General features: G+C 39.2%; 4 protein-coding genes across 16 annotated transcripts; 1 reads left to right on the forward strand and 3 right to left on the reverse strand.

Annotated features, from left to right (window-relative positions):
- Nucleotides 1–2,655: 2,655 nt before the first annotated feature.
- Nucleotides 2,656–30,691, reverse strand: MTBP (MDM2 binding protein). The gene is made up of 22 exons (XM_071553910.1): nt 30,589–30,691; nt 29,608–29,688; nt 28,511–28,584; nt 28,247–28,392; nt 27,719–27,777; nt 26,476–26,620; nt 25,355–25,472; nt 24,635–24,769; nt 23,177–23,271; nt 22,414–22,480; nt 20,739–20,856; nt 19,425–19,598; nt 18,174–18,287; nt 16,716–16,880; nt 16,215–16,308; nt 14,752–14,907; nt 14,223–14,318; nt 9,138–9,404; nt 7,668–7,908; nt 6,363–6,476; nt 4,619–4,684; nt 2,656–3,151 (listed from the first exon to the last, which is right to left on the reverse strand). Exons 1-22 carry the CDS (start codon nt 30,650–30,652, stop codon nt 3,116–3,118), a joined length of 2,625 nt encoding a protein of 874 aa, XP_071410011.1. The 5' UTR covers nt 30,653–30,691; the 3' UTR covers nt 2,656–3,115.
- Nucleotides 30,692–30,710: 19 nt separating this feature from the next.
- On the forward strand, nt 30,711–62,223 carry MRPL13 (mitochondrial ribosomal protein L13). Its single transcript, XM_071553926.1, has 7 exons — nt 30,711–30,783; nt 31,392–31,515; nt 33,952–34,045; nt 36,343–36,403; nt 46,572–46,658; nt 46,981–47,102; nt 62,000–62,223. The coding sequence occupies exons 1-7, from the start codon at nt 30,757–30,759 to the stop codon at nt 62,022–62,024; spliced, it is 540 nt and encodes a 179-aa protein (XP_071410027.1). The 5' UTR covers nt 30,711–30,756; the 3' UTR covers nt 62,025–62,223.
- Nucleotides 62,224–65,182: 2,959 nt separating this feature from the next.
- COL14A1 (collagen type XIV alpha 1 chain) lies at nt 65,183–182,925 on the reverse strand. 11 transcript variants are annotated; one of them, XM_071553915.1, is made up of 49 exons: nt 182,635–182,711; nt 179,311–179,466; nt 173,567–173,683; nt 172,349–172,492; nt 169,194–169,280; nt 146,133–146,288; nt 145,366–145,485; nt 143,835–143,999; nt 143,277–143,438; nt 141,806–141,954; nt 141,014–141,143; nt 135,071–135,216; nt 133,655–133,784; nt 130,354–130,493; nt 128,609–128,735; nt 127,546–127,685; nt 124,417–124,549; nt 123,225–123,296; nt 122,351–122,502; nt 118,687–118,816; nt 117,549–117,671; nt 116,046–116,195; nt 115,278–115,394; nt 113,279–113,425; nt 110,937–111,011; nt 109,478–109,617; nt 108,123–108,246; nt 106,410–106,553; nt 104,313–104,477; nt 102,739–102,777; nt 102,390–102,528; nt 99,992–100,134; nt 99,018–99,127; nt 97,189–97,347; nt 93,185–93,262; nt 92,827–92,913; nt 88,083–88,136; nt 87,577–87,672; nt 86,283–86,336; nt 85,782–85,835; nt 79,581–79,634; nt 78,624–78,695; nt 76,662–76,697; nt 76,165–76,231; nt 75,458–75,646; nt 68,570–68,647; nt 67,470–67,625; nt 66,017–66,109; nt 65,183–65,926 (listed from the first exon to the last, which is right to left on the reverse strand). In XM_071553915.1, exons 1-49 carry the CDS (start codon nt 182,690–182,692, stop codon nt 65,787–65,789), a joined length of 5,697 nt encoding a protein of 1,898 aa, XP_071410016.1. In that variant the 5' UTR covers nt 182,693–182,711; the 3' UTR covers nt 65,183–65,786. The 11 variants fall into 11 exon arrangements, with proteins under 11 accessions (XP_071410016.1, XP_071410017.1, XP_071410019.1 ...); XM_071553925.1 differs by lacking the exon at nt 65,183–65,926 and adding an exon at nt 66,599–66,672 and having other exon boundaries at nt 66,021–66,109; XM_071553916.1 differs by lacking the exon at nt 182,635–182,711 and adding an exon at nt 182,823–182,925 and having other exon boundaries at nt 65,183–66,109; nt 179,311–179,432.
- Nucleotides 182,926–203,054: 20,129 nt separating this feature from the next.
- On the reverse strand, nt 203,055–280,702 carry DEPTOR (DEP domain containing MTOR interacting protein). 3 transcript variants are annotated; one of them, XM_071553928.1, is made up of 10 exons: nt 280,394–280,702; nt 280,130–280,225; nt 254,064–254,242; nt 251,953–252,076; nt 246,102–246,280; nt 231,216–231,401; nt 230,481–230,615; nt 227,322–227,392; nt 226,574–226,678; nt 203,055–204,581 (listed from the first exon to the last, which is right to left on the reverse strand). In XM_071553928.1, the coding sequence occupies exons 2-10, from the start codon at nt 280,213–280,215 to the stop codon at nt 204,453–204,455; spliced, it is 1,194 nt and encodes a 397-aa protein (XP_071410029.1). In that variant the 5' UTR covers nt 280,216–280,225; nt 280,394–280,702; the 3' UTR covers nt 203,055–204,452. The 3 variants fall into 3 exon arrangements, with proteins under 3 accessions (XP_071410029.1, XP_071410028.1, XP_071410030.1); XM_071553927.1 differs by lacking the exon at nt 280,394–280,702 and adding an exon at nt 276,649–276,856 and having other exon boundaries at nt 280,130–280,217; XM_071553929.1 differs by lacking the exon at nt 280,394–280,702 and having other exon boundaries at nt 280,130–280,378.
- Between the last annotated feature and the right edge of the window lie 7,656 nt (nt 280,703–288,358).

The following is a 288,358-nucleotide window of genomic DNA, read 5'->3' on the forward strand; positions in this document are numbered from 1 at the left end:
TACTGGTTGTTTCCCAACAGTTCTGCTCTTCAAATGGAACTAGCATCTCACTTAAGGTACTTCATAAATCAGAACACAACTCTTTATATGCTACCAAGTAAATCACTACCATGAACATCATTATAATTGGTCTTCTGCAAATAATGAAACAAGTTTTTTCTCTCTGCAGAAGATTAGCAAATGGGACAGCACATGGGGAGCACACTTCATCCAGCTCGTTGCATTCGGAAGCACAGCTGATGTGAAGGAGAGTTTGATCTGATTCCATCTGGAAGAGTTCTCAGTGTCCTCTTACCCATGTTTAAAAGTTAATTGGAGCTTCTTTTCCTTCTCTGGAAGCAGAATCAGAGCCTAAACAAGGGATGTGCTCCTGATCATTAGACCATCATTGGTTTCTAAATTTATCTTATTTTTCATAGAAGTCAAACTTGCAGGTTTATAACTAGCTGTTTACTGAGGCTATTTACTATACAGAGAGACCATTAATACAATACATATTATATGTTAATATATACACACACTATTACTATGTATATTACTACTACAAAGTAATTGGGAATTGTATATAAAACGGACAATTTTGAATTCAGTGGTGACTTGGATTTTAAAGAGTGGATGTTAATAATATGCCAAAAAAAATCTGAGAAACTCAGCCTGCTGGATGTAAGTGGACCCCTAGATCAACCAGGGCAAAAGTTTAATCTAAAAGCATGAGGGGAAAAACATCTTAAATATTTAACAAAGTTTATGACCTCTTGTTGAACATATCATCTGCCTTTCCCACATGGGAATAGCTTTCCAGTTTTCCTTCGTCAGAATTTCTTTGCTTGTGTAAATAATTTGAGGCATTAGAAAACAAATTTAGAAAACAAATCCCAAGGGAGAACTGTGAATTTGGGAAAGAAAGTTTGTGAATTTGGACAAGTATTTGCACCTAAGCTAAGTTCTGGGTAGCCAGTGATATTCATCATGTAAAATGCTGTAATATTACAAGTAATTGTACCAACCACAATGGCAACCACATCAGTGCTGTCTTACCCCAATCCTGGTAATATAATCACATAACATGGACAGATTATGTGCTTAATACATAATGTTATGTTATGCTATATTATGTTATGTGCTTATTATATAGTTTGGATGGCTTGTGGGTAAACCATAAATGTGTACTGGTGAGGATAGGGCAGACTGGATTTTGGGTACAGCAGCCACAAACAAGAAAATAATTTGAAGTTCAGAGCCAAAAGATGATGTTATATTCTGCATCACGCAAGATACAGCACATCAGCTGAATGGGAACTCTTGCTGTTGGGTTTCTGAACTACAACAGAGGTAAGATAATTTGGCATACTACTGTTACAGTAGACCAGCTCAAATTATTTTGCATGACTTTTTGTAGGTTAAGAGCATGAACAGGGACAGTTATCAGAGCTCAAACGGGGCACAGCGTTATTAAGCTATGATAATAAACCAGCTACCACTTACCCTAAAAACCCACCAAGATAAAGAGCAAATGAGACATAGGTAGCAATGTATTAGTTCAGCACTGGGAATCATGCAAACAAACAATACATCAAAATGCTTATGTTTCCCTAACTGTGTTGTTGCTTATTATTTCAGGCCAGCCTTTGAGTCTACAGAATTAAAAGAATAACCATCTGGTTCTACTTGAAGTAGAAGAAAACCAGTTCAGGAGTATTAATTACTTTGCTGAAAGGTGTTTTCTTTACTCCGGGCAGCTAGCCTCAAGGATTTTATGAAATGTAGAGTTTCTGTACTTTTACTTATCGACTTTTGCATAATTTATTATCTACAAAGACTTTGTAATTACAAATATACAAACCTTTCAAAATTAAGTGGAAAATACAACTTTCAGTGGCTTGCTTTAGTATTCAGACAAAAGTGTCATCATTCAGGCTGAAGAGATAAGGCTATAACTCAGAACTTTTTTTCCTCTCCGTTTGGGAAGTAGAGACTTTATTCACTAAGATTCATGCCTCGATTAATTTCTTGTTTTCTGTGTTGAATGCAAAGAAATCTGAGCCACACACAGTAATCGTTACACTGGAGCAATTTCATGCATGCACTTATTAAATCATTATTTAAGTGTATCTCTTAATTGCATTTCTATTTCACCAAATTAGTAAAACCAGGATGCTATGGCATCTGCATTCTGCAGACAAATGTACTAAGTTGAATAATTACATTAGTACAAGCCAGGTACACGCCTGAAACTTAAGCAAACTGAGGCCAAATTTAGTATTTTACTGTACTTGCAACACATGTGACAGGTAAAAATTCATCTTTTCATTACATTTCAGCATAGCGTGCCAGCTCTTCCCAGCTCTCACCTTCATCATTACCACTATCACTTTGATTTTCTCCTCCTCCAGGAAAAGAAATCTCAGACTTCTCTTAAGATTTTTTTCTAAGGAGTGTTACAAAGAGCATGCAGGAAATTATACCAGAAATTCACCCTGTAAAGCAATGATCCTTTCTCTAATGAGACCTTGCATCAAGTTTCAAAAGACATTGTTTTTTTCCCTTATACTATAACACAGATAATTGTGACTCGAATTATAATTACATTTGTTTTCACCTGCAGAATAGAAACTGTTTCTAATTAGTGTACAAAAAGTTAATGGTAGATGCTATAAAACAGCTGTTTATACAACAGCAAGCTGTAATAAATAGAAAAGAGGTCTTCACACAAAAAGGTAAAACAAAGTAGCTTTGTTATCAAAATTAAATCTGTTGGGGTTTTTTATTCACATAAAAACATATATACTGGTTGAAAACCATACAAAGCTTACAAAACATACAAAAACATACAAAACATCAAACCAAGTCAAGCTATATTCCTTTTAACAAACATAATAAATATGCATATAAAATAAAACCTTTTTTATCTGAATTAAAAAAAATTAAAACTTTCAGTATAAAGAGTTTCAAATCTTGCCACTGTGCTTGAAGAACGAGTCTGTATAATTACACTGATCTAAGTCCTTCCAGTGTGCAGATGTGTGTGTGCGCCTTAGGCAATATATTGCTTTTCGTAGAAGTGCTCAGTCTCTGCAGTTCCTAGGAAGGTGTGACTAGCAACCACACAGGACCTCTACTTGCCAGTCTTCTCCAAAACCCATTCAATCACCTGGGTAAATAAATGAGAAAGCGAACAATTTTCATGCCTCCAAGTCTCGAAAGTAACTTACATATTTCATCAATTCTTTATCACCACCTTTATCATCATTTGTGTGGTATTTACTAAACAGGGTATGAAAGCAAACTGTTCAAAAGGAGAAAGTTTTGTTAATCAACTAATAGGAAACAGCAGTACCCTAAAATTGTATTTAATCTTACGGAATGCTTTGTCTTTAGGAAAAGGCATTTTTAGAAGCTCTGAATTTAGCTTCTTCACCTCACTCTCTCCACATACTAGCAACAAGATGCACATAATGCCAAATGTTGTTGTACTTCCAGCACAAAAAATTCCTAAAGTCATAGAAGAAAGAATAATGTTAGAGCTGCTTTGCAAACTGGGCAGTTGTTCAGACCACTGATTAGTCCTTGGCAATTATATTATTCATAAGGTAATTCCAAAATATTCTCCAATACAGGAGCAATGAGCAGCTTAAGAGAACACCAATTTTAATGCCTCTTTTGCCAAAAAACTACCTATTATCTCCCCAGACAAAGACAGTGGTGAGAAGAAGCATATCAGCACAATAGTCCTGTTCAACTCCAAAAATCACAACCCATGTAGATTTTGAAACCTTATTATTTGTGGGAAGAAATTCACAAGAGAACACAGTACAGAACACAGCAAATACTGCTCCTGTAGAATAAATTCTGTGGGGATCTAGCAGTTTGCCTTGAGAGTTTGGGTTTTATTACTTAACTATTCTTCCATTTAATTTATGATTTTGAAAACTGTACTGTAATTATGCATGACTTTTTTTCCTTTTTGTTTCCCTTCAGTCATGGAGTCACTTCACTGTATGTTTCAGAATCAGTTATTTAATTTCTGGAGGGATATTTACTTCCATCATTTACTCTGTGCTACTGGTTCACATAAATCCCAGTTTACACACAAACAAACTCACCTGGTATCCCTTGTGCTTACCGTTATTCCCAAGCTCAAAACTAGTAATTTTCATTGCTTCTTTTAAGAACTTTATTTCCTTTCATAGACTCCCTTATTACTTCCTAATCTTTGAAAAGAAATGGTATTTACTTCAACACAGGAAAAGAATTCTCTAATGAGCCAGGTTTCCTTCTAATGAAGAAAAATCTCATCTCTCATTTTTTTGTTTCAGTGATGTGGAAACATTTATTGCCTTCACTTCCATTTCTCACTGTGGCACATCATATCAGCAGCTGTAACTAGAATACCAAATAAATACTGAATATATGCAACTGGAAATTTTGCCATGGAACTACTGATTGAGAGGAAGTTTCTGTGAGATCAGAGTGAAACGAGACCCAGAGCAAAGGGATAGTGTTCTTCACTGAAGTATTCTCTTCATCTCTCAAAGCTGTGGACTAAGCCCTCCTACAACCAAGTTGCCACAGCAACATTTAGCCTTGGCTAGTTACAGAAACAAACAAATGGTCTTACCTGTTTAGCATTGCCATTTGCTGTTTTCTTCATTTCATCCAGAAGTCCTCTAGAAGTTTTAAGATCCTAGATAGAAAACAAAAAGCCACAGTAATCAGCAAACTCATATGGTCACTCTAACTTCAGTTATAAGGGCCCTAAAAACCAGGGTAGTGTTACAATTTTATCACCTTGTTCCAAGCAACGGAATTGTTTGATTTTGCTTTTTTATGAAAAAACGAAGTAATTTAAATCTATTCCAATGGGTAGTAGCTTTCCTTACAGCAGTCCAAACCTAGTACTCAAATGTGTGATTGAGCCTTCCTAACTTTCTGACCATTTCCAGCATTTTTTTCCTAAATGATATGCAAAGTTCTTACAGTCTTGATTGAAATCATATTTCTATATAAGCATGAAAATCAGCTGTGAGCTTAGATTGAAATACAGTGTTCTGGCAAAGAACAGAGAAGAGGACATAAGAAAAGAAAATCAGTGCAAGAACAGAAAAACCTAGAATGGCTTGTCTGTTTTGCAGTCCCATTAATTAATCCAACCTAATCTACTATTTTAAACAAAACAAGAACAAAACGTTTCCTAAAGGAAAAGAAAATTCATTTACTACTTGTCTTGGAGGAAAATGATACCTATGATATTGTGCTTCTCAAGTATGCAGCACACAAAAGGATTCAAAGAAAGGGCTCCCACAGACTTGGGGCTGCAAGACAGTTCATAAGAAAAAGAATCCTGTAACACCTCTCTCTAGATCAAAGGATCCTTTCCAAAGGACAGGATCACCGCAATATTCTTCTTTTTTCTCTTCTACTTGGAATGGAACAATGAACCCATCTGATCTGCCCTTCTCGTTCATCCCTACGTGCAGCCCTCTCTGATTTTGCATAAGATCTTCTGCCAGGGCATATTCCAGTGAGATTCTGGGAGCACTTACAGAATAACTGTGCAACTGTGTTCCAATTTTTTAAGAAGCTGGTGCTTATCAGCAAGATGTTCAGATTGCCTGTGTAAGCATTCAGCCCCATTCAATTGCAAGTTCGTTTAGCCTAAATCACCTTTAGTGAAGTTGATTAAACTGAATTAGTTCACCCGTAGTCATGGGTTAACCATATGCAAATGAACAGAATAGCAGCTCAGCTTGTGAGCAACAGCTTTTAAACGCCCCATGATTTAATTTGATTTTGTGTCCAGACCAAGTAATATGGTTTAAGCATTGACTCACACAGTCTCGTAGACATTGCGGAAAGAATTCTTGTCTCCTACTAAAAATGAGGTTGATGCAATTCTACAGGGTGCTCTCAAGCCAGCATGTGTTAAGACAGTTGTGCACATTCACAATGCATTTACAAGGACTTCTATGAGCATGGCAGTAAACTAGCATTTCTGAGTCAGTTCTGTAAGCTACTTATTGAGCCAATGACCTTAGAACAAAGGAGAAGCTGAGCTGTGGGATAGCTACAAGAGCTAAGGAAGTAATAGAGTGAACTAACACCCATGCTTTGAGGTTATCTCACACAGACCACTGATTTATAAGGTTTAAAAACAAATAAGCCACCACTAAAATACATTGTGAAACTATGTTCTGCATTTGACAAGTCCAAAAGTTTATCCACACATTCTACACACTACTCACATATTGGAAAATATTATCTTATTCAAGTCTGAATATCCCACAGTCTGTCTCAAGTTTCATTCAGAAATGGATTAACTTAACTAAGAACAAAGAACTGTAAGAGTGTTGTCTTGTAGTTACCTTTAAGTAGAACTTTGATATCTCAAATAGACGTTGGCTGCATGATGCAAAGGACTTGTGATCTTCTGCAATTCCATGTTTCTGAAGAGTCTTAGCAACCACCTCCTTCAGCATCTTGGAAACAGCAGAAACACAGTTCATCCCAATTACTAATATGAAAAAATTGTCCAATGGAAGCAAAAACCCCCAGAAAACACTAAAATAGAAAACCTGATCTTTTTTCTTGCCTCTTTCTTTAATCCATTACCCAAACATCATCAACCCACTCACCAAATTTGAGCAGAGTTATTTAACAATCTATTTTCATTTCCTTCATCCAGAAAAATTAAGGAAATGCTTATACATCAAAGCAGTGTAAAGATCAGTGAATATTTACAAGGAGCTTGGAAGACAGAAAAGAAATTGATACCAGCTTCTTCTTCTCCAAAATAATAAATATAAAAAGATAACTTTTCTTTACACTGATATTCCCTTGTTTGATGCATCCATATTAAAAACCATCATTTAAATCAGACACTAAAATCATATTGAAAAATTTCCTCTGATATTCTTTATATCAGATGTTTAAACTCTGCTGTAGATCTGAATGAGTCGCACCAATTTATGCTTACTTGGATAATCCCAACTTGTCATTGACAGTGTAACATCAACATTCTTGCAATGTCCTCTTTGTACCCTGGGTTTAATTTAAAATTAGTATCTCCAAACCAGGAACAGTTTTGTGTATTGTATTTTAAAACTATACAGCTATATAAAAATACAAATACATAAAATATTAAAATCTACAAATATATAGAAATCCTACAGCAACATTAGCATTCCTAATATATACAGCTATTAATTAAATAATATTGCACCAAAGTATTTAAATGCTATCTGAATTAATGGATTTGTACAACTCCTGGAATATCTTTTTATTCTCATGATAGTCTGTTCTTCCACAATGGCTTTGACCCTTCCAGCACAGGTATTTCTTTGGTACCTTCAGGTTTTATATTAATATTCTACATTTCATAACTCCTATTCTTTGATATTCTTTCCCACCTTTTTTATTCCTAGTTATCTCTCTCAGCCTTAATTCCCTATGATAAAATACTCCTTTACATACTTTTTCATTCCTTGCTTCTGCAGCACTCTCCTCAGTGCCTTCAGGATTCACTTAGACAAGTGAACATAGTGAAATTTAACACTAACAAAGAAAGATGAAAACATTTCACTTTGAGTTGAATAGTTAAAAAAAAACAAATCGCATGGAAAGGAGTTAACCAGATGCTTCTTCACTAAGCAAACAACATAGACTTTTACCCTTGTATGTTTCTGGGATCTCGATTCCTTTGCTGGCTTTGAGGTCTCAGGTTGGGCAGCATTTCTGCAACTTGTTGAGCCAGCCTTAGTGGGTACTTTGTTGGCGTGGCCAGGCTGTTTTGGTGGCATCACAGCTGAAGCAGCTGGTCTTGCAGAGCCCTTCCTTGTTACTGCACAGTGAGTTCCGCTACTGCTGCTTGCCTGAGAGAGGAGGGAATCTGTACTCTCAGATTTGGTTAGCCTGGAAGGAATTAAAAAAAAAACCCAGAACTTTCAGATTTTGTACTGACTCTTTTGGTGTCATTTTTTCTGCTATAGTGGCTGTGCCTAAAAGATGCTGTTGAAAAAAGGATCTGAAAAGAGCAGACAGGAAGACAGAATTCTATTATGTAACATGTTTTGTATTACAAGAACACTCAAATGACTGCATTAGTCTCTGATATGTAGACCCATTGCACATCTGATTAAAAAAGTCCAGAAACAAACTGAAGAAACCAAATAACAAAGAAAATAAAACTCTTTGGAAGAAGGGGTAGTTTTGCACATGGACTCTTTATCTAGATAGCTAAGAACAACAGTGTTTGCTGGCCTCCAGTCTTAGGATAAAAGTTCTTGAAACTACCTAATTTCTTTGGTCCCTTCAGGAATGTCAGAACTCATCTTTAACTATGGGAAGTCGGGCATTATAGTTCGATGGGAACATTTTAATCCTTGATCCTTCAGCTGTAAGAGCGTTAGTAATTCCAAAACTCTAATTTATGAGTGTTAGGTACAATCACGTCTTCTTTTCTTACTATTCAGTAAGCTGCAAAAGATACAAATATTTCTCTTTAAAGGCTTAGTGTGATTAGATTGCAAAGGGTATCAAGACTGGAAAGAAGGGAGAAGTGAAGTATTACAGTAAAAAGTGAATTCACAAATAGTGTTACATAGTTGTTATTTTTCATTGATGCAAAGAGTTTGCATCTTCAGAGTGAGGACAAGGTACAAAGCGAAATCTTAAAAACGAAACTTCCAGAAAAGACTTTCATAAACAAGGCTGACAATAAGATTGAATTCTGGTAGGTCATCTTATGCCAGCAGTCCTTTGGATTAGAAATTCAATTATTCTGTTTGTACAATACTTGGCTTTCTAAACCTCTAGTTGTTTATTTGTACTACAGCAGCACTGACAGTTTCAGTCCTAGATGAGGCTATCTGTCATCTTTTCAAAGGCACTTGAGACTCTGCAAGATATAACCCCAGATCTTTTAAAAAAAGGTGCCTGTGCCAAGTGGTTTTGATTAATCTAACGCTATCAATGAGAGGTCACACTTGAGAAAAAAAATGAACCTACAGAAGAGGATTAAACAACTAGGACTTTTGTCTAGATAACTTCACTAAAACATTTTGAGATGAAAGAAAAAATGCAGTTCACAAGAGACTACTGAAATATTTCGTGCTAAAGATTCATTTTATTCAGTGCATTACCTTTTCTTGGGATAAAAGCAATCCAAGTCTTTTGATCTTCGTTTTAGCCTTGATGTCTCTGTTCTGAATTCACTTTGTAAAGACTCTCCATCAGGGACACTTCCAGGCTCTGACAAGACTGCAGGAGATGGGAGAGGACTCAAGACAACTGGCACAGGGCAGCACTCTTTGGTGCAAGTAGTCTGAGTTTCATAGCGAATAAGACGAGTTTGAAGTTCAGCGTATCCCACATCTCTCTCTAAGGCTCTTCTGTTATCTAGACAATATCTAAAATCGAAATTGGGGGAGAAACCTATGAGAGAAAGTCTCTGCTTTACTACAATCACAAAAACTTACTTTTGACAATTATGAGAACTGCAAAACTTCATTTTTTATTAACTGGTGTATTGTTCTAGAAGATAATGTGAAACAGATCAGTAAATTAACACATACATTATGGATTTAGCTATATTTAAGTTCATCTCCAGCAAAGAAGCTGAATCATATACTATTTGCAAGTCTTTACCCTGTGGTCCTATAAATAAGATTTTCATGGACATTAGCAGAATTTTTTCCTTGAACAAAAAGGGTTTGCTAAACTGCACCTGTGAAATGCAACCTTTAGCTTTGTTTGAGTTAAACACTGATGTATGAGAGATTCGCATTTTTTAAATGTTAAAAATACGAAAAAAGTGTCACTGAACCAGCACAAGTTTCCTACTGGCTACAATGAATAAGTAGTTTACTCAATCAAATCAACAGAATGAATAGTATTAAATACAGTGGAGCCGAAAGATAACGACTGAAGAGTGTTAACTAACTTTTCCCTGGTGTAAATGATTTCCAAGATTCCTTGCAAGAGACCAGTGGTTCATTACCCAGAAACTTACATTACCTCCACAGCAGGGAAAAGTAACTAGTCCAGTATTATTTCATCCTTTTTGTTATAAAGCATTGTGAACAGTGTGAGCTATCCCTCAGCCCACCGTCCAAACTGCTCAGCAATGTTGGCCACTCTTAGGAACTCCAGACATACTCTTTGTCTCTTAACATGAAGTCAAGTCAAATTGCTAGATTTGATTTTTCCACTTTCTTTGGAGTATTTTCATGTTCAGGGAGAAATTCACTTTTCTAATAGCTGACTGGTGAATCAGTTGAGTAATCTGCAGTTGAGTAAGACTTTCCACTACAAATAAACTCAGTATCTGATAAGAGAGTAAGTTCTCCTAACTTAAAAATTTCAAGGTATTTAATTTTCCTTATTTATATTCTCAGTCTCCTGAGTAGTCACATCCCCTATAAAGATAAAAAACCCCAATTTATCTTTAGAAGTTAAATTGCCATTTTTCTCACTGCTCTAAAGGCAATTACTTTCTCTTTGCAACACAGGATTGATTCAAGTGTCTGGCACATGTTCATTACACCAAAAATTCAATTTAATCATGAATAGGGACAGCTTCACAAGTCCTGGTCTTCATGAGGGACTTCAACCACCCCTGTATCTGTTGGAGGGAGACAATATAGCAGGGCATAGGGAGGTTCCTGGATGGCATTGATAACTTCCTTCTCTGAGTGAGGTGAGGTGCTATGCTAGACCTTGTTCCAAAGAAAGTAGGAGGGGCTGGTGAGGAACTCCTCCAAGCTCAGGAATGATGCATCCCAACAAAGAACGAGTCAGGCAAAAATAGCAGGAGGCCCCTGTGTGGATGAACAAGGAGCTCCTGGACAAACAAAAAAAGGAAGCCTACAGAGGGTGGAAGCAAAGACATTTAGTCTGGGAGGAATGCAGAGAAATTACCTGAGCAGTAGGGATCAGGTTGGAAAGCTAAAGCCTTGATACAATTAAATGTGGCCAGGGACATCATAGGCAACAAGAAAAGCTTCTGTAAGTATGTCAGTGGTAAAAGAAAGACTAGGGAAAATGTGGACCTGCTCCAGAATGAAACAAGAGACCTGACTGCCTGGGATATGGAGAAGGCTGAGGTACTCAAGAAATTTTTGTCTCAGTCTTCACCAGCAAATGCTCCAGCCACACAGCCCAAGTCACAGAAGGCAAAGGCAGGGACTGGGAGAATGAAGAACTGCCACTGTAGGAGATCATCAGGTCAAAGACCATCTAACGAAGCCGAAGACACACAAGTAATGACCTGACAAGGTGCATCCCTGGGTCCTCAAGGAACTGGTGGATGAAATGGCTAAGCCATTATTCATCATATTTGAGAAGTCGTGGCAGTGAAGTGAAGTTCCCACTGCCTGGTAAAGGGGGGGAAGCATAACTGCTGTTTTCAAAAAGGGAAATAAGGAAGACCCAGGGAACTACAGGTTAGTCAGTCTCACTTCTGTGCCCAACATGGAGCAGATCCTCCTGGAAATTTCAGTAAAGCCACTGGAAAATAAGGAGGTGATTGCTGACACCCAACATGACTTCACTAAGGGAAAATCATGCCTGGCAGATTTGGTGGCCTTCTACAACAGGATTTACAAGGCTCATGGATAAGGGAGGAGTGACTAGTATGATCCAACTGGACTTGTGCGAAGAATTTGACTTCAGTGAATGGACTGGCTGGATGGTCAAACTCAAAGTGGTCAACACCTTGATGTCCAAGTGCAGACCAGTGACAAGTGTTGTTCCTCAGGGGCTGGTTTTGGGACTGGTGTGCCGTTCAGTATCTTTGCCAGAGACAAGGAGTGTGGATCAAGTGGGATCACCTGCACTCTCAGCAAGTTTGAAGGTGTGTGGTGCAGTTGACATGTGGGAGGAAAAGGATGCCATCCAGAGGGACATAGACAGGCTTGATAGGTGGTTCTGTTGAACCTCATGAGGCTCAGTAAGGCCAGGTGCAAGGTCCTGCCCCTGGGTCAGGACAATGGCAAGCACAGATAGAGGCTGAATGGAGTCCAGACTAAGAGCAGCTCCGAGGAGAAAGATGTGGAGTGTAGTGGTTTTAGCTAGGCCTCAAATTGTCAGGCTCAGAGAATCTATGTGGATTGGGAGACAGCTATCACCTGACTGTGTAACCAAGGAAGTATTTCATACCAGATGACGCAAACTTAAGATTGCGTGCAGCAGTGGGAAGTGTTTGGTCAGTTCTGCTAAGGCCGAGGTATAAGCTGGCCGTGATCCAGCTTCTGTCTTGAAGCAGGCCTTGCTTCTGCTCCTGCTGCCTCTGCTTGCATTTTGTTTGAATTCAGGGAAGTAGAAAAATTTTGTTGTTACTCTTTCTGTTTCTTGCTATGTGTCTCTTAGAGTACTTACAGATCTAGTGTAATAGACTTTGCTTTGTATTAACTGGGGAGTGGGAGGTTATATCTTGTTATACTATATATAACTTGTGTAAGTGTGCGTTATATTGTAGTTTTCTCTTACTTTTTTCTGTATAAATACATGTAGTTAGTTTCAGCATAAACCTGGTTTGAGGGTTTTTTTCCTCTCCCTCTTCTTTTTCCCTTAGCTGGTTGGGGGGAGGAGGAACTCTTTTCACTCTGTCCTGGACAGTTGGTGTTTTGATAGCTCAACCCAAGACATGGAGATGCTGGTGTCCCTGTCCATGGCATGGAGGTTCCAACTAGATAATCTTTAAAGTCCCTTCCAACATAAGTCATTCTATGATCACTGTTAGTCCTTGTTTTGTTGACAAGACTTTACCTCCAAATATAAATATAGCAGCTGAGCAGATGGAAACCACAATCACAACTGCATGGTACAATACACATGTGCCCCAAACCATGATACTATTGCTGCAATATGTTCTGGTCATACAGCTGCAGCTTCCTCCCTTTCACAGTAATTTCTACCATCTCACTCTACTGCTTCCCTCCCATATTGCCAAGCACATTCCCCCTCTAACATTAATATACCAGAATCTCCCTCCACTCAACAATACACCCAGGACTTCCTGTGGTCTATACCTGTCATATTTTGCTAGAAGAGGAAACACAAGGTGTGCTGTGCCTAATCTGAAATTCCAGGCACACTCCTTGCAGAGGTCAGGCAGGGCAGTAAGATACCACATAGCAACAGACAACGGCCAAGTGGTTTCTTCTCACATCTACCATGAGCATTTCTCTTATCTACCCAGTTGCCTCTCTGTGCCACTTATTACATATCTAGAAAGGCTAACAGGCTTATGAATTATCATTTAGAAAATGAGAAGAGATAACTGAAGAGATAGAATAAGTGCTTCCCTTTCCTAGAGAACCTGGCTAAAATTACCAGATAATAAACAGAAGCTTAACAAACCTATTTGTAAAATTGATAGGAAAAAAATACCAACAGCATCATTAGTCACAGTCTGATTATCTGAAAATGTGGTTTTACGAGGCAGCAGAAATTTGCACAAAGACTAAACTGCCTACTCTTGGTATCCACTGCATTTCTTAATATATACTGTGCTTAGACTAGAACTGTCTATATGGAAGTTATGCTGCACTGTTTACTCAATAATTTCTGTATCTCTTTTTCCTTTTCTCCTCGATGTCAATATTTGTATTTTTCTCAGCTATTTTTATATAGCTGCATAATATGACATTTGCCCATATGAAGCTTTGACAAATAACTCTTGCTGGCTGGCTAGGACTAAATACAGTCCTAACCATACTGATCCTTTTGAACATTCTTACCACTAACACTTGCCTGCTGGTGTTGTTTTCAGGTTCCCTGAACATACAGGTGGCATCACAGCAGGTCTCAAACCTTGTGACTATTAGTTTGAAAGTGTGTACAATTAAATATCAAAGTAGAAACTATGTATGCAGTTCATTCACGTGCTGCCCCAGGAACTTGATATGTACTAATGAATCTTATTTCTCTTGACACTTTTAGTTCTAAATTAAAATTTTCAGAGACACTGAGAATAGCTACAGCAGTACAGCTTAGGAAAAAAAACGTAAATGTTTTTACATTAGCATCAAGGCAGGAGTTCCAATTAAAACCAGTGACTAAAATAAAGGTAAGAAAGGGAGAGCTGACATGTGCAAAGTTGTTCCAATGAAGGAAAAGGATACAAAAAAATTTATATAATTAACACATGTTGCTTGAAATATTTCTAATTACACCTAGAACGGAAAGTAAAAAATAATTCTGGATAAAGAAGCCAGGAAACTTACTCAAGTCCATGATAATGGCATCCAGCTGCCTTTTCAAAAGGCAAATTTCTGAGTTTCCGAGGAGAAAGCTCTGGTGTCAAAAGAAATGCGTTTTCACTGAAAGAAGAACAGTACAGATCTCTTTTAACAAGTTACAGTCAAGATAAATTATACTTCCAAAAATAAGAAACAAATGCCTTGATACAGGAAGACCAAATCAGTATGCCTGCTTTGGCAAAGCCTCTGCGTTAAAGCACCGTCGTTTCCATTGATCTTACATCTGAGTTGCCAGCTGATTGCTTGTGGGTGGAGTCAACAAGCTTGAGAAGGAAAGCACATGAGAACAATTGGCTTCAGATTTTGTAAACTGGAAATAAGTATCACCTTGCAGGTTAGGGTTACATAATGTTGCAGTAGTTGATTTGGGATAGTAAAGAAATGTAGGAAGAATGAGAATCATAGAATCATTAAGGCTGGAAATGACCTCTGAGATCACTGAGTCCAACCTTTGACTGAACACCCCCATGTCAATCAGACTATGGATTCATACCGCTTGGGAATTTGTAGTGGCTGAAGATCACCAACTGGCAGCCCTTCTGGTGTGAAATACTTCAGCAATTCTTTAGCATCGAGCAATGTCAAGGACTCCCGCTGGCTATCTTTATGGCCCAGCAACTGCTCAGAGGAATGTGCAAACAGAGAAACTCTGGTAAAGATTAAAAAAAATAAAATCAAAAAGACCAATCTAAGATTTTTTTTCTTTTCTTTAATAATCTCATGGTATTAAAAAAAATTAAATCACTGCTATTCTGGAGAAATTAAACTATTGCCAAAGTAAAAAGAGCAAGCTTGCTCCTTGAGAACATTAACACAAACATTCATGATAAAGTATATTTGATGCAAATTCTCTACTATCCTACTGAAAAAAGTAATTTCTTCAAGAATTTAGAGCTTGGTTATGAAATGCAACATGGGAAGAATATTATTCATCCCTTTTTTCCACTTACAGACCTGTAGGTTCAAAAATTGGTTCCCTTTAAAAAATACAAACATAGAACATGCAACAAAAGAACCATAAAGCCACTACTGCATGCAACCCTCAGTTCTTTTTCATGTCTTCAATCAAGTATAGAAAAGTTCTCTCTTTTCTACTGTTAAGCAATATGCTGTATACTGATAGAGGATAAGGAAGATAATCCTTCAGAATATAATTAAACACTGACTATGAAACAGAAAGGTCCCTCAGGAAGCTTTTCAACAGCTAATTAGAAGAACTTTACCTGTTTGAGGAACAAAAGCCATTAATAATAAGTGACAACAACCACCATGAAAAAGGAGAAATCTAATGTGAGAATTCCTCACATACAGAACTCCAACCCAAACCACAGCCAACTATGGTACTTGAAAGAGAGAAATGGGATTGAAGTGACTAAGAAAAAGACAGTTGGACACTTGGCTCTAAAGGTTTGTCAGCAAAAACATTAAGACCACTTGAACAGCACTGAAGAAAAAACATAACTAAATACAAATTTCAAACATAAAACCAATAGGATCTTCAACTTTAAAATTACTTGAGACTTAACACTACATGATTACTATCTAGGAAATATGAGGAGATTAGAAACACCTTGTAGATGCTGCCAAAACCTGTGAAATTATCTCTGTTATTTAGGGCATCTTGGGAGAAAGAAAAGCTTCTGTATGTTTTTATGCCATGGCCACTATTTTCTAGAAGTGCCTTTTTGGCCATTTATTTTTGGAACTATGCTATTTTAAGCCAAATTTCACTAGCATTTCGTTAATAAAAATCAAAACAATGCTACTATAAATACCAATGAAATACACCTTTGGAAATTGACAGAAAATTAGTTTTAGCCTTAAGCAAAATGTTTTCTTTGAAGGATTATCAATATATTTGAAAACAGTTTACACAATGGCTATCAACATATGAAGCTCCTCTACAGTAATGCTCAATGGCCACTACAAAGAAAATATCCAGTATTTCATTATTACCTCAGTTTTTGCTTGTTTTTTTCAAAGTTTTCCAAATTCTGAAGAACATGTCTTTCTGGCCACTCCAAAGGATTTGGCTCCACTAAATCAGACTCTGCAAGAAATATATGCTGAATAACTCTTAATAAGCAATCTTATTAATTAAAGAAATATATATGTATATAAACCCCTTTTTATGTATATGTTTATATTACACCATTATTAATTATTGCATATCTGTCAATGCATACTTTTAAAATTATGCAAATAAAAGGGAAATTTGTCCGATGATGCAATTAGAAATGTTTTCTGCACAATTTTTTTGTCAAGGACAAAAAAAGGGAAATAGTTAAGACAAGGGTAATTTCAGTTTGCAAAAAAGCCTGGAAAGCCACTTTACGTTCCCTTTCATCTTTTCCTCTTTTGGTAAAATGACTTTCCTCCTTTTAGTAAAAAATTGATGATGAGAAGGAAAAAACATTAAGAGAATAAGCAGTATATTTTCTAAATAATGATAATTACCACAAGTCACAGTGCATGGCCTGGTTTTATTGGAAGCCTTCTGAATATCATGGTTAGGAAGACTAGTGTTGCATAGGTCCAAAAAACATTCTCTTGTTACTTTTAATAAGATTTTGAATTCATTGATAGAAATAGCTGGAGGCTGCTTGGTCGACTCCTTTCTCTCTGTAAAAGGAAAAAGAAAAGATACTACACCTGCTAAGTAATAAAGAACAACTGGACTCTGCTAAAAAACAACTAAACAAGAAAATCTTCACCCAAAACCAACAACACAAGGTAATTTGACACTTACTACTGTACTTTTCAGCAAGACATGGGTGATTTATTCCACAGAAAAGTGAAAAAACTTAGCAGTGAAAATAGCTGAAATTGCATGTGAATCCCATTTTTACAGTCCTTTAATTTCTATGTATATGCATTTCTGAGTATATCCAGGTTTGAATCCCTCAAACGTCTGGACTTGCTGAGCCTAAATGTGAAAAGCTCCAGTCTGGAGAGCCTTCCACCCACCTATTTTTGCTGCTGTGCAAGTGTGGCTTCAGTATAACTGACAGCCTGTTCTTGTCTCTTTGGTAAGAATATCAAGGGCAGGTAATTCTGGTGTGATCCAGGATGATCAGTCAATCCCAATGGCTCCTATCCAGTCTTCATACTAATGGAAATGGATTTGCCACTTGAAACTAAAACACAAGCTCTAAAGCAGCCCCAAGCTCAGGGCTGAAGCTGACAGGAATCTGGGAATGACTGCAAGTTGGCAGGGGACAGGGGATGGAAGACAAGACTATTAGCAGAAATACTATTTCCTCTAAGCTGCTATTCTGTTAATGATAATACACTAAAATTATCTTCACAGAATGCCATGTTCAATAAGACAGCCAATCTCTCAGAAGTGTTTGTTTTCTTTTAATTGAGTCTCTTTGAGCAATGCCCTTAGTTGGGAAAAATCAGGACACTCAAATGTACTTCTCTGCAAAGTCATGACAACCTGCAGAGGATGACCTTTCAGTTGCTATTATGAATGATGCTTCATGATGAATCTAACAAACATCCAATGCATATTTTTCTTGCGCTATTTAAAACTTTTGCAAGAAAAAAATAAAATTTAAAAAAACCTGAAAAATCAAATCCAGAATTCCTGTTTTTCAGAAGGCAGATCCAGCAGTAAAGGTTCTTGGGGAAATCATCAAACAATTACGACAAAACTATCCCAAACCTATGTTCAAAGTTTCAGAGAATTAGTGTAACAAACAACGACCAATCTTAATTCAGTATTCTCTTTTTCATTATCTGAGACACCATCATGGATATACTATGAAGTTTCTTTTTTAAACCTTCCCTATTTCTTCACAAAGTCATCATCTCACTTCAGTTTTGCAAGGCGAGCCATCACATTCAGTTTGACATAACAAGCTTTTAAATACTAGTTTGAGAATTACCAGTGCTTTCCCTGTTACTTACTGAGATATTCTTTCAAGGCAAACACTCGGAGACGAGACAGTTTCATTTCTTTCTCTACAATCTCTTCTCCACTAAAGTGTGGCAGAGACTTGATAAAGTCAGCAATACAAAAGCCTGCACAGATTAGAAGTTTTTATTAAGAATCTCTCATAGGACTTTGGAGTCATTACTCAATAGAAAACATAAATATAGCAGACATACAAATTTCATATTAAAAGGAAACAACCAGACTTTCAAATATGGCTAACCATTAAAAAACCCAAACAAATTAATTACAACTGAACACCGGGAGGATACCTTGGAAGGGATGCCTGACTAGTATTTCTGAAGTTCTGTACAGAACAAATAAAACAACAACACAAACAACATGTCTAACATTTAAAGAAGGTAAAAAGATCCTAAGTTTCATACTAAGAAAGAAAAGTTTTCTCCCAGCATATGGTCAAGGACTTTCAGTTCTCTGACACTGTACTAATGGGATTTTAATTAGGATAAATGGCAAGTAGTCAGTCATATCACAAGCAGATTTATTTCGATAATAAGGAATTAAGCAGGTAAGATGCAGGTCACTGAACTCTTTTGCTTTGTCAGTGTTATTGAAACAAATAGAGGAATTAGTAGAGTTATCTAGTATGTGTAGTTGTAACAGGATAACTACTCTAAGATAAATGTCTACGTACACACTGACCTGGTGCAGCAGCTATGATACAACTGCTAGCTCTTACCCTGAACACTCTGCACTAATATGGATATCTGCAAATTAACTGAAGGTGATCATGAAACTCACTTGGCTGCTGGCATTGCAGTTTTTATTTGAAATCATAAGTGAGATAGGATTTTCAATAGATACTTACCTAGATTTTTGGCAAGGGCTGGTCAGTTTTTGCACCCACAATACATACTATTTTAACTTCAAGTGTTCATAAATTTCATTTGTCTTAATATTACCTCGATGTCCCTTTACAATAAACAATTTTCAACTAATCTCGACTATGAGAAATGACTGACTATAACTTTACATGGTTGATTTAAAAAAATATTGTAGCAGTAAATTCTCTGAATAAATAAGCTCTTATTATATTTTTATGGATTTGACAAAATATTGCTAGTAGACACATTAATAAGACATGTAATATTCCTCCTTCTTTTCTCCCTTTTAACACTGACTGGAATTAATAAAAGGAACATACGAAATTGAGTAGCATTTGCCTACACTCAGATATTCTTAAATAAATAAGCAATTACTCTTACTTGACTCTGTTTCTTCAGCTCTTGTCTTTAGCTTTCCATTTAGTGCAGCAAGAGTGGCCATACCATTGATCTGGCCAGCTGAATGAATCAAGGTTGCTTTACATCCCCCAGAGCCATTGCCTTGTAGCAAGAAATAATATCGGCAAGATTCTCCTTTCAGTTCAATTTCTGGAACTTAACAAACATTGGGACATAAATGTGAAATAGCCTCAGGAAAACAGCTTTAAACCAAGCTATAATTCACCATCAAAAATTCTTCCACTTGCCCTCTTCTGTTATGTCAGAAATCTTAACATCCTTTGAGGAGACACAGTAACTACAGGTGATATTTACCCCTCGTAAAGCTACAAACTGAAGAGCATGCAAAACAAATGATTAAGAGCAGAAAAGCTGAGCAGGACTACACTGCTGGCTTACAGCCAGCTCGCAGCTCCTGTGACTGCCAGGAGGGCCAGTTTCTAATGCAGACTACAAAATACACGTGGAAACTTCAACCACCATCAAGAGACGTTCTTCAACTGGTCTAAGAACAGGCAAGACTTTAACTGGCGAAGTTACATTTCTGTCATGAAACAATGAAAAGAAGTTTCTGTTCCGCTAGGTAAAAACAGACCTGTTTGCATATGTGCATTGAAAAAATGTAAATGTTCACTGAAAGAGCATGCAACTGTAGAATAAAAGAAAATACTTCCTAAGGATGCTGCATTATTCATTAATAGAAGCTTCACTCCCTACTTTACCCTTGTGCATAGCATAGGTGAGAGATAAAGACATTCTATTTTAAACATGGACACACAGTTTGCAGTTTTGAAAGTAAATTAATGTGGCAGCTGACTCCTCTCAGGTGAACGAAGGCATCCAGCATTTCTTAATGTTTGGTATTTTCCCAAGAAGAGATTGAAATTAAATGCAAGTGCATGGAAGAACCTCTGGAAATGCTTAAATGAGAAGGAAAGCACCTAAGTGAAGCACACTGGAATTTTCATCTGCAGAAGCAAGTCTCTACGTCCATGGATTTGACAATCACCTTAAAAACATGTGTGGAACCTGGATCTCAGCTGACAGACAGGACACAAAAATGGTTTAAAGGAGAAGCATTGTTTACCCAAAACTTGCCATGATGTTATTATCAATTTTTCCTGTAAGTTTGCATAGCAGAACTTGCATTCAGCAAACCCTTTTGTGTCAATCAAGATGAGAATGACTGACTTAATTTCATAGAACCTAAAAAAAGAGTCCCAAATGTATAGAAAAAGCTCACCATACATATACACACATACACATATAGAAATAATCACAACAAAATATACCTACCAGTAATGACCTTGGGTTTCCTGGCCATATATTCCTTCCATTTCTTGGTACTCAGCTGGGCAGGAGATGGGATCACTACATTGCTCACGCTACATGGCAATGTAAATAAAGCTCCTACCTAAATAATGAGAGCAAATAAAACACATGCAATAGTACTGAAACCTGTTGTACATTTCAGTCTTGAGCTACTGATTTGGCATTATTTCAAATGTATTTCAATTGAAGAAAAACATCTTAACACATTTGTCAATTCATATCCATTGAAATGGAACTGAATTTCACACAGAAGCTGTAAAAATTGTGTTTACTTTTTGGTGGTTCAGATGAGAGATCATTAAGTAGTGAATTTCTATTTTATACATAAAAAGGTATTTTCTACCTCTTACAAAGTATTCAATATTCTGGCTGTAGAGTAATATCCATAATGAAAAGAGAATTCAAAGATAATGAGTGGCATCTGAATTCCTATAAAAACATTTCATATTTTTTTTCCTTCCTACATATTACTCTTCTCCATTAATCAGATACTGGGCTATGTTTAAGTCTCTAGATAGATTGCAGGCCAACAAGCACTAATAGAAAAAATGCACATATATTTGAATAGTCAAGCAATAAAACAATGCTAATATGGCTATTAGAAAAGCCTACATATGCACATATTTCCAGTAGCAGACTGAAAAAAATCCCTGTGAGAAACAGTTATCTTCAAAATATATTCAATTCAACATGTGCAGACTCTAAAAAGTAACCTGAGACCATGTTTGTCTGTTTTGGCTTCTTCTTTAAAATACCACCTTGGACTGTATAAGATATTTGACCAAATGTTTGGCACCTTTAAGTAAAATGAGAATTACCTGGGATATTTACCAATATAAAACCATTCTAAAAGATATTTTTGGTACAGCACTAGAAAAAGGACCTTATCCTTTTCTGGCTAAGCATAATGGAGAATGGAGAGGCAGGGGACAAAAACAGTTACTAAAAACCTAAAAAACAAACTGAAAATTAAATATACAGCTTGATAAAGGAATAGCATCTACACAGCAAATAAAGCATATAAGTTATTAAGAATGACTGTACCAGCATTTTCAGATTGCGGGTTTTGTTTTGACTGGTATTGATATATTTTATAAATACTAAAAACTAAAACAAGAATGTATCACCTTTTATGTAAAGTTGATATAACATTCAGGAAAAACAGTACTGTGGCTGTGAATAATCACACTATCATTCCAAGGCAACAGGGAGAGGGGAAAGTAGGATTGTAAATGTTTCATGAACTCTTTTCATCCAAAATCAGAATGTAAAAGCAGAATATGCACGTATAAAATAAAAACCTTACCACTTCAGAGTTGCTATATTTTGTAGGCTGCACACGTGCCTGTCTTTTGCTAAAAAAGCAGTATTTCAATTATGATAGCACAGAAATAAACTGTCAGGATACAATTAAAAACTGCAAAACTTTTTCAGGAGATTGAAACTTAGCAGAGATAAAGAGAAAAATATTCAGTGGGCATGTAGAGCAGGCACCTTTAAAAGCTGTATTTGCTTTAGAGCTGAATATTACACAGAGACTTGCACAGAGTCTAGGTTTAAAAATATTATTCCTGTACCTTTTACAGGCAAAATACATGCTTCCATTTTTCTGCTATACTGAATAAAAGCAAGTTTTTACCTTCCCAGAGAGAAAAGAAATCTGGTCCAAAAGCAGCATAGATGCCTCCTTCTTTTTTGACAGGCTCCTGAACAGAACAGTTTAAGGAACCTCATCTTCACAGAGAACTATGAATCTCTATTTTGCAAATCAAGTTACAATCATATTTCAAAGACAAACTGCAAGTATTTAACTTTTGATATGACAATATCACTTAGAAAACTCACCACAGATGTTTATATATTCAAAATCATGGCAGGCTTATACATCCTAAGCTGCTATTGTTACACCGAGACTAGTACCAAAAGTACATACATTTAAAAACAACAGTATTACACTCTGAGATCTCTGCAGCACATACAGTCAAGAGAAAACTGCTCTGCTATATCTTGCCACAGATTTTCTCCCTGCACAATTAAAACATTACTTGTGGACAAATGTTCCTGTATTGTGAAGCATGCTACATTCATTAATTAGTAAAAAGTCTTTTAAACTTACACAGTAAAAAACGTTTCATTATTTTTTCCCCACAAATAGCATGCACACAACAGACAAATGATATGTGTGATAATAACAACAATATCTGGCCGTTGTTACTGTAATTTAAATTTCAAAATTAAAAAATCCAGTCGTGAAGAATCACTATGACTATTTTGGCAGGCTAGAATGGAATGAGCCCTTGCAACACCCATCTATCTGTTGCTTTGCCCAGGTAGATCCTGATTGTTTTCCTTCTGCTATAGACAATTATCAGCAGTAGTTGAGATCCTTGAAAAAAGGATACAGCTCAAATTCTAGATCTGATATAAAAATGGAAGGTAGATCAGAGAGCACCACCATCTGCAGAAACTCCAGCGCAGGACCATAGTAATGAAATACCTGAAAAGAGATCAAATCAAAAAGCCTGTAACACTATATGTGATGCTATCTCAGTTGAACCTCCTCAAGTGTTTTGCTGGGGGCACTTGCCTTACAAATAACTTCTGAAAGAAGTATAAAAGGCATAAAGGAGTAGACAAACATTTCACAATATCATAGTAAACATAATTATATAAAAACCAAGGAAGGTATTTAATTATGTTCAATAAAGCCTACTTCCTAGAATGTCAACCATGTGCATCAAATGAGTTCTAACTCTTACCACAAGAAAAATAAGATCTACCAGGAACAGAAAAATGCAATCCAGAATGTACATATTTTAACAATGGAATGATAAACTCTTAACTGATACCAACTTTCATAAACATTCATTTTTATTTTCCTCAACAGATGCAATTCTGGAGTTCCCATTAATTATCTACTTCCAGTGGAAAACATGAAACAGCAAGTGTGAAAGAAACCCCAAACTTTTAAAATTAAGTAGATGTAGTGGTTTTAGCTAGGCCTCAAATTAGCAGGCTCAGAGAATTTATATGGATTGAGAGACAGCTCTCACCTGACTGGGTAATCAAGGAAGTATTTCATACCAGATGACGCAAACTTAAGACCTGTGTGCAGCAGTGGGAGGTGTCAGGTCAGTTCCATTATGGCCGGAGTGCAGAGAAGACCTGCTGCAGTTGTTCTGCTCTGTTAGGCCCTGCTCCTGCTGCCACTACATCTTATTTTGCTTTAGTTTCAGGGAAGCAGAAACATTTTGTTGTTACTCTTTATGTTTCTTGCTAGGTGTCTTTTAGAGTCTTATAGATCTAGACTTTGTAGTAATTGGGTAGTGGGAAGTTATTTCTTGTTATATATATATAATTTGTGTAAGTGTGTGTTATATTGTAGTTTTCTCTTAATTTTCTCTTTTCTGTATAAATCCATATAGTTAGTTTCAGCATAAACCTGGTTTAGAGTTTTTTTTCCTCTCCCTCTTCTTCTTTTTCTCTTGGCTAGTTGGGGGATGGAGGAACACTTCTCTGTCTTGGACAGTTGGCATTTTGCCAGCTCAATCCAAGATAGTAGAAAAGGTTAAATAAATACATAATTCATAATTTAGATATTTTGTGTATTAAGATTGAAGAAAATCCCAATTTTTACTTGAAAAAAATTTGGTATTGTATTCCTAAGAATAAACAGATGAAATTTTAAGGACCTGTTTTGAGAACACACATGACCAAAAGAAGCATTCCTCAATCTTATCCAATCATCACTTTCACACTGAACTTTCAGTTCTGATTAAAGTCTCCCAGTTACTCATTTTCTCAGAAAAGTGAAACAGAAGAATTCTAAAATTCAAAGAAAGATCAAGAATAATACTTGCTTCTGGCAAAGCATCAGTATTCCTTGATTGCTGCTCTTTTTTAGCAGCAAGGCAAGAACTTAAATGTGCAGTGCTGAATGTCTTTGCTGAAGTGCTTTTTATACAAAATTCTGGAAATTCAACTCCCGATCCAAACTGGAAAAAAAGAGAAAACAAAAAATGTGTCAAAAAAAGAGATAAAAATTATTTCTCTTCAGCCAGTTAGATGTCTTATTATTTTTAACAATTAGTATTATATTTGTTTCCATCAGATCTGTAAAATTACATAAAAATACTAGACTTAGATAACCAACTATTAAAGCCAAAATCTTAATACTGGAAATGTAAACAATGTCTTTCACAGTCACAAAGTTTTCAGTCTTTGCTGAAACACCTGATGTGCACTTGCAACACTGACTGACAGTTAAATGAGAATGATCTGTAATAGATACAAAGCAATCTAATTTTGAACTGTAAGTTTTAAGACAAATATTTCAGAGGAGAGCATGGGGATTTCAAGGTCAAATCTTGATGCATTGATCTTTCATTGATTTTATCCCTTCATCATGCCTAAAAGCAAGTAGTTGCACCACCCACTCAGACATGTTGCAGATTAGTTCTTTGAATTACATTGTCAAAACCAAATTTGGCTTAAAGTATAAAATGCACTGTACAACAGATTCTCTAAATGAGGCAAACAGATGCTTTAAAAATAACCACAGCCAAAAAAAGTTGGTTTACCTTTCTTTCCCATATCTGAATCTTTCCTCTCCAGAGTTCTTTTAAATCAATAATATTCATGATATCATCAGAAGCTATGAAGTCTGCTGATAGATAGTCTGCAATCTTTTGCCAGCTACTGTAAAAAGTATGGAATTCATCTTAGTGAATTTAGTATTGCAAATTAACATGAAGTGGAGTTTGAATGAATTCACCTATTGCTCAGTGAGCACAGAGATAAAGTCCTCATGGAAGTCACTGCAGTAAGTTTACCACCCTCCATATACCTCAGGAATTACTGTATAGTAGGTATATTGCTTTTTCTATCCAATGACTCAACATTCGACTTTTTATTTTTCAACAGTTTTATTCATTTAGGATTAAGCTTAACCACACATTCTATGAAGCAAACTTGAATCTTTTGGGCATGGAAGAGGGGGGAAGTGGAGGATACTTTGCCAAGTTATTCAGTATTCACACAATCATTCACTACATGGGGAAAAACCACCAAACTACTGTGGTTTATACGCCTCTTTATGCCAATTAGAGGAGGACATTACTCTTTATGTCAATTAGTAAGGAAATTACTGGACTTAATTTCAGTTTGAATTAATAGTCTCAGTGACTCTTTAATAGACTCTTCAGAAGCATACAGGAAGAAATTGAGTACTTATACTCCTTTTTCAAAAGGGATATATCACACACTCCACTTTTCCTCCCTGAAATGTAATACCAAAGGTAATTAAGGTAATATAAAATTTAAAGTAAAACCAGCAGAGGTATGGATTCATTTAAAAAAAACTTGGAAAACTACAATCAATATACAAGTTATTATGTAGCATAGTACAACTTGAGAACCTTGTATGCAGACTAAAGCCAGTAGGGAAGAGAAAGTATTTTACCTTTTCTTCCCACAGAAGACACGAAATTCAGAGGACTTTTTTGCCTGCTCCTCTGGTTAGGGCATGTACTTACAATGTATCAGCATGAGTAATTCCTGATACAGTAATGAAAGACTAATCTATGTATTTTCAAAGTATACATGTAAAGTACTCAAGATGCTGTTTTTATATTAAACTGCTGACCTATGCTAAGAGAAAACAGGAGTGACCTTATTTATAGCCCTGAAATAAACGCCATACCCTTTAGCATCATTTGCTGCAATAGTGATGTGTGCACAGTGCCATTCTCTCAGGTGTTTCAGGGCACCAACAGCAGGTAAGCAGTCTTTTAACTTGGGTCCATCTTGTTCAACAGCCTGCAGTATTATATCAACCATTGCTTTGCCTATAAAAACATTTAAATATCACTTAAAGTACCATGATTCAGTAAATTATTCAGTCATTTAAAGACAGAAAAGTACTGATTATCACTGATTGCATTAAAAGGGGCTGAAATACCGGCTTAAATTAATTTCAGGAAGGACACTGTTTCGCTGGAGTGTGTCCAGAGAAGGGCAGTGAAGCTGTGGAAGGGTCTGGGGCCCAAGTCCTGTGAGGAGTGGCTGAGGGAGCTGGGGTTCTTTAGCTGAAGAAGAGGCAGCTCAGGGGAAATCTCATCACTGCCTACAACTCCCTGAAAGAAGGCTGTAGCCGGGTTGGAGTCTTCTCCCAGGCAACCAGCGACAGGACAAGAGGACACAGTCTTAAGCTGCATCAGGGAAGCTTAGGTTGAACGCTGGGAAGAATTTCTTCACAGAAAGGGTGATTAGATATTGGAATGGACTGTCCAGGGACATGATGGAGTCATCATCCCTGGAGGTGTTTCAGGAAAGACTGGACATAGCATTTAGTGTCATGGTCTGGTTGACACTGTGATGTTCAAAGGTTGTACTGAATGATCTCAGAGGTCTTTTTCCAACCTTAATGATTCTGATTCTCATTCTTCCTAAATTCCTTTCCTATCCCAAATCAACTGCTGCAACATTACGTAACCCTAACCTGCAAGGTCATACTTATATCCAGTTCACAAAATCTGACTGACTTTCCTTCTGAGCTTTCTTGACTGCCACAAGCAATCAGCTGGCAACTCAGATGTAAGCCTGAAGTCAACATCTTCCTTTATTTGCATAAGAAACTTCCTGTTGAGTTTCCTGTTGCTTACTGCCTATTACTACTTTGAGGCCATTTCAGGTGGAAAAACTAATTATAAAAATACCTACCTTATACAGCCTTCCAAAGAAACAAGCAGCAAACCAGTCCGTAAGCTGATTTGCAAGGCCAACCATGCTCAAGTTCCTTTAACTACCTTCAAGTGCTGCATTAATTCAGCTAACAAATTAACACCCTCTGAAGTTTTCCATTTGATGATGATTTTACCACATGAGTTTTTAGAGTAATAACTAAGAAGATAAACTCCGATGAGATTGCTTTTTAGAGAGATTACCTGGGGCAGGCAGTTTATCAGCTAACTGATGCAGACTTTCAGCAGCTTCATCATAGAGACTGAAAATGAGGAGCAACATGGTTGGAAACAAAATATAAACAAAGTCATTTAGAAACAAAAAGTTACAACTAATGAATACTACCTGATGGAAGTATCTTGCATCTTTAAAACTCTGCACAAACATACCTAGGCAATGAGAAATACTTATCTCCTCTTCTGCTGAGGCAGAAGTAGGCCTAATGACACCAAAATAATCTGCAGTAAAACTGGATATAGGATTCAAGATGGATTAGCAAGAAATTTCTTTTTGTATTTATAAATGTTAGCTGTTAGGAAACTGTTCAGTTATCCTATAAAAATCATCCATTACTAAAAAATAAAAGCTATCTTAAAGAAAATAGAATGTTGTCAGTAGTAGTCAGGGATTGTTCATAGTTAACTTTCACTTGTTAAATTTTTATTATTCCCTTGGGTTGTTACTGTTAAATGTCAGATCACTATGCTTTCAAAAAATATTAATATCCATACTCAGTCAGAGACAGTGACTCCCGACTGTTGTTGTCATCTTCCTCAAAATTTTGTATGGCTCCCAGGTATTCATCAAAGCTTGTTTGCAGAGAATCTTCATTTTTCTGTGTGTCAACATTTATTTCCTCCCAGTCAGAACTGCAGAACTAACCAAACAAAAAGACTTTATTAAGCAAAAAAGAATTTTGAACAACACAGTTTTAACTTGCTCTGCAAACAAGCCAACAGTTGAGGAACTTATATTCTGAAAAAAGTCTGTCTTACCTGATAATAACCACATATAATATGACTTGCAAAATACCACTTCTTTGCACCTGGAATACCAGCAACTGAACATGCTGCAAAGAGATAAAACAATTTTTAAAAATAATCGATCCACTACAATCTATCCTTCCTATTATAATGAACATCTCTGTTGAAAGACTCTCCGTAAGTCATTTAATGTGCCACAATGACTTCAGTTCTACTTTCCTTTAGCGTTGTAATTAGGTTCTAAACATACTAAGGCGTAGATAGGTGTCTTGGCAAATGTCTAATTATTACTGACCCTCTGACTGTTAGTAAGTAAGAAAATCTTTTACTTCTTCTCTATTCTGGGTAATATTGCTTTCTGTTTGCAGACTCTGTATTGTACCTGAACTAATCCCACCCTTCATAAATTTGGTTTACAGAGCTCAGAAAATGAGATCCTCTCCCAACATTTCTATGCAATAAAAGCACAGAAGATAAAAACAGCCTCGCATTCCCACCTTCATGAATTTTAACAGCATATAGTGGTTTCCCACATCAATCCAAATTCAATGGTATCTGTGACAACATAAGCTTTTAACAGCTCAACATTAGACATTCAAACCAAGCAAAGAATTAAGAAAGCATTTATTTAACAAAACTAAACCCAAAACCACAAACACCCAGCCTGTAAAAGAACTAAAGTGGATCTTCAGAATTCTATTTTAAGATGATTAAATAATTTAATAAATACTCATGGATTAAAGTTCCCAGTTGCTACCCAACAGACAAATACTGCTTACACTGGAAAAATTAGAAGACATTACAGGAGTAATGAAAATATCATGCTTCCCACTTACCTGAGAAACAAGCACTTTCCTATTCTTCCTTGCTCAACTGGATTGAAATTTTTCAAATTTTAGAAACCCACTTCTCATGTCCAATCTAATTATCTCCCAAAATCTCAGCTGCTGAAATATCATCAATTCCCCACAGAAAAAGGAGCAGCAGGAGCAGTCCCACCCCACTGCAGTTGGGTTTACTTTAGTTTCTGACTTGTTTCCCCTACATTCTAAGCCATACGTAGGTCAATCCCTGCTAATGTTTACCTCACTGTCCACTGCCATATTTACCTGGGAATGTGCTCACATCTGCGTTTATAGATGCATTATAGCTTTCTCTCAGGAACTGATACATGTCTGCAGCAGTCCCAGCTAGAAAAAAAAAGTTTTTCTTAAAACTCCTGAATTACAGAAGTAAAATTTTACTTTCCAGTAGAAACAACATAAAGGTCAGTGCAAGATTATTAGCTTTTGTTAGTTTTTTTTTAAAGACAATTGTCATCTTCAGATTTACAGGAGTTTTAAAACAGCAAATTTTGCAAAATTCTCATTACAGTGGTGCCCAGGAACTGCACTACACGGTTACAGGGCAATGAAGCACGAAAACCCCAAGGCTTCTGCAGGTTAAAGTCACCAAACACTTCAGCCAGCGTGAAACCGATGGGGGGATTTAGGAGGCTGGATCCAGGGTGGGTAAAGGAGACAGGACCCAGGGGGGAGGTAAAGGAGACAGGACCCAGGGGGGAGGTAAAGGAGACAGGACCCAGGGGGGAGGTAAAGGGACAGGATCCAGGGGTGGATAAAGAGACAGGATCCAGGGGTGGATAAAGAGACAGGATCCAGGGGCAGGTAAAGGAGACAGGATCCAGGGATGGTAAAGGAGACAGGATCCAGGGATGGTAAAGGGACAGAATCCAGGGGTGGATAAAGGGACACGATCCGGGGCGGGGCGTAAAGGAGGCAGGATCCAGGGGTGGGTAAAGGTACAGTATCCAGGCCGGGGGCAAAGGAGACAGGTTCCAGGGGGGGTTAAGGAGACAGGATCCAGGGGTGGGTAAAGGAAACAGAACGCGGGGGAGGTTTAAGGAGAGAGGATCCAGAGCGGGATTATGGATCCAGGGGGGCATTTTAGGAGGCCAGATCCCGGGTGGGGGGGGGTAAAAGGACAGGATCCAGAGGGGATTTAAGGAGCCAGGAAGGCCCGCACGGCCGCGTACATCAGAGCAGCGCCCGTCCCGCTCAGCGGCCCCAGCCCTGTCCCCACGGCCGTACCTGCTGCGGGCCCGCCCGCGGCCCTGCGCTCCCCCCAGTTCAGCAGCAGGACGTAGCGGTCCATGGCCGGGCCGGGGCTGCTCCGAAGCTCCCGCGCTGCCGCCCGGGCCCGCCCCTCGAAGGGCAGCGCTTCCGCTTCCGGCGGGCGCCGCCGGGCCCGGCGCGGGCATGGCGAGTTACAGCAGGGCGGCACAGGTGAGCGCGGCCCGGCCGGGCCCACGGAGCCCCCGGCGCTGGGGGGGCGGGGGGCACGGAGGGAGCGGGCGGGCTCAGAGGGGCAGGGGGCACGGAGGGAGCGGGCGGGCTCAGAGGGGCGGGGAACACGGAGGTAGCGGGGTCCGAAGGGAATAGCCGGGCCCGGTGTCGGTGCAGAGCCCACCCTGGCAGGGCCGCCCCGTGCGCGGGGTCCGGGGCGCGGCGGTGCCCGCAGCGGGCGCGGCCCGAAGGCCGCCTGGGGGAGCTGCGCCCTTCGCCGGCAGGGAAGGAGACGCTGGGCATCAAATATCCCGCAGCGCTGTTATAGTTCAGGTAGCCATAAGAGGAGCTTCCAGCGGGAGATGTGCATGTTTGAAACGAAACCCTCGGGGCCAGCAACCTGTCCATGTGTCACACGAGCACATCACTCTGTGGTGGGTGGATCGCGGTGCGCCACCCAGTTCAAGGTTGTTTGAAGGGAGTGTTACTGAATGTTGTATTTCTTGCAGTATTTTTCAGTGTAAAAGAAGTGTTGATCTAAGTAAAGAAGCTAGATTATGGTAGTGTGAGCTTTTACTGTGCTAAGTGCTGCCTCTCTTTCTCTTCAGCAATGGGCTACTTTTGCCAGGGCCTGGTACCTCCTCGATGCGAAGATGCAGCCCCCAGGAAAAATAGCAGCTGCGACTGTAATCAGACTGGAAGGCAGACATAAACCTATTTATCATGCACTAAGTGAGTGTTGCAGTGGACAGAAGCAAATTTACTTTCTTTCACTTGTATGTTTATTCCAATTTCAGCTTTAAAATCAAGCCTGATACAAAAGGTTATATTTTTCAATTGTTTATAAATTATAAATTAATTTTTTCTCATTTTTCTATCATACCCCTCTACAGCCCTATGTTGTTTCTTTACCAATATATATCAAGCATGTTATGAATTTATAATTTAAGTAGCTGAATTACAGCTGATTGTGCTTTCATTTTTTTAAAAACCTCAGATCATGTTTCATGGCGTTCATTTTAGATGTAAAAGGTTTAATGCACATAATGAAACACTGATACAATTCTTGATTGGATGTTCTGAGTGCTACCTTTCAGTAGGTGTACAGCTCACAGTCTTGGAGTGCTTCTTGATTTTTAATAAGTCCTGTCTTAGTGGGGCAGTGGGCACAAACTGAAACACAGATGTTCCCTCTGAGCATCAGGAAACGTGTTTTACTATGAGAGTGACTGGAAGTGGTTGCCCGAGAGGTTGTAGAGTCTCCATTCTTGGAGATTTTTAATAGCTGGCCTTGCTTTGAGCACAGGATTTGGATGCCATGACCTTCACAGGAGCCTTCCTGGCTCAGACATTTGGTGATGATGAGGATGGAACCTGTCTGGTTCTCAAATGGGAGATACAGTCATTGTTGAAAGATACCTTCTTGCTTAAATAAAACAATCACTTTGCTTTTCTGCAAATTAGAAGATTCAGCAGTCAAGATGTATTTGTGATATTGTTCATTAGTTATAGTACTGTAGGGCTGGTCTCACGGGGATAAGCTGGTACAGTGTTTCTTTTAGTGAAGATTTTTCATCCATCATCACCTATGCATATTTTTCAAGAGACATTGCTGAGACATAAAGGAAGCCTTGAAGTTTGCTCATACATGTGAAATGTACGTACTAAAGTTATACTGATTCTGATTCATAACAGAAGATAGGATTTGTAGTGCTTTAAAGCTGTTGCAAATTTTGTGGTATCCACAAGATGTCACTGGAGACAAGGCTGGCTGAAAAACAAAGCAGGTGCTGAGAGGAAAAGTTTTTGATTTTTCCTCTGGGAAAGATCTGTGACACTTCTTTATCCATGAAGTTATAAAGTCCTGGGAAGTCATTTCAGGGGTAACTTTATTTGGTTTGAAGTATTCTGTAAATCAGTACTAAATGCATTACACATGGTATTGACATTGCTAAGTAAATACTGCTGAGACATTTGATATTCCTTGTGGGAGCAAAGTATGCAGGAATTTGTGGATGATGTACCTAACAAATTTTTTTCTTTTTTTCTGAACTAATAAGTCTTTTAGTGTCTTTGAGACAAAAACAAGATTAAAAAATGGTGAAGAACTTAAGGTGTGAAACTTACATTGATTATTTATATGCTCCTATACAAAAAATCCATACTCACTTTAAGCTCTGCTTTGTACAGCTTGCTTTGTTGTCTACTCAAAAATGTCATAATCAAGTGAGTGTCTTCAAATACTTGTGTTGTTACATGGTGATACAAATGAGAATGACCTCTGGACAAATCATTTTCCAATTGATGGAATGTGTGGTTATAGCTTATACAGCTAATGAAGATCATTACATGTGAAATTAAAAACGACATAATTTCTCATATTTCTATTATACTTTTTAGATAATATGGGTTTTATCAGCACTTTATTAGCTTAAAATATCTATAAAAATAAGTTTCTGGTAGAGTGATAGATTATAGACCTGGCACTTACAAAACTTTTGATGTTAAAGTTGCTGATAAAACTCTATATGTATATGCTGTAACATTCACTTCTGACTGATTGATAAAAGTGAGGGGATTTTTCCCAACAGAACTGTTTGGGGTATTTTTAGGGCTTTTTTTTCCCCGCTCTTCCCCAAACCCAATATTTTTGTTTCTTTTATATATTTTGCCCTAGAGTCTAATTAGTTAATATAATTATTTTCTTACCCAAAATGTTCAGTCCTTCAGTAAACATAGGTACTGTTTTTATGAAATAAAATAAAACAAATATTTAGGATCATTTGGAATGAATCTGTTTTCTTGTTTTTTTTTTCTTAAATATAGGTGCATAAACAGCATAACATGTTGAGTAGAATAATACACTTGCCTGTAAGCCAGATCTTAGCTGAATAATTGCCATGATTTGATTACCTGGTCTGGTGGTATTTTACTTCTCACCTGCCATCCAGCCTGACAGTATTAATAATTATAGTAATTCGGGTTGGTATTTAACCTGATGTGCATGGTGTGACTCAGAAAGCTCAGATCTTTAAATTTCAGCTTTATGAAATGTGTATTTCTTTGCTACTACAAATGTATCACATAATACTTCAATACTAACTTACTATTTTGGTTGATTTCCCCTATTGTTCTCCTTAATATTTTCCTCTTATTTCTACCTTGTAGATGACTGTGGAGATCATGTTGTCATAATAAATACAAGACATATTGCCTTCTCTGGTAACAAATGGGAACAAAAAGTATATTCTTCACATACTGGGTAAGATAGTAAATAATCAAATGAGCTTGTGGTAAATTTAATGTCATATTTTCTTAACAGTTAAAGTGTTGGTTCAAAAGGGAATTCCTATGTAATGTTTTTTGGGGTTTTTTGCTTGTTTGCATGTGTTACGATGTTTAAAATGCTGCAAATCTTTTTCTTTCTTTTTTTTTGCCTTTTTTTTTTCCAATCCACAGCATATGTTCTTAGGGAAATAATCTAACTTAGTAGTAGTCAGAACAATTGACTAAGTAAACAGATTTGGTGAACCAGGTTGTGTCTTGTGTGAACCTCTGGATCCAGTGACCTGGACTATTCTGTTTATTGTGTAATAGAAGATATTTCTACTGGCACTACATGTTTGTTTGTTTATTTATTTATATATAAAAACAGTTGCCAACTTTAATTACTTTATCTTACCAGTATGTATTTACTTAATACTAAGTATTACTGATTCAGAGGATGAAAAAAAATTGGAAAAGCTGGTAAAAAATTAAATGCTCTCAAGATGTACTGATGTGCAGTACATCATTGTATACAGTAGTGTAAAATATATTATTCTGGCAGACATAACTTGTGTACCAATGTGGGTGCCATAATCAACTACAGACAGTGTGGCAATGATCAATTCATTGCTCCTATTTTATACCATGGCACTACTAGATAATAATCACTAAGTGTCAAAATGTATCCAGTTGGGAGATGAATAAATCATGTTGAGAAAGATAATTTTTCTGGTGCTAATGGTGCAATCCTGAAATTTCTTTGCTGAATTGCTGAGAAATACTTCTTCAGAGTTGATGGAAATTAATGCATGCTTTTTTTTACTCCACTCCCCCTATGACTTCTTATATTTTTCACTAAAAAAATATGTGTAAGCTCAAGCACTGGCCTAAGTATTTAAGTTGGTTTTAAGTAAGTGAGAAGAATTGTAAGTTAATAACTCCATGCAGCCCAGTGAACATGTCTTAATGATGCTGGGCTTATTTTCATTTCACTTAGGCTGATACCTGATAATGTAGTTAAATCGAAATAAAAACCAGCTTTGCCACGCTTCAGTTTAATTTCTTACTCCACGCTATCATTCGTTTAAAGCTTATATGTAAATCTGAATTTTAGAAAGTTGGATCAATTGCAGTAAAATTTTATTACTGTAGATATGCCAAATCTTGCTAAGGTTTATTTAAAATAGTAAGAAAATAATAAGTACTATTCAAAATTAATGTCTTTTGTGTCAGCCATAGACTGGTTGTAAGTCTTGATCATCTGGAAATATTCTGAGTTTTTCATGTCTTGCTCCCATTGTAGTCTATAGCTGTTACAGTGTATTTAATAAGCAGTTTTAAAAACATCCATCTGCTTGTGATGCACAAGCTTTTTAATACTCAAGTAAAACATGAGAAAGTAAAAATGGTGTTAAACGTGGATAGTTGACAGGATACAATCTTTCAAATATGTGCTGGTTTAAAGGTAAACCAGCAGGAGAAATGAAAACACAAAAGAGATTATAAGTCAGAGTTACAATTTAATAAAAGTATTACAATAAATGCAGTGATACAGAGAGAAGTTGATCTTAACCCACAATACTCAGAAGTGTAACCCAGCACCCTGGGGCACAAACAGAATGGTGTTCATTAGCCCCTGTGCTGAGACCCACGTGGTTCCTCTCAGTCCAAAGCAAAAAGAAGGGAAAAAAACACCTATTGGTGCAGATGATGGTCACAGTCTTGTTGAGGTTCTTCTCTTCCTCTGAAATCGAAGGAGTGCTCCCAGAAGTCCCAAACCCCAAAATTATATACCCTCAGGTTCAGGTGGGAACGCCCAGTGCCTCCCCTAGAGCAGGGAGTTCCACAGTGGGTGATCTGTGAGTCATGGGGTATTTTTGGAATCGTTGATGGCCCATAGCAGACATGCCCTCTCAGGCTGGTGTGAAGGTGCTAAAAACTCCCCAGAGGGGAGTTATCACAGCTCCTGTCTCACAGGCTTCTTTAACATCAGCTTGCAGCCAGAGGGGTTAGGTGTGCCCTAAGCAGCTGCTGCAAATGGTCTGTTGTTAACAGTTCTTGAGCAATGAGCTAGAGGGTGGAGAATACACAGCTTTGGTCGCACCCACAGTGATAAACTTGTTCTGGTTGCTGAATAGGACAAAATAAAATAGTTTTTGGCCTCATGAGGGCCATTTCCTTTTTGAGGTCTTATAATACTATTACACCCTTGTTCAAGATGTAGTGATAGTTGTGTTAACATCCTGCTTGAGTGTGTAGAATTAAGCTTGTATGTTTGTTTTGTTTGTCTAGTTATCCTGGTGGTTTCAAACAAGTGACAGCAACTCAGCTCCATTTGAAGGATCCAACTGCTGTAAGTGTTTCCTCATCTTCCCTTTCATTTGTGAACCTGGTTTATTTTCAGTTAATTATTTCCCCTAAACAAATGGGATCAGGTACCTGCATCTCTAAAGCTACGTTAGAAGCCTTCTGCTAATGGTTATTAGAGGCTTGGATTGTGACAGCATTTTTGTAAACATGTTTTCAGCATTAGTTTGTAAATTGTGTATTTCATTATTCTTCCATGTTGTCCAAAGGAGCAAAATCAGGCTGAATTGCTTCACTAATTTTTCATTTATTTACTTGCTTTTAGTTTCAGGGGTCTGACCTTTCTCGTAAGCAAACTCCCTCAGCTTTGAGTTAGTTAAGCTGTACTTCCAGCTTAATGACCCTACTGCTTTTTTAAGACCCAGCAAGAATAATGTTAATCTTAAAAATTTTAGAAAGTGCACCTGGCCTCTTTTTCACAGTAAAATTCAACTGTAGGTTTTGTTAAGTGATGATGGTTTTTTAAATCTTTTCTGCAATGCTCTGTGCTCATGGTCTTTGAAAGAATTGGAAATGGTGAGTACGTTGATCATAAACCTCTTTACTAACTTCCTGTGTTAGACTGTTATAAATTCTGAACATCAGTGCTCATGTGTTTGTACTGACTAAAAAAAATGAGGAAGATATGAACATTTTGGTTCGTTGACTTACACAGTTACTGAAATTACTTTTACTGAGGTTTTGAATGGACAACATCAGAGAACCGAATAAGTGCTGTTTCAGAACATGGTATGAGGCCTACAGAGACTAACAGATAATTATGTTTCATTTTCACTTTGAAATGCTTTCATTTGGGTCACCTTATGTATAAAATATAAAAGTGCTTCTTCCTTTTCCTAGAGAAATTTTATCTGCTGTAAAATTCATGGGTTTTGTCAACTATTTAGAAATCATGGTTTGTCTCAAGACTGCCTTATACAAGATGTGTAGGTACTCAGTAAACAAGTAATCCACCACATGAATTTGCCTGGTTTTTGTTTTTATTATTGCGGTTTCTTTAAATAACATGAAACTAAATCCTACAGTTCAATATTATGTTCTGTCTAGAATTTTTTCAAAACAACTAAAATGCTTTTGTGAACAGTCTCTAAGATAGTTTTAATTCCTTTGGGAATTACTCAGAGTTCCATGTCTAAAATGGATTCTTCAACCAATTTCAGTTGAGCTCCAGGCAGATGCTGTGCACTGGGAGGCAGTGTAACACAACTTGTTTGCTCGGGCATGCGAATTGGACGTTCCATAAATTAGTTTCTGGCATTTGTTCTGAAATACCTCTTTTCTTGCCAGACTCATGGATGAATTTCTCTGCAAACAGAGGAGGATTAAATGAATTGCCAAAAACTAAGGCATGTTGAACAGAGGCTCAGCAAACAGTGATGTGGCTCAAGGCTTGGTCTGATTTAGTGAGAGACACTTTTGTAACAGAATTGTGGAGGGTCCTCAGCAATTAACTCTGTCATTCTATTGAAGACAAAGCTTTCAGATGTCCCTCTCATAAAGATATCTCAGATGTGTTTTTGTCAGTAGTAGTAGATGGTAATTTGGCAAGATAATGCTCTGTATGTGTAGCTGTTACAGGTTTTGATTTGCAAGGGATTTTATGGCTAGAAACATTTATTTACTAGTAGAATTATATTGGTGTGAAACACATTGGGATATGACAAAGATGGAAATTATGATGGTGTTTTATTATTAGGTTTTATTTTTGGAACTAGCTTTTAAAACCTGAAAAAGCAGTACTGTAAAGAGAATAATGCCTAGCCTAAGTAACATACGGATCTTGGAATCATGATCTAAATGATACATAGTTAATGTGGAGATTTCTACAAATCACTGTATTTCACTTCTTTTCTAATCATGTTAAATTCTTTTCCTGTGAAGCCAGTGGAATTAGGTAGGTTGTAGGAAGCAGACTGTATCTTCCTGTGGCATCAAAGTCTTCCTTCAGTAAAGTGCTGGTTTCATCCTGGAGGCTACTGCTTTTCCTCTGCCCTTCCACCTACTGACTCCTGCTAGCTCATCCTGGTGGTGCTTCATTGGATGAGTCAACATTGTTTTTGGAAACAGTGCTGCTACAGAAATTAAGGCACTAAATAAATGGAAGAGACTACTTCCAAGGAAAAGGCTGTTGTAATATTGGATGGTGCTACACAGTGGTTTTGCAATGGATATGACATTTTTTCAGTTTATGTGAGACTTCCAGAGTGTGTGTAGGACTGCAGTACTGCTTAGTATTGTCTTTACTTACACGTATCTGAATTCAAACAGACAAATCCCCAAGATAAATATTTTTCTATTACAGTTTCATTTCTCATATACAGAGAGACTGTTTTTAGGAAAAGCTGGTTCCCAGCTAATAGCTAATTTAAAAAGTTGAAATGAGTAATTTGCTATAGTTCATGGATACATGGGGGGCTGAATGTCGTAAGTATGGTTGTCAGAATTTAGACAAGGTTACTGTGGTATCATTCTTGGTCATTTCCAGTTCCTTCATAAGGTACCAGCACGGGGATGGATGATCATCTGATACTCTTACTTAATGGAGGTTTACCTCATGTCTGTGTTACAGACTTTGTAACTTTGTATTCCTTGCCGGTGGTAGGTAGTGCTTCAGAAGGATTTGTGCTGAATTTGAATGTACATTTCCTTTTTTCATAGGGTCATAGGGTGGTTCAGCTTGAAGAGAACCTCAGGAAATCTCTAGTCCAATCTTCTGCTCAAAGCATTGTCAGCTATTAGGTCATATAAGGCTGCTGGAGATGTATCCACACAGGTCTTGAAAGCCTTTCATGGCAACCATTTGTAAACCATGACTTTGCTTCTTTGTTGAAAAGAATAAAAAACCCCTTCTGTCTAATCATGTGACATATAAAATGTGTAATTTTTTGCCTAAGATTGACAAAATACTACTTTTTTTTCCCCACTGCTAAGTATCTTTTATGTTAATGTGGGGCAGAGAATATAAAAAGACATCTGCATAGTTGATGTCTTGTATAGAGTTTAAAGTTCTGTGTTCATTGTGCCAAGTTTTTCAGCACTTCAAAAATATTTGGTTTTATGAAAGGGGAAAAATTAGTGTGTTGACAAAAAAGATGTGAAAAGTGCATAGTCTATCATATTTTTACCTTAATACCTGTGAGTTCATTTGGGAAGCATGAGGAAGGGAGTGTCTGTGAATCTGTATAGTATTTTCAGTTGTCTGCTCTTCTGGAGAGAAGCAGAGAACTGCTCTGGGTCTATTGGATTTGTCTGGGATATTTTAGGAAGTGCTTATTGAAAAAAAAATAGCTTCTTCACGTTTCAGCCTTGCCTTTCTCAGACTTAGTTTTAATATAAATTCTTGGACCACCGATGTGCAAGAGTATTAAATATGCCCTTTAGGTGCACCATAACACCTAAAGTTCAAAACAGCCACTCTGTTCTTTAGGTTAATACAATACTAATATTCTATATGGTAGGAATAATCCCTTAGGACATTGTTAGGCAACGTTAATTTTCACTGGAGGTTGCTAAGAAAAATCTGATGGAAACGTTTAGTGCATTTTCTTTTCCAAGAGAGTCCTTTGAAAATAAAGGAAACAGGTAAACCTTTTGATTTGAGATGCAGGTGTTTGGATTTCATAGAAGTTTGCATGTTTTCGTGATTGTTCTAATAAAATTTCTGGAAGTTTTGTTTAGCTGGAGGAAAGATGTTAGTGGGTATGAGACCAGCAGTTTCAAAATTAGACTACTAAGTACTTGATACAGAAAGACTAAAAGATCTACTTTTAAATCTCAGTTTTGAGAGGGAACAAAGATTACTTGAAAAAACTTTCTGGAAAAATCTTACGGCTTTTCATTAACATACCTGCAAAATACATTGACAGATCTCATCTGTAAAACCAGGTAGTAATCCTGTCAGGACAAAGTTTTCAAGCAATTTTTATTCGATTTCTAATTTGAAAGGTAAGCAAAACTTGGTTGTTGGGTTTTTTTGCCTTTTTTTTTTCCTGCTTCAGAAACTCACCCCCCAAAAAGGAAAATAAGAAATTACATTTGGCTAACCAAAAATGCTCAGTGAGAAGATTGACCTTGGCAGTATTCAGAGGCTGTATTGCCTCTGACAGAGAAGTAATGGGCAATAATTGTTCAGAATGATTGTTACCTGCTAGGGTAGGCTGTTAGGTGGAGCAGGATAGCTCCGTGGAACTGTGCTGGGAGGGAACCTCCGAGGGTGTCAGAGTTATGGTTTGTTCAGCTGCTGACACTGACACTAAGGGGCTTTTAAAGTGTTCTAATTGGCCTTTTGAATGCCCTTTAGCAACTACCTGCACGTATAGACTTGCCATTATATCTGCATAATAATGGTCTTTTGAAGAAAGGCTCAGACAGAAAACACAGTTAAATCTTGCTATTGGTATTTGAGAATGTATTTTCTTTGCAGCAGTAAGGGATAGTTGATAGAATAATACATACACACTAAAAGCCAGTTACTGAAACACTAGATGTAATAGTGTTCTCTTTTATTAATATGGAGTCATGTTTTTTGATTAAGTAGATCCAAACTTCAAAGTCTGTATTAGTAGGCACACAGAAGTTAGTTTGGCATGTGGAGGAGAATATTGTTATGGAACCTGTTATCTTGAAACCTCTAGATGATCATCTGAGTAAGTATTAGAGCTGCCTTGTTTTTTTACTTCATAGTACAGAAAAATAACTACTTCTATAAAAAAGTCTTAATCCATTCCGTATTTGAATTTGCAAGGGAAGTTAGTATATTAATTTAAAACATTGAACTTCTATAGTTTGGAGTGCTGAACAGCAGTGGAAACCCAAATGGCATACAGTGGAAATTTAATTTGTGTGCAACCAAATGATTCTTGTGGAAGTACTGAGTACCTTCACTGTTGCTATACTACTTGTACAACTGTTCGAGATAGAAAGATGAAGTTCTTTGTGTGTTTTGTAACGTGTGGTGAAAAGAACAATATTAAATACAGAACAGAAAACCATGAACTGGTAGAAGGAAGACATAATACTAAATGGTATCTCCAAGTAACTGGTGTATCTCCTGAGATTCTTCTAGGGTTGTTTTTTTTTATTCCTTGTAATTAATCACTCTGTCTTCTCTGGAGCACTGTGCCCTTCCCATGTTCTAGAGTAGCTTCCTGTTGATTATTGGACTTAATTCAGCTGTTAGGGGAGACTTGCTTCTGGAAATGTAGCCAATTATTTGGGGCTTCTAAGTAACAGGAGTGGTATTGCTCTGTTAATTTTCATCTTTAAAGTATGTTTTATCTGGCAAAGAATCTTTCTGAGAACTTGTTCTCCATCAGACATAGTCTGCAAGTTGCACGTAAGCCAAAGCTTGCCACAAAAATTGAAATGTTTAAGCCTCACAGTGTTTCAAATAAATATATTTTAATTTATTTGTACTCATAAAATATAATAACATGCAATAAGGGACTGAAAGGGCAGGAGTTTTAATAGACCTGCCTTCTGATTCCTTTTAATTAGTCCTTTAAATTGAAAATTAAAAGCATAGTGTCTTGTAACTGTGTTATTTACTCATGTCTGTGCCATAAGTATATAAATTCCAATAGGAATTTTGCAATTCAAAAGCAACTGGGACAAACAGCATTCTAGTGGTATAAAAATCCTGAAACACTAATGCTGTATGGCTGCATTCATCTGATGGTGGATGTCTTTACCTGATGGAGAAAGTGTCATGTTCTTTAGGAGGGAGTAATTTTGAGAATGTGGAATTTTACACGTTTCTAGTGCTAAAGATAAAGGACCGGGGGAGGAGGCAGTAGAATCCATAAAAAACTGAATAAACTTTTAAACTGCTAATTGGTTTTAAACTGAGATCAGGGTTGCGTTGAGACCTGTGGGTAGGTAGACCTCTGCCAGTCTGAAATCCCACAGAAATCACTGGGTTTTATAACTTTCATGTAAAATTAAACTCTTATTAATGGTTCAAAGAAATCATAAACAATAAGATTTGCCCTTTGTTAGAAGTATATTACAAGCATATATAGAAAGATTTGTTGTTACTGTTAATTTGTGAAAGAAATGTGTTCTGATGTGTGTTTTCAGGGAGCACTGAATCTGGGTTTGAGTTTAGCCATAAGTTCAGTAGCAGACTTTTTCTTGCAATTCTATACTTTTTTATTTAGGGTTGGTGTATTTTTATTAAAACTTGAGCATGTTCAGGTAACAGGAGAGCACTCGTGTATTTAACACACTGTACATATTGCTGGTTGTATCTGCCCTTTTTGCTGCACAGCCTTACTCAAAATGCAAAAGCAATTTGAACAACTTCAGTTAAACCTGTGCTTTACTGACTTCTTTGGCTTGTCATCACACCAGTTTAGAGTGAAGTTCTGGCTGTAGGCAGAATTTTTGGAGTTGGATATAGACTTGGTCTTTCCAGGAGTTGGGTTTGGATTTGTTTTGGCTCATAGAAGAGTCTTTGAGGCAGAAGTTACAAAGAAGGAAGTTAGTTATTTTCCAGCAGTACCCTCTGTGTCCTGGCTCCCTGTATGGACTTCTGTTCTGTAGCTGGACTAACAACCTTTCAGTAAATCAGAGTCCTGGGCTGCACTGAAAGCAGTGGGGCCAGCAGGGTGAGGAGGTCATTCTCCCCTTCTACTCTGCTCTTGTGAGACCCCACCTGGGGTGTTGTGCCCAGCTCGGGGGCCCCTAGCACAGGGAAGAAATGGACTTGTTGGAGCAGGTCCAGAGGAGGGCCACAGAGATGGCAAGAGGGATGTAACACCTTTCCTATGAAAAAAGGTTTAGAGAGTTGGATTTCTTCGGCCTACAGTAGGGAAGAGTCTGGGGAGGCTTTGTTGTGACCTTGGAGTAATAAACAAGGATTATGAGAAAGATGGGGACAGACTTTTTATAAGGCCTGTAGTGACAGGACAAGGGAGTGATGTTTTTAAACTAAAAGAGATTTAGATTTAGCATGGACATAAGAAATGTTTTAATGTGAGAGTGGTGAGAAAGCAAAAGGCTGTCCCAGGGAAGTTGTGGATGCCCCATCCCAGGAAGCATTCAAGGTTAGGTTGGATGGGGCTTTGACCAGTATGGTCTAGAGGAAGATTTCCCTGCTCCTTGCAAGGGCTTGGACTAGGTGGCCTTCAAAGTCCGTTCCAGCCCAAACTGTTCTATGGTTTGCCTGGTAGTAAAAAATGCTTTGTGCCTCATGTGAACATAATTTTTCTGTTCCAGATCTTGCAGTTACGAACTTCCTGCATGTGTGAGAGGAGAGGGCAGGAAAGGGCAAACGAGTTCTTGAACAGCATGGAGATTGGCAGATGTACCATGGCATGCTTTAGATCATGCTTACAACATTTAGCATACTTACCTGCAGAAACTGTTATTGATTGTGCAATTATCCATGATTGTTCATTATCCATTAGCATTCTTCAGGTCCTATTTTTATGTTACTGTTTCGCATCCTGAGGTTGTCAGTACTGCAGGGACTGTACACAACCTTGAAAGTATTTCTTCTTTGTTAAAACTGAGCATATAAAATCAGTCAATCTTTACAGAGTGATATTTTTTTAATAGGCACATTTTTACAACTGAACTGTTCTCTTTGTAATGTGACCAAAAAAAAACCCAGAACATCTTCACCAGTCAGAAGTGTCTACAACTGGAACAGACTGGCTGTTTTACCTCACCGGTTCATTTCAGCAGGTGTCTATGCCATATGCAAAAATCAGCAATGAAGATTGATTGTTGGAAGAAGCAAAATATTTAGCATAATTTTCATTAAAGTATTTCAGTCTCTCTTTTCATTGGGCTGAAATCATTAAATAACTAGCTCTGTGTATCTGTAGGTCAAAGGATCCCATGTTGGACCATGTGTATGTACAGTTTATTAATCTAAGAAATTAACACTGGTTCTATCACAATCTGAAGTTAAAAGTAGTTTTTAGGTAAAGAAAAAAATCTCCACAGTTAGGCAATGTGTTGTGAAGTCTCTGGATTTGTTGGTTTAGTTCAGATGTATTTTGACCTCTCATTTGCTATAAGGAAATATGCTGGATAGAAAGGAAAAAAGTGTACAAAATGAAAATTACTAATGAAAAATGGGCTGTTCACATGAGTTGCTGTTAATATCCATGTATTATTATCTGGTATGGTTACGGTGTCTCACTTGATTTTCACTATTCAGTGAAGTAAACCAGTGAAGGTTCATTTTCTGTCTTCATCTTGCTTTTTGTAAGCACATAGTAATACTGGCCTAAAGAAACTAGTTTGCTGTACAAGCATGAATAATTTTTATCCCATATAAAGCATTAAGTTTTATCTTTTTTTAAATATAGGCTCATTAATTTTTGTGAGAGAAGGTATCAACACTACAGATTATTCTGCCTGACCTGATATATTCCTTCTGTCATCTTGATTTATTGTATTTGTCCATAGAGCTGTGGTAGTGGCTGCATAACACCTGAAAATCTGTCTTAATACATTGTTCCAGCTGGGAACTCAGAGACTGTCTCTAAAATTTTGATTGAATTCCTTTAGTTAATTTTATAAAAAGAAGCAACTTTGCTCAATATACTTTCCAAAATGTCCAGGTGCCTGGGAGGTTTGTTTGTGCTTAGTGCCCTGGATTTCATGTGTCTTATTGACATGAACTTAACATTGCACTGAGTGTGCTTGGGTAGTTTCTGATTTGGAGATAGTTTATGTCCGGGTGGCTTGGAGCACACATTTTACTTAAGGAATTGCATGTAGGTCTACCCCTAAATGCTTTCCTGTCCTTTGTAAAACCCTTTTTGTGTCCTACAGTTTTGTGCCTTCTTTTACGTTTGTAAATGTTCCCCTTCTGGATGAATTCCGTAACAATGTGTTTTGTATTTAAATTAGAGGCATCTATTATAAAGTCCAGGAGAAAACACTGTTGAATTTTGTTTACTTTTCAATGAGCATCATTTAGTATAGATGTACAAATTCTATGCATTGCTGATGCTCAGAAGTGAGGTTGTTCAACTGGAACTAATAGCAAGGGAATTAATTATAAATATATATTTAGTATGTTCATAGTGGAGTGTATTGGTGTGTCAGTTTTGCTTAAGATACAAAGCATTAGTTATAAAGCAATTTCAAACACAGCAAATTAAACTGTTAAACTAGTTTTTGGGAACACTTGGGAAATGTGTTGGAGCCTGTTTTATTTTTTACCTCAGTAATGTGTGTATATTAATGTGTGATACACCACAGAGTTACCACAAGCTTCTTTGTTCTTCTTGAGGTTGAATGATCATATGCAACCATCCACAGTGCTAAATACAGCTTTTAATTTTCTAAGCTGAAATTTTCTTTATGGCTGTTAGAGTAATTGTTGATATGATGGGGAGTGTATTGGTTTAACCTGAGTTCTTTGCCGAGCCTGAGCTGCCTCCCTCTCCCCCACCCTGCTCCTCTAAGGGAAGGGGGGAAGAAAAGAACAACCAGAAATAAAAACGAAAGCCTGAAAGAAGCTTGAACAAAACTGAATTATATCAGAATATATATACATATTTTCAGATATTTATGAGCATATATACAATTTGTACATACAATAGGGAGCTCCTGAAGGGGAAAGGGAAAAAAGAGGGAGAAACAGGGACAAAGGAGGGACAAAAAAACCCCGGAACAGACAAGTGTAATTGAAAACTCAAAAACTAGCAAAATACAGTCTCACCAACTTCCCTCAAAAGAAAGCCAGCACTCTATGGTCTCCCACATGGCAGATAACGGTGGTCACTGCAACAAGGCCTCAGGCTCTGATAAGTGAGACCGATGCAGAGACCAACTGCTCCCTAACTTTGATGGAAGAAGAAGAAGAAAAAAAAACTTCCTCTCTCTATCAGATGTATATTCCCTTGTTACGTAAAAAACCCAGATTGGAATACCTGGGAAATGGGCATTTCCTTAGTTACAACTGGTTCCTAAGGGAGGCCTGAATCAAAACTATCACAGGGAGTAAGTATTTCTTCTTTTAAAACTAAGTCTAGAGTACCTGCTGAATGTGATGCCAGAGTTCTTCAGCATGGAAGATGAGTGAAAAGAGGTTCAGTGACTACCAGAATGGACAGAGGGAAACACAGTTTACCTTTTTCATATCATTTGTAAGTTGTCTAATTATTTGTTACTGTGTTATCTTTCCTCAGATTGTTAAACTGACTGTTTATAGAATGCTTCCAAAAAACCTTCAGAGAAGAACTATGATGCAGAGACTACACCTGTTCCCAGAGGATGTGAGTAGTCATGCAGTTATATTTTCATTTGTGTAGGATTTGGAGGTGAAGAGGGAATGTTATCAATAGCACTCATTTCATAAGAAGGTAAATTTTTAAAAAATTAAGCTTTTTTTAATATACCTACATGTTGTTGAAATGTGGATGCTTTTTTCTTTATTATTTCACAAAATTGTGAGATCCAAAATGTGTGAGATTTTATTTAGATCAGACACTTAGCATGAAGAATGCATAAGCATTGACAAACTTTGGTCTGGCTTTAGGGGGAGTGGTGTTGTTTTTGAAACAATCAGATAATTAAGACTGTTCTCACCTACCTCAGGTTATTCCAGAAGATATACAGAAGAACCTTCTAGAAGAGATTCCTCAGCCACGTGCAGTCCCCAAGAGGTTAGATGAATACACACCAGAAGAAATTGCTGCCTTTCCAAAGGTTTGGACTCCGTAAGTATCTTAGATTTTTTTTTTAAAAGGACACTTTGGGTGAATATGTGTTATATAACCTCTCACATTATTAGTAAGAAAAAAATGTAATTATTTTTCTGTTTATGTCACCTTTTTTGGAGAGAGGAGATCATTAAAACAAAGAATAGTTTTTTGTATTTCTGACCTTTGCTTTAATGACAAAAGCTTTAATTAAAATCATGTTTTCAGCTCTTTACTTCATCAAAATGAGTTGAGTAAAAGACTTAATGACCTAATTTGAGCTGTATGTGCTCTATAATGTGTAACTGTTAGAAATAGCCAAAGGAAACACCACATGGCTGTCTAAGCTATTGAAAGCTTAATGAAAATTGGTTGTTCTTAGGCTCCTCATCCTAGATAATCCCAAAACGAGGTCTATGTGTCAGTTCTGTGAAATCAAGGTAGTGTGTTGCAGTCTCTGCTGAAGAGAAGAGAATGCAGTAAATGCTTTAAGCTCTCTTCAGGGCTCAAACAGGTGCATTGGTTTTGACTTTTTCTAACCTATATCGGTTATACAGATTGTGATGTTTCCTTTTATCCTCACTACTGTATGGAGTTGAAGATGCTGATATGTCCTGGTTCCTATGAGATTTCAGTGGACTAGCCCTTGAGAAATTTAGACTCTGCATCACTAACCAGAATTTTACAGGACACTGGAGTAAAGCTGATGTTTCTAGCATGTTATACTCTTGTATAACTGTCATCTAGCATGTCATACTCTTTTATAACTGCCTTTAATACTAAAACGTACAAAGATTTGCTTATGATAATCTAGCATTGAATGGGAAGCTGGCACTTAGTTTTAGCCAAACAATTGAGTGTATCTGTATTGTCAAAGGAAATCTGTTATGCTGCCAGAGCTTTTGAAATTACTTCTTTGTCTCCACAAGCTGCCATAGTCCTGCTTGAGTTCATCTGCCTCACACTGGGCCACCTTAATTGTGTTGAGTCATAGTTGTGTGTGGCAGAGGACAAGTAAACTTGATGCCATCTAATTTAGCCATTGCTGTCAAATTAAGTTTCATAATATCCTCATCTTAGCATTAAGAAGGCTACTTCAGCATGTTGATCCTTGAGGAAATTCTGCAGGTAAAAACACTATTGAAGCTGGAATTCCACTCCCATCCTTTCTTGGAACCAATCCCTCTGGAGGGATTCAAAGCATGAGGAAAATAAGCATTCCCTGTTTCATTGTGTTTCTCTCCTCTGCAGTCTCATCCAGACTGGTTGCTGGTAACTACTATCTGTATACAATCTTTTAACTCCATGCCAGTTGTGGAGTTTGGGGAATGCTGCTGCCTTAGAAATCCTGCAGCTGCAGCAGGTTTGGAGGCTTTCAGTCCAGAGAATCATACTGCATCTCCTGAGGGAGGGCTGGGAAGCTCAAGTGGGTACTGTGATGGGAAGGACCAAGGGAATAGGTAGGCCTGAGAGGAATGGAATATTGAGTCTAAAATGAGTGTGTGAAAATGCCAGAGAGAAATGGAGCTAGTGGAGTCTGAATGGGGTAGGGAAAAGCAGAGGGGAGTTTGGGAGAATTTTAGTGCTCTAAGTTGAAAGACTGGGCCAGAAATTTCCCTTCAGTCAGCTACTCCATCTAGAGCTATGTTTGAAGACAGAAGGACTTATCTAACACTGCTGCCATATCTTTGCTGTGTTGGCCTTGGGTCTAACCTTCTTTTCTGCTCTCAGGAACTGCTAAGACCCAGCAGAGAGGTAAGAGTGAAGATGGTTATCTGTCTCTCTGTTAGCCGTAGGGCTCAACACTGTTGTAATTTCAGCTTCTTATTCTGGCCTGCAACCAGACCATTGTGCATCTCAGATATTAGTGTCAGATAACTAAGTTTTAATTTAATCTTCCATTCACTTTTTTTAGCAGTTTTGATATTGGGAAGAGTTTCCAATTTAAAATAGTGGGAAAAATAGTAACACTTTTCCTGTCTGAGGGAGTAAGTGTATTACTGTAATTCTCTAGCATTCAGTGTGCTATGGGGGTATGGGCTTAGTTGTGAAATAAAAAATAAAGAATTGAGCAAATTTCATAAAATAACTTTGTCATGTGGTAAGTAAAACACAAAAGTCTATCAGGGGGACTCAATGTGAATTGCAGCGGTCACTGTTGCCAGCTGAGTGTCTGAGAATAGACAGCTTTGCACCAAGCTCACTAAAAGAAAGGGGGTATGAATATCTAGCTGCTGTCTAGACTCTGTGTTCTGAGCTTTTTTAGTGTGTGAAACCGTGGAACAAGTATGGTTTACATTATTCCTGTGAAAGACTATAGAAGTGACAAAGATTTAAGGATTTACATACTCTTTTTAGAGGCATATAGCAAAAACCTTCTTTTAAAAATGAGTCAGAAAAGGAGACAGATTTGTTCAACAAACCAAAGAGAAGTTAGTTAAATACCATTGTAAAAATCTTATCATTTGAGATACACCGAAAAAACCAACTACCTGACATTAACATTATTTCCAAATAAAAAATGTGAAGGGAACATGAGTTGTTTTTTGGAAATCCAAGTATTGCAGAAACACGTGTATCTCAGAATGAAAAACTGACTCTCTGGGTTCCTCATCATTTTATTCCTTCCACCTGACAGGATGCCTGGAGAGGTTTTAGAATCTCCAGCCATGGAGATGTTTCAAACTCACTACATGGGTACTGAGCAACCTGATGTAATGTTGAAGTTAGTCCCACTTTCAGTGTGGTCCTTTTGGATGCAAATTATTCTATGGTTCTTTATATATGATGAAAGTAAACAAACATAGGTAGTAAACTAGATTAATATTTCAATAAATAGTGTTAAAAAACCCAATGCACAGTTTGCTAGTAGTGTTAGTCCTTTTTAGCTTTTCCTTGTGCTATCGTTATTCTGTACAAGGATCTTAATTCTCTCTGTGAGAACAAACACACAATGCTAAAATGAGTAGCCTATTCTTGTCCTCTATATCCTGCATTCTGACTTTGGGATATAAAAAGCCTTGTTGTGAACTTGTGTCTGTGAGCTTTTGCAGAACCCATAGGTAGCTTCCAAGCAGTAATAGTAGTGCTTGCAATAAACCAAAAAGTGAAGGATGCAGAAAAGCTATAAATTCAATTTTTTTTCTTCACATCGTTTTGATAATTATTCCTGGCTTATGTGAATTTTGGTTTTAATTATTATTTATCTTCCATGAAGTTCTGATCTTGGTGACCACCCTGTTTAACAAAGGGTAGAAGTTCAAAAGTGAACTAAATAGCTCTGAGAGGGATTAAAAAATGGAGGAGTTAAAGGGAAACAGTGTTTTTAGTTTATCATCTTTCTACAGAAAAAAAAATTGATATTAGCCTTTTAAAATAGCTGTATGCATTAATGGAAACGATCAGTTAAAAAGCATAGCTTGATTAAAGGTATGTAAGGCTATAAATAGAGGTAAACACCATTATAACTAGAAAATTAATGTTTAAGGTTTTACATTAAAACTTAACACGAAGAAATGTACCTCACTTAATGTAAAACAGCCATAAGATAGATAATAGGGAATGGATGTAAATAATTTTCATTTGGAATGTGAAGAGAACATGCTTAATTCTGCTGTTGGTCTCATTGGACTTTTTCTAGCTATATTTTATATCTAAATGTCTTGCTATAGGTATGTTTTTAAAGGCTCTTTTGCTGGTAATTGGAGACTGACACAGCACAGAGAAATATTCAATATCCTTGTACAACAGTAAAACAGAGAAACAGTTTTTAAGGAAAGCACAAGTCTGGTGTGGAAACCCAGCAAATCCTTTGGTGTTCACAATGGAGAGCCTTCCCATCACCCCTCCTTCCACCATAGCAGAGTTCATGATGGAACATTAAGTGGAAACCTGGTCCCTGAAAGTGGAGAACTAAATGTCAGAATATTTCTAGTCAGAGAAACTTTCTTTGAGCATTCTTTCCTTGTGTTCCTAATGGAATGAACCGACTTCTCAACTTGTGCAGAGGTTGCTACTTTGATCCTGCATGGAGAGATCTGAAGTAAGTGTGGTGGAAAACCATGTAGATACAGGAAAGTTAAATTATGTCTTTTCCAGACTTATTTTGACAGGAAAAAGATCAAAACATGGTTCCTTTGACAAAGTTTGGTTTTTGTACCATGAATGAAAACTTTATTTCAAGTGTGTTTGAAGTTTCAGATTGTATGTCTTTTAAGTGAATTTTAAACAGAAATCATCACAGAATTTACCAGTCACGTATGACTAAGCAAACAATTCTGTTCTCTAAAGGCAAGTATACATCAGGTTCATGGGTAAATTTTCCTGTTACATACCATTGTAAAGTTGTTTAACTGTCTGGATATAAATATGTTTTGAGGCTGTTTTAAAGGCAGGAAATTGTTTTTTGAGAAATATTTAAATAAGAATGTTAGCAGATATATGGAACAGCAGCTCTGTGTTGTTCCAGTGGCCTGGATGCATTCCTGAGAGTTTCCCTTAAGAAAGCAGAGCCATCTGATTAAAGGAGTGTGCTTGGGCTGGTGCTGCTGCATACTGAGTGCCTGTTCCACTGCCAGTCCTCCTGGGAACTCCCCTCGGGCCAGACAGCCTTGTCCTTCAGGGAAAAAGTTCCTGAACATTTCTGATATTTTTAAAACTTGATGTATTATAAACTCTGAAATTTGGTTTAAGAAAATCAAACATCTCTTAAATGTTTATTTTTCTGAGTAACTTGCCTGATTTCCGCCCCCATCTGTACATCCTGGTTTGAGTCAGGGTGTTGCAGAACCTGGTCTGGAGCCATAATTTGGTTTCAGCTGAGCAGCATGAGCTGGGCAGGGTCCCAGTACAGACACTGCATGTCATCCCCATGCCATGGCACACAGATTCCTGGTAATTCATCAGCAACACTCAGTGACTTTGAAAGCAGAGAATCACAGTGTTCTCAGAAAGAAAAGTTTGTAGGTGATGAAACAGAAGCATGTTGAATGCTTGTGAACTGCAGATGGCGCTGATTATGATAGAGATAACTTCTACTTGCAGTTCCTCCGCAGTTTTGTGTCCTTAAAGTCAGCCTTGGTGGACTCAGGCAACCAGAAGCCAACTGTCACATTCCCAGCAAACAAATCTGTGGGCATTGGTAAACAGAAGGATTGCTTTTGGATTAAGAGATCCTCTCAGCCACAGCTGCCCTTTCTGTTTATTTTCTTACAAGGACTGCAGCAATAGTTATCTTGCACAATTCTACAATTTATAATGCAAGTTCCTATTTTGAGTTATCCAGATTATTTCTCAGATGTAGTAACAGCTGGAGAAGCCAAGGATATGCTGGGTATGTGGCTGAAATGATGTTATAAACAGTACTTTTATATGTGCAAGTTGTGGAATGTGTCTGCAGCTTTTTGGGCTTTGAATTGTGTTTGTATCATGCCTCACGTAAAAATCTTTGGTTCTTGGCTGTGGGGGTTAAATACTGCCCCTCTAACTTAAATGCTCAACTTCTCACAAAGCAGGGCTGGCAAGTATCAGTGTTGAGAGAAGTGGCCAACACAAACTTTTGTAAAAGACTGGAGCCAGTCTTACTTTTTCCTAAAAACACACTATAAACCAGGAAGAAGCTATCCTGCCAATACAGCCCAGTTGTGTTCCAATGTACTTTTTGAGGAATCCCTCTGGAAGTTCATTTTCTGTGGCTTTTTTGGTTCTCAGTAGGAATTACATTTACTAACTGGATATCATCAACCCCCAATAAAATCTAGGAACTATCACTAGTAGCTTTTTTTTAATATTAAAGGCATAAAAATATCTCAGCATTTTGTTTAGCAGGAGATTTCAAGATAAGCAAGTCTTACACTTCAGACTACCAGAGCTGGATCTAAGTTCCAGTGGACAAAAGGCCACGCAGAAACTTAAGGAGAAAATTTCTCTCCTCTACATTAGATTTTAACTGCAGGCAGCAACAGGGCGCTAAATGAGAATGGTCAGTAGCTCAATCATCTTAAAAATCTCCCAAATTTGTGTTTAGATTGTTCACCCCATTGAAATGAATTTCTGGATTTTCTCTGGTGTACCTGAAATACATCAGTGCTACTGATTGCCCTACCCTTTACGTGGGGGCAGCTTACATTGTATCCAAAACTAGAGTTGAAGGTAAGTGATAATAAATGGGTAAGTGGGCCCTTTTTACTTGAGCTGTCTGAAGAGGCTCCCAGAAAGAAAGTTTTAAAGCTACTTTCCCCTTTTCTTAAAATCTGTTGATCTCCTGTGTGAGTAGAAACTAAATTAATGGAAATTTGACAAGCAAAGGAAAATAGTTGCAAATGATACTGTTGAGCTACTTGCCCAAATAAAATTAGAGGTAGATTATTTTTAATTGCTCTTTTATAAATGTCTAGGTTTCCTTTTTTCACTTCTGGTGCTGACAGTAAGTCTGGAAAGTATTTCACCATTCCTTCACCCAGTTCTCTGTTTATTTGAAGAATAACGTAATTCTTTGTCCAAAGCCAAGTGTGCAGTGCTGTTCTTTCTACAGTCCTACAGTTTTTAGCAGAATATATCACTTAAAGAGAAACCTTTTCTTTGCTTAAAGTATCATCATACCAAGATGAACTTTGTGTACTTTGCATTGATTTAACTTAAATCATTTTCCAGACAGAATTCATATAATCCAGGTAAAAATCTGGGAATTACAGTAATTTTTAAACATCTTAGATCAGTATCTGGGAATTACAGTAATTTTTAAACATCTTAGATCAGTTTTGCATCATTTGTTTTTACAGAAACTGAGTTGTGAACCACTTTATTTTAAATTGTTACAAGCTATTCTTAATTTCATTACGAGTACCTAAATGCATATTAGCATTGGTTTAGGTGACTTAAAGACGCTTTTTAAAAATTAAAACAAGTGCTTGTTTTATGTAGACAAAAAGAAAATAAGCTGCAGCTGAGGACCATGAAAGATAAATCTTAAGTGTTTGTGCAGAAGAGGGTTAGTCACAATAGCTGTACTGTCATAGCAGTATCATCCTTTCTTACTCTGTTTTGTTACAAATTGCAGCTTCTGTTACTGGGGTTTATTCTCCAAGCAGAGTTAGTTCTACTTGTGGAAATGCTTTTTAGCCAAGATAATAGTCTGCATGAGAATAACACCAACATGGAAAAGGTTCTTGTGCCCCAAGCAGAGCAAGTTCATGGTTTAGAATAGGCCATGGTGATTATTGGAAATTTAATGATAATTTAAATATCATTAGCTGTTTCACTGATTGTTTTACCAGAGGCATAGAGCTGTCCTGGGATAGTAGGTATATCTTGAGTAGAAAAATGATTCATCTCCCCCATAGCTCCAAACTCTGTTGATATTTGAGTGTAACTGCATAATTTGGCTTTACAGACAATGACAGCCATGTCTAATCCTTGGTTTTTGATTTACTAGAGTGGTTAGTGAAAAAGATGAAATGTATTCCAAAATCCCCTTTAGCTATAGTGCACTTACCTAATACCTATTGACTCTGGCTCAACTCATGAAGTGTACCTGAAATATATATATATATATATATATATATATATATATATATATATATATATATCTCTTCCTTTTGTTTCAGAGTTTACAGTAAATTTTGGCTCTGTGTTGAAGTTTGTCTATAAAAAGGAATCTTAAGATACTCAAAATTTCATACTTTGTTCATAAATTAAACTTAAAATGTGTGCCAGATAGACCACAGATTTCATGCTGGGTGCATTGTGCATGAGTTTTATACAAAAACAAGTACTTTGGAACCTTGTGTTATGCGAAAAGGCTAAAAAACCACATACTGCCCTTAATAAGTGGGCATGAAAGATGAGCCATAGAACCATCCTGTGTAAGCAGACAACTGTCATCAGTTTGCAATAATTCCACATTCCTGTGATTGTGATTTTCATAATTATGAAGAAGAGCATTGCAGTAATACAGATCGACTGTGACTGCTGCCACAGAGTAATTGCATCAAAGAGTGGCTGAGGGCTAAATAGTAAATAGCATGATCAGTCCACAAAATCTTTTCGCTAATTGGTCTTCCCCTAGCTGTCATCTGAAACTGTCTTGTTTATAAACTCTCCTAAATGAGACATTTATGAGCCAGGGTAGTTTAGAAGTATTTTAACACCAATTACATTTCTTTGTGGTTTTTAGTTTTTCAGCCAAGTTCAGAGAGATTTTATCCTTTTCTTTCTTAAAATTTTTGAAATTTGTGTAAGAAAATCACATGGAGCTTCTCTAAAACTCCAAAGTCATGCTGAAGACTGCTTCATTTGTTTGGAAAACTTCTCACTGTTCAGCAGGAAACAGGGTAGGGGAACGGGGAAAAAAAAAACAGTGGGAAAAAAAGCTATCATAGCAGTCACAGACCTAAAACCCTTTGGCATGGGTTGCTTTTTAAATATTTTGATAACTGCGAGTTAAGACCCGACACTTTTTTCGGTTTGTCTTTGATGGATAACCCATGCAAATGGGTAGCCTACTAGACATTAAATTTTTCAGGTATAGGGAGTATTGTAAAGGCTGTGGGTGGAAGAGATGGATGTGCCTTTCATACAGGAAGTTTATGGATTTTTGGGGGGAGTTTAATCCATCTGAAGTGGTTTCTTTCATTCATGGAAGCAGTAGTATCTTAACAGAATTCTAAGCCTATCCTTTTCAACTTTTGCTCTTGTACCACTGCTCTCATCTCTGTCAGTTTGTGAAGCTTGTGACATTACTTATCCTTAAGGCACTGACCTTTTGCGGTGCTGAAGCAAGGGTAAATCCTTTCTGAACACTCATTGTTATTGCTTGTGAGATTGCAGAAAGTCCAGGGAACTCCAGCTCTCTGGGTCGCATTCTCCAATGGTGAGATAATTGCCTACAGTTGAAGAGAAAATTGCAATTTGAGATCTTCAAAGCTTCCACACCAGGTGTGCATTGCTGAGTCAAGGGCAGGTATTGACAGATCACTTCCGCAGCACTGTCAGTCCTGTTCCTCAGCAGAGGCAGGTTTGAAACCATTGGTGGGCAGTCATTAATACAGGCTTGCAAGCACACAAATGACTGTGTAGTTAACTGCATGAAATTTGGCTTTAACTTGTTTTGAGAAGTATTAGACAAGGCAATGTAACAACAAAGCAGTGTGAGTAGAGGTTGTTTATGGAGAAATGACTATGCAGGTTTTTTGAGCTTGAAAGAAGATAGGGCCATGTTATCAAGTGCTATTTATCAGCAGCATGTGGTTGAAGAAATTAGGCAGCTGTGTTACTTCTTTTGAAAGAAGAAAGAAGGGCAACATCTACCCTTGCTAATCCCAATGCATTTAGAAGTTGTAAGAAACAGAGTAATTTAGGTTAAGGTATGTAGTTTTGAAAAGGTACTTTGAGTTATTAAAGATTAAGAGAAAATATTTTTAATGAATTTTTTGGATTGTAACGTAACTGCTTTACATATAAAATAGACATTGTCATATATTACTCTAAAGCCTTAACTTTATTATTTCTTTGAGGTAAGTAGTGCTATTTTTCACCCGTCTGCTGTAAGGACTGCATTATGAGGTGTTCTCTTGCTTGCCTAGAAAAAAGGTGGTGAAGTTGTCCTGTATATTTTTGAAATAAAGTTAGTTGCAGTATAACACAGACTAATGATCACTTAGATTTGGCCAACACAGAGTAAGTAACACGCACACAGCCTTATTTTTTTTCTGAGGCTGTTTTACCTTCACAAAGCATTGCTAGGCAAAGGGAGACATCATTGCTGGAATGTGCTGACAAGAATTTAATAAAGATGGAGCTGTGCAGCAAGTCTGTTCAGAGTTAATGGAAATAAATGCTCACTTCCAGGAGTTGAACGTTGAACACATTTAACTATTGGAAAGGGTCCCTATCCTGTCCAGTTTGACAGGAGAAATACCCTTGAAAGAGGACGTTTCACATCACACTGAAAAGAATATTCTGTGGTGTGGGGGGTCCTCTCATAGCTGCAACTCTGCAAGTAGGTCTTTCTTTACCCTTAATTTCTGTTTGCCATCTGAGATACTCAAAGGCTGAGGTCATAGCTTCATGAGTGTTTTTTCCAGCAGAAAGGCTGTGTTTTAAGTATCATCCATCACTTTTCCCGCCTTTCCATTCTGCTTGTGTGGCAACAGAACGGAGAATCAGGGAACTGACCTAGATTAAAGATAACTGTTTTATGCAGCTGCACTAGGTGGTGTATGTTAGAGTTGGTGGGGGTCATTCAAGAAGTGCATCTATGTTCACCAAATTTCGGTATTAATCAAAGAGGTAGTCTAAGCTTCATTTCTAATAATTAGAATGAAACATTACTTAAAGTATTCTGGGGAAGTCCTGCCTTTCTTCTGTGACTTTAGAGATGACTTGAAGAAACTTGCATCCTTGGGCTAAAGCTTGCATTTGTAAATTCTGTCTTCAGTGTCTATGCAGATTTCACAGTTATGGTTTTGTCTGAGAAGCAATTCTAACTGTGTTGTTGTTTTAGTACAGAAGACTCAGACTAGTGAGTTGGGAGATTATCTGGTCCAACCCCTCAGCTCAAGTGAGGCCACTTAGAGCCAGTTGCCCAGGACTGTCTCCAAGGATGGAGACTCCACAATCTTTCTGGGCAGCCTGCTCCAGTGTTTGGTCACCCTTGTAGTAAAAAAATGTTTCCTGATGTTGCGATGGTACCTGCTTTGTTTCAGTTTGTGACCACTGCCTCCAGTCCTGTCAGTGTGCTCCACTGAAAAGAAGCTGACTCTGTCCTCTTGACAGTCTCCCTCCAGGGAGGATCATACCTCCTTACATCAGTCAGATTCCCCAGACTCTTCCTTTCTCTGGCTGAACAGTCACAGCTCTCTCAGACTGGCTGCGTGAGGTGCTCCAGTCCCATAATCATCTTTGTGGCACTTTGTTGGACTCCACAGTAGTTCCAAGTCTCTCTTGTACTGGGGAGAGCAGAACTGGACACAGCACTCCAGGTGAGGCCTCACCAGCGTTGATTAACAGAGGCAGGATCACCCCCTCGACCTGCTGGAAATACTTTGCCTAATGCAGCCCAGAGTCCCTTTGGCTGTCTTGGCAGCAAGGGCACACTGCAGACTTGTGTTCAGCTTGTTGTCCACCAGGACCACAGAAACATTTATAGGTGAATGGTACCTGAAGCATTTGCATATCTGAATTATCCCATCCGGTAATGTTTTGAATATCTTAATATATCTGAATCACTCTTATTTTGAGAAAAAATAAGTCAGCTTTGTGTTTCAGTGAGATTTCACAAATTGCTCTGAATTTTAAATCACTAAAACCAACCTGGATGTATAGGGTATCTTCAGAATCCCACAAGCCTAGCACATTATTTCTGAGAGTTTAAATAACTGTTCCATTTGATCCTTAATTCCACCAATATTTTGCATTTTCTGTGGATCCAGCATTGTATTTCTTCACAAGTGGATGTTTTGCCCTTTATATACAATGTGCAGTTAGCCTGTGATTTTTATTACATTGAAATAATAGTTATGAAAAGACTATCCAAATTTACAAAGCCTTGGCCACAAGAGCACAATGCATGCTCATGGACAGCTTGTTTTCCACCAGGACCCCTAATAACTTTGGGGACCACTCAAACTATTTTGTTTTCCCTTGCAAAAACTGATCCTATGAACTGGTCATATGTGCAGGTTTCTCTCTTTTGTAAGGTTCAGTGACTGTGGATTATCAGCATTTTACGTCAACTGTATTTCTCTTCCAATAGCTGTGAGTATGGATAAAAGTTGGGAGAATTTACAGAATCATAAAGTTGTTAGATGGGACTGCTGGAGATCATCCAGTTCAACCCACCTGCCAAGGCAAGGTCACTGAGAGCAGGTGACACAGGAATGCATCCAGGTGGGTTTTGAATGTCTTCAGAGAGGGAAGCTCCATGACCACCCTGGGCAGCATTAAGAGATTTAAAAGCTGTAATCAGAGCATAGGACAAGCTCTGCAGTTCCTTTTACTCAGTGGTAAAGTATTTGTTAAAAGAGAAGCACTGAGAGGCCTGGTGTAATGAACAGGATGTTAATTTAATTTGCTGAGTATTTTGCCTAGAATTCACTGAACTGTGTCTTAATGCTTTTTATGTGAAGGATAAAAGCGTTAGTGGGACAAATATTTTGTTTTGGTGGCAGACATCTGCTGTTGCATATTTTCAGTGAACCCATAATACTTTGCCTTTCAGCATACATTTCAGAGATGCTGGTTCCCACATTCTGCCTTGTCTTGGAGTCTGCTGTCAATATACAGCAAGGGGTTTTTTCCCCCCAAGAATGTTACTTTAAAAAAAAAATAAAAAGAAGAAGCTATGTGAAGACTTGCTTTTGGGTGAATTTCTGAACTGTGTCTTCTAGGAGATACCATTTCCTTTGTTCCAATAAACTCAGGGGTTTGCTGAGGAAGGGCAAAAGTGCTGCCATCAAAGAAAAACACTCTTGCATGAATTTATGTCATTTATCAATGAGCAGTTACCAATTGGTGTTCACAAGTAGTTCATAGATTCTATCTGAGTAGACAAGGGTTTTGTAGGTTCACACTCTTTGTCTGACAAAATGCCTGTAACACTTTTGCCAAAGGCAGAGTTTTTCAAGACTTAGCTTTCCTAGTGCCAGAAACTCTTCAAAAGCAGTCCAAAAGCCAAATACTAGTGGGCACAAAAGCCTACTGTGGCAATAGAAAAGGCTTTAAAAATTTTTGTATTTGTTCACACAAGTGTTTCAGTGTAGAAAATCCTGTCCTTAAGCTTCATTAACTTTGTAAGACTGCAAACTGAGAGTCCAGTGTTTCATGCATTTAACTTTTAAGACAATGGGCATTAAAGTTGAAATGAAGATTACGAGCAAGAAAGAAAAAAAATTATTTCCACCCCAGAACAAAGTACTGTGAGACCTGTAGTTCTTCAACACTCCAGCATAACCCCAGGTTGAAGTTTTAAGTGAACTATTCATAGAAAAATGCAAAATCCTTTGAGCACCACACAAAAGGATGAATTGGTGTATAAGAAAATAATAATTCTAAGCTGGAAGACAAGGATGTCTTTGCCATGCTGCATTGCCTAAAATCTTTCAGCACTGTCCACCCATCTCGGATGGATTAAGTGATAAAACTTCTGAGTCACTGCTGATAGTTTTTTAAAATCCTGCACTTCGACTACTCCCCAGTTTGATAAATGAAATACATATTCTGGTGTGCAGGGGTGAGATCTAAGTAACAAAATGTGGAATGGCTGAGGGGTTGGAACTAGATGCTCTTTAAAGTCTTTTCCAACTCAAACCATTCTGTGATTCTGTGAATATGTGCAAGTACTGAAATCCAGGATTCTAGGAAATGTGACTTGACTTTCTAGTGCATACCAGCCATCAAACATTGGCTGTGTTCAAGTCCAACATTAAACAAGTATGTAAACAATATATACGGTGCTTACAGCAGTTCTGTCTTGCACAAAGGCTACAAGTCCAAATGTTAATACAGAATATGCCATTTAAATGGAAAACAAAGAAGATTTGTGATTCATCACAATATGAACACTAGCTTTTCATTATAGTTGTTCTGTAAAATTCATACAGTCATCAAATTTTGTATGATACAGTTGAAATAGCACAGATTGAATTCCAGAGTTGCTTTCACATAATAACCTCCAGGCTCTTACAAGAATTGCATGAATGACTTCACTTAGCAATGCTACTGCTTGACAAAGTCTTGAACTGCACCATATGATTAAGTATTGGATTTCTGTATGGCATCTCTGCAGCCATGTAAACTCAGTCTTGAAAATAAGATCCCTGTTTTCATTGCTGTCTGGTTTTCATTTCCATTGATGAACAAAATTAATGGTTAAATTTACCACCTTTGTAAATTTAACTTGGTTACTGTTGTGGTTTGCAGATTTTCCTGTATTCCAGAATTCTTCACTCAACTTCACAGCAAATCCCCTGGCCCTGTGTCCTTTTACATGCATACAAAACCTTTGTTATTACCTCTGTTCAGTCCTGGTGAGACACAGTTCACCCTCCCTGCTTGGATTCATGGATGCGAGAAGCGATGAGGAGGAGGGTGGGTGCTGTATTTTCACCAGACTGTGGGGGTGTGGGTGTGGTGCTTCCAGGAGCAGGCAGTCTGTGTACACACACCATGTGTGTCCTGGGCACCTCAGACCATCAGCCTGCACTCTGGGTTTTTAGCAGAGCCCAGGACAAAAAATTTCTCTCCGGGATATGCTAGGGATGTAGATGTGCATTTAGCCCTTCAAACTCAGCATTCTGAAAGGCGCAAGCTGGTTCTGAACCATGTAGGTTCAGGGAGAATGTGGTTCCTACAGCCAGTGGATGTGTGGCAGGCAGGGAGAGTGCCATGTGCCTGAATAGGAAATTGTAGAGGATTACAAACAGCAGTCTGCTGCAGTCTGAATGTTTTTCATATTTTTCATCCAAGCAGAGGGGATTGCAGAACCTTTAAGATTCAGAGTAGGTTTTTTTAAAAATCATTGGTTTTAGCTGTTTTAGCAGTGTTGTGGTGGACTGTGCTGTTAACTTAAAAATTGCTATCTTATGTGTGGATTATTCACTTTTTAAAAGTGGAGACAAATTAATACCAGTGTTTAAAGTACTGTGACTGCATTCAGTTCAAGATGCTTTGTATTCTGTTTAAGGAAGTAGGAGTGGCGCTTAAGAACCACCTTGACCAACTGATGTGTAAATTCTTAGAGGTCTTAGGAAATTCTCTAATTTGTTTGCTTTTTTTTTTAATCCAGAAAATATTCCTCATCAAAAACACTTCAAGCACCAGAATAAGGAAATAAAACTAGACCTGGCTGCTACTGCAGCCTTAAAGCAAAGCCACTGTATTGCCCATACATTTCTTAAAACACTTTGGATTTTTTCCAGACCTAAAGATTTTCGATGGAAGTAACAGCAATAATGAAGAAGTGCCATCAGGAGTGTCTCTCCTCCTTGACAGAGAAGTCTTCTAATGTGGAAGCATCTGTGCATCTCAGTCAACCCTTCTATACTGAATGTTTCTGATGGCTGTTAACAAACTTGATTTGGCAAGATTATAAAAACTACTGTATTTCAAACAGGTAAAAATAGATATTATCTTGTTATTACCACCTGTACTCTGCATTGTATGATCTTATTTGTTAGTGACATTTGGTTTGATACTATTATTAAAGAATTGATACCTTTTTAATGAATATTTGTATCTCATAGAAATACATTGATTACTGATATGTACATTGATTACTGATATGAAGTATCTCAGATGAAAAACTTGAATTTCGAGCAGCAAGAGCGTTGAATAGTTACGGTCAACAGCCCTGATTTTTCATCCTCAGGCTTTGCCATATATTGATGCAGTGTGCTGTAAAGAACAAAATGACAATTACTATTATTTTTAATAACCTTACTTTTTTTTCAGACTCTTGTTAAGTCTTCTCTGCCCCTGAATCATTAGTGTGCTGAATGACAACAGCAAGGCTGACTCTCAACTTTGTGTAGCTGCTGAATGGCATTAAATGTATTCCTAATACTGTTTCATTTTTAATGTGGAGATGTTACACAATTGTCAGTGGGAGACTCAGTATCCATGAGGTTCTGTCTGCCTTGGAAAGTAAACAGGCAGAGCACTGCTGCAGCCCAGCGTGGCTTCTGGGGGTGGCACACTCTGGACTCCGGTGCTGGGTACCAAGCACAACACCCATTTGGGGCTGTGCAGGGTGTTTTCTGAAGTGACCCTTCCTCACTGGGAGAAGGTTCTGCTGACAACCCAGCAAGTATTATATTAGTTTTGCTAAAGAGCTGTTAAAATAACAGGCAGTGAAGGCAGGTAACAGAGAGATACTCTTCCTTTCCTTCTCCCTTAAGCACAACTCTGATTTTGATTCACAGGAGTACACTGTACTTACTTTAATGAACATATTACAGAACAAAGCAGCAACATTTTTATTCTCAAGAAACTGAACTTCAGTGTTGAATGAAGCAAAAATAGTACTTTGCTTTTGCAAGCTACTTCCCTGAAATTCCTTACTGCTTTTCTTCATGGAAAACCCTCAAGCCAAAGCTGTTGTGTAAAGAAGGGAAGAACCTGTTGTTTTCTGTGTTGTATAAGATGCTGACATGTTACTGTGAAATTTGACAATGTTTAGTGAGGAGAATTTGAGTTTTCTACCTTTGTTTCATACATACATCATATGGGAAGAAAAGCATTGGTATATTTCATTTAATGAAATAATTGGTATGGGGCATTTCTCTGCCATGCAGGTGGGCTTAGCCTACAAAACATTCCTATCCAGTGAATGTGCAGCTTTGATTTCCAAGTCAGTAACATTTTGTTAACTATTTTTAAAAGTACTAGGTTGCAGGAACTGTTTTTTCCTGTCTAAGGACACAGTACAAAGGGTTTACTGGCAAAATCTGGGTGGCATCAGCTGTTCATCATGTGCCGAATACTCCAGTCAGCAAGTTCAGTTTCTTAGGTGGTCTGGAAAAAATACGAGACAGTCTGGATTATTCAGAGACTGAATTTTGGAGGAAATCTTAACTGTCTGTGTCTTACTTTGTCAAACATAGAAATCCTGAATAATATTTTTATAATTTGGTAGTGCCCACCAGTTAGTTTCTTTTTATTTAACAAGGTGTGCCCAACAAGTAACCATTTGACCAATGACAACCAGAAGCATTCTAGTCAGCAGGGTGCAAGTAAATGGGAGTGTAGACATAAAGTTAAATCAACTGTAACAGGAGGCTCAGAGTCTTTCTGAGACAACACAGACAAAATAGCTTGAAGGCTGATTTTCTATCAGTGACCTTCTCAGTCACTTCCACAGGACCTGCAGGTCAGCATGTCTCAGGGAAGACTCCAGATGATGTCAATACAACACGTAGGCAGGAGTGTGCCACCCAGGGAGGGCAGAGGGAGTTCGCGTTTGGGGTAAATTAACAAGAGTGTTCACAGCCAAGTGCCAGCAGGAAAATGAATCCTGTGACACAGGCACTACCTGTATTTAGTTTTATTGTTTCTGAATGTCAGCTGTGTATGCCAGGCTCTACCTGCACATGTGCACAGAGAGTCATGCTCACTTGGAACCTCTGTTCTGTAAACCAGGGTTAAGCTGCTGAAGGATAAAGTCTATAAACTACGTTACGGTTTTCTGCCCTCCTCTACTTCGAATGCAAGTGCAGGTGAGGAAATGACATTCAAGTCAAATTCCATCAACTTTTATCGCTTTTCTCCAAGAAAGTAGTAGGAGTCAGGGATGAAAGAAAGAATGGGAAAACAGAAACACAAAGCCTATAAAGGTATCCAGACCCCAGTCCGAGCTTGCCCTGGGATACACTCAGTGTGGATATTAGTCACATGTACAAATGGTGTGTGTTACTAATGAAGTTCAATTCTAGGCAAGATAATTGGAGATTCCACACTAAACGTACCTGTTCATCTCTTCTTTCTGGTGAGCTAAGGGAGCTGCTGGTGGCCAGAGGTGAAACATGGCAGATTTTTCTTTACTAAGCAGGGACAGACCTCCCCCAGTCAGGGATGAGCAGGAAGACAGTCCTGGGATGCACAGGCCAGCCTCTCCCTTTCTGTATAAGGCTGAATTAAATTTGCTCCAAACCTATGCTTTCAACTTAAATGGCCTTTTTGAGCTAAATCTTGCTTTGATGCCAGTCTCCAGTGCTGTTTAAAGCTGTTTATTGAGTCACTTTGTAACTTTGTTTGTGGAAAATGAATTGCTGTATGCTCAAGTGGTTGGGCTGCCATTTTTTCTTCCTCGCCTCATTCACTGATCCAAGTTGCCATCCCAACTGCACCTGCCAGTCTTTTGACTTGGCATGTCACTATGCAAAATCTCCCATCCACAGATGATAGAACCACATCAGTTACTCTCTTCATTTGTCCATGTATAATTTTAAAAATAAGGCTAAATAATGTTTATAGTAAGTCCCTAAATACTTTAAAATAACTGTTGCCCAAAAATGTTGAAAAGGGGGAATGTATTTCCTTCTCATTGCATTCTGTCCCCTAATCCAATGCAATTGTTCCAAGTTAAAAATCAAACAAATACAGAATTACTGTATAACAGCTTGCCACTTTTATTTGCATACAAAACAGAAATGAAAGAGGTTCACAATAAATTATGAGTGTGCTCCCACGGAACATTCTTGTGTATTTATATCATATGAGTTAAAAAACCAATAGCCTGTTAATGTAAGAATTCTTTGCTAAAGGGTCATAAGCCAGGTTCAAGGAAACCTAATTATGATTGTTCTCCAGTGAATTTAGTTGGGTTACTCTGCTAGTAAAGCAATTCATCCAAAACCAACAGAACACAATCAACTAGGAAAAAATGGATAACAAAACATTAAGTTTTCTGAATGGTTCTATGTACACCAACTAGCTGGACACATGTTCTTATACAGTTTGAGTAGTGAACGGAACAGTACTCCAGAGAAAAATCTACAAGTGACCTTTTGTCATCATCTAGCACCAACCCACTAACAACTAAGCTTCTGGCATGCAAGATAATTACCATTATTTGTTGTGTCAACCAATCATATACACTTTTTTCCTCCTTTAACACAAGAGCCTGTAAACATCTTCCATGACAGGTGAGGCACCTGGACAAAAGGCCAAACACAGATGCGCATAAAATGTTTCCCTTTTTTACACAGTTCATTGAGAGGGGTTTTTTCCATTTGCCTTTGCGTGTGCTGGAGTCTTGGTGCTCCTTTTGGCTATCCTCCTGGCGAAGCGACTGATTCCTGGGGATCTCAGCTCAACGGCTTCCATCTCTTCTTGAACAGGAGTAAACTCTGGTTGAGCAAGATGAGGTGATGGATAGGACTGGGAGTATGGGGATGGTAAGGGGTAGGACCCGTGAACTACATACGGCTGTTGCTCACCATCATAAAGGTCCTCAGGGTCATAGATTTGGTAGGAGTTATGTGGCAACTGCACTACTGGGATGTCTTGATCAGTTGGCTCACCGTATCCACCTTAACCCACCACCACCAAGAGTATTCATACGGTTAACACAGGAGAAGGGGAGTAGAAAATTAAAGCATTCATTAGGAAATTGACACTTTATATATAGCTATATTTCTATATCATGTGTGTGAGTATATATATAATCTTTAAATACACATCTTTTATTCACATAAAGGAACAATGAAAATATTTAACAAAATTAATAAGCTGGAGCAATCAGAAACCCACCAACAGACAGCCAAGTTAGTTGGAAACCACCACCAGAATTTATCAAATGTCCAGTTGTAATACTGTGCTCATTATACACTGCACACTCTGCCTCCTTTAGCTTATTCCAATTGTGGGCTAGAATACATGATTTAACAGGCAAAAATGGGTCAGGCAATAATTTTTAGCAATGCCAGGAAGCCAAGTGCATGTACAGCAGCTGTAAGTTCATTAGTGGTAGTCAATATCGTTGCTGGAAAGCACAGAGCAGTTCAGCATCCATCTCTGACCTTCAGCCCAATGAGACCTGAACCAGAGTGAGCCTTTCACCTTCTGGATTGGTAGCCATTGTAAGGGATTGGGCCTTAAAACAGGAAATAAACAACGGGGAGGGGAAGTAAGGAGAAAAGGATAGGAAGAGACGACAACAAAAACATTCAGGTAAGTAAAACATACAAATCAGCTCAGGGGCAGATTAAACCATAAACATCAGACAAATATGCTTTATGTGTAACATTTGTAGTAATAAGAGCTTTACTAACAAATTTCAGTTTTAGGCTGGGTGACATAATTTTTGGTAATTGTGTTAACTTCCTCCCATGGCTTCTCCATGCTATAACGAGAGGGGTAAGTAAGATACAGCGAAGATGTAAAAAGAATAATTTTCTCCAGATGGCTTCACTGGTTAATGATGGACACGTGCATCCCTGAGCCAGGTTACACGACTATGAGTTTAGTAAGGGTCATGCTCTCATGCCACTCAGAGGCACACAGAAGGGGAAGTTCAGCAACACATTTGAGAAGCTACAAATGGAAAAACTCTGCTGTCACAAACATTAAGTGGTGGAGGTTCAACATACACACCATTGAGATGGAGCAGGCTCATACAACTGCACAAAGACGTACAGGACAAAACCCACTAGGCAGAATCTGTTCTATAGGCTGGGATCAGATGGTGGACTCGCTGTGGTCACTATGCTGGGGTCACCGTCTCTTTGTGCTGCAGTCTCACAAACTACATCCACACTGGACACACAGGTTTTTAGGGAGCTGCCACATTTTAGCACAAGGTTCGCTGGTAGCCTCCATCTCACTTTGGCTGTTAGAAAATGCCACCCTCGCCTGTGCAAAGAGCAGCAGCCCCAACTGCTGACTACTCACCTCCCATGCCATAACCAGCGCAGGAGGACGGATCACAGTACCCTGGTGGACCAGAAGGGCCCTGTGAGCCTGGGGGTCCTGTGTGACCCGCAGGACCTCGTGGGCCTGGAGATCCTGGTGGTCCTGGGCTGCCAGTTCGACTTTCTCCTGGAGGTCCTGCATAGAAAGGGGAGATGAAACATCTGAATAGTGTCTTTCATGAAAGCAGGGATTTGAGGCTGCCTTTCCTGGCCTGGAAAACGTGGCACTGAGTGTGCTGCAAACACTTCAGGAGACAGCTTGAGTGGAGGAGCTGGGCATCCTGGCTCTGACTCCCCTTGGGCAAGCTGAGGAAAAGACTGCAGCCTCTGGCAAGGAAGATGAAGCAGCTGCCCAAGAGGAGACCCACTCCTGATGAGCCTCCTCTCTGGCCGCTGCTTTGTTTTCCTTGCCAGAGAAAGCTTTTAGCCAGAAATTTATACTAAAGTAAATGTTTCACCAAGCATCAGACTTCCAGAAAGGCAGTTTTCATGGGGGAAGGACAGTCCTGGGTGCTTGCTCAACTCTTGATTTCCCCCACTCCCTTTCCATACAGTGTCTGGGTAATGCTGTACCTTGATACCAGTGCTCTCATGGCCAGAATATCCTAATGAAGTCAGTGCAATTTTACTCCTGTTTCAACAGGACCTGGATATGACCCTCTGCTTTTGCAGGAGCTGAATATAAATCCCTATGATTAATGTGCTTAATTACTATACTTTTCTCTGTCACCTCACACTTAGGTATGACCTTGAGTCAATTAAAAAACAAATGCAATTAAGTCCAGATTACTTTTTTCCCTTACAGAACCCGTATCTGGAAAAAATACTTAAAAAATTTTAAACTGGTGTGTTTGGAAAAGCAGTTCATCATAGGGAAAAGGAAAATACTTGTGTGACAGACTACACCATCATGTGGCACATCACAACATCATATTTACGTAACAAGAAGATTATGACAGTTAAAGTGCCTGAACTGCTGAGTCTTCTGCTGCTTAAGCCTTAGAAGTGAAAGAGCTGGTCTGAGCTGCTTTGCACTTGGGTCAGAGGGGTCTAATCCAGATGCTTCAAATATAACTTTACCTGTGGATCCTGGTGGGCCTCGGGGTCCTTGTGTTCCAACACCTGGATTACCTTTTTCTCCTTTCTCGCCTGGTAAACCTAAGGAAATAGTATTTGGTCAAATTTTGATCAAAAATGTGGGCAGTGTTTATTATTTAATCAGGGTTATAGTTCCATATGTTATTTTTCATCTAAAAACAGATGGCACAGAGAGAAGGAGGTGAAAATTAAACATGACTTGGCTCTTTTTCCATTCTTTCCCTGACAACCTCTCAAGGGAAAGATGTTATTCCTGGGGTCTTAAACATTCCTGCTGCCATGGTGGTTTCATCAAGGTGGTATGCAGAGGCATCAGCCAGTTTGCAGGCTGCACTTCTGCACTTCCTGCTGAAAAGCTGCCTCTGGTCTACACCAAGGTACAACGATTGTAAGTCAGAAGAATCCTCAACCTCAAAGCTGTTTACATATTACTGTGTGGCCCAGAAAAGTCAAAACTTGTAATGCTACAGTCAATTTTTCTTCAAAGACTCACCCACTAAAGAGTGGTTCAGCACAAGATGGTTCTATGCACACATGGCAAGAGTTCTAGTGGGCCATGGCAGAATCTTTCTAAAACACAAGACTTACATCACAGTCAAAATCTGACCCCACAAATAAAGCCCAACATGCACAGCCAGTGAGTTGTGTTCCTGCACTTGCTCATGGCACGAAATTTCTATCCTTGGGTCTGATCCATGGAAATCACAAATCTAGTAAGGCACTGCCTTCTTCCAACTTTCCATCTCCTTCTGCACTACCACTATGGCATCCTATAAAAACATTTTCTATATGCAGCCACCACAATAAGCGGTGTTGAACTATAGTAGGTGTCAAGACTATAAATTCCAGACCCTGAGTTTCCACTGGTGACTTGGAAACTCTCATAAAGTCTGTGTTTGATTTGGACAGTTTAAAGACACCAAATGCAAACTGGTTTGTGGGATTTCCCCCCAATTTTCCAGACCTCCCTCCCAGCACTGGTAATTGCTCTCTCTGCTTCACAGCTTCCCGAGTTTCAGAGTCAAAGCCAATACAGAGCACCTTCATCAACACAAAGCAGAGAGAAAACAGCTGCAGCCCTGGAAGGGGCAGTAACCACAATTTCAGCTGACTCTCTTTCCCCTCAGGTACCTGCTACCTCACAGGGCAAAGCAGCAGGAGAATACTTCATTTTTCTAAGGAGTCACATAAGATTTTTTTTACTTTCATAAGGTAATTTCTGAGGAAGGAAATAAGTAAATACAAAGTCTAAGTGGGGAAAATATTGTAACTAAAACTCATCACTGGCACAGAATTGCTCAAATCAAGTTTATCAAATAAGAGTCTGCTGAACTGCAGGGGATTCAGTATCTGATGAGTTCTAGATCTTCTGTGGAAGAGGATGCTACAAGTGCCACATATCCTGTGACCAAACCATGTGGAAAACACAGGCCACACCTCTGCAACCAGTAACTCCACATTGAGTACATAATTTTTTAACCAAAGCATCATGAGCTCTTTGTCTTATTTCTCAAAGGCTCTTTGCCCCTGTCCTGGCTTAGTTAAGGTACTTCCTGTTTCCCTTTCATTTCCTTTGATTTTCCAGTTTGGGGAGGGGGGTGTGTGTGTTTTCAGATACCTAAAATTTTGCTTAGCCCTGACTTACTTTAAACATATGGAGAAACTCAACTGTTGCAAGTCTGTACCTGTGCTGCAGGCTTGTAACAAGGTAAATGTGTTCACATCACCTCTTACCACACAGAACCTGTAAAGAAAGCCTTGCCATTTGCAAAAGGCAAAGTCTGTAGGTGTGAATTGCTTTTTTTGGATAAGAAGACTGGCCCATGACAACCATCTGGAAACTACACAGATGTTTCTTACAAGGACCATTACAAGGAGCACTGCTTATCCTACTGTACGATAACATTACTTGGTGACCTCAAAGAGAACAACCACAATGTTTTCAATGCACGGCCTTCCATGCAATTGCCCCTAACACATACAGACCCACACAAAGGTATGTGAATTTCACAGAATAAAATGGCAGGAAGAAATGCTAAACATGGAACAATTCTATTCAGGCTAAGAATAATATGTTCATTCTGGAGCAAGTGATGAAGCTCTTGTACAGGACAAACATTCTTTGAAACCACATGGATATCAAGATCTTACGCAAATACCGAAGGCCAAGATACACATCTGTCTCAGGTTTCTTATAACCTAATTTCCAGTGAAGTTTACTCAAAGAGAACATAAACACTAAAGCAAGAATATCCTACTGCTAAGGCAAAACTCATGAGTTAAAATTGAGCACTCCATGGGCTTCCCTAATGGACTTACAGACTTTTAACAGACTCAGACCTCTTGGCTTGCTCCTAATAAATGACAGAACATTCAAAATTTACCAAAGTCACCTTTGCTATCATTAGAGCACAGCTTACAGAAAGCCAACCAGACAAGCCATCACTCTCCATGTGGATTACTGCAATAGTTAATGACCCTCAGGGATGAAAGTGTGTATCAAGGCTTGTCATTTGAGTTAGAGTGCCTTCAGATTCCAGGAACTGCTTTCTTATTTGTGCACTGGGCACGCTTCAGCAATACCATCAAACTGTCTCTCCCCACTCATGCTAACCACGTTTTCATGTCTTGTCCCCATTCAAAATAAGCAATGGCTCCAGATCAGCCCAGTGGAGATCACAAGCAAATGTAATCAATTATTTCCAACACTCCACTAAAGATAATTCTGATAGCATCAGTTATTAAAAACAAAACCAAGCTCATGAATTCATGCTCTAGCAAGGAAAATGCAATTTCCATGGGTTCTGCACAAAAGGAAATCTCAGGTATTGCTTATCTAATTTTGTCTTTAAAAAAATACTGTCCTGTAAGGAGAGCTGCAATTCTGAGAGGAAAATATTGCAATTAAGAAAAATTAAACTGCTACCAAAAATGTCCACTTTTAAAAAAGTTCAGCTGTGACCATAGTGCATAGTAACACAGAGTTGCAATCTTTTTTAATCCAGATGAAGCTAAAATTGGAAATAAAAATATTTAATTGACTCAACTGGCAAAAGTTGCATTTAATTCCACTGAAATTTTGCCATCACAGCTGTAAACATGTGTCTTGATAACTCGTGTTTAACTGACCCTTTAATATTAAGCCAGGAAGTAAATAAGGATCAAACTGTGCTTGAGAACAGTGACTTTCCCAGTGACAGGCTAGGTATTCATTGTACTTTAATCATAGTGGGATGGGGTGAGTCGCCATAAGTTTTATGGATCACTTCAGACCACATAAGAGCCAAAACCCAGCCAGCAGTAGAACTGTACTTTCACAGCATCTAAAAGTTAGCAGTACCTCAGAATGATTTTTACTAGAGCTTTTCCATTTTTTCTCAAAGTTGAGCGAACCACTCCTGTATTATAAAAATAATTGAAAACAAAAAAGAAAAAACCATGGTGAATCTTGGGGGTTTTTATATTATTTTGCAGAGGTTCAAGTACTTCCTGAGCACTCAGAAGCCATACACTAGTTTAAGTCCCAGTTCATAAACATAAAAATCAAAACAAAAGATACTCGAACTAGCTCAAATAAAAATAGAAGCCAGTGCTGTGAACTAGTTAAAATTACAAGGGAAAGTAAAATAGAAACTAAAATTAAAACAGAGATGAGTTGCTGTGAATAGTTAGTGTTTAGGTGTTTATATATTTATGCAAATAAGTAAGAGAGCAAGATTCTAGTAATTTATCTGGGAATATGGACTGGAGGGGCCCAGTAAAACACATTGTGGCCCCTCAGCTGGCAAAAGACACTGAGAAATAATGTGACTTGTCCTTTCTCCCTGAGGTGGTCTTTCTTGGAAGGACCAGCTCAGTGTGTTATTAGTGAGAGAACACATCCAGGAATGGGACATCCTGGACCTGGAAGTTCAAGTGGAAGTTTCTAACAACTGTAAAACGCTCTCTAAATCCCAGTCTCTTTCCAAAACATCTGATTAATGTTTGGCAGAGAGACAAGGTAAACAAGGGAAAAGGAGCTATTGGCCAGGCAAGTAAGCAGAGTTCACTGATGTCTCCCACTGATGACATTTTCCAGCAAAGCTCTCTTCGGGGCATGATTTCTAACCTGTTCCACATGCTGCTTTCCAGAGTATCTCTCTTACAGGCTGGGATTGAATGGGTGGTGGGCAGGAGAGGTGAGCAGGAAGAAACGTTTTCCCTCCTCACATACTTTTACTCTTCCCACTCTGCCAGCACCTTGCCACTCAGCTCAGAGCCAGTAACAGGTTCTTGCAGCAATCCCAATAATTTGAGGGAGAAAAGCACCACTGCTAAATAAGCAAACAGGTGTTACTTCCTTCTAATGCCTATTGTTTCTTAGTACACTCTGTAGCAATGCATTTGCTGAACTTGAAGGTGGAGCCTGACTTTCAGAGTTTTTAGTCTGGCACTGGTCTTGAACATTAAATTGACTTCATATACAACCAAAATGCTGATGACATCAGTGAAAAGAAACACATTGTTCATAAAGACTTTCAAGTGGCTGTCTGGAGTCTTTAGGACAGGACTATACATTGTGTTTGCCAAACAAGTTAAATGCAAACAATGGTTCGGAACACACTGAGGGATGCGGGCTGTCTCCATTTATCCTCCTCTCTGTAGTTATTGGAAACTTAAAAACCCTTCTATCCAGAAGCACAGCAATTTTAGTCTGCTACTTCTCTGTATGAGATGTAGTTAGGAATCAAGTGATAATTGGGAATTAACAAAAAACTTCCAATCAATACTCCACAAGAATGAATCTGGTTGAAGTAATTTTTAATTTTCATTTTTGCATTTTGGGGTTAGCTTAGAGCAATTCCTTGGAAACAGATTCTGAAATATCCCAAGGGTGCGTAGCAGAAGGTATCTTCCTGCTAAATAAAGTGATACTACATCACATATCAGTCTAAAAATTTGGTTGCTTCTGAAAAAATTAAATCCTCAAGGATTAATAAATTATTCTATACTTTTACCTACTTTCTGAAGGAGTTCCTTCCTCTTTCTTTCAGATTCTGTTCAAGGGTCCACTTACATGAATATCCTAAAATCCATTTTCACTCCAAATAAACCAGCCAATTATTTTGTCTTTAAGTTTACACATGGATTCTTGAAACAATCTCATTTTAAGCTGTAAGTATTGTAAAACACTCAGAATGTTTGGCATCATGTTTCATGAAAATCTGCAGAGAGCTCTGGCTGACTGATTGTAGTTCTGAAGGATGCTCAAATAGAATTTGCTCTCCAAGTATGAAACTCCCCACAAACACTACCTGCCAAAATCAGTCCCTTCTAACATTAGTTATCTATACAGAGAGAAAAAGAGTAATACTCTTTTCAATATGTTTTTGCCCTTTCTGTACTCCCTCTATTGCCAGTGCTGCTTCCCAGACATTATCAGCAATGGCTTAACCCGTATCATGTTTCATTTAAATGACTAGATCTAATTACTCTGGGATTTCATAGTAGTACAACAAGCCTGTCTGGGTCTCAGCACAACAAATACAATGAAAAATGCTGGACAGGTTTCCTTTTTCTAGCCTGGCATTTTGGATTCTCCATTCCTGAAGTCCTAGTTTAAACAATGCACTCCCAAGGAGCCATTGAATATATGCTAGTATTAGTGCATGTACCCTGAAATCTGCATTCAGTCTCTCCAGGTCATCCTTTTTAAAGTCCGTTCCTCACTTGCTTTCTCTTCCAATCTTCTTTTCTACTTGTCTCATTCCTTCTTCTTTCTGGACAGTGTCTGGATTTTGCTCAGTTGGAGCAGGCAGCAGCATAACTGAGGAGGGGCCAGTACCTGAAATCTTGACTCTTTTTTTCTCAAAAGGATAGCTGGAATTACAGTCTTGAGGGCAAGACTCACAGGCTCACTCAAACACTTTCTTGTCAAAGCACTATTTTAACTATGGGCATTATGGCTACTGTTAACTGGAACCACTAAGCTCCTGAACTGAACTATTCCTGAACGGAACAGCCTTCATAGCAAATAATTTTAAAATCCCAGATAGCAGATTTTGGAACATCAACACTAATTCACTCTTTTGAATATCACAATTGTCTCTCAGGTTTTTGGTCACCTCTTCATGTGACGGTACTCAAAGCACTTTCACAATTACAGATCTACTCAGTATTACCTCTGTGAGGTTAGTGCTACTCTGGGACAAAGACTGCCAGGGTTGCACAGAGAGAGCGTAAATCAAAGATGGAGCTTGTTTCTTTATGAGACAATGCTGGTGGAGGAAAGGAGAAGGGGATCTAGCCTACCCGTAAGAATACAGGAGAGAATTCTTGTAAATGTTAAGCACATTAGTTCTCTCTGACCTACCATTCTCTTGTCTCGATCCTCTCAACCTCTATAAACTAGGAATTTTTTCCCTTTTCTTATCAGTCTTGCTCCGTTCTGATGATTGTGACTCAAGAAATTTCTAGACTGACACATTTCAGGTTATCAGAAAAGCTCAATCTTTCTCCACCATGCACCTATCAGTTTTGCATTTGGCTTTCTTCAGCAGCCTCTTTGCTTATACATTTAGAGATTCATCTCACTTCAGGGCTCTACTAAGATGAAAGCATGATGGGATGGGATGTGCACAATTAGGTTCTGCCAGTCTTCAGCAGTTTAAACATTAACCCTCTGTCTGATCCTGCCAAATCACACTCAGGAAAGCCCGCATGACCTTCATGACAGAGAGTCTACAGAGCTTTCGTTATGGTCTGTGTTAAACTCACCAATCAATTTGTGAGAAAACTGTTGCTTTCAGATTTAGACAGGAGACAAAAAAGATATCAGAATATATGCGGAAAGTGAGGTATAATTTTGTATGTGTGAAGCATGAAGCCTACCTCTTTCTCCTGGTCTTCCTGGTTGACCAGGGCTTCCTGGGAACCCTTGCATGCCCGGGGATCCTTGTTCACCCTGTGGCCCTGGAGCTCCTGGCCGACCTGGCTCACCAGGAGGTCCTGCAATGGTTCGTGTTGAGACAGACTGGCTTGGAATCTGGTTCAGAATTGAATTATATCTTGCCATATGACCTATCAGGAAAAAAATGTCATTGTTTTCAAGTTGTAGTGGAAAATCTGGTTCAGCAAAGTTTGAACAGAGCACTGACGGGTTCTCAAGGCTGTGATCTGTCATGTTTTGATATTATGTGCATGAAGTTGTGCACTTGTTGGTGGAGAAATAGTGGTTTAGGTAGTACATAGAAAATGGAAAAACTATTGTGTGGAAATTTATTTCCTTACTTTGGTAAGAGTTTTGGGGTTTTTTTTATATTACTTCTATAAAAATTTAAAATTGTTACAGAGAAGCTTCTGTATACTACAATAGCTTGGAGCCAATTCCAGCTTCTCTTAGATGGCTGATGCTAATCAGCTCTACTTAGATATACATCCAGTTGAATGCAAGTCTAGTTGGAACATAAATCCTGACTGTCTAGCCTAAAACAAACAGATTCCCTTGAATACTTAGAAAAGCATCATATTTTTAAGTAATTGTGGCAGGAATAGATCCATCCTAGAGACAGAAGCATATGAACTATTGATGTACTTGCCCTGGATGAGCTGTTCACACACTTGACGAGCTACAGCACGAACCATTGCTTGGGACTGGAGGTCGCCCTGGACAAAAACAGAAGCAGTGTCATAAAACAGTTTGTTGCATCAATTCTGTGTTGAAAGCACTTAGAGCAATGAAAGACATTTATTATTGCTAAGAGATTATATCCTCATAGATGAGGAAAAAAAAGCCAAAAGAGTTTTGGGTTTTTGCTGGCTCCCATTACTGTTTTCAGCCAGTAAGCCAAGGTCTGAGAAGATAACCCTAATGAGAGATTTGGAGACATGCTTAGTGCCTCATCCTTCTCACCTCCAAAATACTAATGTAGCTATATATAAGACCATGTCTGGAAAAGAAGGAAAGTTTGCTTGACTGCAAAAAGAAAACTATTGTGCCTGTAAACACAGAGAAACATAAATTGTTGGAACAACTTTTTATGACACAGAAGGCCAGACAGGAAAAACTCCATGGCTAATGTGAACACAGACTTACCCGCTCACCCCTTTCACCCTTAGCTCCAGGAGGACCCTAGGAAAAGATTCAACACAAAATTCGTTCTTATTTTGTTCTGCTTAAAATTTTTAACACCTAAACATTGTCTCCCTTGCGGATTCACAATAAAGGGAGAAAAAACAAGCAATAACCAAGGCTTCACTCTTATGTGACAGTAACAAATACACTTCTATTTCAGTACTCAACAGAATGTTCTCCTTTGGCAATTACATGGGAACAATAATGACTTTCTCATGTGTTTGTCACACACTGAATCCGCTTGTTTAAAATGGCAGCAAGCACAGGCATGCATTTCACATGGCTGAAATTGGACTAATTATGACAAAACAGCAGTTTGAAATTTGTGACATTTGCTGCACTGAGACTCTTCATCCACTATGAACAGAGTCAGCAAAGGAATTAAAGTGCACAGAAAATGACAGATGACATTAAAGATAATGCAAAACTGTAATGATGGTAAGGACTATTATTATGGATTAGAACAAGTTGTTTGGGGCAGTTACAACTTCACCAGTGGCAGGTTTTAGGTTAGGCTACCCATTTCTCAGGAAATCCTGAAGCAAGGAAAGGTCTGCATGAATAAGTAAGGAGCTGATACATGGTTAAAGCACAGCTTATTCTATCCTGGGAAAGAACAAACTCCTACAAAGACCGCAAGGGTATTTCTAAGGCCTCTTTTCTATTACTTTACCTTTTGAAAAAAACAGTTATTAAAGCTCAGTAATTTTTCACTCATCTAACTGTTTTTACTGAACACAGCAGAGCTCTTCCAAGACTCACAGGAATATCTACACTCTAGGAAATTTGGTTCAATATCTGGAACATGTGTTTGGACAGAAACTGAATAGTTAATATGTTATGTATTGATACTAATAAATTCCATAGCTCATCAAATCTCCTTAGCAGATTTCATGATTACACTAAGAAACTATGCAGAACTCAGCATTAGGTTATTATCCTTGCTTATATATTATCAATTTAATTTCATTTCCACATAACCAAATAAAAATGCTTGCATTGGCATAAATCTCCAAACCAAACTGGATTTTGAAAAAAAAATTCTACTTTACAAATAAAGCCAGAAATACACACTGTCCCATTCTGATCTCTCTAAAAATTAAATAGAATTTTTACTGTGATATATGGGAAAAAAGTTGAGCAGGCTTTCCAATTAACCAAGGAGTCAAATGTTAAAATATGAATACACAATATTATCTGAACTGTTACAGGGAAAAAAGAGGTCAACTATAAATATTGTCTTTTACATAATTTGCATACTCATTTCATAGCTTGTATTCTTTTCTTCCAGTCAAACTGTTTTGTTCTGGAGTTTTTAAATAATAATAATAAAAAAACAAATCTGAAAGACAAACTTAATATTGGAGGTTCCTAATACTAATTTTAGGTATGGAGGATGTAATTTTCCACTCAATGAAACTGATGGTCAATTTTATAATAACAAGCTAGAAAAAGCCCTGGTCATTGGTCACCTGTTTTGATGTGGACACAAAGTAACCACAAAAATATTGTTCCTGCAATATTTTCACAGTTTGAAAATCAGAAAAATATTTTTGAAATATTCAGGTTAATAAATGGCATATTTGAATTTCCTGAGAGTTGCTTGATGTGCAAATGAAAGAATGATGAAAGTAATGACACAAAGACTACAAATGCACATAGTTATGATTTTAAATTCTGTGGTTTAAACTTGTGTTTTGATTATATAATCCTTATATTCGAAACATCATATGTAAGATCAACAAATAAATTTAGTTACAAAGAACGAACAAAGAAAGATCAATATTATGTTTCATTTAGTCACTAACTGCAAACAGATCATAAAGTATAAATATTAAGGAGTTTTGTCAAACAGTGAAGCCAGAATCAGAAACCAACTAATGCACAACAGCAGATAAAGAAATATTGATTAATTTTACTCACAGGAGCTCCAACATCACCTTGTGGCCCCTGGCTTCCAGTAACACCCGGAACACCTGGAGCACCAGGTATGCCCTACATGGAAAAAGGGAAAGAAAAGAGTGGTGATGCCAGTCAGCATCCATGAATCCTGATGGGAAAAGTTGCACAAAGCAGTAGCACACAATCAGTTGTCAGTGAAAGACAGGAGATGCCAAGAAAGAGGATGAAGAAGTTCATGCTGCAGAAAAAAGAGCACCAAAAGCACAGCTCTGAGAAAAGCACTTGAGAAAAACACTTTGGGTTGCGTTCTGGAACAGGAGCAAATTGCTGAACCACTAACTAAATGCTGTGATGTTAATACCATGTTCAAGGGGCATGACGTGGAACTATCTTTGCAAAAACAGGATAGCTTGGAGAATGCTCAATACAATCAGCAGGTTCACCTAATGTTTTACATCTCTCCAGAAGGCATTAACTTTGCCTAGCTGCCCTAGCTGAGAAGGCTGAGATTGATTCTGAAAGCAACACACATCTCCCTTTGAAAGCTGACTGTGGGCTTTCCTGTCTTCCTTGATTACTCTATGAGAGCACCTGCTCTCACCTCCAGCCTCTGGACCAAACAAAACTTAGCATTTCACTTCAACTAACAGTCCTAATTGGAATTTTTTACAAAAAGAGTCTTGTTTCAAATGTTAAGAGCATTAATTCCTTCTATATATTGCAGTTACTTGCCTAAGAACAAGCTATCAATCTATTAACAGAATAACTCTCTCCCTTTCCCATGGGAGACATTTTTTCTTGAGCTAAGAAAGAGTGGAAAGAAATGACACTGGACAAGCAGCTATCTGCCAACTCCGTGTGTCATGAGAAAATTAACTTCCCTTGGCCTATCCACTGTAGCCTAGATAACAGTGTGACCTATAATCCCCCCAAGTCCTGCTGACTTCTGCAATAATGAATTCCATGGGCAATACTCACCATTGGGCCAGGAGGTCCTTGTGGGCCTGTGGGTCCATCTTTGCCAGGAAGGCCCTATAAAAGAGAAATAGAGGCAATTTTATCAGCATCTTATATGTACTTTATGAATCTGTTCTGTTTCATCCAGATGATATTTTTTTACTTTTTGTTCTTTGGTTTTGTTTTGCTTTGTTGATTTCGGTTTTGTTTGGAGGTTTTTTGGTCGGTTTTTGGTTTTTTAATTAATAACTGGTGGTAGTGGTTTCTTAGAAAAAAATTCCCTCATTTGCCCTGGGGAGGGTTTATATCTGAAAAGGAGCTATAGTGTCACCAATATTAAAAAAAAAAATCCAGCTAATCTCACAATACTTTTGAAATAAGAAGCAGCAATGCAAAATTCCTCATACTGGCCATTTTCACCTCTGACTCAATTTAACTTAGAGCGCTTCTGCAGGGAGATAAATGAGCAGGTTTGCTGTCAAAACTCTCTACCACAAGGTCATGTTTCTACATCTGTTCTCTCTGGTTGCAACTACTCACAGTCCCACTGATGAAGTGCTGAAAGATGGCAACTGAGAGTCGATCTCTCTGCCCAGCAATACTGTACATATGTACGAGCTATCACTGAGGTCCTGATTTAGGAAGCAGCAGGAATGCTCATGTGGTTTACATTATGAACGTGCCTCAGAGCTTCCAGAAATGGGAGCCAAAAACTAAAGATAACTTGAAAACTGGAAAGCAAGCAAATCACAGGGAAAAAAAAAAAGAAAAAAAGAAACTGACCAGATGTAGAAGAAAATACACTATTAGTAAGTATTCTTGCAAATTAAGCAAAATGCACACTTTGTGTCCATATGCTACAACACATGAGTTTCTGACCAGCCTGGTGGTAAGACAATTCTTTAATTACTACACAGCCTAAAAAGGAAAAATATAGTCTTATCTCTGATTTAAAACCAGTTTGGTTTATGCTGGAAAGTGTTTGGTTTATTACTGAAAGATTTGAAAGTGTTTATGCTGACATACAGTAAAGAACATTTCAGGCCTCAGTATCTCAGAGAGCTTCAAAAGAAAAATTCACAACTCTTTTGGTTTGTACTGTTTTTCTGAATAATTATTTCTGACACAGTTTTAGTATTCAATGCAACATGAATTATAGTTTTATGCTTTTCATAATTCAGAAACTGTTATTCAAATATGCAATCATATGGCTTAAAAAACTGGCTGGGGAATATTATTTGGGAAAGTTTTTTTTAAATTCCACCAGAAGGGTATTTTGATGATAAAATAAGCCACATAATCAACTCACATTATGTCATCTCTGCATCCTTAGATTTGATAAGGAAATACTTTCCCATTTCACAGTGTAGCCAAATGGGTCCTGACACTGCAAGGACCAAAGCAGCTGCCCGATCACAGTAAGAACTAAAGCAGCTGTAACAGCCAAGTGGCATAGAAATACAGTAGCAGTAACTTTATCACAGCAGTTCTAAGACATATACAGAAAAAGGCTGCAAGCCTAGGTCAAATACATTTGCAAAGGAAAGTGTGTTCAGTCTCCAAAACTAGTATTCCTACAGGAAACAGAGAATGGTAAAAGGAAGGAACTTTGAAATGCATTGAAAATTATAAAATAGAGTTTCTAATATTCTCTGGAAGAAGCGTGTAGTTGTGAACAATGTTTTGAAAAACTCCATGATAGTTATTCACATTTTTATAATAACACAAAAGTCCCTAAAATAAAACCTTGAGGAAGACTGACACTTTCATATTTACAACCATGTTTTACTTTTTAAAGCAAATATATAAAATCCATATTTATTTTTGACCAGTTTTAAAGCAGGATGAAAACTGGTTGAACCCTTGTAAGGGCTTAATTTAACCAGGAGGAGGGAAATATAGGGCTTTTCCAATGGCTTCTAGGATCTAGTGTAGATTCACACAACCTTCTAAAGAAAAATAATGCTGTACGTCCCTCCCTTCTCCCATCCCAGTCAAAGAGTAGAATTAACAGTATGATCAACATTCCATTTTCTTGGAATATATTTCACAATTTCTTTATTCTGAGCAGTGTTCTTAGTCTTGGCTGCTCAAGAATCACCTCCTGTCCATTCTCCTAAGGTTTATTTCTCTTGGCATTGTGTCTGTTTCACCCACAAAAAATCAACTCCTACTGTATTTTCTAGATGTGAAAATTGCTACATATAAATGAAGTCAAAGTGAAGCCCCATTCTAGAAAGAGTATGGCAATACTTATTCTCTCATGCAGGTAAAAGACTAAAGATATTTGTTTGTGCTGTCAGCAGGGTTTGAGGATGATGTTACTCAGACCATCTGATGGCCAGAATGGATCTGACACTCATTCTGAACTTGTGAGTAGTGCACAGAGATTAGTAAGTACCAGGAAATTGGCAGGAAGACTGGGAATGTATTTCTTCTGGCTCTTTCTCTCATTATTTTTCGTGTGTGTAATGTAGAAGAAAATAGAGCACTGTGAGAATTCACTAAGATGTATTCCAAGCACTGAAGCCTTAAAGATGTTATTTAATCTCCCATTTATTGAATTCTCCTCTTTGGTTAACCATCTCTATTCCAAGGAGAATGATTGGAGGAATTACATAGTACAACAGCACTTTCTCTCTGTCATGTCCAGGATAGAAATTACTCTGTACAGAGCCACTGAATCTCCCCCATGGAGCTGCATGTCCAAGAGCAAGATGGCACAGATTTTCATGTGTGACCTAGGATGTAGATCTTGGAATCAAGATGTCTATTATTTTGCAAAGTTAGCTCAAATCAAGACATACTTTGCTACTGGTATGAAATAAAAGTTATGAAGAGATAGTATAGCTCAGATTCTTTTTTTAATAAGGGATTTTATTTGCCAAAATCATCTGTAAAATCTCAAGTCTGATAAAGTCAGTACTGCTGCTGACATCATTATAAACTCCTGAGATTTTAGTAGCCTGGAATTTATTTAGAGAACTTGTGGAGGACTAGATACAGGCAAAAACTTAATTGAAGCTACTGAGCACAGGCTTGAAAGAGTTTACTGGGGGCCCTTCTAAAAAAGCCTTGCAGCCTGGGACCCATGACTGCCTAACCCAGAAAAAGCAGAATACATTGCAGGTGCAATGTAAGCTCTATCTTTCAACATTAAATGCTTGGGAGAGTTGGAGAAACACAGTCTGCTATTTTTAGTAAAACCTCTCTATACTGCTAACTACAAATACGGGGCAGCAAGACAGGATACCAAACAACCACAGCTCCAGACATAAAAAAATAGTAATTTTCTATTTTATAAAATCTTTTATGACATTCTTTTGTAACTGGAAGAGAATAAGAGAGGAGGGGACTCTTACTTGTGTGGAGTCTGAGATGTAGATTTAAACTGGATACCAGACAGGTATAAAATACTATCATGTGTATTCAGAATGTTTGCTTTATTATCATAAAATGTGTTTGGGGTTTTTTTACTCTGATTCAATCTTCACACAGTGTTCTCATTACATCCCACTATTTTTCATAGAGAGGGTATGTCATTATGACAGTGATCTTTGTATGAATTCACACAACTGACAGGGAAGATATTCTATTTTTTCATGAGGTAGTAAAACACAAGAAAAAGCAAATAAACCAGGGACTCAAAAGCAGAAGTTCAGAAATACAAAAAAGCAACTTTACAGACTAAGTGTTGAATTACAACACCAAGAAAAGAAAAAACTTTTCTCAACTGATTGCAAAAATAAAACCAGCAAGTATGAACACCAGAAATCAAAAAGGAAGGGATAATAACTGTAAAAGTGAAGTGATTCCAACTACCAGCAACTGGAAGAAAACACTCTTCATTCCAGGACTTCATAAGCCTAATCATTATACCCAGTTCAGCAAAGTTCTCCCACTAAGTACCATTCCCATGCTTATCTCCCATTAAAAGCAGTGTGATTTAGCCATCTGTTTAAGTACATTACAGCACTGCTATCACTGTAATTAAGATATTTAAATGATCAATAATTACCAAAGAGGAAGTGATAACTAAGCTAAGAATAACATAGAAAATCTCAGTTCTAATAGTATAATAGTTGAAAACAATTTGGCATTTTGGCTAACAGGAGGAATCCCAACAAAAGGAACATTATACAAAAAGGCAATTTACTTCTCAGGAATTTTCCATTCCCCTTTGCTGCTGCAGTTATGCCCTTCCAAGTTATGTCTTTCTCAAGCACTGGATCTTCAAAGAGACTGCGGTGAAATAATTGGTCTGAATCTTCACCCATTAAAAGCAATTTTATGTTGTCATAACTTCATAGGAATCACATGAGTTAAACAGCATAAAATTAGTATAACATAATTATTTGTTGCCATAGAAATAATTACTGCAGGACAACATTGCAAAAGGGTCGCACAGAGACAATAAGAGACGTAATTTTATGAGCTCTAGGCTGTTTATCCAGCTCCTGTGATTAACAGCAGAAGAAAATGAACACATGAACAAAGCATTATTAACATAGCTATAAAAACTGTCAATTTATGTAATTGCCCTACCTTTTGACAGACAACACTGGGGTATTCTACAGGAAAAGCACCACATGACCTTTCCAGGCTGTACCAAAAGCCTTTGTTGCACTAATCTTCTTCAGCTTTTCTCTGGAGTATCATCTCTCTGCAACAACCTGCTGACTTGACAAGTAGGAACACTAGACCACTTCTGAACTGCTGCCTGACATCAAGGTCTGTCTGAGAGAATCCATTGCTAAATATAAATTCAGTTGCAGGATAACAAAAACACAAAGTTCTTTTTTCCTTGAACTGCAGACTCCTTGATGTCCCTCATGGCCAGGAGTGTGGAGGGAGGAGGCACATACCACTCACATGTGCAGTGTTTAACATCAAGTCACCTTAACTTGTCCATGGCCAAGACTAGACAGAACATGGCAAAAACCCAAATGTTCATCAGACTCCAGGTCTTTATTAACCTGGAGATGAAGAGGTGACACCAAGCTCAGGGAATTTAGGGAGAAATATTCCAATATTTAGGGGGAAATATTCCAATACCACCAAAAAGAAGCCAAAGAACATATAACAACAAAAGAAGACATCACAGTACTGTAAATGAAAAAAGAAGAATATATATACCTTCTTATTTTACCACAATCTAATTGAAAATTAGAAGGCTAGTCATCCAGTTAGTTTATTTGTCTCATGATAATGTTGTGTAAATCTTTATCTAAGTAAAACGACTTTCTTTTTTTGATTTTTAGAGGAAAAAAAATCTATGTATCACCCAAATTTTACAGTAACTTCAGCGGAAGTACTTCTAGACATAAAGATATGCCAATGTTTAAATTCATAATAGTGAGTTCAATTTTGCTACAGGGATGGGTTTTTTTAAAAAAAGGTCTCAGGGTTATGCTAGAAAATGAAAGAAGGTCCAGATTTTTCTGAAGTTCAAGTAACATCAACATATCCAAAAAAAGGTACCATGAATATGTAAATCTTTTTCAAATGAAACTGAAAAGTTAAACTGATAATGAATTTCTGCTGTAGACTTAAACCAACCTAGTACTATGTTAACAATAAGCTTCCAGTACCTGACTAATAATGAAACAAAAGTCTCTGCAAGGAGACAAGGAGGAGGAATTAAATGTTTAACTTCACAAATGAATGTGATTTTTTTTAATTGGCTCCTAGACAGACAGTAAGTATATTCAGTTGCTTTACCAGGAACAGAATAATGTTGACTAAATTTTGGTATTATTCTTTACCTTCACCTTTTCCTCATGACAACAGTTTCTAGAGGTATTGTTTTATATTTAATATTAAATTTCCTTGTTGTTGACTCTGTTACTTGTTAATTAGCTAGATAGCTAATTTAAATTAATGCTTACTAATTATGTACCATTTAACAACCACCTAATGTTAAGCATGTAAGTAAAGAGACTAATTGGCAGTGCTGAACACAAGTGACATCTACTCTTATCTAAAGCATTAAGCACAGCCACTGTGGTTGGTTCCCATCACTACTCTGGTATTTCTCAACCCTCATCTACCAGATGGAAGAATATCCGCCCTGCCTCTGACTGTGGTGCTGACTGGCACAGAGATGTGGTCTCCAGAAATGATAGAGGTGACATAAATTATAGTAAATCAACCATGCTGGGAAACATACCCATTATAGAATGGAAATAAAACACATGTAAAACATAATTCATTCTACCTTACCCTTTGACCTTGAGCTCCATCTCTTCCAGGTGAACCGGATGCTCCTGGAACACCCTAAGCATAATAAGGGGGAGAGCAAGTGAAGGGGTCAAATTAATAGAATCCAACTAAATAATTTTTCAGTGAAACTGTATGACACGCTTTTGGATAAATGGCACTAGGGTGTTCAATAAAGGGTGGGGCCACCAAAGAGATTCAGTAAAGAAGATATTTCTGTGAAATGAGACATAAGTAAACAGACAGTTAAAATGCACAGGCTTTGAGTCTAGAGAGATGTGATCTCAGTGTTAAACAAGAAAGTAACCAGTTCCTCAGGCCCCAAATGAATTGGTCACTGCACATCAGCATACCCAAGATTCCTTCTCTTTCTAAAGCTCTGTTCAAATTCACCCCAACAACACATTTCTTAGAGGTTTGGAATACGTGCCCTAAACTCACAGTGATGTCAATTCAACATTCAAACTCAGTAAGTGACAGGTCAGACAATAACTTAGGGAATACCTGCAGGCCAGGAAAACCAAGATCTCCCTTCTCTCCCTTTTCACCTGGTGGCCCCTGCAAATTAGGAATCACACATAGTAAAACAAATATATGGTTACTTGTCTATTTTTTAACAGTTCCTTTCACTTTCTTTAGAAAAAAACAACAAAGCAACCAAAAAAAAAAAAAACCCAGATTTTTTTCCTACTGAAAGCAAACACTGAGACTCTTATTTGCAAAACTGTGAATGAAGAATATAAAATATAGAAAATAAAACTCATTTTAAAAGACTTCATAATTAACATGACAAAGCTATAGCCATTATGTTACACAGCATGGTAGCAATTTTCTTTTGTCTTTGAAGGAATCTGTTTCACTTCATGCCTCAGAAGTATTTCCTATAATGATGAAACCAAGGATTTTCTATGGAAACAGGACATGTTTCTGTCTACATATGTATGACAAAAATATACTTTTATGGATAATAAACTAATTACATTTAACACAGAAACAATTTCTCTTTGAAATAACTATTCTTATAATTAAAGTATTCTGTATTATTCTTTGATGGCAGCATCATCAAGAATATACAGTGTTGGTAAATCATTATGCTGTACAGCAGTATCACATGGACTGGATAAAAAGAAGTGTATTATAATGTGATAAGCATTTTTAAAAATCTAGAAGAAAAAGATGTGTATCTTCTACTTTTCAAGGCTTATGTGTACCCATCTACTGAGAAGTATATGAAACAAGATAAGTGCTGCTGGGTCATTAGTCTACCGATGTTTCTTTATGATGAAATTCTGTGACATATTTCACAACAACATTGCAAGCTCCAGGCCTAATCACCTTCTCTTATAACAGATTTTGTAATGTAAAGAATATTATTGCGTAATTTTGGCAGAGAATATGGTGTTCTTGCTTGGGTATACCTTTCAAGTTAGAACTGATCCACAATGAGCAATACCTCAAACAGAAAAATATAAAATATTAACATTTTGGTTTGGTGCCATGGTACAACCCTCACTGCATTTTTTTTCACTTGTTTCCAGGCTTGGATGCTAATACCCAGGTCATACTGAACCTGTGATCACATACTTTCAGCTGACTAAAAGTTTGTATCCAAATAAAAACCCAGAAATATTGGCATTTAACCCACATTCACTACAGGTCAAACCCACACCTGTGATTTCACCTCAAATATTGAAATTCAGATTCTGATCACAACACCAAAAGCTATTTCAGTCTAGTCTAAGAAATTTGCAGTTTAAAATATCAAAGGAAAGAAGCCTATTGATTTTTTAAGTCTCACTGGAAGCCCTTGAATAGAAAGTCCACTGGGTCCTTGTGGTCCTGGAGGTCCTTGAGGTCCAGGAACACCAATTTCACCTCGAGGTCCATCTGGTCCCTAAAGTAGCACAGGACATAAGTTAAACTCTTATCATATGGACAAAGGCAGCTTCTGTCTGAAGAATTAAATACCAATAGACTCAAAAACATCTGAAATATGAGTTAACATGTGATTGAGCAGTTAGGGTTCAATTTAAAACTGCCTGGTTCCTTTATAAATACTAAAAAAAAAAAAAAAAAAAGATGATCTATGCTGTGAAAGCAGCATTCTGAATTTTATATCTTTACAAAGGAACAAACAGAACAGGCAATTGTTTAAAAAAGCCACACCAAATGCCAATGGCATTTCACTACGCTTTTTCCTCAACAAAATAAGAGACAATCTGGAATTCATTTCAAGGCTTACATGCAGCAGAGATAAACCAAGAACCTGTGCATCGATCAAATGTAGAGTGCTGTACAAAGTACCTTTGGACCTGGATCACCACGATGACCTTTGGCACCTCTGACACCTGGACCACCCTGTGAAGCACAAGCACAGCATTCACTGAAAACCAAATGTCTCAAATAAAAATTAAATCCAGAGAAGCCCAAACAGTTTTTTTCCTGTTTCTGAATCAGTGTTCAAGAATCAGTAAATATCCTGTCAATATCCCTCCACTGGGGTAATTAAACTGAGAACATACTGAAGTATGGCCATACACAGGAACAGATTTAAACACAGATGTGACTACTTTCTAGAGCCAAGAATGCACACCACATAAGCATCAAAATAACACTGAAAGCTACAGTATGGATGGAAATGTGGTCACGGGTTCCCTTCCAGTTGCTGAAACCTCCTGCACATATGTCTGTTCTCACCAGAATCTTATTGCTACATGCTGAATTTCCAAAAAGGCCAAGAGCATTCTGGCTCGTATCAAAAACAGTGTGGGCCAGGGCAGTGATTGTCCCTCTGTACTTGGCACTGATGAGGCTGCACCTCAAACCCCGTATTCAGTTCTGGGCCTCTCACTACAAGGACACTGAGGTGCTGGAGTGTGTCCAGAAAAGGGCAACAGAGCTGGGGAAGGGTCTGGAGCACAAGTCTGATGAGGAGCAGCTGAGGGAACTGGAGGAGTTTAGCCTGAAGAAAAGGAGGCACGGGGGGAACCTTATCACACTACAACTGCCTGAAAGAAGGGTGTAGCCAGGTGGGGGTCGGTCTCTGTTCCCAGATAAAAAGTGACAAAACATGAGGAAATGGCCTCAAGTTGCACCAGGGGAGGTTTAGACTGGATATTGGGAAAAATTTCTTCATGGAAAGGGTTGTCAAGAATTGGAACAGATTGCCCAGGAAAGTGGTGTTGCCATCCCTGGAGGTATTTAAAAGATGTGTAGATGTGGCAGTTAGGGACATAGTTTAGTGTGTGAACTTGGCAGTGCTGTTAATTGTTGGACTCAGTCATTTTAAGGGTCTTTTCCAACCTAGAAAGTTCTGTAATTCTGTGATTCAAATGACTCAGGAATACATTTCAGCAAGGACAACTTCAGCACCTACTAGACCTGCCATGGTTTAATTTAGAGCTACTCTTAGGTAAAAGGCTCTTTTGGCCATTTTTCTCTTTTTTTGCTTTCTTCAATAATGCCTACATCTGTTCATCATTTATTAACCAACAGTTGCCTTTTTTATTAGTATCATCTGAGACACTGGAGTAGCATATATCTATGGATGGCTGCCATGAATGTGTTTTCCAAAAACATGCTGCATGTGCTTTCTGTTCTAGGACAGCATAAATATTTCTTTTTCTCTTTTTTTTTTGTATCAATTCACCCCTTCCCCTACCTGTGTATGTAGCTTAATCTATTGGAATATGAGCTTTACAGGTATTCTACCTTTCTTAGTACTCAAAAATGATCTTGTGCAACTAGATACCATAACTGAATAACATTCTATAGAGGCTACAATAAGTACTTAGAAAAATAACAGCAGTTAAATTAAAGAGACAAAAATAGAAAATTTGCTTGTTTGTAGTATTTAAGAGACTTTAAATAGCAGTGCAAATAACAGAAATCTTTGGAAATACCATGGTACTCTTGCTCTTCAGTAAAGGTATCATGACATGGTCTTCATAATGTGTGATCATATAGCAGTTTTTCACGACCCCTCTCAGCTTCCTCAGTCTTCTGCTTCCATCTCACAGCTCAGTGGCCACCACCCATTCCACCATAGCCAACTCTGACCCCAAAATCTCATCCCATGCTCTCTAAAGAACCACGTTCCAACTGCCAGTTCCAAAATTCCAGATACTCGTCTTTCTGCATTCCAGCCCATAGCTCACTCTGTCCCTTCTCCTGCCTCTGCCTTTCTCCTGAGATTGCTCTCTCCGAGATTAAAAATTCCTCAGCACAATAACCACAACTTTTTAACATAAAATCATAGTTTTCTCCCATTTTGTTCTCAGAAACAGACTGCATTTTTACTAAGAATATATACTTAAAAACAGCCTGATGCTGAGACACTAAATCATATGCTTTCAGATTCATGCTGAAGTACATTTATCCATGTGTTGAACCCAGTAACCTTTGCTTGGTAAAAGCACAAGTTCTGGAAAAGCATTCATTTAAGATAAAAACATCAGAAGAGTCCCCCTCTTTTTTCTCATAAGTTTGTTTTGGTGGTTATTCCTCAGCACTACTAAGCTTGTGTGACTAATTTCAGATTTTTCACTTCTTCTGCCACTTCTAGCCGAAAATTCCTGTTATGCCTTTTCCCCTATTTAAATAACTTCTTAGTTCCAGTGCTTTCCCCCAGAAACAGCTCTTAATCAACTGTTATCAAGACACCTCCATATTTCTTTTTAATTGTCAAAACCTATGAAGTACTGAAAACTTTTTCTTGGAATTAAACTTCTGCAATCCTCCAATATTTTTATCTATTTCACCTTCTTCACTTCCACAGCACTCTTTATAAATGGAGGCACTGGTTTTGTGTGATACCTTATTTTTACTTTGTGTTGGGAACTTCAGACAGTAGGATCAAATTCTGGCAAAGATGAAGTCATAAAAACAGTATCCCAACAGTTAAAATTGACAGATAATCTTAACTCTAAACTACACTTTGTCTTACCCAAAACAACCTGTTTCCTAAAAGCCTAAAAAATCTTTCCAGAGTTACTAACCCAAACAAATGGAAGCCTTTTATTTGAAGTCTTTTTAGCCTAATATGGCTACATGGTAGAATCCTGATGTCTTAAACAGAAAAATACTTGGCTTAGAGAGAAGTCACATGACATTTTAATGACTTGGAGCACTATTGACCAGACATAGCACATGTGACTTTCTGACTTTTGGTTGGCACAGAGATGAACGCTGACTTTATTCTTTTGCTCTGCTTTTTCTTAGGCCTTGTACTTCTGTTTTTTCCAGAGTTAAGCCACCTAACTGTCTGGCAAAAAGGCATCACTTAAAAAAGGCTGAGTTCCAAAATCACTTATTTGCCTGCCCTGGCCGTGATTTTTCTGCTTGATTTTAAGCCTAGTCTTGCATGGCACTATGCTACTCAAAACATTGTGAATCCTGAAAGGAATATATAGAAGTATGTTACTTCACTGCTGGGTTAAGCTTTAGCAATTCCTGATCCATAGATCTTTTGAATTATAGTTATACATATCCTTCCAGTCAAACAATTTTCATACATTTTTCATTTTATTGTGAAATGTGGTCAAATTACTCAATTTCAGCGGCATTTTTATGTGAATTATCTCACTGTCTTTTTCGCAGAACACAAATTGGATGCAAAGATAGAGAAATCAAAACTTTAATCCATACTTGATTTATAACCTGTATTTAAACAGGAAAACAGAATAATTTCTCCTTGTTCAAGACACACCTTTTCAGTGAATTTTCTCCTGAATTTCTTTTCAGGTTTTCGTACCAGAGCTTGAAGAACAGTTCTTGCAGAAAGACTAATCTCTGAATTGGTAGTAGGATTAATGTCTGCTAGGATCAACCAAATGAATGCTTTATATGCAAGTTAATTTTGTTGTTAAAGACGTATTTCATGTAATTTGTGTACTTTAACATTTTCAGAAACATTTTCTTCACTGGCTCTTTCATTTCAAAACATGCCCTTAGAGGACACAGGACGCAGTTTGAGCAGAGAAACACACAGTTCAAACTTTTCACATGTGAGTCTCATCTCAAACTAACTTAGCAAAGATGCCCAAAGATGCCAATCAGAATTAATAAATTAGTTGTAAAAGAAAAAACAACATGATCATTCTACAAATATCTTAGTTAAGATTCTTGTTAAACCAAACCAATAACAGACCACTGCAAACAGAGCCCGCAACTTTTCTAAATTTATAAAAATCAGCCTTAGGATGTGAGATTGAGTCCTCAAAATTTAGTGACCTGTATCTCCATGTCTTATACATGGTTTGAGGTTTCACAAAGTCAGTAAAGAGAAAGGAGATTTATTCTGTATTTCTAAGATACTGCACTGAGATGGAAAGAAAGCGAAATAACTGTCATCAAGAAGAGACTATCTAGTTCCAGGTTACTCGAGGAACTTAGATATAACTTAACAGTAAATACTTCAAGAGTGCTATCAAAAGAACATCACAAAGTAAAGGTAGAAGTTGTGCCAGTGTGCATTTCAGCATACACTTGCAAGTTGGAAAAAAAATTAATTCAGCTTTCACCAAAGAAGGCAAATCATTTCACCCCCTCTTCCCCTCAGGGCTTTTGTGTCTCTGCCTCTAGGAGGTCTCAGAAGGACCTACACTTTCAGTTGTGCTTTCCAATAAATATTGTACTTAGGCATTTAAGACAGAAAATTCTTCTTCCATTACATATCACACAAGTAGCATTGTCATACCCCAAATCTTTAATTTATAAGAATACTGTAAACTGAGCGTTTCAAAAGCTAAACTCCAAGCTGCATTTAATACGCATATATTACAGAAAGGCTGGAAGTCTGAATAATACCCAACTGCTTCAAGTCTTGATTAAACCATCAAAATTTTGACTGACTTACTGAGTAAAAGGCTTTTTACAGCATAATACTTGGCACCTTTGCTATAAACTGAATCTAATTATCTTTAAAAACACCTAAAATCCCAATTTAACTTTACTAGTTTTACAATGGCAGTATATTCACATGTTTTGGAACAAATGTGGCCAGTGGACTATTTTGTACAGTTCACTAAAAACATAAACAAAACCTTACCGGTGGCCCAGGAGGTCCAAGAGGACCTTTATTGGCTTCTGAACAGGAACAAGCATGAGGAAGGGCAGGACAGTTTTCCTCATCTCTCTAAGGAAAGATTAAAATAGGAGAAGAATGATGTCCAAAATTTCAGAAGTTAGGGATTTTGTGACTCTAAGACAAAGTATTGTGTGAGTGCCTCAAAAGCACCTACTTGATTTAGAAACATATATCTCATAGCCTTTCAATGGGACAAATAGGCCAAGCAGAACTGGGCTTTTTTTGAAAACACTTAATCATCCATTTCCATTAAAACATCTGCCTCAGTTAAGGGGAAAGTAAAAGGTAAATTCTACAGTTAATGAAAGAGGTTTCTTACCAAGCCAGGAAGCTCACAGCATTTGTCTCGATTGGCCCATGAGGTAGCACAAACAATGTCAAACATCTGTAACTGCAGCTGTTTCAAAACAAGGGTGAGGTACAAGACAACTGTCAGGTGTAAAATCAGGAAGCAAAGCTACCTTGATTTATGCGTTCAGATTAGACAGAGCAAAGGCTACTGACTTTGAGCAATGAGACACAAATACCTCATTTAAATGGTAAATCCATTGCTTTTACTAAATGTGTGTTCTAACCAAGTCATCTGAAATATCAGACATTACACAAATTGAGCGAACTGTTCAAAGTTAAATGCTGCACAGATTTGTTGCATTATCCCCCTCTCCTTGATTAAATTCCTGATATTGCCCAATGGTGCTTCCCAGTATGGGTTTTTCTGGAAAGGAGGCATCAAGAGTCAGACAAAAGAGAGCTTGCTTCTCAAAACTGAGTAATTTCTCTTAACCCACTGGTCTGCCAACCAGATTTTATCTGGGACAATCTCGCCTAGTACTTATGCTGGAGCTGAGACACAAATAGTATTTATAATTTTCCCCAGTTTAATTTAACTTTAGAATATGTCCTTTCCTATCTATATTATTCCCCGGCAATGATAGTTTAACGATGGTGAAAAGCTTGTTCAGCATGAAACAACATTGGGTAGAAAAGAAAATTCTCATCACAGGTCTGGGAACATGGTGTGGACAAGAATTTAATCTACAAGAACACACACATTTGCTAAAAATAGTGACAGAAACAATATACTAAGTAGGACTCAATGGTAAAATCAATTGTCTCCTTTACAGCCTTGACTGAACAAAAGGGTCTGGAGAGGTGAAGCTTCTGTTACTATTTCTATTCTTTTTCCATGCCTTGTTTATGTGCATATTGAATGGGAGAGGGGAATGGAACAGAACATCCCATTAAATTAACCCCATATGTTAAAAAATTCGAGGAGCTGCTAGAGATAGAACTTTGCTTGGTTTTGCTCCCATTATTATTTCAAGTGGCATTATTTTAAGACTAGAACAAAGGAATGAATTTAAAGATTTCTTAAAACTGCACTGTTTCTAAATCTGTTAAAATGAACTACATATGTGCACCTTTGGTTTTGCCACGTTCTTTCTCTTATATAGGTCAATAACTATATTTTGAATAAAGGCACACTTTCACATAAATAGACATTCTTCTCACCTGACAAGCAGATTAGCTGGTTTGTAGATTTGCTGTACTACAGATGCAGACACACACGAGCTGCCTCCATGCTAAATGTCTCAGACAGCAGAAGTACAGCATTAAAGTGGCTTTTGAACCCTTGGTTTGGCTCCACAGAGATTCACCCTGAGCCCAGCAAGTCTGTGTCCCTGGCTGTGTCAAATGTAAGCTGGCCCCACATGGAGCCACTTAGATGCCTCCATCTTTGCTACACAGCCCTAAGCTATCCACCTCAGGAAGACTCGATAGCTTGTGCACAGCAGTGAACACACAGGAACACACTGCTCTGGAACTCAGAATGACCCTGGGCATTTGCCCAGTGCTGCACTTAAGCAAGTAAGACATGCCAGAAAGGGGTGCAGCACCAGAGCTGGCTGTGCAGAAAGCAGCTTAGGTTCAGAAGTTAAGTTGTAGTGCCATTTTTTCCCACGATCCAGTCCATCCCAAGCTATTCTGTTATCCTGAACAATGGCAGGCTGATAGTATTGGCTAAATTTATACAGTCCTACACAGGCATGTACATGCATTCATTTTGTCTGGACTAGACAATCTGGAGATCCATAGCAATAAAATATGTTGCTGTAAATTAAAGAGCAAACAGACATTTTCTGAATTGCTGTATTCACTAACCAAATGTTGAATGACTTGATATTCTTATTCTAAAATATTATGTGGGTTGCCCTGACTCAAGCTAAATAAAAAACCAAAGCTTTCTTTGCTACTGCTAAAGAATTATTTATAATTCTCTGTATTCGTAGTGATTTTGCTCTCTAAATATCCAGCCCTCCAAGCAGAATCAGTAGGATGGAGAAGTCTAACTGTCCTCATGTAACAAGACTACAGCTCTGCAAAGATTTTTCAACAGCAGACGACATTAGACATTACTTTTAACGGTACAGATATATGGAGGCAAAAAAGGTAAACTTAAAAGAGAAGGAAATATCAATAAAATTTGTGAATTGCAAATAAACAATCTTTTAAAGCTGGACTTTCAATTAAATCCCAGTGAAGGAGTAAAAAACATTACTTGCTGCATGTCACAGTCAGGTTTCATGGCTCTGGCTTGTCTAATCCAGAGTGGCCTCACTACTCAGGCACATTAAAAGGGTTAAGCACCTTTAGCACAATCCCCTTTCTGTCCTATCTATTGCTGTTTCTGCTTGTTCATTTTACTGATGACACCATATGCATCTCTGGGAAAAAAAACACCAGTAGAATTATATTCCCTCAAAATTGAAATGTCTGGCAAAATCCAGGTGATTGCACTGTATTCATTTAATTAAAAAATAGACTAAAAACATTCCAACAATGCTAACCTGTTCCGTGTGAATACAGTTAGAACAAAACATCCACAATTTTATTTCAAAATAACTACCTCCTTGTTTTTATTTTATGTAATAAGCATCTCTAAAACTAAGAGATCTACTACCTGTTGTGAGAAGAACATCTATCCTGCCTCCTACTAGAGTTCCCTGATGTCCCTCAGTTTTTGAAGTAGGAAACCAACACACTCATGCCTTAAATACGACTATTCACAGAAGTTCTACTCAGAATTAATAAATGGTGCAGAATGGAGACTTTAAAGAATTGTATTTGGATGCTTTCTTAACTTGTTTGTAATTTGGTACATGTGGTAATACCTAAAGACAGCTGACCACTGCTATAAAGAATTTTCATCTTCAGCTACATATTTTTAGTCTTACATGAGTTTTACAGTTCATTTGAACAAAATCAAATTTTTCAGTGAGTGGGCAGTCTGACTTTTCTTTTATAGATTCTTAGGTTCTAACAAAAGACACCATTTCTTTCCACTTCTTTACAAAGCCTTCTCTAATTCCAAGATTTCCTGTTTGCCCTTTTCTGTTTCTATTGGAATGTGATTACAAGGGTTTCTCTATGTAATTGTCTTTACAGACTTCATATAATTATTATCCATTAAGTTTGAGGCCTAAAAGCTCTTTTTTTGTACAGAGATATAAGGGCTTATTTTTCACTAAACAAGAGTTTTCATATAGTAGCAAGTAAAGACATTTTTTGAAACTTCATTCCTATTCAAATCAAGCCTTGAGTTCAAGGTTCCGATTCTCTGCTAACCTCATTCTAGGGTCAAGAAAGTTCAAAGAAAAGTAGCCCACAGTATTACACAACAACAACAACAACAAAAAAGTCAAAAATCCCAAACAAATCTTCTTTAAGACATCTGAAACAAAATGGGAAGACTCCCATTGGTTGTCATGCAAAAAGAATAATCAATTACTGCTTCTAGGAGAATAATTTCAGAGGAATGAAAAAGTACTTAAACTTTTAGGGGACATCTTTCATGTTTAAAATTGTTTATATTATACAAGGCCTGGATATGTTAAGATGGGAGCTTTTGGGGACCATCTGTGCCAAACCAGTTCAATTGTTCAATGAACAGACAGTGAGCTAGGGGGCAAACAGAGACTAAGGGAATAAGAGACATGGGGAATAGTTATCAATCAAAAAAAATTTAAATGATTCCTAGCAAAGGAATTATGCATTGTATTCCTCTCTGTATAGAAATTTGGAACACAAGTCATATCTGAATATATCAGCTGTGTTTGAGAATAACATTTGAACAATGATGATCTTATGATTTCATTTCTTATTTGCCCAAGTGACAACTATTGCAGACTTCTGTGGAATTTCTGAAATGTTGGAACTTAAAAATGAGTTAACTTTGCTTCAATTTAAAACTAACTGCAGTGATCTCAAACAGTTGTTTTTTAGGAGATTTTAAATGTTTTAAAGAATTGTTGTTCCACTCACTGGTGCAGAGTTGTCTCTTGGTCCTCTGGATCTCACCATTCTCCCCAGCACTTCTATGCCATCAGAACTAATGTTCCCTGCTGCATTAATGGTCTTCTCACTAACTTGCTTGCAGTCAATAATTATCTTGGCTGTAGTCTTGCTGATAACAACATGCAACTAAGCAAAAGAAAAGATGTTTTAACATTCAAAGTAGCATATGGGATATATGTGCTATTTCCTGGGAAAAGGGAGGCATTTTTTGAAATGAGCTCCTAAAGCAGTATTTGCTAATGAAACCCATACAATAATTCATAGCAAATAACCTACATGACCTCTAGAGGTCCCTTCCAACCTAAATTAGTCTGTGATTCTAATCTGCTTAAGGAATTTAGCTTATTTTTCTACTTAGGGAATATCTGCATAGAAATTGTCAACTTAACATAATTTATTCATTAAGAAAATAATTTATCCCCGACAAAAGATCTACACAATGCTCATACACAACTCAGATCCCATAGAAATCTTGATTTATGTGGTCATTAATAATTTCTGGACCTTGTAGGATCCTGCTATAGAGCACTGGATTTCACCAATACATCCTTTATAGCCAGCCACTTGCATAAGCCAAAAGCAAGTTGTAAAATTTAGTTTGTAAACTAAACATCAACCACACAGTAAAAGTTGTCATAGTGAAGTTTTTACGCTGAAAAAAATCAAAACACATCAAATGCAGTACAGAAAAGCAGAGCACAGAGATCAAGTTCCTTCCTTCTGCCTTGATCACACTGTGATGCAGCAAAGACACTCCCAGTGGGGAGGACTACCTACAATTGTCCTGTCACCAGCAAACTCTCAGCTAAGCAAAGGAGAGAACAATTTCAGGGGGGTTGGAGTGGCAGAAGACCAAATGAAGAGCATGTAGAAATGTGGTACCTTCCCTATATCACTGCACTACAAGTTGGGAGCCCAAGGTGAGAAAATGCCATGAGTCGTCCTGTAGCTGCTTTGCTGAGGGCTTGGCTGTAACTAAATCACTGAAAAGTTACCAAGAATCTGCTTTACTTGCGCCTTTCAAACTCATGTGTTACAAGAGTCATCATTCAAAACTCAGAAAAATGCTCAAGAGGAGAATTTGCTAGAGCCTCATATATTCCTCCAAACCACAAGTTAAGAGACTCAGACCCACCTTCCCTTTCTTGCTTCACTGACTGAAAAGGAATTACAGAAAAGCTAAACTCTAAATACTATCCCCTAATTCAGGTTTGTTGTTTTTTTGGTTGGTTTGTTGGTTGGTTGGTTTGGTTGGTTGGTTTAGGAAGGGTAGAAACATCAGGAATAGAAATGAACAACAAAAGCACCCCTCACAACAAATATGTGCTACAATCCCAGCACTACTCCACCTGCTTTCAGAAAGGATATTACAAGTCCTCTAACAGCCAAGAAAAGTTCAGTATGGCATAGCCCTTAAAACATGTTTAAAAATAATAACTGTGATGAAAACATGATTTTTTTTGCTTGACATATTTATTTTGAATGACACTGACAAACCAAATCTTAAAAGGAAATGTCTACTTATTTCTAAATTACTTTTCAAGGCAAGTGTTTTTAAATGAACTCTGAAATAAAGGCACAAAACATGAGATGAAAATTGAACACATCAGCTTCATGATAAAAACCATGATTTGTTTAACATTAACCCAATATTGCAGAGATTTATGACAGTAAGGTAGGTCACGCAAAATACACTTCTTTTGGCTCCAGTTTACCTCATGGAAGATGATTTCAAAGCATGAGAAACTCCCAGACCTTCATTCAAAGTGCTCTTTTTCCCTATTATCATTACTCACCTTATGAAAACTCCCATAAAATATCTTCCTTATTTCAGGACCTTCAAAAGTCACAGTTTGAAAATCTCCTTTGTAGTCATAGTTAAAGAAAGTCAGAGTTTTACCACCATCTGTGTGAGACAGAAATTAGGTGCTCTGTGTTAAAGAAAAAGCCTGATACAAGATTTGGAAGAGTCAATTTTGTTTTCAACAAAGCACAGCAAAGATGACAGCTCAAACGTTAGTGAAACACATTTGTAAGTGATATACTGACCTGGAAGTAACAAGTTATATCTGAGCAATGCTGTTTCCTGGTTTGGCAGGAAGGATGGGCTAATAGTTGTGAGTCTATCTCACTCATGTCTGCCTGGTCCTACTCTCCCACTACTTCTTTGTGGGACTTGGACAAGAAAAACCCATCTCAAGCTAGCTAAGTGCCTAATTCCCACCTATTTCAAGGTGACGGACTGGCAGCTATGAAGAACAGCTATCAGAGAATCTTCATCTTTTCAACAGTAAATATGGAATCCTTCTAAATTATAAACCCTGTTTTACAGTTGTAGAAGTCAAATCAAGTAGAGGGGAAGAGCCATCAATGGTTCATGACTTGTCTGCTCTCCACCAGACTGCATTGCCTCTGAGTACACTGTACTTTGCATACCACTGGCATGTATCAAAACAGACTCAATTAGAATCAGATTCAGGACACTAGAAATTTCAAAAGCAAATTAGTACCTCACATCAAATTACATCCAGTACAGCTCCTTGGATTTCAGCACCATTCGTCTCATTTTAAAGCAGTTAACCCAAAATTTTACTCTAACTCCAAATTAAACTCAGTTAAATTAAATTTAAAAACCAAGCATTAGAGACTACCACCTTCCAGATTTGGGCGGGGTTTTTTGCAGCAGATTGAAACATCAGCAACAATAAATCTAGACACAGAATGAATTATTTATACAGTTAAAGTCACTAATAGAACACAAAATACATACTATCTAAAATAACTCCAACCAATGGTTCATATGCTTCATTCAGAATCTCCCAAAGAGCAAATGGCTCCTCAGGTGTGTCAGGGAGAATACGAAAGAGAAACGTGATGGTGTAATCAGAAGGGAGACCTTCAGGATGCAAATACCTGTAAGAGAAATTATGTCTTTTAAACTGAAGCAACATTAAATCAGGTGATTTACTCATCAGATGTTCACCTGACATACTTTTTATTACGCTGTATATTTCTTTAGAAGTCAAGACTGAGTAGTTATATGAATAAGTATTTACAAAATCCACTCAACTTGATAACAACTAAAAGAATACTTTGAAGAAAGGAGAAGTCACAGGTTCCCTCGAAATTTCAAAAAATTTTCCCTAATTTTTAACCCTTTTTTTTTAATTTGAAGACCAAATCAGCTATTGGAAGTAAAGCTAAAATTAATTATATTAAAAGCTTTTGAAAATAGTAGATACTCTCAAGACCTTTGCAATTGTCTGATTTAACAGACAATGAAAATGGAAATGGCTTGGAAGAGCAACCTCAATAGACATGTCCTTTGTCATCAAACCATGACAAATTTATTAAAATCAGAAGTGATAGATTGTTACAGGAAGCTTTATAAAATACAGGGAAAGGAGTTTCCACATTTCAGAGTCAATACATAAGAAAAGGAAGTCAAAACAGATCACATACAGAAAAACATTCTGGTTTCCCAGAATTTTTGCAAAAGAGAGAAGACGTTTATGATATAAAAGAAGTATGTTATTTTATGTAATTTCCAAAAATTCATTCTTTAGTAATTCCAATTTAATTTTAGCTTTTCTTGTCAAATCCTAAAGTGGGACACTTTGACTAGTGTCTGAGACAACTGACTGTATTTTAAAAGGGATCTGAAAGAAGTAGGAAGAGGTTACTCAGTTTCTTTTTTCCAAATATGACCCATTCCTTCTACAGTGCTTTTGAAACATATAAGATGTATAGATATGAATCATGTTGAAAAGGGATTTAAATGTGATATACAATCAATATATTCTGCACAGAGACAGTATATGATCAAATGTGATGTTACACTGCCCAAAGAGAAAAAGAGAGAGCTCAATAGGTAGGAAAAAAAAGTCTTATAGTGTGTTCGTTGTAGAAGAATGAAAGACAATTCAATAAGCAGGGTGAGTCAAACACAAAACTTGGGGATTCAGAGCTCAAAATGGAGAATAACATTAATGGCATTCAGTGCATAAATGAAAAAACAAAGCCAAGTGGTATTAATCAGACATACCTGTAGATCATCAAGACTAAGGTGTTCTCTGAACCATGAAAAGGAGTGAAAGCCTATCAAGCAGTAAGACTGCGCTGGGGTGGCAGCTAGAGAACAGCATATAAATGCAGCAGATGTGATTAGAAAGAATTAGAAAGGTAAAGAGAAGTGAGAAATGCTAATCCCTTGACATCTCAGTCCATGTAAGCCCAGGAGGAAACAAAACATGGAGAATGTGAAAGAGCCCCCAGAAGTATAGTTCCAACTGGGAGACAGCACAACAATCACACAGAAGGACTAAGATGATATCTTATAAACCTTCAAAGTAATTTCTTACTGTTTGTCTCTCTCATTTATCTTAGCTAAAGAGTACTTGTAGTTACATCTTCCCATGTGTAATCCAGCAGATCCACTGCTTTTCTCTGATGCCACTTAATACTAAGTGGGGGACTGGACTGAGAGGAACCAAACACAACATACACACTATTCATAGATGAAACAAAGAGTTTCCATCACTTCCTCTCTGAGGAATGACTGTAAGAGTTCAATGGGAGGATTCCTCATTGCCTCCTCCATAACTCTCCCATAAAAACAGTCCTTGAGACCGAAATCTGTCCTGCCTCCCAGCAAGGTATTAGATGGTGTTCACACAGACTCACTTCATCATAGGAGAATAATTTTCCATTGTAACCAACAAAGGGAATAGACAGAAGTAAAAGTGACTGAAGACAGCTAAAGCAGGTTCTCATCCTGACCCCCACTTCAAAGACATTCTGAACTCCATGAGACTTCAACTTGCATTCCAGAGGCATCTTTCACAAAGTACTACATACTGGAATCTGCCCAGATGTATCCCTGCATGATATTGGTGGGTGCTACACGGGCACAAACCTGAAATTGGCTCATGTGGGAAACCCAAAATGGCCATTGGGCTTACCTGCTCCTACCTGCAATTGCTGTTCTTGAATGAAACTGACTGAGAACTCAGGACACCAAACACTCTTCCTATTCATCAGTATAACACACATACACACTAGTACCTCTGCTCTTCTGACCTAAAAATACTAGTCCCTGAAATGAATAATTGCCTGCACTAGAAAATTATTTTTATGTGTTTTGTGAGTATTTATAGGTTAATACATACTTGGTAGGCTGGGATACCAGGGCATCCTTGTGCAGTCTGTAACATGGGTAAACATTAAATGTACCAGGTTCCATTGAAACCCCTTCCACAGATGAAAACTCCTTTTCAACCAAACCAAACATTTCCATCATTTTAAATCCTGAAAGGTATCAAAACATATATTTTATTAATTTAATACTGCATTACAGTAAACAATAAAAGACAAAGCTAATTGTATCATAGGGTTTCATTCATCAATTTTTTAATACCTATTAGCATGAAGGGAAATTTATTGTCTAATATTCTGAAAATCATGTAATGAAAATGATTCCATAAATAAGAAATGAAAATGAACACAAAAAGACCATACCTGCAAAATTATTGCCATCTTTAACAACCAATGGGCAGGCTGAAAAAGAAGAAAACATATTTAAGGATACAAGAAATATCCCACTGGGTCAGAACACTAATGCACTCAGCCTTGTACCCAGTACTCTACCCTCAACAGCAGCAAAAAGAGATGCTGTTTAGGAAGGGCATGCAAACCTGGCCACCTGACCACTCCATTCAGCTGATACTCCTCAGGATCCACAAGGGTTATAGCAAAGTTAATAGGGGGTACCTCCCTGTGTGTTCCATATATAATATCTTTTTATGGATTTATTGCCCATGAATTTGTCTAATCCTTCTATGAACTTGCCTTCACAAACCTTTTAACAAATTCAAATTTGTTGAAAAAAAGGCAATAAATCTACTGACTCCTGCATTTAAAAAAAAAAGCATGTCTTATATTGAGTTTTGACCAAGTGTTCCATAATTTTCTATTTGTGAGCTTCTCCAGCCTAACCCTATCTTAGGTTCAATTATTACAGCTGACATTCTCTGTACCTTTTCAAACTCCACAACAGCTTTCATGAGCAAGAGAAACCAGAACTGCACACAGTCCTTAAGATGTGTGCATACATTTTAAATTGCTGTAATTCTGATTCATATTTTTCTTTTGGCAGGGAAAAACACACACTAATCTCTTTTAGAAAAGGTGTCCTGGACATTCAATAAGCCTTGAAGCAGCATGTCAGCAAAATACAGGATCCCAGGACACTCATATTTGAAAATCACTTTAAGAATACAAGCACAAGTTCCTAGTAAATGCTACTGTTTAGTATTCTCATGTTCAGCATTCTCTCTACCATTGAAAGTAGAGTTTATGGTCAAAATCTCAGAAACGATGGTTCACAAACAACATTTTTTTGTGCTTACCAGCTCTGATAACTCACAGTTTCATGATAACTCACAGTCCTGTGCACAAGAACTCACAATAATAAATTATTCCCATCAGCTGTTCACTGTCTACTTCCTGGCTTATATACAAGGCAATATCTTGTGAGCACACACCTAAAAGCACTGAATTACTGACCTCTATCCATTAGGTGTTGCTCTAGAATGTCTTCCCCTTAATTTTCATAAAGAGACTGAACTGTGGCTTTTTCACAGATTTCAGAATTTGGGTATGTTTTATGCTTTTCCTTTGGCTACAACTCATCTACTTTCTCTCATAATACAAACACGAATTATTGGCTCTACATTGAAAAATTAAACATGTGACTTGAGTAATAATGAATGTAGCTAATTGTACTCTTACAGAGGGTTAAGTACCCTAGAAAATAAAATGTATTAACATTTTATGATTCTGAACTGTGTTTCACATCTGAAATAAATTTTTGACAACCAGTGGCTACATTCTGTATTTACAGCAAAGAACCATTAATTATTTTGAAGTCACCACACCTTCCTTTCCATGACCTTTTAAGGAAATAGCATTAGAATAGCAGCAGTAAATTACATTAAAAAGATCAAGAATACCACATGATAGAAAATTATTAGTTTTAAACCCTCCAGTATTTAGCAGTTATTTTAGAAGCAAATATAATCAAAATGGCTAACTTGCTGATGCAGTTTCACAAACAAAAGTGATCAGCTCATCTTCAATCTTTGTAAAGGCATCAAAGTCATCCACAAAGAAGACATGTCTTTCACTGGGCTTGCTGCCAATATTCACTAACTCTGAATAGTCGGCATCAGCTACTCCAATAGCAAAAAAGCTGAAACCTGTAGAACAAAAAAGAACCTTCTTGTGAGTCATTCATTTAGAGAGGGGAATACAGAATGAACACTACTGTATTTGCACTGGCTTCTTTCCTTATTAAATACAAAGGTGGACATTTTATTACTATCCTACAGCACAAGAAAATTCATGTATGTAATCTAAAATAAAGCTAATACATTCTCTGCGAAATATTTCTTTTTGCTATCTTGGCTTAGTTAAAAAAGTTAAATCTTAAGCATTTTCTTGAAGATACATAAGAATACTCAGCAGTTTAAAGTTTTAGCATATGGTTAAATGATTTCCTACACAAAAACATCCATGTATCAAGTATATAATAAATACAAAGCAGAGAAATTAATTTCCTGTAGGTCCTTTACAGATTTTTTTCTGTTGTATATATTAATATATATAATATTTCAAGCCATGGTTCCCTCATGAGTGAACACTGAAATAAATACATTCTCATTTCATCAGCAACTTAACTGCACTGGTTGAATCTGTTTTATATATTCAGCATGAATATATTTCAAAATTTGAGCCTGACTTCAAAGATTTAAATGAAATGGATATTGTATCCTATATGTTTCAGGAGCAGCAAAATAGCAAAAAGGTTTTCAACATTTTCCTTTCCATAAAAGATGAGGGGAAAAAACCTCTCCACCTCAGGCTGAATCCAGTTAATGGGCATACTGTTCTTGTATGGCTCAGTCCCAAATTTACTCCAGTCAAGCAATATTGTCTTTAAGTCTGATTGAAGCCCAGGGGCATTCATCACCTTATGCAGTGTGTTCAGCATAACAAAACTTTGACTTAATAAATTACAACTGTATCTTCATGTCTCATCCAAGATCAGCAGCTCTTCATGCCAGTTGCTGTCATAGATACAAGTCAGTACCTGCTCCAGCCTCTCTCTCCTCTCATTGCACAGCACACTCAAAATGAAAATGTAAACAGAAAGTCGTTTTCCAAGGTGACACATCCCAGTCACAACTGAATCCTCACAATATGCCATCTCCTCTCAAGGTCGTTGCCAGTCTAATAGCTAATAATGCAACTGCAAAACTTAGCTGAGAGCTGAACAATTTTTCTTCAGCTTAGAGTTCAATTTATTCACAAACACAGGGTTTTCTTGGCTGCTACTTAAAACAAGTTATGCAAACTCTACTGTTTTGTGATATGCTTTATTTATGAAGGCACTACACTCAGCATCTAGCAACACAAGTAGGCAGCCAAGCTGGACAACCACCCTGAGTTTCAGGAATCAGTGATATACACCAGGAACTTCACAGCTGTCAAAGCTAAAGCACAAATTTATTCTCAGATAGCTTCACATTAATAGGAAGATAGCTTTTTTCCTTGGCTCCATTAGTTTTGTTTCATGTGACACACTGTGCCCTTTGGGTTTTCATACAAACCTCTGCTCCAATTAAAAGAGTTCTTAGACTTACAACACGGTGCGGCTACTTAAAGGTCTAAAAATGGTGCTTTAAAAAAATTCCTAAAGGTAATTAGTGTAATGTGAGAGCAGATCAAAAACATTAAAAGAATACATAAATGAATTTTCAAAGGAACTCTTGTAGAGAAAATAAAATAGTTCAGTTTGCTCATAACCACAGAGCTACACTTTATAGATGACAATCCAGATTCTCAGGATCATATTCCCCAAATTCTTCATCCTGGGAGCAATTCCATTGATTACCATGTGATTTTAGCACCGCTGCCAAAATTAAAAATACTGCCATTAATCAACAAATATATCCAGAATCTAACCATATCCTAGTGTTATTCTGTCTTTCTCAGCAACTGCTGTTTTCTTTGGACTTGAAAATCTTCCTGGAGGAAAAGTTACCCTTATCTCATGCCCATTAAATAGATGCAATTAACGAGGGGAAAAAAAGGAAATGTGAGCAGTTCTTAAAAACTACACATTTTACCATCTAGTTGCATTTCTCTGGAGACTTTGTTCACATCATCCTGTGACCGCCCATCAGTAATGACAACCAAAACCTTTGGAATGCCCCTTCTCATGCCTGCCTCTCTGGTAAACAAGACTTCTCTTGCATGTTTAATGGCTTTGCCTGTAACACAAAAATTGACAACACACTTTCACTGTATATAAATCCAGTTTCTATTGGCTTCTCATATTAGATGTTACACATAAAAAGAGCAATCTGCTGCATCCTAGGCAGTCTATCAATTAGTACATTCTGTAGTTATTAAAATCAAGATTTAGAAAAGTTTAATTTTGACCCTATCCTTTGAAAATTTTATGGCTTCCAGTTTTCAATACAGAAGGTGAAGACCAAGAAAATGAAATGTGTGGGTGTCCTGGTTTCAGTTGGAATAAAGTAAAATGGTTTCTTAGTTGTTTATACAGTGCTGTGTTTTGGATTCAGTGTGAGGATAATGCTGATAACACATGGATGTTTTGTTGTGACTAAGCAGTTTTTACCTCGAGTCAAGGCTTTTTCAGTGTCTCATGATCTACTAGCAAGGAGCTGCACCAGAAGATTAAAGGAGAGCATGGCCAGGACAGCTGACCTGAACTGGCCAAAGGGATATTTCATACCATAAAACATCATGCCTAGCATATAAACTAGGGAAGTTGGCCAGAAGGAGTCAATCACTGTTTCAATGGGCTGGGCATCTGCCGGCAGTTGGTGAGTAACTGTACTGTGTATCACTTGTTTTTCTTGGGTTTCATTCCATTCTCTCTTTTTGTTGTCTCTCTTTTCATTACTATTATTATCATTATATTTTACTTTATTTCAGTTATTAAACTGTTCTTATCTCAGCCCACATGTTTTCCTCTTTTCTGATTCTTCTCCCCATCCCACCAGGGATAGGGGCAGGGTGTGAGTGAGTGCTGTGTATGGTATTCAGCTGCTGGCTGGGTTAGAGATAACAAAACCCTCTTTTCTGGATTGTAGGGCACAGTACACATAACAACTGAGAGTGCCATTGCAGTAAATGGAAAATGTGTTATTTTGATAATACTGACATTGGATGTAATGCAACAGCTGCAAGAAATTTCTGTGTAGTCTGCAAATGATAAAACATACAGTTTTCAACATACAGTTTTAACCCTTTCAGGACTCATCCCTAATGTCTTCTCATCAGAAAGCTATCCTAAGGGATTAATTAAAATGCAGCCTCATTCAGTGAACAGACATCTTCCCACATCCCTGTCTTAAACATGCCACTGAGGCTTAACTGTCCTGGCTTACAACCAAACAGACCCTCCACTCTGTCCAGATTTTGACGTGCTATGCAAGCTCTGTCCTCACCCTCTCTCTCCTCCCACTTTTCTATTCACTTGCCAAGCTGACTTTGTATTACTCCCCATTCCACCTTACACTATCTTCAAACTCATTTCCTTTTGCCCAGCTGCCTCTTCCCCTGCCTCCCTCATTCTTGCCATCACTGGTGGTCAGTGGGCTGAATATGCAGCAGTAAGGGCTGAAGAGTGTAAACTACAGATTGCAAAGACTTTTTAATTTCAGTGCCCAATCTTTCATCTTCAGTGAGGAGATATCATGTTCTCACTGGTTTTGCACTGATTAATTAAACCACTCAGCTAATAGGATAGAAATACTGCATAGAGAGTAGCAGGAGAAAATCTGCATCACAATCATGACTTTTCTTACCTGTTTTTGTATTTCCTCCTTTGTAGGCTATTCGCTGAATAGCTTCAAGAAGAGTCTCTTTTGTTTTGTATGCATTCAATTTAAATTCTGTCCTGGGATCATCACTAAACTGAATTATTGCCACCTGTGCACACAGAAGATGTTCATTACAAAGCACCACCCAGTGCATAAGCAAAAAGCAAGGTGAATCTGAGCATTTAAAACAAGGATTTATCTTGCAACTTTGCTTCATCCTTCAATTGAAGCCAGATTTTTTTTTTCTCTTTAAGAAAGCTTTCACTAAATAAAGTTTAATTTTACTCTCTGCAGCCTTGGCAACCATCTAACGCTTTCTGGTTTCATTTTGCAGCAAACAGGATGAGAAAGGTAATACCCGCTTTGGCAAAGCACCCTCAATCAGGCCCCAAAGCAAAATCCTGGTTACAGCTGCTCACACTTGTACAGTTACTCACACACAGAACTGCAGGAACTTTATTCAGTCTCCACAAATTAATATCTGCACATATGTAACTTAAGCTTGGGAGCAAGGCTGAAGCAAGTAATAGAAGGATTCAAGAACATATTCTGAAATATTGCCTCTCTCAAATACAGGAGTTCAGACCTTGAACTTAAATACTATACACTAAACCCCTACAACTCACAAAGCATACATTGAATTTCATATTCTGTAAGTGGTGCCCTTGATTTAAAAGGAGCTATTATGCTTAAGCTTGTGTCTAAGATTCTGAAGCACCATGAATTGTATTCTGGGAAAACAGTTGTATAGCAAGAAACGGTAAAAACTAAGTATTCTTCAGGGTTTTTAGAAGTTAAAATATATTTCCAATGCAAACCCACACCACATATTATATAGGTAACACTTGAAACACTAATATATATTTGCCAATAATTTGTTCTGGAGCAGATTCAAACATCTCTCTAAACAAATACATAAATAGAACAATCATTGTAAATACTACATTTTATTTCAAACACTGTAGATTCTGTAGAGCATGTGATTTTAAATAAAAGAACCTTTACTTTCCCCTACCAATGCCATTTGTAGATTATTTAGAAATAAACATCATAGTGAGTACCAATGCCAAAAACATTAACACAACATAATTGTCACTAGAATGGTTTAGAGGAGACTGAAACGATACTTAGCCTTCATGCTGCCAAAATTCATATCAAGAATTTTACCATATGTTGTGCATAAAAAGATATTGGAAAAAGATACTGTCCTTAAGCAGTTTATATCTTCACAAGGCCTATGAAATTATGTCAGTTACTTTTTGATTCATTTTACTTCTGGTCTAAGTCTAAAAACAGCCTGCCAAGTCCATGCGCCCTCCATCTCTCTACAGGTTGATTACCTGTGTTCCATCAGGACCAATTTTATCCAAAGCTCCAACAGTACTGTAGAGAAAGTTTATTATTTTATTGAAATTGTCATCTCCAATACTCCATGACCCATCCACCAGGAACGCCAAGTCAGCTTTGGCTGCTTTGCACACTGAGAAAGAAAAGCAAGTATTTTGGAATTAGAGCAATGCTTCAACTCCTCAAGAAATCTCATAAACTACTTAGGAAAATGTAACTGTCATGAAAAGTCCTTGTTTAATGTTAGTTAGTAATGCTTTAGCAAATAGACCTTCTGGCATTGACTTCGGTGCAGGTGTAGAACCAGCTGAGCTCTGCAAGGGGTGAACTGTCTGCGCTGACAGATATTATCATAGAATACATTTCAAGGCCATCATGGTTCTTTAAAGTCTGGCTAGATGTTTTTATTTAGGTTTTTAAGTAAAACCACACATGAACTTACACAATGCCAGACTCCTAACATCACACAGTAAGCAAGATTAGAAAATCTCAACTGTGGAAGTTCCCAGAGATAAACTAGTTCATTCAAAATGTTACCCCAGTTTTGTAGTATCTAAATCACTTCAATTGCACCATGTAGCAGAAATGCAGGTTTCACCCATCTTATCTTATTCTAGCACGTTCTTATGCAAAATGGCCTGCAAGAGCTATACACTTGCTCACGCAAGTTTCTCACTGTATCATTGGAACTGGGAACTTTCAACGTTCCACAGAATCCAAGTCTACGCTTGGGCTCAGAAGCAAACTGTCCAAAGCAAAGGTATGTTTTTCAATATATTTGGCCTTGAAGAAAAATGTTCATCTACATCCAGAGAATGGGATGGGAAGACCCATACCAGTATTTGTCATTTTCTGTTGATTACTCCTTGTATAACAAAAAACCCTCAACATCTGCTGCTATGCAGTTATAAACACACATGCAAGGTCTCTTTTTCCCCTGTGGTTATGGGTTAAATTCTCAATTACTACATGCCAGTTTGGTTCACTGACTTCAAGCTGACATATTTGATCCTCGGTCTTCAACAATAATGTTCCTTTCACCGAAACATGAGATACTGAACAAAACAATCCATGTTCAAATAATAATAGAAGGAAGTCTGCATTTAAAAAGTTGCTGAACATGGCCAACACTTTTTGCATTACCTGAAGTCATCATGCAGCTTTAGAAGTTCAATTATCCTAGGATGTCTGCTTCAGTTGCAAAATACATATGGTTTAGGAGTTTTGGAAAAAGAAAGTCTCATATATTAACCCTCCTTTCAGCAAATTTCAACAATACAATAATGATGTCAGAATTTTGGCTCATTAAATTTAATCCAGCTGTCTTAACAGTGTTGTTGTAGCAAATGCATTTTGAGATCTGCTTTCCACAGGTCTAAAATATTGTCCGAAGCAGAAAAACACTGCATCAACACCTTAAAATTACTATAAATTCACACATGCAGAACTCACCCTCTTTTGCAGGTGGGATTGTAGGTGGTGGAGGTGGTGTTGAAGGTGTTGTTGGTGGTTGAGTTGGAAATGGTACTGGAGAATAAAAAGAAGGAATATTCAAGCATGTTTAAAAGCCCAATATATTCTTTCTGTAATAAACACAGCATTTTCTACTCATCTCCACATAAAAAATTCATTAACTCTGACCCACTAATTATCCAATTGGAGATAAATATAGTTGTGTGCAAGTAATGTCCTCCTCTTCTGACCACCTGAAAAAGAATACTACTATTTCAAAACAATGAATGGCTGCATTTCAGCATGAATGATACAATGATACAACTGAACCACTACTGGAACTGCCCCTTTTTGAGGTTGCCCCAGTATAGCAGGCCATGTGACAGCCTACTCTTGACCTAGAATCCATAATACACTTCTAAAAGTTTTTAAAAATTTAAAACCACAGCCAGTCCTCAGTAACAGAAGGTAGGTCTTTATGCACCCTGGAAGAAAGGAGATATTAATCCTGCAATCCAAAATACAAAGACAGAACGCAAAAGCAAGCCAGTGCCTGCACTCAGAGCAGGTCACAGTCTGCCCTGATCAATATTTTTCTGAATTTGGTGAAGAACCTTGTCATGTTTCCATGTAGAAACACAGCTCCAACTACCACTCTACAGGACTGTGGCTTGTTGCCTTCAGCAACTTCTATTAAGGTTACGATACTGAGTTCCTGAACGCATCCTTCACTCTTCTCCTGAAAGTTAACTTTGGATGACAACCTTGAGGAGACTAAGCTGAATACCCAATCACTCACTGACAGCTTTGCTGAATACAAGAGCTCTATTTAGTGGCTTTCAACACAGCCCAGCTGAATTCTCAGAGATAAATGTGCATACACTGACTTCCACAACTCTGTGTGAGGAAAAGCTTCTACTTTTGCTCAAGGGCATTTTCCCCATTTTTATTCTATGCATTTAGCATAAAAAGCCACAGGTGACAGGATATCAGTCCTTCAAGTAAGACTAAACCTGTTATCTGCTATTACACATAAGTTACATTTATAGAGAATGGATAGAGTTAGATATGACAACCTGAGAAAAGGCACTTACATTTGGGAGAGATTAGTGCAAACAAGAGTCATTACAAGACTCATGTCCACATCCAAGTGGACTCCCACTGCAGCCGATGGGGAGTTTCCCACTGACTTCAATAAGATAAATGTCTAAGACTGAACCACCTACAAGGAACTAATGCCCAGGACCTTCGTGGCCACAGCAACAAAGGATCAGACCCATTTAGGAAGGGTAACAACTGCTGTAAGGTGACTTGAAAGGTTGACTTGAAAGGCTGCTCGCAGCACCAGAGGTACAAGCCACCCTGAAGATTTCCTTTCTTTGAAGAGTTTTCCTCTGAGGTGATACAGTAATTTGTCTGCATCACAAACTACCTCTCTCAAATGGACAAACAGGCCAAGTTGTGTTCTTCCTCGTGCCTTCTAACTCCCTTGACTGCAGAGCACACTAAATACATTCCCTGAAACAGCTGGGGAAGCTTGGCTTGTTCCTCACTGCTCTGAGAATGAGCCCTGGACAATTGAATAGTGGAGTCATGCACCTGTGCAAGTTTTTCCTATGTGAAACCATAAGTGTGTGAGGAAAAGAAGAAAAGTAGAAACATTATCTACCCCAAGAGAAAGGTAACAGCATTGTGGTGTATAGCAATACAGCATGAGAAGAAGAGCACCACTGAGACTGGAAAGAAAGATAATAATGAAGTATTCATTCTGTTAGTTCCGTATTTTGTTTTGCAGTATTTTGAACTCAGAAGAGCAGGATATTGCCTTCATAAACAGCTGTGAGGTTTGTTGTTTGGGGTTTTTTTTATCTGTCATGTGTCACTGAGAATAAAAATAAAAAAGGTTGAATGTTTGTTTTAAAACACAGAAGTAGATTGGGTATCCAGGTCTCATGTACTTGTAAATTATTCAAATTTTACTAAGTAACTAGAGCTGCAGGACATGAAACCTTCACTATTTCCTTCATTTTTCTGTATGTTTTCCCCAAAGTCACAGATATTCAGAGTATCCTGCAGTGGGACATCTTATGAAGAAAGTTAAATCCTTCCTGTTCCATTCTTATTAAGAAGTACAACACAGTTAGTGAAAGTGACTTCACAAGTAATTCACACCAGTGGTATAAGATCCCGCACTTCTATGGAGGAGTCACAGTGTAGCTGAAAAATTAAAAGCTCAGCCCAAGGAAACTGTGTAGAAATAGCACATCTGCGGGTAAAGAGCAGAACACAAGAAGCAATCAAGCATTATCGCTGCTGGCTGCACTTTGCCCTATTTTACTCACACGTTGTCTCCATGATGCTTACAGCGGGGCCCTCAATCTCCTGAAGCTGTGTATGAACACTGATTTTATATTCAGTTCCAGGCATCAGCTCAAAGAAACAATGTCTAGGCGTCCCTCCACCCAGATTTACTTCTCGCTTTTTTCCATCTGAAATTACAAAAGAAACCATTAAATATTTGTTTTACTATTTTATTGAATAATGCAATTTAAATCCTAAATAAGAAGAGCATATGACAGTAGATGAAGGGCAAGTGGTTGACATAAATTGAAAAACTACATGCTGCCTTATTTTCAAAAATTCAGCTAAGTGCAGAAGCGTCTGTAAAATTTCATTCTTTGTATTAAATACGAGTTGAGGAATGTGTCAAACATCTTCAGGAAAAAGAGATGATTTTCGCTCCACTAAAATTAATAAAACCCACTAACACTGTTATCAATGGGCTTTGGATCTGATCCTAAGTTATCAGTATAACGAGGAATTCTTGCATTATATAATTCTGTGGCATCCTTTGTCAGTGCCTCTGGTTCTTGGAGTCTGTAATGTGCTTAGTAATTGCAAAAGACTGAACGAGATATTGTATTTCAATTTCCACTAGTAACCACTTAACAAGATAATTAAGGAATAGTATTTACAGAGTTCCAAAACTAATTCTTCTAAATTCTGAATTGAAAAACATATTGGCAATGGAAAAAGCCCAGGTACTAGGAAAAAGGATAAGGCATGTTTTATTAATAAGAAAAACTTCAGCACATTTCAAAATCTGCAGCAGAAAGAAGTGAAACACAAGCAACTGATCTTGCATTTTACAGCGAATATACAAAAAATGCCAATCGGTCATTCACTGCCAAGGCAAAACCACCTGATATTTAGCAGATGTTACATTAGTATAGAAACAATCACTCCCTGAACAAGACACACAACCTACCTGACAATCAAATCCCATCATGATAGATGTTAATAAGGAACATTTGTTCACATTCTAGGTCATCCTGTTCTCATTTGAGTGCTTTCAGCTCAGTTAAAACAATTACGGCAGTTCTATATGAAGAAAGCAGAATATTGGCTAGCTCCCAGATGAGAAGGAAGTCTGTGCTGTCTTGTGCCAGCCAAGATCTCTGCTGTCTGAACAGCTTGTCTGTATTCCAGGTCTTCAAACAAACCTTATTGCCATCCACTTGGCATTCCAAATAAAGGTCTTTTTTTTTTTTTTTGCCACCAAATCAGTATTATTTTTCATGATACCTTTATGCCATTCAATGTTACTACCTGCATTTGTCTCAAGTTATCCAGGGTTTTAAATTATCACCATTCAAAATATCACTAATGTCCACCCGGGATAAGAGAATTAGCCTGCACTAATAGTGACATCCCCATAAGGTCTTCTAGCTATACTTGAGAATATGTAAGATGGAAGAGGATGCAATTTACCATTTACATAGTCCATGACAAAAGCATCAAGACAGCCTTGCATGGCTACATAAAAATATGTCAAGTTTGTCCAGAAGAGCAACAATCTACAAGCTTTAATGAACAAGTAACAGAAAGAGAACAGACAAAACTGGACATGGTTCTGACCTGTGAGTATGGTTTGGATTCAATTAGCACTTTTCTTTCCCTTCTGCCCTCCTCTCTTGTCCATCCTAATCCTACAGACCTATTGTTGGTGGTTTATTTACAGACTTAGATGTATTCAGTTCATCCTGTATCCAGCTTCTGTTCCTCACACCAGTGAAAAACTCAGATAATTGCCTATCTTCTACTGCCAGATCAAAGTCCCTTCCATAAAAAGCACAAGTAATCAACATCTGTTTGATGCAAAAGGACAGGAATGCTACTTCTAGTATTGAAAGTTTCAGTGTGCACCCAACTGTCTTGTGTCCATCATTTCTAGTATTTCAGAAGTCAGTTTCCAGGTCTGACTGCACATGATTTCTTAGCTATGCAACTCAATTCTCTGGATTGGGCTGTAGCTGCATCTCAAGTTATTTTGTAACTTACCCACAAGTGACTCTATAACTACCCTGTATGCAGTAGCATGTCTGTGAAGCTGCCACTGAGCACACAGACTGGTCATGCGGACTTGATAGGAATCCAAGTTTGTCACACCCAGGTACACTGAAAATTAAACATTAAAAAACAGTATTTATGCTTCTGATACATATTCAAGAATAAAACCAAAATAACTAGAGTGAAATACATGTGCCAATTCATTTTTAACTAATAATTTCCATAGCTGCTTAAAAAAAATCAAGAAAATAAAACAGAGAATTTTAAAAAAAGTGAATCTCTAAACCAAAAGTTTGGAACTTTAGTTGATTTAGTTAAGACTAAATAATGAAGACTGCTACAAAATTCAGTTACTAAAAACAAGTATACAAGTATCATAATAGCAGAAGCATTTCTGTCAAAATCTAATTTCCAACTGAGCTTTAGATACATAAAGACCAAATAATATTACATATATGGAGCCAAAAAAAAATAAACTAGATAGACTTTTCATTGAGCAAATTTATATCTACCATTAGGCAAATATATTTTTGGCTGATAAATAGTATCTACTTTATGGCCCTTGTCTTGCTAATGTCTAGCAAATCACTTTAAAGCCTTGACACAGTCTCATAAAAAAGGGACCTTCATTTCAGCAAAACAATTTGCACGAAACTGAGAAACTCTCCCACATGAAAATTTCTTCAGAGAGCTTCACAAAGCCATAGTTATAATGAAAAACAGCCTGTAGAGATCTGAACAGCATGAAATCATTCTTACAGGTTTTGGCTACGCCTGTCAGGGCATCGCTGAAGCCTGTTGAGTATGAAGCAAATACTTTAACACTGTACTCCGTTCCACTGAAGAGATTTAGAATGAGAATGGTATTAATATCATCCCCTACAAAGGTCTCCAATGCAGGACCAGGAACTGCAAAAAAAATGAAATAAATTAGAAAATCATTTCTAATTTATAAATTAGAATTAGGCACATTCAAAAGTTGTGCTCCTAAAGTTACTGCTATTTTTTGTCCCTTTTTTTTTAATCATACACAAAAACAAAGACATTCTTCTCAATCTTTGCATGGATAGAAGACACAACACACTTGGAAAATTCAGCAATGGGATTCATTAAGGCAGAACTAGACACTGGCATCTGTTAAGACCCTTTTGTTCTGCTTCAGCAACTTACTACTGCTCTAAATAGGCAGCCAAAGATCTCCTCAGTCTGATGGTGTGCCAGGACCAACAGGGGGGACAGCAAATGCCAGCCACAATATAGTCCCTCAGGGGTTCTATACAACAGCACCATTTAATACTGTGTAAAAACGATAATGAAAATAGAAAAGAATAAAACTTTCCCAAATCAGAACAGCAAACAGCTCCTTTGTCATCTCCCCACGTTGTTCTGGATACACTTCAGAAACCAGGCAGCAGTATTGTCTTTGGACACTATTTTAGTCCCTTAATGACCCCTAATTTTTGTTTTGCTCTCACTAGAGGACCCTGTTTTTCTAAAGAAAAAAGTTTGGATGCCTTGTCCAGCTGCAATGTGCAGGTGGGCAAAGGATGCAGCACAGACAAAATGGGCAATGAAAAACATATCAAGTGTTTGGGAAGAAACAAAAACTTTGTATTGTGACGGAAAGGATGTTGAAGAATAGGCGAACACCGAAGAGAGGAATAGGAAGAGAGCAAAGACAGTCTTTGAAGTAAACAGTCAAGGGAAAATGACATGAAAGACAGATTGAAAGAGTTGGGATTGATCAGCCTGAAGAGGGGAAGTCTAAGGGGGGAAATCTGACTGCTGCCTACAGCTACCTTACAGAAAGTGATAGAGAAGACAGAGACAGAATGTCTTGTGAGGAAAACAGGAAAATATAAGAGAAAACAGACAAAATCTGCAACATGGAAATTTTTTTATTAGATATTAGGAAAGACACTTCCACGGTGACAGTAGTCAAAAACTGGAAGAGATGCTTACAGCGGGTTTAATATCTCCATCCTCAGAGATATTACAAACTCAGCTGGACAGAGTCCAGTGAAACCTGTTCCAAGCTGGTCCTGTTTTGTTCAGGGAGTTGGAGCAGATTATCTCTAGAGGTCCCCTCCAACCTGCATCATTCTGTGACTATGAAACTTTCACATTCAAAACCCAAGGAAGTACCACTTTCAAGGCTGTAACAGCAACTGATAGATTTAAAGACAAAATTCAGTAAAAGGTGATGTCAAGACATCGTATAGTCAGAAGCAACCACAAAAAGAAATCAGTGTGAAAACTCACCGTTGATTGGTTTGTAGACAACTCTGTAACCCATTGTTGTTGATGGTGGGGCATCCCAACTGATACGCAATCTGTTGTACCACTCATCTGAGACACGTAAATTTCTAGGAGCAGACAGGGGTACTAAAAGGAAATCAAACTGAGCTTTTACAAGTTTATCTCATACAAGCACATACAGAAATATCAAGACATGCAAATAAAAATAGTGTGATACCCAGTACTCTCAGTTTTACAGGTAAAAGTACCAGGATGAAACCTTTAATCAAATTCATCCTTTGAATCACACAATGGATTAATTACAAACTCTGATCAACAAACAATGATTTTTGAAATTAATTCCAAGCTTTGTCAGTACATTTTTTAAAAATTATCTTTTTTTCCCCTGAAAATGTAAGATAATGTAGAGATAATTATATATTATATAGTTTCTTCCAATCCAAGTGCACTAAAGTTTTTAATGTAAAATTCACGCTCTTTTGAACGCTTAACCCTGTCAAATGGAATCAAAGGAATTATTTAGAAATTATTTAAGTCTCTGCACAAATAGCAGTTCAATTTAGGCAGAAATTATGTAAATTAAGAGAATAATTCAATAAAATTATACTATTATGACTAGCAGTGCACAAAGAAATTTTTTACAATATCCAGTAGAGAGGAAATGAAACTATATCTGAGTAATCTTTTGGTACTTGGTCAGAGCTCTAGAAATAATTCAACACTTTTATAAAAAGTTCAGCAGCATTTTTAATGACCTTTAGGAAGTAATGATCTCACAGAAAGGAAAATCTAACAATACAATGGTTGGTTTGATATCATCTCAGCAGGCATTGTTTATCTTCTGTATTAGTTGGCTTGTCCTTGGTGGGTTAGTTATCAAGGACTTACCAGAGTTATTATTCAAAAGGTTTCTGCAAACTCACAGTATCTGAATATAAAATACAACTTGTTGATTAGAAGAAACCCATTGGTTATAAATCAATCAACTGAGATTAATATAAACTTTAAGTTATTTAAGTTATGTAAAATAAGCCCATGTTTATACTAAAATACATTACTATAGCCAAGTAAAAAAGGCCACAAGAATAAGCCTTTCTTCAGGTATACCTTGGCCAAAGACAAGCAGAAAGTTTGTACTTACAAGTTTTGCCAGGAGCTGAGATACTGACTCCTTCTCCATCGGAATAGATGGGGGTTACAGTAACTTTGTATTCTGTATCAGACAGCAGAGGGTGAAGCAGAAGAGTGTTCTGTTTCCCAGGCACCATTACCTGAACAGTCAGAAAAAGCAGAAACCATCAGGCTTAATGACTTGAGTCAAAAGTCTTTTTTATCTTACATCATCTCTGACACCTCATTCCATTAGCATTGCTGTATAGCTTGCATTTTCAACGTTCTTGATTCTTTAAAGTAAAATAAAATAACTACATTATCCACATTTTTAATAGATCTACTGTTATATCCCCCCCAAAAAATAGAAAGCAGAATGTGTCCATAGGATAACAGAGTTTTATACTAAACCTACGAGCCACTACAGCTCCGTAAACCACTGGTATTATATGGATCATTAGTACTTCAACAATTTTACTGTGCAGACAAAATATATCCTCTAATTGTATTTATTCTATGACATTTCTAGATTTTCCAAAGATATGCTTATTAATAAAGGTTGATATGTTGTTTGGAGACAGAAAGTCTTCCCCGGAAGGAAGGAAAAGCAATTCATGAGATTGAGAAGCACTGAACTGGGCAGGAATAGATCATATTTGTCTCATCTGCATTTAGCTTGGGAAGAAGCAAATGAAGGTAGATATTTAGGGGAGGAAGTAGGAGTACATCCCACAAATATGAGAGGATCACAAACTGCTGTGAAACACGGAAGATCTGCAGCAGAAGTCCAACTAAACAACCTGCTAGAAGTAGAGAAGCTGCAGAAACTCCTCCAAGCAGTTTTTGGTGTTCCAGAGTACAGTAATTCCACTGAATTAAGTACAGTAAAATGTTTCCCCATAAGCAGCTAACTTCCAAAACTCTTCAATAGATTATTGTATTTAGCCAGAGCCTCAAAAACTAGTATCACAACAGCAGTGGTAGAGGTGCCAAGCAGAGCCTTGCAATTGCTCTGCTTGTCAGTAAAATTTTAATCTAGGAGAGCCACCAAAGCCTGAGTGGGAGCCACTGAGTGGGAGCACATGGAGTGGGCATGGTACAAAAGAGAAACTAGTCCTACATTTTCCTGTGCTCTGAAGTGATGCTTTTGGAAGCAACAGTGAATTCACGGTGATGAACGAATCCATCCCCCAAGTCAGGAACTGCACATATTTGGCATGAAGCTGAGAAAACCTTAAATCCTTTAAACTCAGGTGGAAAAAGCAGAAACTAAGTCTATAAAGGTATTTCTATGTTTCAAAAAAGACTTATGCATGTGATGATGGCAAAGTTTTGAAGCATATACTCAGACAAGAAAGGTCTTTCAACACTTCAGGATATATTTAAACTCCTTCTAATTTCAGCAAGGGATACAAAGAAGGAAATTAATCTGTACATCCAGGTGCTGAGACTTGTCAAAGAAGTGCTTCATTCTTTGACCAAAACTAGACTCAAACTATCTAAAAATTCATGTGCATGAAAGAGTCACATCTTCCATACATAAAACATACAAACCAAGTTGTTGAAAAAAAAAAAACCAAAACCCCAAAAACAACTAAACAAAAGCAAACAAACAAACAAAAGAAACCCATTCAAGTTTTTTTGTTTTTAGGATAAAGGATGCAACCATTAAGAACACTATCCTATTCGCAAGTGTATATCAGAGACCTTCTACGCACCAATATAGTTTTCAACAGTGAAAAACATTTTTGGCTTCAAGGAAGAAAAAAAAATGTGATCTTTCCAGTATGTATAGCACTCCCAAGAACATACATGCAATTAAGGGCTTGACTCTTCTGTATTCTATTCCATTTTCTAGTCACTGATTTTCAGCCAGTTGCATCAAGAATTATAAAACTTAATAATATTTTTATAGAAAGGGAGGAGTAACTGAAACTTATATTACTGAGATATAAGCCAAAAAACTTCAGCATTCACCACAGAACCATCACGCTATAGTACATTTAAGCCCAAATTCCAGAAAACCTCTGGGTTCTGGTGAAAAAAAAGTACTTAAACATATAAACAGTTCCCTAAAAACTGAACATCTGTGTTGTTTTATTGACATCTGTGTTGCACCTCTCAGGTGCTTGAAGCCACATGATAAAATGCATTCCTTCCATTTAAAGTGTGCTTAAATTTAAGTATAATCTTATATAATTCATTATTCAGTAAAGTACTTAGGCATGTGATTAATTTCAAAGACGAAAAATGGTTAACCTGTTTGCTGAATTGTGACCAAAGATAATAAGAATTGAAACTATACTTATGTATTTTGTGGAATTAGAGCCAAAGACCTACTCTATTGTACAGTTTCATAATTTTCTTTAACGAGCTTTTGAATCAGCTGTAGTATCCTTCTGATAGCCACAATTTGAATTATTATTTCTACAGCTTTAATTTTAGTTTTCCACTATGGTATATACTATACTAACATATAGTGAAGGCAAATTCATAAAGCATGTTCCCAGTCCAAGAGGACACCACTACACTGAAAATTCATTTTCAGGTTCTAGTTTAAAGATGGCTAAAAAGTGAGTTTTCAGCAGAGTCTCCTAAAAGATGAATGAAACCAAAATGTAAAAAGATGGATTCATATTTTTCTAGAAAAAAAGATACTCAACTAATCCTTTTTAATATTTTTATTGATATATTCTGCTATAGGGCCAAAAATGTCAGCTCCTTGACATCAAAAAGAATAACCCATATTTTTGATATAACTGTTTTATGAAGTAACTCATGTGCCAGACATAGAGGGAGAAAGATGTGCAGAGTATTTTTGCATTCTGTGCTATTTACTAGGAAAATAACATTGAAATATACAATTTAATTTTTAAATGTATCTACATAGAGCCATCCCAAAATTTTATAATTTAGTTTTGTGAAAACCAAGTGCTGCAATTCTAAGATTTCCCCCATTTAATTTTTTTTCTTTAAAAAGTCACTTGGCCTCACAGAATTCTGAAACTATCTCAAAAATTGTGAAATCTTAAAATAATATAGCTAGGTCTTTTTTGTTGGCTTGTTTATTTGTTTGCTATATGTTTAAAAGAGTACATGCTATACTATTCATTCTTTTAAATATTTTCCATTCTTTCCATTATATATTCTTTTAAATATTGTAATCTTAGGCACTTAAGTTAGAAAGTGCAGTCCTTATTGTGACATGTTCAGGTTAACAAGAAGTAGGAAAACTCTGCAATCAAACTTTAATAACAGGACACACTTAGGAAAACAGTAAAATTGCTGAAAGAAAACAAAAATTACTCAAGACTGCCCTGTACAAACATTAAGTGTTGTTTAAACACTATCTCAAGATAGAAAAAGGCCTAGGAGTAAAAAAATAAAATTAAAAGTAGAAAAATAAAAACCCCAACTTGGATGAATATAAAAAATACAGGAAAAAGAGGACAGCCAGTTAGTCTTTTAAGTGTGACTTCATTAAACATCTGTGTGACTGGGCCCTCATCTTACATTTGACTGCTCTTGCCTGCAGAGCAGCAGGTGCTGTTTGATTAGAACTTTGAAGTTCAATCCCACAGTAATACCAAACACAGATCCTTTACTAATTGCAACAAAAGTATCACATAAGAAGAGATCACATCTTAGCAATTATTAAACAAGCTTATGAAAGGAATTACAAAAGCCATACAGACCATTTTCACTGCTTCCTCAGAATGGTCACCCTTTGCAGTGAGATAGGTCACTCTGAACTGCTGAGCACTGTAATCTGAAATGTCCCACGTCACCCTCAGACTTGAGGTTGTTTCATCATCTATAACAAGATTTCTTATTCCTGTTCGAAAAACTGAGTAAAAAAATACTTAATTAATATTTTCTCAACTCTGTTTTTAGATTTAAAATAATTTTGATATTTTGCTAATGATCACCAGAATCTGCAAGCTCTACTGACATCATGGTGGGACTGCAGATCCATAGTGGAGCAAATTCATATAGTTCAGTCATACTTGGGCTTAATAACATAAAAACTGTAAACACATATTAAAATAATAGTTATCTTATACTGCCATTAACATGTATTATCCCATCTGCTTTGTTTATCTTACTTGGCTTATGAAGCTTCAGAATAATCAAAACTAGAATTCTACAGAAGAGAAATAATCCAGAAACATTGTTCTTTAAAGGTCAGTCTAATTCCAGGGAAAAGAAACAGAGCACTCAAAACTAAACAAAATTTTGAAGAGTTTCCAAGCTCATATTTGTAAAGGGAAAGATAAATTCTGAATTTTCCAGATGAGTGTCTGCACTCCTACATAACACCGCTGGTACCATTCAGAGTCCCTGCACTGTGTAAGGGGATGGCTCCTCGCCCACATGGGCATGAAGCTGTCCACACACAGAAGGTGGTGCAGGGCCACAACAACATGAACCTTTCACCAGTGATGTCCCTTCTCACCAGGAACTGGAGTTACCAGCTCCTCAGCTCTCTGCCTCCAAACCCAGCAGTGCCTGGGGGAGCCTCAGTGCTGTGTCTTCAGCATTTGAACTGATGACATTTGCTCTGCTTACCTGCCGTGGTGGGCTCAGAGGGTGTGGCACTGGTAGTAGTCAATGTGGAAGGTATTGTGGTAGAACTTGCAACTGAAAAACAGTACTTGGCTCACTAACAATTCAACAAAACATGGAAGTCACAGTATTTTTCTTGTATTTCTAACTATGACAATGAAACTATGTGTTCACACCTACAAGTACTCCACACACGCTTCAGGCATTTCAAAGACTACAAGGGAATTATTCATATAGTATCCATATTTTTGCAGGATTAGCACTCAGATCTACAGATAAGACATAATTATAAACTGTACAATTAAATAAGAATGCTTGTATTTTCCCATATTTCTATCTGAACTTTGAATAATAACTTCCACTTTGACCATTTGTTAAGGCTGACAGATTAAATAAATTGAAAGTATTTCAAGGGTTCTTTATTTCTGTCCAACTAAAAAACAGAAAGTACACTCAGTAACACTGGGCAATATCAGATTCATTTTGATAGGTAAGGGCTTCTTGCTTAACAGAAGGTTCAAGATTATGTCTGCAATTAAGTTACAAAAAATGAAATTTTTGAATTTACAGGTAAGAAATATAAAAAGAGACTAGAACAATCTTCCTGAAATACTGGCCACTGTTTTAATTATAAACCATAAAACACATTGTGCATGATTGTCAAGTTTTATCTTGGCTACTGCCACGTCAATGTCACAGGATGCCTGTGTAAGCTTTTTTTTGGACCATTATTTCAGTCAAGAGCAAATCTACCTCTATGAGTATAAATAACATAAATAAGAAAAGTTTATACTGAAAATGCCAAACATCTTAAGTGAAATTCCTGTAAATTATTTACTTTAAAACATTTAACACACATCCCTTCCAAAATCTGATATATGTTCTCACAAGGAACCCTGTTCAAAGACTAAATATTGAAATGTAGGATGGAAGAATATCTACCCAGATCCAAAGGTTATTAATACCACAGCTCAGACAGGAAGCCAAACCACCACTTTGATTCAAAGCCATCTACTTCATGATATTAAACAAAAATAAAGCAAAAAATACAGTCAGCAAAGCCCTGGTGCTTAACTACCACATTCTTCAATATAACAGCTCCACAAAGATGAACCATATTTTATATACAAGCTATAAGCATCAAATCTAATTCACTTAAACATTTTTAAAAATTACAATCAAGAGTTTGTCTTACATGTAGTCCCAAGAACAGCAACAACTTCACTTTCAGTTTCATCATCAAAAACTGCCAGCAAAGAAACTTCATATTCTGTGTTAGGCAACAACCCCTCTATAACATAACTGTCTGCGTCTCCATTCAGAACAACCTAAGTAACACACCGAGATTAAAGAAAATCAGTTCTGCATTGGATTAATTTACATTAATTGACTAAAACAAAAGAAGAAAAATGGATCCTCCTTTAAAACAAATTACATCTACATCCAGATCTGCCAAAAAATTATTACCTATATTGCAATAAAAAGTATCACAGAATAAATCTGGAAAGAATACTTAAAATGTATGGTCTCATGTAGTCACCCACAATTAATTGCTGATGTTGAACATATGTTTTGCTTTTATTCTTGAAAAAAACCACTACAATTGAAAACAATTAAAGCAACGTAACAGGGTATCTTAACTTTCATTCACATTTTTGCCGTTCAATTACTGTTATGACAAATGTATTCAGCACCTCCACAGCATTACAAAATGCTGTTTCTGTACCAGAACTGTAGTTTCAGTTATGGTTCCACACTTCTGAAAGCAACTTGAAAGAATATCTGCTGCAGACTTGGGGATTAGAAGAGATGTGCTGATGAGAGGCTTCCTATATGGTGTGAAGTTTTAAATAGTAATTTTCTGTATTTCTACCTATGACAGCAGCAGAAGATTCACGGGTGCAATGTTAACTGTAAGCAGAAGGTCTCTCTTCAGCCTTTTCTGTGTTTCACTTATTTTATTGGAAGATATCAACAGATGGGGAGGAGCTGGTGCAAAAAGAGTCTATAAAGAAGAGTGCTTCAGGAGCACGAGTAGTAATCATGGTGAAACGGGCTGACCAGTTTTGGAAATAGTTTTTAGGTTATGCAGACAGATGCTACAATAAAACAGCCTTTTTCCAGGTTAACACTGACAAGTTTTTAGAGGTGATCACTGTATACGCATCAAAGTTAGAATGATAATGGAAATCAAACAATAGATATGTGCTGCATAAAATCTCCCACAGCCATTAGCAGAAACAGCGAGACGCATCTCACTCTTCTAACTACCACAGGAGATTTCCTCAGTTGGTCCTGGGGAAAAGGGACCCACAAAACAATCACAGACCTTCTGAACTCAAATAGAGAAAATAAGAGAAGAAAGAGATGAGTTGGTGCGATGCCTTCCTCAACTATGAAGTAAGGAGTCAGGCATCCCCTGCTGCACACTTTCTGGCACAGATTTTCTTAGGAAAATTTCAGGAAAAAGTTTTGAGTGAAACTAGCTGTGCACTAGGTAGATATGAGTAATCCATTCCTTTTCAATTCTCCAGAGCTGTGAATTGAATCATTATAAAATATCTACAAATCGTTACTGTCTCACATGTAACTTTGGCATGTACTTTCGAAGGATCACTCTCCACTTCCTGTTAATTCAGCCCACAATAACCCATCACAAAGTGCTGAACTTTTAAGTAGGCAGGACAAAAAACAGAAACAAGCCCACAAGCATAACAGCATTCATTCTCTACTGTAATAAATGGTCACTCTCCAATATATTCTGGCTTTTTAGCTCTAACACCCCACTGAACCCTCCTCACCCATCAGCAGTGTGGGTGAAGTGAGATGAGAGGTGTGTAATTCACCACCACCCCCTGACCCCAGTCAGCTAATTGGCAAGTTGGGTCTTGGGAGAAAGACAGAGGGAGTGCATGTTGTTTCTCTGCATGACTGATCACTTAGCTGGGAAAGAAGCTTAAAGAGGCAACAGCCTGGAGGTATTGTGCTATCCTAGGCCTGACCCCATTAGAGAAGTCATGCAAGGAGAACAAGAAAGCAGCTTGGGCATTTTTAATATTTCAACATGCTAAATTATTAGGGCCTCCAGCAGTTCTTAGTGAATACAATGAACAAGTGGAACCTTAACAATTGAAATATTTCTTGATAATTTATTCTCACACTCAAAGAACAGAGATACCTTGAATCTCACTTTAAAAAAGCATATGGTTTGAAGGGGTTCACTGACAGTTACTCACTGGAACTTAAATAGAAATAAATCAGTTCATCTACACCAGAAGAAACTGCTAGGGGAAGACCTATGTCTACTCGCTCATTTGCCAGCTCCTTCTTTTCCCTGTTCTATCCTCTAATGTCTTTTTTGCTTGCATGAATACCTCTCATTAGGTGAAAGGGAGGAATGAATCCAGCTAAGCTAAATTTAAAGAAAAAAGTGACACTTAACCTAAGCTAAAAAGACTGCTTTCTGCCCTAATGGGTGACAAAATAATGCATGAAACCTAGGGCTAGGTGGGAAATATCATCTTTCCCCATGAGGTCTGTACCCAGATAAACAGTTTGCAGATGTGGCCTCTTTGCACACTGCTGATGCCAAGAGAGCAAGATGCACGAGAATCATTAAAGACTGAGGGGTACAAAAGAAGCCAAAATGATGAGTAAATAAAAAAAGGGAAAGAGGAAATGAGACAGACTATGAAAATTTGGGAAAGTGAGAGAAAGTGTCTGTCTCTGTCTGCTTGGAAGAAGATAACAAAAAAAAGAAAAGCTAAAGGTTGAAAAATCATTTAAAAATTCTGACGAAAAGAGCACTATGGACAAGACACACATGGGCTTAAAGCAAAAAATACAGCATGAGGTGATAAAAGAGATAGAACCATGAAGAGGAATAAAGGAACAATATAATAAATCTACTGTGTGTAAACTTTTCCCTTTGTAACATTACATAACTATGGCTTCACAGACCACTCTACTGTGGCCAGCACATTAGACAAACTTAGAGCTTTACACTACTCTGGATCAGCTACTGTCATCATTTTTACAGCAAAATGGAGAACATGAACCTCTAAAAACTAAAATGCCATCAAACAACAACGCTAGTTCTATGGCAGTTGGCTCATTACAGATTAGATTGATTATTCACAAAAGATCTCTTTTCTCACTTCCTCTTCAAAATAAAACTGGAATATTGGTTTAATTTTTGTTCAGTGGGATGGATTTCTCTGTAAGTCAATTGGTCATATTCAAATGGCAAAAGTTGCAGCATAGGTGTCCTCAGAATGGAGTTCTCTCTTCCTTTTCACCCCCTCAGAAAGTCAGGGCAACTTACCTCTTTGGACTCCCCCCCATCCAAAGGAATCCATGCCAATCTGTAAAAAGCAATATCTGATGAGGTGGGCTTCCAGCTGACTCTAAAACTATCTGTCGATGCTTCATCAATTTCCAAATGCTGGGGAGCTGGAACTCTTTCTGCAAAATATTATACCAAAAAAAAGGGAGAATAAATTATTCTCTGACATGGCAATGTCAGGCACATACCATTTTACATGTTGTTTGTTATAAAGAATATAAAATGGGAGGTAGACAACAAATGGACTATAGAATTCTTTTCACACTTATTTGTACTTAGGGAAGTGGATTTGTAGTTTGGGAAGGGGACTAAGCTCTCTATCCATTCCAGCTCGACAAGCATCCTTGCCCTCTCTCTACTGACGGAGCAGCATGCAACCCTCAGTCCGTGTCCTTTGCTCAGAGCTCTGTGCACCATGCTCTTTTTTCTTCTACCTCAAAGTTCAAATCTCTGTCCTTTCCAGACTCAGTGTGTATTTCCATTTGCACTTTGCATGTGAGCATCAACCACTTCTTCCATACCTGTATTTTTTCCCTTCTTCTTTCACTTCTTCTCTGACTATTGTTATGTTGGAAAGCATTAATATGTGTCATCAACCATTTGTTTAATGCAGAACTATAGTTAATGAAATTATAATTGTGTTAAACAAACTACAGGACGCTTAAATGCCTTATGTTTTCTCCTTCTGATGTACTTGCACTGTATGTGTGTTAGGTTCTACCCTTCAGTGTCTAAATAGTTCACTGGTTAAACAAACTCATCAAACTTCAGCTGGAGATACAAATGCCATCACATTGAATAACGCTTCAGAATGCTGTGGAGATGTTTTCATGATGTCAAGAGATTACATGTGAGTAAAGAGGCAATTGGCTTCTTAAAAAGGGAGTAAAGAAGCCAAAAACACCAATGAAAATACCAGAAAGAATTCCATATATCTGAATTCACAGCCAGAGACACTTGCTGAACTAATCTTGCTTTCCAGTAACGTAAGAGAGTATAAAATTTCTTATTGGAAAGCCTTCAAAAGCTTGGAAATACTTACTTGTGGTAAAGCTGCCAGTAAGTGGTTCAGATTGTCCTTCATAATACAGGGAGAAAATAGCTACAGTATACTCTGTAAGGGGTGCCAAACTTTTCAGAGTATGGGTTGACACACGACCAACTTCCACCTAAAGAAAGCAAATTTTGCAGTAGATATTGATCATACATTATCAGTGTCTGAAATTCTGCTGCATAATAATAATACAGAAAGACAAGATCATGTAATCAGTAGAGAAATTCTGTGAAACTATGAGCAAATATAAACTCATGGCCATAAGAGCTGACAAAAATCAGTTAAATAGACAAACTCAGCAAAGTTTTGCTTATGACAAACCATGGAAAAGGACAATTCGCCCTTTGTAAGCCTAATCCTTTAGCTAGCATCAGCCCTGCACATTCAGGGACCCACAAGAGGGAGGGACTTTCTGAGCTAAATCCAAACCCTTATCATGGACAATCACTGCGTAAACCATTACGTTTAAAATTTGTCAAGAGACAAGATGACAGTCTCACCTGGTCTCTCTCCAGGCTGCAGTTAACTGACTTTGCCAGGGACATAAAACTCAAAGCTGTACAAACAGCTTATCAGTCCAACTATTCAGTGTCACGTTAGGTCAGCACCGCAGGGGAATTGCTACCAGTGCAGAGCAAACAAAAAAATGCCACCTTCTTTTTGAACAAACATAAAGGAAAAGAGAACTGAACATGCATTATAAAGTGCACTGTCATGAGCCTGAGATGTTCAAATACTCTGGGATGAGTACAGACAGGAATATCATCTGTATTAAGGGTAATCAATAAGAAGAGGTTGAATGATTTCTAATTTAAAGTGACCCAGCAAAAAGAAAAGACACAAAACATTGCACAGGCATGCTCCGTTCTAAAGATGGGAAGTTTCTTCAGGTTCAATACGAATATCCCATCTTATATGGATGAAAGGCCAGATATGTCCCACAAGAAACAATCACAGATAACTGTTACTCAAGACTTTTTTCTTTTGAGAGCTAAAGTATCTATGACAATTTATTTTGTAAGGGATCTGGACTAGTTTAATAATCAAACCCACTAAGTGCAATTATTTTTTATTTTCTGTTTTTTTTTTCAGATTGCTGCATTACTATTTCTGTATTAATCATTCCATCCCATTTTTAATTCTATCATAGAATTCAAGCTGCTAAAAGGTATTACAAAACACTTTCAGTAACAAGGCATAAGTAAATATTGCACAAGTAGATTATTAAATGCAAGAGTCTAAGTTAAAACAACTTGGTAGCAGCACTCTGTAACAGCCAAATTTTGTTTCTAGAAAGTTTTCAATATATAATTCAATACAAATAAGTGCTGAGAAAATGTGGTGAAGCCTTCAGTCTTTTTGAATGAGCTTGAGTCCATGACATATGATATCTCAAAAGGCTTATTATCTGGACTGAATCAAGAATAAATATTTGCATACCATACATTTAATCAAGTTTCTACTCATACAGATCATTTTACTCAAGTAGTTTCCTTCAGTTTCCATACACCAGGAATGACTGTTCTGACATGTAAGAAGTTCAGAGTACTGTCCCCTACAAATACGTTTATCCAATACTAATAAACTCTTTTTTACACTGTTTCAGAATTGTCTAGGAAATTTTTTTGTTACAGTTTGCAAGGTAGCTTTTGTTTATAAACATTATCCTTACTAATTACAGAAGTGTGGGGAGATTTGAGATTGATAGGGGAAAAGAGGCACTAATAATTTACCTCATTGGTTTCTGTTTCATCTGTTTTAACATACATGATGCGATAGCCATTCACATTTTTGGGAGCAGGATCCCAGGTTAGCTTAGCACTATTGTGTCCAACGTCAGAAAATCTCAAGTTTGTTGGTGGACTTAGAGGCACTTGAAATGAAGAGAGATAAAGCCATGAAAGAGATTCCAGGTTTCAGCTGTGAAATTTTTCATGTCTTGAAAACAAATAATACATTTTCCATTCAAAAACATGTATCACCAATATTCCTATTAAAAGAGGTACATCAATGGAGCTATGAAAGTACCTAAAGGCTGGTAAAATGGCTTAGCTCTTTACTGGAACAGAACTTCCAGTTCTGTGAAATGCGTCCCAACTAATACTGAAAAAGAAAGTAATTATTCTATTGTTCATTCCAGATATCATAGCAAGATCTAGACTGCACAGTGTTTGAAATAAATTAGTATTTGTGAATCAATTTAATCTTCATCCTATATGCATTTGTTTTCCACATGCATCCCAGCAAAAATATTTCATGACAGTAGTATTTTGGCAAAAAACTTTCTGAATCCTAGAAGTCCCTGACATAAGAGTAAGTTTGTCCAAAAGTGTAACTATCTCAGAAGATTTCCAAACATGCTATTTTTTTGCCTTTGTTTAACTTTTTTTCCCTTTTATTACAGAAAGAAGATGCTTCCTAACAGCAACCCCAGTTAAAGCCATATTTGTATACTATATATTCCTTGTCTGTCACAAGCTGAAGGAAAATGAGGTCATGCATGAGAGAGTCTTAGATTCCATCCACTTTTCTGTCACACCACAGAAAGCAATTTGTGCTGTCTGTTACTCTCAGCAGTAAGTTCTGTATTAGCCCAACATCTGCTACTTCTCTCAGAATTGTGAAACCTTTCTCTATCCATCCTGCCTTCACACACTCTCTCCTCTCCAATCCATGTGGACAGATAAATATCAGCACTTCAGAAGCAGCTTCCCTCACACAAGAGCACATAGGAAAGAGCAGGGATTTTAAAACTCTCATATATTATGTAGGATCTTTAGCCACATATCGATTCAGAATCTGCAACCAGCTTAGGAACAGTAAAGTCAGCTTGGCTCTGAGAATAGAGAAGACAGGAACATTTTGGAATTGTATTAAATGAGTTTGCCACACATTCTGGCATTCAGTCTACTCCTCTGAGTCTAGTGAAGGGAGTATCAAGTGCTGGCTTTCCTTTCTACTTTCTGTCAGTCTTGGAATGCACTTCACTCCACCAACCAGGTCATACAACCAAGTGCTTCAGTCTCAGCTCTTTCCTTTTGAAGCCAACCTCCTGACAACATTGCTCTCAACCAGACAGGCAGTCCTGATGCCAGACTTACATGATATTTACAGTGAGTCTTGGATGAATCCTGGCCCCAAAATGAAACTACACCCCAGAATGAGCTTGATCATGTCTCTGTTTGGCATAGAGAGAGGTTTTGCTACAGTAACCAAGATGATACAATGTGTAGAATATTATTTACTAAATACAGATTATCAGATACTACACTTAATACTACAGTAAATTTGGCAGATGACTCTTCAGGCAGATATACACTGCAGGAAGAAAATACTAGGAAGATTACTCTTTAGTTGTAAGCCAGAAATAATCACTGAACAAAAAAAAAAAAAAAAGATAGCTTAAATCAGGATATGTACAGGGAAGATGTTTTTGTTGAACATTGACAATGTGGGACAGGTGTGATCAACAAGAGCTTTCTTCCTCCCAGATTGTTCCACTGCCTGTTCCACCAATGACTATTAGCAGAGGACTTATCTGAATAGTGTAGATGAAAGAATCAATTTTCTATCAGTTTACAGTGCTAAAGATCAGAGATGGCTGCGTTGTGTCACCCTAAAAACAAATGAAGGTTGCAGAGTAGTTACGGTTTCTTTTTCATCCTGGTCTCATAGCAGCAGTAATGATGATGGGCTGACTAACCTGTGTTACTGACTTCTGTGATTAGACAGTGGCCATGAAATTGCAGTTTGTACCAAAGTATCTGGAATTTGTTTGTGATCTTCCATCCAATGTGTTAGTCACATTTAGTGCTCAGCAGTCTACAAGATCATATGGCACAAAGCAAATTCAGGCTGGCATAGTCATAAACAACATAAACTACTGTTTAGGAGAAATGAAAACCAGATATTGGGCAGATATTGATCAAAAGCCAGGAAGGGGGTGACAGGCATAGCAAGGGGTGTGTGAGACAAGGAGTGAGAGACAAAAAGAGGGAAAAAAAGATAGAGGGGGAAAAAGAGCCAAGGATTTGATTTCTGAAGTGTTGGGATTCTTCTACACTCATTTCAAGTTGTCAAACATGCCCAGGTTGCAGTAGTTCGCTGTTGGAACTTGTCCGTTTACAAATGTCCTCCTAGAGAAGACCCAGAAAACACCATTCCTAGAACTTCTTCCACTATTGCTTGCTGACGTGACAAGCAACTGCTCTGGGCCTTCCTTTTCTTAGCATTCGCATGCCTGAACTTCTGTCACCTATTAAATGCAGGTCACTTTCACACTGGCTGAGTTACCCATGCTAGGAGCACAGAGCAAGACGATGCACTCACTCCTCTGCTGGGAGCAATAGAGATGTCACCGAATGCAGTCCTAGAAATATCCCAGCAGCAGCACAACTACTTATTTTTAAATCCTTTGTCTTCCAAATGCTGAAGCTATTTAGAACCAACATACAGTGCTCTGTACAGTTTGCAGAGGACAGAATTTAACTGGCAAAAATTCTTGCTGCTTATTAAAAACACACCATCTCTCATGAGTGCACAGGCACTTTCCAACCCTTCATTTACCAGATGTTGGGCAGCAAAGGCTGGACAGAAATCCTCTCTTTGCTTCTTTTCTGTCTGTCCTACTACTACTGAGCCAGAGAAATGACTTTCTCCATCTGAGCAGGCTCCCCCATGCACCTAGTTCTCTAGCTACAAGAGGCTGAATTTAGAGCTACATGATGATCTTCATTCACCCTCACCAAGTTTGGAAACCTACCAGTAATTCCACCAAGATCAACATGGGCACCCATATTACTACCAACAACAGGAGAGAAAAATTCACAATCCTGTTGCAAAACCAAAGTGTTTCCTAGAAATCCTCAGCCTCTGTAAATTAAGCGCTCACTCTGAGAAACTTCAATACAGTTAAGAGCTTGCCCAACAGACTATTTAAATCAGATTTTAAAATCAGATGCTTGCTCTAATATGTTCAAAGACTTTTTTGAAGTTTTAATAACACTGAAGTGAATATAGGTATGTGCTACATACGTGTAGTTTCTTGTCCTGTAAGGGGATCACTGGCTTCTTCTCCAAACATGGCATAAACTGTGACTGTATATTCTGTATTTGGCAATAGTCCATCCAGCTCAAGATCTGTTGAGGCCTCCCCAATTTTTATCTAAGAACACCATGAACAAAAAAGACACATTATTACACCTGAAATTAGGTATGTGGTCAAATGTTCTACTGAGCACTTGTCTGATACTGTGTCTGCAGTACTTTGCTCAGCATTTGGGGATATTGCACAATGGTAAAAATTTTCAAAAAGTCAAAAGCCAACACACAGGTAAGAGGAGTTTCAAAGTGACTAGTCATATTAGCAATAATAAAATATTCCTCTCCAGAACAAGCAGCTACTAAAGCCTTTTCATTCTCAGCTACACTTTGTTTCATCATCTGTCACAGATCTAAAAATCACATGAAATCACTGGAGGAGCTGATTTCCATTTACACTGAGGCTCAGATTTGTTGCTATTTAATGTGTATATCATTTTCATCCTCCACTTCTCACAGGGAGCCACATTAACATGGACTGACTATATTTATTCTTTTGAGGTAAAGCTTAGTCCTCCTGAACCAGCTAGTTCTCAGGGAGGCCCCATTTTCAACAGAATGAAGTGCTCACAGCCACTCATTTAGCAGACAGCACAAGTCTATGCCAGTTTTCAGTAGCTTCCTGCACTCTCCACAAGTTCACATGCCCCTGCATGCTTTTTTAGTGTTTTTGTTTGAACACAGATGTTGTACATAACCTTAATTATACATCTAGAAACTTGAGCATAAAAACTCCTAAATCCTAGACCAGAAGTTCCATTGGATCTATGCTAGCAACTTTAGAAAAGTCTACTGGTTTTACTGTTTTAGGGACAAAAGACTAGACTTTACCCAGTCTCACCTTCTTTTCCTTCTAAAAAATGTGTCCTAAAATCACTTTTGATGGAAGGTATTATTTTTAAGTTTAAAAATAGAAGTTGAACAGATCTAAAAGAAAAACTATGAGGGTCAGAACTATAAATGGTATTCACATTTAAAGGCCCTGATCAGAACAAAGGCTAAAGTTCATATTCTTCAGATAGCACACATAGAGAATATCTTAGTTTTACTTTATTTTTTTCTTCAATTGTTAGTTTTATAAAACGAAACAGTATTACCTCCTACACAATTTCAAAAGGGTCAGTTAAATTCAGTTCAAGTTGTTGCATTTTTATGACTGACATAAAAATAATGAACTGGCACTTGCACTTTATCCACAGTCTGTAATACATACAGTACTTAATGTAGTCATGGAAAAAGAACACAAAGTATTTGCTGATCATGTGGGAGGTTAAAGGACATGTACTAGTTTATTCTTAAAAGACTGATATTTTTAGTAACTGCTATTCAAATGAAAGCACAGTACATCACCTCCTTCTCATCTGCTGCCAATCCTTCTGTGAGGGGAGCATACAGGATCATGTAACCTGTGGCACCCGCTACTCCATTCCACTTCACTCTCATGCTGCTCTGTGACACATCGTACAATTGCAGATCCGATGCCATTGGCAAGGCAACTACAGTGGAACGAGAGAGGCGCTTCAGTTGTCCCACTTGAACCAGCTATTATTCAAACAGTTTGTTTTACCCCAGGAAACACAAAGGAATACAGCTATCTCAACTATCATCTGCGTGCTACAACTATGAAGAGATGATTGGTACATGAAAGATCGCAGAATTAGAGAAACAAGGAAATGATGACCTAAACCCATTCTAAAGCCACAGCAGAGTTACACCTTACAAAGCATTTCAACTCTTTGTCCTAAATGGCTTTGAATACTTCAAGTAGGAGCATTTCTGTTCCTTGAGCACTAAATTGGTGCTCAGTTCCGATCTCACTCTTCCTTCCCCCTGATCTGCAGGAGGATGACCACTCGCTGTTGAAGAATAGGCACAGTTGCTATTAGGAACCAGTAGCATTTTTAACCGGTGGCTCTTTGTGGGAATAGTTCCCAAGTCAGAGCGTGGGTGTGACAGCAATGAGGTACAACACCCTGGAGAAAACCCTGGATGAGCACACTGAGCATGTCAAAATATTTTGACTATGAACTGTTTCATGTTTTAGGCCTGGACTGTCCAAACTGGCTCCCAGGTCTGTGTCAGTGGGATTATGAAAATCTGGGCAAGGTCATCCACTGCAACTCATCATGAATAATAACCTGGCAAATGAGAGCAGGCTGAGTGAAATTCAAACAATATTAGAAGGTTTACTTGTGAATTTAAGGCACTGATACCAGAACATAGCACCACTCTGGGCTCCCGAATATTCCTTTGCAGTTCTGTAACTCTTCAGAGTAACATTTTGCACTTCCCTGATTGTCCTCACTTTCTTCCTCTCACAAAATAACATCCCAAGGTCTCTTCACTGCTGTTACACCATTTACGGATTCCATCAAAATACCCAGTCACTGGAGAGATATGAGGGAACTTTGGCTTCTCCTTTGGATCTTCTACATTGAAACATTCCCTAAAATGACTAAAAGAGTCTGAAAGAAACAGAAGGCTATTGCTAACTGATATGGAACCTTTAATATTAAGAACTTGGAGAGACTGTAATAGGTTGGATGTTAAGCCTCTACAAAGCTCTGCTTTGCATATTTCTGAAGAATCTCATCTGCAAACCAAGATTCAGGCAACAAATTCTAATTACAATGACAGAGCTTCTCTAACCTCCTTGTCCAAACAAAAACTGCACACTGTCTAGCTGATTTCTACAAGGAATAGTTTATCTCTCACACTGTGTTCAACAAGCTCTAGCAGAGCTCTTAACTTCCCATGTACAAACCCATGCCAGCCTAATACCTTCTTGTGCATTGAGGCCATTGACCCAATCTATTATTCAGGTTTGTAAATCATAGAATCATAGAATCGATTGGGTTGGAAAAGACCTCCAAGATCATCGAGTCCAACCCTTGGTCCAACTCTAGTCCATTTACTAGATCATGGCACCCAGCGCCACGGCCAATCTGTGTTTAAAAATCTCTAGGGATGGTGAATCCACCATCTCTCTGGGCAGCCCATTCCAATGCCTGATTACTCTCTCTGTAAAGAATTTTTTTCTGATACCCAACTTAAATTTCCCCTGGCAGAGCTTAAGCCCGTGCCCCCTTGTCCTATTGCTGACTGCCTGGGAGAAGACACCAGCCCCCACCTGGCTAGAACTTCCCTTCAGGTAGTTCTAGACAGTGATGAGGTCACCTCTGAGCCTCCTCTTCTCCAGGCTAAACAACCCCAGCTCCCTCAGCCTCTCCCCATAGGACTTGTGCTCCAGTCCCTTCACCAGCCTTGTTGCTCTTCTCTGGACCCGTTCCAGCACCTCAATATCCTTTCTGAACTGAGGGGCCCAGAACTGAACACAGTACTCAAGGTGTGGCCTCACCAATGCAGAGTACAGGGGAAGGATCACTTCCCTGGTCCTGCTGGTCACGCTATTTTTGATCCAGGACAGGATCCCATTGGCCTTCTTGGCCACCTGGGCACACTGTTGACTCATGTTGAGCTTCCTGTCAATTACTACTCCAAGGTCCCTTTCTGCCTGGCTGCTCTCCAGCCACTCTGTGCCCAGCCTGTAGCGCTGCAGGGGGTTGTTGTGGCCAAAGTGCAGGACCCGGCACTTGGCCTTGTTGAACTTCATCCCATTGGAATCAGCCCATCTCTCAAGTCTATCCAGATCCCTCTGCAGAGCCCTCCTGCCTTCCAGCAGGTCGACACTCCCTCCCAACTTGGTGTCATCAGCAAATTTGCTGATGATGGACTCAATCCCCTCATCTAAATCATCAATAAAGATGTTGAACAGGACTGGACCCAATACAGACCCCTGGGGAACACCACTGGTGACTGGCCACCAGCTGGATGCAGCTCCATTCACCAGCACTCTCTGGGCCCGACCCTCCAGCCAGCTCTTAATCCAGGAGAGGGTACACTTGTCCAGGCCATGGGCTACCAGCTTTTTCAGGAGTATATTATGGGAGTATAAATGGTATCAAAACTTCTGTCCTGGCCCCTCCTTAGTTTTCCACTTCCAGGTTACCCATTTACACTTCAAAACCTTTTATAACCCGTCTCCATCCTATTTAAAGCCTTGTTCTTATGTTGATTTGTATTCCCACAATTCCTCTCATTACAGGGAGAAGCTACCAATGAATATTTTCAAATGTACTTCAGTCTCCTTGCTCAGAACTCCATTCAGACCTCTGATACCTACACCAAGAAACTACATGTTGAGATATCCTGAAGGCACTTTGTACCACACTGTCTCATTTCTATTCAACCTGCCCCAAGAACAGAGAGAGAGAGTATCCATCACCTGTCCTTTTCCTTATTCTGATTCTAAAAATCTGTAAGAAAAATATCCTCTAACTTTAACTTGTGACTTTTATTTTATCTCTCAACAGGAACTGGCAGATACTCTGCCAATATATATGCAATAATTAACAAAGAAGTGACTAGAAATAAAACATGGCATTTTTTACTGGAATTTTCAGCTGAGGAGATCAGAATCTCAGATAAAAATATCCAGTAGATAATGCTGTTTTGCATCTTGGACACTTACCAAAGCATCCCAATATTCAGGACAGGCACAAATTAAACTTACTAAAAACAACTGGAATAAACTAAACCAGGTAAAAATACATTTGCAGCAAGATTAAACTGTGAATGTACTTCATATTTATTTCAAGTTAAAATCAGCCATAAAAGTCACAAAACTTTCTCATTATCTGTACATTATGCTTATTGCATATGTCTGTTTAAATTTCACACACCTGTAAACTATTTTCACTGTTCTGTATGAACAAATGAATTTGGTGACTATTTCAATCTGTCAGTAATTCACACAAAGGCAGGAATGTAAACTACAATTTTCCATAACTCTCTATTAGGATAGTAAAAAGTACTTTGTAATTGCAGATATTTAACATGTGGAGTGATTAATACTTTGTCCTAGGTTGAGCCCATCTGGCCAAACCCATAACATACTTGCATGTCAGACTATTACTTCCAACACTCTGTCAAAGACAAGTGTATAAAATGCTTGATGCTGCATGACCTTGGGGTGTGATCTGATCAGAACTCAGAAAGCCAGCAGGGTTGGGCTCTGTCAGAACTTGACTGGGTGACTTCAAAGGAATACCAGGTGCAGTACAAAACAATCCTGTTGGCTCAATATGTGACTGTTCCCTCTGCCTCAATAAATTAAATAGGTCCTAACACTGTGTTATAGGGTATAAGATGGCTAGAGATGACATTTTGGGAGACTGAGACCGATATGGAAGTCTCAAATAACTTTATACTATTCTGGTTTATTTTCTGATTGGGAAGATCAGCACTAACACAGAATCATGGACCACCTAGAATGGAAGTCACCTCTGGAGATCATCTGGTCTAACTAACTTCCCTGTTCAGTCAAAGGTCAGCTAAAGCAAGTTGTTCAGGACCTTGTCCAGTTGGGTTTAAATGTCTCCACAGATGCAGTCTCCACAACCTTTCTGGACAACCTGTTCCAGTTTCTGACCACAATCACAATAAAACTGTATCTTCTCCTGTTCAGATTTAATTTCATGGGCTTTTAATTTGTGACTATTAGCTCTTGTCTGATCAGCGGGCACCACTGAGAAGTGTCTGCCTTACTCTTCATTCGCTCCCATCAGGGATTTTTACACATTGTTAAGACCACCTGAGCCTTCTCTTCTCCAGACTGAACAGTCCAGCTGTCTCAGACTGCTGTCTTATGAAAGATGTGCCAATCCCTTAATCATTGTGGCCTTTCACTGGAATCACTATAGCAAGTCCACGTCTCCCTTACACAGGGGAATCCAGCACAAGACCAGGCATCCAGGTGTGGTCTCCTCAGTGCTGAGCAGAAGGCAAGAATCACCTCCCTCAACCTGCTGGCAACCATATCCTAGTGCAAACCAGGAGACTCTTGGCTTTTTTTGCAACAAAGGCACTTTGCTGGTTCTCAGACAGCTTGTTGACCATAACATCCAGGTATTTTTCTGCAGAGCTCCCTTCCAGCTGGTCACTCCTCAGTGTGTACTGACACACGGGGCTGTTGCTGCCCAGGGGCAGGACTTTGGTCTTCCCTTTGTTGAACTACATAAGGTTAAACTTGTTTTTCTCTTCATATTACTTGCCAGATTCAGCTCCAAGTTGCCCTTGGCTTTCCTAAACTTATCCCTGCAAGATCTGAAAGTAACTTCTCCTGGATCACCTCCATGTTCTTTCATCTCTTATACACTTCCTTTTATGTCTAAGCTCTGTTAGGAGTTTCTTGATTATCCATGCTGGCCTCCAGTCACCTTTGCTTTATTATCTACTTGTCAGTGGGACCTTTCTTGACCTTGTAGGATGCGATCTTTGGGTATCAAGCTGCTCTTCTGGATCCCTCTTCTCTCCAGGGCCATATTCCTTCAGGTTCTTCCCAGAAGGTCTCTGAAGACACTGAAGTCTGCTAACTTGAAGTCCAGAACTGTGGTCCTGCTTTTTGAACTCCCCCCTCAGAATCCTCAATTCCACTACCTCATGGTCATTACAACCAAGACTACCTGTGGTTTTACCATCCTCCTTCCTACATCAGTTTTTCCCTTGTTTCTAAGTATCAGCAACAGCAGAGCACCCTCCCTTTCTGGCTCGTTGACCACTTTGTCAGGAAGTTGTTGTCAAAGCACTCTAGAGATCTTCTAGATTGTTTTAGTCCCACTGTGCTGATCTTCCAGGAGGTATCAGCTATTGATATATCACATATGGACTTCCTGTATCCTGGTCGGAACTATATAGTTTGTCTTTACTTCCATTCCTAATATCTGTCCTATTGACTAAAAAAAGTAACTGCATTTTGTATACAAATACATAAAACCATAAATGTATTAAGTCTTACAATATCCCAAATCACCATTTTACAGACAGAAAATACTTGAATCATTGAAAAAGAAACAGAAATCTTTGAAAATCTTTGGCACTAGTGGGAATCACATGCAGGTACTTTTGGTTTCACCTAATCCTCCCCTCAAGATCATCTTCCACAACACACTTTATAAAGTTTGGCTCCACATCCAAAGTGTAGGAATGTTCTAATATAGGGTTCAATACAATTGGCTTCAAAATTCAACCCAGTGATAGAACCTTTCTCAGTGTTTAAATACCCACAGAGAATTTGGACTTAGGAATATAACCCAGAATTAATTCAAATGCACTAAAACAAGCTAAATTGAAAAATACTCTCTTCTGTATTTCTATTTCAAAAAGACCAATGCTTACACAGTTTGATTAAATGCAGACAGTCAACTTTGCAACAAACACGCTAAAGATACTTACGTGTAATTTCCGTTCCACGGAGGCCCTCACTAGCAGCATTTGAGTATATAGCAAATACAGCTATCTGGTATTCAGTTAAAGACATCAGGTTTTTCAGGACTGCTGTTGATACATTTCCATCTACCACAACCTGTTTAAAAGAAAAATTAACTAAATATCTATAAAGCAAACTAACTATGTTGCCATCAAATCAGTCAATCCCTCTTCCAGGCAATTTTCTACACTGGCAGGTACAAATCAATGTATTAAAGTTCAGTTCACGACGTGTTGATGTACAATAAAGTGTTTGAAAAAAACCGCAATGGCATAAATAGTCAAAATGTTTAGCTGATATAAGTAGCCATTTAGAACAAAGGAATAACTTAGATAAATGTCCTAAAAATTTATACTCATATTGTCTTCCTTTTATGAGTAATTTTTCCTAGAATCAAAAATCTGGCTTGCCATGAACTCCTGCCTCTTTTGTTCTTGCAAACAGATTGGTGCAAGGGGAGTCTACAGACCTGGTTCGAGTTACCACATGTGTAAGAGAAGTGTGGGTAGTTCACTTCATCCCCCCAAAGAGTTTATTATTACACTTTACTCCTTTACTTTACATTGTATGATAGAAAAGCAGCCTGGCTACTACCTAACCTTCCTCACTATCCAATGTGACCAGTCTCCTTTCTGTAGTGGGCTTCAGCGCCCACATAGGGCATTTCAGGGTAGATTGAAAATAAGACCATGGATTTTCTGTCTGCTTAGTTGCTGCTGTTGGATTAATAATTTCAGGGAAGCCTTTCCTCCTGTTACCTCTTCTGGTGGTCCTCCTCGAGTGGGATAGTACACAACCCTGTATTTTTCCACTTTGCCTGGTGCATGGGTCCAGCTAACCCGGAATCCTCTGGCTGTTACCTCTGATGTGACCAAATCCGAAGGTGTCCCAAGTGAAGCAATTGTTCCTAGGTTAGAGACAACACCATTTTTTTAACTCCCTTCTGTATAATAATTATTTGGTTTGTTGTATTTGCTGAAGCTTTAAAGATCACTCCTTATTAGAAAGCAAATAATGGAGTTTCACTGGGAGTAAGCCTCCCTGACCCTTCATAAACCTTTGTATGAAAATGACAAAAATACAAAACTAAGCCCTTCTGTCCTTCCTCACACCTCTCTATCAGGACCCTTCTTTCTGGTTTGCTTGGTTTTGTTCAGGTTGCTTTGCTCCCAGTCATGAAAAATATACAAGTACATATGTGATCTCCTGTGCTTCTCTGAGGGCTGGAAGCTGATATGCTGTCAGCTGACCGAAGAGATGCAGTGAACAGTCATCTTCTCTGGCAATCATTCCTTTCCACAAAGATGTCTCATCTCTCCATGTTTTTGTCCTTCTCCCTTTCAATTTCCCAACTGACTAATCCCTCTAAAAAACACAGCTAATATTCCTCCAGTTTCCACGTGAATAAAAATGGAAAAAGATGGAATGGAGCCTTACTAACACTCCCCTCTTCATAGCACAGGTAGAAATACTTGTAAAAGACAGCCCTCCTTACTGATATATATTGCCAGCTTGTTGAAAAATCACTCAGCGTTGCTGGGATATTAAGGAATCAGAAACCAAGAAAGACAAACAAAATCCACTAAAGCCTTTCAGAAGGGATTTTCTTCAGGTAGGACTGTTTCTCTGGCAAATTGCAGTATTTTTCATAGTAATTTCTTTTGTTCAGAAAAGCAAAAAAAATTCTAGTTAGCGGAGATGTTTTCATTTAAGAACAGTCTCCTCTCATAAACTGAAATATATTTTGCATGTGTTAAAAAAGAAAGAGGAGAAAATCTGTCATCAGGAAAGGACAAAGCAATCTAAATAGTTGAAACCTTTGAAAACTTATGAGACAATAAAAACAGCAAATTAGGAGATGGAAAGCAGAGCACAAATGTAACAGCTGCTAAACTAATTCATCCTCAAACCTGTGTATTATAAAAAGAATTTCCTTACCCACCACTTGGAAACAGTTACAGCAGAATGAATGTATACATTTTTATTTTTGGTACTACCAAATACCATAATATCTACTACTATCAAAGACAGAGAGCAAAAGATTACAGATATCAAAGCAAGAATAAAACACACCTAGGGAGATAACTCCCCTTACAACGTATTTTCTTGCAAGCAAAAGAAATACTGCATATATACTGCCAGAAGCCAGGCTAGAATAGCACATATTTGGAAAAGGATTTGTAGCTTTAAGTTCATCATAAGTTACATTAAATTTTGTTTCTTATTCACCTTTGATTTCCTTTTCCTGTTCCTCCACTCGTGAGCACACTGTTCTGGTAAGACCTTCAACAATGGTATGCATGAAATTAAAGTCAGCCACGTTGTAGACATGTGTGCTGTCAGGTTCAGAGGCAATCTCCTTGAGTTCATTTATATCTGCATTCTTTACACCTTTTATCAGAAAGAAAAATAAAGAAAATATTTGCAATTAAAAAAAACAAATCTTGTAAACACGGGGATTGATAAAAAATTACTAATATCCAGTTCTATTTGTCTAAATGACCAACTGCAGATTGCTCTGTTTTTAAGATGTTAATTCAAGACTTTAATTTCTGCCAGCTTAACTGGAATCTTTCCAGCTGTCTCCTGATAATGTAGTATCAGTACTGATCAGTACTGCTAAATTCAAATTATAGCAGCAATGAACTGGAGAATGTATTAAAATACATAAACTAATGATACTTACTGGACACAGAGAGACAAGAACAATTCTTTAAATTAGAGAGTTACAGACACAAATAAACCACAGTATAACAGGACACCACATATGGATATGGCAGAACACACCAATAGCAAACAGCTCAATGCCAGCATCTCGGAGATTTTTAGCAGGAGGGATAACATCATCTTGGGACTTCCCATCAGTGATCAGTATCCCAATTTTAGATACTCCAGGTCTTGCACCTGCTTCAGGCTTAAAGCTGTTTTCCAAAATGTATGTTAAGGCAAGACCTAAAAAAGAAAATATTTTAAAATATTTTAAGAGGGGAAAAATGTCCATTAATTTTGCACATATCACAGTGTTCGTTATTCCCCTCAATTTAAAAATTCTGAGAAACCTTTTTATGAAGAATAAACAAGAAGTTATTTACTGAAAGATTAAATTCTAACAACGGGCCTAAACTACAGAGAAGATGACATTAATTTTTAGCAGACTGTTATCAATCAGTGTACTTTAAACTGGCTGTGGAAACCTAATCTGATCTACTTGTGAATGCATTATCTTTTTTTTCTTAATCTACCAAGATAGAACAGGAAGTACCCTCTCCTTCTACATACATTGCTTTTATGAAAGCACGTGCTCTGGATAGCTTAGTAAATCCTCATGCTACAGACAATCTTACTTTTGTTTGTTTACAAGCTGAAGAAAAGCTTTATTTAAGCTTAGGGAGAATCTGATTTTAATAAAGGCCAATTATCTAAAAGGAAAGAAGAACAACTCCAGGACAAGCTTACATCTCACAATGAGATCCTATGTGAAAACTCTCTTAAGTCTCCCACAACAAAGGTTCCTAACTTGCTTCCTTCTAACATTCATATAAAATAATCCTGATAATTTACTACTTCTTACCACACCGTATCTCATTCCTAAAATCATATTAGAGTCCTTCTGCCCTGTGTCTCACTGCAATCACTCCTACCAAAATAAAGGCTGTTGCACATTTTTTCTCCACTTTCCTACCCACTGGGAAAGAAAAAAAAAAAAAAGAGAAAAAAAGGAAGGCAGCAATTTATTTAAAGCCATGTCTGGGTCTTTGGATATATCATTCTCCTGGCAAGACAACCAACATTACTAACTGCTGCTTTGATGACACTGGAATTGTATTCAGAGATTATATTTTCTCCCAGGTTGTCAGGCATCCCCCCTTTATCCATCACTAAGTGTCTCTTGGGCATAAGTGCTCTAACTACTCAAAGGTCAGTGGAAATCTAAAAGCCCCAGGTGGTCATTTGAAAACTTTGTATTGCCAGTTGTCACATATTAAAACAACATTCTTTCCCTCTCCAGAATAAAGCTCTTTGCATTAACATTATGAATGGATTTTGCATTTTCTTCCTAGCAGATTTTACTTCCAGCACAGACAGTTCATATACACTTTGTTTTATGAGACCTTGTCCCAATTCCCAGTAAAGCCAATAGACAAGCACTTAGAAAAGACTTAACTGACATTGGATTAACAGCCAAAAGAATTAACAGCCATTAGCAAGCTGCAAAATCCCTATACTTTTTACCCTTCATGATAAGCACTAACACTTCTTAGTCCGTGCAGCAGGATATGTTTTTAATGAATGGAAAAAGCCAAGACATACACTGTACCTGTTAATGTATTCCCTCCCTTGTATGGTAGATTACGGACTGCATCCAAAACAGCATCCTTTGTGCCATAGGCATTCAAATGCCATTCAATTCGGGGATCACCACTGTATTGTGCAAGACCTAAAGAACCAGAAATTAGGGTAATGCATTGGACAACAGAGTAAGGTTTTTTTAAGTATCTATGCTCTATGTACTTGTTTACCAATACCTTACCATACGTAGCTCTGCTATTATACTAGAAAAACTGCATTGGTTGACAACAAAACAATAGTGTGAAGTTGTTCTGGGTGACAACTCCCCAGTTAACTTTCAAAGCCTTTCACTCAAGTGCTAAGTAAATGAGAAGCAAACAAGTACACAACTTCTTCAGAGTTTATTAACCTTTCAAGACCTTTTATAAAAAGGGACAATTTTACTTAATACACTTTTTAACAGATCAGAAATATAATATTTGATCCAGTTTAAACCACAAGAAAAACCATCCACTGGCACATTCTGCCTCTAAAAATTAAACTGCAAGAGTTTGAGCTAATGCTGACTGAAGCCAGAGACTGTTTTCACTGTTTGTATTTTTCCACTAGCATTGCATTAGCATTTACCTAAGTTGAGGATCACAGTCAACTGTGAGGAATTAATACCACAAACATTCCAGCAGCATTACTCTTATGATAGAGGAAAAAAAGTAGCACTAAGCTGTTAACTATCCTGAAATGATAACATTTTTACATTGCTAAGAAATAATAGGAAAAAAAAATATGGTACCTTACCTACTCTTGTTTTCTCAGATCCCACATTGAAGGCGGAAACCAGGTTTTCCAGGAACAGTCGAACAAGCCTGAAATTGAATCTGCCAATACTCCAAGAACCATCTACTAGTATCACAATATCTGCAATTGCTGGAGTTTTACAGGTAAACAGGCTTCCTGCAAATCATTAAAATTAAAACAATATTATTAACTCAACAATAAAATTGTATCAATAAATATATGGCTTCTTTCTCTCACTAAGCATAAGCATTGACTTTCCATGGTCAAAGTGAGAAATAAGCAAAATTACAAAATGTGTTTGTACTCAGTTCAGTAATAGTCTGGCCATTATCTACTTCAGTTCTTTCATTAAGGTGTCCAAAATTACTTTTGGGAGACTCAGGAACATAAATCCTCCTTCTAAAAATACCATACTTGAGAAATAAAAAAATTAACTGCCACATAACACAACTAAAACCTGCAGTTCATCTTCATTCCCAAAGTACATATACAATTTCAGTCCCAGTATACAGTTCATGATACTCAAACTTAGGCTTAGACAATGCAGAGAGAGCTACCTAGAGATGCAGACACCCAAAACAGTTATCAAGGCCACTCTTACAGTCAACATAGAAAACCAGCTGTTTTATACATCTCAACAGCTCTGTAGAAAACCATCAGCTGCCATTGCAGACTTGTAAAGTTAGAAGTGAATCTCACCCCTGGGAGTCCAGAGCAAAACTGAAGGTCAGTTGAACATCCTGTATTAAATCTAAGTAGGAGGAACTCAATACAGCAGAGGTAAAAAACAAAGACCTCAGATTCAAATTCACAGTCTCTGTGAGAAGGAGCACCACATGAAGCTTACAGATATTTGGAAAACACAAAAATACAAGAGCATTTAAAAAAGCAAACCAAACAGAAAAGATCTGATGAGAATGAGCAGAGATGCATGTCAATGGTCTCTAAGGTTTAACAAACCAATGGGGAAATCAGAGGAAATGCAAGTACAGATTAGACACAAATTGCACGGTAAGCCAACTGAGAAGACTAAGAAGTGCCAGTTTGACAGGAAGGGAAGTAAGAGAACTGAAAGAACAGAAAGGGTTTCCACAACCTCAGACAGAATCAACACATTCAACAGAAGTGGATATGTGATGGCAAAAGTAAGGCTACTGAATTAGTGGATTCATATTGTAGGGAAGGAAAGCACAGGAACGACGTCACACAGTATAACAAACAAGAGCTTGCATTTGAAGTACAGATACAGCAAACTTCCCACCAGACTGACTATAGAATAAAGATGGAAGTAGGAAAACCAAAGCAAAGCAGGTTAGTAGAAAAGGTATGATGCATCACGAACCATTTAGGGATGAAAATCATACTCCTGAATATAGCAAAACACACTCAGTGAAATAAGCTGCAGCTCAACTTTTATCATCATTTTTGTCAGGATCCACTTCATAAATTAGTTCACAAAGAATACCAACACCCAACATAGTACTAACAGGAATCACGAAGTACACTGCTAGAAATAAACTGAACCTTGAGCAGAGATGATCAGAAAATAAAAAAATTAATTCAGTAAGAAATAATCCAAAAGGTGCTTTCATTAGCTCACAAGAACCACTCCTGTTACAGAGAGGGAATAAACCACATGGTTAGCAACTTAAAATTGTAACACCATAGTATTCATGGCAATTTTTTCATTAAATACAGAACAATAATCTCACAAGCAAAAAAAATCTGATGTGCAGAAGGTCTTCAATTGGTAATAATTAACAGATTCATACCATAGTGTAAATCCACTGAGCATTAAACTCAATCCATAAATTTACAGTTAATGTCTTAAACGTGTACTACAAATGTTTTTAGAAGAACAGGGAACATTTCCTACGTGCAGCTAGCAATGCAGAGTACGTTCTAGATACATGACAAAAATTCCACTTACAAAGATGCCAAAACAAATATTTTATTTTAATTTTTACAGTACAAGACAACGCTATTTGAATTGGCAACACATTTTCATGTATCAACACTGGGGAACATTTAGTAATCATCAGAAAACGATCTTAAATTGGAAGATAAATCCAAACAAGGTCCAAATCTTTATGTCACTGAACTCAACAGGAAAACTTCCCTTGATTTCAGTGGGACTGGAATTTGTTTTGTGATTTAATAGGAACCTACTGGTCATGGCAAAATTAATGTTTTAAATATCTTTGCCAAATAAACTTCCTGTTAATCAGTCTGCATTACTTGCAGCATATATCTTCCATTAACATGAAGTTCAATTGTGCCATTCTCCCACTGGCCATGATTAGCATTGCCGGCTTCAAACGAACTATTGGCAAAGTAAAACACTGCTCAACACTAGGAAGAATGAAAGCACTGGACCTCTGATTCACATCCAAGCAGCTGTGCTATAGCACAGATGTACCTTTTCTGTATTATCCCAGCAGTTTAATCATTTAGCCCAATGAGGATAACAGCATTTGTGTGGCTGTATTTTCCTTCTCTATTTCAAAAATCTTATGCTGAGTATGAAACTCAGTTATTACCCTGAGTCTTAATCATTTCATATCAACACGTTTTGCCTAAAAGGCTTTTTTAATCCTGTAGTGATGGCTTTGCGAATAAAAGCTTTGATTGGTTTTTCTAAATCCATTCAGCTAAGTAAATCCCAAAGAATAAAGAAAACAATAACGACATTCCATTCAATATTTTATTTCCACATCGTCAGATCAGTGCAAATAGTATAATCCAATTCTTTCTTTGTTAAAGAAACACATGTGCTTTCATCCAAGATTGTACTGCAAGGTGACAGTGTGAAAATTTGATTCGTTCTTCGTAGGTAGGAGACACTTGTTGAATCTTTTCTGCATAAAACATTTAGGTTTTGTTACTTCTGTACACCCACTATTTGCTTATGTTTTCTCCTTGTTGTACTTAAAAGAACTGTAGAAAGTTCCCTAAAAGGGAATAAACAACAGTGAGATATTAAACAGAATAACGCGCTGATAGACATCTTTACAACCTAATAGGAATACAACCATGACACCCTATTTTATAAAGTTAGTCTACAAGACATAGTGCGTGGCAAATAATTTCTGCACCCCACTGGGATGAGCCAGTTTCCACTAGCAGCTCTTGCACATCTTTTTCAATAATCTGCCCATATAACCATACACGGTCATGAATTCTTGAAGAGTTTGAGGATGATTTTGAACATTTCAACTACCTACATATAACTTTAATAGGCAATTTTCCCAACAACCTTGCTTACAGGAGAATGATAGGGTATCATTGCATATAACAAAGCTTTCAACATCCAGTGTTTCAGTTTGCTACAAGTTTCAATAGTGTGATCAGGTTGTGCTTATTTCCCTTTTACTTGGTCATCAAGAAATCAGTGGTGAGAGAGAAGGTCCCACTTTCCTCTAAATTAAACAATACTCACCACTTTCAAGAGCAGGACAGTAGGGAAGAGACCAGTTACCTAATTTTGTGTAATGTTTCCTAATTTAGAAAACATTATTGTACTTCAAGTGCTGCATTTCACAACAAAAAACAGCAGTCTGTGATTTTTATGTAAGCAAATATAGCAGAATTGCACATACCATAACGTTAGAATAAGAGTTTATACATTTTACACCAGCAACTGTCTTCAGTGTATCCACCTACAACTGGTGGAGAATTTTTATGAGGAGAAAGCAAAAAATTAATGGACTTTCTACAACAAATTTACAATCTTCCTAGCATTACTTGGCAGAAGGAACTTGCCACTCTGCCAGGAAGCTAACAGAGGAGGAAGGGACTTGGTGTGTTCATTTCTCCCTGTCACAGATGAAGGAATAGGCTCAGAATTTCACCATTAAAGGCAACAGCATACAACTACAGGCTACCAGCAATGTTTTAGGGCAAAGTATTTGCACAAAACCAGCTTCAGTATTGCCAAAAATCATATCATCATCAGGAATTTTTGTTCCTTTGTTTCAGGGAAATCTTTCAAAGAATAGCCAGCATTGAAGGAACTTTGCGTCTACCAAATGAAGCTTCCTGCTTTTGATTCCTTAAGCCCCAGACACTAAAGGTGACACTTTTGCTTGCACTTCCAATATGCAACTGCTACAGCTCTATCAAGACCATATCAAAATCTGGCTAATTCTGAAGCCAGTGATGGCAATGTTGAAAAACAGATCCAGCCAGAATTTCCTGGGATAGAGGGAGCATTACTGGAACCTTCAAAATATGAACCTTGAGATGTCCTGTTGAGGGGAATGGAGTGCAGAGTGAGGCCTGGGAGGGGCTCTGGTAGTGTAGGGGCTGCACAGAACACACCAGGGTCTACAAGTTTCTGGCAATCCTGAGCACCTCCCCATGGCTGCATTTTCTGCCTGTGGCTGTTCCTCCACACATGCATTCAGTGAGCAAGTGAGCAATGCCAAAAACTAAAAGTTTGACAAAAAAAACTTGCTAGCCTTGCTTAGACAGAAATACAAAACTCTGATTTTTGAACTAGAGTAGTGACTCTTTGACCCTTAGTTAATACAACTACTCTTTCAAAGTTCCTTGAAAATCAAAGGGAGAAGCAGCAAATACAGGCATTGCTACCCTAGAGGACTCAGGGCCTTAGACAAACTATTTCAATTTGCATGCAGTCATAATATGTTTTGCAGAAACACATTTGATATTTTGCCTGCCCTTGGTATGAAACCCTGTTCTCATTTTCAAGAGCCAAAACACACACTCCTTCTGCTAGAAGAAGTTAAGACTATAATTCTTTCTTAGTCTGCAATATGCCGTTTCCTTTCTTACCCCGTCACAGTGGAAAAGTCAAATAATATACATGGAAGGAGAGGAAGAAAGTTCAAGTAGAGGTCAGTAATAATACGGTATGAATAGAAGACTCGTTCATGGGATAACAAAGCAAAAAAGGCAAGAAGGCTTGATGACAGAAGCAAGTGAAAAATACCTTGTGAATAAAGCATGAATAACAGAGAACAGCCAATCCTCCACAGTGACTGACAGCACCACAGCTGAGTAGAAGATCCACTGAGGACAAGGGCAATTTAACTCTACATCAGCAAAATGTCACTTCTTTTTTTAAAAAAAGGGTTAAAAAAATACAGGGACGTGAGGCAGTGTTCAGCTCCAAAATTCAGCAACTCACTGGTCCACACTTCTGACATTGATATTACTGCACTGTGCTGGTGATATCATCATTGCACTTAGACCCCAGTTTAACACATCCCATATGTCAGGCCATGGACCAGACAAACGCATACAACGTAACTGCCGTTCTTTGAACTAGATCCAACCATAGCTTGAATTTGGAGGACTCAAATGCTGGAACATCATTAGGTTGAAAGAACAGCCCAACAAGGTTAGAAGCTTGTCCATGCTCCCTATGAAAAAAAAAATAAAATAAAGCAGCCAGCCCTTTCCCATGGACCTTATTCTGTTCCAGGAAACTCATACAGCCCAACTGGTGTGCCTACAAATTTGTTACTTTAGGGAGTTGGAATATGAAGATTTACTGAATCTGTTGTGTCTAATCTGTCACATTTGACTGTGAAAGCTGCAGTTCAATAATTTTACTTCTTTCAAATGGTACACAGCAGTAATTAAATACTATTTACAGCATATGTTCTGAATTTAAAGCCACAAAACCAATCAAAGCAGTACTTGGCAACACATTAATTACGTACATATACTGGTGATAATTCTCAAGCGTTAGAGAAGGAAGCATACAGCCATTTTCTGTGCACCTTTCCATACACACTCAGTGGTGTCTTTCCAAAGTAAGTAATCACTAGTTTAGAAAAAACTTTTAAAACTGTCTTCCTAAATCTGAACTTTTTAATTTACTTGAAAGACAAAATAAATATAAAAGGTAACTATGAAAGAAGGTGCTGATCTTTTCTCACAGACCGTTGTTGATTGATAGCACTGAAGCACCTGATGCCAGCAGCAGCTTATCAAGTAGAATACTAAACACTCTTGCTCTCTGTACCTAGATAGAAAAATAGGTTTTAAAATACCTCTGCACTTAAACTGAGAGTTTAAATATTTTATTTCATTTCTTTTTCAAAGAGCAACATGTCAACCACAACAAAGCACACTGCTGGTCTTCCCTGAAACTGAAGTTTGACATTGCAAGATACTGTGCCCTTTTATCCACAACTTACACTGAAGGTGATCTGCAACCCTCCTTTGAAGGACACAAAATCTAAGAAACTCTTCTGCAGATAACAGTGATCATTCTCTACTTCTCTTTCCTCTCAGTTTTGCATCTCAGTGCATGAATGTTTTAAATGAAACAGCTGTCTCAAACTCTAAATTACTTTTCAAGATGGAAAACTATATTTTTTATTAATGTGGTCGTACTTATCCACCACTCCTATGTAACAAATATGCCAGGATTTAAAAGACTTATTTCTCCCTCTGCTTTAGTGAAGTACAAAATCCTTGACAGTTTTCTCTGGATATCTACAAGACAGTTAATCAGGACACTTCAGACAAAACTGGTACTCAAACATCCTCAACATTAACTAAGGTGTATGTACAAATCTCTCTAAACCACGATAAGGAGCTGGTCTGTGCCTGAGCTTGTAACACAACAGGTGAAGTAATGGAAAAGAGCCTGCTGAGAGAACAAGATGCATACCTGTGAGAGTCATTAACACAGAACTAATTGAAAACTAGTTGGAGCAAACCACTACAGCACTGTTAAATTACAGCTCATTATTACAGATCTAGGTATGTATGTTGTTTTGGCCAGTGTGTCTAGAAACAAAAAGGATGGTACAATACTGTTACAGTGCAGAAAACTTTCAAATTCAAGGCCCTGTATCACCTCTAAGCAGTTTTTGAAATAATATTTTCATAATGTAACCAGTGTATATGCTTGCATAAATACAAATATGCAGTGATCTTTAAAAGCATCACTAGTTTGGGATGTCATGTGCCAATCCACAAAAACTCAGGATGAAATTCATGCCCTCTTGAGTGTAGCAATTCTTCCATTTTCTAATTAGCAGAGATGCCTGAGTGAACACCTTACCCTGAGAAATCTCCAACTCCCAGAATCACAGGGTACTGGAGGTGGGGAGGGACTTCTTGAGTATAGTCGAACTGCCCACCAAAGAAGAGACAACAGCAGATTGCTTTGGGTCAGGTCCAATCAGGTTAAAGAGTCTCCAAGGATAAAGACTCCACAACATGAGTAACCTACTCCATTGTTTTACTATCCTCATAGTAAACAAAATGCTTTCTTTGATTAAATAGAACTTACAGTTATTTTAGTTTGTGTCCATTGGCTCTTGTCCTTTGACTGGACACCACTGACAAGAATCTCTGCCTTCTTTATTCATTCCAGTGTGTATTTGTACACATTGGAAAGATATCTTTTACCTGCTATCCTCCAAGATGAATACTCCAGCTATCTCAGCCTATCCTCTTATGAAAGATGCTCCAAGCCTTCAATCATTTTCATAGCCCTACAATGGCCTCACTCCAGTAAGTCCATGTTTTCCTTCTGGGGAGCCAGCCCAGCATCACACTCAGAATGCCACATGTGGCTCCACCAGGGCTGAGCCAATGGGAAAAATCACCTCCCTCAACCTGCTCACAACTTTCTTCCTAATATAGCCTAGAAGGTTGTTCGCTGGTTCATGGTCAACTAGATGTCCACCAAGACTCCAAGATCCTTTCCTGCAAAGCTGCACTCCAGCTAATCAGCTACCAGCATGTCTTGGTGTGTGGGAATATTCCTCCCCAGAGGCAGGACTCTGTACTTCCCCTTGCTGATCTGCCACAGTTTGATAAAGATTTTGAGGGTATGGAGAAAAGAGATGTGATATGAGTGATACTTCACAGGCCACAGGAGCTACCATCCCTGTACTCACAATTTACTGTTTTCCCTTCCTTTATCACACTAAGATCAGTGCAAAAGACCAGAAAATTTACCCCACCTTACAAACACACCAAACCCAAATAAAGACCCTGCTAAAACTAGCATTTACTTCTGAAACAGCTGTCTGCACCACCATATAGCCCTAATTCTGTTAACTTTCCTGCATGCAAGAAAACTAAATATGCTCAGGGATCAAGCTGCTGCTGGTGCTCCACAGAGGCTCCTTTGAGCATTCCAGGAGAGCAGAATACCTGAATAACAAGGCTCTGCTTACAGGGGAATAATGAGCCAAAGACACTCTCACCAAACCCAACAGTCAGATAAGGAAACAGGACTCCCTCATTACATGCAGACAGACTCATGATCAGTACCGCTAACCAGACAGATGAGAACACCTTTGAGGTAGAAAACATGGTCCGCTCAGCCAGGTAAGTTCTCTTTCAGTCTGCTACCTAGCACCTGTTAACCAAGGGATATATCTCAGCTCTAACACCAAGGCTTCTTCAGCACACAGGGCACAAGGCCAAGGGTGCTGACCATGAGGTTGCCCACAATCAGTCCTACATCAACACAGCCAGAATGGACGTGAAGACCTCAGATTAGGCAGTGTGGAAATTACCTTGGAATCATCTCTCCTCAGTACAAGCTCACGCTTGATGATGAACAGATGAATGAGATAGAATGTGAGAAAAGACCCTTCCCCTCTCAAAAGGAGGAACAGGAAGTAACAGCCTTGAAAAGGAACTTGTACAGCAGAAAACTGAAAGCAAAAGTTTTGTCTTGCATTCAAGACAAGTCCCTGAAAAGAGATACCAAAACTTAAACCTTTATCTCCCATTTTGCTGACCAGACCATAAAGCAATGAAGCTTCTTCATCAGGGTATGTAAATCCATGATGAGTTTGCTGATAAATGTATCAATCCTTTATTATTAGAGCTTTCTTACAAGAGGCTCTTGGTCTTGCACATCTATTCAGCCTGGAGAAGAGAAAACTGAGGGGAGATCTCATTGCAGTCTAACTTTCTTGTGAGAGGAAGAAGAGGAGCAGACACTGATCTCTTCTCTCTGGTGACCAGTGACACAGAATGGCCTGAAGTTGTACCAGGGAAGGTTTAAGTTGGATGTTAGAGGATTCTTCACCCAGAGGGTGGTTGGACACTGGAACAGGCTCCCCAGGGAAGCGGTCACAGCACCAAGCCTGACAGAATACAAGAAGCATTTGGACAATGGTGTGACTCTTGGGGATGGTCCTGGGCAGGGCCAGGAGTTTAACTTTGTTGATCCTTGTGAGTCCCTTCCAAGTCTGCATATTCTGTGATTCTGTTTATTGAGGTACCTGTCTGCTACCACCTCCTCAGAGTTTTTTTGTTTCTTCCTTCAAGTTTGTCATACAAATCTAAAAACTGGACAGAGTTTCAACTTGTTACTATGTAGCTTCAGGTTCAAAAATGAGGTAGTGTATTATATCCAAGAGAAACATCACTCACAATATACTGAGATGTTTGACTAGAATATACATAGACCTGAGCAAGCCTACAGACTTCAAATTATGAGAATTCATGCTGCCAGATGATGAAGAACAGTTAAGGAATGTCTCAGTAGGGTAGTAAAGAAAGTGTTTTAATAACGAAAAATGTCAACACAGACCCTGAATCTTACTTAAGGGAACATCTCTTGCTGCCAGCAGAATCCAGCCATGCCAGCACACTATGGATTGGATGGATCTCAAGAGCTAATGACTTGAAAAAATGAAAAGCAGTCTGAAGATAATGAAAGACCATTCATTCACCTGAGCTTCTATTAATCCATCATTCAAGAATGTGAATAGCAGTCGCCCACTTCAGCTAAGAATAGATTGCACAAAGAAAGGTCAATGCCTTAAGAAAAGCTACCAAACGAAAAAAGAGCCCAGACAGGTTTTCAGTTGGTAATGGTTCAGAATTGCCAAGCATTACATGGATTTACTGCACAGAGATATCAGAAGAAACATAACTCAAAGGTTATGAACCTGAGGATAAGCATCATTTAACTCAACATTTGTGAACCTGAGGAGTTCTGATACCAGCAGGTGGGTCACTTTATGACAAAAATGAAACTTATATTTCTGTCTAAGATAGGTTGTTTCTTTTTTCTAGTCCATAAAAAGAGAGCTATAAAGTTGCTTCCTTTTTCCAAACCACAGACTCTCTAGATATCTATGTCAACACTGTGTCTACTCTTCCATGAAGCAGATGCATTCAAGGAGAGTTCCTAAAGAGGGACAGGGAGGGACACTGCATGTAACAGAAAGGCAATCTATCCAATCTCCAGCTTCTGCCTGGCCTGGAACACTTAGAAGAGGTAATGCACAACCACAACCCTTCATATGATGTTAACATACTGACAGATGGAAGAAAAGCAGTTCTTCCCACAAAAAGGAGGAACCAGGAGATAAGTAAGTGGAATCTCTGGTTAACAATAGAAATTGGCAATAATTTCTAATGCCAAGCTTTCTATTTTTGGAACAAAGCAAAGACTTGTCATCTGGCATACACAGATTGAAGAGGACATCCAGCAACCTCAAAATTAATACTAACTGTCAAACTAGGCTAAGGTAAAGAAATAAAATTTAATATAATTTTATACATATCCAGAATAGACACGGTCATTACAAAACACACAAAACACCCTTCCTATGTTAAAATTATCCCCTTGCTCCCAATCTCTTTCTCTCTGTTTTTTCTCTTCCCTGACCTTACTTCAATCAGGGACTCCTTTCAGGATCAAAGTGCACAACTCAAAGTCAACCCTTCCCCAGTTCCAGCCTTCATAGCAACTTTCAGGTCTTCAGTTTCAAGCTTGCTTTCTCTCAGAAGTAAATTTTCTCTTATTCATATTACTTCAACACACTTACAAATAAACTAATGGCTATTTAGTTTGGCCAGATGGCAGATGTAAATGCTGCAATCTCTAAATGTAGCTTGCTTGCTTTCTCCAAAGCAACTACCAAATGACAGCACAGGAAAAGCATATAAGAATTCTGTCCATGTCAGTGCTGATACTTCCCAACAGGTTTTTTAGTCATGGGAGGCACGAAGAAGTCTTCCAAATTACCCTGGCCTGATCCATTGAAGTATTGCCATTGCAGAATGAAATCCAAGTCGCAAGTCAAAGGACACAAAAGCTATTTCCTGCAGAGAAGTCTTATGATGAATTCCTGGAATAAGCACTGATCTTCCACAGCACAGTGAGCTAAACTTTCTGGACAGTAAAGTGGAGTTTACCCAAGAGATTACTTGCAACAGAGCCCCCCTGTAAGTCCTCCAGCTACTACAAAGGAATTTCTAATATGCAAAGTTCTCCATGGCAGTACATAGGTTTGTAAACTAGCCTGGAAACTTAATGGATGCATCACCAAATTCTACCTTTTGAGAAGTATAGAAACCAACATGGCTTGGATGCAGTATCCTAAATTCATACATCCAAGGAAGCAATGGTACATTCTGAAAAGTCTACTTCATCTCTCATTTTTTAACAGGAATTTGCATCGCCTGAAGATAAGAGAGAAGAATAACGTCCATGAGGAGACACAGAAGAATGGAAAGCCATCACTGCATTTGGCACAAGTTAAAAAATACTCAGTGTCAAAAAAACCTCCATGCTCTGTCAAACTAACACAGAAGGAGGCCTGCTGCCGGGATTCTTGTGCAGGTGGTTGGGTGCTGCTTTCACTAGTGATAGCCGAGACAGGAGACATCACAGATTCTCTGCTTGGGTTAAGACTGGGCAGAACAAAGTCAAGTGAGTTCAAAGCCAAAGCAATAGCATTTGAAATCAAAATTAGATCTGTAAAATTATTTCTGGGCTAAGCAGTTTCAGAGCGGTCAGAAGAGCGTGGTCAGAGTAGCATAGTAATAAATGCTTGCCAAAGCCTTGTGGTGGTCCAAAATGCTCTAAGAATGCTGCAGCATTGTCCAAGCATTCCCCAGTCTTCTCATGGGGACCTGAGGCCACACCCCCCTCCCCCAAAGAAGCATAGAGAATAGGTTTATTTCTATGTTTATATTACTTTTAATTGATTAGTAAACGCTAGAACAAGCAGGTATACACCACACATCCAAGAGCTACTCACAATCAGGTCAAACGATTGCATGCCACACAGTGCTGAAAGCCAGTTTTTGGTAAAGACTAGAAAAAGGTTTGTCAAGATAGTAACCACAGAACTGAAAAGTAAACTGAAAAGAAAAAAAGTCCTAAACTAAAAGCCTACATGAGCACGTCCTCAGCTGTGAAGCAGTTAATGACAGCAAATGTGCATCCAGTTTCATACCTGACAAGGTAATGCATCCACATACCCCCTACAGACACTGCCAAGATGAAATATTCAAGCCTCAGTATTATGTATATACAACTTCTAGGGAAATTTATACAGTAGCCTATCATTTAGACAAATGCAATCAATAGTTCTAAACTTCACTGTAATTTCTTATACAGACTTTAATTTACAAAGGTCCGAGAATGAAACCCATCATACAGAAGTATTCCACAATGTTTAAAGAACTTAACCTATCTCCAAAGTAGGAAATACATTTGTTCCTATTCTGCATCATCAATAAAGTGATGGTAAAGACTAAAGGCCTGGGTTATGCCTACACTGTGCAATGGAAGATAAAAGACCTTGAACTAGCTAGTTCTCAGCAGGCTAGTACATGCAACAGGGAGGGTGCTGTACTGAACAACAGAACTGCACTGCTGTCAGTTTTGAAGTAAACTTGGTTGCATCCAGCTCCATCAACCCCTCAGTATTTTATTGCACTGCACTGGAACAGAAGAAAACAAAAGGCAAGCAGAAACTTTCTGTTTGCCTCTTGTGAAAGTCCAGCACAGACCCAGAAACTAAATAGTGATTACATGGTCTCATCCTGCTGGTATCTTCCAAGATAAGCATTTTTATAACTTGTACTTACATTTTGATAACTTGTACTTACTTCATAGCATGGTCTATTTGTGGTTCAGGCTGTTGGGGGTTACTGCTTAGGGGGTAATGAGACATAGGATACAGGCATGAGTATCTGGGGATTGTACAAGATCTAGTGTGAGATGTTCCAGGGAAGGACCAAAGGCACTGAAAGAGAGGCATCAAAGTAGTTTGGGGAAGAACATGCATAGAAAAATAGGAAGATAATGGGATCGAGAGGGCCAGTGCTGGTTAGTAGTGTTGCCTTAATTTAGGAAGGAAAAAGCTTTCCAAGACAATCTGGGTAAGGTAGAGAAATAGCTTTTTACTAAAAAGCTTTTTAGGTAAGCAAAATATATTGACACGCATGTCAGTATATGGATTTGACAATTTTTATAACACTACTTAATTTTTCTATCTAAAGGTTACATCCAATCTAAAGAATTGTCCATCCCAGTAATGCCCCAGTTCCGCTCCTTAACACGCCTTCTCTGAAACTGAGTAGGAGGTCTCAGGACCCTCTATTCATCTTCACCATCACCACCCTCACATTACGTCTTCTTCTGGAGCTACTCCAAAGTCTTCTGGGACTTCTTATTATGCTGTGTCTAAAATGGTATCTTATTATGGCTATAATATGTTCTATTACTCTAATCTTGGTACAAGTGTCCCATACAAGATGTTCTAATGGCTATCTTACCCTTAACTTGGAATTCAAGAACGTGGCATAGAGTTTAAAGGCTGTTAGCTTAAATGTAAGAAACTGTACGACTACATAAAAATCTAAAAATACATAAAATCCTAAGGCAGCAAAAGTACTTGCTTGGCCAAGCCCTGTGTTTGATCACCACAGACTTATTGGGACTACATGCTTAGTCTTGCTACTGGTTGGATCTGAGCAACCCTGTACACTTCTACTGGGCTGAAGGGTTCAGTGGCCCCCAGTGCAAGACAAAAAAGAAAGAGTATTGAAAGTGGAAGAGCCAAGTACTTTCCAATAAACTTCACTTTCATCCTCAGGCTGCAGAATCAGGTAATTGTGCAAGGGCTGAGAAGACAAGGACTGTTTAGGAAGAACAGAATGGCACTGGGAAAAAACGCCGACAAAGCATAGTTATGATTTCTTTCTTCCACTGCTTGTAATGAAGAGCTAAAATGTCCTCCAGAAAGCTCAAGAAAACACTGTTAGTAAGTCAAGTTATAGGCTGTGTAAAGACATAGTTAATCAGCTCCATAGCTAAGAAGTTCAGCAAGTAATAAAAAAAAAAAAAAAAGAAAAATATCATGACTAAAACCAACATTTGCAGTTACATTAGCCAGGATGAAGTGAGTAAAACTATGAAACACTGCCAATGGAGCAGACGTTCAGAAGGTATTCATTTCTACAGCTTAGTCAAATACCTCATAGCACTCATTTCACACTGTCTAATAATACTTACTAAAGCATCTGACATTAACTAAACAGACAAGTTAATAAATTAGATACTTAGTGGCTTCTCCTGAATAATATCCTAATATAGCTCTCTCTGGATTTCTTCTTTGCTGCTTACATAGTGCCATCAAAAGCTACAAAGTGAATGTCAAAGCTTATTTCCATCAAAAGTGACAGGAGTGTCAGAATAAGAAAGCAAATCAGTCCATTTTTGGGCTTAGTGAACCTTTCATTTCTATCACTATCCAAAGACTGATTCAACTTTTCTTCAAATGTTAATATAATAGAAACCACATATAACATGGCATTTTGAGGAATGATATGCCTTTTGCATTACCTGATAGGTGCATAGCACTGGAAAAAAAAACACATTATGGAAAAAAAAATCATTCAGAAACATTTACAGTGAAAGACTGTAAACAATAACACCACTAAAAATGTACACTACATTAGGAAGACAAAAAAAATAATCAAAACCTATCCCACTGCAAAACAAAGTAACATTGTTCCTGCAAGATTCAGAGCACTGGCAGATCGTACTCACCTGAAAGAAATTCCAGGCATACTTATTCCTACTTAGCAGGTAAGTGTCACATGCCAGATAGTTTCAGGTGTCTTTTTATGATACTAAATCTTCAAAGTGCTAAAAACTTGAAATTTAGTACAACATGACCAAAATCTCTTGTCTGTGCAGCACTGAGTAGTGAAGAAAACAAAGAGGAGAGTGGAACCAGAGGGAATTATGACTGAATGAGCAGCCATTCTTCATTATATTTGTAACTTATATATATATATATATATGCATCATCATAGCATTACATTCGCTAAAGGTCACTAAAATTATTAAATTCTTTCAAAGAAAACATTTGTTTATCCTTACAGGTAATTTTTCTCTCTTCCTAAAAAAATGTTGTATTTAAATTAATATACAAATGCAGGAATATTGCTCGAGACACATGAAGTCACTATTCACTGTCTTTAACATTAGTTCAGGTTGCATTACCTACACACAAATAATGTAACCTGGCATCAGCACCTTGCTGTTATACTTTGTGGCAGCCAAGGTATGGCATTACACAGTTCATTATATACAGCCTCTCTTTTCTATGTCTAAGGCCCACTAGGATTTCTATGCTATTTTTCACTCACCCAGTGCCTAATTTTTACCAATGCCAAGTTGTTCTTTCTATATTCATGGCCAAAGAGATTAGCAAAATCTTTCCTAAATTTCTACCTTCCTGTCTCAGTCTTCCAAAATTAGAAAATCAGATCTAGCTTTTATTGCCAAATGATTTCTTCCAGAGCCTTCTCTATATTCTGTCTGGGCAGGGAACTGAGGGGCAATAGCCCTTTTCTCAGATCTTCCAGTTGGCTCCACACTGGTCAGAGAGCTCGGGCAATGTTCTGCCAGCTGGGGTCCTGGTATGTGGTAAAGGCGACTTCATCAGAGAGAAGCATCTAAGGGATTTAAAAAGGTGCAGTTCTCCCAGGCTTTTTCACTTAGCCACAAATCACTAGATTTTTATAGGAATTGGTGAAAAAACTACATCTGCCCCTAATGGACTTGCTCCAGGGATGAAACTCAGTTTTCCTTTGGGAAGGTTGAACAAACCACCATGTTATGTGCTGTGCAATGAAAATCGCTGACCTCCCTCACAGGTCTTTCTTACTGTATTACTATATGACTATACTACATGCACTTTACAATGAGAAAGTAACTGTAACATTGTGATACATAAATCACCATCTTTCATGGGAGCTTATGTCTCATTGCTTTAATATCTGCAGTCTGTAAAAGGTTTATCTTGACAACACCTGACTCAGAAGAGAAATCTGGTCCATGCATGCTCTGAGCTGTCCTAAACCATCTTGATTTGAGATTTGCATAAGGGAATTTCTAACCAGGATAGGTTAAAGACTGTGTAAAAACTTTAATAAAGGACTAATAGAGTCCCTCTGTTACTGAGTGTTTGCGGCCAGGTTTGGCAGGAGGGAGGCTGTAAGGGTGACCGTTTTGAGAAGTGGCCAAGTGTCTGTAGACAGCTAATGGCACCTCTGGAAAAACATATTTACAAAAGGACAGAAAATTCGAGGCAAAGAGAGTAGGAAGGGTTAAAAAAAGAGTCAGAAACAGCAGAGGGAACCCTAAGGTTGGAGGAAGGAGTGCTTTGTGGCAAAGCAGATATTCCCTACAGGCTGTGGATGACATACACTGGAGAAGAAAGATCTGAAAAGACAGGAATAGTAGAGAGAAACCACTACATCCTGATCATAATCCCACAACACCCCTTTTGCATCACTTGCTGCTTGTCTGAAGGGACTTGGACTGAGTGTAATTTGCAGTGATAACAAGGGAGGAGGAGAGGAGTCTGGAAGGAGGTCAAGCTGAGCCTGGGAAAATGGAGAGGAAAGCTGCAGTTTTAATGCTTGACTTTTTTGTTTCCCACTACCCACACTAGCAATTTTTTTAACTGACAATAAATTAAGTAAATCTTCCCCCACTTGACTCTGTTTCCCTACCACCATAATTGGTAATCAGTCTCCCAGTCTTTATCTCAACCCATGAATTTTTCATTCCTGTTCCTCTTTTCTCCAGTCCTGCTGGGGAGAGGAGTGAGCCATCAGCTAGGTGGAAGTTTTGGCTGCTAGCCTAGGATAAGCTACCACACCTCTCAACTAAAAACCCCCAAAATGAAGTCAACAAGCAAGAAGATAAAACTGGCCCTCAGGGTTTTGTTGTTTTTATTGAAATGGGTAGCTAAACTCAGCTCAGATACAGGGAGAAATACTCTGTAGAAAAAGATATAGTCACATATTTCCCTCAGGATATAGTCAAAACACTGTGAATCTCCCCTCCCCAAAGGGATTTGATCAGAGAATCACTCAGAGAAGCTCTCTGAGAAATTGTAAAACATCTGAGAAGGCACAGAATGTATTAACCCCTGTCACTGTACAGAAAGGAGCTTTGTACATGAGGGAGCTGGAGAAGAGCCAGGGTACAAGTACTCAAATATCAGTGCGTGCTGAAAGAAGCTGCATCTGTGAGCTTTTTGTCAACAGAGAGAAAGAGAAAAGGTTTCTGACAGTATTAATGAGTGCGCATAGCAGCGATAAATCACTACGCTGAAAAACGACATGTTCTGAAAATTATAGAAAGGAGATTTAAGACTTGAAAGTGGTTGCACAGAAGATCTACAGAAAATTTCTGGAAATCAAATATAAAGTGAGCATTTGATGGATAAATGCTAGACATTAAGCTTGAATTAATCTGGCACCAGGACATTACTGGATATACACTGGAGGTTTGCTTGTGATAAGAGCACAGTACTTAGACAGGAAAGGAGCAAACCTTTTCAAACTACTTAAATGGGTAGGACAAAATAGATGCAAAATTTAATCTAGGTTACTGAAGTTGCTGAAAAAATTATTACAAGCCCTACAAGCTACTGACAGGGTTCCATAAAAACAGACAAAACCCTGATACAATCTTCTGTCTTCAAGGACAGAAGAAGGTAAATTTGGGACTTCAGGAGAAGGCATCCACACCTCGCAGCATGGTAGAACCTCAGATGAAAATTGCATAATCAGTCCTCCCAAACAAAGACGAAAATAAGGGTGAGATGCTTTGGAACCACCTACAATCACAGATATCCATCTTGCGTTTCTTACCAAAGAACTGGCCTCTAGGAATAGAAGAGTTATGGTGATATCTTTTGCCATTTGAAATTGAAAGAGAAATTTCTGGGCTTTATTGTGTGGCCCTGAGACCCTGAAGAAAGTATATTAGCTAAGTATTTATAAACAACAAGTTTGTTTGACTATATGCTATTTGTGCCTTCCAGGAAAATCAGCAGGATACATGAGATATAATACACAAACTGGTGCTTATAATATTGACAGAGTTCACATGCTTTTTTATATACACTTGTGGGGTGATGGGCTGATAAGCCTTGATGAGTTGAGGGAAACACCTCAGCCCCCCTGGAGGAGTGCTCCCAGCAGAAGACAAAGACTTTCAAACTGATAAGATTAACAAAGGGTGGAGTGTTGTCAAGAATGACACAGCCCTCCTTTGTGGTATCTTCTATAACTGCTCAAGGGCCCCCCCCCCACCCCACCCCCCTCAGGCATCTGTATCACCCCCCAGAACTCTGACTTTAGTCACATAAAACCACATGAAGAAGAAAAAAAGGTATAAAAAGTGTGGAGTTTAAACTCAGAGAGGGAGAAATGCCATTGTCTCTGTTGGGGTAGCTGCTAGCAGCTTGTCTTGCCTCCTCCTACCTCCCAGAAAAATCTAGGGGAAAGGAGACCATGTGCTTTCTATTTTTCTATACTTTACTTTCTTACAAAGCTTATTCCTTTATACATTCTATCTTACATCTTACGCTAACAGCTACTTTTATTCTTTAGAAGCATCTCCTTTACTAACTGTGTTTTGTTACCTTAATACTAATAACAGTAACTTGCTTTATACTTTGCTACTTTATATTGGTTATTGCTTTCTGTTGCAATGTGCAGTTTCTTTTTCAACATGTGTGTTTATAAGAAGTAGCTCTGTTCTTTCCTTTTGCTTTGTGTTACAGAGAGAGAGTAGTGTGCAAGATATTTTATTGTCCTATGTTATTGAAAGTGTGTCTAGATAAACGTTTTAGGTGGCTGTGTTTTTAGTTAGTAGTTCTTTGTTGCTAGTTTTTGTCTGTCGTGAAAATGGGATACATTGCTGTATAGTAACTTGAGTTTGGTGTGTTTGTCTCTGTAAAATGTGTTTTGTGCTGGTTTCTTTTTGGAGTCTTTTATTATCAATTAAATACAATCTTGCAGCTAAACGTTATCACCGGCAAAGCAGAACCCACAATAACTGTAACATACTTGCATTTATAAATGTTATTTCAGGAGCTGTTGTGGGGAAAGTTCTTTTCTAGCTACTAAGTGTGGCTTCAAAGCAGAGGTTAGAAATCCTTCCAGCCTGTGTTCTGTCCAGCAGTTCAGCAGGCAGTGCTGAGTTCATAAGGCTCTAATTTTCCGGAAGCGTTATTTAGCTGATGAGTTCTTCCTGGCTTAAGTGTTGGCTTCATATCAGAGGTCAGATATCCTTCCAACCTGTGTGCTGTCCATAGTCAACAGGCAGTGTTGGGAACATAAGGATCTGATTGTCTGGAAGAGCTTATTGCCAATAATTTCTTATTAATGCAGTTAAGACTAGAAATCTTTGCATTTCTGTCTCCCTCCTCTCTTTTCCATGACAACACTGACAAGTATATTGCTATCCTTTCATTAGTTTTGCACCATAACAATTATTCCAGAATTTCTGGCCTACTAAATGCCAAATCTGCCCTAATATTCATGCTAGAGAACTTTGTCAGACAGTTCTCCATAGGCAGGAGAATGACTTTTGCCTCCTAAGTCTTGCAAAGACACTCTAGTTTCTTCTTATATAAGCATCCTTCTGTAACAAGTGGAGCAGATATTCACAGAAGACACGTCCTCACATCAAAAATAAACAGTAATAAATGAAGAAATAGGCTTTTGCTGCTCTTTCAGTCAAGAAAAGAGCAAAAGCCACAATCACTGACAATGGCAATCTGGACAATGGTTGTTTTCAATTTGTTTTAAGGGCAAAGATTGCTCTTGTTTACAGGTAAGATATTACTCTACTCAACTCCACTTGGGCACCATTATAAAAGAGAAAAAAAAGTTATACTAATACACTTAATTACAGTAAGTTCACTCAAAACACCAAGCTTGTTGGTCTTTTGGAGGGTTGGAGGGCTCTGCAGAGGGACCTGGATAGGCTGGATCAGTGGACAAAGGTCAGTGGTAGGAGGTTCAACAAACCCAACTGCCAGGTCCTGCACACTGGTCACAACAACCCCATGCACTGCTGCAGGATGGGAGACCAGTAGCTGGAAAGCTACCCATTGGAAAAGGACTTGGGGCTGCTGGTCAACAGTAGCTGAGTATGAGCCAGCATGCGCTCAGGTGGCTGAGAAGACCAATGGCATCCCAGCCTATATCAGAAACAGTGTGGTCAGCAGGAGCAGAGAACTGATTATCCCCCTGTACTCGGCACTGGTGAGGCTGCACCTCAAATCCTGTGTTCAGTTCTGGGCCCCTCACTACAAAAAGGACATTCAGGTCCAGGAGCGTGTCCAGAGAAGGGCAATGAAGTTGGTGAAGGGTCTGGAGCACAGGTCCTATGAGGAGTGACTGAGGGAGCTGCCCGGAAGCTTAGAGTGGACCTTATTGCTGTCCACAACTACCTGAAAGAAGGTTGCAGAGAGGGAGGGGTCAGCCTGTTCTACCACATAACAAGGAATATGACAATGGGAAGTGGCCTCAAGTTGCACTGGGGAAGGTTCAGGTTGAATATTATGAAAAATTTCTTCAGGAAGAGAGGTTAAGCATTGGAATAGGCTCCCCAGGAAGTGGTACAATCACCATCCCTGGAAGCATTCAAAAAATAAGTGAAGGTGGCACTTTGTGAGATGGTTTAGTGGGCATGGTGGTATTAGAGCAAAGATTGGACTTCATGAACTTGCAAGTCTTTTCCAACCTTAATGATTCTACGATTCTGATTTTTTTGTGTGTGCTGTTAGAACCCACGGACTTACCAACTAGATTATGGACATAAACACAGCCACAGAATGTATCAGGATTGCTATTAAATATATCAATTTTAGCCATACTCTAAATTGTTATGAAACCAATTAACTGCTAGCCTGAATTCATTTGGTTGTACTCAGATAACTTCCTGTCAAACATCTGCAGAGGATCAAGTTATTATTAATGGGTTTGCCATGAAATTTGGCACCTCCTTCTTTAATTCCATTTCTTTCACAGACTCTTACATATTTCTCTGATCCATTTTTGAGGGGGAATAGGGGAACAGTCTTTACATACTAAGCTAGAAAAGCTTTGATACCATTACTCTCTGAGTATCAGTTCTGAATTTACTTACAGCTACACAATTTTTGCTGATGCTGTTATTTTTGCATAATGTTTTCGCTTGGAATCTCACCCTACTCCCACTGAAGTCATTCACTTGGAATCTCCATCACTTTGAATAATCATTAGACTGCGCAAAAGGAAGAAATATGCAATAGCTAGGCTGTAGGAAAAGGGTCTATTACTGTACAATAAAATATGGCTGGGTTGGGAATAAGGCTAAACAAATTCAAGAATTCATGAAAATTAGCATAATATTTTTTTCTTTTTGGTCAGGTTTGCTGATCAAGATGTTTGTAAGTTTTACCTTTGTTTCAAATCTATACCCCACTCTTCTAGTAAAACCTGCTACAGTAAGTGTAAGGCAATAACTTTTCATAAGTGCTGGATGGAGATATATTTCGCTCTGATAGATATTGCCCTGATACAACAGAATTTCAGATGAGTAAAAGGTTGTGCAGGAATAAAGAAAGTGACTGAGCTAAAGACTTCACAAGTAAACAAGAATCCTAAACAGGGAGAGACTGCAGATCCAATCTCCTCTTGTCAATTGTATTTTTGCCCCTACTCCATAAAAAAGCATAAATCCTCTGCCACAGTCTGGAAGACACCTTCCTCTGCCTGCATTTAATGAACATTTTCCTATTACAGGTCCAAATTTCCCTCCTTCAACTTTTATCACTTGTCCTTTATTAAGAAGGCAAATCACATTTTCCTTCTTTAGTTTTTTCAATTCTTCCAACTCAGTTTTTCTCCAGATATGATATAGGAAAGATCACCTATTCACTAGCCCATCATGTACTAGCAGGTATAACCTGTGTCTTTAAGCATTGCAAATGCTAGCAAATATTTTCCCAATGTACCAAATGGAATTCAAGGGTGCTTTGGCTTGACGAATGCTGTATGGAAACAAACTTGTATAGTGTCAATAAATAAAATATGACATAAGTATGTGTGGTGAGAATAAAAACCCACTGAAGTGAGAAAAATTTGTCTGGGCTTCAAGGAGCTTTGGGTGAGGCCTTTGATACTTGCATTGCCAGAGACAGAACCAAAAGAGAAGGGGGAATTATCCAGTTCATTCACAGAGAGACTATTTAAGGTCATACCAAGACTCTACTCATCTGTGCTTGTTTAGTACATCATAAATAATCACTGAAGGGAATAATTAGTGTTGGGGTTACTTCATAAAGAACATGCTATTTGAATTTTAGAATAAAGGAAATAGAGCTGTATAGTAAGCTTGAACTAGATTTTCATCCATACTACACAAACTTCTCATGGCAAGCAATATCACATTTCACCACCAGATTGGCTCCTTGCAACTAGACAAAGTGAACTCCTTTTTCTTTTTTTATTTTCCCTCCCTCAAAATGTTTCAAATGTTTTCATATATATAACCTGCATTAGGACAGAGTGATCAAGTTATTATGTGCCTACTTATACAATAGTATCAATTGACTTTAGGTAGGAATCAATACTGCAAGTCTGTCTTACAGCCAAGATGATATGAAGTTATTACACACACATGCACAATTCTTTCACTGCTCAGTGCACTCATGGGGGAAAGTACAGGCAACAGGCTTTTTAATAATTTTTGTCTATTCATGGTGGTATTTAGTACTTACTTTGTAATGTGGTAAAGCAAAACACAGAACTAAAAGCAAAACTCTGTTGTAGCAACTCTCCAATATTCTTGAAAATACTGATTTTTCCCTTTTGTTTAATTTAACCCTGGGAACCAGATTGAAAGTACTGACTTACAGAAAATCTCTACAATGGCCAAGTTAAATAAAGAAGCTAATTATTTTAAGAATATCACATAAGCCATATGTGTTATGATCTGACCTTCTGGAGCCGGTTTACTCGCATTTGTTTTTTCTGGATCCTTCACCTTGGGTTTATTTGTTTCTTTTCTTCTCTCTATGTCTTTAACTGAAAAGTAAGGGGTAAAAATAATTAATGAATCTAGAAACAACGCAGTTAAAAGCATGTCATTTTTTCCCTCCAGATAAAGTAGTTGCACACAACTTCTTAAGATACACTTAGGTAGCAAGTGACTGTTTCTGCGTTTTCCCTCCCTTCGGGTTTATTATTTTTATGGATCTCTCCCCACTCTATCATCATTAAAGTTCGCAAAAGTGACTCTTCTCACACATGAGAGTCCAAATAGTGACATCAGCACCTTAGCCCATGCAAACAAGATCCCACACTGGAAATATAGTCCAGAAAATTGGCAAAGCTAGCTGGGAAATGTCCAGCATTGCAGAGTTCCACTCCAAGTCAGTCAACACAAAAGCACGTAAGCCAGATGTTACACTATCCTCTTTACAGATTCAGCTTAGATCCCATGCCCATATCTGCATTCAGGTCACCAAATACTCCCAAAAGTGTAAGGCTGCTCCAAAGCTGAGACTTCAGTTTCCTGTCCCACAAGTGGGTGGGATACCTCCCTTACTATGCCCCAAAAATCTCACAATAACTAAGCAGAACACAGCTTGTTTAGCAATTTCTAATATTACATTAGTAGCCACTATTGTTCTACTACTAGTCTGAAAGGTTCTGGCAAAATCATTGCCGAAGTCACATATTAGGAAAAAAACCCAAAACAACCTCTCCAGAATTTCCTTAGAATGCTTATTGGTATCCACACTCCAGCTGCCTACAATTGCCAGCAAGAGCTTAAAACAATGACTCTGATAATATCTTTCATAGAAAATAAAATTCTATTCCAATTAAACTCTTTAGTTTATGTAGAATTCATTTATAACTGACATTCACTCAAGCAGGCACTGAGCTTTAGCTGGGACCAAAGTCCCCCTGTGCTACATCATTCAAAAAAACCACTGTGAGGGGGTGAAAGAAGGTTATCTGTCTTTTGGTGATGTAAGAGAGACAGTACAAGCACTCCGTTGTACATTAGTGGAGCGAAAGTGTAATGGATTTGACCCAATAGTCTATGGAATATCTGAGTCAACCAGCAGTGCTCCAAGTTCCAGTCCAAAATATAAGCACAAGACTAAGGTCTTAGGAAGACAACAAGCCATCATGAAAATATCTGAATCTGATCTTCCCAGTGTGATAACCCTTTACAGAACCTACAGTCCTTGCACTCCAGGTATAGAGGTGAGAACAACATCTCTTACTAGCACAGCATGTATACCTGTGCATCACCTCTGCCTTTCGTGAACAACTGTAAAACTGATTCCGGAGCAAATTCAAGTCCACTAGCTTGCTGAGTAGCCAGTTTTTACCAAGGTAGAGCTTGGTTGTTACCTGGGCTACAGATACCAGTCAGAAGTCTGGGTTTAATCCTTAACTGAACAAAATCCTGACTGACACAAGAGAGGTGAAATAACCAGAATTAGACCAGTCAAAAAGGGTGCTGTTGCTCTGCCTTCTAAGAGCATTCCTTTGAGAAAAGGCTAAAAGCTAAGAAGATTCTTGACGGCCTCCTCTAATGCTAGTGCTATTGACCATCAAGTCTACAGAGAAATAGTATAAAAGGCTGAAAATGCTCAAAGGAGACCAATTAGTCACATCCTGGCAGAGATTTCTTTATTTGGGAATGGTCAAAATTCTAACCACATAGGAAGAAGAGACAAGGAGACACCAGTTTTACTCAAATATTTACACAGACAAAAATTTTATCTTGTGCATGTTTTTATATCTGCATTTTCAAAGGAAAAAAATCCCCACTGATCTCAGTTAATTAAATGCTATGTACTAGAATAAGAATTTACATCTGGCTATATAAAGAGAAACATTCAAATTTCATTATAGACTTGAGAATTATTTGCACATGGAGTTATAACTCAACAGCACTAAAATCATACTTCCAATATACTAAACCAGATTATATTCTCAAAGCTTTTATATGTTTGACCTTTTTTCAGCTCAAGAATTAGTGACCACGTGTCAGAAAAGGGGGAAAAACAGTAATATAAAATAGTAAAAAAAAAAGGATTTGTATATGTGCTGTATCTGGTTTTACTCATGCAAGGCATCATATTTCTAAATGAAACTCCCGCCTTATTAAGCACTACATGTTTTCAAGAGTATGATAAATAGAACACAATCCCCATATTCCTAAATGAAGTTGCCAATTCTACTTTTTCTAAAGAGTAAAGGTTATTTAAAAAACGGCCACACCTACAGTATTACAGAATTTGCTGTAGCTTTCTGTGGATTTTTCTTTAATGCTAAAGTAATTTGTGGGTTTGTGGGTTTCCTAACTAGGACAGAACTTTAGATACTAAACACACAGTTGTAATGATGAAAAGCTAGAAAGACTTTAACACATCACATCAAGCACTCAGCATATTTTATCTTCTGCTGGTTTTAAGAGAAAGGCAGTTTAGCAGTGACAGTGAGAAATGTTCAATGTCAAGGGAATTCAGTAGGCTTTCAACTGCACTCCTACAGTGTGATATTTTTCTCTTTATGGGTCAAATTCCAAATTCATGTTTAACATGAAGATCAAAATAAATCAGCTTAAACATATATGTATCACTATGATATAGAGATTAAGAGTATGTCTTGGTCAGATAAAAAAGTTAATTTGTAAACATATTTGATAGCTTAAGGCCAATAAGATTTCAGCTTTTCATAGTATAGAACTAGGAACTAGTTGCTGACTGGCACAGTTAAAATAATGTTTTAATAAAAATGGAATCTTTTAAGTAGCAGAATAAAGCACTTTGCTTCTTTTCACTCACTGAAGATTCTTTCCACGAGATACCATCTATTTTCCTAATGGAACGAGGAAGCAAGGAATATAAATCAAATGGAAACAAGGATAACCCAATGCAAGAATCTCCTCTGCAATCAATTCATGCCTCCTTGTATTCCTATCAGTTAAAATCTGTGCCTTTTAATTAGCCTTCCACCACAGAAGAAACTGTTTTTTCCATCATCCCCCTTTGTGTCAGACTTGTTACCATTTCAAAAGTTATACTACATGCCAGATAAATTCTGCATGCCAGGCATAAAGAGACACATACTTCTGAACTGGCCTTGTGCTGGCTTACTCTCCTTGTCTTCATTGAACGCAATGATCTGAAGGGCATAGTTTTGATCTGGAATGAGACCTTGAATAATTGCTTTGGTTGCAGTGTTTTGAAGAATTAATTGATTTGTTTTTCCACCTGTAACAGAAAAGACAAAAATAAAATAAAAATCCCATAAATGCATAACTTTGTTCGCCCCTCCTAGAGCTGAGCAAATGTAACAACTTAAAAATACCTCAAGCTCTACCATGACCTAAGCAATTCCACTTTTCGGACTACCCATACAGCCAGGCCAGAGGAAATCCCAAAAAGCAAGAAGTCAGGCAGTCTAACCAATTTTCTTAAATAGAACTCTAAAATCAATCAATCAGCCTTTTTACCTGGACCTCATGAAACAGCCAATGTACCCAGCACAATTACTAATTAAGAAAAGAAACATTTTACAAAAACCTGGCAAGTTTGGTACCATCATAGCCCCAGGCGTTTGCACTGCTCTGTGATTGGCTGCCAGTTCCAACCCATCATACACGTGTCATCTCTGAATACTCTCTTAGGCAATTTCTTTGGGCAAGGAAATTCTCATGTGTAAATACAAATATTAAACATTTCTATGTAGACATATATAGAAAGATTGTACACAAATATGTACAAATAGGTACTTTAGCTGTATGTTAAAACTATTTCTATGTCTAAATTTAAATGTACAGAAGTAGGACCTCTATAGTTCCATACAGTCACTTTGTTGTCTAGCTTTCAACCTTTCATTCAAAAATTTTTTTAAGGCTGTTTGATTTTTTTAATATTTTTGATATTTTCCAGAGAGCTCACTATGGGATAATGACCAGAGAGATACACCTCAAAACTTTGACTGAATTAGGGTTCCAATGCGTTCCCTTGAACACTTCCTAGACTTCCCTATATCCCACTGGAAGAAACATAAAACGGATGATCAATGACAATTCCCAAAGACTACATATGAACCATAACTAGCATTCATGCACTTCTGCCACCTTAAGCTTTGGATTCACATTTTCTATGCCTGTGACCACCCTCTAGTGAAATCCATTTCTCTCTTCTGTTGCCCAGCTGGTCAACTCCATCATCCAAAGCTTCACAGTTTCTTAGTCCTGATGGATGACAGTAGCCTCTGAAAAGTTTTAAGCCTTAGGAAGACAATCCTTTCACCTTAAAAGAGAACATGCAGACTTTTACCTGAACTCGGAGTGACAAGAAGCTTATATCCAGTGAATTGCCCTTTGGGGGCTTTCCAAGAGATCTGTACACTGTCAGGACTCACTACATTATATCTTAGTCTTGTTGGTGGGGACACTGCAAGTTCAGAAAGAAAACAACATTTTAAAATCAAATAAAAAGTAACCACCAATTTTAAACAAACAGAAACAAACACATATAGGAAGACAACACAAAATTTTAATGATAAAGGATGCAAGTTATTCAAAATGTCACATACATCAGTTTATTAGTTTGTAAAATGACATCCCCGGGTGCACTACTTCCCTCAGACAGATCTTTTATTTATCTCTTTACAAAAACGAACTAAAAACCTAACAGCAGAGGACAGAAAGACAAACAATGTTAGATGTTAAGACTCTAGTTAAGCAGGCAAATAAATAGCTGGTAATAAAAATGCTCTTTGTTAATATATGGGAATTAAAATTGCTCTCCTTGCTTACACTGGCAATTTCCACAACCTTGACTCTTTTACCTCTCATTACTGTGGGTGTTTACCCACACTTAATGTCACTCAGGGCCAAATTTTCAAATCCTTATGAAGAAAGAATAACCAAGAGAAAAGACAGGCAGAGGGAACATCAAGCTGCCCAATTTGCAAACCTGGTTTAAGCAGTGCAATGACTTGCAGATGCAAACACTGCTTTGGTCTTCTCAAGACTAGCAGGCATGCACAGGCAAGTCGAGATTTAGACAGGGGCAACCTGGATGGTAAGCAAATCTGGCTTCTGTTTATATTGTGCCATCACCTAGGTTTCAAACTGAAGCAGCAGGTGAAATGTGTAAAAGCATGAAACGATTGAGAAAGAGGTGATATATCAGAGAAGCAACACGGACAAGAACAAATGGAAAAAACGTCCCATATTGTTACTGTGGTATCAGCAACTTTGTGTCTCCACACATAAATTAGTATTTCATGGCCTTGCATCCCTCTGCTCAGTCAAGCTCCACTGATGGTGGAAAACATTCTATATAACATTTCTGCTCTGCTTCAGGAAGGCACATCCCTCCTTCACTGAACAACTGCAGCAGAGCTGATAGGAGGACCACCTGTGGTATCCAAGGCTGTCAATAAAGGGAAATTTCATATATTTCAATAGGGTTTGTCTCACAGAGAACAAATTACAAACTATTACACTGGTCTACAGTGAAAGGCAGCCAGGAAGCTACCCAGAGACTGAACCACAGAAAGGACTAGAAAATCTTAACAAACACCGCCATCAACCTTACTCCTCCTATTCCCACTGCCTCCACAGCCCCCTGAACTTTCTCCTTCATTTTTCAACCCCTTGGCATCTCTGCTACTACCACTCTTAATGTTTCTGTTAGTAAGTCTAAGAAATAAGGGAAATCTGAAGTGGGGAAATAGCAATTTCTTTTCCCCACGACTAAGCTGTTAATCACCTAGGCTCATGCCACAGTTTGTTGGTCTATTAAATACGTTAAACTAACAGTTCTCATGATAATTCTGAGATTTAAGGATTACAGCACATGGAGCATCTGATTCAAGACGCAGAATGTGCTAGCCAACAGTGTCTGGCCTCTCCATTTGACCTGCTACAGCCAACGCAGCTCTGGCAATAGTAGCAGCCAAGGCCTGTCCTGAGCCAATTACTTTTTCCTACGTGCTGCTTTTTCCAACAGCTCAGGGAAAGAAAGAAGGAAAGAGGCAGGCTGTAGTTTTTTGAGATCTGGGGATGTGTGTTTTTTCATGTCATCTACCATTAAACACATTTTGGATCTTAGAAGTAAAAATCTGGATATTCAATACAAGAGATGTATTCCCTTCCATCAGCCTGTCATTCCATAAGTGGCGGTTTTGTCAGACCAAAGGCAGGTTCTGCAGTTCTCTGCCTCAAGGGACTTAGCAGAACACAGAAAAGAGAGTGCATAAGTACCAGGAACAGCTAAGTAACACCTCCACATTCTGAAAAACTTTAGAGAATAAGCTCAAGAAGAGAGGCAAGGGGACAGAAACAGTAGGCAACACACCAACTCCACACACTCAAAACTGTTCTGATTTGCAGCACTGGGCTTACACCCAACCCGTGAATGTCCTCAGTTGCTGGACAGTCTTGTCAGACCTTGTCTTCACTCCGCCTTCCACCTCCCTGAAGTTTAGACAAAAAGTGGCTGCGAGCAAAAGTGCAGAAATTGCTGCAAATACAACATTTCTTTGAAAATTTGGCCCTCGTATTGCAAAATGTTTTGCTGAACAGGTTTCTGCAAGAACATTCAGCATGCTATAATTGTTTCTAAAAAAATGACAGAGACTATGGTAAAAAGTTTTTGAAGCCAAGCAGACCGTAATTATGGATTACAGCTATTAATTTATTCTCAAGACTCATTGTGTCTTTTAGCTAGACATAAACCACAATAAATTTGGGCTGAATGAACCAAGAGTGGCAAATCATAGATAGAAGTTTATAAACCTGCAATTCCTTTAATTATTTATTTTGTTTTAGGTATAGCAAAAAACCTCTTGAATAATGACTGTATGCAAGTGTGAAAATGCTGCAGATTTAACTAGGATTAAGTGGTAAATTGGTATGGGGATTGAGAGGCAGAGCAGACAGCAACAAGGTAACACCAAGGATTGAAAAAAAAACCAAAAAACAGGTCTTAGAATTTCAGAGTTCATTTTCTCTGCCATGTTGTTCCTTCCCCATCACTCCTGTCCATCCTACTTTCAACTTGACAGTTTATGAAAGCACCTTCTAACAAAGAAGCATAGTTCTGGCCTAATTGCTATTGGCCATCACCAAACCAGGTAAATTTTTGGAGCCCCTAAAAAACAATCACAGATCTTACAAGCAAAGAAGGACACAATCACCAAAAGTTTTTTTGTTTACTACAGAGTTACAATGTAAAAGACTAGAAAAGTTGTGCCAGAATAGTCTTTACATAACTCACCAATTTTCACTGGGTATTTTTGGTATCAAAGGTGGCAGTACAGGCCAAAGGACATTCCCACACAACAATTAACCGTAAGAAAGAAAATAATGGTTCACTAGAGAGATAATCAACTGTGTCTTAGTTGTGCAAAGACTAATGTTCTGGCATAGAGAAGTACATATATCTAAGGGAGTTAAAAATCTAACACTCAAACAGACAACAAAATATTGATGGGAATTACTACACATTCACCAACCTTAAGAGGATATCTTTATTTCTTTGGACCTTTATTGTCTGTGGAACAAAATCTCACTTCTTGCAGAAAGGGAAAAAAATTAATCCAAGCTGAGTCATTTAACTGATAAAAATCAGTAGCTAGATCTTATTAAGTGGTTTTACAGGAATGCAAAAGAGAATGGCCGTCAGCAACATTAGAGCAGTCACCCAAAAGAAAACTGACAAGTTCAAGGCTTTGGTTTATGCCACCAGATAAATTACCACTCCAAACACATAACTCTTGTGGACAACTAGGGAAAGAATGTTTTCAACTATTCAGTACCTTAATGAAAAGGAAAAATACCATAAATCGCCTATGTACAGTTCTCTGAGACAACCAGTAGCCTAAGATTGGATACCAACTAAACCTGTGGTTTCCAATTAACTTTTGTCATAAGAATTGAACAAGTTAATATGCACTGCAATTATTGAGCAATTACAGTAATAACACAGGAAGTTATTGCTACATAAAGAAAAGTTTCCATCTTTAAATACATTGTTACCAAGTTACTTTATGAATAAATGAAAAATTCTAAAGTATTTTTCTTGTCCAGCACTACTTTCATGTACTATATAAGAACATAAGAAGACAAAAGCTGTTATTTATACATTATACTGAATGGGGAAGAAACAGCAGTGATGAAAAAATAATTGAGTAAAAACTGAATAGCACTATGCGGTTATAAAGCATTTGGGCAATAAATGAGGCAGAACCACATAGCTCAGCTGAAGGAGTAAGTTGTACTTCAGGCATGTTGGCTTCAGTCTCCCAAACACAGTCTCCTTTCCAAGAAGTCACAATACACACCTGAGCACCTTTGCCAAAGGAAGGAAACACAAGCTGGAATGAATACCAGCTCTACCTACACCTTGGCAGAGCATACATTTTCTTAAAACGAACAAACATACTGTTAGTGTTGTATTAAATTGCAAATAGTTAGCCAGGTGCACGAAGAGCTTATTGCAAGGAGTGGCAACCTTGAGAAAAGGAAGGATTTGGGAAACATCTTACTACTTTAAGTGTAACAAGAAATGTTTGTTTGGGTTTTTTTCTGTGAACATGGAATAGAGACTTCAAATCACTTCATTCAATAAAACAGCAGTCATACTGGGCCAAGGCATTAGTCCACTTAGCTTAGTATCACATGCTGATAGCATTCCACAGCAGATGCTTGCTGAAAGAGTGTAAGAACAAGGGAAGTATTGTTCTTTACTCATCACGTACACCAACTCTAGCTTCTGCTAGTGTGATAACTGTGGAAAAAACCTCTCTCTGAACTTCATTTCATTGATTAATAGTTGGAGAAGTTTTTGCCTTACATATAACTAATAATAACAAAACAAAACAAACAAACAAAAAACCGGGGAAGAATATAGTTTTCCAAGATCAAGGAATTTTGCAAAACTTTCTGGAGATGGATCTCAGCCCCTAGTCCTATTTTGCAAATCTTAACCATCTATATTAGGTCTGAAATACAGAGAAAGGACAAAGGACTAACCATATGCTTTGCTTTATTGACTCATTAACTCACAAACATTGTGGACCTCATTTCTGACCAGAACTGATGTGCTGAACACTGGGAACGTGCATTTCGCCATTCACCTCACATCACCGACATCAAATATTACAGCTTACATGTGTCCCTAAGTTCTGGGAGAGGCTTGTGAAGTGCATACAGATTCCCAAACATCCAAGCTGGCATGCTTCCCCAGCACTTGAGTGCCACGCAGACTGGACAATGCTACTTGCATTTATCTGAACTTTGAAAGACTCAGGTTGCCAATAGTCTCAGAATGTGCTCATGAATAATGCATTATACAAAACACTTTAAAAGAGTTCCAGGATCAAATTCTGCTCCCAGCTATGCCCATGCAGTTTCATATTAAAGGAATTTCATAAAGTCGAGAGAAACGTCTTTCTTTAGAAATCACAAAACTCATTGGCATTCTTCCTCCCTTCTTCCCCAAGCAATAGGATAAATTTTCTCTAGAAGTCAAGCCACTGTCAATACACTTCAACAAGTATGCAAGCCTAACAATCCAAGCAGTATCCTTTAATACTCACAAAGGAGATATTTTTTAAAGCTGCAGAAGTAGTCTGTGACATTTAACAGATCTGTGCAATACAGAATAAGTGTTACAACAGCTAATGTTCCAACAAAGAAAACAAATATATTCCATACAAGCTTAATATCACAGCTGATCATTCAAACTTACTTGATATAGAGTACAGTCACAGCAATTTCTGGTCAGTACTTTCATATAAGTAAGAGTAAAAAATGTTGTGTATAACTCACTTCAACAGACACAAATTTGCACAAATGTTTATGCTACTTGAAATACTAGGTTCAAAAAGCACACATGAACATGTGATTCTACTCCCCCTTGCCTCCTTGAGATCAGCAACAAAACTCCTGCTTCATTTCTGTAGTACTGGATTCACACCAAGAGGAAAATAACACTTGCATTTGGAAGACCAAAGTCTATTTCTGCATATCAGAGAGAAAAACTCCATCTTTTTATATATGGCTTACCTTGGCCCTGGGCATCACTGGTGAAGAAAGATGTGACAGCTAGAAAAGCCAGGAGGAAACAGCTCTGTATCTCATATCGACAAAGCATCTTCTTCCCCTCACTACACACAGTATCAGCAGGTCTGAAAACACACAGACCAAAAAGACTTACTAAACCTGCAAAGATAAGGCATCCATGTTAATGAAAATTGTGGGCAAAATCTGTATTCCATTAAAAAAAACCAACAAAAAAAAAAAAAAAAAAAAAAAAACAACCAACCAACAGGAATTTATCACAGACAGTGGAGCCAAAAATTCCTGCCAGCAATTCTATAACCAAAGCATATTTTACCTGAAAGTGACAAAGAACCATATTTGGGCTACTCAACAGTTCTGAAAACTTGGCCCATGTAAAAAGAAACACTATATTCCTTGCAAAGCATACACAGGCATTGGAAATAGAGTATGCTATGCATAACAAGGTACAACATGTATCTCTCTACAATCCAGTGTTGCAAGCACCTTGTCAAGATGCCTGTGGCAATGAACTCTGAAGCTTGTCAAAAAAGACAGAACTTTGTTCTGAAGGAACACAAGTCATCTTCTCACTGTCCTCTACAGCCTAATCTTATTTTCCTTTTTCTACCTTACTCAATTCATTCTGTGGTCTTTGTTGTACTAACTACACTTACAGTAGGTAACATCATGGTCAAAACCATTTACTCTAACCTAATCAGTTAGGAACATCAACACTTTATAATGTAGCAGTACAGGAACACTCAGTGTAATCCTAGGTGAACTAGCTGGGTTACAGGAAGCAATTCTGGTGCCAAAGAACAGGTTCCAGAAGCCATAATCTATCTGTCCACAGAAGCTAGCTTAAACCAGTACCCATTTCATCATCTGAACCTGGCCTTTTACACTTCACAGCACAGTTTCTCAAGATACATAGAAGTATCTCTCAAGATACATCAACATGTTCCTAACATCATACGTTTACCTATCACTCGACTTACTGCACTAGTTTTAGTCGATGTTCTGGGCCAAGAAGAATTTTTGCTGCCCTCTCCTGTTAGAATTCTACAGGAGAATCCAATTATGATAATTAATAGTAGGTTTCTTGCTGTCAAAGAGATGATATTTGAAGGTTTACTTGGGTAAATTTTAGTTTATGTATTTCTGTGTTGCAGGTTCATTCTATTTACCTCCTGTGTCATTCATACAGAATCACAGAATTACAGACTACTCTGAGTCAGAAAGGACATACAAGGATCATCGAGTCCAACTCTTAAGTCAATGGCCCATACAGGGGATTGAACTCATGACCTTGGCATTATTGCAATCAAGTATTAACCAACTCAGCTCTCTAATATTCCCAACATACTATCGCTGTATTTGCCTTCCATGTTTTCCTTGACTTCTGAGGAAGGCACAAAGAAAGTGGTTCAACCAATCTCTTCTATAAAAAGCAGACTGAAGTACCTCAACCACTACTAAACACGTAAGATGATATGACGTACATTTCCTTCTCTCTTCAAGTATTTACAATCTGCCATAGTTATCCCAAGACTCAGTAGATCTACTGTCACAAATCCCAGTCATGAATGCTTGATACAACTCCTTGAAATATATATTGTAAATTCCTTCTTATCAAAGTTTTAGCCAAATTCCCAATACGTTTCGTACTATTTAAACACATATTTTGAATCCATCTCTTACAGTATATAACTCTGAAGACAGAGGCAGATCGCTAGATCCAATAACAAAGATGTGCACCAGAAATTTATGCATTGGTAAGCCCAGTTCTTAGGGCACATCCTGCAGATAGAGCAGAAGCCTGAGCAAAGTGCCCAAGTTTCCTACTACATCAACCAAAGAGTCAGACACCCAAGGACCATAGTCAGCAGATAGTTGCCTAGTGACAGGCAACAAGATGAAGAGAGTCCTAAAACACTCTGAAATCCACCCCTTGTGTATCTCACAGTGGGCATTGATTCTTCCTCTCTCAGAAATGCAACCTGGACCAAGTAAATACTGACCCTTCAAAGAACATAATACAATTTGTTCTTCCATGCAGTCACCACTAATGATGTGCAGATTTCTTTCCATGTAATAACCCAGCCATGAAACTATTCACTCACAGTGGCGGTTCAATTCCCCATCTCCCTCCTCCCAAATACAAGCTATAAATACTACCTGACCAGTAATCCTGTGTAGAAACATTATCTTCTGCTGCTTTTAGAGAAGAGCCATTACGCAGAGAAATGAGATTTATTGGGATAGATGGAACTGGTGCTGGATCAACTAGGCACAAATTCACCTGTGCAATGATCCGCACGTCAAAGTTCACTCAACCAGGAAAGGCAACCACCCGTTTGCAGCCACCTTGTGGTTGACATCGGCTTGGACTAAAAGGAAATATCTTATTCCTCCTGCTTTTTATACATTTCACCTTTCAATATTTGGTAAATCATTTATCTGCCAGAATAGCGCTGGGAGCAGAGACCGAGTCCTCCCAAGCCAAGAGCCCTGCCATGAGTTGAGCCCGCCCGCAGCTCCTGTCCCAAGCTGGGCTCCAGGACGCCTGCCTGGCAACAGAGCACCTTCTGAGCGAACAGCCTGCCCTCGGGAGCTCCAGCCGGGGCAACGCCGCACACCTCTCCGTACTGCGCTCGCTGCGGACACGCATCAGCCCAGGGGAGGGGCTGAGCCGCCTCCACAGAGCCCCGACTGCCCTCCCCAGGACGGGCAAGTTAGTCCGGGGTTTTTCTCCTATCTCGGTGTCTCCTTATGGAGTGGCCCGGCCCCCGAACAGGCACACGTTCCTCGGGCTCCTCGGGGCCACAATCACAGCACGACTCGCCCCAGCCAGAGCAGCGCGGCCCTGCCTGGCCCGTTCCCGACTCCTCTTCGGGGCGCCCCCCGCCACCAGCACCCACCCGTGTGGAACGGAGTGCCCCCCGGCCCAGGTGAAGGAAGGACAGCGGGGAGCTCGTCCGTCTCCACCGAGCTGAGAGCCCCGTGAGACCTGGAGGCTGCCGGCAGCGAGTGGAGACCCGGAGCGGCGGGAGAAGACTCGCCGGCCCGGGCAGCCCCCGCTGGCATGACAACTTCCCCCCTGGACGCTGGGATAACACCCCCCCGCGGCGCCACGCTGCGGAGCCGGGGCGGAGCGACCTGTCCCGACGCGCCGCGACACGGAGGGAGGGGAGCGAGGGTGAACCCGCAACGGAACACAGCCATCAGCGAGACTCTTCATCACACCGCCAGTGAGACTGGCTATTTTTTTTAATTATTACTATTTTCAAAAGTAAGAACTTTGCAGGATTTTCTAAAGGGGCTTACCTGCCCCAGTCCGGGCTCGCCACTTTTCACTCCTCCATCTCCTCCTCCCGCACGCCATTCTCCCCCCCGAGGCTCCTCCGCTCCCTCCGCCGCGGGGGTGACAGGGCAGGAGGCGCTCTCGCCCCGGCCCCGTCCCCCGCCCGCCTCGCCCCAGCCCCCGAGGGAGGCAGAGCGCAGCTCACACCGACCTGTGCGGGCATCGGCCGCGGCGGCCGCTCGTTCTCACGCGGGGCTGCGGGCGCTGAGCCGGCTGCAGGAGAGCCGCTTCCCTCCCCGCTCTCCGCTCCGCATCTGATAAGGGGAAAGGGTAGCGAAATGAGGGCGGGCAATTATAGAGCAGAAGGTGGAAAGAAGAGGGGGGAGAGAAGCACGAGTGATGTCTGAGATCCCACCCTCCGCCCCCGAGCCCGACCCCCGCGGCGGGGGCGCGGCCAGGTGCGCGGGAGGCAGGACTGGGGGCGCGGGCAGCATTTCGTGGGCAGGTGCTGGGCTTGCCAGTGTCCTCGGTCTTCTGGGTTTTTTACCTGCTAACTCATTTTCCTCCCCCCAAAGTTCTTCATTCACTTTGATTATAAATTATTTAGAAGGTGCCTGCCTACTCCGCAGTACGGTTGGAATGTAAGTATCCCCCCACGCCATCTATTGAGATGTGTGGATTAGTGAGTCATCGGGGAAATATTTATATTAAAGTGTTCCAGCACTTGTTTGGCTTAGTATAAGCCTCGATTAAAAGTGTTGGGGTAGTACATATGTACAATTTTCACCATATGCATAGACATTGCAATGGTATAGGGAATTGTAGGATCTATATTCCTATAGAAATATGAGTTACCTTGTGGTATACCCTACTGAATTTACAATTAAGGCTACTACTCACAAAGTTTGTAAGTCCTGAGAATTTAAAAGGTAAATGAAAATATTCATTACAACATGCCTGGACATCTGTATAAAATTACAAATGAAATCACTGAAGGACTGCAGTTAAGAAACAGGCATAGGTGATATAGAGATGTGCATCCTTTCTTAATATAAATAGGAGCCCCTTCTAGGGAAGGAGAAGGCAGTAAGCCTCAGAGAGATGACTTTGACCAGATCTGTAAATTAGGACCTTCTGTTCCTGAGTAGGATTCCCAGTCCTACAGACTTGTCCAAATTCATGGTGCACAGATATCTTTCCACTGAAACTGAAGAAGTGTTTGATCTTCAAAGAAACTCTTTGAAGTCCAGTGCCTTCTATAGCAAAGGTGCAATAGTGTTCCTGGATCCAAAAAGCATCTACCAGATTCCTAGATCCCGTCATGTGCAATTATTCTACTGCACCACCAGCGGTGTGCAAGGACCAGTACTCATACCAGTCAAGAAGAGTAGCTTGCAACAATTTCCCTGAAGCAGTAAGATATGCAGCTCATTGATACTAAATGTGGTACAGTTTGTACCTTTTCAGTCCCTAATTTATGTATTTAGCTAAACTGTAATTTCCAGAAAACCAGGAAGCGGATCATAGAATAGAATTGTAGAATCATAGAATATGCTGAGTTGGAAGACACCCAACAGGATCATTGAGTCCAACTCTTAGACCTGAATAGGACACCCCAAGAACAGCCATGTGCCTGAGAGCCTTGTCCAAATGCTTTCTGAACTCAGACAGCTTTGGTGCTGTGACCACTTCCCTGGGCATCCTGTTCCAGTGCCCAACCAATATCTGAATGAAGAATCTCTTTCTAATATACAACCTAAACCTCCCCTGACACAATTTCAGGTCTCATTCCCTCTGGTTCAGTCACTGGTCACCACAGAGAAGAGATCAGTGCCTGCCCTTCCTCTTCCTCTCACCAGGAAGTTGTAACTGCAGTGAGCTGTCCCCTCAGTCTCCTCTTCTCCTGGCTGAACAGAAAAAGTGACCTCAGTTGCTCCTCATATGGCTTCCTCTCAAGGCCCTTCACCATCTTTGTTGCCCTCCTTTGGGCACTCTCTAGCAACTTAGTGTCTTTCTTGTGTTGTGTTGCCCAAAACTGCACAAAAGATTCAAGGTGAGGGTGCCCCAGTGCAGAGTAGAGCAGGAAAATCCCCTCCCTTGACCAGCTGGCAATGCTTTGCCTGATGCCCCCCAGGACATGGTTGGCCCTCCTGGCTGCAAGGGCACTGCTGACTCAGATTCAACTGCCCATCGACCAGGATCCACAGGTCCCTTTCCACAGCTCTGCTCTCCAGCCTCTCATTCCCTGATCTGTACACACAGTCAGTGTTGCCCCATCCCAGGTGCAGAATCACTTACCCTTTTTGAATTTCATATGGTTGGTGATTGCCCAGTCTTCTAATTTATGAAAGTCTCTCCCTGCCTTCAAGCGAGTCAACAGCTCCTCCCAATTTAGTGTTGTTGGCAAACTTAGTATTCCTTTGAGTCCTGCATCCAGGTCATTAATGAAGGTGTTGAAGATAACTGGACTGAGGATGGAGCCCTTCAGAACCCTGCTAGTGACCGGACACCATCCTGATGTCACCACATTCACTCTATCTCTTTGTGCTCGACCCGTGAGACAATTGCTCACCCATTGCCTAGCACAGTTTTCCAGTTGTGCATTTTTTCCAGAAAGATACTGTGAGAGACAGTATCAAAACCTTTGCCGAAGTCCAAAAAGATTATATCTACTGGCTTCCCTTGATGGATCAGTCTATTTGCAATGCTCTTGAAGACTCAATAAATGCAGAGGTAAATCCATGAGGTCTTGCTGGCTCGTGTATTTCAGGGTAGGTCAAGGAACAGCCTGCCAAAGGGAGAGTCTGGCTCCCTCTCTTTATCTTTCTCTCCCCACCACGCTTCCCTCACAGGTTTATAATGCGGTATCCAAAGTCCATGAGCACCATCCTGTGGCTGCAGCTAGTCAGAGTACTGTGACAATAGTAAAAGGTCTTTAGGATCCCAGTGACGGGTAAACAGATTCTGCAACTCTCTGTAGCCTTCAAATAACCTTATACTTTTACCACCTGTTTGCACCAGAATCGAAATTAGTATTTTCAGTTTATGCAAAGTGTATGCTTTTAAGGGTAATGTGGCTCATTTTATTAATATCAGTATATTTTCCTGATTTACAATGCCATTTCTACACTATTTGACCACTTTTAGAGTTAATTGTGTTCATTGCAATTAAGTTTACTTGGCTTTCTCTGCAAGGCTACGTAGACCTCCTTACATAATTCCAAGGAAGAGTAACATTGTTCACAAGTTCAGGATAAAAGTTAAAAGGTAAAGCTTCTTTGAAAGTGTTTGTATTAGGTGTATATCTGGAAATAGAGTAAGATCACAATATGCTTAATATTAATGTTTCCTTCTTGTGTTCCATTGGAAAAAAAAAAGCCAACAACAATACTGAGTATTAGGAATAAATTTAATGAATGTGAATTGGCCTTATGAATTTACCTTCCTCTATTTTGAATCAGCCAAGCCTCAGTGATTTCAAAAGAACAACAATTTACAGCCACCACATTTCAAAAGTATTCACATAAGCAAGATATGGGTCTTCTTTCGCTTGGCTAGTATAGATTCTACAACATTTCTATAAGTAGGATTACATGTCAATGATATTGAAAATACAGCTGGGAAGAATGCCACTAATCCAACACAAGAGCAGAATTAGTGCAGGCTCCTGACCACAAAGTGAGCTGAATATGTAACGGTATGATTGAAACAAGTAATGGACCATCAACAGCAGTACTTGAGCAAAACTCAACAGAAGCCAAAATAATGGATGTTTTTGGTGGCTGTGGGGAAGAATTGCACTGTAATTACCAATCCTTATATATTTTTCAATATCTTCTGCTTTTTAGGATATACTTAAGATATTTCTCTGCCTTTTTGATATACTAATGAATGCTATATATATAATTTTTCACAAGACTTGGGAAATGAGAATATCAGGTTTGGGGGATATTTTCAAATTAAAAATTATTAAACAGTAATCAGATCTTGTATTCTTTTATTAAATGGTATGTATAAAACTGACTAGAGCTTTTAACTCCTAAACTAAAATATCTTACAAAAATATATACATTTTTAAATTCCCTTTCTCCCCTACCATCCAAAAACTCCATTCACATTCAAAGATTCTGATGATGGACCATTTATTTGAATGACTCAAACTAGTCAAAGTCTAGTCAAAGACTAGTCCCTAGTCACAGTAGGCAAAACAAAAATCCATAGATATTTTAAAATTATTTTTTATCTATTAAAAGAACTAAAGAACACAAAGAGGTAATACTTGAGATAAACCATAACTGTCTTTTGCTTTACATTTTGTAGATGTTATTAAATATAATGAAACATACAATGCTTCCTGAAAAGTGGTTTGCCAAGATCAGTCTGTCAACACTTGTAGTAATTAGGTGATTATGAAGTCATGCACTAAAAGAGCAGAGAAGGACTTAGAACTGTATTCTGCACAAATTGAAAATAGAGAAAAAATATTTTAATTGTGATACACCTTCTCTAACATATTAGCCATGCATGTTTACTTTTTAATTTTTCTCTTCATTAGTTAAGACAATTTCACTGTTATTTTGTTATATGAACATGCAGTGAAATGACTTCTGAAAATGGTGTATTTTGTGAAATATTTTTCCAAGTGGCTTTCTTTGGGCTACAATTATTTCTCTGATATCAACCCCACAAGTGTGACATTTTACATCTCTATTTTTAGTCAGTAACTGTCTGAGTAGTCCAGTTTTACTTCATTATTAGTTGACATGTTTGATGAGTAATTTTCATTTCTTTGATACTTTTTGGATTTCAGTGCTGTCAGCACTTTAGTGAGCTGCTAGATTTATTCATCTGAAGCTTATTTCACATAATGAGGAAAGTGAAAGGTATGCATAAGAAACCAGTTTGATGCCATGACCATTGAAGTGTAACTGTTTATGTTTAGGGTTGATCCTGCTCCTCCTAATGTGCAGGAAAGAAAGCAAAACTGGGTAAAGGGAGAATAGGGAGTTGGAAAAAACCCCAAATATTACTCAGTCAAGTATTTTTCTGTTCTCTTCTCAGTATGAGAGCTCCAGAAGGTAATGGGAAGAATAACATAGTTAATGTTTGTAAAGTTAGTTTTTCATTCTGCAGTCAAATTAGATCTCTTTAGAGTTATAAGGTGAGATTGATCTATTCATTGTTTACACGTCAATATCTGAGCTAGTTTCTGACCCCTTTTCTGGCCACTGCTGAGGAACAAACATGGTTGTATGAGCCTGGCTACATCACTAGGAACTACTTTCCTCCTTAGCCTCTGACAAGTGCAGTTTATCCAGATCCATTTAGGGCAGCAGTTCAGTCATGTGTTAGAGGCTGTGAGCAGTAGGGAGGCTGAGTTCAGCTTGCTGAGAAACTGAAGATACTAATTCCCGCCCCGACAGCCTCCTCACAGCTGCAGTGAAAGGGCATAGCACTGGAGAAGTGATGTTATCCTCTCTGATGTGCATGTGTGCTCACAGGGCAGGAGCCCCTCTTACCTCACTGGACAGGGAGGGCTCGTGTGTGCTCCCTCTCCCCCAGGCTGCAAGGAGAAGGAGGAGTTTCCTGGTCGGTTGTTGGGCAAAGTTCTGGACCCGTAAGCATTACATGGGACTGCGGAATATTTGGAAGGGGCCTCTGGAGAACAACTAGTCCAACTTCACCCTGTTCAAGGAGGGTCAGGTAGAGCAGATTGGCCAGGGCCATGTCGAGTTGAGTTGAGCATCTCCAAGAAGCCTCAGTGGGAGATCTAATCCAGTGTTTGACCACTTTCATGGTGAAGAAAAGAATATTCCCAAAATACAAATGTTTTCTTGTGCTCAGATGAAATTCAATGTGTTATGGGAAAAAGCATTACTAAATTCAAGATAAACACATTGCTAACAAAATGCAAAATCTGTGATCACTGCACCCAAGGCTACATGCTGAGACTTCATCTACTGTCCCAAGAGAGTGCTGCATTTGGCGGGCAAGTCCTGGAACACTGCCAGCACTGAGGCAGGGTGCCAGAGTAAAGACCAGACTGTGTGATGTTTGGATCTGTCAGTACTTGGAAATAGGGAGGTACAAATACAACATTAGGCTGGCAAAAGTCTTCACTGGATTATGCTGCAATGCAGATTAAGTTGCAGCCCACCAATGGTACAGTGTAACACAGTGAGGGAAGGATTCCCCCATTTTTTACTGAATAAGCAGAAGAGCTACAGATTCTGGCTGTCAGTGCAAGAAGTAACTTTCTTTGGAATGAAATCCTGAAATGAATATTTAAACCCAGTAAGTGCTGGAAGCAATACCATGGTGGTTTCTGTAATAAATACCGTGAGTAACGAATGCAAGAGATGTCTGGAACAAGGAAAAATTCTTTTCCAAATGACACATATATTAAACTATTACCTAAAAGAAGCAGAGCTTCTTGTCTATCTTCTACTGAGCTTCTGCTCTTGAGCTCCTACCCTACACACCACTGAATGCTACAATAACAGACTTTTGGTCTGCCTCAATCTACTTCAAGCACTTTTCTAGTACAAATTTGACATGAGGAATAAGATTTATTAAGTTCTGTCCAATGATCTATTTTTCCATCTTGTAGACTACTGAAAAACTGAATTTTCTGTTTCCGCTTTACAATTTTTAGAAAAACATGTCTATTCATGAGACTCTGGAAAATATTTGTCTCCTAGAATAGTATCACATGACAACACATAAGATTTTTTTATGCCACTGAATATACACCCAAGCAGCTCTCTCCTTTAAGATAGTACTTCATATTGCTGACAGATTTTATTCTTCTAAACTGTTTCCTTTGTTCAGTTTTAAACAGCCTGGTTCTCTTTGCTGCTTTTGTTTTAAGGAATTTGAAGTGGATGACAAGACTCAGAAGTGGGTACTTTGTTCCTCTACACATTTTTAAGTATTACAACTGGAATTTTCAGGAATATACTTAGTTTTCCAATATTTATTTAAGCATATGTTAAACATATAAAGTTAGCTTTCCATGGATAAAATATTGAATTGACTTTAGCAGAAATTTTATGAAAGAGAAATGGTACTCTATTTTCCAAAGAAAAGGCAAAAACATTTTTGTAAAAATTTTTTTTGTGAAAAATGCATAACCTCTGTTTCAGAGTAATTTTATACAAAATGTGAATAGAGAAAACCAAGAGAAATATTAATATTTTTATATGCTGCAATCTCAATGAAATTACCCCTACTCAAATACTCTCTGAAGAAATTCAGTGTGCCTTCTATGTTTATGTTTCAGGGGCATTTAACTGTCAGTAGTTTTTCCAATAAAGATCAATACTGAAAATCAGTATACTGGATATCTCACTTTATCAGCTATGAGAAGAAGAACGTACAGCAGTTTGAAACCTTTTTTTTTTTTTTTCAGCTGTGAAGCAATAACAGAGGGGGGCAGTCTTGGACAAACATCTCTTCTATGTATTCACAAACCTCGCTTTTGAGCTTCTGAAGATCCAACTTCAAATCTGCTAAAACACAACAATTTGATCTACATTGTAAGTCAAGAAATGATCAGCCATAGAAAGCTGTATTACTCTGCTTCTGTGCAGAAGGGTTCCACTCTGCCAAAGCCAACTCACATGAAACCCCTCCATGGAGAAAAGGTGCTGCTGTGGGATGAGCTGAGGTGCTGCTCAGGGTTACTGATAAAGTCATAGAGTGGTACCTGCAGTGCAAGAGCGTGACTGTTGTCAACGAGCTGTCCCTAAGACTGAGCTGGTCATTTGGTTTTCCAAGAATTACTGTGATAAAAAGAAGGAGGCTGTTCTGGTTCTGCTCTGCATCTGTTGTAGAATTAGCTCTGTGTTGCTTATGCACCCAGGACGTGCTTGGACACTTCTCACTGAACACGATTTAAGCACCTTGAATATAAAGCCAAAAGTAACAGGAAATCACACAGGAGGAAAACATGTGCATACACCAGCCTTAAACAAATAGCTGGCAGTAATTACGCTCCAAAGTGATCCATCTGATGACTTAAAGAATTATAGGGTATTGTGACAAAGAATGAGAAAGCGGAAAAAAGCAGAGGCAGTAGTCTACAACCACAAACAGCAGATAACATCTCAAAAGCTTTTGGGTTAGCCCTTTATTTTTCCCTTCCCTCAATTTCAACACTCAGATACTGTATTTTATTCTGTTGTAAAACTTTTTGCAGCATCTGAATCTTGCCCTGAAGATCACCTCAATCCAGAACTCAGGTAAAAATAGGACATCTGGCAACACTCCATCCATGACTCTACACCATTTTCTAGTATTTGTTTGTTAAACTGTTGTGAATGACTTTTCACCTCAGGCTTCTTGACCAAGTACTATAATCCCCATGTCACTGCTTTTTTTGCTGTTTCCTTTAGATTATTTATGTCTGAATCCTGTTGTAATCTTTAATTTACTGGTGGCAACCTTCATAAATGCTAGTTTAAATGTTCTTATAATAATGGCACTGGCCACAGTAATGTTCTTTGTCTTACAGTGCACAGAAAAAGGTTTGTCTGTGGCTGATTAAAATAAAAGAGTGCTTAAGGTCAGAAGGTTACAACAAGGTTCTGATGAAAATAATGTCTCGTTTCTTACACACTGTTTCTTACAGCATAATCTTCAGAGATAAGATTGATTCTTGCAGAATCAAAATCTGTGTCCTGTGTCCTGTGTCCTGAGGTTTGCAGTCTTGAAAGAATAGACGAAACATCTACTTTAGGCCACTGGGCATTTCACAATGTTGTTGGTAATAATAAAAATAGTAGTTAATGATAAATCTATTATTGGTATTATTGTCCAGCACATGTAAAGGAGGTTCTGCTGTTTGGTCCATCAGCCAAACTGCCCCTTCAAATAGCAAGGTTTGCCCTGGAGAATTAGTCCTTAGAATCTGGAAGCTCTGAATGCTTTTGCACTGAGAAGGGAGCCTGTGAGTCCTTGTAGTAACAGACCGTATGTTCATAATGCTTTTGCATATGCTGCTTTTTTAGAGCTACTATTGGCTTGTGCAAGACACTGAGCACACAGACAGCAGTTCAACTACATCAAGATGCATCATGATCCTTTTTTATCCTGTTTGATTCTTTTTTCCTGAAGGAAAAGCTGAAGGAATAACTTGCCTTCCTATCTCCCATATAGCACAGGTAGCTCTCCATGGGGGGCAGACTATTTTTAGACTGATATTAATCTTTGGAAGGCTCCCCCTCTTGTCTTCCCTGCACTCTGTCACTGTTCAGGCTGCCAGAATGGAAAGTCTGGGAAGCTGAACAGAAGAGGAATGGGGGTTTGGACAATAAGCCTTCCTCAGTGAAAGAATTCTGCATTGGACCTAAAATAAGCAAACTGTAGGAGTCTAAAATAGGGACTTAAATCTGTGCACTGATAAAAGCAACCTGGTCGGAATTTCATTGTGTTCCATTAAAATCAAGAGAAAAACTCATTAGTAAGGATAAGGGAGAATAGGATCAGCTTATTTCAAAGTGAGCTATAAGCGTCTTTGAAATTCTGTTACCTTCAGGCTCAGCTCTCACACACAGGAGTTTCCCTCAAGCAGTTCTCCACCAGGTGATGCAGAACCAGATGTCTTTCCATGAGCTGCTTTTATACTGTGTCAGAGGAACAGGCAGTAACGAGGCATTTTGTAACTGACATCAGCTGTGAAGCATAAAGGTACATTCCCTAAAATAATGTTTCTGACCTTCTCTACAGTCTGAAGTTCATTTTCTTTGCATTATATCTGCTGATATTTTTAAAAACTTGTTTAGTTATTGCCTGCACATTAAAGAAAAAAGAAATAATCAGGGAAAAAAGGGAAGAACAGCTTTGTTTCTCCATTGTGTTACATTCTTACTACATTTTATTAAAAAAAAAATGAAAGAATGGCCATTTTCCATTTCAGAAAGTATTGTAGTCATAAGACAAGTAAATTCAGATTGCTACATGCATTCTGTTCATTTTCCAAAAATTCCTTATAAAATGTATAAAGTATTTCACAGCATATAAAATTTTCTCGGCAGAAAAACATAATAATGCACTGCTGGGGCTTATTTCTGGGTTTACAGGTGACAGCCTGGTGTGCCACGCTGAAAGGATCCCATTAAAATAAGTTCCTGACTTGGTGCTTTAGTGATGCTGAATCACTAACTCGTGTATCAGTGTCTGTTGGCACAAGGAACGTTTACTCTCTTTTTGTTGACTTTTTTTTTTTCCTAGACCGATTTAGAGAACCATTGCAGTCAAATCTGTGTATGTTGAGTTGAATTTATTTTTAAACCAAGGCTGCATTTGGTGGTCAAGTCCAGGTCAGATTTACAAACTAACTTCCTAAATATGAGTTGTCTTACCTTTCTACTGTTAAAATCAGCCTGTCAGTAAGAAGTCAGATTGTAATCTTGCTTTTAACCTTACAGTCAGGTGACATTTTTGTACATGTAATGGATTATTCCTGATTTTAAGTGGGTAAAAAAAAAGAAGCTCACCATAAATATTCATAATCACTATTCTCATTTGTCTAACTGCATTCTTAAAGAATTTTCAGCTCTATTTGTTAAAATAGCCTTAATTTTCTTCACTTGTTTGGTGAGTGCTAAGATTTATCAGACTTAGTGATTAGTGTCAATAACAAATAAGAATTACTAATGAAGGTAAAATTAAACATCTGAACTCTTCACAAATTGTGTCTTTTCGCAAGAGCAAAACTCACCTTTTACAGTTGTTGCAGTTCAAAATATGTAAACCTGTCATATTTACTCACAAATTCCCACTTATGTTATTGTACTGAAAATGCTGTATGAACTGCAGCAATACTCATTATTTAGGTATGAAGTTATTTCTTTGAAAAGGCTTCTCAGTGCTTGCTTTTAGTGACAGGCAGGAATGTGCCGGACAAATCGAGCCCAGAGCTGAACACGCTGCTGAGGGTGTTTTGTACAACTGGCTTCTCTGCAAACCACAGACTGTTTTTGTGGCTTTGCTCGGGTAAACACGGCTCTGGTTGCGCAAGGCTTGCAAGGTTTGGCCTCCACATCCTCCCACACGTTGTACAGCGCCCGGGGACCAGTGCCTGATCCAGCCCTCGGCAAGCTCTGCTGGCAGCCTGCAGAGCTTGGCACTGAGGCTCGCTGCACTGGGAGCCTCCCACCAGGAGAGGTTGGGAGGAAGTGGAGCTTGGAGAGGAGCTTGAAGAGGACTCTGGAGCTGAGGAGCTCACAGGTTGGCTGCACATGAAAGGTACCTGGCACTCTGGTGACAAGAGTCTGCCAAAACTGAACACAGAAGGTTGCAAATAACAAATTTATGGCTACAGAAGAGTCAAAATACAGAAAGGGAAATATTTTTCAACAGCCGTGGAGCCTGTGGGTTGCTGTCAATGCAGGGGACTGCTGGCAATGCAAGGGACTGCTGTCTTTTGTGCTGAGGCATGTGTGCCTCGCTTCCCCTCTGAAGGGTTGCCCTGCAGGCTGAAAACTGGCCAAGGTCTTAGGAGACTGAGTTTCATCTCTGCTCCTCTGCAGGCTTCCTTGATGGCCTTAGATATCCAAGTCATCCATATTGATTTTACGCTGGATCTAGGAACTCATCTGGTGACATGGTGGATGTGGGAGTAGGGGACCCTGAGGCTGTGTTGTAAAGCCATGAAGAACATGAACATGATGAACACAATAAGCCAGCTAGTAAGGCTACAATCACAACACATTATGTACTAACTAGTGGTGAAATCTTCAATGCTGATGGTTCTCTAAACACCTGTGTGGGCTAACAGGTATTTTTAAATGAATTTATTTTTAAAGTCTCTATAAATTTCACTTTGAATTCCTCATTAGTTTTTGGACCCTGCCTCTGCCCCCTTCAGCTACAGGGGGTGAGCAGAAGCTCCCCTTGTACCAAGGGCAGAGATGTCAAACACTGAGGTGGGACAGACTGTAGTGTAAGGAACACAGCAGGAAGAGCCATCACTGAAGTGTATGGGTGGTGTATAAATACCTCAAGAGCTACAATACCTGTCATATTGCAAGCAGTGCAATAAAACTTGGATTTGTGTGGAAATACTCAGCTGCTTCTGCCTCTCTTCTCATCTGCTGTGACTGCAGTAGCTGCTACTCCTTCTTATGATCCCATTTCCCTAATGGGAGCAGTTGCTGCCTTGCTGTGTCTCCTTGTGTGAAATTAATACTTTCCAGGACAGCTTAAAAACAGTAACATCCAAAAAGCAGGAAAATCTGCTGAAACATGCAGAAAGTAATTATATATGATCATTTACATATGCAGATTAAGCTCAGCTGACAAATGGCTCCAGTCCCCTTGACTGGTAATAGACAATTCAGAACCAAAATGATCTGTGGGTGAAAGGCCACTTTGCATCTTGATGAAAAGCACAAGAGGAAGGGAAAATGAGACACATTTCTTGGGACATCTAATAATAGCACATCATCACAGTCAGTTCTGCGTGGCACAAGTGTGCAGCAGTTTCTCAGAGAATTGGCTGGATAGCCAGGATGTTCTTTTCCATCAACAGTGTTGATTGAATACACAGCTGAGTAACTGAAAAATTACCAGCAGTGAGACAATTGAATTAGCTGATGTTAAGTGATGGTTAGTAGGGATGTCATTCAACTGCTCACACATAGGTGTCTAATGCAATTTGAAGTATCCTACAGTATTTATCCTCTGGGACTTAGTCTCTAGAAGTGATTTTGAGTGGTTATGGACTTCCCTGAACATCCTCTCTGCTACTTAAGAATGTCTCAAATGCCCTGAAAGCATATTAGATGGCACTTGACATTTATGTGTATGCCACAGAACCAAGCCCCTCGATTCTGAGCTCAGATTCCAATTAGATATGTAGAAGTCGATGCCATCACCCTGCTGTGATGTTTTTTCAGACCATGCAGTTCTGGGAAAAGAGCACTGCATTAACCCGCGTTCCAGAGGTCATCTCTGCAATCACAAGCCCATTGTTAGGAGTTAATCTTGATAACAACTGGAAAAGGGTATCATCAAAGAGCCTTTAAAATGTGGACAATTTGATCCTAATCATAAAGTTTTTATTCCTGTGTTACATGACTTCCTGAAGCTCTGCACAGTAAGACAGCATTGTCTGGGTTTTTTTGCAAAAGAAACACTACTCAATGAAGGGTAAGATAAACGGGTTTTGTGCCTTCATCTTCCAAATTACATTTCTGAACCAGAAGAGATGATTTTTTTTATTCTCTAGCTTTGTAGGACATAAAGTTAAGGAGATTTACATTTAAATGGTCTCTGGAATTGAATACTGATGCTGCTGTAAGGAAGGTGAATCAATAACCCCCAGAAAATAAACTCTTAGAAGAATGAACAATAATACAATCATGGACAATGGGTAAGGAAACAAAATTTAAAAAGTGTAACACACATTTTATTATGAAAATCAAACATTTAAGAAGGTTACTCAGCACCCTTTCATAAATGCATCTTCTAAGTGTATTTTGTAATGATGATTTGCCTGATGCAGTGCAATAGAAAATGAAATATTGAATTTTTTAATATTCAATAAGATCTTGTTTTCTCTGGCAAAACAAACTAAACACACAGACTTCCCAACTGTAGTAACAAAAAAAGGGTGCAGTAAGTCATCTTCAAAAAGCTGAAAAGAGCTGAGCTGAAAACATTTATAAAACAAAACAGGCAACAGGAAAATATAACATTAAGATCTTAAATACTTTCATGTTTCTCCCTTTTCAAGCTAATTCATAAAAGCTAGTACATTCCACCTGTAATTTTTAAATGAATTTTTAGAAAATCATATCATGTTTCCAAAATTACTTTGCAGGCTCTTGCAGGCTCTTAGAGACCAGAAATTAAATGGATTCCTGATACTGCAACCTACTAAGCACTTCTTCTGAGTGTAATCACTTAATATTTCCCAGGCTTTTTTCAACATCCTGCCTAATTAAACTTTTGCTAATGAACATGAAGAGCTCAGCTTAGCCCCACTGGTGGACTCCATTGACAAAACAGTTGTTCAGTCAAGCATGCATGTGTATTTATTTTTAGTTGCTACAAGCAATGTTTGCACATATATATATAAATATTTTATAAATAGAAGATATGAAAAAAGTTTTAATTACTTCATAAGGTAAATTAAAATTGTTTCTTTAAAGGACATGTTTTGTTTGGGTAGTTTGTTATATTTGAAACTGACCTATTTCACAAATAAGTGGCAGATGAACCTTAGGAGTTAAAGGGTGGGGCCAGTTCTGTGCACGCTGTGCCTCACCTAAAAAATCCACTGTGCAGGCTGGAAGGGCACACCCAAGTGGAGAGAGCTCTTCCCAAATCTTTGTTCACAAAGTCGAGCCATGGTGAAATATCTTCAATATGTTCTTAGGTAGTGCATTTTATGCTTCAATGTTCTTAAAAGCGAAAGCATTAATTACAATTTTGTTCTTGTTGAGCAGGGTTAAGAATGTAAATTGTAAATTTACTCATAAAAGTACAACTTTTTTTTTATTTGTGATGCTGTTAAGAAACTTAACAGGACATTCTGGGGCTGTCCCATCCCTGGCAGTGTTCAAGGCCAGGCTGGATGAGGTACTGAGCAATCTGATTTAGTAGAAGGTGTCCCTGCCCACAGCATAGGTCCTGGTCGATGGCCAGTTGAATATGAGTCGGCAGTGCCCTGGCAGCCAGGAGGGTCAAATGAGTCCTGGGGGGCATCAGGCAAAGCATCACCAGTCAGACGAAGGAGGGGAGTGTCCTGCTCTGCTCTGCACTGGGGCGGCCTCACCTTGAATATTGTGTGCAGTTTTGGGCACCACAATACAAGAAAGACACTAAGTTGCTGTTAGAGTGTCCAAAGGAGGGCAACAAGGGTGGTGAAGGGCCTTGAGGAAAAGCTCCATACGAGGAGTGGCTGAGGTCACTTGGCCTGATCAGCCTGGAGAAGTGGAGACTGAGGGGAGATCTCATTGCAGTTACAACTTCCTCATGAGGGGAGGAGGAGGAGAAGGCACTGATCTCTGTGGTAACCAGTGATAGAACCCGAGGGAATTGCCTGGAATTGTGTCAGGAGAGGTTAAGGTTGGATATTGGACACTGGAACAGGCTTCCCAGGGAAGTGGTCACAGCACTAAGCCTGACAGAGTTCAAGAGGCATTTGGACAGTGCCATCAATCACATGGTATGATTCTTGGGGATGGTCCTGTGCAGGGTCAGGAGCTTGATTTGATAATCCTTCTGGGTCCCTTCCAACTCCACATATTCTGTGATTCTGTGAAAATGATGCCTTCAGATTTTATAGATTTGTATATATGTATATAATTTTGTATATTTGTATATATTTATATATTTGTAGATATTTGTATAACTTCTCATATTTAATGTAGCAACTAGCAGTCTCTACCTCTGTACTACATTCCTGAATATCTGTGTTAACGGCAAGATAGTGACTTAGACCCATGTACAAAAACTACAATAGTAAGATACTATTAAAGTCAAAACAAGATAGAACACCCAGGGACCTTGGAGAGGTTCCAAGAAAAGAAAAGTGGCATGAAGATGACGAAGGTGAAGACGTAAGGGGTCTTGAAATGCCTGACTCAATTTCAAACAGGTGTGTCAAAGGGCAGATTTGTGGGAGGTTCTGAAAATGGCACCAAGGTGGCCCCAGGCTGGACAGTCCCTGGATTAGATGTGACCTTTTGTTATGATAATGAAGTAGTGTTATAAAATTAGCAAGCATCCCTATGCACAGCACACGCCTTGGCACCTGCACCATAAGCTGCATGTGCACATACACCATGCAACTGAAAATACTTATTAAAGAACTGCTCTCTACTTTACCTATACTAATATTGTCTTGAAATGTTTTTTCCTGAAGTTTAGGCAACAAACTAGATGACCTTTAAGGTTCCTTCCAACCCAAACTATTCTTTGATTCCATGACAGAACCTCTCCATACTACACCCGATAACTGCACCTGCACAATGGATGCTCTTCTGGGGTCTATTATTTTCCTTCTACCTTAAAATCATCAACAAGAATTTTAATACAAACTAACTTGACTTTTTTTAGTTTTTAAAAAGGTTTGTACATATTGTGTATTTTCCAGCCACATACTATATTGAGGGTTTTGCTCAGGTAACACTTTCCCAGGGAATCTCAGGCAAGGTTTGCCTGAGAAGTGCAGGTAAGACACAAGTATTCCCTGAGTCATGCTTAGGTACAAACAGAAAAGCATGATTTCCATTCTTCACACATTCCACTGGAAACACAAGCTGGGGAAAGGAGCATTTCTTCAGGAGCATTTCTTAATTGGATAGACGGAGAAATTGCTTTTCAGTTTAATAAAAGAAACTAAAACATAAACAGGAAAACATAAAATGTAATTATTAGTCTCCAGTCATTTATAGTTAGCAGTGAAGATCTGAGTGTATGTGGTTCTAAGCCTAGCTATGGTTGGGAGGCTGTGCTCCAGCTGGTATGTGATGTGATGGAGAGAAGTCTCTGGTAGCTTATCCAGAAGGTCAAAAAACCCATCACTCTTTGGATGTTCCTCATCTTTTCTGTCATAATCTGAGAAAGTCCATGAAAGCTATGGCCTGTACTGTGTTACAAATCATGTGCATTTTTGTTGAGAGTAGATGTGGTGGCATTTTTTATCTCAATTTTACAGTATCATTACAATAACTTTGTCTTCCTTTGTTCTCTTACCTCAAGACTTTGTTTACACGTGAGTCAACAAAGCAGCAGCCAGTTCACCTGTGTTCCTGAAATCTTTGGCTTGATAAATAAGCATTGCTAATTTATGAAAAGTGATGGTTATCATAATAGAGAGACACTCAAAAACAGAATAGTAAAAACACAAAAAAAGCAGTGAAATCAAGACCCTCCAGAACCAATTTCTGAGCTGGAAGCAGAAAGTAGGACCATTACTATGTGACAAAAGAAGTAGAAGAATGGGAAAGAAAATCAAATACATCTACAAATCACTAGTAAAGGCAAAACAGTCTAGTGTGGATGGGCTGTCCTTCAGACCACTGTGGCCCAGGGTGGCCTGCTTGGGTGCATGCAGCAGCAGCAGCAGGAGCATCAGGAGCACTTCTCAGGAAAGGTGTTCAGCTGCTCAGGCATGATGTAAATGACCCTTTGAAGTTGTCAGTTTACCAAGAGCTGTCTCTGTACCATGGTCTAGTGACCATTTTGTACAGCATCTCTAGATCAACGCACCTAGGAACAAAAGCAGGAAGTTGCACATAAAGAGAATTTTCTTCTGCAAATCACTGCAAATTCTGAAAAGAAATTATTATTATTTGACAAGGCCATACAAAAAAAGAGTAGGGAATTGTTTTACTCCAACCTCAGTGACAGCTACATTGGCATAGGATAGGAAACCTATGGATGTATGGCAGAATTTTTGTAGAAGAGGCATTACAATGATTTGTGCTTCCTAGAGTACAGTATCTGCCTCAAACACGGACTCTCAAAGCTTAATGTTTAAGTGTGTGTTTGTGAAATGCGAGTTTCAACAGCACTGTAAATTCACAGTTCCCATGGCCAATATGAGAATGGATACCTAATTGTAACTATACATGAAAAACTGTCTTTATAGTATAAATTAATCGTATCACTGACCCCTATGACATCCTTTGACATTCCTAAATTCTCTTACACTATTTATGTAGAAGTTGGTAGGGAAATTTAATGGTTTAAAATCACTCAGTCTCTCTGTAACATTACTGATATTTTTATCAGCACTGTGTTTCTACAGAGGGACATATTGCATTGGCAGTTGCTATTTCTGTTTTATAAGTAACACATAGTGAAAAATATAAGCCACATCACTCACCAGACAGACAAATTTAAAAAGGGTGATTTATGAAAACCTTTAAAGACAGTTGTATTGTAAAAGGTTAGAAGTTCTCTCACTTTGTTTGAAGAGTGGTGTGCTCTAGCTGTACTTATACATGTGACATACACATGCCTTTTTACTGACACAAATGGTCTAGTTCTAATTTTATGCTGGGAAGAAAATACTTATAATTGCAACAACTGCTTTCTCAGTCTGTCTTATATTAGGCAAACATTTTTGCAAAATACATTGTCTCATTTTTCCTGTCTCTAAAATTAGAATAATACTTATTTATCAAAATTAACACTTAAAATTAATATTATCTGAAATTATTAGAGTATTATCCCATAATTTATTCTTTCTCCATCCATAGGGAAATCTCCATGTATCATAGCTGTCAGTGCAGAAGAAGAGAGCAGTCTGTTGCTTCCTCTTCCTAATCCTCAGACTATTCTCTTTGGCTATGTCCATGTTAGTACATAAAATCAGTATGGGGGTTGTTCTCTGGTCCTAAGGCCAAGAGGCACTACAAAGCCTGCACCACGTGCCCAAATTTGGATCTCATGATTCTTTGAACTGCACTGGGGCAATTTTCTTAGAGGTCTAGACCATGCTAAGGGGATATGCTGACCATTAAACTACTAATTGTGGGACAGCATTTGACATATGCCTCGCACTCTGTAAGTGACCATATACCCAGAAAACAAAGAAAAATATCAAGAGAAGCACCTGCTGCATGACTTCTTCCTCCCAAACCTCTTAGAAGAGGGTATAGCAGGACAGCCCCACTACTATTTCAGATGTTGCCATGACACCACTGTCTTTTTCTGAAAATTTTATTTTCAGCTTCTATGGAAACCTAAAATGCAGGGAAATTAAAATCTAATATACCTGAAGTGGTTGCTTGCATCATTATCATTTCATGAATGAAATGCCTTCCATGGGAATCGTTATGGAAACAGTTGTCTTCAACACTATACATATGGTATTTGATCTTGACAAAGAGAATAATGTATCTTGCCGAAAACATAACAGAAGAAAAATATGATATATTTCCCTGATTTAATGCTCCAATCAGCTTAACTACTACTTGGATTTAATTAAATATTATATTGCTTGAAGATGTTTCATAAATTATTTGCAAGAGTACACGTGCAGAGAGGTGGCACTAATCTGTATTATTAGGGCTTAAAGATTTATTAGAGTATCTCACAAGATCTATAGTAACCAAAAATGCAATCACACAAGAGAATAAGTCTTGCAAAAATGTCTATCTTTTTAATGAAGCTATTACTGCTGATGCCAGGGTTTTTTCCCTTTCCGGTTTCCTGCTTCAGTCCACACTGTGATATTCATGCATCTCTTGAAAGGCCTCACTTCTCTGAATAATCTTACATTTCCCCTGGCACTTTGCAGGCAGCAAGGTGCTCTGTTATATTCAAAACTGTGCCCTCTGAAGTGCATGAGAATTTAACACTGACTCCTGTGGGAAGTCTCGGAGCATATGCAGCTTTGTGTGCAGCCAAACTGCAACTTAATTGGAAATGATACATTACACAGCTTAATTGATTACTTTGCATTCTTTTTTTTTTCAAAAACACACAATTTCATTGCAGAGATAATGTGAATATCTTTGACAGATTGAAGACGGAAAGAATTAATTAAAATCTAGATTGCCAATCAAGCTGAGAACACAATATGGAAATCCCCATTAAAAGCATGCAAGTAGCAGTGCTCAAATTGTGATAGAGACTAATGTATTTTGCAAATCAAGATGCCATCTCCAATCTGTAACTTAGTGAAATGCACAGATTTTTCCCTGCCCCCATTCCCACTCTTTTCACTCCAGTCTGAAGTGCACTCTGAAATGCATTATTAAGCCCAATTCTGACCCAGATTCTTAATTATCTGTAAGCTACAGAGAACTTGTAGCAGAATATTAACTAAGGCAAAAGATGTAATATGGAAGAATCCACAATGGCATTAGAGAGAATCATTAGCATTTTGCTAAGAAAATCCTTCACATTTAAATATTTAACTTAGCCTAATATGCAGAATTTATATTTTAAAGGGATAAAAAGTATATACCACCCAAGCCACCAAAAAAATCCAGGGGGCTGGGGGAAGCAAGCATTCATAAAATCAAAAAACCTACAGCGTACTGAAACATTTCTGGAATGATTTTTTGCACCAGAGTGGATACCATCGACAGTTGTTACAATCTCATATAACATTACGTGCCCAACTGTTTATTTTAGATGAACAGCAGAATAAAACCTGGTATGGGTTATTCCTACATACCCAAATTTTGGGGGGTAAAATCAGGATAAACAACTGTCATAGTAGATGACAGTTTGAACAAATCCTCCAAACAGTCTTGTGCCTGGTTAGGATCAATTTAGCAGGTGCAGTTTCATACCTCCCTGCACTGCTGCATATTAGTGGAACATGGGAAGTTTTCACGGTGACAAATCAACCACAGACATACTGTATCAGAAACAACACAGGGACTTTTACCTACAAAGCTGCAGGCCTATGTGATTTTGAAGACTTGCTATATCTCTGACGTGAAAGTGTTTGAGTGAGTGAAAAACATACTGAAAGAGAAATTTATTTAGTGAGAACATTCATTAATACAAAACATATTTCAAAATTATTTGAGGAAAAAATACTTTCCCCACCCTGTAATTGAACGATTTGTGGTATGCGCAATAGAAAGTCAAGCTTTAATTGTAAAATTTAGACAGCAGAGAAAGTCTGCAAAATGTATTTATAATTTTGTGGAGGAGAATGTATTTATTTCATTCAAAGATTAAAGAAAACCCATGCAGTCACCTTATCATCAAGCTGAGGAGTCACTTAACTCCTCAGAATACAGAATTTGTATACATGTTTCTAAAAATTACTTGTTTCATGAATTCATCAATGAAGAAATCCTACTGTTTGAGAAAGAGTAAGAGTCAGTTAAATACAATATTTTATTAGTAATAGTGTCAAATGCAGCTCATGTGGCGAGTTGGTTCTTTGCAGAACATCAGATGATTGGAAAGTGCTAATAAGCTTAATGTACCATCAAGTACATTGCTTCAATTTGAAGTGTATTTTCGCTACTGGAGCATCTGGATGTATCATTCCTAATGCTAATACCATGAATTTCCTGCTGCAACCTGATATTCTTCTTCTAGCAATAAAGGTGTCCAAAACTTCTCCAAAATGATGAACAGCAAGGCTGAGGCATCTTTCATTTACAGATAAGGAAAAAACATCAACAATCAGTATCTTATATTCATTCAAGCACCTAAACCAGTGTGTAGGCATTGAAACCAAAGAGAAATTTTCAAAGGCAGATTTTGTAGAAGTACCACATTTTTCTATTTTCTTTCTAGACTAACCTGTGTATTCAGTCAGGCCCAAACACTCAGACCTGAGTATCATCTACAGAGCATAGACACCTTTTTCTCATGCATTTGCAGTTTGTGTTTGATTGCAATCAAGCCAGCATTTAGTCAGCTATCCCTTGGCCCAAGGAGAGAGCATCTGCAACTGCACGTGCTCCAGGGACAGAGCTGGACACCAGGATGATGCTTACCAATGTAAATATGTCATGCAAACCATCTGTGAAATCCTGACCCCACCGTGCTTGGCTTTTTCACCTCCTGAAGTGCTCTGATCCAGTGGTGGACTCTGAGGAAATATGCATGACCTCTTATGCTGGAAACCATTCTGACTGATGCAGACATGGCCAGACAAACAATCTAAAGGCCTTAATCTTGGCTCTGTTGGGCAAAGTCCGTAGTGAAAATATGCTGGTATCTATTCTTCACATCTTAGCATAATCACCAGTGATATTATTATTAAATGAAAGGGAGTCCTCTCCCCTAAAAGCAAGATCATCTATTTAGACACAGCAATGTTCTGCCACCTTATGTCATGTCACTCCATGGTTGTCACTATTTCTCTCATAAAAATACCCAGTAACAAGGAAATGCCTTCTCAGGCCTCCATTTCTTCCATCACTTCCATCACAATTGTTCGAGGGCCAGTCAAGATGAGGTTGCTCACTGTCCTGTAATCCACATGGAGAACATTGAGACCGTTGACAGATACAACAAATTGGCAAACCTGAGGAGAAAACAAGCAGCAAAACCAGCTATGCATTAGACTTTTTTTTTGTTAGGTTATTTACACAGATGTATTATCAACTCCTGAGCAGACAAACACTCCGGAACATTTCATACTATCTCATTCAGCACTCTTAAAGAACTCCACATTTCTTACAATTAATCTGGCAAGTTAATTTTCCTTTTTTTTTTTTTGAAATATCACCGCAAGTCTAAAATCTGTGGAATTCTGAGGTCCTACATCAATCCTTTTGCTTATAAAAAAGAAGGGTTTTTTTCTTATAACAATGGTAATTCACTGTATCAATGCTGGGTTGCAAACAATATGGGACATCCAGCTCTGGGGTCCCCAGCACAGGAAGGACATCAACCTTTCAGAGCAAGTCCAGAGGAGGACCACCAAGATGATGAGAGGGATGGAGCACTGTTCCTATGAGGAAAGGGTGAGAGAATGGGATTGTTCAACCTGGAAAAGAGAAGGTTTCAAAGTGACCTAATTGTGGCCTTCCAGTACCTAAAGGGAGCAGCCTACAAGAAACATGGAGACAAGACTATTGACAAGGGACTAGAGTGACAGGATAAGGGAGAATGGAAACTAGAAGAGAGTACATTAGGTTAGATACTAGGAAAAATTTTTACTGAGAGGGTGATGAGGCACTGAAACAGGTTGCTCAGAGATGCTGTGGATGCCCCATTCCTAGAAGTGTTCAAGGCCAGACTGGATGAGGCTCTGAGTAATCTGGCCTAGTGAAAGGTGTCTTTGTCCACAGCAGAGGGGTTAGAACTAGATGATCTTTAAAGCCCCTTCCAACCTAAGCCATTCTGTGATTCTGTGAAGGCAGCTCTGACTATTGCAATCTGTTACCCTTAGTTTGTCTTAAACATTTTCTTAGAATCCATTTTAGTCAGCTCTTGGCAGTAACATTAAAAATATGCATCATGTTTCCAGGCTTAGGGCAAGGTCTGGATTGGTAACTTTAGATTCAGTGCAAAACCACTACTGGTATAACGTGAACCCAAAGCATCCAAATTCTAGGAAATAGTATCACAGAAGATGAAGTCAGTACTAGGACAGATTAAAAGGTGACCATCATGTGACTGGTTTTAGTTTCCTTCAGCAATTATGGCTTATTAATTAATTCAAATATGCTAATACTGGGTTTGTAAAAGCTGTAACAAATTTAAACATTGGAAGTTTGGTATCATCGTAGGCTGTTTTCCATTAAAAAATTCTTGACAGAAATATTCTGCCCAACATCACTGAACATCATCAGAGAAAAAGTCACATCAACATTGTAAGAAAAGTGCAGCAAAAGAAAGATAATACTGATTGCTCAAAGACATTAAGCCTTCTCTGTATCTAATCATAATATTACAGTGTTTGGTTAAAAGGCCAAAAATGTCTGTAGTGTCTAGGTCTGTGTTTTTAATGATAAAAATATGGAGCCTAAAGAACAATAACATTATCCTGATGTTTTAATGAAAACAATACATTCACTAGAGGGTTATCTTACTCATACATCATCCTGAGTCTGTAGGAAAGAAGCTATGAAGCAAGTATCACTACAAATTTTCATGCTTTATTGTGTATGGACAGGCTGGATCAATAGGTCAAGGACAATTTGATTAGGTTCAATAAGGCTGAGTGCCTGGTTCTATACTTGGGTCAGAACTACCCCATTGCAGCACTACAGTCTGGGGGAACAGTGTCTGTAAAGCTGCCCATTGGAAAAGGACCTGGGGGTGCTGTTCGACAGCACCTGAACATGAGCCAATGTGTGCCCAGGTGGCCAGGAAGGCCAAGGGCATCCTGGCTTGTATCAGAAACTGTGTGGCTAGCAGGACCAGGGCAGTGATCAGCATCATATACTGTGTTCAGTCCTGGGCCCCTCACTTCAAGAAAGACATTGAGGAGCTGGACATAGTCCAGAGAAGGCCGATTGATCTGGGGAAGGGTTTGAAGCACAAGTCCGGGAGATTTTAAAGTCAAGGGAGACCTTATCACTCTCTAAAACTGCCTTACAGAAAGTTGTAGCAAGGTGGGAGTTGGACTCTTCTCCCAGATAAGAAGTAAGAGGACAAGAGGACATGGCCTCCAGTTGCACCAGGGGCAGGTCAGTATCATAGTCTAGTTGACTTGGTAGTGTTAGGTCATAGGTCAGACTTCATGATCTCAAAGGTCTTTTCCAGCCTAATTGATTCTGTGGTATTAAAAAAAATTTCTTCACTGAACAGGTGGTCAGACATTGGAACAGGCTGCCAGAGAAGTAGTGGAATCACCATCCCTTCAAGTGTTAAAAAAAATGTGTGAATGTGCACTTGGAAACATATTTTAGTGGTGAACATGGCAGGGTCCGGTTAATGGTTGGACTCAATGCTATTAAATCAACTATTCTTTTCCAAACTTAACAATTCTTTGAGTCTATGATTTTTCTACCCTTCCCATTTAGGCAGAAACAGAACACAGAAATGGATGCAGGAGAGGTGGGAAGCAGCTCTGGTGTCCTTCAATGCTAGCTCTAAAACAGATTTTCTTACATGTCAGTTCATTCAGTGCATCAGCTACCTTACCTCTCAAGTACAATATACAGTGAAATTCAATTTGTATTTGCACAAAATGGACAGAATGTAGCTATCAATGTTCCATTTAAGGAAAATTATAGGGGAAGCAAAACCAATCCAAAATTGTAAAATTTCATCAAAACCATCACAAATTATTTTAATCTCTTCTCATTAGAGCCTCTGCAAAAGACGAGCAGACTCAGCAGCCCTGAAGAAAGGGCAGACCTCTCCCTTGCACCTTACCCCTTATCCTCAGAACTCCTCAGCACAGCTGAATATCCTGAAGTCAGCCTTCCTGGTAGCCTAAAGGATCATCAAAGTATGGCAATCAGAAATACCCTAAGCCAGCTCCCATAGCAGTAGGCATATATCTTTCCTCTACATGAATATTTCTGCTGCAGGTAGCACTGCGAAAATGGTTCAGGTTTTGCATGGAGACAAAGACTTCAGAATTCAAGGATTTTTGTGGAAAAGATAACCCTTCATCCTCTGCAGTGTGCCTCAATTGGTATTTAAGTGGCATGTCTATTCAGATTAAAATGCAGATTATTGCAGTTTCTGTAGGTCTCAACTTCCAGTGGTATTTCCTAATGCTTTCTATGGCTTTCCAAGATTGTATCCAGTTTTACTGAATTATAGCTCTGGCTTCAGAATAATACTTGGGTTGATTTAAAACAGACCTGCAGAAACAACATTGTCTCTTCTGGCTTAATGTGAATTTTGGAAGTTGAATGGCTGATGTTTGTTTCACTGCCGCATATTCTCAGACTTCTTGAGTTACTGGAATCCCAATGCATGGGACTTGTGTTTGGCCAGGGACAGACATGCAAGTGTGTGATAGATAAATCTGCATGCTGGATTGTATCAGGGGCACTCAGGGGTCTCCACGGAACATCCGTGGCAGAGAAACAGACTTTCCAGACCAGCCAGCCCCCCACACCAGGGCTGCTGTGGTGTAAATGTGGATGGTACAGACCAAATAGTAGTGTGAACAGCAATCTGGATGCCAAAGAGTGAGTTTCTTATGCAGAAGACAAGAGCTGACATGCCTGCATTCTCAATGTGTTTGTTTTATTGCATGCCCTTGGCTGTACTATTAACCAGCAATGCTGAGAACAGTCCCCTGCACTGGATCCAAATGACTTAGTAGTTTCATCATTTCCTTTGGAGAGGATTAGAAGCAACAAGTCCACCCAAGCCAGATGAGAAGAGAAATGCAAAAAGAAGGGCAATGCAAAGAGGAGTGCAGTTCTGTCCTAATACTGCATGAAAAGACCCATAAGAAACAGGAAATGGTAATAAAGGGCCAGTCACCCTGAGGGTAGAAAGTTCTCTCCACAGCAATTGCTTGACTAGTGCCCCTGAGGACTGAGTCTGCAAATTCCAAAACTGGCTCCCTCAGGGATAAAGAAATATGGAGGCATCTGCTGTGTCCTCCAGTCCTGACAAGGGGAAAGAGGTTTGCAGTCCTAAGCCCTTCATTATGCTGAGTGCTCTTGACTCACCCAGTTTTCTTGTCCCCACCCTGATTTCCCATCCAGCACTGCTTCATGCATTTTTGGCCATCATTGATCTTGCCCCAAAAAAGCCCACATCATGTATTGCTCTACTGGTGGAGTTGGAAAACAAGAAGCAGCGAGTACCAGCCCTGACTGAGTAGATCAACTCACATATTATTATCTCAGGAATTTTCTCAAGGAGACTGTTTTATAAAATCACAATGATTTAATGTTATATTTATAAAAACACATTTCAAAAAGCTCTAAGTGCTCAGCTCGTGGGTACAGCTGTTAAGGACTTTGTAACTATAAACACATAAAATATTTCTGTTGGTTTCCACACATCAGTAACTATAATAGATGATAAACTACACTTAAAAGAGCCTCAAAGAACCCTTTATTGTTCATTTCCTCATAGCTCTCCAAGGAGCTTGCCAGGAGATAAGCACCCTTTTTATCCCTGAAACTTCAAAAAATTATACAGCCCAGGATAAATTCCAACCATTTTGTTGGTCAGGATGTGGCAATCTGAAAACCACAGAACTAATAACAGTTAAATAAAGTAACACTTAAATGAAAAGCCTCCCTTAACTGATTACAAATATTAAACTGTTACAGCAAGAAGCATTTATTGTTGAGAATTTCAATTTCCCGCCATAGGCAACAGCAACCCATGGAAGCAGGGATAGCAGAAAAGGCACCTCTGTCTTTCTGTGGGTTTTCCATGGCACATACAGAAGGTTTAACCAAATCCAGGTGTTTCCATAAAAAGGTAAACTTCAAGTTTGGGCTTACTTTTCAACAGAAATGATCTGAAAACCTGTTTTTTAAGGAAGATAGCAAAGATTTGTCATGCCATTTATCATTGGACTGAAGATGGCAAGAAGAGACGAGAATGATTAGTTACCGTAATGTTTACTTGCCAAAATGGGGACTGTGCTGTACTTGGAGCTGCACAACCCTTCCTCCCCATCACTGGTAATTGCTCTTTCCTCCACGGCAAGCTTTGGCTGCCTGCCTCCCCTCAGCGTTGCCAAGCTGCCCTGCAGATGTACATCCACACCCCTTGATTTTCCTGCTGGGAGAACTGCCTGCTGGCCAACCAAAGCGCCGCTCCCTCGCAGGGAGCTGCCTGCACCGGGGCTGGTCAGCTGAGCCGGTGCTCAGGAGCTGGGAGGAGGAGGACTTGCAGGAGCAGAGATGTCACGGACTGGCTGCACACATGGGTGTGGAATTGTGCAACTACCTTAAAGACAATAATTAAATAAAAGTATTGCATACCTGTCACTAATTCTTAGTTCTGCCTCAGGATGACTTTAATATTTATGAATGCTACAGGAATGTTCTTAGAGGATAGGCAGTTAGCCTAGATGCTTGGATATTCAAGTGCTGCTTGTGCTGTAGACTTTAGTTACCTCTCCCTGTGGAGCTAGGCCTTGCTTGCTGGACTTCTTTGGATTTAATACATTAAAAAATCCTTTTAAAATTTCCTTTCTTCTTCTAGATGCGTTTTTAGAAGGGTGCTGTGAAAGATTATAAAGAGATGGAAATTCCCACTGTAGAGTTTGGCTTAAGTGTTGATTGCAAAGTTCTTTGGGACCAAATATTGATCATGGGTTGTGAAGCAAGTAATAGCCACACAGAATAAGAGATAATAAATCTCAAAAGAGTAAGGTAAGACCATGATTACATGCCCACCTTATTTTGACATAAATTTAAAAAAATAGCTTAAGCTGAAGAGGAACACAACTGGCAAGAGGCAGCGTGGCCAGGGGGTGCTGGAGAACTGCCCTTTCCACAGCAGCAAATGTGTGCACTCCACTCCAGTGCCTGAGGGTTATGGCTCTAATTCTCAATGGATTTATGATTTATATTTCAGTGCCAGGATAAGTATCTGGAATCCACTCTGCTTTATTTGTTTGTTAGTTTTGTTTTTTGTTTGTTTGGGTTGGTTTTTTTGTTGTTTTTTTTTTTTTGGTGGGGAGCTTGAGTTAACTTCTCTTTAAGAAAGACAGTATAAACACTGCTACAAATGCAGATCAAATAAGTACCAAAGAAATCAGTGTTACTAAAAACAACGAAGGCTTGAAATTCTTGAATACAAAGTTAAATTATGCAATGATACAGTAAAGATAATGGCAAAAATGCTATTTTTCAGCAGTACTGATGTTTATTCAATTACTTAGGCAGAAATGGGAACATTCAGGGTCTAAGACTGCAAAGCACAAAGTCTGCCAGTACTCTCAGGTCTTCTCCAACAGCACCAAGGTCAACCAAAAGGAAAGGTTTCATGGGCTGTTTGGTGCTGAGAGCTGCTTTGGCATCAGCAATTAACAGCAAAAAGAGATGTTCAAACCACTGCTATCTACTAATTTCCATTAAAGGTGTGAATATTACTGTACATGTGACAACTGTAGGAAGGAAAATATTAAAAAATGCAGGTAACAGAGGGTGAAATCCAGCCTTGCACTAATCTTTCACTCTGGAGCAGGCAGGATTTCACTCCTGGACTGTGTGTGGAACTGAAGCAGATTTCTCTTACTGCAAAGAACATCCCTTTGAGACCAGGGTAGTTCAGAAATTATTAGCATGCTGCATTGCACAAAACAAGCAGTAGTTGAGAAAGCTGTATTTAAGTCAAGGCTGGCCCAGCCATCTATGAGATAGACTGGGTTTAACCCTTTGCTCTGTTCATGACTTGTATGCACACTGATTTACATACAGTTACTGAATAATTTAGGACATGCTTCCTTGACTAGCATTTCTTCTTGTCATCTGGTGTGATGACAAAGTCACACACATTATTTTAACTTTAAGACAAACCGTTTCCAAAATACATGGAGAAATGTATGGGTTTCTTTTTGGTCTTTTTTAAAAAACTTATTAGCATCAAATAGAAATTATGAATTCACGCAAATGTAGGGGTTATTTTCAACCTTGGAAAGTTCTTCAGCAATTTGCCTAAGAACTAAAATAAAAGCTTCTAAGTATAACTTCTTTCAGAGCTGTCTAAAGAAAAGTGTATTTTGACAATTTTACAGAATAGAATTCATACCAGAATTGAAAATCGAACTATTTCAAAAAGAATGGTATAGCCCAATATTAACACTTTTGTTTTGTTTCCTGCTAATGGAAAATTAAAATGAAATCCATTACAGATTCAGCCTTCTAACATTTCTGTTACACAGATACTCTCAATACTGCTTTTTTCATGTCCTACTAATCCTGCACAGACAGGGATCAGCTGGCCAGTTTCATAGAATCATAGAATCATAGAATCGATTGGGTTGGAAAAGACCTCCAAGATCATCGAGTCCAACCCTTGGTCCAACTCTAGTCCATTTACTAGATCATGGCACCCAGCGCCACGTCCAATCTGTGTTTAAAAATCTCTAGGGATGGTGAATCCACCATCTCTCTGGGCAGCCCATTCCAATGCCTGATTACTCTCTCTGTAAAGAATTTTTTTCTGATACCCAACTTAAATTTCCCCTGGCAGAGCTTAAGCCCGTGCCCCCTTGTCCTATTGCTGACTGCCTGGGAGAAGACACCAGCCCCCACCTGGCTAGAACTTCCCTTCAGGTAGTTCTAGACAGTGATGAGGTCACCTCTGAGCCTCCTCTTCTCCAGGCTAAACAACCCCAGCTCCCTCAGCCTCTCCCCATAGGACTTGTGCTCCAGTCCCTTCACCAGCCTTGTTGCTCTTCTCTGGACCTGCTCCAGCACCTCAATATCCTTTCTGAACTGAGGGGCCCAGAACTGAACACAGTGCTTAAGGTGTGGCCTCACCAACAGAGTACAGGGGAAGGATCACTTCCCTGGTCCTGCTGGTCACGCTATTTTTGATACAGGACAGGATCCCATTGGCCTTCTTGGCCACCTGGGCACACTGTTGACTCATGTTGAGCTTCCTGTCAATTAGTACTCCAAGGTCCCTTTCTGCCTGGCTGCTCTCCAGCCACTCTGTGCCCAGCCTGTAGCGCTGCAGGGGGTTGTTGTGGCCAAAGTGCAGGACCCGGCACTTGGCCTTGTTGAACTTCATCCCATTGGAATCAGCCCATCTCTCAAGTCTATCCAGATCCCTCTGCAGAGCCCTCCTGCCTTCCAGCAGGTCGACACTCCCTCCCAACTTGGTGTCATCAGCAAATTTGCTGATGATGGACTCAATCCCCTCATCTAAATCATCAATAAAGATGTTAAACAGGACTGGACCCAATACAGACCCCTGGGGAACACCACTGGTGACCGGCCATCAGCTGGATGCAGCTCTGTTCACCAGCACTCTCCGGGCCCGACCCTCCAGCCAGCTCTTAATCCAGGAGAGGGTACACTTGTCCAGGCCGTGGGCTACCAGCTTTTCCAGGAGTATATTATGGGAGACAGTGTCAAAGGCCTTGCTGAAGTCCAGATAGACCACATCCACAGCCTTCCCCTCATCCACCAGGTGGGTCACCTGATCGTAAAAAGAGATCAGGTTGGTCAGACAGGACCTGCCCCTCCTAAACCCATGCTGGCTGGGTCTAATCCCTTGTCCATCCTGAAGGTGCTGTGTGATTGCACTCAGGATGAACTGCTCCATAACCCTGCCAGGCACGGAGGTCAGGCTGACAGGCCTGTAGTTGCCAGGGTCCTGCTTGCAGCTCTTTTTATGGATTGGGGTGACATTCGCCAACCTCCAATCATCTGGAACCTCCCCAGAGAGCCAGGACTGTTGGAAGATGATGGAGAGCGGTTTGGCAAGCTCTTCTGCCAGCTCCTTCATCACCCTGGGATGGATCCCATCTGGTCCCATAGACTTGTTAGGATCCAGCTGGCTCAGTAAGTCGGTCACTATTTCCTCCTGGAATACAGGAGGGGTATTCAGCTCCCTCTCCCTGTCCACCAGCTCCAGAGGCCAGTTGTCTTGAGGGCCACCTGTCTTACTGGTGAAAACTGAGGCAAAGTAGGTGTTAAGTACCTCAGCCTTCTCCTCATCTTTGTTAACTATATTTCCCTCCAAAGTCCAACAGAGAATGGAGGTTTTCCTTGCCCCTCCTTTTGTTATTAATGTATTTATAAAAGGACTTTTTGTTATCCCTAACTGAAATAGCCAAATTTACTTCAAATTCCACTTTTCTTTCCCTAATTTTTTTCCTGCATGACCTAGCTCTATCTGTAAATTCTTCGTAAGTAGCCAGCCCTTTTTTCCATAGTCTGTAAACTTTCTTTTTATCCCTGATTTCTTGCAGAATCTCCCTATTTAACCAAGCTGGCTGTCTTCCCCTCTGGCTGGCCTTTTGGCACACTGGGACAGCCTGTTGCTGTGCATTCAAAATCTCCCTCTTAAAACATGTCCATCCCTCCTGGACCCCCTTGCCTTTAAGGGTTGTTTCCCAGGGTATGCTCTGAATCAGTTCTTTGAATAGGCCAAAATCTGCTCTCCGGAAGTCCAAGGTAGAGGTTTTAATGGTGGCTCTCCTTACATCCCTGAGGACTGAAAATTCTATTATTTCATGGTCACTATGCCCCAGGCGGCCTCCAACCACTACATCATCTACCAGCCCCTCTCTGTTTGTAAACAGTAGGTCTAGCAGGGCCTTCCCTTGAGAAGCTCAAACTAATAATTGTTTCATTATGATATTCTGAATTTCACTGTGACCTTCCAGAGGAAAGTTCTCCACAGGTGGTTAGTAAACCAGTCTGTTTCCTATGCATAATCTGAATGAGAAACCTGTGAGATCCTGATTTCTATTAAGTATCAGACCATGCTGTCAGTTAAGAACCCTTCCTTATGAGCACTTATGAAAACGGGGCTGGAGGACTAACATTTTGCACTTGTCAGTGACTTGGAGATGTCTTCAGCAGGATACCAAACAAATCAAACTTTTCACACTTCACATATACTTTTTAAAATAGAAAACTTACTGGTAGGTTTCTGTGGTATGGCCACAGCTTTCACCTGGGAAAGGTACTGAACTCCTGAAATGTAGAAGGAAAAAGCAAAGAAAAAAAAAAGAAACCCCAAAACCAAATATAGTCTTTGCCACAGCTTGTTTAAAGAGGCAATGGCTCTGCTTTGGCTTTTCTTCTCCTGCTGAGAGACTTCAGCAAAATGTGTGCAAGGCTTAGGGGCTACAAGAATGTAAGATCTGAAACACAGCTTGCCAGCTTTTAGCAAGGAGTAAGGGGGCATCTAAGATTTCTGTGTTTTAAGGGAAGAGGTAGCCTTCCAATGGGATCCTTCGCTCCTTCCACCCCCCTTGCTCCTCTGCAGATGCTGGGAACTGCTAGTCCCACTCCTGGCCCCTGAGCACCACTGCACTCTCAAGCAAACAGATGGAAATGAAGGTGTCATTTTTTGAATCTAATTTAGATATGAAGGAATTGAAAAATGAGTGAAGCTAAAAACTCTCATTTAAGGCTTTTATTTTGTCACATAGGAACAAAAAATCGTGCTGTTTGTACATCTTATTGCAGTTACCAATTAGAAAGGGAGCTATTTACAAGGAAGATGGAAAGAAAAGGTTTGTGCATTAAAAGCTGGATCAGTAATCTGATCTGGTACCTTACAACCCTTTCTGCCAGTAGAAAGGGATATGCTCAGCCTGAATTGCCAAGGAGTCTGTGGGTCTGGATATCAAACCTCTTTCAAAGCAGAGCAAGGTTCACAACAAGACTTGGTGCCTGTGGTCCCAAGAGGTGCTCCTGTCCCTTTGTGCTGGCTTCGGAAGCAGCATGTCAAAGCCAGGCACTGCTCCCTTTTCATCTTGTGCCAGCAAAAATAAATGAAAGAACTTGTCTCCAGGCAAAATAAGTTCCTTGATGTGCCTGAAATGGGTGGAGGAAGGAGGCAATAGATACATATCTGGTTGGAGGCAAAGGGAAAGGAGATGAAAAGGAGGTGAAGATAGGATCAACCCTCCTGAGCAGCTTACACTTGGATCAGTAAACTGCAGTTTAAGTTTTCAGAAAACTTCAAGTTCCAGTGAAATCAGTGGCAAGATGGTTGTTGTGGTACCAGGAACAAGTGCAGAGTAATTGGAGGCAGGAGAACAACAGTGGAGAAGAGAGCAAGGGCTCAGCCTCTTCTTTGACATACTTACACAACCTGCATTTATGTTGATACAGGGTATCTTCTATTTAATAGGTCACTCATAGCCGTAAAGCAGAGGAATCCCCATGCTCAGCAACAGCCCAGGCCATGATGTTGAATGTGCTGCCACAGAAAGGTCCAAGACCAAAGACTAACCTTCTACACAAAAGCAAACATAGGCAGCACTAAAGTATTTGCTCCCACTCTGCTAGGCTTTGCATTGTCACATTGGAATGAGGAAAAGAGATGAAAATCAGAGGTCCTAAAAGCTATGTTTCCAGTTAGATTTTTATCTTTGGGGGTTTTTTTAAAGAATTCATGCAATCTTGATAAGATTAGTAAAGCAGAGCCGGAACCTCACAATCCACAACCTACTGCATGTTGCTGGAAGGTTAAAAAAGTCATACAATGGCCTTTCCTACATAATTGAGGTAACTGCATGGAACAGAATAAATTGCAGCTGTGTGTTCAGCTCTGTAAATATCTCTAGCAAAAGTGTAATTGGTTGTAGAGTGGGTGGTGTGGGAGTAGGCAAGTATCCAGGTCCTGCATAAGCACAGGATTTTCTCTCTCAAGGGGTGAGTTTCTTGTTCAATCTTTACATCAGTGTGAACCTGGCCCACTATTCCATAGTGGGCTAGAAACTGGGTACCAGCAGAGCACGGTACAACTCATAGCAGAGAAAACCAACTCCATTTACAGAATTATAAAAAGAAGTGCACAATTCTTGTGCTCCATCTTAGCCTGTGACTGCAGTCTGCCATGGATGGTTTGCCTGAGCAAGGCCTCATTACATATTTTCATTACATACACTTTTACATACTTGTTTTGGTTTTTTTAAAAAGGCTATATTTTTAATAGTATTCCAAACAAATTGGTCTACAACTGAAAAAATAATCAGAAATTAAACAACATAATCTAAAAACTACATAATCTAAAACCAAAATTTATCTAATAAATAATATTTCTTTTATAATGTAATATAATAAGTCACGTAATATAAAAAGTCATAGGTTCTCAAGGGCCTCATCATTGATTCAGACAGTCTCTCCCTCCCTTCCCACTGATGGGAATCAATGGGAATTTAAGCCCTTTTTTTCACCAGGAACGGAATAAAACCACTGCTGTGCAAAAGACACAGAGTGGACAAACTAGAGGGGGGAAAAAGGCAACCTAAAAGCCCATGAGAACAACTCTTGTTTTGGAGAATGAGGCTTTTGGGCTGCACACAAGTGTCAGCTCTGCAAGCAGCAGAGTTTCCCTGACAGATCAACTGAACAGGCAAACACTGACACAGCAAACAGGAATTACTCATGAAGGTAAATTAATGCTATCTATAGGTATCTGGAGAATAATAACATAAGGACCTAATACTCTGAAATACAAACCTTCCATAAATATGGAATGGGGAAATACAGGTCACTGCTTCCCATGGCCCTAATTGGGAATTGGTGTGTAAAATCACTGACTTAATGTGAGTCCCAGCAAGAAATACCCACAGGTAAAGCTGAGCCACGCTGGGCCACATCAGGAAAGCAAACCAGTGACTGCATGTCTAAGTTTATAAGCATTTTCATTGTATACTGCAATTTGATACCTACCACAGAACAGCTCTGAAAATGTTAAATAACTCGAATGGCTAAAGATTGCTCTGGGTGAAATACTGCATGAGTGTCAGAAGAACATAGAGTCTAAGCTTAGAAATAACATATTTTATGCTTGGGTTGACCTTTTTGTGTCCTGTTTTTTTTCCAGGTATTTCTATAACTAAACTAGATTGTTACAATAAAAACACACATAATGAAAAAAAGAACTTAAAAACTGTTTATCGGTTTACTTACATAGTCAAATATAATTATGCTAAACTAACTTCCTTCAAGGCCAATATTGGTTAAAAACAGTCCCTAACACAGCCCAAACAAGGGTATTACAAGGGCAGACAGACTCATGCAGGGCACCCTCAGCACCCTCCGGTATCCAGCCTGTTATGAGCAGGAACGGTCTGTGCCATTTGAGACAAGCAGCTGCTCTCTGTTTGCACAGACAAAAGTGCAATTGTTTTTCCATGTGTTGGGCTAGCTAAACAGAGCCTTGGTTTTAATGCAACATGTTTCTCGAATCACTTGCTTATATCATGAAAGGAAGCCACTTTGTGTCTTGAGCAGCAAAAAGAAAAGAGAGAGAGAAGTGTGGGGAAAAGTCTGTGGAGTAGCAGCTGGGGAGCAGCAGCATCCTTGAAGTGCCTGGGGCAGAGACCTGGGATAGCCATTATTCTGTAAACCAAACAGCACCTGAGGAACACTTCAAGGCTCCAAGTGAAATGGATATTGCAACTAAACCTAATAATACAAAATGCATTTCATCCTCAACTGAGAGCAAAAGCAGTTCAAAATGCTAGCATTCTGCTGTGCTGGCCTCTAATTTTATGCCTTTTTTATAGACATTTAAGATAAACTGTTTAAGATTTTGGCCATTCTGCAGGTGTTTTTCAGATGACAGTACTCTAGAGAGCCTGGAGTAGCTGGGAGTGACCTGCAATAGACTACAACAGCTTGAGCATGGGTAAAAATCCAGCTATTCTGGCAGGCACTTGGTCTCACCATTCAATGGGCTATAGACCACACTGGAATTTGGAAGTTGTATCAAAACACAAGCACAGCTCTGTTATACAGTGCAGCTGAAACCAGTGCTGCTGTCTCTCTTTCTGAACAGCTACAGCTGTCAGACTCCAGAAACAATCAAGAAAGCAGTTTCATAAAGGCAGGGTGTTCAGATATCTGGGTTATCCTGTCATAAAATACCACTTACTTGAAAAGAATTTTTAAAACTACCACTTATTAAAATAATGTGACTAAATTTTAAAAATCCACTGACCTCCAATTATGGACCTCCAGACAATCTTTTTTTTTTGTATTTGTATTTGTATTTGCTATTGATGAGAAGGAGCCAATGTACAGACACCAGTACAGTGGGTCACTTGTTGCCCAGCAGCATTTTGGGTGACTGGCCTACAAGCAAGTTCAATTCTAATGTCAACTACACTGCTGTGAATGCAGAAACAAAGAGCTCTGACATATTGCAAAACTTTCTGTATTCACATACTGTTTCAGTTTTTGCAAACTAAAAAAAAGGCATTTTACTGCCCAGTAAAACTCTCTGTTAAAAGTCTTTAGGAAAAATCACACAGTCATTGGAAACCTAATACTGCTCTGAAGGCCAAAATTTGGGTCTGGGATAAGTAAAACCTCACTAAGCCTGTGCCCTGTATGTTTATGGGTGAAAAAAAAATAAACCTCACTGGTAAAGGTGAAATTTAGACTCAAGAAGTTGAACTCATTTGTTTTATATTTCACCTTGGAATCCCTGCTGCCTTAATTCCTTTCTCTATTGTGAATAACACAGATCCTGCTGTTCAAACACAGAACAGGCAATCATAAAAACAACTTTTCTGTTTTCTGTGCACAGTTTGCAGTTTACATCCTGCTGGCATGACCTTTGTGCACCGTGCTGCCCAACTGCATGGGAAGGCATCTTCCCCCTCATACCTCAGCAGGTGAATTTTCACATGCCAAGGTTTGATTTCTTTGTCATAGAACCGTCCCAGATAGTCACAGCAAGCACCTGATCCCTAGTCCATTATAAAGCCGGCTGGTTCTTTTAGTCACTTTTACGTCCACTGGTTCAGAAGCACAGAAACTGCTGGTCCACTGAAGCAAGTCCTGTCCCAGACACCATCTGCTTGGTGGTGACTGTGCACTCCAAGGCACCTGCATAAGGGTGGGGTTCACTTAATCTTTCAAAACAACTACAACAGAAGTTCTTCAGCCTCAGAAGTCTTCAAAACAAATGAAATCTTAAAAAACTCTGTGGGGAAAAAAGCAAGACAAACCAAGGAAACAAGAAGAAAAAAATGGAGATCCACTAAATAAAGTAGCAATGTAGGATGGAATTCTGACATGTCAGAAGATGACAGGAGCTTTTAAAAAAATAAAATGCCATACTTAAGAGTCTAATGATTTATTAGTGGAAAATGGAGCAAAACAGGGGAGAATTTTGGTAGATCAGCAGAGACTGGATTATGGCAGCACTGGAAATAGAAAGCCTCTGTCCATAGAGCAGTTACACCCTAGACAGGGGTGGCAGGGTCACAAAGCAACTATCTGGAGTTAATACTGGTCATAAGTTCCAGGAGGGGGAGGAGTATGGCTTAGAAAGAGGACAGTTATACAAACTGGAGTTTGAAACTCAGTGGAGCCTGTGCAGATGTAACATTGCTGCATGGGAGTCAGCAGGTCCAGTCTTCAGGCTCTCCGCTCTGAGACTGGAAAACCTGGGCCTTGGGCTGTGAACCACAGTCAAACAAGGAATCAAGGAAATTTTAGCAAACCTAAGGGTTTTTTCATTTGTACACATATCAAACCAGATCTACTCATCAAATGTTTTGATTACGTTTGATAGTAAGTCAGATTCCCTGGCATTTTCCATCTCTTTAAACTCAAACTGCTTTACAAGAATGCTTATGTATTCTGGTGGGAAACGCTCAGCATTGCAGAGAGGGTTTGTGACAGGGTAAAGAGGAGAATCCAAATCCAAACTGTAACTTCCATGTGGCCACCATGGGGAAGGTTCACCAGCAGCCCAGCAGTATAGCATCTCTAAGAGGGTCTTTTGACATACAGAGGTCCAACAATGATAAGGCTTTCACCATAGAAGAAGAATAAAATGCACTAAACAGTTGGTGCAGTGAAGGGGCAGAGGAGAGACAACCAGTCCTGCACTGGGATTCCCAATGCTAAGGAGAAAGGACTGCTGAGAAAACATTTAATGACTTCAGTCAATGTAAAGACACTGCGCTAATGCAAAGGATGATCAAAGACATAAGGACTCTGTTGTTGCACTTGTAGTAGTCTGTAATAAAATCAAAGGAGAGATTTTCCAAACCTTTTCTCCTTTGGCAACTAAAGTAAGTTCTGGCAGTGACACATAATACAGCTCTCAAAATCATGTTTTCCCTCAGTTAGAGAAGTCTCTAGTTTGGTGAGAGGGCTGAATTCACAAAACGCCCAGATAAGAAGAGATGGGTGCAGTGCAGTTTTCTGCCCCGAACTCACAGAACCATATTACTATGATAATTTCGATGGCACTAATCCCAGTATAGTTAGAGTAACGTGGTTTTAGGGTAGGTCTGACCTACTTAAAAGTAGAAACAAGATTCATACTAAAAACTATTAATTGAGTTTAATTAAACACACACACTGGAAACGGAAACTTTGGGACTGTTACAGAGGCATCGCCACAGCTCACCAGCAAACCCCTTGAGCAAATGACAGCCACAGACCAAAAAAAGAGGGCAGACACAGAGCAGGGACACCCAGGTACTGATTCATCACTGATTGGGAAAGCACAGTGACTGCTCACAAGCTGATAAACACTTGTCAAGGAAAACCAATCACTAATCCATTTTTCATGTTGATGGCAGAGCTGAGTATTTTCACATTTGCAAATATTTGATCTCTTCCAACTTCTGTCGAACCAATATCCTACTGACTAACACAGACAATACTTTTTTCTTTAGAACCTTTTTGAAAAATTTCTATGAGATCAATTAAATAATAATTAAAAAAAAACCATCCAAAGTGTTCACGATTGTGTTCTTACTATGTTCTTAGCATGTCCTAATGAGACAATCCCTCTTCTTGAGAATTACTTAAATTATGTTCAGGGCTAATGACTACCCTACTCAGCTCACTCTCTCCAATCTCTGTGATGGATAGTAGCACATAAAATCTGAGGTCCTGGTTACTAATACATGAAGTGAAAGACAGAGTTAAAATCTATTTGAATTGTCTTAGGTTTTGTAAAAATAGAGTTGATTTTATGGCAAAACACCAAATCTGATTCCTTAAAATTAGATTTTTTTAAAGTCATAGATGCCTGAATACAGTTTCCATGGAGGATAATGGACCTTTATGTCTTAGTTTATAATTAAATGACGCAGTCATTTACAGAGACATGTTTGAAACTTATATATACATTTATATTCAAGCCCTACAGTAGTGGCATTCATCGCACACAGTGCTATGCGCGTTTAGCTCTGCTGCTTCTCTATTTATGGACAAGGTATGAAAGCAGTTTGTCAGCAACTTTTTTTGAGTGTTCACATTACCAAATACATCCATTCTGAATTCACTCTAATGTAATTATCAAACTCTGCAGCAGGCTGATAACACAGCTAAAGGAAAATCCCAACCTGCCTCAGTGTTTTCATGCTGTAATTGAAAACAGATGGCAACTCATGTAATTTATGCTTTTCTACAATCAGTGACATGTTGATATAAGATAAGAATTCTAAGACTGAAATGCATCTGCTTCAACAACACCATATGCTAGTGCACAGCATAAATATTTATCCAAACCTACTTCATCTTCTCATTTAAAGCTCAATACCCTTCAGATACCTTCAAGTACCACTGAAGCATCTCCCCAGTGCTTTAAAGGGTTAAAGGCCCAGTACCAAACACTGAGTTATCTTCCCTTTCCTATGCTTCACGGAGAGGGTTAAAAGGAGGCATGTACATTGTGCCTTATTTATACAATATTAATCCCAGTCTTTAAGCTCCCACTAGGCTGCTTTTAGGAGTTACAAAGAAGTTTCTCACTTATGATATCCATGCTTCTTTACTTTTCCCACTATAATGTAAAACACTGAAAATTTGCCATAGGCATAAATGGGATGATTTTTTCCAGGGTAATGGTTTTTTCTAAAAGGATTTTTAGGATAGTTTATCTTGCTTGTCAAAAAGTTAAGCAATCACCATGTTTGAAGTCAGACTGGCAGGGACCATGGAACAGTTTTGTGTTTCTCTGCATCATGGAATCAGTCACAAGAATCTCACTGTTCAAATTTCTTCCAAGAAATCTAAGACACTAGTGATTCTTCTGATACCACATGGGTTTGTCTCCCCCCTACTTGACATTTACAGCATATACCTTTAAGTCTTGTATGTTACAAGCCTGTAATATTTTGTTATTTTGTCAATACTTGTACTCTTTGGACTAATCAGATGGTACCTGTGTTCCTTGGATTGCAGGGAGACCGGGCTTGATGACCTTGACGAACTGACATCAAGCAGCTCCTTGAGACAGTGACAACTCAATCACACTTGAGATTTGGCTCTTACTGTGCTAGTGAAATCACTTGAGAAACTGGACCTGAATTAATCATTTGTGATGCACACGACAATGGCACAGGTAGAAAATTTATGAAGCTGGTCTCCTCTCTGAACCAGCTTTTAAAGATCAGGAGAGCAGAACCATGCAGTCCTCACTGCATACCACAGTCTCCAAGCAGAGCTCTGAACAAAAGGCATTGGTACAAGTGACCATATCTGGTCCTTCAAACTCCCTGGTGCTGACTGAAATGAAGAATTAGAACAGCCTAGAAAAGCTTGACTGGCCATTGGCAATTTATATGACACACGGACCTTAGCTCTAACAGCTATAAATACTAATTTTCTCAAAATCAGAATAAGGAGTCAGATATTTTTTAGCATTCCTCAAAGGTTTGAGTTGGGTACTGATTTCTCCAGCCAATAAGGAGAACAGATAATCAGCAAAATGAGTGATTAATTTGTGTGTCTCACAACCCTCACACTAAGCTAGGTCTGGTTGTTTCATCACATTCTGTCACAGTAATGTCACAGTAAATAACATGTGATGCATATTTTAAGTCACTAGTTTCAAGTCAAAATGTGTAACTTTTCAAAGAATACTTGCACCTTAAAAATAGAAATGAACTTACAGAATAAAAGGCTGAAAAATAGGAAAAAAAAGTTTTCCTGACAACAACTGGCAATATTTAGCAGTGCCATCTGCAGAGAACCAGATTTTGCAGTTGGTCAGTCCTGAATATTACAGCAACCTGGGAACTTCACAATTCTGCAGTTCCTGTCTGCCACTGCTGAGGACAGCAGACAGCTAAGCAGGGCTGCACTTAACTTAGAAGTATCATTGCAACACTAACTCCTTTCATAGCCCCACATCGCTTCCAGCTCCCACTTGTTAATGTGCTTACAGCAAGCACTCTCTTCACAGCGCTGTCACAGGCTTCAACACCTCAACAAAGCAGGCCAAAAATACTTTAATAAAGCTAATTGACAAGTTATTTATTACTTGCTCAGCTTCACACCTGAAACCTCAGACTGTGAAATGGCAATCCTATTTACCAGCCCCAGAAGAGGTATCAAGACCTAAAGCCAAAAAAATGTAACACCCTCTCACACATCTTCAGCAGACCATGCTAGTATGGATTTTCTCCAAAACCAATTGTCTAAAAATTCCCCCAGAAGAGGCTGTCACATGTAAGGAGATGGCCGGTGCTGCCACGCCGAGGTGCACATGTGTGACAGAGTCCTGTGCCTTGGAGCCGCCCAGCACCATGCCCACTACGCAGCTGCCGCCTGTGGGCAGAGCTCCGGCCCAAGCTCCTTGAGATTTCTGCTCAGATTTCCAGTTGACAGCACTTTGGAGCAGGCTGGAATACAGCCAAGCCACCACAAAGTCCTGCAGGTAGGTTGAGCCTGTAATGTTTACTGATTTCTGCAATACATGGTAGCATTTTAAGGGCACAAATTGAGGTCCTACAATGAGGGTGCAGGTAGTATAATGTGCAACATAATGCAAAGACAGGGAAACAGTGGTCTCCAAAAGAGGCAAGTGCAAAATCACAAGCTTTACAAATAAAGACACTTCTAAAAACAGCTACAATGGATGTATCTCCTTAGGAGGAAAATCCCTGCTGCTACTGCCAAGAACCTTTCTACAAACTGCAACGCCAAGTCTTGGCTCTTCTTCAAATTCTTGCCCTTTTCATCATAGCCAATTTTCCCTGTTAGCACTTCTTTGGTGTAGCACTCTTTCTGCAGACAAAAGCCTCTTGCACCAGCCCACCACAAGTTACCGTGCAGCCTATTTTCAAAGTGCCCTTCTTGCAGTTTCCACACAGGGGAAGGTTTAATTTCAAGGACCTGTCATGTAAGGCCTGTCATTTGATTCCTTTACATTTGCCAGATTGAGGAGCTCTGTAAACAGATGGATTAAGTGTCATAGATTTTTTTTAAATTTCAAATACTGAACTATGATTTACATACTTATTGCCATAGGAACATCTCAACAAAAGCCTTTATTTTCAAAGAAAAACACTGTTTCTTCACTAGGCTAGAAGGTATTCAGAATATCAAAAAATGTGGCATCAATTTTGGTGTCTAAACAGAGACTCATCTAACATACAGCCATTAATTATTATGCACAATTCTGCTCTGAAAAACAGAATTTTCTATACTTTATATAAAGATAACAGCTTTAAAAATAATCAGATCTGTCCTTTGCATAAATTCTAGTTTAATGCATCCCATTTTTACAACACTGTTTGCTCCCCCCAAAACAGCAGACTATTTTACATTCTTTTGTCTTGAATGGTTCAGGCAGACTTCTGTAACCCCACTGGATTACACACACGTGACACCACAGGGTTGTTTTTACAAGTCAGGTTTCAGAATAACCCTACTTCACTGCTAGCTGATATATTCAAAGAACAAAAGATGCTGTAAAGTATTAAACTCACAAATTCAGGATCTAGAACATACACATGAATAAAAATTAATTCGTTTTAGATTTAGGTCCTTTAAATTTAAGGCAGGATTCTATTTGAAAATTATACTTGTCATATAAAAATTGTAACTGTATATTTAAGTATTGTATAAGACGTATCAAAAAATTCCAGCTGCCTCTGTTTGCCCATAGGATGTGTTTGGGTGCTGCATGCACCAACAGGCTCTGCAGCTGCCATTTCCTGTCCCAGGGGCTTTGCCTGCCCATACTCAAAAAAAGTAAGTGTTTCAAACACATTATATTCTTGCAAGTTTCATTAAAAGAAAAGCAGCAGCCAGAGGGAAACCCCCAGCAGTGCTACAGTGCTTAGCAGTGCACTTGCTAATGGGTGCCACAGCAGGGCTGGCACTGTACAGTGAGGATACATATTCCTGTCGTGACAGCACTTGGTGCCTCCAGCTTGGTGAGAGGCAGCTGTGGGGGAGTGTGATGGGAAAGCGAAATAAATTAGGAGGCTGGCCAAAATGGGATGCATGTGGAATACACCTGAAACCTTCATCTGCTTTGTTGCCATACAATAAAACATGACATAAACTGATAATTTAGTTGTTCTGTCTGGGCCAGCCTAGACATTGGAGCAGGTGTAGCAGCTACTTTCCCTTCCTTGCTTCTACTTGTACTTGACATAATGCTTTGCTTTTATTTTTCCCATTGTACAAGGCAGACACTAACTCACAGATATATGCAGGATGTGATCCAAACTCACTGATAAGTCAATGGGCTCTGCATTAGCAGTGCAAAAGCCTACACACAGAATGTGTATTTATTGATTCTTAAATCATATATGAAACTATTTGAACTCTTTATGAAATGTGAAAGGATTGTGAATTCTTCTTTCCGAAAAAATAAAATTTAAAAAAATTAATAAAAAAACCCAAAACAACACCACCACCAAAACCAGCCAACCAACTGAAAAAAAAAAAACACTTTAAAAAGGGAAAGGGTCAAGAAAGTTGGAAAGGATAAACAAATTTTATGTGAAGAAGGACTTAAAGAATCTCAAGGATAGAAGAAATGAAACAGGACTGGGTTGAAAGGCAGTGCAACTCACCCTGCACAAATGTCTGAAACTGAGACAAAGGCACACAACCCTGGAAACAAAAGCACCTCTCACTCCCCAAGTACAGGCAGCCCAGACCTTCACTGAGCAGCACAAATTCCCTGGGAAATCATTCCATTTTGAACTCCCACCTTCATCCCAGCTGCAGCTGCTGGCCCACTCGGGTCCACAGCCTGGATGTGGCAGGGCTTGCTGCCCCGCACCACAAAGCCCCAGCCTACCGCGTCGCCGACAATCTGGAAGGAGAAAAGAAGGACATGATCATCTTCAGGCAGCTCCATGAAATTCAAAGAGGCAACATCTAAATGGTCCAAGATGTAATTTTTTACATCTCTAGACTTCCAACACATAACAGAGGGCATGGTCTGCAGGCTGCTGTGTAATTCATGGGAAAGGCTCTACCCAAATTATTCCTCTTGCTTTTAAAAAATTTCTTTAGTTGAACCAGGAGGCTGAAAAAAGCAATGCTTCCAATCACTAAGTTCAGAAATACTACACAAAGGCTCTAACAGTATATATAAGTCAAATTTTTGTCACTTCATATAGAAAGACCCGGGTAGAAAACTTCTTTTTGAGTAGGTGGTCTACGTCTGCAGAGCAAGTATTACCAGAAGCATAAAGTCTATATGACTTTGTATAATACAAATGTTATTGGTTTTATGTAATTTTTCACTCCTTTTAAGTCAGCAGTACCACATTGGCATAAAGACAGAATAAACAAGTGCAAAATCAGACCTGAAATATGTGCGAGTAGTGATAACGGAGTTTGGGATTTTAAAGTACAAACCTCAGCAAATGCAAATAAGCTCTAATTATCCCATCAGAAAATGCCTTAAGTATACAACATGCAGAAAATAAAGAAAAATACTGGAGACATACCGTGAAAGTTTTTCTTACATATGGGGCTCCAGGCATTAAGAGCTCATCAGCAGTCACAGGTCTCTTTAATACTGTGGAGGTATAGAAATGAATATTTATTATAAACATTACTCTGGAGTTTCTCCTAATAAATAAAATGGAGTGTTGGGATGCAACATCTTTTTGGTCCCACTTTCCATCCATGCTTCCAGTTTTTGCAGACCTGCTTGAAAGTTGTAAGGTAGCCAAAGAAAAGCCTGTAGACTGAGTATAAATAATGAGATCTTTGGAAAATTGGGGCATTTAGCCAAGAGACTTTGTTGTCTGCAATCAAAATCCCCTAAACACTGTAACAAACATGGAAAGTGGCTGTTCCTGTGTCCAGTGTCGAAAAAAGCAACCAACCTTTCTGGCACTGAGCAATTTTTCTTCCTGGATTCCTGTGTGCTTTTTGGTTATTGGGTGCTCTCTGCTATTTCATCTGAGTTGGGTTTGAATAACAGAATTAAGTAACAAGAAAATCCTGGTTGTGTCTGGAATTATCTCAAGAGATTTCTGCAACTGTAGACACAGACCTGTAACTCCATCTCATCCAGGGACAGACTACGTAACCTACAACTGGCTGGGATTTTACATGAAAGGAAACACCAGTAAGTTTCCACAGGTGAGTCCCCACTGCCTTTCTACGTAATGGGGTAATTTTCCTCTGAACAAAGCACATTTAAAGTTCTGATAAATCAAATCAATACCATTTTTTATCTGTTTATAAAGAGGACAACATGAAGATATATACTGTCCATCCTATTAGCACTCTTCACCCTTAAAATTATGGCTGATTTTCTTTTAGTGATAAATAATTTTGATGATGTCTGTCTTTCTAGTCACAGGTGGGAGACAAAATTTCCCAGATACGGCATTTGAAAACATTCTCAAGTTTCTCAATGGCATTCATAGGAGCAGGAAGAATTCTAGCATACAAACCAATACCTTTTTTTTTATTTTCCCATGAATTTTGACAAACTGTCATTTAGCCAGTGTTACATTTTGCAGGGCATTTCTGGTCAACATGAAAAAACTGAATGATTATACTCATTCGACAACTCAAAATCAGGTTAATCATCCATGCAGGGCTCCCTTATGTGCCTCCCTTCATTATAACTCCCGAAATACTTTTACGTTTGATGATTGTTTTTCTACATGATTGGTCAAGTCATGCCCTGGGTGTTTTTGAAGTGTTTGCCTGCGAGAGAACTCGTCTGACAATAAATACACCTCTGCTGTGTTTATTAGCACGTAGTTCAGAGACACGTTCTGGGTCTGGGTAGCAGGAAACTATTTGTGAACAAAACCTCTTTATTGTCCAGCAGAGGATTAAGAATTCCTCGTAACATTTACATCTGACAGCCTTATGTTAACCTACGTGAGCTGATGTGTGGATTTGTACTTGCGCTATGGGAGAAATAACTCTACACTGCCAGTAATTGTATAATTCTTAAGGATCAATCTGTTAAAAACACAAATATGAGTCTGTTAAAGCTATTCAGAGTTTGAAAATGAGTCCCGAGGGAAAATTCCCTTTAAAAAATAAAGCATTTATGCAAGGGCAACATCAGCACAGCTTTTTTCTTCCAGTGTTGGGTAATCAGCTGCATTAGAATAAACTTGTTCTCACTACTCACGGGTTGACACTTCATATAAAATCAGAACCATAGATGAACAGAATAGTTGGCATACTTCAGATAACACACACATTTAGGGACAGTGCAGGAATGCTATTTTATCTATCCCAGAAAATTTTCCAGGATGCAATTAATGTACTGGGGACAAAGAGCTCTGCATACAAAACCTACCACAGCGTTTCTGTGGAAACAGACCTGAGAAATATTCTGCCAAAACATGATACTGTGGCACTTTTCACATATGGGCAAGCCCCTGGCATGTAAGGGTAAGCATACTGGAAGGTGGTGCTGAATGCCCAACAGCAACATACTGCAAGGATGCTGTGACCACTGGCACTGACAGCATTTCCAGGTTTGAGAGCAGGTCTGCTGTAGGGAGTTATGGCTTCTGAGTATCCTATCCTACTGAGTCCTTCCAATTATTTTAATTCAGAGACTCATACTGAATTCCCAGTAGAGGCTAATGAGAGGGAAGGAAATGTGCTAAAGGAGAGAGAAGGCAAATATCCCTGTAACTACACTTCCTTTTCTGACAGCCATTCTGCACAGCAGGAATGAAATGCATTTTAGTTCACTCCTCTCCGGAGTAAATGGTCAATGTTTTGAACAGCATTTATCTAGTGCTTGAGGCACTCTCTAGTAATTACTTCAAATGCCAGCATCCCTCTGAAAACAAAGATTACACATATCCACTGAAGCCTTACCCCTTTGCACAGTACTCCCCACAGCACCAGGAGAAACATGGTAAATTTGAAGTAATAAGGAGCTCAAAGGCCAGCAGGGACCCTGCTTTGAAATTTGGAGCTGTTTCTGAGGGAAACAGAGAGGTTGAAACAATATCTATCTCAGTCTGTTTTCCTCTTCCCAGATGTACAGTAAGAAACAGTTTTAAGTGAATTGTGGAAGAATGGGTGTGTTTAACTTTCCGGCATGGGATAGGAAATCCTTTCAAAAGGAAAATAAACTTCAACAGTACCTTTACCTTCCAAAACAGATCAGCGTAAGATTTAAACAAACAAAAATGTTGAAATTGTCCCTGACAGGCTGAAAGAATGCTGCCTCTTGTCTTTCTTTAGAGGCTGCTGTTTTCTGAGTGGTGTTATTTCAGAGCAGCTCAAGCATTCACTGGATAGTTAAACTCTCCTCTGACTTGCACCAAAGGAATGTCTCTAGGAGGAGATTTGAACTGGTTCAGAGCTTGGCAATGAGGAGGTAAATCTAAGCCTCTGACTGCATGTCCTCCTAAGAGATAAATTGAAGCTCAAACCAAAATTATGGACTTGACACAGAGATTAGTGGAGTCAGATATCTGGCTTGTGTTCAGTAGGACTTCAGGCTAGATGACAATAGTCCCCTCTGGCATACAAAACCTGTGACACTGTGAACTTTTAATGTATTCTTGAAAACATAAGCTCAGGTGTGATGCTAGGCATTGTTCACAATGCCCTTTCCTGAAACAGATGTCTGCACCCTGTACACTGTAAGCGACCTTGGTGCTCACCAGATTTGGGGTTGCAGAGCACGGGGGGACTGCTGCTGAGTGTTGGGCTGCTGCTGAAGTACCCGCTGCTGCCACAGCTACTCATGCTGCTCCTCCGCACGGCCGACACGATCTTTATCTCCTTGGTGGGACTCACTACGGAGAGAAAATACAGAGAGAAAGGAAACTGGCATCAGTTATTAAACCATTTCCCTGGTTTCTGTGAAACAACAGCAACAAGCTATGCTTTTGTTGACAGCACTAGGAAGGGGCTAGTGTGTCCTACAGAGTTAGAAGAGTCACTGCATGAGTGTAATGCTGTAGCTAATAGGATGGCTGACCTGCTCTCATTGTATTGTCTTCTAAGAGGCATTGCAATGTAGGGAACTAAGTTTTTCCAGCTCTTCTTTTACTTCTTTCAGTTCTTACTAGATATTGCTGCAGGGTCCTTTCCCCTCATTTAAGTATTCTTGAAAATTCCACATAGAATGTATGACAAATTACTCTGGGCTTGGGGGATTTTAACCAGTTCTGTATGTTCATGGACACCAAGTTTTGGTCAGCACCTACAATGCCATTGATAGTTATACACCAGGGAGCTAAAGATGTGGTAAACTGAGTGAATGGACAATTCCTATGAACAGGGACACATAATACCAGACCTGCACTTCCAAACACTGACACCCCTCATCCACAATGGACTTTTCAACATTCCATGGAGTCGCTCTACATACAGTAATACAGTTGATGAGTCACCTGAGAGAAAACTGGTGTGTTTTCTGTTATCATGGTTCTGTTTGCGCAGGCAGAATGGGCTGTCATGGCTTTCAGGCATCAAGCGGGATTTCTCAGTGAGAAGCTCCATTAATCGCCGCCGCCGCCGAAAGTTCATTCTGAACTGGTAGAGTAAGTTGCTGTCCATAAAATGGTTCTTGTTGGACACTAAGGAAAGAAATGGATAGCATGTGAATGCCTGGTAGAACTGAAATCAGAGCATACCTACCTGCAAAGTGTGCACTACAGGCCTTACTGTAAGGAAGCAACACTCCAAGCTCTCCTCTTCCCCTCTGCAGACTCAGAAAGATGAGGAAGGTGGGCAGCTTCACACAGGTGGCTTCAATATACACACGTTTATAGCAACAATAACAAAGTATGAATTGTAGTGGCCAGCGCTGAAAGGAATCTTTTACACTACCTTGATTAATGACACACCTTTTTATTGTCAAGTGGAAATAGAAGTACTTTATCTCCCCATGACCGGCTGCATAATGGTCCCCCCATGCATGCTTCTTCTGTGTGCTCTTTGCTGCTACTGGTCAATACACACCAGAATTAGCACTTTACGTCATTTTTTGTGTAAATTCATCAATACAAGGAAGCCCCTGGAGGCTCTGTCCAAATACCTTGTTCAGAGCTACAGGGCAGCAAAAATCAAGACCTTTGTATTTCCTCCTGTCTTGTTCACCACAGACACCATGTCCCAGACATTTCCTGCAGGCCACTTCCCCTCTTCACATGGATACACAAAGTTTGGGAACAGGCACCTGGCCAAAAATCATTTCTTACATAATGAACAAAAGTCTTAATTGCAACCTGTTTTGGCACTGAAAGCAAATCTCAGGCTGCTGATTTTAGAGTAAGAGTGTTGAGCCTACCCACAGAGTGCAGCATCACCACAACGTCTGCATATTCATTGCCACTAATGCTGCATCTTCACAGGGATAAAAAACGCAGCAGTTGTGGATGGAGCTCTGTGCCAGGTCCTGAAAGTGCTCTGACTCCTGGAGTCTGACCACAGGAAAGCCCTCTGGAGTACTCCCTAAATTAGTACTGCAGCATCTTAAATAGCTGCAGTTAATGTTTGGGCAGCATTTTCTCCATCCTCACCCAGCTTCTGTGATCATGTTACAAAGAAATCATTTTGTACAGTTGACCTTTTCCATGAAGGATCTACATTGTGGTTTATAAATCAAATTTCTTCTAATACCGATTTGTAAGAACCGGCGGGCTACAGGTATTTACATGTAAAGTGTAAACAGCAACACAGGCATGCACGAAAGTCAGTCAAGCATATGAGTACATGACTTGGTCATCTGGCCTCCTACAACACACACTGAACTCCTGCCTTGTTCCTTGCTCTGCCCAACACATGAAGCCCAAAGGCAGCAGAGTCCAAGGTGTTACAGAAGACCCAGAGCCTGGAGCCCTGCTGGTCTGTTTTCCTTTTATCCTTGTCCACAACACAGTCTTTCTTGCTCTCATCCCTTCTTAACATATCCCGGTGTCTCAGATTGCTCTCCATGGACCCCACAGAACTACACCACACACATGACAATCTCGCAAAACAGGCTGTGTTTAGACATAAACTGACAGTATATCATTTGATGTTTGTGAGCTGAAGAAATAACCTCAACAAGGAAAAAGTCCAGTCACCTTCTCCAGGGATGCCAAGTCACCCAGACAATGAGACACCTACACATGATTCTCAGAGCACAGTCTTCTATATGGACACAGAAACTGCCATAGGAGGTCAGACCATATACCCACCTTGCAAAGAAGCATGTCCATTGCCTGCCTGGGTCACTGTCACAGAGGCCACTGTCCGTACAAATAACTTTTACCTTTGGGACACAGGAATAATCAGGACACAGGGACTTTCTGAACTGCATATGCTTGTGCCCATGCTGCCACACAGACCATCTGCCCCATAGTCCTGTAGCATGGCATAGGCTGTAAGGCATCCCTTTAGAGTTCTGAAATGCTACTTTTTTCATTAATAACATAGAAAGGTCATGCCATCAGCCAAGCTGTGATTTTTCAAGTACCATCTACACAAAAAGCTCCTGTTACCTAGATTGCCTAGTTCTGTTGAAGATCTTTGGAAGAGCCACTGCCACTCAGCTTTTGTCTGCTTCACTTCAGTGCTGACTCTGTTGTGTCCTCAGATCAGCCACATGCCTCCTCTATTAAGTAGAATGGCTTTGCTAGGTCCAGTTCAGCACTGCAGGCAATTCGTTACTGTGTCCTGACATGTTAATTATTGCTGGCACACAATGCTGCTGTGCTCCCCATTTTGGATATGAATAGTATGCAAAACCAATAAACAATGCTTACTAACAATCACTATTTTTGAAGAAGGGAAATGGAGGAGGAGAGATTTGGAGATTTGCCTACACCCCTGAAAAGATTTGATTTCAGAGGCAGAGTTAGTTAAGTAGGTGTTCGCAGTTATGAGTCTCATTTTAAGATCACTGACATAATAAGCAAAAGTAGCAATATGTAAAAATATCCTACCACATTATTAGGAAACCCTAATCTAAATTTTAAAAAAGTAGTTTTCTGAGGCCATCTTAATTTTAAAAGGGCAAGCTCTAATTATTCAGCACTACTACAATCTATAATATTAAATGAAAGAGGGCTCCACAAATTCTCCCTTGGAAGTAGAATTACCGGGGCCAACCATTTGCAATGTAAGAAATACCAGCATGGTTTCTGATTCAAGTTAAATATTATGACACTACAGTTTTTAACTAAAATTATTCTGTTGTTTGTGTCATTAACTGAAGTGCTTTGACAGTCTTCAGAAATTATGATAATCAGAGATCAACACACTCTCATGCTGCAGACATCACAAAACACTCTGAAATTCAGGATTACTGACCATGAAACTAGATAATGTAAACATTTTTATGCCAAGATCCTGAACATAATTTATAATAACAATACTTGTTTTGACTGAAATATTGTAATATTTATGTACTTAAAACAGCAAAGGTTAGCTTTTCCATTGAATCTCTGCTGTAACTATTTTAGTCCAAGAAAAGATAAATTTTTATACAGTAAATGAATACAAGTTGAAAAGGTAAGACCAATGATTGTGTGTTGGAGAATATTTTTACATGTTTTACACAGCAAAGGGTTTGCAGCCAGAATGCTTATGACAAATAGCATTAGCACAGAATCTGGAGTGCTCACTGACTTTCACAGTTTAACTCCTCCTTTCTGTGGAGAGTTCACATTTCATGTGAGTGATACAGCAACAGCATCCTCAGTTTGAGCAAAAAATGTTTGTAGCACCATGTAATTTTTTACATATTTAAGCAGAAGCTAAAAATATGAACAAGAGTAGCATAGCTCAGATAGCCTCCTTGTGCATACATCATCAAATAAAATCTCTCACCAAAATAATTACTGTGCCCCTTAAGGCTTTTTTTTTTTAATCATCTGACTTATCCCTGATTTGCAATGAAACATCCAGGCTGTGATTCTGCCTAAATGTATCCGTAAGGGTGTGGAAAAAGGGATTTCCAGACCATGGGTCAGAAGGAAGAGGATGAGGAGGGGACAGCAGACATGGGTGCAGGCTGCCTCTGAAGTGCTCCTTGGGTGCAGTGGCTGACATTCAGCATGAACCGGGAGAAGCCACACATGCCCTTGCCCTTGATAAGTCAGTGTTATGTGAATGCCAGATGCAGAGCACACACAGAAGATTGGGTTTGTTACACTTAGTAGTTGCCAGGTGAGAGGTGCAGGTGCAGGTGCAGGCATGGGTGCTTTAGCAGTCTGCATTTTGCTGCAAGCAGCAAAGTGGGAGTGAAAAACTTTTCCAAACTGATGGCAGAATGCTGAGAGGGTTGCACAGACTTGCTCAAGAGGGGGTTCTTTAAAAGTAATTTAGAGGTTGTTACCTCTGGGTGTTGACTCAGAGGTAGTAGCAGATAAACTCGCAGCAGTTGACAAGGCTCTTGCTCCAGGTATCTGTACCTCTGCTGGAAGCTGCTGCCCCCAGATAGGGATTGACGTAACTACTCCTGAATTAGTTCACTGACCTTCATAGTACAGCATAGAAAAACAAACTGGCACCCGTTTCAGTTTGTCTTAAACAGTCAGACCATGGCTGACGAGTGTCAGAACCTGTATTTGTACATTATCAGGGTGATGCAAAGAGCAAGGTGGAGTTACTTCATATTTCTGATTCTGATTTAATTCACTACTGCTCATGTGCCAACATGTTCATGTTACAATGTGCACCTTTATGCAACAGAAAGAAACGTACCAAGAAGAATAAAGTAAAACTGTGGTGACTGGCAACCTCCAAAATCATAAAAGTGCACATGAGTGTTTATGGTCCAGGAGGGAAAGACACCAACACTGACTCAGAGTCACTGATACCAAACTTTGGAGGTACTGTCACAGCCCACCAGTCTGATCTCCCACATACACAGACCACAAAATTTCTCCCTGAAACAGAATTTAAAAACTATCTTTTAATCTTAGAAAAAGTTTAGTTTACTTGTACCTTATAGCAGCCTGTAATGACCACTTTAGTCTTCCCTTAACAAGCTCTTCAGCCCTTCAGTTACTTTCCCTGCCAGGCAATAAAGATTTTACTGAAGGCTGAATTTGTTTAATTTCAGCTACTAATCCCTGGATTTTGTTATACCTTCATCAGAAAGTTACATAAGATCTGGTCATAAATTTTTGCAAAGAAGTCTGTGAAGAGTTGAAGCCAACTCTCAAACACCTCTTTTATCAACTGAATAAATAACACTCCTTAAATTCTGACCTTTTTTTACCTCTCCTTGAGTCCTCTTCAGAATTTCTTTCCTAAAAGTCTACTTATCAGAACTGCATGCCCACAGTGACAACCTCACTCCCCTTCTCTTACTTGCTGTTCTCCTTTTTGTACATCTCAGGCTCATAGTTACTACAACTGTACTGCACAAATAGCATAAAATGGGAACAATTTGTGTCCTGTACATCCTCTTTTCCTTACACAGCACTGCCTCACAGCAGTGAGTGGAGCCTGCATTCTCATTTCCTGGATGTACTGCCTTCTAGTTATACCATTAGTTACACAAAACTACATCTCTCTTGGGATAATGACCATTTAATTAAGAGGGTGCAATTAATTGTTTACTGTCTCATCTGTCCCTAGAGTTTGAAAATTTCATTGATGAGGATTTTATCTGGTCATTCACCATTTACATTAAGATGAGAAAAATAAGAATATTTATCTTGGATTTTGCCTAATCGGGAGCACTTAATGTTGCAGCTTTGGTGCTTTTTGTGCCTGGCTGCTTCACAGTTTCTGTTCAGATACCTAAAATATAAATAGTAACATCCATGCAAATCTTCTTTCAGCTTCTGATTCTGACACAAAATCCCAGGATCTGCATGGAGCTCAAACAGCCTTTTCCGCTTTTTCAAGGCAGCTGATGCACAGCACAGATAGAAATATTAGCTTTACATTGATTTCATAGAACTGAGGAGGCTTTAGAAAGTACAAAAGCCTATTTTAATAAATGGTATGACTCATGCCTTAAAAATCAGGCCATTTTCATAACTGGCTTTTCCCCTAAATCCCTCCCACCACTTCAATTCCCCATGATTTTTAGCGTTGATAATCTGTGTACATCTCCACTGCGGTGATTAATGCTTTGTACCAGCTGAAAGCTGCAGTCCCCAGTAGGCCACATCCAGTGATGCATTCCAGCTGCTCTGCACATCCCCAGAAACAACACTGTCACCAAGCAAGCTTATGGCTGGAGCTGGGGAAAGGCTGTTCCATGTCGAGGGAGCAGTGGGAAGGAGATCAAAGTTCCCCAAGGAGCCAGATGAGCAGCTTTTCTCAAGAGAGCTCAGGACACGTTGAAGTGTGTGCTTGTTTGTTTGTGTGAGAGTCTGCTTGCGCTGGGGTTAAGAGGAAGAGGTTATAAAAGCATGAGCAGACTGCATGGAGTTTTCAGCATGGATATGTCATACCCTGCGTTTAAAGACAAAAGCAGCACTGAACTCCTTCCAGCAGTGCATAACACATTTCCAAGCCTTTTGCTCCACAAGGCTGCAGACCCAGTCTATTCAGAAGTACACTTTATCTTTTTAATGAAGTAGTTTCCTCTGTTACAAAAATGTGAAACCCAGTTCAAAGCCACAGGAGATTATTCTGCACCTTCACTATTTCTGGCTGCAATATTCTGCATTTTCATATAGCAGGTCACAGATGACCATACCAGCTTTGACTTCTGGAGTGGCAGGATATTGCCCCAAAAGAACTGATGTCATACCAGGATGATGAGACATACACTGGAGGGCTGCAGGGACTGACGGGGGGCTGCTGGGTTATCTGAAGGAGGGCATGTCCTGAACTGCTCCCACCAGAACCCAGAGTGTGCCCAGGGAAGGGCCCAGCTCCTGCTCCATGTCATTTTACTTCCTCATTCCTCTCTCCAAAGCAGAAGTAGTGTTTAAAAGGGAAGGAAACAAATCAACACTATAAAATACTAGTTCCTTTAAAAAAGGCCTCTCTCCATGGATAGCAGTTTGCTGAGACTATCTCTTCTGCGCCTTAGGCCTTCGGCCAGCCCAGTTTTGGTCCCTTGCCAGCGTGTGTACATTTGGGGGCTCCCACAGAGCAGTGGTGTGTCCACGGGCTCAGAAAACACTGATCAGCTGCTGAGGCCTGCCCAGGGTGACTGCACAACTTTGGGCAGTCCTGACCTAGCTCCACACCCCACCTCTGCCACACAACCCCACCATTCCTGCCTGTCCCTCTTCCACTCCTGCCTTCCACTGACACATGTGTGGCTGGGGGAGAGTCACCAGTACTTTATTTGGCACTGGACAATGCTTTTCCCACTCCTTTCAAAGTCTTCCAGTTTTTCTGCTAATCTGGCACAGCAAATGCATTTTAATAATGGTACCTATTCAGATTAGTTTCCTTTTACATATCAATGAATTCCACCTGCATGGAGCTCCCACAAATCCAGGGAGAGAGACTACAGATGTTCAGTGAGCACAAGGCCCTGCGGTTCACGTCTAGGATTCCCTGCACCATATAAACATAACTCTTGCATTTCCACCTTTTATGAATGCTGCGCAGACTGCAGATGAGTCCACCTGTGAATGCATTCACCCGGCATGTTAAACTTCTGGCAGTGCAGCTGTACTAAACTGTATGTTTTCTCATTTGGATTGCAAGACGTTCTGTTTGAACAGGCAATGGATCTAAGCTTGAACTGCTCTTGTTTCCTCCAATCCTCTCGTACAAAACTGCAAGGCAGATCCTGGCCCTGAAATACAAAATCCAGAGAGCTGTTCCAGCTGATGCTACTAAGGGTGAAGCCAGTAAGCATGTCCAGAAATAAGTAGGTCCTGGAACTGTAAGTAGGTCCAGAAAAAAACACTGTGCTATAATTAGGGAACCATGTTCTCTGAGCTGTTTCAATGTACTGTGGTATATTCATGTAGTGCAAAAAAAGTCTAGGCTACTTTTATACTGTCTTTAATGCATCAGGATTACAATAGAAAACTGTTATACATTCCTCGGGAACTGAAATTCAGAGTATCTTGCTCTTATTAAAGTGCTATGTTCAGTGCATTAACATTTTATTTTGGCTGCCCTAAAATAGGTGGTATGTAGGTAACATGCTTCTATATACATTTTATCTTTGCAGTCTATCTTCAAATACACATCACTTACTCTCGCATGAAAATTCAGTGCGGAATCACATGCGTTTCAGCAGTCTTTTCAGTTTATATATGAGGATTTATCATCTTTAATGTAGCAAGTTTACAGAACATAGCCAACTGCTTTACTTTCCTTCCAAATAAAGTATGGAAAGTACAGTCTGTGGCAAGGGAAGCAGAAGATGAAAAGGCCCATCTGGTTATCTCTTTTTTTTTTTTTTTTTTGCAGCTGTTAAAAACTGAAACCCATTCTCTGATAGAAAAATAGAACTCAGTAGTTAATATGAAAAGAAGTCTTCATGCATTATTTACATAAAGCATGGAGCATGTAGCTCTTTCAAAAACAAAACCCATTCCTGCTGTAGATAAAGACAACTGCAAGAAGAGCTCAGTGAGAGGCTGACAGACTAAGAAGCTGGGAGATTATACAATTATGTATGAAGTACTTATTCTTTGACTTTCCTACAAGGGCAAAATCATGAAAAATATGCAAAGTGGTCTCCAGATTTAGCATAAGCAGCTGAATTACTGTCGGTTACTGTTTCTGCATATGGGAACTGCCAAGGAAGAACTGCCACACAAACAACTGAGTGTTTCTGCACGGTGTCAGCACAGGAGGAACTGGGCTTATAATAACAACATTGCGTCGCAGGACTTCAAAGGTTAACTGAAGGCTTGTGTTTTACTGAGATAAACCAAGGCAATATCTGTAAATATGTGATGTTTTATAATATTTGCATAATGAAATCTTGGATATATTCAACAGCTGATATGACCCAGGTGTTAGATAAACTAGAAAAATAATATTAAAAAATAAATGTGTTTATTTTTGAGGAGAAAATCTATGACAAATTCAGTCAAAGATTTATTGTATGGTTCAATGATACTTAGAAATATCTACCTACAGTTGATATTTCCAAGAAAGGGGTTCCAAAGAGAAATCTTGAACTCAGGAAGTAGTGGGTATTTCACATATATGGCAAGTTTTCACTTACAAAGCATGAATTATCAGCTAATCATAAGCAATTGGACATCTAAGGCAAATATAACAGCACATAGTTCATTATGTACAGCAATTTTAGAAGAAAGAGAAAGCTTTTGAACAAAAGCAAGAGAAATAATACTTTGTTAGATATTTAATATTGTTAGATATTTATCTACTTCCACAAACTTTCAACTGCATCATGTGTTTTGATGCTTAAACCTTGATCATCTTCATAAAGGAAATTTTGCTGTATAAAGGAACAGAGTCCTTGTAATTAATAGGGAAAATTAAACATATGTATAAGAGTTTTCTGTAGAGATAGGGAGATAGCATGTGTCAATATTTACTGTTCTCACTAAGTCACTACAAAGTGTTTGTTTTCATCTCTGAAAGTAATTTGCACAGTGGAGTTTTGCTGATAAAAGATTAACTCTTGAGAGATAAGCACCTGCTTCTGTGCTAAGCCAGCAGAACATGTGTCTGCCTCGAACACACCAGGTTTTGTCAAGTATAACTAACTCAATAAAATGTAGAAAGTTGAGGCATTTCAGAGGAGGGTGGGGGCAGAAAGCATTGATATCACATCTTACTGCATATTTACTACCATTATAAAATGCTCATAGCACTGATAAAATCATATAATCATTGAGGTTGGCAAAGACCTCTAAGATCATCAAGCTCAACCATTAACCCAGCACTGCCAAGTCCACCACTAAAACATGTCCCTAAGTGCCACATCTACATATCTTTTAAATACCTCCAGGGGTGATGACTCCAGCACTTCCCTGGGGCGTCTGTTCCAGTGCTTCACAACCTCTTAAACAAAGAAATTTTTCGTAATAGCCAATCTAAACTTCCTCTGGTGCAACTTAACGTCTTTTCCTCTTGCCCTGTGGCTTGCTATCTGACTGACCTCCACCTGGCTACAACCTCTTTTCAGGTAGTTGTAGAGAGTTATAAGGTCTCCCCTGAGCCTCCAAGCTGAACACTCCCAGCTCCCTCAGCTGGTCCTCATAGGACTTGTGCTCCAGAACCTTCACCAGACTCATTGCCCTTCTCTGGACACACTCCGGGACCTCAATGTCTTTCTTGTAGTGAGGGACCCAGAACTCAACACAAGATTCGAGGTGTGGCCTCAGAAGTACCAAATACAGGAGGACAATCACAAATGTCCTGGTCCTGCTGGCCACACAGTTTCTGATACAAGCCAGGATGCCCTTGGGCTTCCTGGCCACCTGGGCACACATTGGCTCATGTTTAGGCACTGTCAACCAGCACCCCCAGATCTTTTCCCAATGGGCAGCTTTCCAGCCACTGTTCCCCCAGCCTGTAGCACTGCAAGGGGTTGTTGTGATCAGAGTGCAGGACTCTGCTTTGACCATCACACTATTGGCCTTGACCCATTGATCCAGCCTGTATAGATCCATCTGCAGAGCCTTCCTACCCTCTGGCAGATCAACACTTCCAATCAAACTTTGTATTGTCTGTGAACTTGCTAATCCCCTTGTCCAGATCATTGATAAAGATTTTAAACGACTGGCCCCAATACTGAGCTCTGGGGAACACCCTGGGCCTGGACATCCAGTCCGTGTTTTTCCAAGTGAAAAGTGCACTCACCCACACCACAGGAACAGTTTCTCACACGAGAGTGGTGTGAGAAACAGTGTCAAAGGCTTTACTGAAGTCTAGGTAGACAACATGTTTCAAAGAAGATAGCTTCTAGCCTGTCATCTCCAAAAGCATCTTTTCTACCCCTCACTCTTTGAGGAAAGCAAAGTCTTTCCAGAACTCATCACATCTATTCTGCTGCTGGCCTGAGTCTGGGAAGCTGCATCCCAACCCTCTGCAGCTAAGGAAACAGCCATGCAAAATGCTTTGTGCTGAACTATGCTGTGGTCACTGCCCAGTGAAAGTGCTGGAGGGATGTTGGTGGGAAATAATACCATGCACATGGACTTCAAGGTCAGCAGCAGCTTGGGAAACAGCATCAGCAAAAGAGCCAGAATGTGATCTGGCACAGGAAGGTGAGTGCTGCTGCTCAGACCCACATTTCTTCCAGGCCCAACTGGTTGCACACACCATAACATCTGCGGTACAGGGCAATCACTGTGTCTTTATACTCCACAGCACATTGAAAAGTATTCCTCGATATGGTATGGTTTGGTCATTGCCACAGAATAAAGGCAAACATTCCTCTTGCAAGATGCAGGTGTTACCCTAAGAAAGCGTAAGTTCCTCTTAACTGTATTAACCAGATTTTAAAATTGAAGGTATTTATCACTGGAGAATCCAGACCTTAAAAATTCATGCAAGGCAGGTGGATGTTTCTCTATCCCTCAAGCTTCCAACAAGCCCTCGGAGGAGGACTTGAGATTAGTTCAAGTTAGCGCATTATTACTGGTAATAATGCCAAGGTCATGGGTTTAATCCCCTATGTGGGCCATTGAATTAAGAGTTGGACAAGATGATCCTTGTGGGTCCCTTCCAACGCAGAATAGTCTGTGATTCTGACAGGAAGACTCTGTCATGTCAGAGGTGCTGTGCTGGTGGGGCTGCAGTTGCAGTGTAAGTTCTGCAGCAAATGCCATAACCAAGTATGTGCTAAGAAAGATTCCAGAAAGAGTTCTGTGCATACCCTCTTTCACCCTTGGACATATCAGTGTCTATTTTGCAGACTGAGAAAGAGCTGTGACTGTGTGTGGATGCTCATGCTGAGCTCTGCCTGCCCTCAGCTCATCCTCACTTTGGTCTGATCTACACTGATGCTGGCATGTGAATTTTGCTGCATGTGAATTTTGATTACGATAGTTAATGTCCCACCATTTCCATATGAAGAACAACTAAGAAAGATCCAGTTTCATGGAAGAAAGTTTTATCTGTTAGTATTAACAAGCTCTACATACCTGACCATACTAGAAATGGGCTTTTCTACAGCTGAGAAATGTGTTTGGTTCATCTTTTGTCCCTGTCCTTATTGATGTGCATCACCATGTTAAAATTTTTTCCCACAGTCTTTATTCCTGTATTCTGGATGAAGGCTGTCAGTGTTCACAAATTCAGAGTAACTACTGGTAATTACATTGCCAACACAAGCCTTCAGGAAAGGTACAGTGCATAATTCCCTGCTACTTATATTTTTTTATTCTGTATTACCCAGTAGTACCAGTCCATAGTAAAGGACATCTGGGCCCTATTTGAGAAAATGGTGGTTTGTGGGCTACAATTTGTGTGCGCCAGTGGGATTTTGGAGGGAAGCAATTCAGCACTTAAGCACTTTTCATCGTTTTCATATATGGCAGGGGAAATATGCAGAGTTACATAGGCCCAAAGAGATCAGGAAGATTATTTTTAAACTGAAACACTGTATGCTTGAACAGCATTTATACAATTCCTCTTAAACCACTGTTTTCCTTTTTAAAATCATCATCAGTGTTTGTTTCCTGTTTGAAACGTGGTTTGTATCTGACCAATTAAAGTGAAGATAAATGTGTCAGGAAGCTGTTTTGAATGCAGTGCCTCAGCTGCAGAATACAGCTTCTCTAAGTAATTGAAATGAAAGTCAGCATTAGTAAAATAAATTGCATAATTCAGTTGTGGCTGGAAAATTACTATTGAGATTGGCAACTTGATGCAACTATTTCTATTACTTTCCATTGTACTAGGTAGGGTAATAAATACTTCGTAAGAATAATACAGCAAGCTTTATATTATTCCATATTGTGGATTTCAAACAATACTGCTAGCAAAAGAGTGCCTACAGGGCATGAAATGTTTTATTGTCCACTCCTGTTCAGTCAAGAGTCTTTCTGCTGGTTCTGCCAAGGATGCCAATTAGTGTCAAGTAATATTTTGGTACTACTGATGAAAGACAAAACAAAGGAAGCATAGTATGGTGAAATCAAATTACTGTATTAAGGCATAGAAAAATACCTTTCTTTTGTTTTTAAATTGGATCTCGAACTCAGTAAGGTGAGTGGGAGGGTGTTGGGGAGAGAATACTACTCCTGCCATTTCACAATTTATAGCCTCAACTCCGTACAGGGAGTTCTCACTTTGAGCTCTCTTTACAGAGGAAGCCAGCACTACACGAACTTTCAAAATGCACAGATCATATCCAGTTGCTGAGGTGAACCCCCAGTCAGCTCTATGCTAATTCTGCTAGTACTTTCATCAATATTTCTAACACTATCTAGACAAATTGTTGCAGTGAAATCCAGAGGAGAATAAATCTCTGTTTAGGAGTATGCACAAAGCATGTCCACTCATAAAGGTACATCTCAAGAACACCACCCGGTTTTACTTTACTTCCAGTTTCCCATCAAGTCAGTGTGAAATCCCCACTGAGATACCTTAGTCCCCAGAAAAGCTCAGCCAGGAAGATGAAAGTGCCTTGGAGTGATAAGCTGGTACTGACAAGTTAGAAGGCCACTTCCTCAGCAATCAACCAATTCCCTGCACCCTGTCTTCACTAGGTGAGTTTCAAATCTCTTTCTAACAGGGTGCTTTGCAAGTGCTCTTGACTACTAGAAGAGGATGGGCAGAGGATAAATTTGCAGAACTGGCCAGAGCCATCCATAAAGGTGAGCAGGGCCAGTGTCACTCAGGAATGCCCTCAGGAACCTGGCTTGACAGGGGCAAAACTATTTCCCTGCTAAGGTGCACTGCTGAGCATTTGCCTTAATTAATGAAACAATGGTTGATCTGCAGTGAAAGCCACATCCTGACTTTCTTAGCTCTGCAAAGATTTCAGTAGCAGAGTAAACTCAGGTTTGCACCAAATGTCAAGTCCTGACTTTATTTCCTCCACAAAAATATCAACATCAGCATAAATCTCACTGCTTTCTATTTTTTTTTCTGTAAGGAAAGTTTAGCACATATGTAATACACAGAAAATGCTCAGGTAAAAATAGGAATTAAATCATTGTTGCTATAAAGAGGAGGGGTGGCATACCTTTCCTGTCCATCAAGCTCCAAGCAGTTGGCACCCTATAAATCATAGGAAGCACGGGAGTAATTATAGAACTGGAAGCTGATTACTGTAAATATTCAGAAGTAGTTCCTAGTTGAAGATAATGTGAGCATGATTACAACCATGACAGAATTGTGCAGGTCACTTACATGCCCCCTGGTTTAAAAACCAGGTTTTCTTACAAAGTAAAAAGCAACCTAGTCAATCCAGCACCTTGTATATTAACAACCTGTTAATATTGTCAATTGTTTGTTCTCTGACAGAATAAGGGTTTATGTGACAACACTCAGACTGCCAGGATTTGATTACTTTCACATTGGGCACCAAGCAATGTAGCCAACAACTTTTGCCAGCTAGTTCTGTCATCTCCTTGCATCCCTTCACTGCACCCAGGGGCACTGCAACACATTTATGGTGGGACATGCCTGGTCACAGAAGGGCAAATTGCACTGAAAACAGATAATCACAACATGTAAAATGAGATTTAGTGTCAAGGGTGTTCATGTCTTCACCTCTGCATAGTGTGCAGAGAAAATTCTGTCTGAAAACTCTGTCTCCTCCATCCTTAACAGGAGTCTTTGGGGAAGGTGAATTGGCCAGACACATTGTGCTGGACCATGAAGAAATAGTTGATTCCTGCCTCAAAGAAGTTATACCATCAGGACAAATTCAGTAACACTTCAACTAAAGAGACATCCTCTTTCTTGCCCAAACATACTAGAACAATTCTGCCACATGACAAATGGGCAAAGTTGATTTTCTGGCATCAGACTGTGCTGTGCTCCTGTCTTCAAATAGGGAGATATACAGAACCTCAAATTTTTATTCTGCATAGAGAATTTATCTTATTTATGGCTCTAATCCCTATTTAATCCTTAAAAAGCTATTTACCTCAATTATACATATTGCTGATAGCAAGTTCTACAAGTTAATTACCACAAGTGTAGGAGCCCTGATTTTATTCGTATCCTTATGTTGTTACTATACAATCTCAAAGTCTAGCTGTATTCTACATTTGAGGCAGAATTTTCAAAATTAACACAATGAGCTTTTGAAAAAGCCACCCTTTTACTAAATAAAGGTACCTAGACTCCTATCTAAAATCATTTAGATTCTAAACATACTATGATAAAGAAGACAAGGGCCCCTCCACGTGATTTGACTGGAAGGAAGTGCTACAGTAAATGTAGCTGTTACTACCTGGCAGTCAGTGTCTCACCATGCTGTATAATGCCGTGCTCCAAAAGCCTGCGGCCGAGCTGCTCTGCTTCACTCCGTGTCGTGGCCTCTCCCTCCTGGATCAGCCAGTCAATGAATTCTGATGCTACAAAGGTCCGTTCATACTTGACTCCTTCCTCTTCCCTGGCTTGCAGAAGGGTATTTTCAGAACTCATCAGCCTGGTATTGGGGGAAAAAAATTGGTAGGGAAAATGGTTCTTCAGAAAAGCAACTTAAGATGCATTTTGGCAAATCTCACCGATACGAAGCAAACATGTAAGCAGTTTTCACTGACTTACTAAATCTTTCCTCAAGCTATCGTCTAAACTTGGGAAGTCAATTATAACTTCTTAGTCAAAAAAATTAGGCTTTATATCCCTGTATGAAGCTAATGTTTTCTTCCATTTTCACCTAAAAGAAAATTAGATTTTTAAGTTTCACATTTCCCCCAGTTAGTCCTTTATGTTCTTTAAAAGTTCCCATATAATGAACTTTGAAACAAAATTAGCCTAAAAGCAACCAGAATGTGACTAATGTGTTCAAAGCTTCCTAATTAATATTTACACTTCGCAGGACTATGCCCTGAAGTCATTTAGATGACTTTGAAAATTCTCCCCATGAGCTCTAAAACAGCTGCAGAAAAATTCAAGAGGAGTTAAAAAGGTAGTTCTGTGATTTGGGTGGCTGATAAATATTGTGTGTCCAACATGTAGATGTAGCTGCAGTCAGTGGGTTACACACCTAAGCACATTTTAACATCTGAGGCTGAGTCACTGTGCCTCAGCTGGCTGTGTATCACCAGAGTTCAGAGAAACATCAGGAGAGGTCTCTAAATCCCCTAGTAATTGGCATGTACATAGCTAAAGGATACTAATAAAATTCTTCTCTATTCAAGTTACCTATGCAAACAACATAGTATTAAAAAACAAAAAAGGAAGAAAAAAGCAATGTTAATGCAGAAGTCAGGTTGAAAGTTGGAAAGAGAAGACAGTTTGAAAGAAGAAATGAGAATTGTTTCCTTTTAATAGAGAATTCCACTTTTGGGGTTTTTTGGGAGATTGAGCACCATAGCATCTCTAGTCACCAATTTGATTCTTCTTCATAATTGTTTTACTTATTATTTTACTTATTACAGGCCAGTAATAGGACTAGTGCTAAGACTTGCAGAGTAACAGCTCAAGAACGGAATGGTTACTTTGTTCATGTAAGACTAATAGGTCCCCTGACTTCACCAACTATTTTGAAATTAAGGGCACAACTAAACTACAACAGGCATACTCTGGAAGTGTTTAATCTTTGCTCTTCTAATGAAGGAATTGAAATTCATGTAAATCCATACATGGGCCATCTGCTTCTTAAACTGCTAGCATGTCCAGAGATTACTGAATATAACTTCACCTCCTTTGGGAAGCATCAGAAAAATCTGTGCCATTGGAACACAGAGAGAAGTTTGGTTTGAAATTACTGTGAATAGGTTTGAATGGACTCAGTATCTGTTATTTCACGTGAAATATTTCTCCTCCTGACTTTAACGAGCACTAACCTGAAGCCTGAACAAACTGGATCTGACCATCAGTTAGCAGATCACCAAAGCAGGCAAAGGCTGCTCAGCAGCAGTTGTGTGTCAGAGGCAGCACAATTAACTGCTCGTTTAGATGTCGGTGTGTCATTGCAGCAGCTCTGAGCTGAGTAAGGACTAAGTCCAAATAAGCTGAAAGTCAGAGATGAGGTCAAAAGCAAGAGTATGAGACACAGGGGACAAGGTACTGACTCCCGCACCCTTGTAGACTTTCTTCTTTTTTAATATTTTGATTTACAAGCATCTGCATGCAAGGCAGCATTTTGTCCCACACTAACTACATCTAATACAGACCTAATATACTCCAAGAGACTATCTTTAAATGTGTCTCATTCACCATGGTTTTTTCCCTTCTAGAAAAAATGCAAAGCCAAAGCTTGTGCCTTTTCGTATCATCTGCTGCATGGTTATCCAGAACTGGTTACCCAGGCTTTGCAGGCACCACATAAAAAATCATTAGGATTATGTTAATTGTTGTTTGATGAGTCTATAATTAGTTGACCAGGTTACTGAAGTCACAGATAGAGAGGTCCTTGTAAAAGCAATGCTACTGTTTAGATTTTTACAGAGACCCAAAAGAAATCTGGAAAAATATCAAGTGGAAAAAAATTCGGTTTGACATTTCACACCCTCCTGCATGTGCCCAGAATACCACTGCAAGGGACTCGGACTTGTGAACAAACAGGCACGACAAATTGCCAGTTTAACAAACCCAGACACAGCAATCCACAGACTTACATCATTCACTGAAGTAAATCACTGTAACTCCATGCCTGTCAACTAAGCTGTACCAATTTACATAAGTCAAAACCCTGGCCTTTCATGAGCAAGAACTGGAAACTGCCTCTTAGTCTTCCATTTTCTCCTTGTTTCAAGAAAACATGAGACTATTCATGTCAAAACACATTACTTGCTAAAAGTGATGTTATCCTCTATTAAGGGAATGTATTTAGCCAAACACTGAAATTCAAACTTCTTTCAAAAGAAATCTTTAACCCTATTTTATCAAAATAACTGTACTAGAGGATAAATGTGATAACCACTGATGAGTTAAAATGAAAGTGATTCAAAAAATGCACTCTCAAAATTATCTGAAAGATTTCCTGAAATTAAAACCATAAACCTGCACTTCATTCACTGTGAAATCCGGTTGAAAAATCTTGGTTAATGTCAGCACTATGAAATGACTTAGAACTCCTAAGCCCAACTGCACCAAAACCAACAATCTTGTGTGCCTGAACAAAACCGACTGAGAATTGTAAACATAAAAATAGGATGCCTGCACAACTTTTTTTTTTAAATGCTATGAAAGGTCTGTGCTGGATTTAAGATTTACAGGGAGTGTTTGTTGAACAAGAAACACCTTCATCTCATTCAATCTATCTGGTCAGTCCTGTATAGCTTGAAAACTGATACCGATCTCAGACCTAATACAGTATTCAACAATTTCAGACAAGACTGTAGGAAATCCAGTAGGTTTCATCTCTAGTTATAAACTTGAACCTCAAGAAAGGACTACCAAAGTATGAAATGATGTTCAGGGAATCTGAATGGATTAATGATTTTAAGTGCAAATGAATGGAGAATACAAACAAAAATTCCTTTAAATCTTATAATCACACAGATATAGTCAGGTGAAGGAGGTAATGCCACAAGAGAGGAGAATCCAGGTTATGAGGAACTTTGTGGTCATGTTGAAGAGAGACAGGAAAGACAGGGAAAGGGAGCTCCTCTGCACAGGGACAGTCCTAATGTTCCCATGTCCCAGGGCAGAGAACAAGGCATTTACCTGAAACAGCTCCCTAAATGCAGGGAACCTGCCTAATGCATCCATTTCTCTTCCCATGCAACAACCTCCTGATTGTCCTAAGGCATTTTATTCATTTTTCCCATTGAGAGTACAAATCTGCATTGACTGGTGTTGGGTAACGTGTCTGCAATTTTGGCAAGCACAAACGACACTGGCTTCTGAATGTGGCAGTACTCCAGCCCTAATGCAGAGCAGAGAAGGGCAGAAAATAGTATTGTAATGTCTGTCTTAAACTAGCACAGCCTAGTGAAGGTCAGCAACATCCACAAAATTAGACACAGATTTTCAAAACGTGTTCCTTTGGTACAGTTGCATTTCTCTTGCAATTAGGCCCACAGGCATTTTGATAAACAAGGTGAATATGCTGGTTAGTGACTTCATGTTTGTGCATGTATATTTTTCTCCAGTTGTTGCCATGTAGTAATTATTTTAATTGCACTGAATTAATATTTTCTTTCTCAGCACTATCAGCAAACTGATACAACAGATATATTACACATCACACATTTCATTGCAGAACTCTTTCTGTTGTAGTCTGACTTTATCAGATTATGAGTATAAAACGTATCCAATGAAACTGTGAAGGTGTTGTAAATAAGTGCACATGGACAAGGGAACTAACAAAATCTGAAATCTCAGCACACTGGATTTGCTAAAACAAACGAAGTGAAGCCCAGATAGGCCAGGTATGCTTTCTTATCTCCCATCAATATAAAATATTTCCAGTGGTCCACAGAGAATTTTGACTGTCACATACTAGTTTTGAAATGCCAGGTATTCTTAATTTATACTATATTTAGTACTCAGAGCTGGTTTTAAAAGTTTCTGAATCCTTGAGATACGTTGCCTAGGAGCAACCACCTCATGAGGATGCTGTTATATTTAGATACAGGTGCTGCTTTTGGCATTAACTAGTTTTCTAAGATGGGAACAGTCTCTACAGTTACAAACATTTTTCTGCTAGTACTATGGTGGACCAACTGGACACTAGACATGGGTTTGGGGATAGCTCTCCAAGCAGATAAACGGTGATGGAAGCAGACACTGATAGAAGAGAGTTCTTTGTACCATGGCTCCTTTCATGCAGAGGACTGGAATCAGACTCACCAACTGAAAAATATTTTTCTCACAGAAGAATTGAAATAGAAATATAGACAAAAAACACCACTGTAGACGCTCTAATCATCTTTTTATAGGACAGGTCAGGCTTGTAGGCACTGCATGTTACAGAGTCTAAAGGAGCAAACACTGTGCTTAGAAGACACAGAAGTCTTTGGAGTCAGGTGATTCAATCCATCTGTTCCGGTGCATCAAATGGAGGATTTTTTTCCAGTGGTGTGCTTGCTCATGTCTTCTACAATTTACTATTTTTTTTTACTTTAAATAGTAACAGTCACTGTGTCTCTGGGAATTTTATATGATAGGTGCAAAAAAAGGAGTGGAATTTACAATTATTGGTTAATATTTTGGTTTCATCGCTCTTTCAGCAAACCGATCTTCAGAGGCAGCTAACCTTAAAAGTAGTATTTATTATCAGATTTTAAACTTGGTAGTTTCCTGACTGCTTTATTCTAAGAGGGAAACAAATTTTCTCCAGTGAGAAAACACAGTATCTCTCCTGGCTGCTGCATGCTTCTGCTCCAAGCAAGCAGGAGAGTGGGTGGTATTCAGTCTAGAGCAATACTTCAAGCTTTTTGGTAAACAACACATCTCAACTTTTGCATTAAGTTGTAGCATATGCCAACATTCATTGTATTTGCTCTGCTTGAAAGTACAGTGTCAAAATCTCTGTATCCTGAATAAAAATGCCATTAATTATATATTAGGAAGTACAGGTAAGTTGCCTAGTTATTTGACAGAAGCAGTCCAGTGTAATATTCAGTATAGGCATAATAATCTGCTTCAATTCATAATCAGATGCTTTTGGTCGTGTGTTTGGTTTTTTTTCTGAAACTACTTTTAATATAACTTATCTGATGTTGAAACTTTGTACACCAGAACACTGAGGATTTCACCTATGATTTAAAATCATACCTCCTTCTGAAGATGTAGATATGGACTCTACACAGATATGTAGCTGCTTGTTCAATGCATTTTCGTGTACTAAAGTTTTAGGAATTATGATTATGCTTTTACATGACAAATCATCCTTCAGTAATTATTTTTACACAACAGATTTCAAGAGCTTCAATTTACAGTGAATCCTCACATAGAGTCTATTTACAACCTGAGACATCTGAAAATGCTGTTTCTTTTTAAACAAAATGCCTCTAGTGAACATGGTAGAAAAGCAAAAGAAAAATAGAAAAGAGAGAAAAGGGCTCCCAACTAAAGTAATGGTATTACCCCGAGTCATTCCCAAATTACTTGAAAGCCCCTGACTATTCAAAAACAGATGAATAAGTACAATTTGCCTCACATGGCACCAGTATCAACACATTATGCATACTGAGTGCAACATACTTTTCATACAGTCGTTGTCCTCTCATGAACACCTTCACCTCATTGTCCAGTGGAAATGTCCCGTCATCTTTCCTGAAGCGGTAGAACAGTTTGACGTCCTTGAATTCTTTATGTTCATCACAGACTGAAACATAAAATAATTAAATAAATAAAACCCTTCACACACCTGTTGAGGAGTTGAGGATCCATTTATCAGGTACCGCTGCTGAACTTCAAAGCAAGCAAATATAGAATATAACCCACAGTATTTCTGAGCTTACAACTTTGTTCAGTTCTAATAACCAGTGAAACGCTGGAGAAAACTTTCAGACAGGTAACCAAATTTCAGGATGAGGGAGATAAGTGTTCATAAGTTTTGTGGCTATTAATGCAAATATAAAGAACAAAAACACATACATACCCAGAAAACTTTCGGATGAAAACAATCTGTTGGGGTTTTTTGTCTAAAAGGCCACCAGAGTAAAATGTTCAGTAATTTAAGGTTTGTCGAATTTCTTAAAGTTATAGGTATCAGTAAGCAATGCTATAGGAAACCTGAGACTTGCTAAAGAAACAGTTAAAATCAAAGCCTTCTCCCGCTTCAAATTGCCTAAATTGCTCTGCCATGCCAGCTAACAAAGGGTAGTACAATAAGGAGCACAGTGAGAAATGCCAAATTAGGTCTGTAAGGCAGCAGCTGATGGTGTGCTCTTGTAAATGCAGAACAGAGCCCCATCAAGGGCATAACCTGACAGGAAAGCTATCCCAAGCAAGCTGCTCCTAACAGATTTGTCAGCCTTCTGCACCACAGAAGCAGGAACTGGTACCCCTTTCACTTGACACTGGGGCTGAAGAGATGCTCTGAGCATCCTGCAGAAGCTGATTGACTATCTCTGAATTTACCAACCCTAGTTAACTTCACAAACTATTTTATTAGAGTGCAATACATGAAAATTTTCAAGAAACTTGTTCCATGTGTAATATATACACACACATATGTATGAAATTTTTGTGAAAGCTACAGTGAGCAATTTCCTGAGATAGAAAACACTTGGAGGTTGTTAGTATTCAGCAATAAAGCCTGTATTGCTCAATTAAGTTAAGTCACTCAGGCATCCACGCAACTCGTCACTGACATTTTCTCAACAGAAGATTAAGCAGTCAGATTTGAATACCCTATAATTACTTTATTCTTTAACTATCTACCAGGAGTTCCAGTTTCCATAACTACCCAGAATTTTCATTTAGTACCCAAGCAGAAGTTGTAGCAGTGGCACTCATTCAATATGTGCATTTCTGACATTAATTAAGGTGTTGTTAAAGTACTGCAGATAGCAGCAGCATTGCTGCACATACAATGACCTCTGCATAAAGTCAACATTTGTCTGTTCGCAGGCACTCAGTTTTCTCTTAAAAAAGAAACCAATGGTACATTTGCCTTTTTTGATATGGGTAATACTATCAGCTTGAAATCAAGGCCTTGGATCTTCTTCATTTGTGTGCTTCCCAGCCTTTCTGTGCCCCAAAAGGCAACTAAATGCCACTATTGAATTGGAAGTCTCCTTTTCATCAGCATAAATTGTTATTCAAGAAGCTGAAAGGAACAGAACTCAAATAGACAACAAGTTTAGGAGAAAATTAATCAGGGCACAGCCGGACCACTAACTTTCTGCAGCTGTACCAGCACTAATGTTTGTGCAGCTGGTGTGAGGGACAGGGCCAGGGAACTAATCCATGTGAGAAAAATGATGGTTTTTTTTCCTGGATGATTTTTCTGATGGGTTTTTCAGGTGGAGAACTGTGCTTATAGAAGCAGGGAAGTCAGGGCAGCAGGAAGAGGGGGGCCACAAGCCAGCTGGGGCTGCTGTGTAGGCAGGGAAGCAGCATCACAGTCTACTGTAACTTACCCTGCTACCATGGGTCACTCCACACCTCTTCAGCCTCTCATGTCCTCCAGGGCACAGGGGACCTTGCACAGCAGCACAGCTCAAGGCAGATGCTCCATTTCTGTCAGGGAAATGATCCTACCTGTCCTATACTTGGTTGAAGAGCAGGAGTGGGATTTCCCTTTGTTTCACAAGAAGTCAATAAAATTTAGCTTAGAACTTTTTAGTAGCTGATATTGCACTTACCATGGTGGATAATGCTGTGATCCAGCAATTTCTGCACCAGTTTAATGGCTGTCTCTCGGTCAGAGGCCTCTTTATGGTCAATCAGCCAGTCGATCAGCTCTTTGGCAACGAAGCAGTTCGGGTATGTTTTGAGGTGGTGCCGCCGATCTTTAATAACCTTTTCTTCGTGCAGTCGGAGCCTGGGGGTCAAATCACCCTATGAGTATCATTTGCAAAGAGCCTTTGTAACCAGCAGCACTGGGACAGGAGTGGAGCAGCGGCACCCAAACCCTGCCCAAAGGATGGTTTCAAAGGTGTTGCATAGAAAAGGAAGAGACTCGGCCACACTTCCACCACTGGTGTCTCACAACCAGGCAACCCACAGGAACCATTTGTTATCACTTTATACCCCATTAACTGGAAAAACTTGTTTTCTGCTCAGTGGAAAAGTTTAAAAATTGAAGAAAAGAACAGCATTAAAACTAAAACCATTAAAATACTTCCTGTAGGTCAATTAAACTGTCAGTAATTTGGAATTAATTTACCCACATTACCTCTAATACATTCCATGTTACTCCTTTATTTTATAGTATAACTGCTGTCGATTTTTTTTTATCTCATTCATTTTTTCAGCTGTAGGGTTCTCCCTTGGTTGGGTAACTGCATTTTGACTCCAGTTGCACAACAAGCATAGCATTTATGATTTAAAATTCAGACATGAAGCTATTCTAACACAATGCCACGTATCATTAAAAAGTTGCCTCCTACTCCAAATCAAGGAGAACTGATTTTTCACTTGAGGACCTGTTGGCAAATGCTCTCTACCTGCAAAATCTCCCCCATCATCCTGAAAGCAAATTGGTTGGCTGCTTTTGAGATGTTTGAGTCAGAATGCAAGATCCTGATTACAGTAATACCTTGTTAATAAAGGTTCTGGGGTTCTGCATCTTTATGTTTAGTCCTTTTTTTCTAAATAAACAAAAGAAGTAATATTACCAATAAATTAATAGTTAGAGGTTTCAAAAGGTTTTTTTATGTTTTATGCTTTCTTGTCCATTTTAATGAATCATATCAGAAAATCTGTTTTTGTAGTGCCATGTCTATACCACAGTTCTGAGGAAAGCACAGAAACCACAGTACTTGGGCTCCTATCACAGAGACATCGGTGTTCATTTCCAAGTGGTCAGGATACCATCTTTTAACAACTCTCACTGACTTCAGAGTCCTGAGAAATGCTACAGGCATTGTAGGGGGTAAAAGGGTGATAACACAGAAAAGTGTTAACATGAGACTCAAGAAGCAGTTTTCCTCTCGATATGACTCCAGTATAAAACAATGATTTCTCTTTAAAATCAAAAAACAGAAAAGTATTTGGCTGAAATCAATGAAGAAAGTAACATCAGGGCATTAGACAAGACTTACATAGGCTTCTACCTAAAAATAATAGCAAGGCAATGTTTTTGTTCTGCAGCATTTAGCCTTGAATTACACTGGAATGGCCAATCTGTGAACTCAAAGCCAGCTTTGTAAACATCATTTTAAAAATGTAAGACTTTCATATTAAAAATACTGATAAATCAGATTAGTATTCTGGAAAGAAATCCTGGTAAATATCCCACGCATTGTGAAATTCTCTGAGCTAAAATACCTTTGCTTATAGCATATTTTCCACATGTGCTCTAACAGCTGTTGCCATGCTTCCTAAGAAAAGCCTACACAGTTTTAATTACAGAACACGCAATTATCAGTATAACTGATGGACCTTCACAATTAAAACACATTCCAGGTTCTGTTAATGTTCATCCAGTCTTAAATCACACAATAATCTTCAAGAACAAAACTAGAAAAAGAGTGTATAATGCATACGCAGACAGCTCAACACAGCTTTCAGTCAGCAGTGTAAGCCTAAATGGATGGAGTTCATCTGATAAGAGGGAAACCCCCTTCTCTGTCCACATGTTGCATAGCAGTGTGCCAGGACTGGTCTGGTGTTCCACTAACAAGTCAGTTGTCAAGAGCCCCAGAAATGGGCATTTATATCTTAAATTCTGACTGCAGACGTTCTTGCAGTTGGTGTGCTTATAGATATTTCAATTTCTCTCTCACATCAAAAGACACAAGGTTTTTCCTCACTCAGAGCATTTATAGGGTACCTCTCTGTACCTTTTTGCCTATAGTCATAAAACTTGTAGAAATTTCCTATCTTAATTACTTCCACCCACTTGCTAATGTGGATCCAAATTTGCTAAGAGGTTATAAAATCATTAAGTCAAAGACAGCATGACCACATCAGCCTCAAGAAACCTGAAAAAACAAAAGTATCTACAATTTCCAAATAGATGTGGCAACTTTTTCTGCAACCTATACCAAGTGTTTCCACACTGAATTAAATCCAGGCTAGTTTATTTGGAATAAAATAAAAAAAAGAGAATTCAGATTTTCTTCTTGATGGTGTATGCTTGGTTCTGTCTGTCAAGGCTCCCTCACCTCTACATACCTACTAAAACTCAAACTGTATGGAGAAGTAGCTCAATAAACTGCCATTGTACCTACTGTAAACTACAAATACAGAAACCTCAGGTAAAGTTACTGAGCATATATTGCAGTGTGCAAATCTAAATTTACCCAGGAATTCAAAAAATGTGTTCATGTTTGTAAGTATTTAACAGGAGCCAAATCAAATGGGATAAAAAGGAATAAAATGCATCAGTTAATGCAATTATACACTGGAGGCAATACCCAAGTAAAGTGGTAAATTCTTTATCCCGTGGCATTGGGAAACAGACTTCTCACTCAAAGTCCTTGATGCTTTCCCTTTAAGTGATGTTAATCACTTTACATCAGCTAATCTGCATGATGACTGGAAAAGACCTAACCTGGCATCAAACACATTTCTCTCACCAGAAGTTTTTCTCAAGAGCTGATTAGGAGAATTAGCTGACAAACCCTCACCAGTTTGAGAGGAGAAAGGCAAGAAGAGAGAGGGCAAACAAAAAGGGGTGATGGAGAGACACCATGATTCAACAAGCCTTTAAAAAACTGACCCTCTTTCTACAACTTAATAGCTTAACACCAGAAAACAATTTTGTGTACACCAGTACATCATTCAAATATATAATTCCATGTATTATTCAAGACTATCTGCCGGATTTTGCACATGGGGCAACAGTCTGCTCTACCTGGAGAAAACAATGTGAGATCAAAAGCATTTGAGCAATTGCCTGTGAACTGTAACAGGCATATGCAACCCTCTAATATTTATAAACTGATATCCATGACTCTTACTCATGCTTACAACAAATAAAGACAGCCTGTATTTGCAAGAATGCATGCCAGAACAGTTTTCTGGGGGCTTGTCTAAACAGGAGTTGCTCCCAACCAACAACATACAGGGACTCTTGCTCCAAACAGAAGTGCCTTCCCCCTGCGTAGCATGGAATGGTATAACCTGGAACACACTGCTCCTGCTTTGCAGTAAATGTGTTCAGCAATATCTGGAACAATGGTACTTATTAAGAGGTCACTAGGCATATATTCTTTCGTAACTGTCAGAAAAGCCAGGATAATGGAAAAATCTAAATCTTTGCCTAAAAATGAAGAATCAGTCACTAACTTGGGATGAAATTGCTCTTGCAGCTACATGAAACTTGAACTTTGTTTCCAGCCAACAGGGACATTTTTATTTCCACCAGGGACATTACGCATTTTGAAGTTTCTTGCATCTTTCTCTGGACCCGTGGGTAAGGATTTTTGAGACATTGCCTGCACAAGAGTTTTGCTTTCCTTTTAAAGCAAAGAAAAGGCCAGCCTGCTGGATAAAGATAGTAATTATATAATTAACTGGACCACGGTCGAAATATCTTACTCAGCTACTTCCCTCTATTAAGTCTAGTAGTTTGTGCTTGGCTAACAGATCTTACAAAGCACTACCCAACTCTGATTTCTATGTATGAAGGAAACCTAAAAATTTCCTGCTCTTCTTGGTAATTTTCTGATTAATTAATTTGCCATTTCCTAGTATATCCTATTTAGTGCCTATGTTTCTCCCAGCAGTGTTCAGAAATAATGTGCAGAGAACAGGCTGGTCCCTGACACTCTAAACAGACAACATTGGATGAAGACTATCATATGGAGCTCCACTCATTCTCCTCCTTTAACGTCCCTGAAACAATCACACACACATAAAGATGCATATATCACAGAATCATAGACCAGTTTGGGTTGTGTTTTGGTTGTGGCCTTTAAAGGTCATCTAGTCCAACTTCCCTGCAATGAGCAGAGATATCTTTCACTCTATCAAGTTGCTCTTAGATCTCCTCCACTCTAACCTTAAATGTTTTCAGGCATGGGGCATCCACCACTTCTCTGGGCACCTTGTTCCAGTATTTCCCCACCCTCATCACCCTCATTTCTTCTTTATATTGATGCCTCAGGGGTTTTTTGATTTTTTTAATTTTTATAGATTTTAAAAGTTATAGTGAATGTAGATTTTAATGTGTAGAAGTAACCCCAGTAGTTCAAGGTTTACACATACCAACCCCAGTCCATATCAATCCCTCAAAAGCCCAGACCTTTGGGAGGCCTCCAAGGACTCACTGTGCTACGAGGAAAATGAAGATGATCAAAGAGGGGTCCCAAACTCCCCCAAACTCAATTCCCAATGGAGTGTGCTAGGGGTGGAACACAGAAGAACCGGGGGATGGCAAAATGGGGATTGGCTGGACATTATTAGAGCCAGGGTCAGAGAGCACATGTGTGGATATGTATTCCTGGAGCCTGGCAGTTCATTAAAGCTTCTCTTCTTTTATCTTATCTCCTACTAAATTGGCCTGGAGTTTTTTTCTCCACAGTATCTAGTCCTAATCTACCTTATTTTAATTGAAACCATTACCCTTATCGTATTGCAACAGGCGCTACTAAAAAGTTGGTCCCCACCTTTCTCCTAGGCCTCCTTTAAGTACTGAAAGGACACAGTAAGGTCTTCCCAGTGCCTTCTCTTCCCCAGGCTGAACAGCTCTCTAACACTTAGTCTGTTTCCATGAGAGGTGCTCTATCCCTCTAATCATCTTCATTGTCCTTCTCTGGACTGACTTGAACAAAACATTGTCTTTCCTTTGCTGAGGACTCCAGAGCTGGACACAGTACCCCAGGTGGGGTCACACCAGAGCAGAGGGGCAGAATATCTCTCCCTCGATCTGCTGGCCATGCTGCTTTTGATGCAGCCCAGAATACAACTGTCTTTCTGGGTTGCTATCACACATTACAGAATCACGGAATATGCAGAGTTGGAAAGGGACTCACGAGGATCATCAAGTCCAACCCTTAGACCTGACCAGGAACACCCCCAAGAGTCACACCATTGCCAGGTCATGTCCAGCTTTTCATCTACCATCACCCCCAAATCCTTCTCAGTAGGGCTGCTTTTGATTTGTTCATCCCACAGCCTGTATGATGGCAGGGGTTGCCCCAACCCAGGTGCACACCTTGCACTTGGCCTTCCTTTACCTTATTAAGTTCCCATATACCCCCTTAAACTTATCCAGGTCCCTCTGGATGGCATCCTGTCCCTCAATTGTGTCATTTGCTCTACTCAGCTTGGTGCCATCTGCACACTTGCTGAGGGTGAACTTGATCCCACTGTCTATGTTCTTGAAAATGATAATAAACTGTACTGATCCCAGTACAGACCCCTGAGGGACACCACTTATCACCAATGCCCATCTGGACATAAAGCCATTAACCAGTACCCCCTGCATGTGACCATCCAATCAATTTCTCAACAACTGAACAGCCCTCTTATCAAATTCATCTTTCTCAAAATGAGAGAGAAGAATATTGTGGGGGACTGTGTTAAAGGACTTTAAAAAGTCCATATAAATTACCCCTGCAGCCCTTCTCCTGTCCAGTCATGCAAAAAAGTTGGTCAGTCAAGACTTGCCCTTGGTGAAGCCAAGCAATATACATGTGGCTTGGCCTCAAAGTATATATAAATATGTGTACATGTCCATAAATATATATATGATACATAGAAATAAATCATATATATGCAAATGATGTATTTTGATGATGATTTTTGCATATATAATCATCTATATTATCTGTCACATACATGAGATCTATATATCATCTACATCACAGAATACATAATTTAGAACAATTTTTTTAATGGAAGGACAAAACACTAGTCAAGAGACCATTTAAAACGGAAATTCTTAGCAGAATTTACTAATCACTGAACAATACATGCTGATGTAATTAGTCATGGCACGAAGCACATCCTGCCTCAGAGTGCTCAACTGCTGCTGATGAGTTCCAGCATGCTTATGGTTTACTGCTGCATTACACCTTGCTTTTGGTTTCAGTGACTATCCCAGACTGAACACTGCCAGTCTGCTTTTATTGAACTACTACAGTTTTATCAAATTTAGTAAACTCTGAACAAAACCATATTAGATCCCTTGAAAACTAACAGTGATATGCAGAGAGGCAAAGCACTGCAGGTGATTTCTTTCACAAGTTTCATGTATTTGGAATTTCTGTAAGAGAAGGATTTTCTTATTTCCAAGAAAAACAAGTCACAACACCCTTAGTGATAGACATACATGGACAGAAAAAGTATCTTGACAAAGATAATTCATGGTGGCTAAAGAACATGGGGTTTCACACCTCTTCTCAAGGGATAACACAGGTGCTCCACTGGCAGGTAGAATTGCCCCTTTCTGTTGGAAACACAACAGTTTTGGATCTGCCCAGAGGATACAAAGTTTGGCTGGTTTCTGAATGTAAATATATTATGTGTCTACAGCACATCTTAAGGCATCTTACTTTCAGAGTGCCTCGGTGACTTAGAAGCATAAGTCCCACTGAAACTGAAAACTCACAAGTCAGTCACAAAATGACTGAGCATAAGGCAGTATTTATATATATATGTATATACACACCCAAGAAAATACAGAACTACTTGAAATGTTCTATACACTAAACTTTTGCCTCTGCACTGTAAGCAAAAACATAAAATAGGTCATGAGGATATGAACTTTGTACACAGAGGCAATCGTGAAGGTACTCTGTGAATGTAGTGTGTATTGCTGGGCTTGCCAAGTCTCAGCTGAAGTGTCAGCATTTCACTGCTCACTGTTCCTCTTTCTATTTATGCTCCAGCTCTGCAATCACTTATTCTGTTACTTGATATTCACAGGAGCTAGAACACCCTTTAAAACATGGGGTCACAACAGGTCGTACTAGAAATAGGATGGAGATATTTCTGTGTTGGTAGCTGCGACAGAGAAGGAACTCTTAACATCTCAAATAGGGTTAGAAAGAATGCTTTCAAAGCAACTTCTGATATCAGTTCTCATCACTGTGTTTATCTCCACGTTTTTGCCCACAGCCATATAGTCAATGTGAAGAGATGCCACAACACAGAGCCAGATAGAGAGACTTCAGGTAAACTATCTCAGGGTGCACTGCAGAGGAAATCCTAAACCTTCCAAAGAAGTGAGGGTTCACAAGTGCCCCTGTGGCTTTAAATAAAACTTTGGGGCTGTCACTTTTATTAGGCCTTTTTTATACATTTAGAAAGTACTCAGGACCCTAAACCCACAACCAAGCATGCACAGGGACACCTCCACTGCTCATAACATCTTACTAACACTGTCAGGGACCACAGCAAACTCTGAGACACAGGCACGGCTCAGGGTCTGGAATGAAATTAAAATGATGCCCCTTGACTCTTCCAGCCCACAAATTCAGGCCAGAAATTCAGAGCCACAGCTTCCCTTTGAGTACACCAGACTTAAGAGGAAATTAGATCTGTGTGTTTGTATCGATCTGTCATAAAACTAGAGACAGACCTCTTGTAAAACCAACGGAAGCTGTGAAGTGGCTCATCTCTCTGCCTGCCAAGCCATTTCACTTGCATCTCACTTTTAAGTAAAATGTGCACAAACATGAATAATACATTTAATTGCCTATGCACTTAAACCCTGAGAGCTTCCGTAGTGCTGGAAAGCACAATACCACACTTTACAAATATGAAAACACAGAATACAGGCAAGTTACTATTTCACCTGCCCCTGCTCATAAGGAAAGTGGAAGTCTGCCTGTCTCTGCCTGCTTGCTTTCTGGGCTGAAGCTGTCAGAACTCAGCAACTCACAGTCCTCCTTCTCTACACACAAGTCAAGCTTCTCACTCATGTATGGATGAGCTGGAATACACCATGGGATGCATGTATGCAGGTCCCAGTTTACATGATATTACCGTGTGGATCCCTAAAAGAACTGATGTACTTTCCACCAAAGAACAAACCATCTTTGCTCATATCCATCAACTACATTTTCTCCACATTCATTTTCTGTGTCTCCATTGCAAGGATATTCTTAAGTTTACTAAATCAGTATGTACTATGGGTATTAATTTTCTCAAGGATGTCTTTCCAAATCTAAGCTGAAGATTTCTACCATAAACCACCAAAATGTCAAAGCACAGACCAGAAACCATAAGAGACCTGTTGTTACAAACATCCCTTGACTGGATTAACATAGTAGCCATAAGCCCAGGAACTCTTGTAGACTTATGCTAAAATGCCTCTCAATAAAGGAATATTTTAGGAATAGCAAACTTAGGAAGGAGCAGTGTAGGTCTCAAGGAAGGCCAGTGAAAACCAATGAATCTGTGTCAGAGAATGCAGACCTGTTATCTCAGTAACATGGCTGGAAAAGGACAATGTCCCTTTTAAATGCTAAATGGGCTAAACAGAGCAAATACAGGTCAGAGCCCAAGCACTACTGCTTTAGCTATTCCTGCTAGCACGGCCATTTAGAAACTTGGAGAGACAGACCAGAATCTGGGGAATAGGATGCTGAATTACTGGTCTGCATCACTGGAGTCAAGAACAGGGGCCGCAGCAAGGATACAAGGGGCTATGAGTACTAGAAAGCCCTGCTCTCCTGGATGCACCTTACCAAAAAAAGCTACAGGTTGAGATCCCTTATGCAAGGCTGACATTTTTTTTACACTTATCAAGAGGGAAAAGCCGAGGATGACCTTGGCAGGCACTTGCAGTGCATGCAGCAAATTTCACACCACCTGAGAAACAAGGGGGTCTTTTCACCCATCCATCTCTCAGCAATGCCCAGAAAGCACCACAGTACTGAACAAGTCTGCAGTGCAAACAGTAGAAAGGGTTGTTATCTGCCAGAGAAAACCCAAGAAATCCAGGGGAGAACTGAAATTAGTCAAGTGCTTAATCTCAAGTGCAGTTTGGTATTTCTTCCACCCTGTCAATAAGTGACAGTTTTGCTGGGGCGTTATATGGCTTTGGATAACCTCTGAGCTCAAAGTCCTTCCAGGCATGGCTGCTCTCAGTCTGAGAACTGCAGATCTGTAGAAGATCTTCTCCCTGGTATTTTATGCTTCTTAGAGAAGTACCAACTGTTTGGACTTCTTTCAGCAGTCCTTGGCAAGCCTGCTTAAAACAAGCAAAAAAATCTGCCTTCATCATTAATAATGCTTCATACTGCAGTAATATCTCTGCTTTTACCAAGTGTTTTCCATCTCTACACAAAAAACTCTTATCCAAATACTGCACTGTGTAATCATGAACGTCATCAAGCACAGATGGCCAGTACCTGACAGGTAATAAAAGCACCAATAAAATACTTAGTATTATGTAATATTGTTAACAAACACAACTTTTTATTGGGGTTATAACTTAAGACTTTTTACTCATTTCTAGTATGTTGGTTCATCTTAAAATGAATATAGATGCAATATTATTTCAATATACAGTGGGTTGTATTAAAACCACTGAACTTTTTTTATCTCTTCCTGTTCCAAATTAGTATCTTCATTTTTTTAATGTTTAGTATTATTGGGATTTATTTTTATTTTGAAGAAAGCTGTGATAGCAGTAAGTGGAAAAGTACTCACTAAGAAAAGACACTCTGTATTGAATTCCACTAAAAAAATTCTTACAATATTCTGGTCCCGATTCATGTTTTTTTACCCTACAGCTGGCAATACCTCAATATGCGGGATGTTACACTGACAGAAGACATGATACAAGGGAGTTCTCACTGCCTTCCAGAAGTGGCTGAAATCCAGTGGTTGACCACTAAACTGCAAAATAAAAGTGGGACTGATTCTCATTTTTAAACACTGAAAGTAATGATCCATTTGAGTGAATTACCAAGAGGTGATTAAATTGTTAGTGGATGACCTTCACAGTGCATAAAGAGAAATGGAGGAACAGGTAAGACTGTGAAATGCAAGGCTGTGCACTAACAACAAAATGCTTTGCTGAAAACCGAGAACTCAGAAGCTGAAAACTACAGAGAGTAAGAAATAGATGAATATTCAGTACTGAAACTTGCACTAACTACAGGCTATAAACAGGCAGAGACCATACAAAAACCAAAGTCAACCTTAGGTTATACTAACTGAGACGTCTCCATAAATTATGGAAATCCAGTTCTTCATGTCATTGTGTATGATACCACAGAACATCATCTAAATAGTGTGTTTTGCTTCTGCCATGTCATTCAAGAACAATAAGCTCAAATATGCAATTATGTAGCTCTACTCCTGTATGAGAAATGACAAGCCAGTCTCATGAGCAGAGAGAAAAAGATACTGGCTTGGGAGTTTGGCCTTATCTAGACAAGAAGTTAGAGGAACAGAATTGCTGTCTATAATCTTCCAGGTGAGTTGAAAGCAGAAAGCAAGAAAAGCTATTTAAGTGATGCTGAGGGAATGTAAGCATTAGTCAAAAGTTTTTGAAAAAAAAATTCTAATTGTTACTTAAGGCAAGAATGACTTTCAGAGAACTGTTATAAATATATCAAAAGTTTATGTGTTATAATATTCTGCAGAAGACCTTCCAATCTCATATTTTATAATTACATGATTTACACTGACACTACTAAAAACAACGTTGGGAATACTACAGGAAGGAAGAATAAAAGAGGCTGGCCTTTAAATGCACTATACCAGGACTCACAGCCTTTCTAAAGTCCTGGTTCATGTCAGCTGCAAAAAAGAAAAGTTCAAATGCTGCCTATATAAAGACATTTGCTGTTCATATTAAAGCTTTTATTTTAAAAAAATGCAGATACACAGACACTCTTTTGTGTTTGCCAACACTCAGGAGCTGTAGGTATAATGAGAGATATCTACATTTGGGGGCATGCTTCTTTGCTTTTGCCACAGGGTATTCCTTGTTTTTCATTTCTACTGTGCGCACATGCAGTAGGCCTTACCTGGCTGATTACCAGGATAGGGATTTAACTGGCCAGTCATTATCATGCAGTCAACACTAAACTAGGGGCACGTTTTCCTCCATCATATGAAGGAAATCGTACAATCTTTGCGACATACAGCTGTGTCAAGACATGGCTGGGGATCTGCTGTGAGGAAACCCCATTAGCTGGGTGATCAAAGTGTAGTAGCCAGGAGCAGCTCCAGTGGCAGAGGATCCCTCTGCCAGCTCCACAGCCTAACTCTGCATTTTACCCTTGGCTGAAGTCTCTACACTGTACTCAGGGGGCTTTCCTGACTCCATGTGCAACATCCACTCATTCTGTTGAGACCCAGATCACCAGCTTTGCAGGAACCTCCAGTCTCTAATCTTGAGAATCTTGTGAAGCTACCACGAAGAACCTGTCAATATAGTTATAGTCATCTTGGTCTCTTTAGCCTGGAATTTGTCTATTTTATATAGCGGCACATAATTTGATTTTATTTACTGTAATAATATAGAGTATGCAATTATTAAAGTGAATAAATCAAAATAGGACAGAAGCCTAAACAGAATGAAGTTACAGCCTTTTAGAGTTTCCTTAAGTTGTCTTGTTTGCTTAAGAAAAGCATTGCTTTAAGAGTAGAATACTAACCAGTATGACCTTCACAGTCATCTGGAGGCAACAAATCAGTGTAATCCTAATTAACATTCTGCTCATTTATACATGTTCTTCTTAAATGAAATCATGTAACATCCAATAGGGTTTCACTGCAAATGCCAAACAAAAAAGAATCACCATCTAGAGATGAAAAAAATAAAAATGTCTTGGAAATCTACTGATTGTCCCAGACTACACTGAGTGAGTTCCAAATGCATCTATGCAAATGGCAACTGATTTCATTCAACAATTTTGCAACATAACACTGCTGTATTCATTTTTTTAACACAGAAAGGATTGCTTTCTGACACAAATATTTTAATGACAAAATCCCACCCTGTCTGCTTTAAATCTCTTTCTTTATCTAGGTCATACAAACATGTAACATGAAGAATTATGATCTATGAATTTAAGGGGATAATATAAAGGCATGAAGTTGCTCACTGCCTAAATTCTGAAAGGCTAATGAAGAACTTTGTCATTAAGATACATGCATTAATAAAAAATCTAGTTAAATACTAACTCTATTTACAAGATTTTGCTTTTGGAAAAATCTAGCCTGGGGAAGGCTTTGTTTGATTAGCTCAGCATTTTTCTACATATATGACATGAACAGATACACAGCTGTGGCATAACCACTCTTGATGAATAGTTCCTTCTGTCAGGATGCTATCAACGATCTTGTCTTGTTTGATTAGGCCTTGTCAAATGCTCACAAGTAGATAAGTTTTGAAAAGATAAATATTACAGAAGCAATCTTCCTCTTAAGATTAAATGGAAATTTTCCTTTAAAATAATATATAAATCCACAAGGAGGCAAAAAAAAATCTGTTGCTCTACTGAGCAGCTTGTTACCATTGCTGGGCATGTGTTTGTCATTTCTCTTTCTGGGCGAAATTCTCTCTCCACACATGCAGCAAGTTCAGTGAACAGGTATTTATGTGCTCTGACAATAAATTCAAACTGTGCCTTCTTACTGCCTTAGTAACTCAGAACACGCACCCTGACCCTTATTCACCATGTAATGGCATCAGCTTTACATACGCATCAGCCTCAGTAAATGCTGCTGGATTCAGATTACAACAATATGGTTATGTTTACAGCATACTGCAAACTTTGTCTCAGGCCCCAGCTTGAATTCAAAACACATGTTGCACAGACATGTTAGAGATAGGCTTTGGATGGGCAACTGGACAAAAGGAGATGAGTGGTTCGGACTCAGATATTCACCTATCATTGGTGTAAATGACCCAACACTGTGTGTTAATCCAATTCATTTACTCAAGACGGGCCTGGACATCATCTGTCCTGAAGAAAGGCAGGATTGGTAGGAGCTTGGCTATGTTTGCTCTTCAGATGGTTTCAACAAGCACAGTTGGGCAGACAGACCACAGGCACTTCTTGCTGGAACTGACCAGACATGTGGATACCAGAGCCTGTGCCAAGGTTTAGTCCATTATTCGCCCTGGCTATCAAAGCACATTAGAGTGATAATTAGGTCTTCATTTGAAAGTAACCAAAATGAGCTTTATGAATGTTGAACTATAGATCATAGAGTCATAGAAATGTTTATCTTGGAAAATACTTTTAAGATCATTGAGTCCAACCCTTAACCTGGGTTAAGGTTGTCAAATCCACTACTAAACTGTGTCCTCAAGTGCCACACCCATACATCTTTTAAACACCTCCAGCGGTGATGACCACTTCCTTGGGTAAGCCTGTTCCGATGCTTGACAACACTTTCCATGCAGAAATTTTTCCCCATATCCAATCTAAATCTCTCCTGGTGCAACTTGAGGCCATTTCCTCTTGCCCTGTCACTTGTTACTTGGGAGAAGAGACCAACCTCTACCTGGCTACAGCCTCCTTTCAGGGAGTTGCAGACAGCAAAAAGGTCTCCTCTGAGCCTCCTCCTCTCCAGTGCAAACACCCAACACTCCCTCAGCCTCTCCCCATCAGACTTGTGCTTCAGACCAGCTTCACTGCTCCTTTCTGGACACACTCTTGCACCAAAATGTCCCTCTTATACTGAGCGGTCTGGAACTGGACACAGAATTTGACACGTGGCTTCACCAGTGCTGAGCACAGGGGGACAATCACTTCCCTGCTCCTGCTGGCCACACTGTTTCTGATGTAAGCCAGGATGCCACTGGCCTTCTTGGCCACCTGGGCACATGCTGGGTCATGTTCAGCCGCTGCTGACCAGCACCTCCAAGTCCTTTTCCAATGGGCAGCTTTCCAGCCACTCATCTCCAAGCCTGGTGTCTTGCATGAGGTTGTTGTAACCGGCATGCAGGACCCAGCATTTGGCCTTGTTGTACCTCACAAAACTGGCATCAGCCCATTGATCCAGTCTGACCAAATCCTCCTGTAGAACCCTCCTACGCTTTGGCAGATCAACACTCCTGACCAAACTGGTGTCATCTGTGAACTCAGTGAGGGTGTCCTTGATTCCCTCGCCCAGACCGTCAATAATGTAAGATTTCAGTCCGTATGTAAGTAAGCTGTGCATACACAAACTCCTGAAAGTGCAAAAGACTTGTGGCCACTGAATACATGAAACCGTTGATCAAATGGCCAACATCTTTCTGTGCCTTTTCCTACAGGTTTGTCACTTTCTGAGGTGAAATACTGGTATTTTACATAAAAAATGTGCTGAGTACAGTTTTCAGCCTGCAAGCAAAATTTCACAATTTTCAGTCCACTGAACTTTTCCTTCACCATTATATGTTTAAATAAAATATTTTTACCATGTTTACTGTGCTTCTCCAGAACATGTTTACTGTGCTTCTCTTTTGGCCCAATAATGTGTTTCCCAAGAGTACTGTTGTTACTGGCCTCATGTAAACTCAGATGTTCCACATTCATGAGAGAAGAAAGCAACAGAGTACAAACATATTTCATGTGAAATTATGTAGGATATGCTGTTTCAGCTGGTGTTGATTTACAGACTCAACCGAAAAAAGTCATATGAAGTTCTTAATATATTAGTTTGGAGAAGCTCTAGCCCCTCTGTAGCCCAACAGAAAGAATGCAAGCAACTATCTTCCAACCACCCATGTTTGATTCATTACAGTAGGCCCAAAGTATAGCCCTTGGAAAAACCACTACTCTATAGAAAACTTAAAATGATTGGATTTTTGCCCATTATGAAATATCTTTAAAGGATCTAGGCCTTGCAACACTGTGACAAAGCACAATGGCATACAGAGGAAGCAAAAATCCCATTGTTTCGTGTGTGTTGAAAGAAGTATTATTATTTTTAACAAGGTGGGATAATGGTTAGGCACATGCTTGATTTAATCATGTCTTTGATCTGTAAAGGCAAGGAAATATATCTGAATACATTCTAAACAGATTATAGGATGAGAAGAGCCACTCCAAGGAAAGAAAGTGTTAACAGTTCAAATACCTTCTTCCCTCTCAACATGTGACTGAAAGTCCTCTTTCCACAACCAATTTGGACCTGCAGGATCATGCACAGAAACCTGTGCAGACAAATGAACTCCCAAACTGGTCCCTTTGTGCACAGTGTCAGAGATCTGAGAGGGCTCAATCCATCTGCAGCAACGCTGTGCAGGCAGTGAGAACAAAGGAGCAGGTGGCTGGCCCTGCGATTGCTTCTCTTCTTGTAATGCCAACATCATACAACCAGCAGGATTTCTGGCACTGTGACTCACTGGCCTTCCAGTACATGTTACTCTGTACACTGTCTCCAATCTCTTCTCTATTCTCCTCCTTCAAGGATCGATATAAAACCACCATGCCCTGTATTCGCTTCGGCTTCTGTTCCCCAAGTTCTTAAGAAATGAATCCACAGATAACCTCACAGACACCTTGAAAAGCAATCTTGGTGGTGGGAAGAGTTGTGATGTTGGCATCTCATCAATCTCACACAATCTGGGGTAAAATCCTAGCCTAATTTAAGGCAGTGAGGTCACGGGAGTCAGGTTGTCACCTTCACATCTTTCTAAAAACTTGGTAGTTGAAATAGAGAGATTTCAAAAGTTCTCATGCATTCATTTGGAAATGGATACATTTCTCATCCTTAAATTTGCTTGAAAACCTGGATAATGTAAGAGCAAGCAGTGGTGCAAACTAACCCAGCTGATTTTGCATTAAAGTAGGTTAAGGAGAGTTCTTGGAAGCCCTGCCACCAGTTCCATTGAGTGGACAATAATCTCTGGTTAGCAGCCAGTAACGAAAAGCTGATAATATCAGCCACCACAGCTTCAAGAAGGCAACACACTATGCCTTTATGATACATTTAATTGGAAGGGATCTCTGGAGGTCACCTGGTCCAACCTACACTGAAAGCACACCAATTAGAACAAGTTGCTCAGGGTCATGTCCAGGCAAGATTTTAGTATTTCGGAGCTTCTCTGGGCCCCTATTCCAATTTTTTTACTGACCCTTACAGCGAATAATTATTTCCAAGTATCTAATTACAAAGTCCCTTGCAAATTTTGACTGTTGCCTCTTGTACTATCCTTGTGCACTTTGGAAAAGACTCTATACCCTTTTGCCTATACCTTCTCATTTTAGTAGTTGCAATCAGCAGTAAGCTCCCCCCAAGCCTCTTCTCTAGGATGAGCAGAGCCAGCCCTCAGCATCACTTTATACATGATGTGCTCCAGCCCAATCCCACCCTGAAAGCCAGCCTTCCCTGGGGCTTGTTTCTTGTAGGAAGACACCTTTTTGCTGTCTATTTTAGAGAGTTGCGTAATTTTACACAAATTAAAGATAAACAAATTAAGCTTGTTAAAATAAGCACCCAATAAACTTTGCTTTATTTCTTCTGTTTAGTGGGCTTTTGAGCACCCACTTTCATTGTCTCATCTAACTAGACGTGTACAATATGATATCAATGGCTCCTACTATGGACTCATTCTTCTCATCACAAATATCTACTTGTATGTATGCATGTATGTATGGCCAGACTTCGCAAACAAAGATTTGGGAAGGGCTCTCCCCACGTGGGTGTGCCCTTCCAGCCTGTGCAGTGGATTTTTTAGGTGAGGCACAGCGTGCACAGAACTGGCCCCACCGTTTAAGTCCTGAGGTCCATCTGCCACGGCCGAGTGAGCTTGGCCAATGACAGAGAAGGCCTCAGGACTGTCTACAGCACACAGTACTAACCAGGGTTGACCTGCCGAGCATCTGAGATCTGACAGGATCAGATGGCAGAGAGGCATCGAATTCCCAGGGGGTTGATGGTCCCTACTGAGACTCAAACTCAGGTCCTTGGGATTTGGAGTCTGGAGTGCTCTCCATTACACCATGGAACAGCCCCACAAAGATCTATTTATTAACCTCATTTCACCATATCTATTTCTGCCATTTCCCAAAAGACTTGAAAGATCTGAGTTTGTCCAAATGCTTGGAGTTTTCAAAACACTTTAATTGTCCAAGACAAGTCTTTAAGCCTCTAGAGCCAAATTACTCTCAAAATGGTATTTGTACACTCTTTTGGAATTTGTGCATGATAATGCTACTTTGAGCTTCTTCCCATCACCATCTCCCTCTGTTTGCACTTTAATTGCAGTTTAAGCTAGGAGTTACTCTTTCTACATCTTAGTAAAGACAAATTAATTTCAGTTAGAGGAAAGTATAAGTTAATTACATCCTGAGCATCAGGAAACAATTAACAGCTCTCTATTATACCACCCTGATTTCTAAGCTATACAATTATATGCTACTGCAGAAAAGGATGCATGATTATCAAGACAAGGATCTTTTCTGAAAAAAATCAAAGGAAATTGCTCTACCACTGACAGTCAGCACTATAAATAATGCTTAACTAGTATCTTTTCAGAATTAATTTCCATTATTTGCAATCCTAACTTTGAGTGATGTGTCTGCTGTGTGTTGTCAGATTCTCCTTCCAAAGAGGATGAATGTAAATAAATGTTGGACTCTGATTCCTCAGATAAGCACTCACAAATTCAACTTTCTGTGAATATTTTGCAATACTCATTGGAATTAAATTAAAAATCATTGTTTTTACTAACTATATTGCAATTATGCCTTGCATTTGGTTAGCTTCAAATCAGAGGTGAGATTGGCTTGTGAAAACACAAAGGAACAAGCAGACTTGCTTTAAGTAGTCCCAATGCTTTGAAGACAAGAGCCACAACGTGAAAAGCAACACATACAATATGCAGAAACTTCTTTTTAATTGCCAGCGAATTCATTTGGCCTGATATGCAGGAAAGTGGTGCAGACACAGAGCCAGTGGGCTGTACAACAGCTCAGCTGAACATTAAGGGAAACACTACGGACAAACACCTATTTTGGCCACAGCACTTCATGTGAGAAACAAGGAAACAAACCCACACAAACCTCCACAGTGCCAAGTCAAAGGCTACTGAGCTAGATGACCTCTGTGTTACTGGGGGTGGGAGAATCTTCTGAAACCAGGTACACAAGATTCACAAAGGATAAATATCATAGTGCTGCTCATCAACACAAGAGCTTTGGTCTCCCCAGGTTCTTCATGTAAAGTCTCGTCCAGGACAGCTATACCTCTTCCCCACAAAGTTCTATTCCACATTCTTCTTCCCTTTTAGTTTTCACCTCAAGGTTTCTTCTATGTACCGTCCTTGACAAACATCATCTTAGAAAGATCATTGTTCCAGCTCATGACCAGAATAATGGTGGCCGTCTCCAATTCCTTTCACCACCTCCTCCTCTTCTGCCAAATCAAACACAGTATTACTCTACTTCACTCTCAAGCTCCCATCTTTGCTCTCACCATCTCTTAGGTGTGTTGGCTTTTGCTCTGACCAGCCATTTAGTTGAAGTTTTGTCATTTGACTTTTATCTTCAAGTGAACATCTCTGTGCTTGCTGCCTTAATACAGGAGGCACACTCACCCAAACAGCCACAGAGCTGTCTGTATGGAGTCACCCAAATCCTGTCCATCATTGTTATGACTTCTACCAAAAACCTGACATGTAAACATGGATCGAGCAAGGGAAGAATGGATGAAAGGGCCTTGTTATGTGAAAATCCACTTCTATGTTCACTCTGAATTAGCAAGCCCAACCAGGAACACTTTTTAATTATTCTGAACTACACCTTTGAGATCTGAATGCATTTAATGGATTGAGGCACTGCTAAGACACAAACTATGAAGACTGTAAAAGGCTGATAATTAAGGTCAGGGTTGCATTCTGAAGTGGTGCTGTCACACTGGTAGCACAGTGACATGCTGGTCATACAAATTACATAGTATAAATTTCAAAACATATGAAATGTTGGTATTGGTACCTCCATTCATGCATAATACTATGACAAGAGTGTAGAATAAAGGTAAAAGCCTTGAAAAAGAAAAAAAAACTGTTATCTGTCTGGTAACAACATATGTATTGGGCATCTAAACTTAACACAATTTTTAGTCAGTCTTCTGCTGCAGTCTGAAATTTTTTAAGGGGAATCCAGCAAATTGAGCCCTGAAGAGATGGTCAAGCAAACATAGCACTGGCTGGTGCCACTGCTTTCTCTCCCTGTCTTTGACCAAGTGTTTCTTCTGGCTCCCTTACCCTAGTGCTGGCACTGGTTTGACTTCATGCTGAACCAGTTTAGAAAGTTAAATTTTTCTTATTTGGCTTCAGCTGCTTCATTTCCCTGAAATTCTGATCCCAGACGAACCCCAGTGCGAAGTGCAAGGGAGGTGATAAGAGCAGAGCAGTAGCAGCCTCAGTTAGATCCACTCTATCAGCAAACCACAGCCTTAAACTGTACGTGTTTCAGTGACATGGGGGAAGCCAGCACCCATTTCTCCCCCTGTATTTTTTCAGAGAAAGCTTTTATGTGGTCATGTGGTAAATTGGTTTGTAAAACTGACCCAACTGAAATATCAGCCTTCCAAAAGCCCTGCTGATCACTCCTCCAAGAGCAGGTCACCATATAGTGATGGTCCAAAGATGCTTAAGCCATTGCATATGAGGGGAAGCACAGAGGAGGGATCCAGGAGGCAGAAGTACGTATTTAATTCCAAAGGTTTATAGAGTAAAATTATTTAAAATGCATGGCTTATATGTCCTGATCTTCCTCAAGAAAAAAAACAACTCATTATTAACACATGAAATGCATCCTTCCCTCAACAAATGCCAGAGGTTCTGCTGAGACCTGAAGCTTCGCAGTTTCTGTCTTTATTAACCTTTAGAGCCTCAACACAGTTCTTCTTCAAGGACTCAAACCTTCACATGACCCAAACCTGATTAGCTCTTGTTCCTCCCCAGATTTTCATCCCCTTCACCAGTTCTTCGTCAGTTTAACTTCTTCCCACAAAAGTTTATTGTGAGGAGATGACTGGCCTTGAACACAGGAAAAAAAATGTCTTTGACTTAGCTAAAGGACTCACACAACTTTGTTCTGCCAGGATGACAGAGGCAAGAGACTTAGCAGAACTATAATACAAGGGTTATAAAAATAAAAAGCAGAAAGTCAGGAGGGCCCAGAGCCTCAGGAGGGAATGTCTCTTTCTGAGAGCAGACCCTAAGCCTGGGGCTTCCACCAAGACAGTACTCAGTGCCTGGACACTTAGTAACAGGGATGAAGAAGTCTATGTCAGGAACCTGGATGGACTGCAGACAGGCTAGTATTTGCTGCTGTGACAATATCTTTCACTTTCTTAAGTTCTACATCACAGAAAGCACTGAAATTCTGGGAGTTTTACACTTTATAAAGTACTGGAGTTTACAGATACAAGAAATGCCTCAATTAAAATGAGATGCACTGATTTCTCGCTGGTCCTTGTCCAACTGTCCAATAATGAAAGCTGTTTGACCTCCATCCCAGCTTCAGTCTGGTCTCTCACTCTACAAGATGAGAGGGAAAAAAGAGCAGATCCTTTCTGAACACAGTATCCAGAGCTCCCTGCCTATCCGAGTACACACAGTATCCTCTCTGCATCTCTACATTTGGCAGTTATTTTGATCTGTGCTTTTGGGATGCCACTCTTGGGCTCAGTGTCTTACCTCCAAAACTAGAAATCCCAATCTCAGAGTCCCACATTGGTGGCTTCACACAGACCATCCCTCACCATCCAGAACCCACCACTGCTGCAAGAAACCACTACCAACTGCAGCCAAGATTTATGTTGCAAGGACTTCATTTTACACCAGACCATACAGTGCCTACCCCTGTTGGGACCGGATAAATAGCTCAGATTCCAAGGTGCTATAGCTACACAAATAGTAAATAAAAATGGGAAGTGATAGGAGGACTTCTCTGTCGTGGTGCCAGCCTGTGGCCACTACTCCCACAGAAGCAGGGGTCATGTAGTAAATGCAAACCAAGATTGATTTTGGCACATTCATTCTGCCTTTCCTGCATGACACCAACATCGAATCAAGTTTCCTCTGCTTCTTCATAGGCAGCTACTCTAATGTAAAATAAATAAAAATATTCTTGCACGTGCTACACACGTCAGCTTGCCTGCTGATCTCTGCTAACCTGAGACGAAAGTTAACGACTGACTCCATCTGGAATGGAATACATAAAATACCCACTCGTACATTTGCCTGCTTGTGTGCATAGTGAAGGAGCGATCGCTATTTGCACGTGCGTTGTTAACTACTTGATCTCTGAGCTGTGCTTGAGGAAAGCGGTTGATGGGAACAACTGAATTAGTGAAAGGCATAGCTAAAAGGAAAGAACTGAGCAAATAAAAGCCTTGCATCTTCATTTCTAGAAATGTTGCATAAACCACAATTTTACTGAAGAGGATGAGAAACTGCGATTTCTGGACCAGGAATCACATATATATGGCACTTGTCATTACAATCAGTACAAACAGGCAAGATTGAAACACATGAGAGGGTGCATCAGGTATCAAAGATTCTAGGAAAAATGAACATACAAATCTCAGAAACACATTTCTTATAAAATTAAAATAACGTATATTAATAGATAATTGAAAGTGTTGTGATAGGGTAGAGTCAGTGGGAAAGCTTCATTTCAGAGCTTTACCAACCTTCACTTTGAAGCCTTTTCTTTCAGTGTATCACTCTGCTGGAACCTCACAGAGAAGACTGCCAGCTTTTGATTGCTTGAGTTTGGAAAACAAATTAATGCAAGTGAAATTATTTGAACAAAGAACTGTGGACCACTCCATTCCACAGAGTTACACCTAATACAGAGAACTGTACTGCATGTACAATGGCAATTTCTGATTAAAAAAAAACAATAAAGATAAAAATAGGTATTCTTTCAATATTGCTGTTTGGTCAACTGAAGCCTGAAGACCCCTGAATTACTAAGCACACTTTGTGCAGGAAATGAGGAACTCTTGGGAGATATATGAGGTTTTGGTAACAACCTGGCATCAAACAATTAGCAGACAAGGAAGAGTTCAGACACCCCTAACTTGCACGACAGGCAGCTAGCATGTGTAACAGAAACTGCTTTGGGTTGTCAGAGGGCAATATCTGCTCTAATCAAGTTAAAACTCAAACCCAGCAAGAGGTAATACTTTAATCCTTCTGCTAAACAGTGCTGAAATGGGCACAACCTGTTGCCTTGAATCAGGAGGGAAATGAGCTTGGAATTGCTCTGCTTCTGATAAAACTCTTATCAACTTCAATAGTGCCATTTATGTTCTCATTATTAAGCTTCCAACAATGACTACCCAAAGCATTCAGGATGTGACACCTTCCTTCAGACACCACCAGCAAGGCCAAGGAAGTCCAGGGACACTCACTTCCCAAGGCCATAGCAAGCAGAGATTTGCAGGCAGGGATGTAGCAGGATGAAGGCTTCAAAGGGCTCTCCCAGTTCCGAGGAAGCTGAAGGCCCCATGATCCTGTCAAGCACAGCTCGCAGTTTCTTCAGGAAACAGTTTCATACTCATCACTTCAGCCTCCTCAAAAGAGAGAGCTCTCCCATGAGCAGGTATAGGATGTCTGAACCTGCAGCAGAATAGAGGGAAGAGCTGGGGCTTTGGGTGGTTGGAGTTAGGCAGCCAGAGCTCCCACAGTTTGCCCTTGCAGGACCATTAGTGCCTGCAAAGCCCACTGCTACATTGTGCCCATCCCAGCTCTCGCCTTGCTCTTCGTGGTTTCCTGCATGGCAGCAGAAACTGTCAAAGGGTCTGTTCTGATGACTCTCACTGATCATTTAAGTATCACCAAGAACCAAACTTCAGAAGTGCTCACTTTAAAAAATACATTTCTATTAACCAAAGTTAAGAGTTACATGCTTGCTCAGACATCTACTAGGTATAGAGGCAAAGGACACGACTGGTTGTAAAAATTTACCATGTTAGCTAAAATATAGCTCAAGATCCTGTTTCTTTTTCCAAAAATCACCCCACCCACAGACCAGTATTTACATCACAGGCTGTGCCAGCAACCGGCTCCCTGGGTGAGCACACATAGGGGCAGAACCCCTGACCTCTCAAAGGCAAAACACACATCACAAGCAACTGAAGGACAGGAATAAAGAGAAGGAAAAATCTTTGGCCTCCTCCTCTCCCTCCTCTAGCCAGTATGCACTTGCCTGGGGAAGGGGGGGGGGGAAAGGGGACAAAGGGCTTCCATCCCCATCACCATCACTGCCAGTGTGCAAAGACAGGCTTGCCAAAGTGTGTCTCAGACAACTTTAGCCCCCACTGCATCAAATCCCTGCCAGAGAGGGACAGATGTGCAACATGCACAGGAACAAGAGCTATGAGGCAACACATAAGGCTTGGGTGAGACGGGCAGTAGCAACTTTGTAAGGAATTTAAATTAAGTGTTTGAGTTTAGACACATGCTGTATGGTCTAGCACAAGAGTGCTTCAAATATCTTCATTCAATTGGGTTTATGTAAGTAACACCATGCTCACAGTTTCATTTTACACTTTTACTCTGAAGTTAAGTGTTCATCTTGCAGTATGCAACACTTGCTCACATGCACTTTCACCCAAATACACATATAATCACCTGTCTGTCTGCATCATTCCCACTGGGGGCTTATCTTGCAGTTGCAAGCATCACTAAGAATAGAGTACAGTTTGTTTCCTGGAGTGCATGTGTGTGCTGGTTTTCTATCATCTGTTTGCCTGTCCCAAAGGCTGCTGATGTAGCCTGTCTTTGACTCTGAAAACCCTCCATATTTTCATTTAGTATTAACAATGATATACTTATCCTGGACAGGGAAAGGAAAACTTAGAGGGGTGGGATAAAACTTGTCTACTGGCTAGTTTTTTATCACTTATTTTGTGACTTTTATTGTCCAGAAAACTGAAGAAAACTTACTTTTTACATAAAGTATCCCAACAGAGAAACAGAACAAAGTTAATAAAAAACTGGAGAAAGATAAGACAATATTGGGTGCAGTCTCATAATACAGTTCCTACTGACTCAACAGCTCCCTGCTACCCAAATGGGAGATTTTGTCTCTTCTACACCACCTCCTCTTCTTGCTCCACATTCCCACCACCTATATTCTGTGGGTTCTGGAAGGCAGGGGATCAGAAAACTAACCCACCCACCCAATCATCACATTGGATCTGCTTTCAAGAAGTGCAAGAGGTACACAAACAGGCACAAGGGAGGAGATGGGGCTACACTACGGGGGAGTAAGAAGAGGAGTGGATTCTTCCGTTCAGCGGTAGCCACACATTATGCATGCTGACTTGATCATATACCCAGGGTCCCAGCAGACCTAGGTCACTTCTAACACAGTCCCAAAGGAATGGACATAGGTAACTTCACAAGATCTAGAAAAATTATTTCATATCTGCAGATCTTCCTGCCCAAAAACAGCCCCATGTTGCATGACCTCAATAAATAAAATGACAAATATCATCCTTGATTATGACACTAATGAGCTGATTCTAGCAGCCAGATTTGTTGCCATTTCCTCAGTCTTCTCCTTAGGGAAAGATTGCAAAGTTTTTGCTTTTACATTCAACTATGAGGTATACAGAAAGATTAATGTGATCTTAAGAAAAAATTTAGCCTCAAATCTTCAACTTCTAGTGACATAAATTAGAAACTGCAGGATTATGATTCAGCACTTGGATGAAAAACTTTGCACCAACTCCACCATGCTGAGATTGTGCCAGTGCACTCTTGTCACCCTAGGTTTCACTTCAGGCTACTTTGAAGCAGAATCTCAAGCCTGGAGCAGACACCGGTGTGTACTGGAGTCAGACCACCAAAACAACATTTACTTCCCAACCATGGATATCAAGCATGTGCATCATAAGGTGTCAATGCCCTTTACCTTCTGGATGCAAACAGCAACAGTGTCTGTATTGGCAGCCATGAGAGCACCTTCCAAATCAAGGAACATTTCTATAATTTTGAAGTGTTTATCTGGTATTTGAACACGAAGATTTAAAAAAATCAAGCAAAAACTACTGGGAAATTATTTTTACTATCTCCTTCTAGTTACTCATATAACACATTATAATGGGATTTTTCTTTCTCAATCACACGATGCTCCATCACCAAATTGAAAGCAGTGAAATTTATTTTTCTCCTCTGTAGTGTATGGGTACAGCTGGCACGCTAAATACATCACAGAAGTTAAAAATTAACTGAGTCAGGCATTTTTGTTCAAGGTTCCTGTGCCGCACACAACTCCAGTCACAAAGCACTGTTAATTACTCCTGGCACTGACAGTAGGGATCCCCTTCCATCTGCTGGGACCAGCTGATCCAAAATAAAAACAAGCCCTGTGAGTAAGGCGCATCTCTCCGGGGTCAGCGCCCGGCGCCGCTGCCAGCGCCGGTCAGCAGAGAGGCTGTGCGGGAGCGCTGCCTTAGCTTGCTTAGCTCCCCATGGGGTGCTGAGACACTTTATAGCTTAGGGTTTCTTTGGGAGGTTTAATCTTTAAAGACGCCACTCTCCTTCTGCATCGCTTGATGCCTTCAGTGACGCAGCAGCCTCTCCCCAGCCGCCTCTTGTTCCACGCAGGGGAGCAGAGGTGCCCGCGGCAGAAGCCCCCGAGCGGTGTCACCTCCCCGGGCTCGCAGCACCGGCTGCGGCCCCCTTGTCCTCCTCGCTGCTGGAAGCGGGGCCGGAGCCCGGGGCTGCGATGGAAGCAGGGCAGGTGCTCCGGTGCAAGGAAAGCCCTCGGGGACAAACCCTCTCTCTCCGACCCGAATCCCACCACCACCACCTCGCCGTCAGCGAGGCTGCTGCTGACCCGGGTACGCGTCCCCGGCAAAGCGGGAGGAAGGCACGGCTTACCGGAGCTGCTCGCCGGTGAGCAGGACCTCGGCCATGTGCTCCAGCTCCGTCGCTTTCTGCTGCATGCTGCTCATTCCCTCCTCCATCGCCGCGGGCCTGTGGGCACAGTACCGCCGAGTGAGGGGGGCCCGGGGACCCGCCGACCCCCGGCCGCGCTGCCACCGCCGGCAGCTCCGGGACTCCTCCCGCCCGGCCCCCCTGCGGCCGCAGAGCTCGTCGCAGGGGTGGGAGGCAGCTACAGCCACCCCTGCCGCTTCGGCTCACCTGAGCGGGTCAGGTCACTTTTCCCCTCGGCAGGCTCGGATCCCTCACGCCGCTTCCCGTGTTATTGTGTCACTGGCAGGCGGAGAAACTCATGGCTGCAGCCGCCGGAGCCGCAGCCGGGCTCGCCGAGGCAGCAGCGTCACCCCCCGGCTGTCACACGGCAGGGTCGGCGCTGCCCCCCTCGGGAAGGGGCCGGATCCCCGCCGGGATCCCCGCGAGCCAACCACTCCAGCCCCGGACAGGGAGGCAGGAGGCGGCCACGCACGGAGCAGGGCAGCGCTCCCCTCCCGTAGCTCCCTTCCCGCGGGTGCAAAGTCCCTCCAGAGCGGGGCTGCCGGAAGGACGGACTGCACGGAGGGGCAGCGCGCCCGGGAGAAGCCGAGCAGGCTGCGCGGGCAGGGATGCTGCGCCGCCCGCCCAGGTAGTGAGGGATGCGCCTTGGCAGCGACCCTTAGAGATGAGCGTGGGGCGAGTCGCAGAAAGGGAGCTCGAGGTCTGGGTTTTCATTGTCAAAAACTGCTACCGCCCTCCTGCTGTCCACATTTCTGCTTATCTGCTTCCCAGAGGTTATTTTCAGAATCTGGTCCCCTGCCCACCTCAACTCTATCTCCAGGTGATAGAGGATGCAGAATTCGTGACGGTAGAGGAACATTTATCTTGGCAATGGAAAGTAAATTGCAAGGTCATGAACACTGTCGACATTTTCGATGGGACAGGGGAAAGGGAAACCCCAGCCTTTTTAAAAAAAATCCAGGAGGAGCCATCTTCTGCAGTGGTCCAACCACGATTTTCACTGATAAACACAAGCAATACCTTGCTTGTCTACTCGTTGCCTCTATTTCTGCCTGCATATAATCTATGTGCATGGAAATTCCATCTGCTAAAGTACTTGCAATACTGTCATCGATTTAGGACCAAAACAGTAGTTTCACAACCACATGAGGAACTAAGAGGGAACCAGGTGAACCTGGTAGTAACCAGACTGCAGACAATGGGAAGGTGATTCTTTGTGTGGCCCATAGTATATTTGTGGTATTTATTATAAGAGGGAGCTCTGGATGTAAAAGAATGGACTTGGAATCAGGGAAAAGAATACTTGGAAAAGAAATCTACAGCGGCTTAGTAAGCAGAGAGCAGCCACATCCAGCTCAGGAAATTCTGTTCTAAAAATAATTGTCTTAGAAGGCAAGCAGTTGTGTTACATTTCATATATGCTTTCCCTGCTGTTCCCTAAGCATCTGTTTATAGCCACTGGGATCAATTCAGGACTAGATGGACCTTAGGTTTAATCCAGTAGAGTTCTTTTAATGAGCACCTTTGTGTGTCTCAAAGAGCAATAGAGATCCAAGGATGGCAAAGGGAGAAAAATCTGTCTTTGTTTCATTTGTGGAATGGGCCAAGGAGAGAGGATGCTTTAGGACTGTAAGCACTACACCTTGAGATCACTTTCTATGAATCTGGGAGACATGCATTTAATTTGAATACTTGCAGACACCTTCTAATTCCACTCATACTACAAACATAAAAATTACAGATTCACAGAGCTAGAAAACAAAAAGGGAATTGAAACAATCGTCTCATCTGACCTTACCTCAGGACAAAGAATGTAGGCAGTAATTTCTATGAAACACTTTATCACATGACTGAAGGAAAGACAATTTCTTGTGAATGTACATTGCAAACCATTTCTGGGTAAGTCCTTGGCTCTGTCACCTGGGTTTAGCTGATTTCAGCCATTCAGCATTGCTAGAAGGGGATACACTGTTCTTCCAGGCACAATGTGCAATGTGTCTTATGCTAGTTTTCTCACTTTTGAACACTACTGCTTGCTGCAATTCAATTCACTAAATAGGCAGAAGCACATCACAAAGTGGAGAATTTCTTCAGAGCTAATGAGCAGAGCTGTGCAAATGGTTGTAGAGTGCAACAAGCACCAGAGCTGACACCAAGGTGGAGTGAGCCTTGGCAGCTTGAAACAGGAACAGAAGAGGTGGAAGAGGAAGAAGCTGTTTTTCTGCAGTGACAAGGTATTGTGACAAGGTGTTTGTGGACCTGTAGCCTGAAATCCATATCTTCCCTTGCAGACTTGAAACTTGGAAAATGTGGGCCAGTGCAATTTCCTGTGCTGAATTATTTAATGATTATAGACATCCATGCTTGTTCCACATGTTTACACTGAAATTTCTTACACTTATGCCAAGGGGAGAAAATTGGGTATCAGTCTCTCCAAGCCTGGTGTCACCTGAAAAATGGTTAATTAACATAACCTTGAAAGGTCATGTTTCAGCCAAGAGCCAGTAAAAAGTTGCACAAAATAACCTGGTTAGATGTTTGTATTTTGTTTTCTATGTACAGACTGCTATAGAACATAAGGCCTAGCGAAAGATTAGGCTACCTTGACCCTTCCTCCCAAGACTGGTCATGAACACAAAGACTCTCTTCTAAGAGGTGGGACAGCATGTGCAGTCTGAAATCCTGAGAGCAAGTGAGGAAGACATCCCTCTGAGGTGACCTTCAGGAAGCAGATTTATTTCTTTTTCAGATATAGGATCAATTTTAGAAGTTGGTGCTTATTTTATATATGAATACATGAGTTTTACCTTAGCATGGCTGCAGTTAAGTGAGATGAAGGTAGCTAGCCAACAGTAAGGCATTTCTCAGGCAAAAACATGACAGAGCTGGAGCCCTGGAACACTTCAAAACTCATCCTCCACAACATCAAGAGAGTAACAAAAGGTACATAGGTCTGAAGAGTTGGTATCACAGGTATGAGGGGAAGCTCAAGTGTCTTCCAATGACTTTTGATGATGCCAGAGGGTCTGGCATGCAGTAAGGTATGAGGCATGAGGCTGCACACTTGAACTACCAAGGTCAAAACGCTCTGTGGAACATTATGCATGAATAGGCAAAGTTTATCACAGTACTGAGTTTAGAAAACACGCTAGTAAGTTGTATAAACTCTCTTATCTCATTTAGTAAATGCCCAAGTGGTGAAACACTAGATGTTTACATTGTGGAATATGAATATTGCTTTCACTGCTTTAAAGACTATTGCATCTGTGGCCTACATTTTGACTCAATAAATTAACCTGGGATTTGATAAATTAATTTTTTAGTCTCACTAATAAATTTTCTGTGAACTTATTTTAACACAAGACATTCACATGAAAGAATGACCAATATTGATGTATATTTCTCATTTCTCCTATTCTTGTTTCTGACTCCCATATAAGGTGGTTTGTCTTTCACTTGCTGGGATGACTAGAGCTATTTAAACAGGAAAACGACACACATGCAAAGATGATGAAGACCTTCAGGGACAAAAGGCATTAGCAGGTGAACTGTTTGATGGGTTAACAGTTTTGTTTTTCTAACATCTTTTGTATAAGAGACAGTATTATGCAAACACCGAATTTTAAAATACCTGGTCCTCCTCTTTACTGAGAAAGAAACATACAAAACAGTTTTGGCTTTTAAGTTGACCTTTTATTTAAGTAGCTCTTGCAACATTAATGGAAAATTAGTGTGGAGGGGTTTTTTTCTATATTCCCGTGCCTACTTGCAAAGAGAACTCACTTGTCTTTGTGTTTCAACTGGCTGACTTCCTTAGCACTAGAGGCCTGGCAAGGGGAACCATAGGAACTACCAGGTATTGTCCAATCTCCCCTCCTCTTTTCAGGATATGGACAATAGTATTTCCCATTCATGGCAATGCACAGATTACATTCATTGCTGCTCTAAGTTAGAACAATATAAGTTGTCTGCTAGGAACTGGTCAGAAGAATCAGTGCTTGTGTGATTCAAAGGACTGAATGCATCTGGCCAAGCTAATTTTAGTCTTGTGATAAACTACAGGAAAAGTTAGTAAGTTTTCAGAAAAAAAAATAATGGTATGGTTTAAACAGCACTCAAGTTCTCCTGCAAAAGCCACCACAGTGTAATAACAGGAGGAATTTCTCAGAGTCTGTCCAACTTTTCAGCACTACCGTTAAGACATATCTGTTTAGATTCTTATATTTCATGTGTCACTGACCTGGTAGTTGTTATAATAGTGAGCTGAAGTGCAGAGAAAAAGATATTTTGATCCTGAGATACGCAGAGACAATCTGAAAGGGACTTTCTATGCCTGTCCTTATGCAGCTTTTCCACTTTGCATTGAATGTTCAGACACTCACTAGGCCAGAGACAGAGACATTTCTGTGCAGACTGACAGCTAAAGCACGACCAGGAGATGGGTACATGTTTAGTGCTTGCTCCTGTGAACAGATAAATATTTTATAGAAATAATAAAAAAGATTCTTCAATAAGAAAAAAGATCAGAAATTCACATCAGACCAGTAACCCTAATAATTCCAGTTGACAATACACGCTGTTGAAACAGCGTTTTGCACTACTCAGTGCTTGATACCATTTGTTCTATCCACTCAATTCCCCATACTTTTATTATACCTGGAATATTTTCTAATTCCTCTTATTTCATATATTCATTTGTTTTGCAATAATTTTTAATTTTGAGCATAACAAAAATTTTACATGTCAAAAAGCACCTGTAAACCTGTCTGAAACCTCAGATTTATCTTTGAACATTTCGTATGTATTTCAGGTAGTTTTTCGGTTTTGGGGGTTTTTGGTTTGTTTGGGTTTTTTTAGTTTGCTTTCTTTTTATTTTATTCCGCAATTAACCAATAGCAATTATGAACTTGTTCAGCCAAAGTTACGTCTACATCATATGTTCCATCCAGGTTATAGTCCTAGACTGGTCTAGTATCCAGCTTTACACATGGACTGGGAGGTGTGAGTCAGCTGGAAAGTGTGACCAAGAACTGAAAAGTAACTGCCTTCTAAACCACTTCTCAAATGTGAAGAAAACACCTTCTAGCTAAGTGACAAAAGCCAGCTTCTTAAGCTGTCCCCCAGTTTGTATCTGTGTTAATGCACTCTGATGTCTGGTTGCAAGGCCTAAAATGTTTGCTTAAACCAGTGTGGCTTCAACTGGTGGTTTGACACTGAGTTGTGGTCAGCCCTGAACCCTCAGGCATGGGTGTTTTTTTCTCCTTTGGGAGGCAACACCTAAGAGCTAGAGATGCAGTCTAAGATACCTTGTCTTACTTGTCCTTTGCTATCTATTCCTGCTTCTCACCCCAAGTTTCTGTTCACTATTGCTCTTTCCATGCTGCCCATGATGGAGCACACTCTGCCTTAGGTGACCTGGCTTTTCCATTTCCTGGGGTGAGCGTCACAGCCAGGGTTTGGGGTAGGTGGTGGGTGCAAGAATGCAGTGCGCCCGTGTCTGGGGATATGTGGTTATGGTGGCAGGAACAGATGCAGTTTGACAGATGCCAAACAGCTGCTTTTATGAGGCACAGAATCATAGTCCTCCTGATAGACTGACAAGGCTTTAAAAAAAGAAAATCAGTCTGTGTCAAACAGTACTCTCCAAAGCAGAGGTTTCAGCAGTGTCTCTATCCTTAAGCACATCCAATCCTGTCATTAGGTAAGGCTGTGCACCACAAAGACATCCTGTAGCTGAGGAACACCCACCAGACAAGCTGCTCCTTCGGCTGACAGACCTCTCTGGGGCACATTGCCATTGTGACATCGGAAATGCTACAAACCAATGGCATCACTCAGCTCCACTGGAATAATCACCACCAGTAGCTACTCTGGTTTGCTCAGCTCTTGTTTGCTCATGTCCCCATAAAAAATTGTTCCCAATAGATATGTGTTTAATTGCTCTGCCACCCTGTGGTCCTTTCAAGAATTTAAGTATGAAAATGCCTATTAGAAAATTGTTGTGAATTGATGCAATAAAAGCAAAAGACTATTAAATTAAGATAATGGTAATTTTGTAAAGGAATAATCTTGAGACAATACAGTCTGCACACAATTAAAAACACAAACATACTTGACTCCATAATTAACTTCCCTTCAAAATGAACACCAAAAATAACTACCCAATCTAATCAAAATGAAAAATTAAAGTCAGTAAAACACTAGATAATTTAAATTTCTCTTCTATGAAAGCACCTTACATGTAACTGTTTGGAACCTCCTCGGTTTTCAAAATATTTCTGGATCTCTAGAGTGCTGAAGCAAGGAGATAAACTCAGTAGAACATAATTCTAAAATAAATCAGAATCTGCACTGTGCTGAGATATAGCAAAATGATCAGTTATGACCAGTCCCTTTATTGAACCAAAGAGAAGGTGTTTTTAGTGCTCCGCTGCAGATTTGAATCAGGGAAACTGGATGCCAAAGGAACTGTTGGAGGGAGGCACCAACAGACAGAACTGGTATGAAGCAGAAACATATCAAGGGTCTCCCATAAGAACAAGTTTGGGTTTCTTGAAATAGAGAACCCTAGTAACTATTGCCAAGGGCTGAACTGTAGTGGGAACACTGTTCTGCTCTCAACACCTCAGCAGAAGAAAAGCATCAGAAAATCAGTCTGTATTGGTTGTGTCCAAGAAGAAAATTTCATGAAAGTGCATTCACCTAGGGAAGAGGGGTGAAATGAGGATAACAAGCTACAGGAAAGACCAGCGAAGAGAAAAGGATTAGAGAGAAAAGTATCCCACTAAGAACAAAAGTAGGACTTAAGCTGAAGGAAACAGGGAAAGAAGTTGAAACAGTAGCAACAAAATCAGTCTGAGGTGGGAAGTGGAAGTAATAAATTGCTTTTGTGATGTCTCTCAGAGCTTTTCCCTTCTGTATTATACTGGCTTCACAGTGGGACACATGGCCTGTCTCCACAGCAACCGTCCGAGAGACAAGACCTTCCCTCCCTCTCTGCGCTGACTCCACTCTCTGGAGAGGAGCCCTCGAAACTGTCACTCTCCTAAGATGTCAATACAGAAAACTTGCCTGGCAGCATCTCAGAAGACCCACTTACTGCATGTCCACCATGAAATAGGATCAGCTACACCTGTGCTTTTTCTATAACCCAATTTGGCAGACACCAGCACCCACTACCTCAGGAATGGAACTTGCATAAAAATGTTGATTAAATCTTTCTAGGCTTTTTAATTGCCTTTGATGTTTCTCTTATTCAAATTATAAAATCTGGGAGGAAAACTCATTTAGCTCACCAAATAGGGGCCTGAAGTGCAGTATTTCCCCTCGTGCCTCACACAGCATCTCTTCTGAAGCAGCTCATGATGACAGCAGTCCCATCAACCACTTACCGAACAGTTTCCCAAGGACAGGCAATTCTCTGAGGTAAGGTCTGCCTCACAACTGAAGACCAAGTCTCCAACAGTTAGAAAGGAGAAGATGAGAGGATCTCTCCTTACTGTCCAGGAAGTGAATTTATTTTTCTGAGTCAAGAGTGATTGCAGATCTGAGAGGCCAATACATCCAGTGAATGGAAAGTTACTTCCCTTGTACTGGTTATAACTTACCACATGATGTCCAATTGTTCAGCGTCTCAAGACATTGATAGCCCTTGTGTCATACTCACTACTTCTCATTGCTGACAGAATTGTAAGAAAAAATTCCAGCTGCTCATTGACACAGTGATTACAATGGAAAAATATCTGTCCTTGTGACAAACTAGTATCTAGCAGCACAAGAAAAAATACAGATGGTTAGGAACGTCACAGCAAAATACCAAAAATATAACAGACTTGGGATCATTAATGCTTTAGCATAGTCCCTAGTAATACCTGATGAAGGGGGTAGATGGAAATCTTCAGAACAAAATGTTTTCTGCAGAGATGCAGAGTTTTTTCCACTTTCATGTCAGGTTGATGGTTTGGGGCTAAAAAGGGCATGAAACTAGAAGGGCTCCTAGTTAATTTGGGGAGCAGGATAGGAAGGGTATAGCCTGCCCATTTAACACATCAGCACCAGGAGGAAAGTTGAGAAACTGAGTGAATGGGTAATCCTTGGATGGTTGTTACAACCTGACATCTCATTATTTGTCATGACTGAGAGTGAGACTAGAAAGCCCTATAAGCAAAAACA

Source organism: Pithys albifrons, chromosome 4, assembly GCF_047495875.1.
Source record: "Pithys albifrons albifrons isolate INPA30051 chromosome 4, PitAlb_v1, whole genome shotgun sequence".
In the NCBI taxonomy this organism is placed as follows: domain Eukaryota; kingdom Metazoa; phylum Chordata; class Aves; order Passeriformes; family Thamnophilidae; genus Pithys; species Pithys albifrons.

Bases quoted from the DNA above. Each gene is read 5' to 3' on its own strand.
- MTBP (XM_071553910.1), bottom strand. From the start codon at position 30,652: ATGGACCGCTACGTCCTGCTGCTGAACTGGGGGGAGCGCAGGGCCGCG. The intron at 24,770-25,354 runs GTAAACCAACTT...CTTTTTTTCCAG, and splicing joins TTCAGATATGGGAAAGAAAG to TTTGGATCGGGAGTTGAATT. The intron at 6,477-7,667 runs GTAAAAGTCTAT...GCTGTTTCCAAG, and splicing joins GATCCCAGAAACATACAAGG to ATGCTGAAGGAGGTGGTTGC.
- MRPL13 (XM_071553926.1), top strand. From the start codon at position 30,757: ATGGCGAGTTACAGCAGGGCGGCACAG. The intron at 30,784-31,391 runs GTGAGCGCGGCC...CTTTCTCTTCAG, and splicing joins GTTACAGCAGGGCGGCACAG to CAATGGGCTACTTTTGCCAG. The intron at 31,516-33,951 runs GTGAGTGTTGCA...TCTACCTTGTAG, and splicing joins ACCTATTTATCATGCACTAA to ATGACTGTGGAGATCATGTT.
- COL14A1 (XM_071553913.1), bottom strand. From the start codon at position 182,692: ATGGCGTGCGGGAGGAGGAGATGGAGGAGTGAAAAGTGGCGAGCCCGG. The intron at 145,486-146,132 runs GTAAGGTACCAT...CTGGTTCTTTAG, and splicing joins ATCTGAGAAAACAAGAGTAG to GTCTTGCACAATACAGTGGT. The intron at 133,785-135,070 runs GTGATGTACTGT...TGGTGTTCTTAG, and splicing joins TGGCAGCAGATGAGAAGGAG to ATAAAAATTGGGGAGGCCTC.
- DEPTOR (XM_071553927.1), bottom strand. From the start codon at position 276,746: ATGGGGCCTTCAGCTTCCTCGGAACTGGGAGAGCCCTTTGAAGCCTTC. The intron at 231,402-246,101 runs GTGAGACACTGA...TTCTTTCCTTAG, and splicing joins GCACGGCATTATACAGCATG to TGTCCAACAAGAACCATTTT. The intron at 226,679-227,321 runs GTATGTCTCCAG...TTCTCCTTCCAG, and splicing joins ATGTAAGAAAAACTTTCACG to ATTGTCGGCGACGCGGTAGG.